The sequence below is a fragment of the Sphaerodactylus townsendi genome, linkage group LG04, assembly GCF_021028975.2.
Source record: "Sphaerodactylus townsendi isolate TG3544 linkage group LG04, MPM_Stown_v2.3, whole genome shotgun sequence".
Taxonomy (NCBI): Eukaryota; Metazoa; Chordata; class Lepidosauria; order Squamata; family Sphaerodactylidae; genus Sphaerodactylus; species Sphaerodactylus townsendi.
Window position 1 is genome coordinate 144,288,384 of NC_059428.1, and position 252,697 is coordinate 144,541,080.

At 47.8% G+C, this 252,697-nt stretch overlaps 10 protein-coding genes, 1 long non-coding RNA gene and 2 other non-coding genes across 15 annotated transcripts; 7 read left to right on the plus strand and 6 right to left on the minus strand.

The window, feature by feature from the left end:
* The first annotated feature begins 324 nt into the window (after window positions 1-324).
* Window positions 325-14,932, plus strand: LOC125431375 (ectonucleotide pyrophosphatase/phosphodiesterase family member 7-like). The gene is made up of 5 exons (XM_048494137.1): window positions 325-580; window positions 4,456-4,601; window positions 9,184-9,810; window positions 11,509-11,834; window positions 14,842-14,932. Exons 1-4 carry the CDS (start codon window positions 325-327, stop codon window positions 11,800-11,802), a joined length of 1,323 nt encoding a protein of 440 aa, XP_048350094.1. The 3' UTR covers window positions 11,803-11,834; window positions 14,842-14,932.
* Window positions 14,933-17,704: 2,772 nt separating this feature from the next.
* Window positions 17,705-29,055, plus strand: EEF2KMT (eukaryotic elongation factor 2 lysine methyltransferase). The gene is made up of 8 exons (XM_048495557.1): window positions 17,705-18,030; window positions 24,782-24,844; window positions 25,100-25,180; window positions 25,644-25,745; window positions 26,274-26,407; window positions 26,715-27,022; window positions 27,818-27,967; window positions 28,426-29,055. The coding sequence occupies exons 1-8, from the start codon at window positions 17,917-17,919 to the stop codon at window positions 28,524-28,526; spliced, it is 1,053 nt and encodes a 350-aa protein (XP_048351514.1). The 5' UTR covers window positions 17,705-17,916; the 3' UTR covers window positions 28,527-29,055.
* Window positions 29,056-33,749: 4,694 nt separating this feature from the next.
* Window positions 33,750-46,517, minus strand: ALG1 (ALG1 chitobiosyldiphosphodolichol beta-mannosyltransferase). Its single transcript, XM_048494920.1, has 13 exons — window positions 46,309-46,517; window positions 45,342-45,419; window positions 44,602-44,705; window positions 44,009-44,157; window positions 42,392-42,481; window positions 41,175-41,291; window positions 39,667-39,794; window positions 39,193-39,231; window positions 38,011-38,070; window positions 37,364-37,474; window positions 36,157-36,271; window positions 34,828-34,903; window positions 33,750-33,993 (listed from the first exon to the last, which is right to left on the minus strand). Exons 1-13 carry the CDS (start codon window positions 46,502-46,504, stop codon window positions 33,859-33,861), a joined length of 1,398 nt encoding a protein of 465 aa, XP_048350877.1. The 5' UTR covers window positions 46,505-46,517; the 3' UTR covers window positions 33,750-33,858.
* LG04H16orf89 (linkage group 04 C16orf89 homolog) lies at window positions 37,474-60,422 on the plus strand. Its single transcript, XM_048494921.1, has 9 exons — window positions 37,474-38,365; window positions 49,946-50,371; window positions 51,752-51,901; window positions 52,526-52,676; window positions 53,765-53,882; window positions 56,207-56,342; window positions 56,564-56,668; window positions 57,365-57,451; window positions 59,321-60,422. Exons 2-9 carry the CDS (start codon window positions 50,197-50,199, stop codon window positions 59,392-59,394), a joined length of 996 nt encoding a protein of 331 aa, XP_048350878.1. The 5' UTR covers window positions 37,474-38,365; window positions 49,946-50,196; the 3' UTR covers window positions 59,395-60,422.
* A 6,820-nt stretch (window positions 60,423-67,242) lies between these two features.
* On the plus strand, window positions 67,243-68,693 carry LOC125431376 (olfactory receptor 5V1-like). The gene is made up of 2 exons (XM_048494138.1): window positions 67,243-67,246; window positions 67,540-68,693. The coding sequence occupies exons 1-2, from the start codon at window positions 67,243-67,245 to the stop codon at window positions 68,475-68,477; spliced, it is 942 nt and encodes a 313-aa protein (XP_048350095.1). The 3' UTR covers window positions 68,478-68,693.
* A 4,018-nt stretch (window positions 68,694-72,711) lies between these two features.
* LOC125430464 lies at window positions 72,712-75,925 on the plus strand. Of its 2 annotated transcripts, XR_007244172.1 has the most exons (5): window positions 72,712-72,944; window positions 73,720-73,839; window positions 74,138-74,232; window positions 75,261-75,362; window positions 75,695-75,925. It is a non-coding gene; the product is annotated as an uncharacterized LOC125430464 (long non-coding RNA). The 2 variants fall into 2 exon arrangements; XR_007244171.1 differs by lacking the exon at window positions 72,712-72,944 and having other exon boundaries at window positions 73,093-73,839.
* A 4,998-nt stretch (window positions 75,926-80,923) lies between these two features.
* On the minus strand, window positions 80,924-81,012 carry LOC125432269. Its single transcript, XR_007244443.1, has one exon. It is a non-coding gene; the product is annotated as a small nucleolar RNA SNORD60 (small nucleolar RNA).
* An 835-nt stretch (window positions 81,013-81,847) lies between these two features.
* On the minus strand, window positions 81,848-81,936 carry LOC125432270. The gene has a single exon (XR_007244444.1). It is a non-coding gene; the product is annotated as a small nucleolar RNA SNORD60 (small nucleolar RNA).
* A 4,813-nt stretch (window positions 81,937-86,749) lies between these two features.
* On the plus strand, window positions 86,750-96,827 carry NAGPA (N-acetylglucosamine-1-phosphodiester alpha-N-acetylglucosaminidase). Its single transcript, XM_048494139.1, has 10 exons — window positions 86,750-86,871; window positions 88,612-89,097; window positions 89,437-89,576; window positions 90,180-90,288; window positions 90,813-90,941; window positions 91,624-91,832; window positions 92,931-92,978; window positions 94,080-94,131; window positions 95,401-95,651; window positions 95,690-96,827. Exons 1-9 carry the CDS (start codon window positions 86,750-86,752, stop codon window positions 95,642-95,644), a joined length of 1,539 nt encoding a protein of 512 aa, XP_048350096.1. The 3' UTR covers window positions 95,645-95,651; window positions 95,690-96,827.
* A 3,098-nt stretch (window positions 96,828-99,925) lies between these two features.
* Window positions 99,926-139,687, minus strand: WDR90 (WD repeat domain 90). The gene is made up of 42 exons (XM_048495415.1): window positions 139,613-139,687; window positions 137,616-137,707; window positions 137,137-137,313; window positions 135,489-135,627; window positions 134,356-134,526; window positions 133,680-133,803; window positions 132,947-133,014; window positions 132,677-132,786; window positions 131,915-132,136; window positions 130,608-130,670; window positions 129,817-129,885; window positions 129,064-129,174; window positions 128,421-128,566; window positions 128,225-128,282; window positions 127,924-128,042; window positions 127,194-127,355; window positions 125,907-126,037; window positions 125,390-125,506; window positions 125,022-125,257; window positions 123,866-124,005; window positions 122,612-122,742; window positions 121,696-121,826; window positions 120,824-120,985; window positions 119,117-119,245; window positions 118,162-118,477; window positions 117,513-117,659; window positions 116,993-117,181; window positions 116,403-116,503; window positions 115,150-115,252; window positions 114,512-114,633; window positions 114,231-114,390; window positions 111,928-112,118; window positions 111,500-111,668; window positions 110,635-110,746; window positions 110,282-110,453; window positions 109,864-109,986; window positions 108,731-108,911; window positions 106,924-107,054; window positions 106,641-106,784; window positions 103,470-103,589; window positions 102,317-102,401; window positions 99,926-101,449 (listed from the first exon to the last, which is right to left on the minus strand). Exons 1-42 carry the CDS (start codon window positions 139,620-139,622, stop codon window positions 101,289-101,291), a joined length of 5,745 nt encoding a protein of 1,914 aa, XP_048351372.1. The 5' UTR covers window positions 139,623-139,687; the 3' UTR covers window positions 99,926-101,288.
* A 135-nt stretch (window positions 139,688-139,822) lies between these two features.
* Window positions 139,823-147,746, plus strand: LOC125431675 (adenine nucleotide translocase lysine N-methyltransferase-like). The gene is made up of 7 exons (XM_048494694.1): window positions 139,823-139,946; window positions 140,455-140,618; window positions 141,537-141,641; window positions 142,437-142,577; window positions 144,170-144,220; window positions 146,821-147,017; window positions 147,489-147,746. Exons 2-7 carry the CDS (start codon window positions 140,457-140,459, stop codon window positions 147,514-147,516), a joined length of 684 nt encoding a protein of 227 aa, XP_048350651.1. The 5' UTR covers window positions 139,823-139,946; window positions 140,455-140,456; the 3' UTR covers window positions 147,517-147,746.
* Window positions 147,747-148,457: 711 nt separating this feature from the next.
* On the minus strand, window positions 148,458-181,964 carry SEC14L5 (SEC14 like lipid binding 5). 2 transcript variants are annotated; one of them, XM_048494704.1, is made up of 16 exons: window positions 181,812-181,964; window positions 171,159-171,234; window positions 164,212-164,361; window positions 163,982-164,113; window positions 162,399-162,527; window positions 161,203-161,416; window positions 159,416-159,528; window positions 158,639-158,828; window positions 157,665-157,753; window positions 157,225-157,295; window positions 156,969-157,140; window positions 155,942-156,076; window positions 154,933-155,070; window positions 153,867-154,112; window positions 152,407-152,585; window positions 148,458-151,692 (listed from the first exon to the last, which is right to left on the minus strand). In XM_048494704.1, exons 2-16 carry the CDS (start codon window positions 171,219-171,221, stop codon window positions 151,587-151,589), a joined length of 2,127 nt encoding a protein of 708 aa, XP_048350661.1. In that variant the 5' UTR covers window positions 171,222-171,234; window positions 181,812-181,964; the 3' UTR covers window positions 148,458-151,586. The 2 variants fall into 2 exon arrangements, with proteins under 2 accessions (XP_048350661.1, XP_048350662.1); XM_048494705.1 differs by lacking the exon at window positions 181,812-181,964 and adding an exon at window positions 171,305-171,414.
* Window positions 181,965-185,742: 3,778 nt separating this feature from the next.
* LOC125431379 (syntaxin-binding protein 4-like) lies at window positions 185,743-215,362 on the minus strand. The gene is made up of 19 exons (XM_048494140.1): window positions 215,305-215,362; window positions 214,640-214,702; window positions 214,281-214,354; window positions 213,236-213,337; window positions 211,865-211,934; window positions 210,054-210,128; window positions 203,508-203,661; window positions 202,858-202,930; window positions 200,935-201,032; window positions 200,361-200,457; window positions 198,237-198,364; window positions 196,395-196,487; window positions 195,495-195,560; window positions 193,325-193,513; window positions 192,475-192,591; window positions 191,991-192,034; window positions 190,818-190,957; window positions 189,237-189,294; window positions 185,743-186,609 (listed from the first exon to the last, which is right to left on the minus strand). Exons 1-19 carry the CDS (start codon window positions 215,349-215,351, stop codon window positions 186,507-186,509), a joined length of 1,791 nt encoding a protein of 596 aa, XP_048350097.1. The 5' UTR covers window positions 215,352-215,362; the 3' UTR covers window positions 185,743-186,506.
* Window positions 215,363-252,697: the final 37,335 nt, after the last annotated feature.

The following is a 252,697-nucleotide window of genomic DNA, read 5'->3' on the forward strand; positions in this document are numbered from 1 at the left end:
AATATGATTGGGTTTTTTCCCCTTTACTGGATGCTTTATGATGTAGCTTCATTTTTAAAAAAATTCCAAGTGTGTTTCTTTTAAAATAGAGACAAGGTGCCGGGGGGGGGGGGGGGGGGTTCCTAGCAACGGACTACATAGTAATGCTTGACCCAGTTTTTATCGATAGAGACGGATGATATGAAGGAGATGATCATGTAGCTATGAAAGTTCTTATCTAAGTTGAGCTTTACTCTGAGCTGATAAAACACGCATACACGCTGATAGCAGAAAAGGAGAGGCGAATATAAGGAATTCTCTCTTTCCAAAGCCGAGCAGCGCAACATGAAGATGCAAAAATCCCTCGCTCTGAACGTGATCATTCTGACGGCAGTTGCTTCTGGTCCAGTTCCCTGGGAAGAGGGGCAAGAACGCTCCCACAAACTCCTACTAGTTTCTTTCGATGGGTTCCGGTGGAATTATGATCAGGATGTTGACACCCCAAACTTTGACAATTTAGCGAAGGACGGAGTAAAGGCAAAGTATATAACACCTCCTTTCGTGACCATGACTTCGCCGTCTCATTTCACAACCATCTCTGGTAAGTCTCTAAATACTGTATCAGTTCTTATCCAATGAAAATGGCTTTATGTTTCAAACTTCAGACTACTCAAAAATAACTGTTATGCTAAGGATGCACCAAGGCTAGGACCCTAACAGTTAAATTGATTTTCTGCACTGAAGGCCTAGCACATTCCACAATATTGCCTCACTGGACTTGGGTTGCAGGAAACAGCATAGGTGAAGAGAAGGAGGAGGAGGAGGAGGAGGAGGAGGAGGAGGAGGAGGAGGAGGAGAGGAAGAAGAGGAAGAGGAAGAGGAAGAAGAAGAAGAAGAAGAAGAAGAAGAAGAAGAAGAAGAAGAAGAAGAAGAAGAAGAAGAAGAAGAAGAAGAAGAAGAAGAAGAAGAAGAAGAAGAAGAGAGGAGGAGTTTGGATTTATATCCCACCTTTCTCTCCTGTAAGTGGCCTACGAGCTACTTTCCCTTCCTCTCCCCACAACAGATCCCTTGTGAAGTAGGTGGGGCTGAGAGAGTTTTGAGAGAACTGTGACTAGCCCAAGGTCACCCAGCAGGAATGTAGGAGTGCGGGAACACATCTGGTTCACCAGATAAGCCTCTGCCACTCAGGTGGAGGAGTGGGGAATCAAACCCGGCTCTCCAGATTAGAATCCACCTGCTCTTAACCACTACACCACGCTGATGTCAGAAGCAAAGGCAGGTCAAGAAAGATGAGGACGGAGGAGAAACAGTTAACATTTGAACAGAACTCATCTAAGGGAGTAATCCTAAGCAAGTTTCCTCAAAATAATGACAGTAATGACATTACTGACCCATGGGGTGATGCCACATCATGACGTTTACTCGGCAGACTTTGTTTGAGGGGTGGTGTTTGTCATCCTCAGAAGGATGGATGGCTGAGTCAACCTTGAGCCGGCTACCTGAAACCAACTTGGGTCAGGATCAAACTCAGGTTGTGCACAAAGCTTGGACTGAAGCATTGCAGCTTGCCGCGCTGTACCCACAGGGCTCTTCTTCAAAAGAGAGGCCCATTTTATTCAACGGGTCTTACCCTTCTTAGCATTGCAACCTACATTTTGTTTAAAAATAAAAGAACCCTTCTTTTCTATCCGGGCGGTTTCATTTTTACAGTGAAGCAGAATAAACTGATTTTGCCAGTAAAACCTAGTTAATAGAAACCCTTAACAGAATATGACCTTTGAGTGCCTTGGAAAAATGGGGGGGGGGGGGAGGAATATTGGCAACATTTGCATCCAAAGACCTTTTCAGATATAGGGAGATAAACCTTACATAACCCTTACATAACCTATCATAAAATCTTGTTTGAAGTTCAGTATCCAATTAAGAGAGCTTGCAACTTATCCATCTGTAGCTCACGAAAACTGTAAAAGAGACGCATCTTGTGACGGGCAGGCTGGAGAGGAGTAAAGCAGCAGCCGAGGGACCTTTCCATCTCTTTTCTCATTGGCTTCTGCTAAGACCAGTTCTGATGCATTTCCTTCAGAAATGACCGAAGGGGGAAAACAGCAGAGCTTATTGGTAATCCTTACAAATACCTCTCAGGGTCAAGGAAGACAAATAATTCCGATGGCGAAGAGGTGTGCTATGAGTCAATATTAATTAATCCAGTGTGCCTGTGGCTAAAAAGAATGTCGAGAAAGATTTCTAATTTCTCATCCCAGGTTTTTCAACCCGAAAATCCCTCTTTTGGTTTGGCTTCTCCTCTGCACAAGCTGAACCAGTTATTGGTGGAAGGCTCAGCAGTGGCAGGTTGTTTGCTCTGTACACAGAAAGTCCCCGGTTCAATCCCTGACATCTCCAGTTAAAAAGATCAGGTCACAGGTATTCTGAAACACCTCTGCCTGAGGCTCTGGAGAGTTGTTCAAATCCCTCTTTCATCATGTAAACTTGCGGGGTGGCCATAGGCCACTCTGAGCCCTGACTCTGGCAAGTGTTTGAATGAGAGACTTTCTACGAATGCCAGGGGCATGACACAGAGGCAGGCAATGGCAAACTGCCTCCTGGTGTATCTTGCCTTTAAAATAATAGAATCATAGAGTTGGAAGAGACCCCAAGGGCCATCCAACCCCCTACAATGTAGGAACTCACAATCAAAGCACTCCTGACTGATAGCCATCCATCCTCTGTTTAAAAACCTCCAAAGAAGGAGACTCCACCACACTCCAAGGTCGTACATTCCACTATCCCTTACTGTTAGAAAGTTCTCCCCAATGTTTAGATGGAATCTCTTTTCCTGTACCTTGAACCCATTCCTCCTGGTCCAAGTCTCTGGAGCAGCAGAAAACAAGCTTGCTCCCTCACCAACATGACATCCCTTCAAATATCTAAACATGGCTATCGTGTCACCTTCTCTTCACCTACAGAAGTTGCCATAAATCAAACGATAACATTTTCAAGCATGTAATCTTACATTCAGTGTTGCCTCCCTTTCGAGTAAATACGGTATCTTGTACGGTCAGAAGTGTGAATAGAGGTTTTTTTAAGTTGCTTAATTTCAATGCTGTTCTGAAAATCTGTAATGTAATTACAGATTTATATGCATTCATTATTTACTGGGAATTAATTAAAACAGACAGGCAGATATGTTTACAAGTCATCCAACAGGTTTTAATTAATAGTCTTCATTAACACCCAAGTTTCCATAAAGTAAATATGTTCTTCAGGTAATGATTTAATTAGTCTCCTAATGCAATTGGTTCATACAGATTATGTTTGTGAAAAATTAGTCCTCGGTTGCAATAAACTATGCACTTGTAATTTAAGTGTGTGGAAGTAAAGTTTAGCATTGGGATGGTGACTCCTTACTCCCCACTTGAATCCCATATTGTCCCAAAGCAAAAAAAAAAATACATTTTATCAATTCAGATGATTCAATTCAATTCAATTCAGGAAAGCAAGACAAGCTACTGCCTACTAGAACATGAGAAGGAAATACTAATATGAGTCTTCAAACTATCCTAGGATCAGTTCTTTCACAGTTCCTTATTAGCCATAATCCCAGCCTGCACGCAAAGGGTCTACAAGTACAGGTTCTCGGTTGTATTTGCACAAATAATACCAATGTACAATCTGTGTATATAATACACACAAGTGTAAAAAGAATAGCAAGAAGAAGGAGGAGGAGGAGTTTGGATTTATATCCCCCCTTTCTCTCCTATAAGGAGACTCAAAGGGGCTTACAATCTCCTTTCCCTCCCCCCAACAACAAACACCCTGTGAGGTAGGTGGGGCTTTTTCCAAATCCAAAAACCTTTATTAGGCATAAAACCAGTGCCAAGAATTTCAAATACAATAAAAGATCATTATTGCTCTACTTGCAGTACACGGAGCAAAAACATAGCAACAGCTTCAGATATTTCAACACTAGAGCTATTTAGAAGCTTAGCCATTTTTATTTTATCAGAAAGGAGCATAAATCCTGTTGGTAACACAGTTCTCAAATCGGTTCTGATGTTGTTGTACTTTGAACAATGGAGCAGAATATGAGAAAGTGTATCAGTTGTATCAGGACAAAATTGACAGCAACGCTCATCCTGTGGAATACCAGAGAATGGTAGGTGGGGCTGAGAGAGCTTAGAAGAACTGTGACTAGCCCAAGGTCACCCAGCTGGCTGGTGTTGGAGTGCACAAGCTAAACTAGTTCACCAGATATGCCTCCACAGCTCAAGTGGCAGAGCAGGGAATCAAACCCAGTTCTCCAGATTAGAGTGCACCTGCTCTTAACCACTACACCACGCTGGGGAGAATCAAAACTCTGGTCCAGGAGTATGAGGTCATTTCAGGCTGTAGTTCCACAGGAGACAGGGTTGAGTGTGTGGCACAGTCTCTTTGCCTTCCTTTTCAATGTAATTCAATTTATATTTTTATATTCCCTAGGTCGCTGGATCGAAGACCATGGGGTGATCCATAACATGATGTTCAACACAGAGACACTGAGGAAATACAGCCACAAGGCAACGCAGAACAAGACGGAGTGGTGGGACAACGGAGTACTTCCGCTGTGGATCACCGCTCAGAATCAGGTACTGAATTTAAGGGTACTTCCGCACATGCAGAATAATGCACTTTCAATCCACTTTCACAATTGGTTGCATGTGGATTTGGCTGTTACAGTAAAATCCTGCTGCAAAGTGCATTGAAAGTGGATTGAAAGCGCCTTATTCTGCACATGCAAAAGTGCACTTAGTCTTGATTATTCTAGGACAGTGGTGGCGAACCTTTGGCACTCCAGATGTTATGGACTACAATTCCCATCAGCCCCTGTCAGCATGGCCAATTGGCCATGCTGGCAGTGGCTGTTGGGAATTGTAGTCCATAACATCTGGAGTGCCAAAGGTTCGCCACCACGGTTCTAGGATAAGTACCTCCTGTATTACTCTATCTTGGGATTTATTTGTATACTTCCAAGGGGTGAACTGAAAGCTGACACAATACAGAGCAGGATTTACAACCGCTGGCTCAGGATCATTGGTTCCTAAATGACCCTTCTGATCAGCTAGAAATTAACAACCTATGAGCAGCCATGTAAAAGAGCTGTTTTTACAACAGAGGTTATGAAGCTACCTGAAACCAAGGCCGTTTCTGCACGTCCACAATTCGCATGAACAGTCCCAGAAACAGCCGGGAAGACGGCGCCGCGGAGCGCCGTCACCCGGTCGACCTGCCGTTTCTGTGGCCGTCCGGCACGTCACCGAGGCCTGGGGACACGCCCCCCCTGCCCTGCGCAACTGCTCCAGCAGCTCATGGCAGCGGCTCGAAGCCACCGTTTTCCGTAAACCTCACTCGAGAAGCAAGGTAGGAAAACGGCGGCTTCGCGCCGCTCAGGCGGAGCGAGGCTGCGCCCCCTGTGCGAACGGCTCCCTGGGGACGGCGTTTTTGCCGTCCCCAGGGCGCCGTATTTGGCCCGTGTGGAAAGGGCCCAAGGTTCATGGAGCTCTGATGGGCAATGACTCCTTAGGTCCTCAGGGAAAGTGGGGTTTCCAGACACTTGTCACCTGACATTCTCTTACTGGTAATTTGTTTAAATATTTATACAGCACTCTGCTCCCCAAAGTGGCCTACTACATCCAGGCATCTATTGATCTACTAAATTTGTATCTTGCCCTTTCTCCAGATAGCTTAAGGCACTATAGATACCGTAGGTCTCTCCACCTTCCCATTTTATCCACACAACAACCCTGTGGGATAGGCTAGATTATGTGGCCAATCAGTGATCTCAGTAACAACATGGAGATTGGAACCCATGTCTCCAAAACTGTACAACTGCTAATTGTGTGATAAATAGATCACAGAGGTTCGATCACAGAGGTTCCAACCACAGAGGTAACTAGAATGCCAAGAAGAGCATCAGCCCTTGCAAACCTTAGCTGAGCAAGACAACTTTACATGTCCTCTGCTCCCGGCTTATCCTGCTGTGTCTTAATAAGAAATATAATTCCAGTTACTTTGTGCTCATGCAAGTGGTGGTGACAAAGTGATACAAATTCACATGGCACAGGGAATGGGATGTTTTGAAAGAAGCTCATGCAAGTAAAGGTTAAACCTAGCTTCCATCAAAATGAAAACGATCTTCATTAAAAAAAAATTAGGAGCCATTACAAAGCACTTTATCCTGAGTAAAGCATATCTATCAGGAAGGGAGGAAATACATACACAATCTCAGAAGCCTACCAACTGTATAAACAATTGCAAAACATTCAAGAATATTAAGAATCGGTGTAATCACCCCATAAAGGGAAAACATAACCGGAAATCATGTTTCCCAGTAAAAAAAATAAAAACAAAAAACCTGATAATATTGCAGTCTAACAGCCACTGATAAAGTTGATTATGTTAATAAAACCGGGGAGGCCAAAACAGTAAATACCAGCTTTGTTTCTAGATAATTATATTTTTATAGAGCTGTACTGAATTGTCCCCTGGAATTAAGGATGAGAGAAGAACTCCCCAGCCAGATTTGGACTCCGTGCGAATACAGCAATTCAGCTTTATAAGAAAGAGAACAAAGCTGGGAAATTTCACAGTAGAGTTTTGGGGAAAGCTAAGCTTAAGGAGCGTCCTTTGAGCTACACACATTCACAGCCTAAATCTGTAGCCATTGTAGGTAATCAGTAGAACTGGGTTGAAGGTTCTTAGAGGAACGACTGGATTAAAATGTAGCAGAAGAAAAGGAGTTTGGATTGACACCCTGCTTTTCTCGAGTATACCAAGTCTCAAATCAGTTTACAAACTCCTTCCCTTCCTCTCTCCACAACAGACACCTTGTGAAGTTGGTGGGGCTGAGAGAGTTCTGAGAGAACTATGACTGGCCCAAGATGCGAGGAAACAAATTCAGTCCACCAGATAAGAGTCTGCTGCTCAGGTGGAGGAGTGGGGAACCAAAAACGGTTCTCCAAATTAGATTCTGCTGCTCTCAACCACTGTAGATCTCTGTTTATTGAGATATCCAGGCTCAAGTACCAGAAGAAGATAACTGACATCAAGACCAATATCCCAACACAAATCTTTTAATATATATGGATCATCACCAGTGATAGAAGCAGGACTTGGCACAATAATAATTGGGTGCCATCAAGTTGCCACTGACTCATGGTGACCCCAGAACCATGGAGTTTTCGGGCAAGAGATAAGCAGAAGAGTTGTGGCTTAGTGGTAGAGTATCTTCTTGGCAGCCAGAAGGTCCCAGATTCCTCGGCATCTCCAGTTAAATGGATCTGGCAGTGGATGATGTAAAAGGCCTTCTAACTGAGACACTGGAGAGGCACTGCTAATTTGAGTAGACAATGTTGACCTTGAGAGACGGAGGATCTGATTCAGGATAATAAGGCAGTCTCAGGAGCTATCCTGAGATCTATAGGGCAATGTACAATCATAGAATTATAGAGGCCATCAAGCCCACCCCTTGCCAACACAATCCAAGCAATCAAAGCATGGGGTAAAAATCCCTTTAAATAAACAAAATAAATAAATGTGTTCGTGCAGATTGCCTTTGCTGTCCTCTGCACAGTGACTCCAGTCTTCCTCGATGATTTCCCACCCAACTATTAACGCTTCAAGCTCTGACAAAATTGGGCTAAGATCAAGGACCTTAGAAGGGAAGAAGAAGAAGAGTTTGGATTTATATCATCCCTTTCTCTCCTGTAAGAGGACTCAAAGGGGCTTACAATCTCCTTTGCCTTCCCCCCTCACAACAAACACCCTGTGAGGTGGGTGGGGCTGAGAGAGCTCTGAAGAACTGTGGGCCTTTCCCCACTTACCTTAAGCCCCGCGCTACTCTCCTCAAGTAGTGCGGTGTCCCCCAGAACTCCCCACGACAGGGGCAGCGACAGCGCAACCGCCCCGACGCTGCCACTGTTGCGCCCCCTCAGCGCACGGCATCCCTGGCACTCTTGTAAACGGCGCCTTTTTATGACCCCCAGTTGCGCGCCAGGGATGCCGCGTGCTGAGAGCAGCGCGCAGCATAGGGGGGATCGTGGTGAGTGGGGAAATACCCTGTGTCTAGCCCAAGGTCATCCAGCTGGCATGTGCTGGAGTGCATAGCTAATCTAGTTCACCAGATAAGCCTCCACAGCTCAAGTGGCAGAGCAGGGAATCAACCCGGTTCTCCAGATTAGAGTGCACCTGCTCTTAACCACTACGCCACGCTGGCTCTCTTTTCAAGACATCCTTTTCATGCTCATTTTATCCATACAGCCACTTTGTAAGGTTGCTGTAAGGCATCTAGTAAATTCCATAGTCACATGGGGATCTCAACACATCTTTCAGATTCTACTGCAATACTCTAACTCAGAGGTCCCCAAAGGTTTGGAGCCTGCAGGCACCTCTTGGAGGGTGCCAGAAAAGGTGTTGGTGGGTGCCATGGAACTCACAGGCACCCCACTAAGGATCTCTGCTCTAACCACTACACCACAATGACTCTCCATTAATATTATCTTGGCTGGATTCCCCCACCCACCCCTTGTCTCATGTCCTGGAACTTTTGCCTCCTAACGAAGCAAGATTTTAAATAAGCTGTGACCTTTCTCCAATCTACGGTGTATTAAATGTCACTAAGAACATTATGATTTTACAGCCTCACTTTAACAATCTAAAAGTGAATTTGGTACAGGAAAAAAAATAATCAAACGCTGTAAGGTACTATTCTGAAACTCATTTAATTAATCAGAATAGTCTCTGTATTATTTGTGCGGCAAAGGGAGCTTTTTCTCTTTCCTTTTGACAAATGTTCCATGGAGGAGGGAAAGGAAAACTCTTTAGTGTTAGATCAGGTCCAATAGCACCTTACCTTTGTTGATCACAAAGATGCTACTGGACTTGAATCTAACTGTTCTGCTACATACCAAAAATGGCTACCTTCTGAAACTATCTGCTTGACTCGAAAGTGTGAAAAAACCCATTCAACACATTGCAACAGTCACCTGATGAGAATCATTTCTTCATCTGGAGAACTGTGTGTTTGCCTCATTGTGTGTTGAAAACTGCTTGTGATTGTCATGCAGCTATTAAGGTAGATGCTGCTGTTATGCATTTTCCCACTACCTTCTTCTTACAGTAAGTTCATTCTTTTAATTTAAGTCTTCTTTCATATATTTGTTTTCCTCCTAGGGGAAAAAAACAGCCTCGTTTCATTATCCCGGGGGTGGTGCTAATTACAGTGGCCAGTCGGTTAACCGAAGCTTGGTCGAGGCCTTTGACCACCCTGACGCCAATGAGACAGAATGGCAAGAGAATATTGATATTGTCATGAACTGGTTCACCCAAGAAGATTTTGATTTTGTCACCCTGTATTACGGTGAGCCCGATAACGTAGGTCACAAGTTTGGCCCTGAAACCGAAAACAGGAAAGTTATAATCCAACAGATCGACCGCACCATCGGGTACCTGACGGCAGCAATTGAAAAATACGGCTTGAAAGACACCCTTAATGTCATAATTACGTCTGACCATGGTATGACTACTGTCAAGAAAAATCCAGATGTCGAGGAGATCTTTTTGGCCAAACATATTAAATTCAGTGACTTGGTGAAGTTTGACATTCTAGACTATGGTGGGTTTGGCATGATCCTGCCTAAACCGGGAAAAGAAGAAGAAATTTATCAAGTTCTGAAAAATGTCCACCCTCACCTCAAGGTGTACAAAAAGGAAGAGTTTCCAGAAGACTTCCATTATGCAAAACATGAACGAGTTTTGCCAATCTTGCTTTATGGGGATCCTGGTTACAGTGTCAACGGGGTAAGTTTAGTACATATCTTAGAGACAGCTCCAACACAAGACTTCCCGACCATGGAAGTGTACTCAGATCTTTGAAAGCAAGTTAAATTGTGTATGCATAATTACAGAAACATAATTAATTTTGACTAGAGAATGGAAGTATTGTGGCACACAGTTCATGTTTCTCTGGCTTTCAAGAATCCAAAACCCATCAAAACACAATAATGTGCAGCCTACAGAGAGGAAGTGTGGTTGGTGGTTAAGAGCAGGTGGAATCTAATCTGGAGAACTGGGTTTGGTTTCCCATTCCTCTACATGAGTAACAAACTATTACCTGGTGAACTGGATCAGTTGTGGGGAGAGGAAGGGAAGGAGTTTGTAAACCCCTTTAAGGCTCCTTACAAGAGAAAAGCAGGGTATAAATCCAAACTCTTCTTCTTCACTTCTAAATAACTAAATAAATTCCTTCCTAACCTCCTGTTCCTCCTTCATGGAACTCAAGGTGGAACATGGGCTATCTAGATGGTCTTCAATCCTGCACTGACCAGACACATTTCCACAGCTTCAGCAAGTTTTGTTCATTGCAAGCTTATAACACTTATTGTGAGAGGTCACTTTGAAGCCTGATTCACTCCTCATATTCCCATAGCAGTTTAGCTATGAACACCTCTTTCACATATTACGAACTCAAAGCTGTACAACTAGCATTAAAAAAAACATAAACCCAAAAATTATTCAGCATGAATGCGATCTTCGCTGTTTTCTCATGGCACAACAGTGACATACAGTGGCAAGTGTATCAGGAGCCTGGCTAGTTCTTTGCATTGGGAGTTCAGAACCCAATGCTCCAGGCCACAGGTGTCAAACTCACGGCCCTCCAGATGTCAGGGGATTATGGGAACTGTAGTCCATGACATCTGGAGGGCCACAAGTTTGACACCTATGCTCTAGGCTAACCAGTTCTGCCTTGTGCCTGTTTTCCCAGCTCCCTGTAAATTATTTATTTCAACCACTCCTATCTTAGGCTCTGAGCTGTTATTTTTGTAGTGGTGAGTCATCATCATATATAAATACCGAATTAAAATCTGAAAGGCAAACATTATGAATTCTATATAGGTTTCTTATTTATACATGCCTGGATGGAACTGTTCAGGTTGCATTCTCTGCGAATCAAAGAAACTCTTTAACATGAGAGTTAAAAGGAACTTTAACTTTCAAAAGCTCATACCCAAAAAACCCTTGGTGGTCTCGAAGAAGAAGAAGAAGAAGAAGAAGAAGAAGAAGAAGAAGAAGAAGAAGAAGAAGAAGAAGAAGAAGAAGAAGAAGAAGAAGAAGAAGAGGAGGAGGAGGAGGAGGAGGAGGAGGAGGAGGAGGAGTTGGATTTATATCCCCCTTTTCTCTCCTGTAGGAGACTCAGTGGGGCTTACAAACTCGTTACCTTTCCCCCCTCAAAACAAACACCATGTGAGGTAGATGGGGCTGAGAGAGCAGTGATTAGCCCAAGGTCACGCAGCTGGCATGTGTGGGAGTACACAGGCTAATCTGAATTCCCCAGATAAGCCTCCACAGCTCAAGTGGCAAAGCAGGGAATCAAACCCCGTTCCTCCAGATTAGAGTTGACTCGAATCCAGCTGTTCTTCTTCAGACTAGCATGGCTCCTAACTTGAGATCAATATGAATATATTTGGACATTTATTACTTTTTAATTTTCTCCTACAGAGGCTTATCTTATACATTAACAAAGGCGATCATGGATTTGACAACAAAGACTCAGATATGAAGACCATCTTTCGAGCTTTCGGTCCCAGCTTCAAAAAGGACTACTTAGCTGAACCTTTCGACAGCATTCACATTTATCCACTGATGTGCCACCTTCTGGGAGTCCAACCAGAACCCAATAATGGCTCACTAGAATTCACTCTGGACATGCTCAATTCGGCAGCATCAGGGTGTTTCCTTCTACCCATAATTGTAGGAGTGGCGATAGTGGCCCATCTTGTGGTATCCATTTGAACTGCCACGTACAGGATGATTCAACAGAAGAAGTAAGTCATGATTTTTATTTAAGTTTCCAAGGCCAAGAGGTACTAATGCAAAGGAGACAGCCCCAATTCGCTGACTTGTCTGGAATCACTCACTGCTTGGGAAAAGCTACCATTCAGCAACAGGGCACATTCTTAGCACACAAAAGGCCCAGACTTCAATTCCTGAGACCCACCATTACAGAAGATCTCAGGAAGCAAGCGTTGATATCACATTTTCCCAGGACTTCTGGGTTTCCTGATATCAACAATATGTACTGAAGTACGCCAAGAACAAGAGACTGGCTCAGAGTCTCCCAGTGAGATTCGCAGCTGGGTTTTCTAGGTCCTAATTCAACTCTCTAACCATTATGTTGTGCTGACTATCCGGGCTACCTGGTTGGCTTCAAAGGCTATGTGCCTTGTGAATTAGGGATGGCAAACCTCAAACAGGTTTTTCCTGGGTATGTAGAATCATAGAATCATAGAGTTGGAAGAGACCCCAAGGACCATCAAGTCCAACCCCCTGCATGCAGGAACACACTGTCAAAGATCTCCTGATAGATGGCCATCCATCCTCTCTTTAAACCCTCCAAAGAAGGAGACTCCACCACACTCCGAGGTAGTGCATTCCACTGTCAAACAGCCCTTACTGTCAGGAAGTTTTTCCTGATGTTTCAGTGGAATCTCTTCTCAAATCTTGCCTTCTTCAGGCTGTACCCCCAAATCACCAGGTATATCCAGAGCGGACAACTCAACCTTCAAATGCCAGACATATGGGCAGACGGGAGGACAACCCATTCCCAAGCCATGTAGGACTTTAAAGAATTCTAACCTAGCCTTCTCGCTGAAATGCTGCTATTCTGTTTTTCTATGTGTTTTGTAACAAATGGATATTATCTATGCCAAGTGGAAAACTGCGGTATGATTATTGTGCATAGAAGATTAGCAAATCACACTGCAGGTTCTGTTTGTCAATCCTATGCGATTCCTGCATCTTCACAAATCACATTTGCACGCCGAAGCCTCAATAAAAAGCACCGGAACACTAATTTCCTGGTCATAATTTAGTTGCATTTCACTCACCCGTTGATTATGCTGGAATGAAATATCAATGCAAGCATTATTATGCTCCACAAAAGCATTCGAGTAAACAACATGTATATGTATAAAACTTCCTCCTCGATTCAATCAGCCAGCAATTATGAAGACCGTTTTTTTTCCTCTCTTTTCTGTTTGCTTGTGACACCAGGAAACATCTCTTACAATGTTCATTTTGTCTCCCTACTAGTTGGGCCCTAGAAGGGTCTTCCCTCCACAACCACAGCTACTGCAAAACGGCAACATGCCTTAAGCAGCCACACTGAGGAAGGCGCGCCATATCCAGGAAATATAGCAATAATTACATTTTGCACCTTAACGTTGCTCTTTTTCCCTTTAAAAAAATCAATTGTTCCTCCAATGTCCTCTGCATTTTACGTATGTGTATAAAATTTGGGAATTTTCAGCCTGGAAAAATATGACTTGAGTTATGCATTGTGTGGAAAGTGTAAATAAGAAGAAGCATTTGTATTTATATCCCCCCTTTCTCTCCTGTAAGGAGACTCAACACATGCACTCCATGTGTTGGAGTGCACAAGCTAATCTGGTTCAGAGGGCTCTTTCCGTCCTCTCCCAAAATATTAGGTACCCAACGAAGCTGATGGGTGGCAAGTTGCGTTGTGCACGTTCACCATGTGACACCTATAGCTTGAAATATATGTATGTAGCTGTGAGTTCTTTTTACATTTGCATAGCAAACATGTTCAGTTCCTAATTAACAATAGCTAGCAGATGTTTTATTAAGCGTATCATCTATCTCTGGTAAAAAGCATCCAAAAAGTCCCTGGCCAATCTGTCTGGAGCTGTGATGATCTGCACATGCAGCAGCGGAAGGCACCCATTCAGAGCACATTTTCAAAGATTGCACATATGTTTTTTTGCTGGTTTTGTGGACTGTGAAATGGGAAAGCAATAGGCTTTTCATAAACAGCTTTACCAGAGTGAGCAGTATGAAATCTCTTCTTTTAAAAAACTGTCAGCTGTGATATTGCCAGCCAAGATGTAACGTTTTATTTCATTTAAAAAACGGGCCCAATGTTTTTTTCCAAAACCAAGTGACAGTTTATAGCAAGCCCAAAAGTCTTTGATCTGGAAACAAATTGTCCCCAAACCAAGTATGACCAGCTTGTGTATGTGAAAAGAATTCAGCAATCAATCTCAGAAGCAACAATCGGCAGTCACAAAATTTTGAAAGCTTTGCCGTACCAATTTAACACCTCCAGGTGGGAAGACGACCTGGGTCTCGATCGAGCCCTAAATGAATAGAATTAAACTTGCCGATACATTTTGCCTAAAACTGGAGATGAGCAAGCTAGTCTCCTGTCCTAAGGCATTATTGTCTATGGTTTTTGAAAAATCTTCCCATAAATGAAGAGTCTGTCAGATTTATTCCTAGTGAATTGTTTTGTAGGAAAGTTGAGAAGGATGCAGCTAAGTTTGTGGAACAAATGAGCTTTCACCTGACAGGAATCTATACTCATCACCTCAAGGACAGATGCTTCACAAAGGCCCCTTCCGCACATGCAGAATAGTGCACTTTCAATCCACTTTCACAATTGTTTGCAAGTGGATTTTGCTGTTCCGCAAAGTCAAATCCAGCTGCAAAGTGCACTGAAAGTGGATTGAAAGTGCCTTATCCTGCATGTGCAGAAGGGAGATCAGGGCAAATGCGCCACCCCAGTCAGAAGACCACTTCTATGCTCTGTTGGCCAGCTGCAAATCTGCCCCATGCTACATTCCAACAATTACTGCTCAGCCAGACTGCAGAAAAGAGGCAGGGCAAGGAAATTAAATATGATGTCAAATCAGCCAAGACTGCAAATCAGCATGGCCCCCTCCAAATCCAAAATAGGTAATAAAAAACGTGTTTGAATTGACAACGTTCTTGGAATATTTTCTTTTTTAAAAAGCATATTACATTTGTTTGTAGACCACCATCCCAGTGTGGAAAAAAGATTTTGACATTGTTACGATGCATCAACTTCGTTGTCACAGAAGGAATCCCAGTAGAATGAAATCGTCTGAGACCTTATACACGTGCAGTGAAACGAAGAAGCAAAATGACATGGCAGAGTCCTGAAATGGCTGAAAGAACTTTGCCACTTCATACCATGCGGAGTTGCAGAAGGATCTTTTAAAAATCTCCGCAAAAAATGGGCACAGCAGTCATTCCTGACCAAGAGCTCTCCAATGTGCAATTAAAAAAAAAACTTTCTGTGATTTTCACTGCTTTATACATAGGCCATGCTGTATTCATTTAACAAGTGGGATTTTGGCACTAAAAAGAAATAATTTATTTTATTACACTACGGAGCTTCGCCACATACAACACACAAGCACACATGCTTCAAAGATGGTGTCTGGCAGGCGTATGAAGAACAGAAGGAGAACAACTATTTGATCTCTGTTGCGTATGCCAATGTACTCGCTTTGTGAGGCAAAAAATATTGTTAGCCATTTTGAATGTGTTTATTTTCTTGTTATGATCTCCTTGCGATCACTTTGGAAGAAAAGGGTAGATTGTTTTAAAAAATAAACGAAGAGAACATGTTTCTTAGGGGTGTTCTGCATTTTATCACTCAGACAAGTTTCTAGATCTCGTTATTGAACAGAAGGGACCGGGGGCAGAGCAAAGAGAGACATTATCCAGAGGTGGGATTCAAATAATTTAACAACTGGTTCTGGTGGTGGGATTCAAATAATTTAACAACATTCAAATAATTTAACCAGTTGTTAAAATGGTGCTTGTAATGGTTACAAAATGGTGCTTGTAATGGTTTACAAGCACCATTTTAACAACCGGTTCTGCCGAAGTGGTGCGAGCCGGCTGAATCCCACCACTGGCATTATCCAAAGTGCTTTATGAACTGCACAGTCTTGCAAATCCCATTGAAATAGTATCTCTGAACAATAGCCAGTCCATAGGTGGGAAGACATGGGAGCTTCAGTAGTGATGATGCTGTAACAGATGGATGGCCACAGCTACCCCCAACTTCTACATTTGTGTTTTGACATTATTGCTTACATTGAAAACAGGCAATAGGGAAAGTCTGGTGTAATGAAAGAAAAACAATGTAGACAGGCTGGATGCAGACTACGGCAGTTATACATAAAATCGTTAAGATCTAAGTCCAGTAGCACCTTTGGGACCAGCAAGATGTTCAGGGGCTTTCGAGACTCACAGCTCTCTTCCTCAGAGACAAGTTTACACCCTGAAAATCTTGCTGGTTTCTAAGGTGCTACTGGATTTTAATCTAACTCAGCTAAGGTTTGCTTAGGCTCCTCCCGCACATGCAGAATAATGCATTTTCAACTTTGCAGCTGGATTCTACTGTGCGGAATAGTAAAATCCACTTGCAAACAATTGTGAAAGTGGATTGAAAGTGCATTATTCTGCATGTGCGGAAGGAGCCCTAGTGTGACCATAAACAGAGATGTTCACACAGACATCCCTGGACTTATAAGAATGTAACTCTGTTGAGAAATGCACAGTATTTCATTTGCTTCCCTGCAGGAAAGGCAGAGAGGTAAGTCTTAATCTCTACATTTGCAAGTTTGCTCCCTACCCACTAGAAGGTTTATTTATTTACTTTGGCCGTTTCCACACGGGCAATGAATGGCGACCTGGAGATGGTAAAAACGCCGTCTCCAGGCCGCCATTCGCACGGGGGGCGCAGCTGCGCCGCCCTCGCAGCCTGAAGCCGGCGTTTCCCCAGAGCTCTTCCCAGCGCTCTTTTTGGGGAAACGCCGCCGTGAAGCCGTTGCCAAGCAAACGGCAGCGGCTTCACGCCGCCTCCCCCACCCGGCACTTACCTTGTCCCCGGGCCTCCGGCGCGTCGCCGAGGCCTGGGGACACGCCCCCCTGCCCTGCGCCGCTGGAGCAGGCGCGCAGGGCCAGGGGGCGTGTCCCCAGGCCTCAGCGACGCGCCGGAGGCCCAGGGACATGCCGGGTCGGCCGGGCGCCGGCGCTCCGTGGCGCCGGCTGCCCGGCTGTTCCCAGGACCGTCCATGCGGATGGTCCCAGCGTCGTCGGGTCGGCGTCATAAACGCCGACCTGGCCGTTTCCGCCTTCGTGCGGAAACGGCCTTTATATTTATACCCCACCCTACCCCCAAAGGGCTCAGGACGGCTTACACTGGCATAAAGCCTAAAATCAGTCAGTTTGCCAGGCTACAGGTGGTCAGTCCAAAACATGCACCTGTATGGATGAAGGTACATTAACACTATTTGTCATACAACCGACCCCACTTTCATTATAGTCTCCAGGTTGTGGCTGGAGGTGTCCTGAAATTACAAGAGATCACTTTCTCCTTTGGAAGGTGAACCCGATGGCATCACACCCCCAACCTTATCCTCCCCAGGCTGGCCACCCACCAACCACTAGGTATTTCCCAACACAGAGCCAGCATCAAGTGCCAGACCTATAACAGCCAGTGAGTGGTTAAGAGCAGGTGGATTCTAATCTGGAGAACCAGGTTTGATTCCTCACTCCTCCACCTGAGCGGCAGAGGCTTATCTGGTGAACCAGATGTGTTTCCGCACTTCTGCATTCCTGCTGGACTAGTCACAATTCTCTCCAAACTCTCCCAGCCCCACCTGCCTCACAAGGTGTCTGTTGTGGAGAGAGGAAGGGAAAGGAGCTTGTATTGTTACCCGCTTTGAGACGCCTTACAGGAGAAAAAGGTGGGATATAAATCCAAAACTCTTCTCCCCTCCTTCTCTATAAGAGACCGCCCTTCTGTATATGCTCAAAGCGAAAGGAACCGCCCCCTAGCCAACCAGGGGAAGAGGGGCAGTGCGCAAGCGCCATCCGCTGGACACGTGTGTGTCTCACTTTTGAACCCCGATCTTGGCACGCAGATAGGTGCAGGGGCTAGATCCTGCTCAATGCTAGACGCCCAGGACCCCCAGCTGCTCTTTCGGTGCATGGCCCTTCCCCTGCGCCCCCACCCCCCCAAGGCAGGGCGCGTTGCGTACGGAGGAAGAGGAGGAGGAGGAGGAGCCCATGGCGGAAAAGCAGGCAGCCGAGGAAGAAAAGGACCCTCCATACGACCAGCTAGAGCTCCGCTTTCAGCGTGGCTTCCTGGCCGGGAGGCGAGTGGCTGATCTGCCCTGGAAGGTGTGTGATTGGGAGGGGAGGGGGGGGTGTGATGAGATCTAAGAGCTGGGTGACACAGGCACATACACACCCCGAAAAAACCCCTAGGGACTGAGATCGTTTGGAGAGGGTGGCAGTTCCCTTGTGTCATTGGAGAGAGGGGAGGGCAGTTTGCATTTGGGGAAGGAGAGAGTGGGACGGTTTTAGGGTCTTTTCTGGGCTCATTATTTGGATGTGCCCCTTTGTCCCAGCCCCCAAGGGAGGCGAGCGTGCAAATAGGAGAAACTAAACCTTGGCTGAGGTTTCCTGGGGCATGGGTGGCAGAGGGGGGAATTCGAACCCAGGGCAGCTGCGTGTCTTGCTCTTAGCCACTTTTCTGGCTGTTGACAGTTTGTCAGGGCTTGAACCTTGAAGCAATCAACGAACTATGTATGGTATATCAGCAGCGTTTATTGATCAGCAGCAACGCACCCAGCTTGGCAAAGCCAGCTCTAGGCAATCTGGCTTATGCTACCCATTTTATTACAATGTTGATCCCCCCCCCTTTTTGGGGGGCAGAGGTGCTCCAAAATTGGCAATAGACAGAAACAAAGTCACCTGGCATCCTACCCCCACAGGACAGCAGAAAGAACCTTCTTTCCCATGTGACTAGACAGTCAGGGGAAGGCATAGTTATCTACAGAGCATGTGAAGCCATAAAGCAAAAGATCAAGGAAAATGTCCCAGAGTAGCAGCAATAGCATATAGCAGGCTGGTTACGTATATCTTCTAGCAGTTACATGTAGGAGTGCATCTCAGTCACCAGATACAGTCCCCCTAACACAGCTCAACAGATCCAGTTTTGACCGTTGGAGGATGCAAGGGCCACACAATTCAGTTCATACTCCACCTCTGCCTCCTGCTGATTTGGGGTTTTTGGAGGGGAGGTCCACTTTTCAGCTCCCATGGCATTCCCAGCAGCAAAGGCACGCAGCCAAGAAGTTACTGACAGTCAGCTGCGTGACACTGGAAATGTGTTTGGTTATATTTAACAGTGTTGCGTATGTATGGATAGGCAATGTGCACCCAGTCATATTAAGTTTAGCCAATAATTTAGCTGACCTGGATGGCCAAGGCTAGCCCAACCTACCCAGCTCACAGAAGCTAAGTAAGGTTAACTCGGGTCAGTGTTGGGATGGTAAATTCCAAATTGAGGGTTGAGATGAAGGGCCATCTAATCAAGCATCCTCAATTTGATGACCCTAGAAGGTACGCACACAGGCCTTGTTGTTGTCTGCCAACAACTACTTTTTATGAATGTGGACATTTCAAGAGATGTGTTGACTAGTAACTGGATGTATTCCGGTTTGTCTAACAACCTTTGAAAGCAGTCTACTATCACCGCATCTTGTGGCAGTGAATTCCACCAGCAAGTGACACGTTGTGTAAAATAGTGCCTTTCTTTTGTCTAGCCTAAGATTCCTCACATTTAACTACTGTGTCTTCCAGTTGCATGCTGGAACCTCTGAATTAACCCACTGCTTTGAAAGGAAATACAGAGTATGGGGACTTCATGATTCTCTCCTCTGGACAGTGAATTCAGATCTTTTTATTTGTATTTCAATTTGTCTTTTCAATTTGTCTTTCCTTCCATGATGGTTCCTAAAGTTTGCAGAACCTGTTCTGTTCTCACCTAAGCTAGATTGTAGAGCAAACTGTGCTTTAACCTTTGCTGGGGTCCTTGAGCCTGGACTTTGTGAGAAAGGTACAAGATCTACTTCTTAATCCACTCTTTGAGTACAGTTTGAAAGTGAAAAAGCTCTTCTGAGTCCCCAATTAAGAGCATTTACCCGGTGGATTGATCCATGTCTATTTTTAAATGTTGCTAACACCAACCCCTGCCTACAGCTGTTTTGGCACTTGAAAAAGGACCTTGTCTTGGCCTGCTAGGGGCCTGAGTGGCATACATCTAGAGCCTAAAGTCAGTTACAACAATTAATTGGCACTGTGTGATTTCAAACTGACAATAAGACAGCATGAAATCTGAATCATGCATGAGCTCAAATAAAGCTTTCTCCGAAGTTGTATCTTAGTGGCTAGGAAAATACTATTACTGCAGGACTTCCTGAGCAAGATGCCAAAGCAAATGTAGAAGATTATTTCAAGATACCTTCAACTCTACCGTGTTGGTTATTAAAAATTGAAATGGCCTTTTCTCACGGGATAACTGTTTTGGTCTTACCTTTTTCTTCCTCCGCGTGCTGCTGTCATGGATGGCAGAGGAAATAAATAAATCAAGGGCATTACAATATGCTTCCTCCAAAAGAGACGCAGTACAGTTTAGATGTCTGTTCGTCCACCTGTCAAAGTTGAAAAGAAAGGAAGGGGAAAACATGTACAAAATGTTAAAACCGGGGGGGGGGGGGGGGGTTAAATGGGTGTGGCTATTACTAATATTTTATAGGGAGGAACCATCAATTTTAGAGCCTAATATGTTCTCTAGTGGCCCCCACTTTGTGGAATGGCCTGTTTGAGGAAGTTAGGAAGGCTCCCCCCCTTCCTGGTTTTGCACAAACTGAATTATTTTTTGCAGAGGTAATAATGATATAATGAAATGTTTCCAAAAGATGGTTTGGTAAAGTGTATGGCTTTGTAGACTACACACTGCTGCTATAAGTATGTGTACAGTAGACACTGTTGCTACCAGTATGACCAAGCTGTGTGATTTCTGCATTGTTTAACATGTCATTACAGGGGCTATGTTCAGTTTCACCTCTGTTTTAAGATTTCTGCCATTCAAACCCTATGGTAATTTGAGTGGATTCTCTGTTTCTGTTGATTTACTCGGCACAAACTGTGTGATCTGCCTAGAGTCCCAATAAGGACTGAATCAATGTGTGAACTTAAATCAGTGTCATGATACTGTGATGCTTTTCTGCATGTTGTTTTCCTGACAGGAAGTCCCTCCCCTCATTAATCTGGGTCTCCTTTGACCTAGAAAAGAAGAAGAGCAGTTTAGATTTATACCCCACTTTTATCTCCTTTAAGGAGACTCCGTGCGGCTTACAAACTGTTTTCTGTTCCTCTCCCCGCAACAGACACCTCGTGAGGCAGGTAAAGCTGAGAGAGTTCAGGGAGTACTGTGACTAGCCCAAGGTCACCCATCTGGCTTCATGTGTAGAAGCAGGGAAACAAAACCATTTCACCAGATTAGTGTCGGCTGCTCATGTGGAGGAGTGGGAATCAAATCCAGTTCTCCAGATTAGAGTCCACCACTCTTAGCCACTACACCAGGATGGCTCTAGGGTAATACTCTAACCACTGTACTGTGCTGTTTTCTGTAGGGAGCCAGAATGGTCAGCTAGATGATCGAAAGTCTGGCCTGGCCACAAATTCAACAAGTTATGCCACTAAAACTACTGTTAAGGTGTTTAGATTCACAATATTCTATGGGATACAATGAAAACAGGAGAAAAACACAGCTGCAAACAAGTTTTCCACAGGAATCAGTACAGCATGAACAAAATTTCATGTGTAAGATAGCAGCACACAAAATCAGAAACAAGTGAAACATGCAGCGTACTCATCTAGCTTGATTTTCAGTCCCATTTTGATCCACCAAGCATATATGGGGATTGGTTGTAGGTATCGTTCCTACCATCTTGATGCTCAGCATTCTTCTTCTTGGGTTGGAAACAGCAGAGAGTGTTTCTTTTAATGCAAAAAGGGGGGGGGGGAATTAAAAGTAAAATTATTGAGACTGATTTCTCATTCCGTGGCGAGGCATTTCAGCTCATCTGCCGGTAGCATTTTGTGATTTAGAGCACAAAGTCAATTTCGGCAACACAATCCGTGGACAGAAAATTTCCTGCTATATTCGGAACAGAACAGTGGCAACTGCTGATATATATGTGAGTGGTTATAGAATTAAACATTTCTGCTCATTAATTCCTTTTGCGTAGTCTACTGTTATTTCTCCAACTGCCCAGAGTAGCACAAATCTCTTAGTAGTATTATATCTCTTTCTCTCTCTCAAACCTTTCCCTTTATTAAAGCATTTTCCTGTCCATTGCACTAGAATATGACCTTATGTACTATGTATGACCATCTACCTGTCCATTGCACTATAGTATTACCATCTACCTGTCCATTGCACTATTGCCTTATGTACATACACTATAATATGACATTGATAGCAAGTGTCATTAGCAGGGCGCTGGGTTTGCTTAAATCTCCTGTTAGTAAAAATTAACCTCATCTCAGCCTGGCCCACTTTGCATGGTTGGTGCAAAAAAAGGATGAAATAGGAGAACCACAAGCACCGTCCTGAGCTTTTTTGGAGGAAAACCTCATCCCATCCTAGAGGAATTTAGGAATTATTTACTCAAATTATATGGCAGTATGCAGTTTGTTTGTTCTCTCAGCAAAGTTTGAAGCCTTCCTGAAACTCACAGGGTTCAAAACAAACACTCTAGATAGAGAAACATCCAAGCAAAGTAGTCTGATAAATTCTGACATGGTGACTAAAGCCAGCAGGTATAATGTTCTCATACCATTTTAGTAATCTCTTTGCAAGTTACCATAAGTAAAGAAAACAGCCATCTCTTCTATAATTAAGTTCAGACAGTTAGTTTCCCTCCCACCTCAAGTTTAGGTAGGTAGGTAGGTAGGTAGGTAGGTAGGTAGGTAGGTAGGTAGGTAGGTAGGTAGGTAGGTAGGTAGGTAGGTAGGTAGGTAGGTAGGTAGGTAGGTAGGTGAATGAATGATAGACAGACAGACAGACAGACAGACAGACAGACAGACAGACAGACAGGTAGATGATAGACAGGTATGGATGGATAGACAGGTAAATGAATAGGTGGACAGACGGACAGGTAGATGATAGACAGGTAAGTAGGTGGGTAGGTAGACAGACAGACAGATAGAACAGGTACTGAGAAATGAAAATTAGTAAACATCCTGAGGTAAAAGTTGTATGGTTTTACTTTCTCAAGTGTTTCTGTAATGAAACATTACCAGTGTTAAGCTGTCTATAAAGAAAAGATGCCTCTTATACAGACACAGAGAGAGACTTCATTTTATATATATAGGCCCATTACCAAAGACCTCCCTCGCCATAGGCTCTGCTAACAGGGGCCTACACTTATGTTTAAAATGTAGGGCCCTGTCAGCCAATATGTATATATATAATGAAGTCTGTGTGCATATAAGAAGTAGCTCCTTTATTTATAGATCGATATTTGAAAAAGCAGCTTCAGTAACAGAGGCCTATGTTTCATTGCAGTCATTAGAAACACTTCAGGAAGTGAAACCACACAACTTTTACCTCAGGACTTTCACAAATTTTAACCTTTACCCTCATGTTTTTTAACTATAAGTGATGTTTCTACATTTCCCAGACATCTGGATAGCCTTTGTGTGGGATATCAAGGTTATTTTTCCATAAGGACTAACCCAAAAAGTGCCTTGGGGCTTTGCATCACTCCTGGCTAGCAGACTGAGTGAGCTCACCTCAGACAGATGCAGAATAGCCGTAGTATCAACAGAGGTTGCCAACTGGCCTGGAGGAAAATGTCCTCTCCCTTTAATTGAGGCTTAATGTGGGGCAATGAGCATCTGGGGTTTTTTATGGCATTAAGGCAAATAGCATTGCCTCGTAAATAACACTATTAGAGCCATTATTTTTTTTTCTTAAGCAATTCACAACCATAACTATATGCCCTCAGATAGACTGCCTTTTGCCTCTGGGTTTGGCAGCCTCTCCCCGTGGCTTCGTAGGGTTGGAATTTTTGCACTGAAAAGCTGTCTCTTTTTGAAATTACAGGACCAATGCATGCTGGCTCCCACTTTGGGGTTTACCTGCTGCTATGGTAGCCATTTTGGGGGTTACCTGCTGTCATGGCAACCATTTTGTGGTGGGACAGCAAGGTTTGGAAATCCCTGTAGAAACCCAGCACCTTGCTAGTTTTAAAAGTGAACACACCATTACTCCCATGTAAGAAACTTTGATTTAGGGAAACAGTGCAAAAGTTCCCCTATTTGATGCTCCACAGGATACAGATTGTGCTATATGAACTGGTGATAGACGCAATGTGGTGTAGTGGTTAGACCTGAGCTCAAATCCTGCCATAGAGTTCAGAAAGTGATCTTGGGCCAGTCGTTCTCCTGCAGCCTAATCTACCTCATCTGATTTTGGGAGGATAAAACAGAAGAGGGCAACAGAGTCGTGAGAAATCATGGGTTATGAAGAAAACAGTGGCCTACTTTACAAGGCCGTTGTAAGCATTGTTGCAAGAGAATTTATGTGAAGTCTTTGTATCATGGCATATATGTGAGAAACATTGATCATCTTTTTAAATTTGGGTTTTAAATGTTTATTACGGTACCAGTGCTCTGCATAATGCATGTTCCAAAGTCTTGGGATCACAATCTGATGGGCCTTTTGTAAAAATGTGTCCCCCAAACCATCTTCCTGTAATATAAATTGAATTATGGATTTCCTAGTTTGGTTTACAGTCTTCTAGTTATCAGCTTGAACAACAATAAGCTGTTGACCTACTTAACAGATAGAGAACAGATAACTGCTCTTTGACTCCTTCCGCACGTGCAGAATAATGCACTTTCAATGCATGTTCACAATTGTTTGCAAGTGGATTTTGCTATTCTGCACAGTAAAATCCAGCTGCAAAGTGCATTGAAAGTTGATTGAAAGTACGTTATTCTGCATGCATGGAAGGGGCCTTTCTTTGGCAGCCATTTTGTTTTTCTGACCATTTTGTATTTTACCTTATAGGATCTTGAGCAGACACTAAAGATTTCAAAAGATTCCTCATCATTGCTGGCTATTTTGCAAAAGGTAAAAAAACCCTATTATTAATCAAATACTAGTTGGCCAACTTGATACTGTGGAGAAACTTAGAACAGGAGAATCTCAGCTTCTTTCACTCTCAGTATTATGTACAAGGAGAAAAGCTAGATGGAGTAGAGCTTGCACACCAAAGAATAATCTAACTCATGCTCGTAACAAACAATCTGTTTTGGGTGTGACATCTGGGTACAGCTATTATTTTTCCAATGTAAATCAGTCAGTTCTGTTTTTCAATTATTTCAGACTGTTCTTCACCCACTGTGCCTGAAATATCCTCCCTCGGTGAATTACAGGAGACACTTCTTGTCCGAACTCATAAAGCAGGTAATATGAACTTTCAGCCATCAAACTTTGGTAGCAAAAATATGCTGGTGGTGTTTAAAGTAACACCCAGGCCCCATCCGCACATGCAGAATAATGCACTGTTAATGCACTTTGCAGCTGGATTTTACAGTGCAGAATAGCACAATCTACTTGAAAACAATTGTGAAAGTGGATTGAATGTACATTATTCTGCATGTGCAGAAGAGGCCTCAGATTGTAATCCTAGGGGCATGAATGCCTGAAAGTTACCTGCCATCCACTACCCTTAGTTTCGGGACTGAGGGAAAAGGATTGGTGCTCATTTCTTCCTCATCTCTCCCCTCACCAGACGACAGCCAAGAGGACACATCCTCATTGGCCTCTGTTTCCTAGCCCCTTAAAGAAATTAAATGGGTGTGTGATCCTATAACTGTGTTTGTGTGACATCTTGAGGTAATAAATTGACCAAGTGTCTCTCTTTCAGCACGAATGTACAGCAGCTGAGCCACTGGATGAGCTATATGAAACCCTCGGCGATGTCTTAAATTCAGAAGCTTCCGCACACTGCTACAAAAGCTTCATCTTGGTAAATGTACAAAAATCTTTGTTTTCTTGACCATAGTGCATGCAACATAGCTGCCTTTTATGCTTCTTAACCTCCTCCCTAACAGAAATCTGGGGATCCCTGGTCTACTTTGTTTTTGAAACAACCTGTTTACAGCAAATGCTCCATTACACTGGCTTTCTGGCTGTTACTTTTATGTATACATTTCAGATGCTCCTACCATATGAGGCCGCTCACAAAGAAATGTGCTCAGTTTTTATTATCTGACATTAACATGGTTGAACTGCTTCTGCAAAGAAATGGGAGATGAAATAGTAAGATGGTCTTTAGGCTAAACTGGACAATCCCGTGAAGGAGGGGTAGCATACCCGTGAAATAAACAAAATAAAATCATTAAATAATTTGGCGGGGGGGGGGGGGGGCTCAGACTTAGTAAAATGGATCGTGTTCCTCCCAAATATTGCTCCAACATGCCTTTTGGATGAAACAAACAACACTGTTTTAAAATAGTGTGGTGCATGGCTTGTGCTAGCAATTGTTTTCTGATAGCCCTCAGGCGATGCTGTTACGGTTCGTGAAAACGTGGCAATAATTTCACAAGGGACCACAGGTCTTGTCACATGGGATGCTGGTCTTTACCTAGCTGAATGGGCGCTGGAACACCCTTTCGTTTTCACTAACAGGTAATGCATCACATGTTGTCTTGGGCTGGCTGGGCTTGGGCAAAAGAGAGAGGTCATGACTTAGCCATGGAATTTCTTTCTGTTGCAGAGCAGGGGGTTATTTATTTCAGCTACTCTTCAACCACTTCTCAATGCAAAATTCCCAGGGCAGCATGCTGCACAGACAAAAAAAAAAGAAAACAAATTAAAAAGAGACTACATAATGCCCATAATATTGGCAGGATGCTGCAATTTAACGCTGTACAGAAGAGAGGCTGAAAAGACAGGGAGAGGAAATGTAAACAAAATGTATTTATTACATTTTCAGGAGGATCTTGGAATTAGGAAGCGGGACCGGCCTGACGGGAATTGCAATCTGCAGAACTTGTCACCCCAAGGCATATATCTTCAGCGATTACCACCAGCGTGTTCTCGAAGAGCTGTCGGAGAATATCCGCTTGAACGGCTTTTTTCTGCAGTGTGAATGTTACAGTCTTGGCAGGGCAAAATGCAGATGTCACGAGGCGGAACTGGCCGAATTGCACGGCCCCTGTGTAACTGTTGCAGAACTGGATTGGAACTTGGGTACCAAAGAACAACTTGCAGAATTTAGAGCGGAAGTTGTCGTTGCTGCAGGTAAGCACCAGGCAGGAGGGAATCTACTTTGCGGTAACTTAACAAAGAGGACATTCAACCTGTAGGATTTGGCATACCAGTTTCAATGTGTGTGCATACAAGCGAGCATATATATGTGAAACTGTTGTTCATTGGTCAGTCTAGCTCAGGGTGGTCCACCAAGACCCTCCAAGGCCTTTTGATATTTCTGCATTTGTGTACTTGATAAAGTAAAAGAAGGTTGCTCGTTCTGTATGCATGCATTTTCATTTCCCCATTTTGTTGTTGCCAGCGTTCCTGATTAGTTTGGACCTTCTAATACCTTTTTCAAACATTGTGTGCCACTTGTATGCACTTAGTTAAAAAATAAAATGGCTAAAATGCACGTGGATTTTAGCAGGGGAAGTTTGGTGCTAGGAATGAGAAGATGGTGCCAAAATAAGGCTTAATTGGCACAAGGGAGAAAGAAAAAGAAAATTGGATTTTGAAATTGAAAATATACAAAGCCACCATATACTGAGGCCCCTTCCGCACAGCAGAATAATGCACTTTCAATCCACTTCCTCAATTGTTTGCAAGTGGATTTTGCTATTCCGCACAGCTGCAAAGTGCATTGAAAGTGGATTGAAAGTGCATTATTTTGCATGTGCAAAAGGGGCCTGAGTCAGATTCTTGTTGCATCTAGCTAACTCGACCTTATCTACTCTGAGTGGAAACAGTTCACCAGGATCTCTGGCAGAGAAAAGTCTTTCCCAGATTCTCGCTAGTCTTGGTCTGCCAAATTGTCCATTCTTGCCTTCTCTCTTTTCCCACTAGATGTGATATATGATCCAAATGTAACAAAGTCCCTGGTTGCCATCTTGCAGCGACTGCTCACGTGCACTGATGCTGAGAACCTCCCAGAAATCTACATTGCCTCTACCTGCCGAAATCCAGACACTTACTGCCATTTCCAAAGGACACTTGGTATGTACCCCTTCCAGAGTACACTATGATTTCACCCTTCATGGACAGGCTTCGTAGAGAAAGAATGTGTAGCTGAGCTGGAGTGAACTAAAACATTTGCTGAGTATGGTGAGGTGCCTACATGTGAGCTGATAGCGTGTCACCATTCATTTGCCTGCCTGTCAGCATCTGCTGATTTTCCACGAAGGAGTTTTAGGCATAGTTGGGCAGAAAAGGGCGCAGCCAGCAAAGGCCCTTTCCACACATGCAGAATAATGCACTTTCAATCCACTTTCAATGCACTTTGAAGTTGGATTTTACTGTGCAGAACAGCAACACCCACTTGCAAACAGTTGTGAAAGTGGACTGAAAGTGCATTATTCTGCATGTGCGGAAGGGGCCAGAAAGATGACAACGATTTTTGGGCTACGCTATTCTGCACAGTCATGTAACACTTTTCTTTCTGCCTCTTCTTCCAGAAGACGTTGGGATCAGATGGGAAGTTGTCCCTGGGCCCCAGAAGAACTTTTTCCCTTACAACCGGAGTACCAAGATAACAATTATGAAATTCCTTCTTTAAGCCCCACCCACTCCAATCTTTATTGCATAGTTGGAACCTTTTGAGCCAAGGAAACTTTCTAGCTCCAGACCACAATGATACCAGCAGGCATTCTGACACTCATTGGTAGCTCTAGTTAGCAATAGTTTAATGTATCACACTGGAAAATACACCACTAACAATGGTCACTATCTTTACCAAGGAAACTTTAGTAATCCTGTGTGCTGCTGTATTATTTTCTTACGTTTGTGTCTTTAGCTTTCAAGCCTATCTCAAGATCTAGCAACTGGGTTTTCTAAAAACAAGTTCCAGCATCTTCCGAGTTCTGCACACAGTGCTGAAATTCTGGTCATCTTGCAGTCTCAGAATATGCCCATTATTGCCATATCTACTTTATATGAATTATCTATAAAATCCTACTAGTTGTTGTACTTAACCAAACTTGGAACTGGGGAAGGGGGAGAGAAACATGAGAGAAACATGGGAAACAAGGAGCAGCAGTGGCGTAGGAGGTTAAGAGCTCGTGTATCTAATCTGGAGGAACCGGGTTTGATTCCCAGCTCTGCCACCTGAGCTGTGGAGGCTTATCTGGGGAATTCAGATTAGCCTGTACACTCCCCCACACGCCAGCTGGGTGACCTTGGGCTAGTCACAGCTTCTCGAAGCTCTCTCAGCCCCACCTACCTCACAGGGTGTTTGTTGTGAGAGGGGAAGGGCAAGAGAGATTGTAAGCCCCTTTGAGTCTCCTGCAGGAGAGAAAGGGGGGATATAAATCCAAACTCTTCTTCTTCTTCTCTTTTTTAAACTTTTCTTTTGTAACTCTTGTCTCTGCATCATGGGAGCTAGAAATGTCAAAGAAAAGGGGGGCATTTTTTGATGATGCAGCATCTTTGCGACGTTGGAAAAGGTTCCGTTTACTAGTACCCCCTGTTGGTGCTAAAGGTGGAGAAGTCTTCTTAGGATTCTCTGCAACCACCTCCGTCCCGTTGCCAGTGTTAAGCGAAATGAACCAATGGTGTTAACAGTATAAAACAACTTCATGTGATCCAAGATAAAAATCTGAGATTCTGATGACTTGAATTAAACTCGAGCTCCATGTTAAGTATCGTCATTTTCATCTCCTCTGTTAAGTATCTGGTTAAGCTCATATGCTTTTCTTGTTCAGTTTTGGCTGTGTAACTTGCTGGGAGGGAGATGAAATGTAAGATCACTAGGCTTAGAAATGTGACAACAGCGGACAGGGTGTATATTGCTGCCTTTTGCTTTCAAATTATTACATTTTAACCCCCACCACTTTGCTTAAGGAGTTGAAGTCATTTGCTCGTAATCCCAGGCAAGGAACCTTTTCTTGGATTACAGAATTGTCTGAAAGGTATCAAAAGAAACATCTCAATGTTGCAGTCTCTCTTTCTGCACTCCTATATAATAGTACCCAGATCTGATCAAATCCTGGCTCCTTTCCCACATTCCAGAGGGAAGAAATATTTTGCAGCAGTAATCACTGTAAGTCATAAAGCTCCTCAAAGGCCCACCAATTGATGGTGTCGTATGTATCTACATTATAGGAAACAATTCTTGAAAACCCCACAAGAGAGAACTTGACAATAGACCTCCCATGCCCATACACACAGTCAAACACCTTATAATTTTTCCAGTATTTTACTTTCTACTCTTTTCTCTGCCAAGGAACTTAAGGTGGCTTACAATATTTTAAAAATCCCAGCCTGTTTAAGTAAGGACCCTGTCTTTGGCAGCCACCCCTATTTCAGATATTGGTGGCGCATTTCGGTTATTCAGGCACTATTAGGTTTGTGCTCAAAATGCATTCAAGAGAAACCTGAATATATTCAGTGTCCCTCAATGACCAGAATGCTAAAAATCATATGCTAAGGTATTCCATAAAAAAATAGTTGGGAAACCAACAGCTCCCTAGCACAGGAGTACATTTCAGCTGCAACTGGCGCTGGGTGATTGTGAGACCTCTGTATTATAGTGGTAATAGAAGAAGAAGGGGGAGGGGGAGGGGGAGGAGTTTGTCCCCCCCTTCTCTCATGTAAGGAGACTCAAGGCGACTTACAAATTCCTTTCCCTTCCTCTCCCCACAACAGACACTTTATGAGGTGGGTGGGGCTGAGAGAGTTCTGGACAAACTAGTCCAACGGCACCCAGCAGGAATGTAGGAGTGGGGAAACAAATCCAGTTCACCAGAAAACAGTCTGCCACTCATGTGGAGGAGAGGGAATCAAACCCAGCTTTCCACATTAGAGTTCACCACTCTTAACCACTACACCACCCTGGCTCTTGGACTGTATTATTGGGACCCCTTGGATCTCCCCAGCACTTTCAGGAAAGCATCTTTGATATCCTTGTTCCTCAGGCTGCATATAATGGGATTCAGCATGGATTTTATCACTGAATAGAAGAGAGAAATCAACTTATCCCTCTCATCTGAGTTGCCAGACTGTGGCCTCATGTACGTAAACATGCCGCTCCCGTAGTAGATGGTCACCACAGTCAGGTGTTCCGAGCAAATGGAAAAGGCTTTCTGCTTCCCATCTGTTGAGGAAATCCTCAATATGGCCACAACGATGCGAACAACAGGATCAAGATGAACGGAAGAAGCAAAGTGAACATGCTGTCTGTGACCATCATGACCTCGTTCTTAGAGAGGTCCTGTCCAGGACACGCCAACTGAAACAGGATTGGGTCCTCCCAGAACAAATGGTCTATGACGAAGTTGCACAGGGATCGCTTCACTGTAAAAGAAGGGGCCACCGAGAACAGAAAGCTGCTGACCCATGCTCCAGTAGCCAGGGAGATACAGATTGCCTTGTTCATCACCGTTGTGTAATGGAGAGGGTGGCATATGCACTATTACCACTTCAACTTTTTGAGTGCAATGTCTAAAATAATAAACACCCGTTGCAATCAGGCTGTTATTCAAATCAGTATATTCGTTTTTCATATACTGCAGTAATTTTTATAGTCATTGATTTTTATAGTCAGTTTGACATCTGCATTTAAACACAGTATAATATTTCTATCATCAGTATTCAATACTTATTAATTCTTATCAATAGTCCATTCAAATCAATTCCAAAATCAAAGCTTCATTCATACATATTTACAATTTCATTCATAAAGGTACGTCATTCATTTGAGTATACAAAAACGCTTCGCACGTATGAGACATTTTTCGCATATCTTCTTCAGTGTAATTAATCTTTCATCCAATTAAATGATGGAGGCTTCCAATGGGTACATCTGCAATTAAAGACACATATACATATGTATATGTGTCTTTAATTGCAGATGTACCCATTGGAAGCCTCCATCATTTTTGTATACTCATATGAATGACGTACCTTTATGAATGAAATTGTATATTTGTATGAATGTGCACGCTACTGGAATACGAAACTAGAGTAAGAACTGGAGAACCTTTTTGAAAACTGTAGTAGACGTATGCCGATGACGCCACATCACAGGCAGAAAACAGTGAAGACCTGAAACAATTACTGATGAAGGTTAAAGCAGAAAGTGCCCAAGGCAAAGTCACCACCAAAAAGACAAAAGTTAACAACTGCTGAGAAATTAGACAATTTTAAAGTTGATGATGAAGAAGCTGGACTTGTTCAAGACTTTCTGTTCCTTGGCTCCATTGTCAACCAAAAGGAAGACTGCAAGCAAAATGAGATTGAGACCAGGAAGAACATCTATGAAGAAGAAGAGTTTGGATTTATATCCCCCCTTTCTCTCCTGTAGGGGACTCAAAGGGGCTTACAATCTCCTTGCCCTTCCCCCCCTCACAACAAACACCCTGTGAGGTAGGTGGGGCTGAGAGCACTCCAGAGAGCTGTGACTAGCCCAAGGTCACCCAGCTGGCGTGTGTGGGAGTGCACAGGCTAATCTGAATTCCCCAGATAAGCCTCCACAACTCAAGCAGCAGAGCCAGTTCCTCCAGATCAGAGTGCACCTGCTCTTAGCCACTTCGCCACTGCTGCTCCTCAAGGAGCTAGGAAAGATCCTTGAGTTCAAGGATGTGTCACTGTGGCAACCAAGATAATTTATATCGTAGTATTCCTCGTTATTATGAACAGATGTAAAAGTGGGACAATGAAGAAAGTTAACCAAAAGAAAGTCGATTCATTTCAAAGATGGTGCTGGAGGACCACCACAAAAGAATAAGTGAGTTCCACACTAAATCAAACCTGAACAAAGAAGCAGAAGAAGAAACCCTCAGTGTGTGGTCAGTGTGGTGCAGTATCTGGGAGATTAGTATCTGGTGGATACCAGATTAACACTGGGGGGCTCGGGTTGAATTCCCCACGTGGCTTAGAAGCTTATTGCTGTGTGACCTTGGGCAAGTCACATCCTCTCAGCCTAACCTAATTCACAAGGTAATTGTTGTGAGGATGGAAGAGAGGAAAGCGAGTCCCACATTGGGGGAAATGGCAGGGCAAAAATGAATTGTTCAATAAAAAATAAATATGGACTAGCAAATTTGCACATTTTATTAGCCAGACATCAACACCTGGTTAGGCAAATTTCAGAAGCATGTTCTGCTTCCTCCTGATTTTAATTTTACAAATGGATCCTTTTGCATACGCATCCATTTTGCATATGGGCTGCCGCTTTGAACGGGCGTTGGATTTTTTGTCCCCAAGTTTTATATTTCTAAGATGCTTAATCGTAAACCTTCAGTAGGATGTTGTGGGTTTTCCGGGTTGTATGGCCGTTTCCCAGTAGTATTTTCTCCTGACGTTTCGCCTGCATCTGTGGCTGGCATTTTCAGAGGGTCCTCTGAAGATGCCAGCCACAGATGCAGGCGAAACATCAGGAGAAAATACTACTGGAACACAGACATACAACCCGGAAAACCTACAACATCCTAGTGATTCCGGCTTTGAAAGTCTTCGACAATACATAAACCTTCATTTAGTGGTTCAGACAACTTTTGCCCCATCTCTTTTGCTTATGTTGACAGTTCATCTTCTGAATCTCTCTCCTGGAGCACAGCCCCCTCTGTTAGTAGACTCCATCATCACTCAGGTAATTCTGCTAGCCTCGCACCTCTGAAAAGCTCAGCCAGTGATACCCAGAGGCCTACCCACCCCTCTATGACATCAGGGCAACTTAACCAATCGCCAGACCCTCACTGTATCTTAACGCAGATGAAGCCAGAAGCCAACACACAACATTCAGAATCACGCTGGTTCAGTGAAGAGATTAAAGATTGAAAAGTGGGGAGAGGTTTGGCTTTTTTATTCTTGTAAAATGATGTGTAAAAATAAAAACTCCAGGATAAGTAACAGTATTGGGAGATACATCAGTAATACATTCACTGTTAACATTAGCTACTGTTGCTGAACAAAGGAAAAACTGTCCGTTCCCAACTTTCGTCCCACCGCAACTGTTTGGCTGTCCGAAGGTTTCTTCTGAATAAATTAAGCTTGCCTTCTGTAGTAGGGAATTCCCAGAAAAGCGTCTTCAGGGTGGGAAAAAAGAAAGGAGTTGTGGGAAGAAGCAGCACACAGATTAGTGCATTGTACAAGTGAATGAAAATTTTCCATATCAAAAGATCAAACTTCCTGTACCAGTGTCAAATGGACAATTCCTGACAGTCACATTAAAACACCAGCATTTTTTTCTGGATAGAAATTATCTCAAATTTTAAAAGGCTCATTTTATACCCACGGGTAGAAACCTTTTCCAACAACCATTATACCTAAAGGAAAGCCTGCTTCTGAAAATATGTCAGCGTAATCGTGTAATGCGACAAGGACATCGAATTGTCAGAGCCTAACATAAGCACATGATACTCCGGGCTGTAAATATCCTAGGATGAGAGAGAAGAAGAGTTTTGGATTTATACCCCCCCTTCTCTCCTATAAGGAGACTCAAAGGGGCTTACAATCTCCTTTCCCTCCCCCCCCCCACAACAAACACCCTGTGAGATGGGTGGAGCTGAGAGAGAGCTCGGAAGAACTGTGACTAGCCCAAGGTCATCCAGCTGGCATCTGTTGGAGTGCACAAGCTAATAAATAGTTCCCCAGATAAGCCTCCACAGCTCAAGTGGCAGAGCAGGGAATCAATCAAACCTGGTTCTCCAGACTTAGAGTGCACCTGCTCTTAACCACTACAAACACCCAAGGAGGAAATGAGGGCAAAGTTAGGTAGCAAATCTACCCACCCAGAGGGCTGCTGCTTGACAACGTTTTGCAATTAGTGAACGTTCCATGTTCGTGCATTAACAGCAATATGGTCATCTAGTGTGGGAATTTAATCAATAAGCCTGCCAGTTCTTGGATAACCTCCATACCTTCAGCTGTCCTGCAAGTTCACTCGAATCTTTGAATATCAAGCCATTCACTTCATGCTTCACGAGCTCGTGCAAGCTGTAAAGAAAGAAGTAGAGGCAGGTAGGTAGGATTGGGCGGCGTGTTAAAAGAGGCCATTCGTGATGCTGATTGACGGGACAAATTCTATCACTTTCGCCTTGTTCAGTTCAGCTCCATAAAAATGTGTGTGACTTGTAATTAACAGGCCTAATCTCTTCCTGTGCTGTCTCTGTCAGCTTTCTTCCCCGTGACCTGCTAGGCAGGAGACAGCCAAAGCAGGAGAGGAAAGTGCTTGAAAAACCCTATCCATCTTTGGCCACATTTCCATACACATTCCACTGGGGGGCTCTTTAGCAGCTACATGCAGTAGAATTGGCTTGAACTGAAGCAACTTTTCAATATTTTTACAAAGATCCTGCAAAGATGTTTTTTTTTTCCGTCAAGCGCTGGACAAATCAGCCCATGAAAGCAGATGCCAAAATAAATCTGTTGGCCGTTCCTGTCCGCCACAGTGCCTTAGACCAAGTTAGATTGTCAGTCTATTTAGCTGTCAAGCATCAGATCTGTAGCAATATGGGACTCAGTGATTCCGATCAGAAGCCTTTATTGACACACAACAGAATGGCCTCAGAAGAAGCCAGTTCTGAAGAATGGCTTCTCAAGCACCCTTTTTTATGCCCACCAAGATGCTCCCCTTCCCTTCACCGAGGTAGCAAAGCAAAGCATTACAGAACAGGAACATTACAGAACAGGAATGTGAAAGCCGGTAGTTCTCAAGGCCATAGGAAGGGCTATCTACCCTTCAGCTATCAGAGGGGAAGCTCTGACACCAAGCCATGATTCCACCTTTGCAAGGCAGAATAGAGCTCTTTTGGAAAGAGGAAGAAAAGTTTGGATCTATATCCCCCCCCCTTCTCTCCTGTAAGGAGACTCAAAGGGTCTTACAATCTCCTTTCCCTCCCCCCCTCACAACAAACACCTTGTGAGGTAGGTGGGGCTGAGAGAGCTCAGAAGAACTGTGACTAGCCCAAGGTCACCCACATGGCGTGTTTTGGAGTACACAAGCTAATCTGGTTCACCAGATAAGCCTCCACAGGTCAAGTGGCAGAGCAGGGAATCAAACCCAGTTCTCCATATTAGAGTGCACCTGCTCTAAACCACCACACCATGCTGGAAAGTTAATTGCTACCGCACAGTTTCTCTCTTCTTTCCAAAGTGAAGTTGGTCACATTATGTAAGCTCTGAGCAACCTTGATACGCCAACCACTTGCTTTGCCGGAGCACAGGATGTGAAATGTATGCATGCTTACCACTGGAACTGCACTGCACACACAGGCAAGCAGCAACCGAACATGTCCACAACCTTCATGGGGAGATCTAAGCCACTGGATGATTTGTGGAGGCAAACGCCCAAGTCTGCTGAACCTGTAAGATTTACATTAACAGCAATGAATCTAAAGGTTGCATCTTGCAGGATTTGTTTGCAGTAAACGGGCCTGGGATGGAACCATGAAATGCTCATTTTATTGCTGACAAAAAGAGGAAACTCTTTACCCATGCTTAATCCGCTACTCTTGCAGTACAAAATCACACGGCTTCGTGACTACACGATGTGGTTTGTAGCGTATTGTGTGGCCTTTTGGACTAGGGTCAGGGGAGGCCTACATAGGAACACACCTTGGACCACAGGAGGAAGAAGAGTTTGGACTTATACCCCACCTTTTTCTCTTGTAAGGAAACTCAAGGCGGTTTAAAAACGCCTTTCCCTTCCTCTCCCCACAACAGACACTTTGTGAGTAAATGAGGCTGAGAGAGTTCTGAGAGAGAACAGTGACTAGCCCAAGGTCATCCAGCAGGTTTCATGTGTAGGAGCGGGGAAACAAATCCAATTCACCAGATAAGAGTCTGCCACTCAGGTGGAGGAGCAGGCAATCAAAGCTAGTTCTCTAATTAGAATTCACCTGCTCTGAACCACTACACCACGCTGGAGCCTGGTGAATCCTTAGCGCCATCCCATTTTCCCACCCCCAGTTCTGCCATCAACCTTGGGGAGAGTGCAAAGGAGAAGCAGAGAAACCATGGGGTCTTACAAGCGATCCAGAAGCTGCCTTTCAGCAAAAAGGCAATTGCCTCACTGTCAGAGACGAGCACTCTAAGATGCACTCACCCTGAACGCATTTAGAAGAAGAAGAGTTGGATTTATATCCCACCTTTCTCTCCTGTAAGGAGACTCAAAGGGGCTGACAATCTCCTTGCCCTTCCCCTCTGCCACAACAAACACCCTGTGACATAGGTGGGGCTGAGAGAGAGCTCAGAAGAACTGTGACTAGCCCAAGGTCACCCAGCTGGTATGCGTTGGAGTGTACAGGCTAATCTGAATTCCCCAGATAAGCCTCCACAGTTCAAGTGGCAGAGTGGGGAATCAAACCCAGTTCCTCCAGATTAGAGTACACCTGCTCTTAACCACTACGCCACTGCCGCTTACCCTGCACTGAAGATTTTTAAGTAATTCCTTACCCAACAGGAGGGGGTAGTCCTCCGCTTCCAGCCAGGGTGTACAAATCTGGATATGCTTGAAATGCATGGTCGCAATCAGCTTGCTATAATACTCTTTCAAAGGCCCTTTCCCTTTTAAGACACAGAAAACACAACATTTGGCATTATTGACCATTGTCTCTCAGACCCCTGGCCACTGTTTTCACCACTTTCTCCTCCTCATTCTCTCTGTTCCAAACATCAATCTTATTACACCCATTCTCCTGTGTTATCTTTCTATCCATCGGTCTCCGGTAAGTGCACTTTCATCCAGCCCTTTCTCCATAGAGCTATGGGCTGCATGAATGGTTTTACCCTTCCTTCATTTTGCCTTCACAACATCCTTGTGAGGTGATTTAGGTGGACGGGGCCAAAAACACCTATAGAGCTCCATGGCAGAGCAGGACTTTGAACACAGGATCCTGGTCCAGCACACTAACCACGGCACCAAACTGGCTTGTATTTTGGCATTTTTCCTCTTGCAGCCATTTTTGCATGGAACTCCCCTCCCTACCCATTAGATACTTAACTGGCAGCTTATTTTTCTCCCTCTTAAGAAATTATTCTCACCCCCAAGAGCTTCACAGTCTAAAGAAGAGAAACAGAAACCAAAATTGTGAAGTTGCTACCTGTTATCACGCACACCAGCGGAGGAAGCCTCATCCCATCGTTGATGTAATGCTCATATTCTACAGAAAGACAAACAGGAGAGTTACAAACTTCCTACAACCTTTGTTCAGAAAAAAAACCCAAAAAACTACAAAAGGCAAGCTCAGATTTTCAAAGCGTCGTGGATTTTCTTCCCAATCCAATCCCAAAGTAGCTCACATTTTTCCTCTCTCCTCAATTTTATCCTCATGACCTATCGGTTAGGAAAGTTTCAAAACATTCAACCGGCCACAACCTTTCATGACGGAGTTGAGATTTGAACCAGCTGCTCACGGATCCTTGTCAGACACCATAACCAGCACACTTCGCCTGCAGGTAGTTCATGCTTGTTTCTTGTTTTTTTCATTTATTTACAAAATTTATACTGCATATTTACTCTGTTTATGCTCTGTTTGTTTTTTCATTTATTTACAAAATTTACACTCTATTTACAAAATTTACACTCTATTCGTCGGAGTCACTAACAGATTCGTCGGAGTCACTAACATATGTAATGAAAGCACATTAAGAACCGTTGAAACTAGGGCCGTTTCCGCATGGCCACGCTGGGGGTTGGGTCGGTGTACATAACGCCGACCCAACCCCCCGGGACCATTCACACGAACGGTCATGGAAACTACCGGGAAGACGGCGCCACGCTGCGCCGTCGCCCAATCGACTCTCCTTCCCTGCGACCGTCCGGCGCGTCGCTGAAGCCAGGGGACACGCCCTGCCCAGCGCTAATCAAGCTTCCGGAGTCGCGAGGGCGGGGCGCGGTCCAAACCAGCGTTTCGGCCGGATGCGCCGGACGGTCGCAGGGAAGGTAGGTCGATTGGGAAAGGGGGGAGGGATGGTGCCTTCAAGCCAATGCCGTTCGCACAGCAGCATTTGGAAGCCGCTGTTTCCCAAAAACCTCGCTCAGGGAGCGAGGTTGGGAAACAGCGGCTTCGCACCGCTGGGGAGATGCGAGGGTGGCGCAGCAACAAAGCAGCTGCGCCCCCCATGCGAACAGCTCCCTGGGGACGGTGTTTTTGCCGTCCCCAGGGCGCTGTATTTGGCCCATGCGGAAAGGGCCTAAGCTAAAATGCACATCCCGAAACAAAAACAACAATTGAAGCATTTTGCTGTTTAGAGCAACAGAGAGCGCTTCCTTGGTAACCTACCTTCTAAAGCTTTCAGCAAGATAGAAAAATCTTCATCCTCTGCGGAAGAAAGAGAAGTTCACAGCACTTTTTAATCAAACATCACAGCTCTGTGTCCAGCTCTGCTTGAAATACTCTGCTGCGATCATAAACGCTTTCGAAGTTGCAACTGAGGCAAAATTAGCATCACTGAGAAACAGGCATACAGCCTTCACGGCGTACCTCTCTTCTTTAGCCAAAGGGGCTCGCAGCTGTTAAATCTGAACAGCAGCTGGAATGCACAGGGCAAAAAGAATTTTTTTTTGTTTCTGCATTTATCCAATTAATTCCACTCTGATAAACTCTGAGAACAGCAGCAAGTTTAATCTGAACTGGTGCTCTCCGTTCTACCGGCTTCCTGTTTCATAAGGTGGCCCATCATTTTTATACACGTTAAGAAAAAATTCACCTTGAGGACTCCACCTTGTCAAAAAAAACCAGGTTGAATGGCCAGACCTGTCCAACTGGTGCTGCTGACCAGGAGAGCCGGCCGGTCTTTCTGGTGGGTCACCTGTCCACTTCGGATGTCTCGTTGCAAGAAGGCTGATTTCTCGTTGTCGTCACTTGGAAGGACGGGCTCTGTTCTGAGACCATGGAATTTAAGAAGCAGAATTTAATCCTCTGCAGACACACTAACAAAATACTCCTGGCTCATCTGTTAAGTGCTACTGGACTTGAATTTTGCTCTTCTGATGCCTGATGGAAGAGTGGGCTTTAAGCTATTCCTCCAGTACGCAAAAGCCCAGGAAGTAGTATAAGCTAGACCCAAACACAGAAGGAGATGAAGCAATAGACATGTGTATATCTTATTTTTTTTCATGTTTGGCCAGAGTCCTTTTTACCCCACCCCTCAAACACCTTCAAGATGAAAGAAGGAAGAACTCGACTTTGGGTCCTAAATCCATTTGCATTCACTGTATGCCATCTGCACATCAAAATGAATGTGCGGCAAATAGCCCTTTAGCAACTCGACATGGCAGGTGTCATAAGAACATAAGAAAGAGCCTGCTGGATCAGAGTCCATCTAGTCCAGCACTCTGCTACTCGCAGTGGCCTTTGGGAGCTCACATGCAGGATGTGAAAGCAATGGCCTGCTGCTGCAGCTGCTCCCAAGCACCTGGTCTGTTAAGGCATTTGCAATCTCAGATCAAGCAGGATCAAGATTGGTAGCCATAGATCAACTTCTCCTCCATCAATCTGTCCAAGCCCCTTTGAAAGCTATCCAGGTTAGTGGCCATCACCACCTCCTGTGGCAGCATATTCCAAACACCAATCACGCATTGCGTGAAGAAATGCTTCCTTGTATTAGTCCTAATTCTTCCCCTCAGCATTTTCAATGTATGCCCCCTGGTTCTAGTATCGTGAGAAAGGAAAATTTCTCCCTGTCGACATTTTCTACCCCATGCATAGTTTTGTAGACTTCAATCAAAAAACCCCTCAGACGTCTCCTCTCCAAACTAAAGAGTCCCAAACGCTGCAGCCTCTCCTCACAAGGAAGGTGCTCCAGTCCCTCAATCATCCTCATTGCCCTTCTCTGCACTTTTTCTATCTCTTTGATATCCTTTTTGAGATGTGGCGACCAGAACTGAACACAGGACTCCAAGTGCATGACACTAGCCTTTTCAAGGCTGTGGAATTTTGAGAAAGGATGGTGAGCATCGGTCCAACATATTTCCCATGGGAAGTGAAACCAAACCCAGAACGGCAGCCTCAGGAGGCAAAGCCAAACAAAGTGACTATGGCAAAGCCTGATAATTACCAATCCTCATCATCCTTCAGAGAAAACTCTTTCAATTGGATGAGAGTAGCCAATAGCAAGCCTTGCTTCATAGTGGTGCCACCCACACCCTGAATAGCTCAGCAGGCATCAAGGGAACTACTCCAGGGCAGCAAGACACCCACAGGAACCATGTTGGGAGAACCCTGAGATAGGGTAACACAATAGAGAGCCTGTATCCACTTACAAAGATTGGGCTTTAAATGGGTTATAGTCTTTGCTGAGCTTCATGAAAAGCCTATGCTGGTCGCTCAGTGGTGTCTCCTTGAAGAAAGACGGCGGTTTGTCGTAGAGGGTTATCGCTCTGAAACAAAAATTGGTTCACTGGGCAAAAGGCACAAACAAAAATCAGTAAAAATAAGATTCGGCAAAAAGTTAAAACTTGCCCTTAGGAAGGAGGGCTCTCAGCTGGAACCCTGCTCTTGAAAAAAAAATATTTGCACAAGACAGGAAAGCCTCAACAAATTATATTTACAAAGGGGAAGGGCAGTGGAAGCTTAGATAGAGTTACTCCAACCTCAGTTTGCCATAGTTAATGGGCCAGACTGGAGCAACTCTGCATTGGACTGCACTCTAAATCTAGCCAGGGGGCAGACCTCTATCACCCTCCCTACCTCCTGAGTGGTTTCCAGATGGATACTTGCAGAGGGTTTACACAAAAGCATGCAAACGATCTCCAGCCTGGTTTGTTTTCTCTTATTTGGCACTACACAAAGTTTGGTCAGTCACCCGATCCAAATTGTGACGCACAATCTACACACTAAAAGACAACTGTTCAGCCACTGGGTGGGTCAGAACTTGATCTTACGGCATCTTACGGCATAACTTCCTGTCATGTCTGCATGCAACTGAACTGTAGGATGCATAGAACAACCTTTGCTGTTGAGAAATCACAGAGAATAAATTCATAAACTGATGGAACAATTGTAGAATACTGGTTGTTGTGGGTTTTCTGGGCTGTGTGGCCGTGGTCTGGTAGATCTTGTTCCTAATGTTTTATCTGCATCTGTGGCTGGCATCTTCAGAGGTGTCACAGAGAGACCTGTTACACACTGTGTCTAGTTACACAGCCTGCACAGTGTATAACAGACTTCTCTCTGTGATACACCTCTGAAGACGCCAGCCACAGATGCAGGCAAAATGTTAGGAACAAGATCTACCAGAACACGGCCACATAGCCTGGAAAACCCACAACAGCCAGTTGAATCTGGCCGTGAAAGCCTTCAACAATAAGTTGTAGAATATTTACAGATAAAGTTCAACAGCTTCGCTTTTGAGCCAATAGAAATTTACAGAACTTGTGAGGTGCTGGATATTGCTATGTTGCAGGCATAAACTTCAGGTAAAGTAAACTGTACAACGACACTTTATTTGACCAAAACCAGTTTTAAGCAACTAACTCACCTGATGTTACAATTCACCTCCAGATCCTCTTTCAGTGCATTGGTCACACAAATGTTATAGTCCGACAAACGGCCAAAGAGTTGTTCATACCTGAAAGAAGGCAAGGGGGTGGTTCCGAATCCATCAATATTGCACAGGTATTCCCACTAAAATGGAACTTGCTTTACTAGTGTGCAATGCCTTCGCACTGGGAGGAGGTTCCAATGGTGGGAAGCCACCACCGAGAAAGCCCTGTCTCTGGTTGTCACTTTCCTCTTTCCCACAGGAGGAGAATCTTAACTAGCAGGCTGACAGAATAAGAGGAGGAAGAGGTCCTTAAAGTATTCCAGACCCAATCTATTTAGAGACTTAACAGTAAGAACCAACTATCTTAATCATGTTTAGAAAGAAACTGGCCGTCAGCCAACATTTAAAACACATTAGGGGAGAATATACCCTACATCTTCATAGTCTACAAATAGGTTTTAAATATATAAAACAAGGATGCACATGTGGGCTTTCCTGAGGCACAATTAATCTGTGTTTTCCTTTAGCAAATATTTACAATATATTCAGTATTGAAAGACCTGTCATTTCCCAGAAACGCCTGGTCTTGTTTGCTAAAGAGCTCGCAGAGTCCTTTGAAGTTCCTGCCTTCAACACAAAGGCTGTTTGACACGGCGGAATGTGCTTGCCAAAGAGACTCTCCTACTGCGTCAAACAACTTTTTGAAAAGACAGCTTATTATTAAATGTCACTACTGACAGCACTAATTCTTGGGAAAGCACCCTCTCCCAGATAGGTCACAATTCAGAAGTGGGATTCGTCAATACCGACTGTTTATATTTCTTGCTCAAAAGAGAACAACCGGTAATCCTTTTTCTCCAACCTGTCTGTTGGATCCCAGTAACTTTATACGTGGCTTTTTAAGACAAACCTGGAGAAGTTAAAACTTGCAGGTGGAAGCAAGATAAAATGGTGCACTCTCTTTGCTATAATGTAAGCCTCTGAATAAAGTGGACTAAACTTCACCAAAAACATCTGAACTCTTTGTATATACATGGATGTGCCCTCCTTTGATAACAGATAAGCCTGGGGCTGAAAAACTGATGTACTGAAAACACCATCAACACTAAGAAAAAGTGTCCTTTTATTGACCAACAGCAGGGCTTCATCATATGCATTTCCCTTCACTATATCGAGCAAAACCAGAATTACACAGAATTGTAAAAAGGAAGAGAAAGATAAACTTATTCAAAATAAGTGGAAATCATGTAAAAGAGCAGAATAGAAGCCTTCAGAAATAGGCGCTAAGAAATTCTGTCACTGGGCAGTCAATATTCAACACCAAAAACATTCTGAACTCTGAGGAATCTCAGAATTCAAAATATTTTGGCAGCAGAATTCATACTTCCCCAGCAGAATTAATATTTCTTAGTGCCATGGAAGTATGAACAGCACAGGTTAGGCCTTTGTGATATTCAGACATTATAGCTAAGCTCAATATTAGCTATTAGTTTTTCCTAGATACGTGCCATTCAGTATGACCAAAAGCAAATATTTCAACAGACGCCATGCCACCCTCAACCATAGCATCCCATAAACCACCAAAAAAAGAAAAAAGGAGTTCATACAAACCATTTAGCAATCCGGACTAACAGGTGTCTTTCTCCATGCGTCAGGCTCATTATGGTATACCCGTAGTTGTGCCAATCGATTATTAGCTTACTTCCACGCAGAAAGCAAACAGCCCAGGTAACAGCTATGCTGGGCAGACCTGGAGGATTCTGGTAATTAAATGCAGACAAAAAAAGTTATGTGTTTCAGTGTAACTCCAGTAAAGTTGTTTAACCAGTCTCCCCTGCTGCTTATTATGGGACAGCCTTCTCTCTGGAACAGCTCCATCAAGCGATCTCTCCTTCCCTTCTCCTCACAGGCAGGAATTCTTGCACTATCTAAGCTTTTCCTTCATTTCAACTTTGCCTATCACAACAACAGGAATTTTGCTGCTATTTTTTTCCGAAATGGTCGTGGCAACAGCAAAAAAGCTAAATATCCAATTCTAATTAATATCTCAGGAACAATAACCCGGCAAAACATGAGTAAGCTTTTTAAAAAGTGCACTAAACCATTTCAGTTATCGGTGGTTTTGACAGGAACTAGCACTTTGTTGTTGTTTTTCAACCAACCTTGGAGACAAAGACGTTTCACTTATCAAGAAAGAAACATACCTGAAGAAGAATGTAGCCTGGATTCGTTATTTTCAGCATGACATAAAACAGTTGGATAGTTTGAACAATCACTTTTGTGATATATTGGAAAACCTTTGGGCCAACTGCAAAGAAGCAAAAGAGCCTGTTACCAAAGTTTGATGTAACTTACATAAATAGATATAGTTAATCAGTTGGAAGGGGGAGACAGGTACTAAACTCCTCTTCGACAACTGAAAGATGGAAGACACTATGTATATGTGGGTGCATACAGCACACTGAAGTCTCAGCAGAATTATGGTGACCCCACATGGTTTCCAAGGCAAGAGGTGAACAGAAGGGGTTTTCCATGCCTTCTTTTGCATAGGGACCTGGGAATTCCTTGGTGGTTTCCCATCCAAGTGCTAACAAGGGCTGACCCAGCTTCCAAGTTACGACAAGATTGGCCTACCCTGGACCATCCAGTTCAGGGTAAGATTTACATCCTGAAAATCAGTGTGTTGGCATGTCTACGCACAACACATTACTGCAGGATCTAGAAATTTCTCATCAGTGGAATGGAACATGGATGTTGATGCTTTTCTAAAATGCATTCCCCTCTACTCCGCACACACAAACACACGCCAAATGCTTTCCACACAGCAGGTTTTCTTCCACATTCTGGCTGGGCAGGGGCAGGGAGAAAGTGCTGAGCATGCAGTTCCCACCCACCCACCCCCAGGTTTGACATGTAATAGACAACACTGCAATATTCACCACACCTTGCCTCGCTTTATACTCTGGAATGTGCACTATCTGTATATTTTCATTACATAATATATTGTTGTGTGGCTTTGTACCTGTAAGAAAAGCGAAAAGATTATTTCTCCAGCTGTTTATTTAAACCACTCATTTTTTAAAAAAATCCAGTAAAAATCTAGACCCTCTTCTGAATTCCAGCTCTAAGGGAAACATTGTAGAATAATAGTTCAGAGCAAGAATACTTCTGAACATGTGCAAACCTTTAAGCTGGTGACCAACCAACCCTTTAACCTTTAGCAACCTGTGGGTTATCATCACCATAATACTTAAAGCACAACAAGCAAAGTCCCAGTTATGAGAAAGATCAACATCTCTTTGCACATTCTTAGTAGTAGCATAGTTTCTCACAATCAAGAGTCCCTCTGATCACAATGAAAGATATTCAGTCTTGCTAATAACTAGTTGGTCAAGTTATGACAATGTAGCTTTCTGCATGTGCAATCAGTGTCACTTACATGCAAGACTTAGGTCTCTGTATATGCTCAGAGGCACCCTTGCTTTTCATTAAGGTAGAGGTCTGTGGAACGTGTGCCAAGCATCTTTAACCAGCTTGCGAACTGATGAGAGTGACAGCAATGCAGATCAACAAGTGTGCCTCTGAGCACGTGCCAAGAATCTTTAATGTCACCAGTAACCAGCTTGCGAACTGATGAGAGTGACAGCAATGCAGATCAACAAGTGTGCCTCTGAGCATGTGCCAAGCATCTTTAATGTCACCCATAACCAGTTTGCGAACTGATGAGAGTGACAGCAATGCAGAGCAACAAATGTGCCTCTCAGCATGTGCCAAGCATCTTTAACATCGCCCATCACCAGCTTCCGAATGGATGAGAAATGCAGATCAACAAGTGTGCCTCTGAGCATGGGCAAAACATCTTTCCAGCTTACATTAGGGCCGCGGGCTGGACTAGAGGAAGCAGGACTCACCTGGGTAGCCCACGAAGGCGACCTGGAAGCCCCGGCGGGCCAGCGACAAGGCGTGATACTGCATGCGGGGACTGCGGCCCAGATCGCCCAGCACCACCACTGCCGCGCGGGCCTCGGAACCGGCCGGCCGCGCTCGCCACCATAGCAGCAAGAGCAGCAGCGCCCCGCAAAAGGCCAACCACAAGAGCGCCGCCATGTTGTCGGAGAAGTGTCACATGACACAACCGCGCGGGGAGGGATGGGAAGGAACAAAAGGAAGAGATAGACTCTTTTCATCTCGGTCGCCATGTTGGATTCAGAACGAGGCTCAGAGGGTAGCAGTGTGTCCGCCTACCCGGAAAAATCTTCCAGCCCTCCTCTGGAACGCAACAATAGGATAAGCCTGAAGGGGCGGGGCTTATTTCCCATCGCGTGTTATTTAAATTTAATTCTATAAATGCCATAAATGTTACTGTTATCATAGCATCTAGTAATACAATATTATAGTAATCTAGTTATATATATAATGTGAATATATATATTTTTTCACTTCACATGATATATATTTTCACTTCACAGGAAACAGCAGGAAACGTTATATATATATATATATATATTAGTGCTAAGGTAGAATAATATGACGACAATCTTTGCTGTAATAATGTGACTGTTTGGGAGAAGGCGGGGTCTGGAGAGTGCATGGTATTCAGCATGGCTGCCCTGAGCCCTCTGGGAAAGGGCGGGATAAAAATGTGATTAAATAAATAAAATATCGAAAAATCATATTGGTGCCAGTTAGGAATAAAAGTTAATAATGTAATTTATAATTACAGTATTAATGATGTTGGTATTGGCAACATTGGTAAAGTTACAATGGTGTTATTCATAGCCTGGATGGAGAATTGTATGCTCCTATAATTCCAGTTACCAGTTCATTTGAGCACTAAAGTCCCGTGCTCACTCCTCACTTCACAGGAAACAGCAGGAAATGTTTATTCTGGTAAATTTTTGTGTTGAAGGAAGCAAGCAACTTCCTGACACTCAAATCATGGGCAAATTACAGCAGATGAAATTGACATGGCAGACAGCAGAAGAAGAAAAGCAATACATATATCTGGAGAAGGTTGGGGGGTAAGGAAAGGAGATATCAAAAACATGTGCCCAGGTTTACTACTGATACACTGGAAGGTATGCATCCGAAATAACAAGGGTATACTAGCATACATGTGGCATCTCTGCTTTCAGTCTGAGTTTCTTCATCTGTGGTTGTACAGAAGTCTCTTACTCAGTCATGAATTAAAAGGTATAATAGCCTACTAACTCCACAAAAGCCTTACACTTTTAACACACCTTGAGTTCCCTGCAACAAACAGTTGTGCTAAAGTCTTACTTGGAAAGCGACCGGATTTGGAAGTGCTGGAGCATTTCATGTTTATACCGTGTTTCCCCGAAAATAAAACAGGGTCTTATATTAATTTTTGCTCCAAAAGATGCGTTAGGGCTTATTTTCAGGGGATGTCTTATTTTTTTCCATGATTTTGCGCCCCCCACGTGACCAGATCAGCTGCGCTGGGGAACCTGTAAACCTGAAACCCTGAAAAAATCTTATTTTCGGGGGGAAAGGGTATCTCCAAAATCTTTGCTGCCCATGACAAGCAGCTGTCGTAACAATGAATGTGTCAGATTTTGAAAGCACTAGAACTCCGGTATCTAGGATTGCCAAATCCAGGTTGGGAAATACCTGTGGATTTGGGGGTTGGAGCATGAGGTGGTTGGAGTTTGGGGAGGGATTTCAATGGCATATAATGCCATAGAAACCTCCTTCTAAAGCAGCCATTTTCTGATCTGATCTCTATTGCCTGGAGATCAGTTGATCTCTATTACCTGGAGATCAGTTGTAAACCCAGGTGATCTCCCTAGAGTTTGGCAACCACCAGTATCATGAGGTATGAAGGCAGGGTAGCTAATACCCCAAAGGAGAGAGTCAGAATTCAAAATGACCTGGACAGATTAGAGAGCTGGGCCAAAACAAACAAAATGAATTTCAACAGAGATAAATGTAAGATACTACACTAGGGCAGAAAAAATGAAATGCTCAGATATAGGATGGGGGACAGCTGCCTTGACAACACAACATGCAAAAGGGATCTGGGAGTCTTAATAGAGCACAAAGTGAACATGAGTCAGCAGTGTGATGCAGCAGCCAAGAAAGCCTATGCGATTCTGGGCTGTATCAATAGGAGTATAGTGTCTAGATCCAGGGATGTAATTGTACCTCTCTATTCTGCACTGGTTAGACCTCACCTGGAATATGGTGTACAGTTCTGGGCACCATAATTCAAGAAGGATATTGACAAGCTGGAACAGGTCCAGAGGATGGCAGCCAAAATGGTCAAAGGTCTGGAATCCATGCCCTATAGGGAGCACCTTAGGGAGCTGGGTATCTTTAGTTTGGTGAAGAGAAGGTTAAGAGGTGACATGATAGCCCTGTTTAGATATTTGAAGGGGTGTCATCTTGGTGAGGGAGCAAGCTTGTTTTCTGCTACTCCAGAGACAAGGACCAGGAGTAATGGGTTCAAGGTGAAGGAAAAGAGATTCCACCTAAACATCAGGAAAAACGTCTGTTCAACAGTGGAATGCACTACCTCTGAATGTGGTGGAGCCTCCTTCTTTGAAGGTTTTAAAGAGAGGCTGGATGGCCATCTGTCAGGAGTGCTTTAATTATCTGTTCATGTACTTCAAGGGGTTGGACTTGATGGTCCTTGAGGTCTCGTCCAACTCTATGATTCTATGAAGATGGGGAAACAATTTCTCCGTGGCACTTGTTCAAGCATCGCTTTTAAGGTAGCTGTGGCCTTCCAGAAAGTTTAATAGGGGAAGCGAATTATACACCCTCCTGGTAATCAGATCTGTATAGCACAACTTTAATACCCATGACAATTATTCTTGGAAATGAGCAAAGACACATTCCTATTCATCCTACAACATGCGTTTAAAAGGTTACATTAACTGGGTGACTGCCAAAGCAGAAGGTAATTATCTTCAAATTAAATGTACCAGGCAGCGGCCTAAAGGTATCCGTATCTGCTCGCCAGAGCAGGATATTGTCACTTTAATTACACTTGGTTTAATTTGGAAAGGAACGGTTGAAATGAAACTGCAGATTTCCCAGGAATAATAGCCTTCTGTGCCTAAAACTGGTGCGAATCTAAATGGCATTCTTTCACATTGCCTTCCTTGATTATTTTGGAAGCATGGTAGCAAAGGGCTATGGGCTCAGCTGTATGTGCCGTTAAACTGGAAATATGCTTCTTTAAGCATGGTGGGATTTATTGCCATGTAAACACATTTCCCTGTGCCCCTATCCCTATGTAAAATCAAGTTATACTTTCTGTTCTGTCATGAAGAGAATAGTGAAAGCGAGCAAGGTCTTTTGAGTGCTGGCACTCCAGCTTCGACCGCGTTCCCCTAGGGCCTACAATTCGTTGACTTTCCCAGGGCTGCCTGAAAACCTAATTTTCCAACCTTTGTCACGTGGTTATTTCTGATAGTGATTAGTTACATCTTTATTGTATCTATGGCTGCTTATGTACGTTAAGCTTGGTGATTTTCTATTGTTTTAATGCTGCACCTACTTAATTTCTTTATGTCTTCGAAGGACTGGAAACTACATCCCACAATGCCCAGTTTCAACAGGAAGGAGAGTAACTTTGAAAATAATCTTATAGAAAATAGCCTGCGGCCACAATGCATACGAAACATAGGAAGTGTTCTCTTGTGTTTTGGCTCTGCCCAGGATAGATGTTTGCTTAGAAAACAAACTGTGAAGGTGGTTATACGAGGAAGATTCCCAGTCACACCGCATTTGAACTGCAGAGAACCCAAGGGCACGTCAGAGGCAAAGCAGAGATGTGGTTCCTCGTCTTCCAGCTGTTGGTCTTTCTCCTTCACTCAACTCCATCCAGATCTGAGGGGGACATGACAGATCCCATCCTTTCTGCCTTGGAGAGGGCCACTCTCTTCTTAAGAGACGCATACGATGACATCAACGTGGATGGTGTGCTGGGCTATCGCATATTGCAAGGTACTGTAACAGCTGTTCTGGAAATTAATTCAACCTCCAGTGTGTTCAAAGAGGTTCCTTCCATGTACGAGCTTGACTTTGACTCATGAGCTCCAGCTATGACAAGTCCAAAGAGCTCACTTCAGATGTGTCAAGTTTGAAATTGTTTTCTCAGTGTTGATAAATAGTACCCAGACAGATGGACAAATGTATCGTGTTGACTAAGGGGTACCTCCAGGGTCATTGTGTTCTCTTTATCCTTTCAGGAAGGGTGTGAGATAGGTGCTTTGTGTGGCACATATGGGCAACGGCCAGTCCAGACAGGTTTTTCTTGTGGGTACACTTACCAATGCAGATAATAAACTGCCCATTTTGGCACCGCGCTGCTAGGCACCCCAAGGATTGGCAGGATGAGTAGAGGCACTGTTGTCTTATGTACGTTAAGCCAATGAGGTGTACTGGTTAAGAGCAGGTGGATTCTAATCTGGAGAACCAGGTTTGATTCCCCGCTCCTCCACCTGAGTGGCAGAGGCTTATCTGGTGAATCAGATGTGTTTCCACACTTCTACATTCCTGCTGAGTGGCCTTGGGCTAGTCACAGTTCTCTCCAAACTCTCTCAGCCCCGCCTACCTCACAAGGTGTCTGTTATGGGGAGAGGAAGGGAAAGGAGTTGGTAAGCCATCTTGAGTTTCCTTACAGGAGTGAAAGGTGGGATATAAATCCAAACTTTTCTTCTCCTCCTCCTCTCCTCGTCCTCCTCCTTCTTCTTCTAAGCAGGGTTCCCCCAACCATGGGTCACTCAGTCCAGTAACACTGTAAGCATGCCTGCAGTTTGCACTCAGCCCCTGTGCTGCTCTGTAGCTGACAGTAGCTTGAAGGGCATTAAGGGGCTCTGTAGCTGAAGACCAGCTCCTAATTTACAGTTGTTACAGATCCAACAGGTACATCATAATAAATAAATCCTCTCTCCAGTGTCGGAAAATGTTCTCATTTTAGCGTATTTTAGAGCCCGCCAAAGTGAAGCCCTTCTTAATCTTAATAATTGCAATGCAGATTTAAAAGTCTATGCTTACCTAGAATGTGAGCAGGTAAATTTAAATTTCATTTTCTCATGTAGAAGAAAAGAAGAGGTTGGATTATACCCTGCCTTTCTCTCCTGCAAGGAGACTCAAGGTGGCTTACAAACTCCTTTCCCTTTCTCTCCCCACAACAGACACCTTGTGAGATTGGTGGGGCAGAGAGAGTCTGGAAAGAACTTTGACTAGCCCAGGGTCACCCAGGAGGAATGTAGGAGTGCGGAAACACATCTTGGCCCTTTGCATTTTATTTAAACATCAAAGATTTTAACCCCATCTCTGATCAGCCAACCAACATTCTCTGTCTCTTTTGCAAACATCCAGCCTATCTGAACGGAGTCTTGGATAAATGGGAATCGCAGCCCGGATTGCAGCCCTCACGGCAGCGTGTGGTACGCTTAGTGGAGAAGTTGTCACTGTTGGTTGGCCAGGCGGAGCTTGCGGTGGAGCGGAACACACCGGAATACTACACACGTGAGGGGAAATATTTGTGAAAGTCTTCTCTTCGTTTTAAGAACTTTGAAAGGATTTCTGAACGGCCTTCCAAATACCAGTTGCTGGGGCCACAAACCATAATTCCTAAGTTAATCCTAAAAGATCTCCAGCCAACACCTAAACGTTTCTTTCATGAGGTAAAAGTAGTCCCCTGTGCAGGCACCGGGTCCTTACTGACCCATGGGGCGATGTCACACCATGATGTTGACTAGGCGGACTATGTTTATGGGGTGGTTTGCCATTTCCTTCCCCAGCTGCCTACACTTTACCTTCAGCAAGCTGGATAGCCATTTACCAACCTTGGGCCAGCTACCGGAACCCGACTTCCCATGGGATCAAACTCAGGTTGCCAGTGGAGCATTTCCTTCAGCACTGAAGTTGATGAGATTCCAGATGGAAGTTCTCCACACAGCACGCTCCTGATTTAAACGGCTTTTGCTCAGAAGTTTTTAAACACCTTTACGTGGTCGTGAGCGGGCAAAGAGGAGGACAGGAAATTTTTGTGAGGAATCGAAACAAACGTCATTGTCAACAAATAGCAGGCAGAAAGGGAGAGTAGGAGAAAGGTTACCATCCTCCGTCTCTTTTCCAATTTCCTTCCAGAGTTTGTCCCTGCTTTACGCCCAGGTTTTTGGAAGATTCCTCGCCAGTGGATCCAGACAGATCCTTCTCTTGTACCGTCTCAGAATAACATTTCAGGCTGCCTCAATGGAGAGTTGAGTGATTCTTGCATCTCGCATTTGCTAGGAACAAGGTTGGATTTTTACTGTCTTTTTACTGGGATTTAGCCTTGTGGTTAGGTTGTCTGGAAACCTGACAGATATATTATTCACCGTTACATCCACACTCGTTTCTTTTGATTCTCTGTTGGCTCTGGCCAACCAGGCCTTGAAAGTATTATGGATACCCGTCCATAACCAGTGATACTACTGGTCTGTCGAAGTCAGTACTATTTACTGTGATAGGAAATGGCTCCCCACAGTGTCAGGTAGAGGTCTTTCAAATCGCTTGTTACCTGATCTTTTTGCCTGGAGGAGCTAAGAACTGAACCTGGAATTTTCTGCATGCAAACTAGAGTTGCCAGCTCTGGGTTGGGAAATAACCTGGAGATTTTGGGGTGGAGTTTGAGATTAGGGGTGGGAGGGACCTCATCAGGTAAATTGTGACTGGTCATCTACAAAACCTCACCAGGTAAACTCTACAAAACCTCATCTACAAAACCTCACCAGGTCCAAAGTCATCTACAAGACCATTAGTAAAAACAAAGTACCGAAACCATTGGCAAAAAAATACATTATTTTTGTGAGGTATCGAAACAAATGTCATTGTCAATAAATAGCAGGCAGGAAGGGAGAGTAGGAGAAAGGTTTCCTCCGTCTCTTTCCCAATTTCCTTCCTGTGAGAAAGAAATAGAAGGGTATGAATTTATATCCCACCTTTCTCTCCTGTAAGAAGAGGAGCTTGGATTTATACCACACTTTTTTCAACTGTCAGGAGTCTCAAAGGGGCTTACAAACTGCTTTCCCATCTTCTCCCTACAACAGATACCTTGTAAGGTAGGTGGGGCTGAGAAAGTCCAGAGAGAACTGGGACTAGTCCAAGGTCACCCAGCAGGAATGTAGGAGGGTGGAAAAACATCTGGTTTGCTAGATAAGCCTCCGCCACTCAGGTGGAGGAGTGGGGAATCAAACCCAGTTCTCTAGATTAGTGTTCTTAGAACTATACCATGCTGGTGCTCAACTGATAACAACCATGAAAATTACCTGACAGTGAGACTTGTTGCTGTATCTGCACCTATGGAGCCTGCCTGTCATTTGTTATCAACTCTATCATTTGTTGCAGGGGAGATGATGCCGGACCTTGCTCTGTCCCCAATTACTGCTCAGGCGTTATGACCAAGTTGGGCTGCTCAAATTATTCGCTGTCACACCAACTTTTCTATTTCATGTTTGCAGATTTGGTAAGGAGTTCACTTTTGTGTTTTGCTAATGTGAGAGGAATGCAAATCTGGGGGAGAAGAATCCGAAACCCTGCTCAAAATGGTTGTGGTGGGTTTTCCAGGCTGCGTGGCCATGGTCTGGTGGATCTTGTTTCTAACATTTCACCTGCATTTGTGGCGGGCATCTTTAGAGGTGTATCACAGAGGGAAGTCTGTTGCACACTGTGTCCAGTCACAATCACACACTGTGTCACACACTGTCATACACTGGACACAGTGTGTAACAGACTTTCCGTATAAACACTTTCCCATTTCCCCTCCTTATAAACACTTTCCCCTCCCTCTCCCTGTTACCGCTGCTGCTCAGGTAACATTAAGTGATTTCAGCTCAGGCAACGTAGTGAGGCGCAGGAAGCCGGTGTTCTTCAAAGCAAAGTATTTTATTCGGAAGTGGTTGCTACTGCTCGGGCAGGGGAATCGTGCTTTCGTAGCCAAGCGCAAGAACTTTTATACACACATCAGAAGGGGGCAAAGGGGAAGGTAAGGGGGCAGGTCCCTTACTTTACACCAATAAAGAAACGCAAATACAAAAGAAAGATACAATTACAACTTTGTGAATGGGATCATGAAATCTCGCTGTCAAGCGTCTTCCCACGAGATTTTACGATGGTGCTGAAATAGAGAGCGGAGAATTGGGTGGGCCTGCTACCGCACCCAGTTATCTCTGTTATCAGACGGGCTGTTTCCTTGAGTTATATCCTGAGGCTCCCGTGCCTCAGTCCTGCAACAAAAGAAAGTTCAAACTGTCCAATGGTGGTCTCGACACGGTTTCCAACGGCTGGGACATCTGGGGTGCTGTCCAATCCAATCCAAAAACCTTTATTAGGCATAAACCAGAAGTACCGTACATTCCAAGTACAAAAACAAGATCATTGTTATATGTCATGTAGAACATGGATTAAAAATGTAGCAACTGCTTCAGACATTTCTACATTAGGGCTGTTCAATAGCTTAGACATTTTTAGTTTGTCTGAGAGAAACATAAATTCTAGAGGTAGTAAAGCTCCCAGATCGGTTCTAATATCATTATACCTTGAACAGTAAAGCAGGATATAAGGGATTGAGTCCATAGCGTTGGGACAGTACCGACAACAACGCTCACTTTGTGGGATGTTAAGGAAATGACCTTGAAGATAGACACATGGGAATGAGTTGCACCTTGCTCTTGTCATGACCCATCTGCACTTATAATTAACAAGCTGTTCTAAATATACAGCAGGGCTAGATTTCGGGGGTGTGATCCCAAAGTATAGAGGGGAACAGGAGCTTTGTGCAGCACTCAGGAGAGATTGGTATTCCTGGTCGTACAGTCTGATCTTTAGATGATGGTAAATTTCCGTGGCGGTAAGCATATGAAGAGACTCCCATGAGAAACCCAAGGAGAAGATTGGGTGCTGTCATCAGATTCGATTTGCAAAATCAAAGGGGTCTTTGTCTTTGCTGAGGAGTCGGCTGGGTGGTGGCCCAAACTAAATTCCAGGGCCAACTTCCTTGTGCCTCTAATATTAACCATTCTAAAATACTACGTTCCTCTAATACAGTTTACTTTACTTAACTCAAACAAGGCTAAACTTAAACAGGATACACTAAATTTAAAGCAGGAAAGCATAATACATGTTTTGCAGACCAGATCAGGGTACAAAACTTATTTAAGAACATCGATAAAAATCACATCTACTGGTCTTAGGGGCTTCTGAGTCACACTGGTCTCTGTGTCTTGACCTGGAGCCAGTGTAGTCAGGTAACTCGACTCAGGAAAATATTTTCGCTATTTTCCTGGCGGTAACATCCCCACAACAGACACCTTGTGAGGTAGGTGGGGCTGAGAGAGTTTTGAATGAACCGTGACTGGTCCAAGGTCACCCACCAAACTTCATGTGGAGAAGCAGGAAAACAAGTCCAAATCACCTGCTAATAGTCCTCTGTTCATGTAGAGGAGTGGGGAATCAAACCCGGTTCTCCAGATTACAGTCTACCGCTCCTAACCACTATACCTGAAAGTAACCCACCCGATCCCAAGTTTCTTACTCCTGTGTTTACCTGCTTAATCCCTCTCATTTTCCTGCAAAGCTTCACACTCGAAAGATTAATTTTGACAAATGGAAACCGACCAGGTTTCAAAGCGTTGGCTTTTTGTGTTAATCTTTGGGGAAAATATCACACTGTCATTTAATAGAATGGACTGCTTCTTTGCCAGCCATATTTGCATAAAGACAATGGTGCCACAGAACAGAACAAATACTGTCCTGTTTTTTCCTTCCCACCCCCCAACCACCTTTCTCTAGCAACAATGCCCAAATCCTTTGTTCCGTGATACCCAGTATTACAAGAACGTCTTCTGTGCCTCCATGAAGAAAATCAACATAGACGCTGAAAAAGAGGCCCGCTTGAATACTCTGGGAGACCTCTTTGTGGAAAACAGTAAGCAATCTCTCACCAGAGCGGAAACGGGGCCAGCAAATGTAAGGACCCTGGTTCAATGTCCACTACCTCCTGTGTTGTCAGATCCTGGTCAGATTGGGTAGTTTTTAATTGGGTAATTCACCTTGAGTCTCAGTCAGAAAAACAGACACATGAATGAAGCACATAAACAAAAGTGCTGAGTTATCACCAACACAGATAGGTTTTCTTTTCTCCTCCAGTTTTGCTCTGCGGCTTGGCTGGGTTCTCTGACTTATACCAGCCTCGGTGGCTGAAAATAATTCTTAACTGGCAGAAGCCCAGAAAGGGGTGCTTTTGGATGTATGGTAAGTGAAAACCCTTGCTTGAGTTGTTTCGGCAGAGGGCGGAAAGACAGAAATTGTAAATAACACGAGTACAAATAGTGAATGTGTAACAGTTTTTGGATTGATGCATGCTAAGTTTTGGTCTCCCCTGATGCAGACTTTTGAGATAGCTAGTGTCATTTAAAAATAATATTCTGCCAGCTGGTGATCAAATAAGCAACATGAAAACTGATCAGTGCTCACCAGGAAATATGAAGCATTCCCCTGCTCCCAGAATTCTCTAATGATCTGGCAAGGAGTTCCACAGGAAGGGACCTAAAAGAGCTAAATTGCTAAGATCTCAGTTGTTACTCAGGCTCATTCCGCACATGCAGAATAATGCACTTTCAAACTGCTTTCAATGCTCTTTGAAGCTGTGCGGATTGGCAAAATCCACTTGCAAACAGTTGTGAAAGTGGTTTGAAAACGCATTATTTTGCATGTGCGGAAGGGGCCTCAATTTGTCTAAATGCTTGTTTTGATGTAGGTAGATTCCAGTTCTTAGTTGCCCATATTTACCATTTTTAATTCTTGTTTTGCCATATTATCTGCTAGCTGCCCGGAGCGGTATTTATTAATATGGGCAGGGCAGGGGGAGGAGTAGAAAGTGAAGTGGAATATAAATTCTATAAATGAATGAACATAGTATGGGCTTCCAAGCAAATGGCTTTCTTTCAGGGGACCAATTTCAGTCCTCCAACCAGACTTCTGAAGAACCCAGTCAGAGGTCGCAAAGAGTTAAGAGAGAAGAGAAAATCCTAAAAGGTAAGTCTGTTACTGGTTGATGTGTGCATGTGCATGCAAGCAAATGTATACATGAACATTATGTGCTGCACACTGACAGTTTTCCAGAGAAAATCAAGAATTCATCCCTAACATAAAAATAGGTGACTTTCTTTCTCAAAATGGGTATGAAGCAGAGGGGGGATCCAACCAGTTCTCACCACTTCTCTAGAAGTGGTTACTAATTTTTTCTGAGTGCCGAGAAGGGGTTACTAAAGCAACCTCCCTGCCCAATAGGGACTGGAGGTGCGTGTGTGCGGCGGCGCCACTGTTTGAATCCCACCACCATCGGAACCTGTTATTAAAATTTTTGGATCCCACCACTGGTATGAAGTAATCTCATGCAACCAGCATGAGTAATCTTTGGTTGTCTACCAGTTGAAGGTTCCAATCCATTTTCAAGGGCAGCCCCAAATATAATGGATTGCTACAGTCTAGTCTGAAGGGTACCAAAGCACGGATCATTTTGACAAAGCACAGTTCTGAATGAGAGCAAACAGGACAGTGCTGTATGTATCTTAAAATATTTTCTAGAAATCTTTTAAAACGAGAGCCAGTGTGGTGCAATGGTTAAGAGCAGGTAGATTCTAAACTGGAGAACCGGGTTTGATTCCCCACTCCTCCATCTGAGAGGCAGAGGCTTATCTGGTGAACCAGATGTGTTTCCACACTCCTACATTCCTGCTGGGTGACCTTGGACTAGTCCCAGTTCTCTCTGGACTTTCTCAGCCCCACCTACTTTGCAAGGTATCTGTTGTGGGGAGAAGATGGGAAAGCAGTTTGTAAGCCCCTTTGAGACTCCTGACAGTTGAAAAAAGTGTGGCATAAATCCAAGCTCCTCTTCTTCTAAAAACAGTCTTGGTGGTTTGAACTTTCTGATCTATTGCCCTTTCCGCACGGGCCAAAAACAGCGCCCTAGGGACGGCAAAAATACTGTCCCTAGGGAGCTGTTCACATGGGGGGCACTGCTGCATCGCAGCAGCGCCACCCTCACTCCCCCCCCAGCGGCGCGAAGCCGCTATTTCCCAACCTTGCTCCCTGAGTGAGGTTTTCCAGAAACAGCGGCTTCCAACTGCTGCCATGCGAACGGCAGCAGCTGGAAGGCGCCATGTCCCCCGCACCATCCCTGAAAGCTTACCTCGTCTCCTGGCTTCCGGCTCGTCGCAGAGGCCAGGGGCCACGCCCCCCTGGCTTGCGACTCCAGAGCCATCGCTCCAGCCTGTGGGGGCATGTCCCCTGGCTTCTGCAACGAGCCGGAGGCCAGGAGACGAGGTAAGCTTTCAGGGATGGCGCAACCTGTGCGAAGGCTGTGCTGCCGCCTGCCACCTTCCCGGGACCGTCCATGCAAACGGCCCCGGGGGGAGGGTGCGTCGACGTCTTTACACCGACGCACCCCCGCACTATTGCAGTGCGGAAAGTGTCAGAGAGCCCTTAAAGCAGATATCTGGGTCAATCCAGAGATTCTCTTAATTCCTTTTTTGCAATGTGAAAGTCACCTCTGCTGGATAAGTTTGCGTTTCATTCTTTTCATCGCAAAGAGAACTTCCTTTTGTCACTACTGATTGCAGCATGTCCTCCCGAAGACCCCCTGTTTGAAAACTAAAAATGCTTCGTGGGATAATAAAAGGCATTAAGGGCCATTTGGCTTTTGACCTCGCGGACTCCATATTTTTATATTCTTTAAAATAACTAGAACACTGTTATTAGGGGGAGGAAACCTCTATTATACAATATTTGCAGTCTCACCGAAAAAATATTATACAATATTTGCAGTCTCACTGAGTTCTCTCTTGCGGAAAGGGACAAATCCTAGCTCCTTCTTTGATATGAAGCTGGTTCTTTTCTGTGCAGGTGGATGTTCCTCTCATAACACCGCCGTGGCTGTCGCTGCCCTTGGAGGATTCCTTCACTATGGTGGTTTCTGATGGTTCAGCAGCCACGAACCGTGTCTGGAAGTCGCCCGGATGAATGGTCATGACCCAGCTGAGTGTTTTTTAATTATGGTGTTAGAGGTTTTTCAGGCTGTATGGCCGTGTTCCAGTAGCATTTTCTCCTGACATTTCACCTGCATCTGTGGCTGGCATCTTCAGAGGATTTGATGGTAGTAAAGCAAGTGGAGTATATATACCTGCAGAATGTCCAGGGTGGGAGGAAGAACCACTCGCATTGGTTAGAAGTGTTAAGGGTGCGATTTGCAAGTATAATTTTCGTGTGTTAAGTGGAATCCACCCATTTTAGCATATGTATGTAACACTGAAGTTGCATAATCAATTAGTGAGGGCATCTGCATAGTAGTTGCCTGGCATTTTAATCCGTTTGATTTATTCCTGCTGAGAGACATCCTGTATCTGGGCGATTTTCACTAACCATCCTTGTGTTTTTAAGTACTGTTAGCCAGATTTTGTTCATTTTCATAGTTTCTTCCTTTCTGTCGAAATTGTCCATGTGCTGGTGGATTTCAATAGCTTCTCTTTGTAGTCTGACATAGTGCCTGTCAGAGTGGTCCAGAATTTCTGTGTTTTCAAATAACATTCTGTATCCAGCATAATTTATCACGTGTTCTGCTATAGCTGATTTTTTTCCGGCTGAATTAGTCTCCAATACCTTTTTCTAACATTCTGTTTTCTAATTGTTTTCTAATTGTCTATTTAAAAATATTGTATTGTAATTATTTTTTGCAAACCTGAAGGAGGCTACCTCAAGAATTATATCAAATTCAGTTAAATTTTTTTTTAATCTGTTTTCATATAATCCATGCCATTCATAAGAGAGAATGAGGCAGGGGAACAGAGAAAATATACAAAAGAGTTATGCACCTGCGGGTATAAGTGTAAATTTGTTTGCTATCTAACAGTCCTTTGTTCAACTATATCTCAGAATATTGTCTTTCACCCACTGCTTGGGTTTTATGTCTATTCCAGCACAGAATAAAATGATACCATGACTCACTGAACATCTGAAGATAGTTTTTTTTCTTGCCATGTAATCGACTGCAAATTTTACAAGCCTATTCATGAATATCTGGCCAGATTGGATCTTTCCAATCTTGCTCTAATAGTAGTTTCCGGGTTTTCTTTACATAGTGTGCTTTTTATACGCACCCAAACTGGATTATTCCAATTCATTATAATTTAAAACTGAATAATAAACATCAGTTGACTTTATGGAGCTTATGTTTTATTTGTTCTTTGTACCTTCAACCTTATCTTTCATGGCCTTCTGCAGTGAGGTGGGTGGGACCAATTTCTGAAAACATTTTGGGAATCAAAATAGCACTGGGGAGTCATCATTTGATCCCCAATTTCCCTATTATAGAATCATAGAGTTGGAAGAGACCCCAAAGGCCATCAAGTCCAATCCCCTGCAATGCAGGAACACATAATCAAAGAACTCCTGACAGATGGCCATCCAGCCTCTCTTTAAAAACCTCCAAAGGAGACTCCACCACACTCCAAGGTAGTGCATTCCACTGTCAAACATCCTTACTGTCAGGATGTTTTTCCTGATGTTTAGGTGGAATCTCTTTTCCTTCACGTTGAACTCATGACTCCTGGTCCTAGTCTCTGGAGCAGCAGAAAACAAGCTTGCTCCCTCTTCAACATGGCATCCCTTCAAATATCTAAACATGGATATCATGTCACCTGTTAACCTTCTCTTCACCACACGGAAGATACCCAGCTCCCTAAGTCTCTCCTCGTAGGGCATGGATTCCAGACCATTGGCCATTTTGGTTGCCCTCCTCTGGACCCGTTCCAGCTTGTCAATATGTTGTAGGGCTCCAGATAACTTATCACTATACCATGGATTGCAGACAATAATGAACTATCTTTGTCGAAATCTTGGTTCCGTTTTTCATGCAGGTTTTTGGCCTTCATTGTGAAGTGAAATTATAAACAAAGGGGATGGTATCTCTGCTGAAGGCTTAGAAACTAGAGAGCAACTCAGTGGGATATAGTTGAGAACATATCTAGCTATTATGTTTTCTCTCACACACACACACCCTTCTCCATGTTATGAATATTTCTGATCTTGCTAAACATAACCCAGAGAGCTGTATTTGCATTCCGAATACGCTGGGGACGAGCAAATCGGTCACAAACATATATTAATGGGCATCTGTCAGCTGTTTGTTGTGAACAAAGACAATAACAAAGCCCACAAGTACCTTGTTTCAAAGTTCTTCAGCGCCTTGTATCCACAGATAACTTTTAATGAGGTAGAATGCTTTTCATCGCTGCAGCCCAGGGATCGCTTGGCTCTGCGGGGGCCACACAGGTTTGTGGAAAATAAGCCCACTGGAGTCTCTTAGATCTATCATGAACAAAGGTGTTTCTGTTTGTATTACTGAGGCCTCAGGGTAGATAGCGGGAGACCTTGGGGCCAAATATATCCCTGATGCAATTATATCTGGGCCCCGGCCCCTGGTGGCTTTGCCAAATTTCAGTCAAGGGACGGCAAAAAGTTTGTGTGCTGTAACTTTGCTCACAGTTTCTAATCATAAGGAATACAGATATTATACAGTCTTAAGATTATTGCTTTGGCTCAGTTCTTGCTGCCAATAGTATGTAATACAGCTCGATTCAAGTCCAGCGGCATCTTCGAAATCAACAAGGGTAGAGCTTTTGAGAGACAAAGATCCCTTCATCAGCTACCTTACAAAAGAAGTTGTGACTTTCGAAAGCTCTTACCCCCAAAAAAACTTGTTGAATCCTGAGCTGCTACTGGACTCAAATCTAGCTGTTTTACAGCAGCTACCTTCAGAAAGTAGGAAAAGTATCAGTGTACTTATTTGTTGCGCGACATGGCCTCTGTCTCAGGCATAGCAACTTCATCTGGGTAAATAGTTTCCTCCCCACATACCAGAATCCTGGACCACAGTTTAACCCAAGTTTGGAGACTCTCTACTGAAATTATCAGAGGCAGAGTACATTGCTGTTGTTGTGTGTGTTGTGTACCATCAAATTGCTTCTGACTTATGGCGACCCAAAGAATAAATTTTCTTCAAAATATATTGTTGTTAGCGGTTGTGTTGAGGTCTTGCAAACTGGGGGTGTGGCTTCCTTTATCTCATTTGGGGTTGTCTTCGTTTTCTTTAATGTTTCCTAGCATTCTTCTCTTTTCCAGTGACTTTTGTCTTCTCATCATGTGACCAAAATTTGATAGTCTCAATGTAATCATTTTAGTTTCTAAGAAGAAGAAGAGTTTGGATTTATATCCCACCTTTCTCTCCTGTAAGGAGACTCAAGGTGGTTTACAAACTCCTTTCCCTGCCTCTCCCCACAACAGATACCTTGCAAAGTAGGTGGGGCTGAGAGAGTTCTGAGAGAACTGTGCCTGCCCCAAGGTCACCCAGCAGGAATGTGGGAGGGCGGAAACACATCTAAGGAGAATTCAGGCTTCATTTGATCTGCAAAACACTGGTGTGTCTTTTTGACTGTCCACAGTATCCATAACACAATAGATTGAAGAGACAGGGAGATTAAAGGCATCTTTGTCTGACACTTTTGCCAATGGGAAACCATTCAGTTTCTCTATAACAGAAGCCTTCTTGTCCAGAGTACAGGTTGCCCATCAAAGCAATCAGATATTGCAGCACACCCATTTCCTTTGAAACCAGTCATAGCTATATCATGCTTATGACTTTGGCAAAACAGGAATTGGTTGTTGTGTTACTGCCAGGAAAATATGAAAAATATTTTCCTGAGTCTATCGCTGAACTACACTGGCTGAGAACCAGAGCAAAGAGACCAGTGTTATCCGAAAGTCTCCATAAGGCCTGGAAAGGACGTGCATATGGGATTGTGCCAATGTTTTACATGGTTTCCCTCTTGCTCTCATCCCTTTTAGGATTTAAATGTAAGCCCTCAGTGTTGGATTTATGGTTTGCCCAATGTGTATGCTTATGTCTTAAGCTAGGTTTTCCCAGTTGGTTTAAGGTTTATTAAGGTTAGTTTAGGATATTCTTGTTTGTGCTCTTTTAATATATTGTGAGTTCTGTAGAATTGCATCTAATGTTTAAATTAGAAATGTTGTTTTAGACATTTGTATTCATTAGTAAAAGCAATAGCTTGTAGCAGCTGATATTAAAACCCAAGGAAGCTAGTCTTGGAATTCAGTTTGGGCCAACACCCGGTAAATCTCTTTAGCGAAAACAAAGACCCGTTTGGAGTTACAAATTGAATCTGATGACGGCACCCCAGATATCCCAGCCATTGAAGAGCGCGCCAAGATCGCCATTGGACCATTTGAACTTTCTTTTGTTGCGGGACTGAGGCGCGGGAGCCTAAGGACATAACTCAAGGGAGCAGCCCATCTGATAACCAGGTTCCTGGGGGCGTTAACAGCCTCACCCAGTTTTATGAATGGACACTCTTTGCTCCCTGTTCCTGCACTATCGTAGAGACTCGCGGGAAGACGCCTGACAGCGAGATCTCATGGTCCCATTCACAAAGTTGTAATTGTACCTTTTATTTTATGTGTTGATATTTCCTTATTGTTGCAAGGTAAGGGACCTGCCCCCTTACCTGCCCCCTTGCCCCTTTTGAAGTGGGTGTATAAAAGTTCTTGCACTTGGCTACGAAAGCGCGATTCCCCTGCCTGAGCTGTAGCAACTACTTCCGAATAAAATACTTTGCCTTTTGAAGAACACCGGCTTCCTTCACCTCATTACGTTGCCTGAGCTGAAATCACTTAATGTTACCCAAGCAGCAGCGGTAACAGTTGTGGGCTTTCCAGGCTGTGTGGCCATGATCTGGTGGATCTTGTTCCTAACATTTTGCCTGCATCTGTGGGCTGGCATCTTCAGAGGTGTATCACAGAGAGAAGTCTGTTACATGCTGAGAAGAGAATGTTTAGTGAGGGATATATTGTCCATGTCCCAGGGTGGAGAACCAGTCAGTGAGTGTTTGGGTGGAACTTGCTATGCAAAGGTGTGGTTGAGTGCATTGGGGTTATCAGTCCATTTTGGAACACATTAGGAACAAGATCTACCAGACCACAGCCGCACAGCCTGGAAAACCCACAATAACCAGTTGAATCTGGCCTTGAAAGCCTTTGACAATACATAAAACAGGAATTACTTCTGCGAAAACGTTCCCTCATCCACTGCACTAGATCTGCTTCATATTACGGATGTGGTTATTTGGACACCTCAAAACCAGAAGTGTTAATTATCTCCTCTTCTTAATAACCTATGACTGCAGGACCCCAAAGCATCAAATACTGGATCCTAGATACTTCTGTGAATTATGTCCTTAGAGGCACAGGAACGCCTTTAAATATGGCTCCAGGCAGACAGGTTTGCACAGACCCAACATCTTAAAACCGTGTCTTTCTGCCTCACTAAAAATAGGTAAGATTATTTCAGTTAATCCACCCTTAGTAGTGGTGAAAGTAACCGTTCAGTATTAACCTAAATCTGGTCATGTTGTAGTGTGAAAGCAGAGCTTTGTATATGAGTCAGAGGAAGGTGGATTTTTGATAGGGGAAAAACTGGATGCAGTCTGAAAGGCTGGGTTTTTATTCTCACTGCATTTTTAAAAAGTTTTCTTGATATCAAATGATTGTTTTATTGATGTGTTCTATTTTGTAAGCCAGTTTGAGCAGGTTCTTTTTGGAGAGGCAACATAGAAAATTCCAAAATAAATGAATGTATCTAGGCAGTGACTCACTTTCTCGCCTTCTCTGTTTCGCACCAACCCACTGAATTTGCATCCAGTGATACAGGGGAGGGACAAGATATTAGGCACCATGTCCAGAAATGAGGAAGTTTATTAGATGAGATGAGGCACAGAACTCGCCATGTGGCACCAGGGTTTCATATCTCATCTACACAGAAGTCCACAATGTTCACGCTTGCCCCGCCAGTCTCTTCTCCAAAAGACTCACCAGAGTTGGATGGTGCTTCAAAAAAACAGCACTACCTTATTGACCAGGGACAACAGGGAAGCAAAGAAGGGCTGTTCTACACCACTAGCATGGCATAGTTGTGAAGATCAGGTCGGCCCTAATCCGGAGAACCAGGTTTGTTTCCTCACTCCTCCACATGAGAGGCGGAGGCTTATCTGGTGAACCAGATTTGTTTCCATGTTTCTACACAGGAAATCTGCTGTGTGACCTTGGGCCAGTCACAGTTCTCTCCAAACTCTCTCAGCCTCTCCTACTTCACAAGGGCTCATTCCGCACATGCAGAATAATGCACTTTCAAACTGCTTTCAGTGCTCTTTGAAGCTGTGCGGAATGGCAAAAACCACTTGCCAACAGTTGTGAAAGTGGTTTGAAAACGCATTATTTTGCATGTGCGGAAGGGGCCAAGGTGTCTGTTGTTGTGGGGAAAGGAAGGGAAGGAGTTGGTAATGTGCTTCGAGACTCTTTACAGTAGAGAAAGGTGGGGTATAAATCCACACTCTTCTTCTACTTCTTTGATAATCCCTGCAACTCTCTTGCAAAGCGTTATCTGCCTCCAGCCTGGGAGATGCCAGTAGGTATATTGCTGCGCTCGTACCTGTTTCTGAACAATGGAAAATGCCAGGTTCAGTTTCCTTCAGAGATGATTGCATGGAAGCCTTTAAGCAAAAGCATTTTATTGTCATTGTGCACGCACAACGAAATTTACAGCAGCATTCCTCGATGCACACCATTTCAGACTCATACCCCATCCTCACTTTCCCCTTCCTCCACCCGTCCCTACACAGCCCCACACACATCAACACGAAGCCGCAGAGTTTAGCATAGCGGCCACAGCTCTAGAGTAGAAGCTGTCTCTAAGCCTCTTTGACCTAGTTTTGATAGACCTGTATCGTCTGCCGGATGGTAACAGTTCAAAAAGAGAGTGTGCTGGATGAGACGGGTCTCTCAGAATATTTTGGGCTTTTTTTAGGTTTCAGGAATTATAGAGTTCTTCCAAGGAGGGGAGAGGGCAGCCGATAATCCTCTGTGCAGTAGTGATCACCCTTTGGAGCGCCTTCCTATCTGCCACTGTGCAACTGGAGAACCATACACAGAGACATTTCTGACATTCACTTTATTTATGAATATCCACGTGGAAAGGCAGAGACATCCCTACAAGGAAGGTGGGCAGCCTGAATCAAACTTCCAAAGATCCACTCAGTGTGCACCTTCCATGAATGGGAGCTAGGAACGGGTTGCTACTTTCTTCTAGATTATGGATCTGCCTCTTACCATTCTGCCACCTCTCTTCATCTGATAGAGTTGTTTTTCTCCAAGCACTTTCCAGAATCTGGAGGGTGCTTCCCGGATAACAAGAGAATGCTCCAAGTTGTAGCTCCCATTGATAACATAACATTGTTAACATTGTCACTCCTATTGATAACATAACATTGATAACAACTGGTTATCTTAACAGTGGATGCCCTCAGCAGAGTTCCCTCTTCTAATCCTGTGGAAATTAATCCTAACTCTGTTTAGGATTGCACTTTTGACACTGTACTCCTGAAAACAGTTTCGTGGAAGCAAACCTGACTGAACAGACATGAGGAAGGTTATGGATAACCTATTGTTGAAGGCTTTCTTGGCGAGAATCAACTGGCTATTGTGGGTTTTCCGGGCTGTGTGGCCATCATCTGGTATTTTTGTGCCGCCGTCTGTGGCTGGCATCTTGAGAGATGTGTCCCAGTAAGATGTTTTTCTCTCCATGGCACAGAGTTATTCCAGGTTCCTGAATCGTCTCTCATCTTCCTTGAAAGCCTACCGATGAAGAATTCTGTGAAACTCAGAAGCATGCTCATTAGTTGATGGATTTGCAGTTAACCAGCATGGGTACGTACAATCTGTGGTTTCTCTCTGAATATCTGTTGCAGAAGCACAAATGACAGGGGAAGTAAATTCATTCCTTGCTAATGAATTTCTGGAGGCATCAAAGTAGAGGTGGTCAGAATATTAAGCCTGCCAAATCTTTGTCAAAAGGATGTTCTTACTTCTTTGTCTACTCCATATGTTGATCAATCCCTATACACACACACACAACATTGAGTCTTCGTCCATCACAACTTTTCAATGAATTTCAAAGTTTAATTATCTCGATTGTTGTTGTCTCTTGTTCCCCAATCTAGGAAAGGCTGTAAATCAAACATCTGTCCAAGAATTCATACTTCTGGGATTCTCCAACCACCCTGAATTGCAAATATTTCTTTTCCTGATCTTCTTCATCATTTACACAGTGGCTTTCATGGGCAATCTTCTCATCCTTCTGGTCGTAATCGCTGACAGCCGACTCCACACGCCCATGTACTTCCTTTTAGGCAACCTGTCCTTCATAGACATTTGTTATATGTCTGGTACCGTTCCTCAGATGTTGGCCAACTTCCTCCACGAAGCAAAGACCATTTCCTATTCTAGGTGCATGGCTCAGATTTTCACCCTCATTTCTTGCGTGGGCTCTGAGTGTATACTCTTAGCGGCTATGGCTTACGACAGATACGTAGCCATATGCCACCCACTGCTGTACATGGTCATTATGAACAGGAGGGTCTGTCTCCAGATGGTGGCTGCCTCTTGGTCGGGAGGCTTTCTTAACTCTCTCGTCCACACTCTTCTGACGTCTGCCTTGTCCTTCTGTGGTCCCCGTGAGATCCGCCATTTTATGTGTGATGTCCCTCCCCTTTTGGAATTGTCCTGCACGGACACAGCTCTCAATAACATGGTGCTCCACACGGCCAGCGTGTTCATTGGCATCAGCCCCTGCTTGTTCATAGTCATTTCCTACATCTTCATAGCTTTCGCAGTCCTTCGGATCCACTCCTCTGAGGGCAGACGCAAAGCCTTCTCCACCTGCACGTCTCACCTGACCGTGGTCATCACGTTCTTCGGAACGGCTCTCTTCAATTACAACCGATCCAACGGAGGACACTCGTTGGACACGGACATCCTGATTTCCACTCTGTATTGCATCGTAACGCCCACGTTGAACCCCATCATTTACAGCCTGAGGAATCAGGAAGTGAAGGAAGCTCTGAAGAAACTGGCATGTAGAAAGCAGGCCAGGTTCTAGCAGAGAAGTCACTGAAAAGGGCTCCAAGCCCTGAGATGCTGGCTTTCTACAATCAGAGGATTTTTGCCTTATGGCATATTGATCAGGAAAGTCAAGATGCAGTACTTCCCCCCTCTCCAAATGGAGTTTTCCAAGGGAACTGATCTCTGTAGTCTGGAAATGAGGTGTAATTTCAACAGATCTCCAGGTCTGACATAGGAGATACTAGGCAGGAAATACTAGGGCCCCTTCTGCACATGCAGAATAATGCACTTTCAATCCACTTTTAATGCACACTTAATGCACATTGTGCAGAATAGCAAAATCCACTGGCAAACAATTGTGAAAGTGGATTGAAAGTGCATTATTTTGCATGTGCGGAAGGGAAGTCAACGCCCCTCTATTTATCCCCAGCCGCTAAGATCTCCAGTTCATGACTGATCCCCAGGTGCATCAGAATGAAAGAAGGGTTGTGAGGGCACAGAATCTCATTTTGTTTTGTAACATCTCACTGTAGTAAAGAAAAGGGATCGAATCAGCCGGTCAGAGAGGATACAACTACATTTATCGCTGATGTACCACAAAAGGGCTCAGCTACACACTGCCCCCACAATGGCAAAACAAGGCCACAGGATGGCAGCATAACACATAGTATCACAACTGTGTGGTTAAAACCAGAAAGCCAACACACTGCTGGTGGCTCTGCACAAAAAGCACGTTCCAACACTGCTGTATATTAAAAGTCCCCTTGCAAACAGGAAACATGAGAAAGCCACTCCAGTTTAGCTCGATTTGCAATTAAAGTTCCCCTTCAAATGGAAAATTAGCCAAGCAGGCAAATAAGGAGCGTTTGAAGTCGGAATGCACCATCTGTGCGGTTGGAAGCAAGCAGCCCAGTTTGTTCCTTTTCAGAGGGATGCCAACTCTGGGTTGGGGAGGTCCTGGAGCTTTGTGGGGTGGATTGTTTGGGGACAAAGCTCAGTGGGTATAATAATGCCCTAGAGATGACCCTGCAAAGCAGCCAATCTCCACAGAAAAAAATATTTCTGTAGTCTGGAGATGAATTGTGATGAGGAGCTTCAGCCTCCAGGGACGGCCTGGAAATCTCCCACCATTGCGAGTTATATCTGAGCAGCACAGAACAGCTCCCCTGGAGAAAACGGCTCCTGTGGGGGTGGAGTGTTTGGGGACAGAGCTAACCTAACTGGCTAGATATTCAGGGGTGTTTAGGGGTGAAGGTGTCAGACATCTGGCATCCCGGCATCCCTTGGAGTTCCCCCTAGATAAAACTGAACAGGGCTGACCATGTTGAACTTGTGAGGCCTGACCTGGAGCCAGTGGTGGGATTCAAACAATAAAGGAGCAGCAGTGGCGTAGTGGTTAAGAGCAGGTGCATTCTAATCTGGAGGAACTGGGTTTGATTCCCCGCTCTGCCGCCTGAGCTGTGGAGGCTTATCTGGGGAATTCAGATTAGCTTGTGCACTCCCACACATGCCAGCTGGGTGACCTTGGGCTAGTCACAGCTTTTCGGAGCTCTCTCAGCCCCACCCACCTCGCAGGGCGTCTGTTGTGAGGGGGGAAGGGCAAGGAGATTGTAAGACCCTTCGAGTCTCCTACAGGAGAGAAAGGGGGGATATAAATCCAAACTCCTCCTCCTCCTCCTCCTCCTCTTCTTCTTCTTCTTCTTCTTCTTCTTCACAACTGGTTCCAGTGGTGGGATTCAAATAATTTAACAACTGGTTGTATACAAGCACCATTTTAACAACCGGTTCTGCCAAAGTGGTGCGAACCTGCTGAATCCCACCACTGCCTGGAGCGTTGTGTTAAAAGTGCATGAATTTTTGTAACACACACACACTTTAGGAAACCGAGCAGGCTAGAGATCAGGCCTTCCTGTTCTGGAGGAGCAGCAGTGGCGTAGGAGGTTAAGAGCTCGTGTATCTAATCTGGAGGAACCGGGTTTGATTCCCAGCTCTGCTGCCTGAGCTGTGGAGGCTTATCTGGGGAATTCAGATTAGCCTGTACACTCCCACACACGCCAGCTGGGTGACCTTGGGCTAGTCACAGCTTCTCGGAGCTCTCTCAGCCCCACCTACCTCACAGGGTGTTTGTTGTGAGGGGGGAAGGGCAAGGAGATTGTAAGCCCCTTTGAGTCTCCTACAGGAGAGAAAGGGGGGATATAAATCCAAACTCTTCTTCTTCTTCTTCTAAAGGTGTCATTCTGCAAAACAACCACTAGATGGTAGCAGAAGACCACCAAATTCTCATCCTCTCTGTTCTCAACCCCAGCTAATCTAGATGGCTGATTGAGGTTCCCCTTTACTCCAAATAGGGCCATGTCAGTGGAGCAAAATTGTGCAGGTGTCACACCTGGGGAGCCATTAAGTGAGTTTTCATGTGGGTTTTTTTCTCTTCTGTCTTGGCAAAAGTTGGGCCCAAACTGTGGATCTGCTGTCAAGATGGTAGATGTGTCAGATTGGAGCCATGGAGCAACCAACCTGTGGATGTCACAACAAATGAACCGTTAGCAGACTTGTGAACAAGGGCAGTGGCTATGATCTTTTGAGAAGTTTCCTGACTTGGATCAGTGGGAATCTGGTTTTGATTGGCTTTCAGTGACAGGTTTATACATTTCTGTGTGTTGGGCAGCAGCGAAGCTACCAGGGGATGGGGGGTGCGCCACGCACCGGGCGCACGGATTTGGGTCACATGGAGGTGCAAAATTCCCCCGGCCCCTCCCCCTTCCCCCCCACAGCACCCCCATTACACTCCCCCTTCCCCCCCACAGTGCCCTCCTTCATACACACACACTTTAGGAAACCGAGCAGGCTAGAGATCAGGCCTTCCTGTTCTGGTGGGAACTACATTTCCCAGGGTCTCGGGGGGGGGGGGGGAGCCAGAGTGCGCACTGGGCGCACTCTGGCCCAGCTACGCCTCTGGTGTTGGGGGGCTGTGGTGGCTGTAGAAACTGCGTTCCAGCGATGTGATCCTTTCATGACAGTGTGTGTGGTTGTTTTGTGAGCATGTCTCCAAAAGCTTGTAGAGAGCAAGCCTAAAGGTGTCTACTTGGGAGAAAGTCCCTGTCATTCAGTTAGGCTTACTCCCAAGCAAATGTCTTTACCATGATGCAACCCTGATTAAGAGTTGTTGGTTTGTCATACAAATGTTTTAATTGTTTTCATTAAAAATAAGAGATTTTAACTTTCTATCAGAGCCAGACATAATTTTTTTCCCCTTTTGAAAGTTAGATACTGCATCTGGCTCATTCTGCATTCCTGTAGAACTGGTTTCCCACTCAGAGCTCTCTCTGTGTGTTTAGTGGAGCCTCTGAATCTCAGAACACCAAGATTCTTATGCTGGATATATATATATATGAACCATATATGTTTTATTAAGTTATGGAACCTGTATTGTATGTCCATTCTGTCAGAGTTATGCATCCTGATGCCAGCTTCCGTTTCTTGCCTCCTCCATTCCACCTACCTGTATTGTTGTTATTATGAAAAACGATTTTTGATGGCTTTTCATAGTGCTGTAAATAACTTTGCTTCTATTTAAAAGCAAGCAACTGGGTGTGGCCTCTATTATTGAAAGAAGAGGGTGGGGTTTTAAAGGGGAGCCCAGGCCAGTCCAACCAAGGAGCTGTTGCCAGGGCCCCTTTTGTGCTTTTCAGAAAAGTGGGGGAGACTCTATGGGGAAGAGGGGACCAGAAATGACGTCTTGCACATCTGCAAGCCCCTGAGCTGGAGCTTCCCAGCGCTCCTGGGAGAGAGGTACTGACCCCTTCGGGGCTCCTTTCCAGCTGTGCCTCTTCAGCCGAGAAGCCCCTGTGCAGAGTGGATGCCAACAGGCCGGGACGGCGCTACTCTGACCGCCGCATTCGCACGGGACCTCACGTTCAGGTTGTGGGGGCCCCGCTAACTTTCTGAGCCTCTTTGGCCAAAGAGCTCCTGTACAAAAGGGATGCCAACAGCCCGGGACAACGCTTCTCAGGGTACCACCTTCGCATGAAACCGCAGGTGGAGGTTGCGGGGGACGCCGCTAACGTTTCGAGCCTCTTTGACCTGGCAGCCCGTTTGGGCAATGGAGGAGAGAGCCTAAGGCGGCATTTCTCAGCCGGTGCCTTCGCGCGAGACCGCACGTCAAGGTTGTGGAGTGTCCTAGCCTATTTGGGAAGGGGAGCTGCTGGGACGCTGCTGCTGCTGCCCTCCGGTGGCCAAAGATGTGAACTACAAGCGCGTCCCAGACTCTCGGCGCCGCTTTGCAAAGTGGCTTTTGCGCTAAAGAGACTCCGACACTCCGCAATCTCGACATGCGGTCCCGTGCGAAGGCGGCGCCGTGAGAAGCCCCTTTGGCGAGGGGACCCAAAGCCCCCGAGAACGCGCCATGCCAAGGAGCAACGCGGCCGCCCCCCCCTCCGCTCCCCGCTATGTAGCGGGGGGGGGGGGGTGTCTGAATTTTCTATGGCACTTCTGAGAACAGCCTTACGTAAATACTACACAAAAAAGGAAACTATTCTGTGTAACGCTTCCGGTCTATAGTGCATCGGGGACCACATTTTCTGCAACTGTGGCTGCGTGTGTGTGCGTGGGGTGTGCGGTCGTCGGACCGGATTTTGCTTTGGGTCGGGGGGGGCGGGGCGTAAGGCTGATGCATTCGCTAGACAGGCTGTATTGTAGTTGAACATTTGAGGCTTGCTGACTTGTCGTGCATAACGTTGCCTTCCATGCTGTGTTGTGTGTCTTCAGTGTTGTGTGTCTTCAGTGTTTAACTGGTTGCCCGCCTCCTGCGGGGATATAAATCAAAATTGTAACCCGTGAATGCGGGTCCGTTTTCCCCCTTCCCATCTATGGTGCGGCTTCCCCTTTCCCTCTGTGTGGCTCGGGCCCCTTTGGCCCTGCCTTCCTTCCATTCGGCCCTGGCACATTTGCCACCATCAGTGCGTGCGCATGGGGGGCGGTTCCCGCGACCCAGAACCGAACTTTGGTTCTTGCTCTCGGTGGCAGGATCCTATGCGCACACACTTTTGTGTTCGCGCACGTAGGCGCGGATACAACGAGTTGCTGATACTGCAGTGGTCCTAACCTGAGCAGCTGGTTGGGAGGGTGGTTGGTGGATAGCCTTCCTTGGTCTGGTCAATACCTTGCAGTGGTGCAGGTGGCTGGTCCTTTGTTGTGGAGGGGTGGGGAACTGGGAGTTCTAGTCCTCAGTGGAGGAAGCCCAGAAAAGCCAAGAATGGAACTAATCTCTTCTGCTCCTTTAGTCATTCCACAGGAGGGCTGGAGAAAGGCCTGCTGATCCTTAGCGGTGGGAGAATCCTGGACGTCCTTCCGGACAGCCTCCTTAGTCAAGTTGCTGGAGACACCTGAGCGTGTCTGACAAGGTGAACGAAGGGGTGCCCTTTTCTCAAGTGTGGGTTGTGCCTTTTTCTCAAGTGTGGGTGAGGGGGAACATCTTGTGGCAGCGATTGTGGGATGTGCAGGGATGTAACTCAGCAGTTGCAAATGCTCAGGGTGGAAGGCTCCATATTATGATATGGTCCTTGGGGTGAAAGCAAGGGGCAGGGAGGGTGTTGTGGAAGAGGAATTGGAGAAGGATATGTTGGCTGGGGATGGAAAGAGGCCCAGGGAGGCATTTCTGGAGTATTTGTGGCCACTCTCAACCCGTCTTTTTGTTTTTAGGAGAGAAAGGAAAGGAGGCTTCTGAAGCTGAGACCAGTTCCAGAGAGATTCCCAGCAAACAGAAGATCTGTCTGAACGAGTCTTCACAGAGTGAGGTAGGTGATGGTGGTTCTGTATGTTGCTGTGTTGCACAGGCATTCTCCACTAGCCAGAAGAAGAGAGAAATGTTGTACAAAGGCGAAAAAGGTTTTGGCAGAAGAGGTCACGTTAAAACCTGGTATAATCTCTTCTACTGTTATCCAGTGAATGGCCCAGAAGCGTTTCACATATTCCCTACTGAGACAGATCAGACATCTTTTTATCCAACACGGGTTTTCTTCAGAGGTCTGTATAGAGTTTTTGCAAGAATTCTTACAGTTGAATGTCCAGGAGGTTTCTGGAGGTATCTTGTACTTCACACAAATAACGATATTTCGGCTGTAAGTACATATAAGCCATTTTTAGAAAATGTGTGATTTATACACCAATAGGTAATAAGTAATTGCTCCCAATGAAGATGCCATTAAATATTGGTAATGCAAAAGAGCCATCTTTTCTTTTGAGTGCTGCGTAGAGGCCGCTAAACTGTAAGGCAGCAGAATCTTCATGACTTAAATACATTTCTCAGAAATGCCTGTTCAAGCATTATAATATTTTAATCTTGAACATGCCTCACTGGCATTTTTAATTGTGTCACTATATACAGCTCACTCTTACATTGAAGTTAGATCCCAGTGCCTGTTGTCATGTGCACTCAAATTTTTTTTAAAAGGTTTGCAAAATAAATGCATCTGTCTCAGGGTGGAATAATGTAGTAATACCTGCAGAATGGGCTAGTCACTCTGAATCCACAGGTAAGAGAGGGGAAATAGAAAGAAGGAAAAGTGTGTGTTTTTTCTTGAAAGGGATAGGTCACTGTTTAGGAAAATCAATATAGTCTGTTACATTTGATGTCTGAATAGTTCAGTGGTCTTTAGAGAGCACTCAGTACAAAAAGGTGGCTTTTTGACATTGCGGAGGTGTATGAATATGTTTGTTGGGAACCTTTACTTAAGATACGGAGTATTGACCTATATGAAGGCCAGATTTGTTAATGGATTTTATGTATCTTAATCCTGAATGCTGCTGTTTTTGTGAATTGCAGGATGCAGACATGAATCTCCTGGGCTGAACAAGACATTGTCCTTCAAGAATTCATGTGAAAGAGCTTGTTTGCATGTGTGTTACATTTACTGATGAAGAAGATGTCAGAACATGTGTTTAGATGGGACATGATCTAACTGACAGATGGACACTCCCTCCTGCCAGTGCCGTGTGCACAGTAGGGCTGTGTGCATAACTGGGTAACGTGTGCAAAGTCTGATAAGGCATGGGCATCGGATTGGCACCTGTTTTGTATATTAGCTGGCACAGACCACTGAGTGAAAAGAGCTCGGAAACACCTGTGTCTGGCGGAGCACTTTGATGGTAGTTAGCAAATAAACAGAACTGCACGGTGACTGTGTGTCTTTCGGTTCTTGTTTGCATTGCACCCTTCACGGTGACCTACTCGCGTGTAAGCCGCTGCTTCGACAGAAGATGCTTTTGGGTTTGAAATGTGCTAGGTTGCGTGTGTACTTGAATTGTACTTGAAATATTTGAAATCATCTCTGATTGTTGAACTGTATAGTAACAGAAATGGTTATGTTGAAGCAAATGCTGCATTTGAGTTGCAATATGACTTGTTTGCAATGGGAGTGTGCTGTGACCTCACGTCAATTGTAATTCTTTGGCTCTGGGAAATAAAGCGTGTGAGTGGTTTTTTTGTAAGTGAGAAATAGTTTCCTTTTTCTGTACTTGTTGGTTCCTAGCTCCTTTCCCAGATTGGGGTTTGTCTCCCTTCACTTTTGTGGGTGGTGTTCCTAGGGCAGGGGTAGGGAACCTGCGGCTCTCCAGATGTTCAGGAACTACAATTCCCATCAGCCTCTGTCAGCATGGCCAATTGGCCATGCTGGTAGGGGCTGATGGGAATTGTAGTTCCTGAACATCTGGAGAGCCGCAGGTTCCCTACCCCTGTCCTAGGGGATTTACAGCAGAAAGTCGACATTGCTTTCAATACAGCAACGTCAAAGGAAGTCAGGTTCCGCTGTACTTTGCTCTGAATGCTTTGGAAAGTTCAGATAGAGAGACAGAGGACATATCTACAGATAGCTGTACTTAGTGTCTTCTCTTATAGCTGCTGGACACTTCTATTATAGGCTCTAGGTACTGAAACACTAAGATCACTTATAGATGCTTAGACACATAAACTCTAGGTACTTAGTGTTCTCTTATAGATGCTAAACACTTATAGACTATAGGTACTTAGTGTCTTCTCTTATAGATACTTGACACTTATATTATATTCCTGAGGAATCAGGAAGTGAAGGAAGCTCTGAGGAAACTTGCCTGTAGAAAGCAGGCCAGGTTCTAGCAGAGAAGTCACTGAAAAGGGCTCCAAGCCCTGAGATGCTGGCTTTCTACAATCAGAGGATTTTTGACTTATGGCATATTGATCAGGAAAGTCAAGATGCAGTACTTCCCCCCTCTCCAAATTGAGTTTTCCAAGGGAACTGATCTCTGTAGTCTGGAAATGAGGTGTAATTTCAGCAGATCTCCAAGTCTGACATAGGAGATACTAGGCAGGAAATACTAGGGCCCCTTCCATACATGCAGAATAATACACTTTCAATCCACTTTTAATGCACATTGAAGCTGATTTTACTGTGCAGAATAGCAAAATTCACTGGCAAACAATTGTGAAAGTGGGTTGAAAGTGCCTTATTCTGCATGTGCAGAAGGTACCTAGAAGTCAGCACTGCTCTATCTACCCCCAGGCAAATGTACCTAAGATCTCAAATTCATGGCTGATCCCCAGTTGCATCAGAGGCTGCATAACCACATGTTGCTTTGTATCATCTCACTGTGGTAAATTAGTGGGATTGAATCAGCCGGTCAGAGAGGATACAACTACATTTATTGCTGATGTACCACAAAAGGGCTCAGCTACACACTGCCCTCGCAATTACAAAACAAGGCCACAGGATGGCAGCATAACATAGTATCTGTGTTTTCCCGAAAATAAGACAGCTTCTTTTTTTTAATAAATTTTTATTGTATAGAGTATTTATACATTTGTTACATTTTGTATTTTTCTTTCATCTATACATTTTTCCATTTTCACCCCCCTCCCCCCTTCTCTTTATTGATTTTTTCATGCAAGCAGCAGGAGGTTCATTCTTCTTATTCTCTTGTTCCATGGCTCTTCGTTAAATCCGGCATCTTCAATCCATTCTTTATACACTGTCCATATCTTCTTAATATCTTCTATTTTTCTTTCTTTCCACTAAACGATATTTTTTTGTCAGTCTTCTTCAAATATCTCTAGCTAGTATTTTATTTTCCCATATATATTCCAACCATCTTGAAACTGTCCATTTTTTATTATCTTTTCCAACTTCAACACTGGCAAGTTATTGCTGCTCTGATCATTATTTTATACATTGGTTCCAGAGCTTCTATTCACTCTACTGTCGATCCTATTATCCCCACAATTAATGAATTCTTTTATTTACATCGAATTCTTTTACTTTGACCAGTAGTTCCTACATATTTTAAGATATTCCCTCCCAAAACTTTTTCACTACTTTTGCATTCTATCCACATATAGCCTATATAGTATGCTCCTTTTTCATCCACAATGATACCAACACTTTGGGCTCAAGTTAACTTTAATCATATAGGCTAGCTGTATTGGGGTTCTATACTCATTTAAGTATAACCTTTCTTTCTAATTCCACATATTTTTCAATCTTTTATCTTCTTCATACTATCCATTATTCTTTCTATTTTTTCATCTAAGAAATAATCTTTTTCCCATTTTTGTTTCCAACGCTCTTATCATAAATTCTTTATCCTCTACTATATATTTGTAAACTACATCTCTATTATCTTCTCCCCTCTTTCATTTGTTTCGCTTGGAGTCTTAACCATTGATTCATTATACATTCACCTTTTATTCTATATTTCCTTAATTTTCCCATAATCCTCTTATTTTGCCAGCCAATTCTGCTCTCCCACCCAATTCTATTAAGTTTGTAGTAATGGTATAATTTCTCCTTCATGAACTAAATCTGATACTTTATGTATCCCTTCTTCTTTCAGCCCAATTTTCTTATAAGTTTTTCATTTCTATTCCAGTCACGCTCCCTTCACTGGGGCCCTATCCAGAACGCCAGGCATCCATTTTACTTCTCCATTTTTTTTCCCAAATATCCGTAAAATCACTTTTCTTGGACCTATTGCTTTATTTATAACATTTTTATAATCATTTATATAAATCACCATGGTTACTCTATTCTCTATATTTACTTCATTTTCCAATTTCAGCCAGTTTGAGGTAATATATTCATAGATGTCTAATAAGCTTTTTATCTGGAATGTTTCATAATATTCCCTGGAGTTTTCGGCATTCCCCTAGCCTAGGAGATCCCACTTGGCATATATACTATTTTATTCATCACTCTCGCATTTTTTTTATTAAATACCCATGCTTTTATTTTCCTGTCCCATTCTTCAAATTGTTTTTTAGCAATTTCCATTGGTAGTGTTCTAAATAAATAAGAGATTTTAGGGCAATATGCACATCTTTACTGCTTTTATCTTCCCCGTTATAGATAGGGTTTTGGCTTCCCAACTTTTTATTTGATTTTGAATTCTTTTCCATCTATTTTCATAGTTATACTTATACATCTTATCTTTTCTGGTAGAAATTACAATTCCTAAATATTTGATTTTCTTCTTTAATATTTCTTTATTAAATTGTTTCTTTTCTATATTCACTCCTAATATTTCTGTCTTGTCCATATTCACTGTTAATCCTGACTATTTCTTAAAATCCTCTAAAATTATTTTTAACTCTTTCATTGTGTCAAAATAAGACAGCTTCTTATATTAATTTTTGTTCCCAAAGATGTGATATGTCTTATTTTCAGGGGATGTCTTATTTTTCTGTGTTCTGTTCGTCGGGCATGCTTCCAAACAAAAACTTTGCTACGTCTTACTTTCGGGAGATGCCTTATATTGCACTTCAGCAAAACCTCTACTAAGTCTTATTTTTCAGGGGATGTCTTATATTCGGGGAAACAGGGTATTACAACTGTGTAGTTAAAACCAGAAAGCCAAATCTGAAGAGCCGGGTTTGATTCCCCACTCCTCTGCATGAACAGCAGACTCTTTTCCAGTGGACCGGATGTCCGGTTGTGTACCCTCTGTTGACCCCCAGGCAAATGAACCTAAGAACTCATGTTCGTGGTTGATCCCCAGATGCATCAGAATGAAAGAAGGGTTCTGAGGGTGCGGAATCACATTTTGCTTTGTAGCATCTCACTGTTGTAAAGAAGAGGGATCAAATCAGCCAGTCAAGAGAGGATATAACTGCATTTATTGCTGAAGTACAATGTAAGGGTTTAGCTACACAAAGCCATCACACTGCTAATGGCTATGTACAGAAAGCATGTCCCAACATTGCTATATATTAAAGGTCATCTTGCAAACAAGAAACTCACACAGTGATGAGAAAGCCACTCCCGTTTAGCTCTATTTGCAATTAAATTCCCCTTCAAATGGAAAATTAACACAAACACAGTGTACAACTTTAATAAGGGCCACAAGGTAGCATTGTTTATGGCCCAGTAGGACCAAGTGTTTGCCATCAAGATAAATGATCTCTAAGGAAACTTTAAGGAATATATACACTTTCCTCACACCCACCCCTGCTTTCTGGGTTTATTACACAGGATGTATGGCACACCACAAGGATTATTTCCTCCCTCCTGCAGTGGACAGGGCAGATAAGTCCAACATTGTAGCAGCAGGCAAATTTCCATCCTTCCAAGTCCTCCGAAATTGTTGGGCTATAGAGATGTAACACAGTTTAGGAGCACACTGTCCATTCCACACTGCTCATTTCCTGCAGAGTGGCCACAGTCTGTACCTGTCATTTACCAGCAACATGTTCTGTAGGGAATATTGTTGACAATGTTTTTGATATAAGGTTCCCTGTTGGGGAAAAAAACAAAGAAAAGAAATCCCGTAATATGTCAGCGGGTTCTTTTCTGCTTGCTGCCTTTGCTCTGGTGTCCCTTAGAAGTCTCCACAGGCCTCTGCTTGACCACATGACTTGCCCCCGGGCACGGACACTTCCTCCTTTGACATGGACATCTGTCAGATTCCGCTTCAGGTCAAGCTGAAAGTAAAGGTCAGAGATTATCATCAGACACTTTCTACATGTTGACGCTTGTTAGAGAATAAATGTCAGCCTGTGGCGGACATCAGAATCAGGCACAAATAATCAAGGTGCATTATGGGAAGAGCTGGAAAAGAATCTTGCGCAGCTACCGGGCAATTGCTTTGAACTGGAGATGGCAGGGATAGAACCCAAGGCTTTCCGCATGCCAAGCAAAATGCCCTTCCAGGCAGGGTATGCGTGCAGAGCAGAACAGCCATGAAGCCCTGACGCAAGAGCATAAAATAACCTCCCAGGATGACCGACTGAAGGTGTCTCAGGTAGAAAAGCACAAAGTGACTTACCAGGTTGCCCAATCAGACCTACAGAACGTATCGCCGAGTCTTCCATTTCGGCCAAAGGTGTTCTTGTTCCTCCCTGCAGCCATTTCCTGGGCAGAAAAAGAAAGAGTATATTGAGCTCTACTGGAGTTCTTGGAGTGCGAAGGAAGACAATTTTCTAGTAGTGGTGCCTTGAAACAAGACCCTCCGAGGCAAACTCCCACGCCTCAGCTCGTGTCAGGAATAATCAGTAACTGCAAGCGCAGCGTTCAGACGAGGTGTCAGAAATGTTAGAGAGCTCATCATTGGCTGCAGTTGGCCTCATTTTCCTTGCATGAAATCATAAATCAGGTATGATTCTTACCTGGGCTTGGACTGTCCAGAGAAACCACAGCCACCTAGGAGGAAGGGTGAGAGAAGAGAACCATGAATGGTTAGAGAAACTAGGACAGTGGTGGCGAACCTATGGCATGGGTGCCAGAGGTGGCACTCAGAGCCCTCTCTGTGGGCACACACAGTATGCCCCCCCCGCCCCACATCTAGGCTGGCCTGGGCCGCTGGGCTTGATTATTAGCATTAAACCTAAGACTTAGGCTCATTCCACACATGCAGAATAATGCACTTTCAAACTGCTTTCAATGCTCTTTGAAGCTGTGCGGAATGGCAAAATCCACTTGCAAACAGTTGTGAAAGTGGTTTGAAAACGCATTATTTTGCGTGTGCAGAAGGGGCCCTAGTTTTGGGGAAGCAGTGTAGGCAACCCTGTTAAGCGCTGTTAAACCCCACTGATTTTCATGTGAAGAACTAAAGTGCGATCCTTTACCTGGGAGTAAGCTCGGTTGCTGGCAATGGGGCTTACTTCTGAGTAAACCCTCCTAGGGTCATGATTCACCCATTGGAAGAGTTGCACAGTTGCTTCAAAGCAAAGCCACCGACTACCACCAAGCTTACTCCCGAGTAATGCACGCCTCGGAGCCAACCGTTTTCCCTAAACTAAAACCTCAGTATTCAGGTTAAATTGCCGTGTTGGCACTTTGCGATAAATAAGTGGGTTTTGGGTTCCAATTTGGGCACTCGGTCTCGAAAAGGTTCGCCATCACTGAACTAGGAGGACTTGTCAATGCAGGCCCTCCGAGGCAAACTCCCACGCCTCAGCTCGTGTCAGGAATAATCAGTAACTGCAAGCGCAGCGTTCAGACGAGGTGTCAGAAATGTTAGAGAGCTCATCATTGGCTGCAGTTGGGAGTTCCACCAGGCCGAGAATGGCCTCATTCTTCTGATATGAAATCATAAATCAGGTATGCTTCTCACCTGGGCTTGCACTGTCGAGAGGAACCACAGCCACCTAGGAGGAAGGGGAGAGAACCACGAATGGTTAGAGAAACTAGGAGGACTTGTCAATGCAGGTTGGATCAGGCCCTCCGAGGCAAACTCCCACGCCTCAGCTCGTGTCAGGAATAATCAGTAACTGCAAGCGCAGCGAGGTGTCAGAAATGTTAGAGAGCTCATCATTGGCTGCAGTTGGCCTCATTTCCTTGCATGAAATCCTAAATCAGGTATGATTCTTACCTGGGCTTGGACTGTCCAGAGAAACCACAGTCACCTAGGAGGAAGGGTGAGAGAAGAGAACCATGAATGGTTAGAGAAACTAGGAGGACTTGTCAATGCAGCCTGGATCAGGGGAAGCAATTCCAAAGCGCTCTCCTAGTCTGTGAATATGAAATGCAGCTATCTCCAAACAGTACAGATGATTGCAACACCTTGAAAGAAATTCTAAATCTCAACAGATTCTTTTTTGACAAGAGTCAAGCATGCTAGTGGCCCTCGTTACTCGTGGTGACTACATTATAGATAGTACAATCGAGGAAGTTCCGAATGTTTGAGGGGATCAAGTGTTTGATGTCAGCCGAAGTAAGGCATTACAAGTAGGGTTGCAAGCTTGAGGTTGGGAAATACAGAGAGGCTTAGGGGGTAGCTGTAGAGTCCCCTCTGCAAAGCAGCCTTTTCTGCAGTAAGACTGCTCCTGGTGGTGTAGAGATCAACTAAAATAGCAGAAGAGTTTGGATTCATACCCCAATTTTGCTCAACTGAAAAGAGTTTGGAAGCTGCTCAAAAACTCCTTCCCTTACCCACCAGACACCTTGTGAGGTAGGTGGGGCTGAGAGAGTCCTGAGAGAACTGTGACTGGTGGGTAAGGGAAAGGAGGTCACCCAGCAGGCCTCCTGTGCAGGAGCGGGGAAACAAGCCCACAGATCAGAGTCCACCTCTCAGGTGGAGGAGTGGGGAGTGAAACCGGATTCTCCAGATTAAACTTTGCCTCTTTCAACCGCTATCCCAACTCGAAATCCAAAGCTCTGGGGACAAGGAGAGAAAAGGGGATTCTTCACAGGCTCGTGAGCTTTTTAAATAAAAAATGCAGAAAGGAGAGCATCCCATGGAGATGCGAGCTTAAGTCCACCTGCAGCCTATGCCAGAGGCTCGATCCCCGTCTAACCTTCCTGCCCGCATGGGTATGAGTAGCAGAAATGGGAGATTACCTTATTTTGGGGCTGAAGAGAAAGCAGGAGGACTCGCCGCCACTCTTTGTGTCGCCCCCGCGCTGAGATCTGCCGGATGTCGCGATCCGCGAACTCCCAAAAGGCTTCGATCTCCCCCTTGCTGGCCACGCTTCCCTCGCCCAGCACTACACGTGGCGAGAAAGGGACAGACAGGCACGCGACGGCTCCTTTCACGGCTCCGTCGCCCGAGTATGACGCGACCATATATGCCATTAAAGGTATTGTGTATGACGCGACCGACCAATCGCCGCGCCGAACAGCGCCCTCTTCATCCCGATTGGCCGCCCGCGCCTTTCCTTCGCGCTCTCTGTGCCTGGTCTAGCCTGCGGCTCTCCAGATGTTCATGGACTGCAATTCCCATCAGCCCCTGCCAGCATGGCTAATTGCCCATGCTGGCAGGGGCTGGTGGGAATTGTAGTCCATAAACATTTGGAGAGCCGCAGGTTGCAGACCCCTGGCTCTGGCCATATTACAGGGGCTCTGATTGGGGCAGCAGGCTTGCTTGAGTTGTGGGGATGGCAATCCCTGTCGGGTGGGGCTTGGGGGTGGCGGTGTGGGGTTCTTTATGCAGGAATGGAGTCCTTGAGGTGCCAGGGGCAAGGCAGATTGCAGATGCCTTAGCAGACCAGGTGCTCGGGAGCAGCAGCAGCAGAAGGCCATTGCTTTCACATCCTGCATGTGAGCTCCCAAAGGCATCTGGTGGGCCACTGCGAGTAGCAGAGTGCTGGACTGGATGGACTCTGGTCGGATCCAGCAGGCTAGTTCTAATGTTCTTATGGGTAGGGTGAAAGAGGAGTTGGAAGAGCATTTGCAGTTGAGACGAAAGGAGAGGAAGGTGGCCTGAGTGCATGGGGCGCATTTTACTGTGGTTGTTTTTTATTGCAGAAGGAAACTTGGTGGATCTTGAAGGCCAGCCGGAGAGAACAGATCTCTCCTTGCATCTCAGATGTTCATAGAATGGAGCAGGTGACAGTGCTACGGTAGACCAGGTGAAGGAAAGAACTGGATGCGTGGCTTGTGAGTTTTGAAAAGTGTAAAAAAATGTTGCTTTGCCTTTGTGCTCGCAACAATGGTGTGTGTGCTGTAAATTCTCAAAGTACAAGTGTAATGCTCTGCTCTCTGTCCTCTCTGTCTATAATTTTGTAAGCTGCCACCAAAAGTAAGATTCCAAGAACCCTGTTATGTCCCCTTTTATCCTTTTCTTGGTAGTATGTACAAGAGGTAAGAGAAATAAAGATATGAAGACACATGAAGAACATGTGTTGCTGTATCAGCAGTCTGCAAAAGGAAGAGGGAAAATCGGCTCACCCAAAGGGGCTGGGAGGGGACAGCCCACAGACAGACTAACTGACATAGACAGACAGAAGATGATATACAGCAACAGAAACAAAGAAAGATAAATAAATATACACAAATATATAGCAAGGGATAGAGAAATAGACATACAGTGAGAGAGGAGAAGGCAGACAAATAGATATACATTTAAAAAGTAATAGAGATTTACAGGGTGGAACACAAACACACAAACCTCATAAGCCCCAGGAGGTGAATGCATTGCCCTCCCCTCTCTGTCCCCCAGTAACTATATGTAAGTCCTTCTCTAGCCCCAGGAGGTGAGCATACTGGCCCAGTAGCATATAAGTCCCTCTTTAGCCCCAGGAGCCGAATGCATTTGCCCAGTAGCTATATAAACTCCCTCTCTAGACCCAGGAGCTAAAAGCATTTGCCCAGTAGCTATATATAAGTCCCACTTTAGCCCCAGTGTAGTGGCCCAGTAGCTATATACTGAGTGTAATGTAGTGGCCCGTAGCAATATACAAATCCTACTCTAACCCCAGGAGGTGAGTGTACTGGCCCAGCAGGTATAAGTCAGTCCCTGGTTTGTCTGTATATACAAGTTACTATTCTTGTATCAGAGAAACTGTTCCGCCTGCAACTCTTGTGAACCCAAACATAACTTTTGGAACTTGAGTCCTGTTTTTCCCATGTTGAGCAAACAGAAACCAAACAAGACATCTGTTGATTTTGTATCTTTTATTGAACAAAGGAAAGCTTTTTCTTAAGCAAGACAGAAGACAATCCACACATTGCACAATTCACCCCACACACTGTGGAAATGCCTGCTTCAGCACTGGCTTTCCCAGTGTTGCTTAGTCATTGTAGAACTCAGGATAGTTCTTCAGAGCACATCAGGTTTCACGTTTGGTCTCCGCTTTTAGGGATTATCCCCAAAATCAAAGTACCCTGTATGTAACTCCCCACCACTGTGTCTCCTGTTTATATCAACTACTGACAGTGACACTTGGAGCAGTATTAAAACAAGGCAGCCCACATTTAGAGCGTGGTCCTCGCCTCATCTGTGCTGGATCTTGCTGTCCGTTTCCTGAAGGTGCTGCAGAGGGACCCTTCTGTATCGCCAGGGAGAATGAATCCAGCCCAACTGGTCAGCGTACTGAGGCACCTACACATCACAGTCCTGGAACAAGCGAGGCCGCTTTCCTGGGTGGCCACAGTACAAGGAGCCCTGGCTGAGGGGAAGAAAAGAACCAGCCTGTCACCCACCCCGCTCAGGCTTCATGGCCCGAGCAGGGAAGGCAGGAGAGCACAAGCAGCAAGCCCTGCTGGGTCCTTCCATTTGTCCCATAAAACTCAGGAATGGCCAGGAAGGAGCAGCTCCAGGTGGCTGCTGAGCTCTCGCGCGCGTAAAAAAGGAAGGCTGTGCGTCAGCATCTTTCCCACGGCCGAGGGGCCCAAAAAAACCATGGCCCCTGGCCGTGAGACTCAGCATCAGCAAAAGACACTCCCATTGGGCACACCGGCCCTGGGGCACACAGGCCCCATGTAGATAAGCTGGAACAAAAAAACACAACAATAGATTCCAGAAATGGCATTTTGCCCCCACCCCACCCGGGCTATGCCCCAGCCTGTGTTGGATGTAGCATCCCTACGCTGCACACCTAAACCCCCTCTGTTCTGTGCCCTACACGGAAGGGGGCCCTTGGGTTTTCCTGCACTCAGCTGGGTCCCTAGGAATGGGAGAGGGAGGATACACCTGTGGCATTTGGGTAAAGGGGATACAGAAAAAAAGCTCCACACACAGTGGGAGTCCAGAGCAGGAAGAATGGGACTTCGAACCACTAGGGGCAGACACCACCCACCCCAGCCGTTAGGAGGTGTGTGTGTCTGGCCTATGGGAAACCCAATGCCACCTGTGTCCTGTGCAACTTTTGTTGCTTAGTCATGTCTTTCCCATGCAAATCGACTGGCCCTCTCGGATCCCCTGACCCCCAAGAGATCTGCCGGATGCAGGGGCGATGCTCTCCCGCATTTTAAGACCTCCTCCTCTGATCCTACAAAATGCAAAAACTTTTCAAAGTTTCGCAGGATCCTGGGTGCCAAAAAGTGCCACGCCTCCCCTGACCACCAGAGGGCGCCGCGAGAGACAGCGCTCGGCTGGCGAGTGACAGAGCTGTCATGTGACTAGTTCAATATGGCGGCCTCCACGGAGTGCGTGTTGCCTGTACTGCTGAGCCACAGGCAGGGGCCTCTGGCCGCGTTCTCCTTGGCGTGGCTCTGCTGCTTCTTGGGGGTGCGGGGCGGAGAGGTCGTCTGGTGAGTGTCCAGATCCAGGGGGAAAGGCTTTGCAAACTGCACCCCACATGGAAATAACTCTGGTCCCCTCCCCCCCACCATCCCGTGTAGTCATTTTATTTATATCCCACTCCCCTGCAAAGCATCGTTCTCCTCAAAACAGACTTGTAAGGTAGGCTGAGTGTGTGTGACTGGCTCATGCTATTCAGACTAATGCACACAAGCAGGCTGAGCTGGGGGCCTCGCAAGTAGGTGGCCTCATGGACTGCCCCGATCCAGGGGTCTTTCTTTGAAATGAAGTCCCTTAAGCCCTCTCTGCAAGTCAAAAACTAAGCTGGTTGCGTATGTTGCAGCTGTGATTTGTTGCATTGGCTTGAGACTCAAGGTAGATGACACAGTGATAGTCGATCCAAGCAACAGGCTGGGACATTCAACAAGCAGTGTCATAGGGTGAAGAGGGCAAAAATCAGACCAGACTAGGGGCAAATCACACTGGCTCAAATCTGTTCCTGGTAAATCATCCCCAACCCCCACAATTCTTTGTTCCTGGATTTTCTCCTGCATGTTTACACACTGCACTACCTTGTGAATACACTCCCAGAGGAAACTGACCAGTCTCTTTTTACGTCATTGAGCTTCGATTGCGTTGCGTAGCTGAGGGTTATGGTTGTCTTCTCCAGCCGCTACAAACAAGCCTTTCACACTACAGCCTTGAGCTAGAGGCATACGGCAAAAACGTGAGCTTTAAATAGCTAAACGCTAAACTCAATAGTCCCAAAGCAACTACCCCTACTACCCCCAATAAAATGTCATTCACTATTTCCATTCAGTACTTGACTGGTTAGATCGACACAAGAGTCATAACCAAGCATGTTCCATTCAGGAGGAGGGACTTGCAGCAAACCTGAAAGGCAAACTGGTTTTCTGGAGATACCCATCCAAACAAAAGCGGCACCTGGCTGGGGACTTATATAGGAAAGTGGGAGTCCTTCCTTTTGTGGTCTTTGGACCCGGGGTCCTGATTCTGCCAGTACTTAAGAGTTCTGTGCTTACCTCCTGAACAAACTGGGAATGTGGGAATTCTGAAGCTGGCAGAAATCTACCATTCAGCCTGCCCTAAGCTTTGGCTTTGGCCCTCTTCCTTTTGGGCTTCTAGGGAGCTTAATTATTTGCCCAAACTGTACTGTTTGTTCCAGGGGAAGCTGTGTGATGTGCTCATCTGATCTGCTTGGTTTCGGGGTTGTTGTAAACAGGACCAAAAGTTCTCCCCCCAAATTTTCTAGGGTACATGGGATTACGGTCATGGGAGAAGGCAACTCTTCCCTGTCCTCCTACCTTCTTCTTGTGTTGACACTGAGCCAGGATCTAACCTTGATACAGCAAAAGTTGACCTCCTCCCATGAAACAGTACAGTTGGGGCAAATAATTAAGCTCCCACGCACAAAGATATCTGGAGCATTAGATCCTGCGAAAGCCTGTCCCTACTCCAAACCCTGCCCTCCCCAGGCTGCAGCCAAATCTCCAGGAATTTCCCAACCTGAAGTTGGCAACCTTAGGTGGAGCTGTTACTTTGCATGCAGCAGGTCCCAGGTATAATTTTCAACACCTACAGTTAAGCAATTTCAGATAACGGGAACTGGGAAAGAGCAGGAAGCCAGTCCGCGAAGAACCCCATAAACCAAAGAGAGGCGGCAGCTTAATAAATAAGTGTCAGTTGCATCATACTGTCTTAACTGACTGCTGAAACATGGTTACTTTCAGGAATTCATTAAACGATGACCTCCTGCTGCCCTACCCGCCTTCCCCACACGGTCCCCAGCAACGCCACCGGCACGTCAGAGACTGCCAGCTTCTGGCACACGGCAATGCGTCGCACGAATCCTGGCCTGGCGACAACAGCAGCGTCAGCCCGCTGCCTGTCACCCGTGCATTTGTTTCATACTTCCCTCCCAAGGGGCAGGACCAAAGAGCCGTGTATGGGCATTTCACCGTAGTGAGAGACCCTTTGAGAACCCTCTCTGTTTTGGAACCTGGTGGGCAGGGAGGGTGCCGGAGCCACGCGAGAGCCACCGTGGAAGAGACCGCCAGGCTTGGGAACTGTCTTGTGGCCCAGAACGGGGGCTATTTTGACACGGATACCGGGGAGTGCCTTGGGAATATCGTGAGCAACGGGCAGCTGGTACAGACCTCCAGAGGGCTGCAGAATGCGCAGTTTGGCATCCGGCAAGATGGCACACTGGTGTTTGGGTAAGCCTAGCCGGATTCTTTCCTCCTTACATCTAAAAGGGCCTGTTTTTACCAAAAAGGGCCATTTTGCCTAGCTTCCCCATTATTTGTAAAGAAAAATATACTCCCCAATGTTCTCCAGCTGTGAAGAAAAATACTATAAATATTGTAAATAGAAATATTTGATTTTATGTATCCATTTGATTTATTTTGATCTGCTGCATCTTCAGAATCCTGGCTGTGGAGACTTATAATTAAAAACCACAATATAAAACTGATGCCACTAACTTCAAGTGCCGGCTGACAGGGGAAGATGCCTGGAAACCTCTGCCCGTCATCCTTGTTTCTCGTCTCTTCCAGCTATCTCTCTGAAGAGGAGGTCTTAGCGAAGGAGAACCCTTTTGTCCAGCTGGTGAGCGGGGTGGTTTGGCTGCTACGAGACGGCGAAGTTTACGTGAACCAGAGCCGGGTCTTGGAATGCAGCAAGACGCAGGAAACAGGTAAGCGCCTGATCCCACAGTTTCCACAGAAGGGGATTGAAGCTGTGAACGAGCGCAGGAGAGGGGATTTTAAAGAATGCGTTTATCATCCACTGCTTTTCCTCCTGATGCCGACAATGGCTTAGTTGAGGCGTCAAAAAATGTACACTGGCTTTCAGCCCCGCATGATCAATGAGTAGGTTTCTAACAACACAGTCCAATGCAAAGTTAAGCCTTTTGAAGCCGATGGGCACAAACTGGAGTAAGTCTCCACAGGTTTCCACTGCAAAAGTAGCCAAAAAATTGTAGCAGACAATGTATGAATGAGAGAACCCATGTAATTTTTCCCTGAGTTACAGGGTGATCAGTGGTACAGCCTCTACTTGGCGTGGTGGAGCCTCCTTTTTTGGAGGTTTTAAAACAGAGGCTGGATGGCCGTCCGTCAAGGGTGCTTCGATTGTGTCTTCCTGCACGGCAGGAGGTCGGACGCGATGGCCCTTGTGGTCTCTTCCAACTCTATGAGTCTATGTTTAAAAAAAACGAGTTGAAGGATTTCAGGAGAGGGTTTTGCCGAGCCCCCCAAAAGTATTTTTCTCCCTCACCTGCCCTTTTTTCCTCTGGCAGGGCTTTTTGACACGTTCATCAACACCGTGTCTGCCAGGACAGCTGTGGGCCATGACAAAGAGGGCCGTTTGGTCCTAATGCACGTGGACGGCCAGACAGACCGAAGGGGGTAAGGCTGGGTTGAGCGGTCGCCACCCAAATGTCAGTCTGGTGTGTGTTTATCCTGCCTTCCCTCTATGGTTGCCAATTCTGGATGGGGAAATTCATGGAGGGGTGTGTCTGTGGAGCTTGAGGAAGTGGAGGAACCTGAGCGGGGTATGTGCCACGGAGTCCACTCTTCAAAGCGGCCATTTTCTCTGGAAAAAAACTGATCTCTGGAGATCAGCTGTGGCTCGAGGAAAATCTTCTCCCAGAGGGACCCTTTTATCATTACACCAAAGTGGCTGTCACATCCAGCTGTTCCCATAACAGGAGAGTAACCTGGGCTGGCTCAAAACCAGAAATCCTGACCTGTAAGTCGTGGAATTACGATCTCGATCAGGCATCTTGCACGAGCGGGGCTGGAAACTGGAATTCGCTCGAGGGAACGCAGGAGAAAAACCTGCGCTCTTCCCTGGGTGAATGCTGCAATGGATTTTGGTGCTGTGTCTGTGTGGGCTCTTCGCCTAACTTCCCCCGTTCTTCACTGCGCAGTCTCAGCCTCTGGGAAATGGCGGATTTCCTGAAGCAGCAGGGCGTCATAAATGCGATCAACTTGGACGGCGGGGGATCAGCAACCCTCGTCTTAAATGGGACTCTTGCAAATTACCCCTCGGATCACTGGTAGGTGTTTGCCAAAGGGAAGTTGTATTCTGTGCGGGCCGATACCGGTTGAATATTCGAACAGCATGGTGCAAACAGCTGTATTTAAGTCAGCCAGTGTGGCCTAGTATGTAGTGATGGAGAGGAGAACAACGGAAACTACTTTGTGTTCTTACTGGGGAGAAGTGTGGGGGTGCAAATTAGATAATAAAGAAATGCGTTCACATTCACCCGCACCCCCACAAATCTGTTATTGCCACATCCCACTCAGCAGCTAATTACACAAAACAACAGTGAACAAATTAGACAGTCAGTGACCATAAACAAATACTGCGTTGCTTTGAAAGGCTTATATTTGGTGTATAATTTCTGTTAGGATCATAGACACACAGGCCCCTTCCGCACACGCAAAATAATGCTTTTTCAAACCACTTTCACGACTATTTGCAAGTGGATTTTGCCATTCTGCACAGCTTCAAAGAGCACTGAAAGCAGTTTGAAAGTGCATTATTCTGCATGTGCGGAATGAGCCATAGAGTTGGAGGAGGCCCCAAGGGCCATCCAGTCCAACCCTCTGCACAACACACGATCAAAGCACTCCTGACAGATGGCCATCCAGCCTCCGGTTAAAAAGGATCCCACCCCCCTCCCCTGTCGAACAGTGAATTCACAACAGCGGTGTGTTTCTCTTCTCTCTCCGCAGCCAGCCTGACCCTATGTGGCGATGCCCTCGCCAGATTTCAACGGTCGTGTGTGTCCACGAGCCATTGTGCCAACCTCGAAACTGCAGTGGGAACGGCCTCTGCATGGTCGGGGAATGCCAGTGCAAAAGACCTTACTGGACGGGACCCGCCTGTGATGTCTTGGACTGCGGGCCTTACAATTGCACTCCGCACGGAACGTGTACAGAGAGTAAGTCTGATGGAAATGCCGCTCCAAGATCAAGGTGCTAAGAAGCACCAGGAGGGTAGATGTCTCAGAACAGCGCACCACTGCTGCCAGGTGGGCACCTCTGTAAAGCACTGAATTTAAAAAGTACATTGCTAGTTGCAGCTATGAGCCGCTTGGTACAGAACATGTGAACTGCCCCCTACTGGCACCATTTCAGAAGGGAGGGGGGCTATTTAAAGCATTCATGTTTTCTTTCACAAAGCACAGATGGAGGCAGGAACAAAGTATTTGTGTAGAAAGCAAAGCGGTGGCGCCTCAAACAGGAACCCCAAATTCTGGTGTGTGTTTTTAAAGTGAATAAATTTAAGTGGCACACTCTGGATGATAGAAAGCAATGTTTTTGCCTAAATTTACAGGGAACTTTTCTTGGGTTTCACATTTATTAATTTCTTCTTCGTGAAATGAGTAATTTCGGAATCAGGGAAGTTTCCTCTGGAGCAGTTTGGCCCTGAAATCATATATTTTGGCTATAAAGATTTTGGCCATGGAAAGAAACGTATGTGTGGAGTGCAAAAAAAACCTTAAATGTCAAAGAAAACAAAAGTCAGCGTGGTGTAGTGGTTAAGAGCAGGTGCGCTCTAATCTGGAGAACCAGATTTGATTCTCCACTCTGCCACTTGAGCTATGGGGTTTTTTTCTGCTGAACCAGATTAGCTTGTGCACTCTAACACACGCCATTTGGGTGACCTTGGGCTAGTCACAGTTCTTTGGAGCTCTCTCAGCCCCACCCACCTCACACGGTGTTTGTTGTGGGGGGGAAGGGAGAGAAGATTGTAATCCCCTTTGAGTCTCCTTACAGGAGAGAAAGGGAGGATATAAATCCAAGCTCTTCTTCTTCCTTGTCTGGGATATAGACCCCTGTCACTGCTTTCTATCACCCAGAGTATGGCAGGAAATCCTAATAAAGATTTCAAGATCCTGAACTAGGAGCCATGATGTTTCCCAGCATTAGGGTTTAGCAAAAAAAATGGAATTTAAGTGCCCCAGTTTTTTAATGTGCCCCTCCTAAACCCTGGCATCCCTAATGTGGACTCTTTTTTCTTTCTTTACCACGTGCAGAAGGGTGCCTCTGTGACGACGGTTGGACAGACCCAAACTGCAGCAAAGGTGACAGAAATTCCCCATTTGCAGTCCTACTGGGAAATGCCCTAGGCCGCAATTTTACCTTTCCGTCGGCTCCTTCGGCTCCAGGCCCGCTCGTCCCTTTCCCCCTGCAGTCTAGCACAGCTTCCAATCTAGTGCAACATCAACGAGGCAGCTGAGAGAAGCTGGATTTTGCAGCTCCAAAAAAGAAAATCCTCTATGCTTTCTTTACATGACTTGGGTGATGCTTTGTGATACAGAAATACTTCTCTACACATGGCTTGGCTGTAAGAGGCAGAGCTGGAGGATCACAGGTTCTGGCCCAGGACTTTCAGTGTTGAGAAACATAGAAACATAGAGGTGGAAGGGACCTCCGAGGTCATCCATTCCAACCCCCCGTACAACACAGGAATTTCACAACTATCTGCCTTCCACTCCCCCAGTGAACCCTGCTGTATGCTCACAGGAAGGCAAAACTCCACCAGGATCCCTACTAGTATCGATAGAGGGGGGCTGACTTCCAGAAATCCAGTCCCCCCCTACTCGATCTTCAGCCAGCTCTTAAGATCTAACCAGACACAATCTACATGTTTCTTGTACAAGTCAGATGGCCCAAGAGGCTAAGTCAGAGAACTGCCAAAGCTGAGCTAGGTCAAAAAAGAGTCAAGGGTGAACTGTGAAAGGCAGGGACCGCATAAAAGAGGTAGACTTAGAAGAACTCCAGAGACCAAGTGAGAAAGAACTGGTGAATGGAGAGAACTTGAGAGCCTGAAATTCTGGCCTCTTCCGCACAGGCAGAATAATGCACTTTCAATGCACTTTCACAATTGTGATTTTGCTATTCCGCACAGCTGCAAAGTGCATCAAAAGTGGATTGAAAGTGCATTATTCTGCATGTGCGGAAGTGCCCCAAGAGACAGAATGAGGGACGTATAGCTCCCATGAGCGAGAGGCAGATCGGTTGAGATGGACAGTCCCCGAGAGACACAGGCCCTGAGACAGAGATGTTGCCCTTAATGCTACTATCCCAGTCCACCACCTCCACTTTGGAATTTTGCCTTTCTGTTCACCTGCACAGGTAAATGGTGCTACTTACCAATTCACACCTCTGCCTTTCTTTTCCAGCTGCCCAGAGTCTCCCAAAGGCTGATCCTAACTCGGAACGTATTTTCGCAGAGTAAGTAAGAATCCTGCTTGCATTCCCAGGTTCTGGGCCAGAGAAAGTCAGAGATGTCATTCTCATCACAGTTGGATTGTCCCTGATTACAAATCTGCTCTTTGTGTTAGATAGCCTTGGGGACGTCCCATTCTTCTACGCTGAGGAAGTCTGGCAAAGACTGAGGGGGAAAGGCCCAAAAGATGAGGGAGTGAAATTGGGGAGGAGACAACTTTGTCCGTCATTATTACTCTGTTGGGTATCGATTATTTATATCCTGCTTTCGGCTCGACAACCAACTCCAGATTTGGCTTGCATCCCTGGAGCTTGCAAAATCATTCTAAGACGAATGACCCCTTAAAAGAAGCCCCTCCGTTGAACAGAGCTTGGGGGTGTTTATTCAACATGGAATTAAAGCTTCTGAATTTTTGACAGGTCAGCTCTAAAATTCTCACGACAGGACAGCTAACTTTAAAGCTGTCTAGCACCAAATGGGAACAAGGCCAGCCTAGTTCTAATCTGGAGAACCGGGCTTGATTCCCCACTCCTCTACCCGAGTGGCGGAGGCTTATCTGGTGAACCAGATGTGTTTCCGCATTCCTGCTGGGTGACCCTGGGTTAGTTACAGTTCTTTGGAACTCTCTCAGCCCCACCTACCTCACAAGGTGCCTGTTGTGGGGAGAGGAAGGGAAAGGAGCTCGTAAGCCACCTTGAGTCTCCTTACAGGAGAGAAAGGGGGGTATAAATCCAAACTCTTCTTCTCCTTCTAGTGCCTTGTAGATAGGAAACAAATTAAAACGCACGAGCTCCTGGCATGCACATCACTGGTGACGTCCACTTTGGAATCCACCCCACTCTTTTTATCGACTGTTAATATGGTTTTTATACTAACAATTCAGAGACAAAAACAAGCATACAAACGTTGACTTGGTAAAAGGGCCGGGGGGAGGGGGGTTCTGTTGGAAATTATTTTCTCCCCTTCGTTATTCCGTTCGAAATCCCAGCAGGAAATGTGGCCGCCCAGCGTAGCTAGTTATATCCCCCCTTTCTCTCCTGCAGGAGACTCAAAGGGGCTCACAATCTCCTTTCCCTTTCCCCCTCACAACAAACACCCTGTGAGGTAGGTGGGGCTGAGAGATCTCCAAGAAGCTGTGACTAGCCGAAGGTCTCCCAGCTGGCGTGTGTGGGAGTGTACAGGCTAATCTGAATTCCCCAGATAAGCCTCCACAGCTCAGGTGGCAGAGCGGGGAATCAAAAGGATACAGACGCTTTCATTCTGTTCGGTTCTAGGAACACCTGGATCATCATATCATCCGTCTTGGCCGTTCTACTTTTCCTCAGTGCCATGGGAAACTCCAAGCTCCTTTTCTGCCGGTCCGCAGGACAACAGAACCTCAGCAGATACACTTATCAGCCGCTGCAAGAAATAAACGGGGAGTCTGCTCATACTTACACTACGGCAGCTTGGAAGAATGAAGACGACGCGGCAGACGAATGGGACCTAGATCACCCAGGGTCAGTCAGATTCAGCTGATGGGAGGTCTGCGGGAGTCTTCTGTGTTCCTGGGGCAGGCAGGCATCTTCCAGACATCTGCTTTAATGCAGAGACCAGCTGCTCTGTTTCTCAGCCTGTCCTGTTTGGAAAAACATGCTGCTCTTACAAGAATATCTGTGCTGGGAAATGAAGTCCTGGTGTTTCCCAGGTTGACCAAAGACACCTGGGGCTCTGGAAGGAAAGATCCAATTCTCCCTGGTGGCCAGGGCGTCGTGGGAATCTGCATTTTGCAGTCTGTTCACAAGATGTAAAACCTGTCGGGAAATACCGGCTTCGCGGGATTCCCCAGCTTATACGGTTGCCATTGCAATGAGATTGTGGTCCGAAGTCGCTTAGCGGCTTCTTCGATGGGAGCATGATTATATTGTTCAGGGTCCACGGCAGCAAGGTGGGAGGGGTGACCTCTGTTTTACGCATCCGTCTTGAGAATAATTTTCTTCCAGACTCATTTTCCCCAGGAGCGTACCTAGTCTAACTCAGCCAGAAAAATACCTGCCCTTTGGCTATAGGTAGCAATTAATCTATAATACCCTTCTCCCCTTTCGTTTTATGACTTAAAATACCACCTGTAATACAGAAGAGCAAGTGAATTAAATGGGACATAGTCTGTTTTTTAAGTCAAGATATAACATACTATTAGAAAGACCTACCCCCAAAAAAGTATTTTTCTGGCTGTTTTCCCTCCTGTTCATAAATTCAGACTTTCTCCAGACTTGGAGTTCATTCTGAACAGGCAGCAAACAGAAATATCTACAGCCATGATGCAACCTGCCCCACGTCTGTTCCTCGGACAAACAATTTTCCCATTAATTTTTGGGGAAAGCTCTTCAGGTTTCTGTAATTGCAAGGAATTTTACTTCAGCCAGTAGCCCTTTTTAGAAAAACTTCTTTTCTGGCTGTAAATGGTCTGATCTTTCCGCCCCTGTCCTCCCCATTTCTCCAAATCACATTCCAAATCATGTGTCTGGTTTCTCTGGGCAATTAAAAGGTTAATTGGCCGTATTAAGAAGAAAGTACTTACTGTATGTTCAAGTAAACCCAGTTCATCATTGCCTGTAGATTTTTGAGCGTGGTGCCTAGGAAGGATGTGACGTCACTTCTGGGGTGTGTTCTAGGAATTTGCCATCATCTTTGTGGTAAACACTTCAAGAGATATGGGGAAATCCCTAGAGCCGTGGTGGCGAACCTTTGGCACTCCAGATGTTATGGACTACAATTCCCATCAGCCCCTGCCAATTGGCCATGCTGGCAGAGGCTGATGGGAATTGTAGTCCATAACATCTGGAGTGCCAAAGATTCGCCACCACTGCCCTAGAGCATCTGTGAAAGCCATAGTTTTCAACCCACTCTTCAATTTCTCACCAGAAGCAGACAAATTTGCCGTGAACAAATGTATTCACAGATTATTGCCAATTTTAATACTTAAGGACTGAGCTTCCACAGGCAGAAGCAGTATATCTTTTTCAATGCCAGCAGAGGGATGTCTGTGAACACCTGCCTGGTGTTTCCAGGTGGATCTGTGCCATATTTTTTGGTCACACTCCTATCACCCCGTTTATCAGCTTGTATTTTGAGGGGCAATACTTTTTAAAAAATCCATTTTAAATAACAGTAGGCGAGAGAAAGCATTCTTTGAGAGCCTGGGCAGTATTTGCTGATTCAAGGCAACCAAGCAGTCTCAGGTGTGCATTCCATTGGGGAATCCTTCCTGATTCAATGTGAGTCCATGGCTTAAAAGTATAGGCTTCTAGGCCCTTCAATCAGACCCTTTCTAAACCGCCCCCCACCCCAACCATCAATATTTAATTAAGTTCTGGAATTAACTGCCCTGGGCTGGCAAGGCTTTTTAATTGTTTTTTTTTTAATCTTGTTTCTTTGCTTAGACTTTTTGGTAAGATTAAATGAACACTTCTAGCAAAGGCTGTTGGTCATGACAGCCAAATGGAGCCTCCTTGTTAAGGGGCAGTATACCTCTGAATACCAACAGCTGTAGGTAAAAGACAGGAGCTTACCTTGTCAATTCAAATGTGGGATTCTCCTTGGCCACATGCTGGTGGAAACAGAAAGCGGGGTGTGATCCATAAGCTGTTCTCTGCCTTGAAGTGCTAAAAGATTTACCCGTATATGGCAAAGCCGTTCCACAGGAAAGGAGTCTTATACGCAGCATGTTTTGGTGGGGGGTTGTGGGTGAAGGTTTTGTATTCCAGTGTTCAAGTTCCTTGCGGGACTTGACACGTGACAATTGAAACAGATGTGCCTGTTCAATACGGAAATGTTTACAGAATTCTACCGGCAAGCAGGGCTGAGTAGTCCAAACGGTCTTGGAAAACCACTGGGAATATTGGGTTTATTGGGAAGAACGGGGACGCCAGGAGCCAAAAAGAAAAGGGCTTTCCCTTGCCCCGACTTCTACTTTGCACTCTTCGTTTAGCTATCAAAGTGATCCTCGTGAATGTATTTCATTGTTGGGACTTTTGAAAAAAATTAATATATTTTACAAGATGTAAGTATTTCTTAAGAGCAAGCAACCTGACGGTAATTTATTTTGAAAATGAACTTCTCCTGTGTGGGAAGACTTAACCTTTTGGGGGCTGCGTGCCCTGTTTTTGTACCAGCTGCCAAAGACTGAAAGTTGCCCCGAATGCCACAGGGCTGTGGGTGTTTCAGTATCTATTTTGCTAGCTGTAGAATGTTAAGGAAAGACTTGAACTAACCTGGCATTCATAAGTGTGTGAACTGTGACTTTTGTATATTAAACGGATGCTTTCCCCCTCTTATGTTGTGAATGTCATTCTGTTCGTTGAAGGGCCTGTCTGCTCATGGCGTTTTGATTCAACCCTGTCTCTTTCTTTTAAAGTAAACGGCTGAGTCCCAAAGCCAATTATGAGTAGGTCCTTTTTGACATGCTCCACTGCCTTTACCTTTTGGAGTACATTTACAGAGCGTTAGATTGTCCTTTGCCATCTGCTAGCAAGAACTTTCTCCATACCCACTGTTCGTAACTTCAGAAGAAACCCAATAAGTGGGAAAGAACTGCTTTAATGTTTGGGGCAGCCTACTTTGCCCCATCTGCAGGGCAGAGTTCACGTTACCAATCTGAGAAGGCCTTTGCCCAAGAAATTGGGTAACTGAGGCTTAAGAACATAAGAAAGAGCCTGTTGGATCAGACCGGTGTCCATCTAGTCCAGCACTCTGTTACTCGCAGTGGCCCACCAGATGCAGGAGGTGAAAGCAATGGCCTGCTGCTGCTGCTGCTGCTCCCGGGCACCTGGCCTGCAATCTCAGATCAAGATTGGCAGCCATAGATTGACTTCTCCTCCATCAATCTGTCCAAGCCCCTTTGAAAGCTATCCAGGTTAGCGGCCATCCCCACCTCCTGTGGCAGCATATTCCAAACACCAACCACGAGTTGCTGGAAGAAATGTTTCCTTTTATTAGTCCTAATTCTTCCCCCCAGCATTTTCAATGTATGCCCCCTGGTTCTAGTATTGTGAGAAAGAGAGAAAAATTTTGTCGACGTTTTCTACCCCATGCATAATTTTGTAGACTTCAATCATGTCCCCCCTCAGACGTCTCCTCTCCAAACTAAAGAGTCCCAAACGCTGCAGCCTCTCCTCAAAAGGAAGGCTTCCCCACCTAGTTAGGGCGACATACCCAGGAGCAGCTAATTAGAAGAAGAAGAGTTTTGGATTTATATCCCCCCTTTCTCTCCTGCAGGAGACTCAAAGGGGCTGACAATCTCCTTGCCCTTCCCCCCTCACAACAAACACCCTGTGAGGTAGGTGGGGCTGAGAGAGCTCCGAGAAGCTGTGACTAGCCCAAGGTCACCCAGCTGGCGTGTGTGGGAGTGTACAGGCTAATCTGAATTCCCCAGATAAGCCTCCACAGCTCAGGCGGCAGAGCTGGGAATCAAATTCGGTTCCTCCAGATTAGATACACGAGCTCTTAACCTCCTACGCCACTGCGTAGGAGACAGCACAGCTGGGAGTAAGCAAAACTGTAAACTGCTACATCACGTTGCAGCTGACTTACAGTGATCCTGTAAGGTTTTCGAGGCAACAGATGACCAAGATGATGGTCTTCCATCAAAATACTAGCCAGGAATGACCTGCTTAAGTTTCATAGGCTGGGCTAGCTTCAACCATCCAGGTCAGAGTAACCCCCTTTTAGAAACAGCAAACACTTTCCCCACCTGGAGTTCATACAGTAAAGGTTCGCAATCAGTTATTCCCATCGAACTCCGAATGAAAAACTCACAGGTTCAAAATACAAAAGAACGCCAATTTATTAGGAGTCTAGTTCCCCACAAGCGCAAGCGGCATCTGCGTTTTGCTAAAACAAATCACCAGTAAATAAAATATCGCTGTGGACTGATAGAACTGGGTTTTCCCTTTTCCTCAAGGGGAGGAAGCGGAACTTTAGTGATTCCTGCATTCTAAAACCTAAGCAGGGATTAGGCTTGCAAATGCAGAGTATAAAAATATTTGTGTTGCTTCGCTGGCAGACGACGATAAACATTTTGTGTATAAAAGCAACTGTTTAAAAACAACAGAGGGTAAGTTTGCATTTGCCACCTGCTGCCTTCCATCTGGTTATCTTGTACCTGCTGGATTCGTGGGGGGCTTTTTCGGTGTGTGGGGGGGTGCTTTTATATAACTTCCTGCCACAGCTGAGAAAACACAGCCATTTGGAGACTTGCTCATCAACAGAAGCTCTCTCTAAGACACAAAACTGTAAAATCATAATTGAGAAATGGTAAGGATGAGGGACGGGACAGGAATCCACAGCAGAGGAATGTACCTTCATGAGCTTATCTATTTGTGAATACACACCTGTCAATAACAACAATCCAGTCTCTCAAGCCAACTAGTACACCATCGGAGAAATGCCGTCTCCTGTGCCCTTCTGCGTTTCTCAAGCAAGATTCCCAAAGTCTGGCTGAATATCAGTCTGCCTTCTTTTCTCTGCCAGGAAATGGAACGCTATGAACGGGCCAGAGGGAGATGGCTTGGCCTTGGATTGGTTTAGGAAGCCGTCAGTCTCTTTTTAAAAAAACAACAACACAGAGGTGGAGGAAGGCCCCCTGCCCTGTTCAGGCGAAAGAGCGCAGTTAAAAACTACCCCAGTTTTTGCCCCTGAAATCGGATTAAATGCAGAGCAGGAATTGTCCCAAGGAAAGCTCTAGCCGGCGGGGCACGCGAAACGCCAGCTGCTGTCCTCGAGCAAGGTGGAAAAGCAGAGGCAAGACTGTGGCAAAGATGACCCCCCAAAACAAGGAAGGGTAGCGCTTCACATCAACCAGGAAGTGGAATATTGGACACAGAAATCCAGAGGATAAACCTCCCTCCACCACACCACAAGTTCACTCTTAGCCTCTTTACCCACTGGCTGTTTGCCACACTGCATACCTCTCCTACCCCAAACATCTAATGCGGGCTGCCAAGATAACAGCTCCTCCCTGTGCACGGTTCTGTCTGCGGCATCGACTCAGACCCCTGGGCCCTGGCGACAATTTACATTTTGGCCATGGGTTCCCAGTACCACGAGGTAGCATCACAGCGGCTGAGTCCTTTTCTTTCTGGCTCCAGGCCAGAGGTGTAAGCAGCGCTGGAGACGACTTTTCTCAGCATCCGTTCCGGACTTCCCACACCAAAAGCTCATTATAGGAAATGGTGAAGAGCCGGTTCCCTGACGGAGTGAATCTGCAGAGGGAGACCACGTCGTCGTGGCCCGGGTGGTCTTGTTCGGTCTTTGCCGTGCGGTCGATCAGCCTCAGCAGCCGCTCTGTGGGAGAAGCCAAATGATAAGATCAAACAGTGCGCCTTCGGGCAGGGCTGTCGTTAGCTGGGACAACCAGGGAGCAGGCACAGGGTACAGAGCTGAGCATCGGGAGAATTTCAGCCACTGCTCACAAACGGTGGGATTTTGAAGGTCTGCAGGTAAGAGATTATCAGCAGGCCTGGTTGAAGGGCTCGTGGACAAACCAGGCTCCCTGCAGAGTTCTCTGCTTAGCTCCTGCAAACAAGCCAGGCAACATGTAACACCTTATACTGTTCTGTAAGCTTAAGAACATAAGAGCAAGTCTGCTGGATCAGACCAGAGTCCATCTAGTCCAGCACTCTGCTACTCGCAGTGGCCCACCAGGTGTCTTTGGGAGCTCACATACAGGATGTGAAAGCAACGGCCTTCTGCTGCTGCTGCTCCTGAGCATATAACATTTTGACATCTTTTTTTCCCAACCAAGGGTAACAACAGGCCTAAATTGAAAGCAAGGATCAACTATACCTCTGTAGAAAACCACTTTTGAAAGTTACAAATGTCCACATTATTCCTCCCCGCTGGCTGTCAACTACCTCACCTTATCGCCTTCTGCAATCAAACCATTTTCACAAATAAGCCACTTTCTGCTCCTTCTGGGCACAAACAGGTGCTTGATCATAACTGGGTAAAAGATCAGGCTTCATCAAATCCCAGTTTCTTTCCTGGCTGCCCACCTGCCTGATGCCCCATCGCCCTCTTCTGGAGAAAAGAGGCACAACATCTGGGTCAACCAGGTTACTCTCTTTGCAGGCCGGCCTTGCAATCTAGGGTCTTCAAAGTCCGGCTCTGGCTACAAGGAAGGTGTGAACATCCTAGTATCTCCATACCCACCGCTGAAGCCAACTGCTATGAGGCGGTCGGTCGGAGACAAGCTCAGCGCCGTGGCAAAGAAAGGCAAGGGGATTTTCTCGATCACCTACGTACAAAGAAGGAGAGTCAGTTTTTACACCCAGTTCTGTCTACCGTTAATGAGTCTCAAAGCAGATTACCAGTTCCTTTTCCCAAGACAGACACCCTGTGAGGCAGGTGGGGCTCAGAGAGTTCAAAGAGAACTGTCTCTGGTCCAAGGTCACACAGCAGGCTTCATGTGTATGAGCGGGGAAACAAATCCAGTTCACCAGGTAAGAGTCCACCGCTCATATGGAGGAGTGGAGAATCAAACCCAGTTCTCCAGATTAGCGTCCACCAGCTCTTAACCACTATGCCAATACCTCAAAACGTTAGACACTGAAAATAGAGAGCCAGTGCCCATATTATGGTTTGCATAGGAGGTGTGCTGGTAGCAAGACAGGAAGGGGAACACGTTTATATTTTCGTCCCAAGACACAACAAGAAGGGGCTGGAACCTCAGCCTCTTGATGCCTGTGCTAAAAAGGCAGAAATTGTGTGCCCGTGTGAATGCCAAGAACGTGGATGGGTTTGCCTAAAAGCAGGCAGAAATTATGCAAACTGGAGGGACAGATAAGCCAGCATTCCACAGAACAGCAGCCTGACCAAAGGTTACAAGCTCAGACTCCACAAAACAGACACCGCAGAGACCCCGGAAAGGGTCAGCGGTCAAATGCACTGTGCCAGATTGCAGGAAGGGGCACACTGTTTTCAAATGCTCAAACATGTTAAAAAATTCCCCAGAAGCAGCCAACCAGACTTGTTGTGGGGAGGTGGGGGGGGAGAGATTTAAACATTTGATTACTGGAGTGATTCCACATTCCACTGCACTGTGCATGAACTAAACGCGTGGCAACTCCACATCACGAGCACTGTGTTGTTAATTTAAAAAATTAACACGTATGTTTACAATAAATATTCACATTTGTAGACAGGGGACTGAGAATGAAAGCAAAAAAGGCAGAGGGCCTGGCTTGCCCCCAGTCAGTCACCGCCCACGATTTGGCCAGAGACATTCGTGAAGCCTAGTTTGCTTAACACCGTTGGGGACGGGCTGCACGAGACCCCCGTCGAGCGATCAAGGAAGGGGAGGCACCTGTTTCTGCAGCAGACTGTAGAGAAGGATTTCTTTCCGCAGCCCGAAACCGGAATAGACGACCGTGCTCTTGTCCCAAGGGCAGAATGCTGCTAGGCTAGGAGGCAAAGGGCGAGGGACCTGGGGGAGCAAAGGGAAAAAAGGAATCATTACCAGGGATGGGGTGAGATGGGGATGAGCCGCTCAAATTTGAATAAATCAGAATGAAACTAAACCGGAATTGTTTCGGAATTGTTATTTCTGCCTCTGTGGATGTGGGGGGAGTATTTTCCTTCTTCTGAAATAGACACCCCACCTAGCACTACTTCTGACTTTCTAAGCGAAGAAGAAGAAGATGATGATGATGATGAAGAAGATGATTTATATTTGGATTTAAGAGAACATAAGAACATAAGAACAATCCAGCTGGATCAGACCAGAGTCCATCTAGTCCAGTTCTCTGCTACTCGCAGTGGCCCACCAGGTGCCATTGGGAGCTCACATGCAGGATGTGAAAGCAATGGCCTTCTGCGGCTGTTGCTCCCGAGCACCTGGACTGTTAAGGCATTTGCAATCTCAGATCAAAGAGGATCAAGATTGGTAGCCAGAGATCGACTTCTCCTCCATCAATCTGTCCAAGCCCCTTTTAAAGCTATATATTTATATCCCCCCTTTCTTGTAAGGAGACTCAAAGGGGTTTACAATCTCCTTCCCCCCCCCCCCCCCCAACAGCAAACACCCTGTGGGGTGGGTGGGGCTGAGAGAACTCTGAAGAGCTTTCGCCCTAGAAACCTTGTTGGTACTTTAAAGTACTACCGGACACCGATATTACAGTTCCCTAGATATCCTGAACTATACGCAGCCTGCATCTTCTCCCACGTTGCTTTGACAAAGGCCAAGGAAAACCAGAGAGAACAATAAACTTGTTCTTAACTTTTCAAGAGCAGGACAATTTTGCCCAGTAAGATACGAAACAACACCCCTTCCCATCACCCCCACCCAGGGGCGTACCTAGGCAAACTGGCGCCCGGGGACAAAACCTGAGTTTGGCGCCCCCCTCCCCGCCCGGCGTATGGGCTGCCACCCTCCCCCACCATGACCAAACAATGATTTTTTGTACCAGCTCACAAAACACCTCCCCCTCCCGTCAAAACATACATGGCTCTCTCCCCACCAACTCTTTTCCTAATTTCCTAATCACAACAACCCTATGAGGTAGGTTGTTAACCTTAGAAACAACTCTAAGCCAGTGCAAAGTGGGTATTAAGCATGTAAATCTCTCTCACAAATCACCCCCAGTGCAAAAACATTACTTACTCAAACAAATGCTTCAGCATCATCTCCTCACAAAAACACCTCTCCAGTTGAATCCACCCACAAACAGCATCACTTTTCAATGGTGTGTTTTTAAACTAGGGAGCTCAGATTCTTCTTTCAACCTACCTTAAAGGGAGAGCAGAATCCAGGGGTCCCCGGCAGTTAAACAAAATTGAAAGTGATGCTGTTTGTAAGTGATTCTCCCCCACCTCTGAAACAAAGCACTTGTCACTTTTTTGAGAGTTGGAGATTCAGATGAAACAAATAGCAAGATTCAAAGCTGGAATCTGGAGCAAATTTGGGCACTTTCGGACAAAAAATTGTCCGGATTATGTCCTTGCCCAAATATGAAACAAATGCTAATGCAAGGTATTTCCGGGGTTTTGGGGGGGTATTTTTGGTGTTTTTTTTAGGCTGCAGGGAGTGCATTTTTAAAGCTAGTGGCACCATGATTCTCAGGGCATCATCCATAGGAGACTGCCCTGGATGCAGAGTACCACCTGAGTTTGGCGATGTTTGTTTCAGGGGCAGCAAAGTTATGGGACACCCAAATGGAATGCCCCCATCTCGCATTTGTTTTCAATGGGAGCCTAACCTGAGATGGGGGCTACCCATTTGAGGGACCATAACTTCAGTCCCCCTGAACATGACTTCCCCACCAAACTTGGGTAGCATCATAAAGAATAGTTAATAGATGATACCCTGAAATTTTGGTGTCACTAGCTTTAAAAATACACCCCTTCCAGGCACCCCAAGAACATTTGCCCAAGATTCTTTGTTTTGCAGTGATCTTTGCTCCACATTGTAGCCATAATGAGAGAATTTCTGGAGGCAAAAAATGGCTGCAACATTTTTGAAGATAGAGGCGCCAGACTTTCAAAGTGGCTCCAGGAGGTCTCCTGGTAATAGCATCCCAAGCTTGGTGAGCTTTAGCTTCTGGAGTGGGGGGGGGGGTGGAGTTGAGATAGTTCTTGAGAGAACCTCAGGCCACAGGCTTTCCCGTGCAGGAGCGTGGGAAACAAAATATAAGCCTTTTGGGGGCCCAATCTATAAATTGAACCCCCAGAAGCAAAGGTCTCCAAACCTGGATGCTGGCTATTACCAGTGAGGCTCCTCCTGGAGCCATATCCTGAAAGTCTGGTCCTCTATCTTCAAAAATGTGCAGCTTCTGCCCTACACACCTTCTAGAAATTCCCCCATTGGCTAGCAAGTTGGAGCAAAGTCACTGCAGTAAACAAAAGAATCTTGGGCACATTTCTTGGGGTGCCTGGAAGAAGTGTGATTTCTTTTAAAGCCTAGTGACACCAAAATTTCAGGGTATCATCTGTTAACTTCATTCTTATGATGAACCACCCAAGTGCTTGGTGAAGGTTATGTTCAGGGTGGACCCAATGTTTATGCGAGCTCTCCCAAATGGGTAGCCCCATCTCCAGGTTAGTCTCCCCATTGAAAACAATGGGGATGGGGCAACTTCTGGGGAGTCCATATAACTTTGCTGCCCCTAAACCAAAACACAAACATCAACACCACCAAATTCGGATAGTTAATCATCAGGACAGTCTCTGGATGGTACCCGCAAGGCAAGGGGGGGCCCACCATTTTGCAGGTGTTATAGCTAGTCCCAGAAATGCGCCTGCAGGTATACGGAACGATGGAAAAAAACACTCTTTAAAAAACTCTTAAAAACCCACAAACGACCCTGAAATGCTGGCGCCCCCCCATGTGACCAAATGAGGGGCGCCCGGGGACAGAGGGTACCCCCTGTCCCTAGGCAGGAACGCCACTGCCCCCCCCCCCCCCCCCCCCCCCCCGACTAAAAAGCACGACTCAGGCCTCTGAGAAAGTTGAGACCGCAGGCCCCAAAGACGGCCTCACCTCGGGACCCGCAGGAGCTGGAAAGGTTAGCCAATCAAGGAGCTCGCATTTGTCCTTCATCCAGTCGGACACCCAGACGCTCACGCGCCGATCCACGCTCGCAGCCAGCCACAGATCAGTGCCTTCCACCCCAAGCTCAGCGTGCTGGAAGAGAACGCCAAAGCGGAATCATACAAGGGCTATGGACAGAGTCACGGGACACAAGATAACACCGCACGCCTCTACCCAAGACGTGAGTCAACCTGCCGCATTCATTCCAACACTGCGGAGGCGACGGCTTCACCTGTTTCCTTGTGCCGTCAATGATGCTTATGGGAGACGATCGATGGTCGGTCAGGACTCGGATTGTCATCCCTGTTCGTGGGCTGCTGACGGCCACCAGGCCTTCCTTGTCTCCGGATAAGATGATTTCTCCTAAAGACCAAGCGGACAGTGAAGAGACCCGCTGCAGACTGACACAGACACCCCACTCCAAAGCCTGTCTACCCCACCAAGTAATCCTCACGAATGCCAACTAGAGCACAAAAGGGACTCCGCCGGAAGGAAAGCACAGAAGATATTATTCTTGGTTGAATGCTGGATAGTTGCCCATGAATGTCCACCTCAAAGGAACGCTTTCCCTCCTTCAAAGTTGCCACACGGCTTCCTTCCAGAGTTAACTGATTTGGTTACAGCGAGCTTTAGAAGAAGAGGAAGAGTTGGGTTTACCGTATATACTCGTGTATAAGTCGACCCGCATATAAGTCGAGGCACAAAAAACTGGGAAAATTTATTGACGTGTATAAGTCGAGGGTGGAAAATGCAGCAGCTATTGGTAAATTTCAAAAACAAAAATAGATACCAATAAAATTACATTAATTGAGGCATCAGTAGGTGAAATGTAAACTACTTTAAAAGTGCAACAATAACTTTAAAAGTGCAAAACCTTAGCTCAATCAGCAACCAATAACTTTAACAATATCAACAATAACTTTAAAAGTGCAAAAACCTCAGCTCAGCAACCAAGCTATATCACCAGAGTTAAAATCCTTCAAAACTGGATTTTTGATCAGGGGAGAAATGTTGAGTATGACCTGAGTATAAATCGAGGGGAGCTTTTTCAGCATTAAAAAGGTGCTGAAAAACTCGACATACACGAGTGTATACGGTATATCCCTCCTTTCTCTCCTATAGGAGACTCAAGGGGGCTTACAAACTCCTTTCCCTTCCCCCCTCACAACAAACACCCTGTGAGGTGGGTGGGGCTGAGAGAGCTCCGAAGAACTGTGACTAGCCCAAGGTCACCCAGCTGGCGTGTGTGGGAGTACACAGGCTAATCTGAATTCCCCAGATAAGCCTCCACAGCTCAAGTGGCAGAGCGGGGAATCTAACCCGGTTCTCCAGATTAGAGTACACCTGCTCTTAACCGCTATGCCACTGCTGCTTATCATAAGAACATAAGAACTAACCTGCTGGATCAGACCAGAGTCCATCTAGTCCAGCTCTCTGCTACTCGCAGTGTCCCACCAGGTGCCTTTGGAAGCTCACATGCAGGATGTGAAACCAATGGCCTTCACCTGGTCTGCTAAGGCATTTGCAATCTCAGATCAAGGAGGATCAAGATTGGTAGCCATAGATCGACTTCTCCTCCATAAATCTGTCCAAGCCCTTTTTAAAGCTATCCAGGTTAGTGGCCATCACCACCTCCTGTGGCAGCATATTCCAAACACCAATCACACGTTGCATGAAGAAGTGTTTCTTTTTATTAGTCCTAATTCTTTCCCCCAGCATTTTCAGTGTATGCCCCCTGGTTCTAGTATTGTGAGAAAGAGAGAACAATTTCTCTGTGTCAACATTTTCTACCCCATGCCTAATTTTATAGACTTCAATCTATAAAGAATACTATTCTTTATAGATACTCATCATCCTAAAGTATACTATTTTAGTTTGGAAACACTTTTCGGGGAGGGGAGGGAAAGAGCGGGACAGAAGCAGGGAAGTTCGGAGTCCAGAGTGCCCTTGCCCCTACCACACGAAACCATGACCACTAAGGTGCGATCCCCAGGGCGTGATCCAAAAAGGAATGACCCGTGAAGGCGCCAAGCTCTTACCATCCGCGGAGTAGCTGAGAGCCATCACAGCAACTGAGTGGGGGTGCATCTTCAGTTCCATCTCCGTCCGGGAAATACCGAAAACCCGGAGGGTCCCATCGCTGTAGCCTGCCACGATATGCTGGCCTTCTACCCCGCTGAGGGAAACGGGCACCGGGCTCCAGGCCAGGCACATGCAACTCTGGGGCAGGAGGGAACATGTCAGGAAGGCCTCAGAACCAAATTTGGAAAGGGGTGTGTGTGTGCAGGGAAGAAAGGCACTGTGGCCAATTTCTCTGTTTTCCTGGCCTCTTTAAGAAAGGCACCTCTAGACTGTACATTCTGTTCCCCCCTTTTCCTTGGTATCCCAAGTGGCCCCGGCGCAACTGAATATCTATTTTTCCTCTCTGAGCCTAAACTCCGCCAGGCTCTCTCTTTAGCTCGGTGTAATACCCTGCCCTCTTCTTTAAGACAGGGAAGAGTTTTAAAAGTACCACATCATGAAAGATTGAGCATCTGTGAGACAAAGGGGTTTGCATTCACAAATTATTATTATTATTTATTTATTTATTTATTTAATTTAATATACTGCCCCATCCCCAAAGGGCTCTAGGCAGTGTACAGCATAAAACCGTATATAAAATCATCATAATCAGACTTCCCTAATTATAATAAAGACAGCAGTTGTATCCTAAGATGGCATCCCACCTAAACCTAATCCTCCTAGAAGGAGGAGGGAGAGGTAGTGGGTCCTGATGGTATTAAGGACCCATAAGTCCCAATGGTGGGTCCCGATGATATTGGGGACCCACGAACTGGGAGGGGGGCACACCACACCTTTGCACAGCAAGTTCCACCCAAACACTTACTGATTGGTTCCCCACCCTGGGACATGGACAATACGTACCCCACTAAAACATTCCCTTCTCATTCGACACAGTGTGTAACAGACTTCCCTCTGGGATCCACCTCTGAAGACGCCAGCCACAGATGCAGGCGAAACGTTAGGAACAAGATCCACCAGACCACGGCCACGCAGCCCAGAAAGCCCACCACAACCAGTTGAATCCAGCTGTGAAAGCCTTCGACAAGACTCTCTCAACTCTTGCAAATGCCAAGAAAACCGTAGGAGCCAAGCACAGCTCAGGACTGACCTGGTTGAGCACCTGAAATTGTACCACCAGTTCCATGCTGGCCAGAGACCAGACCCGCACGCTGCCGTCCTCCCCGCAGGTGGCGCAGTGAGACTCGTCGGGGCTGAAGGCTACCTCGTTCACCTGTGGAGACAGACAGCAAGGGCTGACGAGGGAAGAGGCCTTCCGCCCCGCCCCCCCCCCCCCCCCCGGGGCCACGGCTCAGGATGGACAGCGCCTGCTTGGCAAGAAGAAGGTCCCGGGTTCAATCCTGGCCATCCCCAACATCTGGCTCCTCCTCTTTCTGCCATGCAACTTCTGATCATAGGCTCACCTCGGCCAGGCGGGAGATTAAAAGGACTCCGGTGTCCCTAAAGGTTGCTGCCCTACAAGCCAGCCCTTAACGTCTACTACCGAGGAACTTTTTCAAGACTGGCACCTTGTTCTTGTGCCCGCTGATCAGCCGGATGCTGGTGTTCTCCGTCCAGTTGACGTACCACAGAGTCCCCGCGGTGGTGCCGACGATCCCCATGTCCATGGCGGCGTCAAAGGTGATGCTCACGATGGTCCCGTCCAGGGTCATCTCCTGTTCCAAGACCACCGAGCTGGATCTACAGCCCGGAAAGGAAAGCGCGGATTAATCTTCTCCACTTCGGCTGCGGAAGGCTTGACTCAAGGGCTGATTTCCCCCCCAAAAGAAACGCGGGTGCTGTCTGTGGCTACCCCCACCAGGCACGCAGGCTCCAAGCCTCTGCAGAAACTATTCCCCGTTGCCCTGCAGCATGTACTTACTTCGCACTTGAACCTCGGACTCTCAGCTCCTGGACCGCCGCGACTGACCACAGTCGGATCCGCCTGGTGTTGCTGCCGCTGACCAGCTGGTTGCCGTGACACTGCAGGACTCCTGGAAGAGAAAGAGATTCCCTCCCATTAATGCCTGGACTTCCTCGTCGCTGTAGATACTGGAGCAAGGTGGTGCTGGGGGTGGGGTTTTGGGGTTTTGTGCAGAGCCACATTAAGAACATAAGAAAGAGCCTGCTGGATCAGACCAGAGTCCATCTAGTCCAGCACTCTGCTACTCGCAGTGGCCCACCAGGTGCCTTGGGGAGCTCACATGCAGGATGTGAAAGCAAGGGCCTTCTGCTGCTGCTGCTCCCGAGCACCTGGTCTGCTAAGGCATTTGCAACCTCAGATCAAGACTGGTAGCCATAGATCGACTTCTCCTCCATCAATCTGTCCAAGCCCCTTTGAAAGCTATCCAGGTTAGTGGCCATCACCACCCCCTGTGGCAGCACATTCCAAACACCAATCACGTGTTTCCTTTGATTAGTCCCAATTCTTCCCCCCAGCATTTTCAATGTATGCCCCCTGGCTTTAGTACTGTGTGAGAGAAAAATTTCTCTCTGTCGACATTTTCTACCCCATGCACAATTTTATAGGCTTCGATCATATTCTCCCTCAGACGTCTCCTCTCCAAACTAAAGAGTCCCAAGCTCAAGAACACGGCCAGATGCTGACGGCGTCTCTTTGCGGCTCAACCAGGCAGTCCAACTGCTCGACGTTCGAGCGCCTGTGAGCCGAAACAGAGCTGGGTTTTGGACCAAGGTGCTCCTCCTGCGGACGCAAGCCTGGCGGGTTTTGCGGCACAAGCGCTCACCAATCTCCCCCTCATCAGCCTCCCAGGTCATGAAGCAGCGGTTAGTCTCCGTGTCCCAGGCGCAGATCTGTCCCGTGCTGGTCCCGCTGTACAGAAGGCAGTCGGCGCCGTAACAGATCGAGGTCAGCTCCACCGGCCCGACGGCGTCCGGGACGGGGACCCTGTGAACCTGACATCAGAAGGACAGGCGTGTTAGCCGACCCTTCCGTCGAAAGCCTTGTGAGCTTTTTCCGCCACGACACAAGGAACCCCACTGTGTGGCGAGTTGAAAGATGGCGCGGCTGTTTTGTGGCAGGCACCACCTTTTGTAGCAACAGTTTGTGAGTATGTCTACCGTGCTGTGTTGGGATTCCCAAGGTGCCTGCGGGCTCAAAAAGATGGGGCCTCCTGTCTCAAGGTTCAAACAGCCTGGCGCAGAAAAGATATACCTTCAGACCGATGTCTGTTCCCTGCAGTTCCATCAGCCAGAAGGCGACGGCTCCTTTCCCCACACAGGCAAGGTGCCCGGCCAGGAGTGGGCTGAAGGCCACTTCGTGGACGGGCTCGGAGAAGCGGGTGGATGACATCAGCTCATAGGTGTGGGTGTTCCAGAGGGCCATGACCCTGTCCGCATAGTCCCCTGGGGAACGGAAAACAAGCCATTGGGGAGGGCTTTGGAAAAGGTTCAAGAAGAGTTTGGAAGACTTCTGCCCCCCTTCTCCCTCGCCCCCAAACCCCCCCCCCCCCAACCTGGTTCAAATCAATTTCAATACATGGCATGAAATTGTTTGAACAATAAAAATCCAGACACTCAACTCTCACATCTTACTTTGCTGAGACCTTTTTGGAGATATAGTGAGTATTGGAATAGAAATAAGGTTAATGGTCGGTGTCATGGAATGATGCTATCGATACAGCAAAGGGAAGTCACATATGACTGTGAAAAACATCTTTGCCTTTTGATCTCTGGAGGGAGGACAGGAAACGATGCTATTTCAGCATGTTTGGTTATAATATCATTTCCAGTAGTGAAATCCCTATTGTCAAGGTCATGTGTCGAAATTAACCCTCCAGTAACATTGCCCTCGTTAGCTGAACTATGCATTAGCTAGAAACATGTGATATTATGCAAACAGTATTATTAGGAAGCTGAAGTATGGGAACATGGAGTTTACAGACTTCATCTCAAAAAGGGGCGTGTCATGGAATGATGCTATCGCTACAGCAAAGGGAAGTCACATGTGACTGTGAAAAGCATCTTGGGTCTTTGATCCTGTGCAAAAGTGCCAGGATGCAACTTCAAAGGCCTAAATTACCTCATGGCCTGAACAGAGTTTTTCTGAGAGGGGGAAAACAAAGGGTTTTAGATTCCGTCTCAGGGGTTTGTCCAGAAAGGACCTCTCTACCAGGGGCTCCTGGTGAGAGAGGACAATGAACCTCTAAAAGGAACTTTCTGCTAAGGGAACAGATTTTAAAAAATGGAGATCAAGTAGAGCGGGTGGCTAGTTTTAAATTTCTGGGCGCTATGATTAAAGAGGACTTGACCTGGGGCGTACAGACTGCCGCAGTGGTTAAGAAGGCCCAGCAAAGACTGTACTATCTGAGACTTTTAAGGAAACAACAACGGAATGGAAAACTCCTGGTGTCCTTTTACCGCTGTGCTATAGAGAGTGTCTTAACCTACTGCATCTGTGTATGGTTCTCCAGTTGCACAGTGGCAGATAGGAAGGCGCTCCAAAGGGTGATCACTACTGCACAGAGGATTATCGGCTGCCCTCTCCCCTCCTTGGAAGAACTCTATAATTCCCGAAGCCTAAAAAAAGCCCAAAATATTCTGAGAGACCCGTCTCATCCAGCACACTCTCTTTTTGAACTGTTACCATCCGGCAGACGATACAGGTCTATCAAAACTAGGACAAAGAGGCTTAGAGACAGCTTCTGCTCTAGAGCTGTGGCTATGCTAAACTACGCGGCTTCGTGTTGATGTGTTTGGGGCTGTGTAGGGATGGGTGGAGGAAGGGGAAAGTGAGGATGGGGTATGAGTCTGAAATTGTGTGCATCGAGGAATGCTGCTGTACATTTTCGTTGTGCGTGCACAATGACAATAAATGCTTATGCTTATGCTTATTTTGTTATTTTCGCTTGAAATAAAAAAAACTTTATGAAACTTAGCAGGTTGCAATGCTGGATGGGAAAAGAACTCACAAGCGATTGCAAGATTGCACCCCACAATCTAGGGAAAGGTTGCGACAGTCGGGTAAAAGAGAACATTCTGAAATGCATTTGAACACAGGACTGTCAGATAACACATAGATTTGTATGTGATAACAGCAGGTGCTATTTTTAATTTTATCTCCCCTTTTTCTCCTTCCCCCCATTTCCTCTCTTTTTTCTTTGAAGAGAAGAAGAAGAGTTTTGGATTTGTATCCCTCCTTTCTCTCCTGTAAGGAGACTCAAAGGGGCTTACAATCTCCTTTACCCTTCCCACCCCCCACAACAAACACCCTGAGAGAGCTCCGAAGAGCTGTGACTAGCCCAAGGCCACCCAGCTGGCATGTGCCGGAGTGCACAAGCTAATCTAATTCACCAGATAAGCTCCCACAGCTCAAATGGCAGAGCGGGGAATCAAACCCAGTTCTCCAGATTAGAGTGGACCTGCTCTTAACCACTGCACCACGCAGGCTCTCTGGAGAGAAAAACCTGAGATGTTTCGACTCTTAGCAATCCATCCGGTGCTACCCATTGGACGCACCCAGCGTGATGAGGATCTGGTCGTCCCGGGAGTACGCCATGGCCTGTACTTGGGACTCGTGGTAGAAAAGCACTTTCCGGCAGGCCCTGGTTTGCACATCCCAGATGCAGATTTGGCAGCACGGGTTTCCTTGACTGCGGCCGGAGGCGGAAGCGACGACCTGGAGGAAGAGTTGGAAGACCAAAGGAAAGGTGACGGGAAAGTCTTTACAAGGCAACCAAAAGGTACTCTAGCTGGGACTCCATCCTGTGCCAACAGAGGACACGAAGAGGCGTCAGTACCTGGGCATCGTGGCTGACCGCCAGTGTCGAAATCTCTTCAGGATGTCCTAGCCAGTGCTGTTGTGATCCCGAGTGAAGATCTTCCACAATGACCACACAACCACAGCTGTAGGCAAAGAGACCTTGGAGAGAGACGGAGAAAGAGGTGCTAACGTTCAGCGTCTAGAACTGCCCGTCCGCATCCCCCTTTTTCAACAGGAAAACAAGAGAGGCCTCCCAAAACCACACTTTTCTCTTCCGTTAGCTCACACAGCTATCTTCTCCCCTTCCCAAATGGCGGGGAAATTCAGCTGCCAGAAGTAACAGGAAAGAGGACATCCTGCCGGGTGGAGACGTCTCCTTGCTCCTGGGCCGTTGAACCTTCAGAATTCTGAGCAAACAAAGGCCGGCTACCTCCCATTTGGTGAGTGTCAAATCTAGCCAAGAAGTCATGAGAGGAGCTGACCTTAATGATGCCTACTTCCACGTGAAGGCACTCTGAACCCCAGCCTGACACACAGCCTTTTCCAGAAGACACAGTTCCCAGTTAGACTGGGTTTTGCGTAATTTATGGACAACTCAGCTGCCAGCCAGCGTGACTGAGGAATGGAAGATCTGCACAAAAATGCACAGCTTTATTTCATGGATGCAGACGATACCTGTATCTGGGTTCCAGACCATATTTCCTCGGCCGTTCCCATTGTAGCCAATGACAGCTTTCAGTTTCAGCCTTCCAGCGTCGGCCAGAGTCTGGGCAAAGGCCTGACAAAGACAAACAGACCCGGCTTCAGCAGGAATGGCAAAGACGATTTCCAACCCAGTCACGAACAAGTATTGAGGACAGACCTCTGGAAAGCTCCCACTTTGTGAGTAAAATCTGTAACTCCCTAGTCTTCCACAAGATAACGTTTCAGGAAACACTGCAATGAGAGCCAGCGTGGTGTAGTGGTGAAGAACAGGTGCCCTCTAATCTGGAGAACCAGGTTTGATTCCCCGCTCTGTCATTTGAGATGTGGAGGCTTATCTGGGGAACCAGATTAGCTTGTGCACTCCAACACACGCCAGCTGGGTGACCTTGGGCTGGTCACAGTTCTTCAGAGCTCTCTCAGCCCCACCCACCTCACAGGGTGTCTGTTGTGTGGGGAGGAAGGGAAAGGAGCTTGTAAGTCCCTTACAGGAGAGAAATGGGGTGGGATATAAATCCAAAACTCTTCTCTCTCTCTTCCTCTATTTGAGACTAGCAAAATTATGGTCAAGATAGGGAGGGCATGTGTAGAGCGGCTGGTTTGCTGTGACTCCTTGGACACACCGGAGGGCTCTGAAAATTGTACCAGCCCCCAAATGTACCAGCTGTTTCAGCCGCCTTACCAAGTAGTGGAACTTTAGAATTCAGGTTTCTATGTTAACTCACAGACTTCACATATAGATATACAGGTAACATTGAAGCAAAGCAGGGTGGGGCTGTGGATGTTGCGATAACAAAACTCAGTGGGGCATTTTGAAAATGTAGCCTGTCTCCATTTGCACATCTCTGCTTCCTTGGTTTGCACAGCTCTGTCCTTTGGGGGACAACTTGGGGATACCCCAGTGCAAAGCTACAGTCTGACAGAAACTAAAGTACTTATATCTACCGTGTTTCTCCGAAAATAAGACAGTGTTTTATATTAATTTTTGTTCCCAAAGATGCGCTATGTCTTATTTTCAGGGGATGTCTTCTTTTTCTGCTCCACAGCTGCATGCTCTGATATCCTGTTCAACGGGCATGCTTCCAAACAAAAACTTTGCTATGTCTCACTTTCGGGGAATGACTTATTTTCGGGGAAACAGGGTATCAGCAGATGACACAGGGACACACACACACACCCCGCTTCTGCCCCACACTGATTCTTTGCAGCGTTAAGTTAGTTCTTACTTTGGAAGAGGGCACCGATGTTTTGAAACGAGGAGCGAAATGCCTGTAGCAGTCCGGGCGGATGTTTTCAGGTTCGGGCCCCTTCGTTGCCTTCTGACATTCTGGCGCAAAAGAGAAGACACATCTGGCAACTGTGTACATCACACACGCATATATCTGTGCATGAACTGGGTTACAGCTAACTAGTGGATGACCCCTGCCACAGATGGAAAGGTTCCAGAGGATCCAGAGCGCACCCTGCCACGGACCACGACAAAACCTCCCACACGCCAAAGGGCTACGTGGTTTGAAAAGAAGAAGAAGAAGAGTTTGGATTTATATCTCCACTTTCTCTCCTGTAAGGAGACTCAAAGGGGTTTACAATCTCCTTTCCCATCCCCGCAAACAACAAACACCCTGTGAGGTGGGTGGGGCTGAAAGAGTCCGAAGAACTGTGACTAACCCAAGGTCACCCAGGCGGTGTGTGTTGGAGTGCACAAGCTAATCTGGTTCACCAGATAAGCCTCCGCAGCTCAAGTGGTAGAGGAGGGAATCAAACCCACTTCTCCAGATTAGAGTGCACCTGCTCTTAACCACTGCACGAAGCTTACCCTCTCGTGCACTGCTACAGGCCCCTGAACCAGCTTGAATGACGGCAGGGCCCACAACCGCTGGCTCCTCATTCTTCGCGGCTTCCTTTGTGGCAAGAAGAGAGCAGGCCTTGGCCCCGTTTGCAGCCTCGCCGGCATCGCCGGTCAGACAGGCCTCCTCCTCCTCTGCTTCAGATTCTGAAAAGGTATCTGAAGGGGAAGAAGTGAATGGGAGGAGAGGAATTGGCCGGAAATATCAATTGGCTTTACAGAATAGGGTCAATTTCAGCAGGCTACATTTACTGGAGTTGATCGGGAGTCCCCATAAAATGCAGCCGGTTCCACCTAATTTTTTTTAAAGGATCCACAGTTCTCCCGACCGCTGCACCCTTCGCGACTTGAATTGGGTACTGGCTGCTAGGAAAACGGGAGACCGTTGAGAGCGTTTGTCCCACACTGCTGCAGACGTTCGGGAAGCGTGCGGCCACTGCCTCCACCTGGACTAGGAATCGACAAGGGCGCTGGCAAGATTTTTACTCACCCTGATGAACCATCCGTTGGATAGAGCTGAGATCCAGGCACGGCGGAAAGATCACCGTCGGCAAAGGCGCCTGCTTGCGAGGAGTATCGCTGGCCCCGGGAGCCAAATCCTGAACCGCTTCGAGACTATTGTTTATTCGACTAGCATCTGTGAGACAGAACGAGAGAGGCCAAATAACCCTGTGGACATCTCCCTAATTTCAACTGCTCTGGCTTGGTCTGGATGGTTCAGAAAAATATTATGTTCCGCTTTATTGCTTTTTCCCACGGACAACAGTTCTATGCCTTGTGTGGAATTTGTGGAGGGAAGAAGGGAAGGAGAAGAGCTTGGATTTATACCCCACCTTTCTCTCTTGTAAGGAGACTCAAGGTGGCTGACAAGCTCCTTTCTCTTCCCCTGCCCACAACAGACACCTTGTGAAGTCGGTGGGGCTGAGAGAGTCCCAAAGAACTGTGACTAGCCCAAGGTCACCCAGCAGGAATGCGGGAGTGCGGAAACACATCTGGGTCACCAGACAAGCCTCTGCCACTCAGGTGGAGGAGTGGGGACTCAAACCCGGTTCTCCAGATTAGAATCCACCTGCTCTTAACCACTGCGCCACGCTGGCATCTCACAAAGCAAGGTATTTCAAAGACAGATGCAAGTTTACCAGCTCCTGGAGATCTGAAGGTCTCAATAATCGAGGAATGGGTTCGGGAGCCGTGACGGAGCCTGGAGTTCGGATGACTGGGAGGCGAACCCACAGACACACACGTGGACCTGCCGGGGGAGGAGACACTCCCCTCCCGAGGCAACGGGGAGCCTTTGACTGAAGAAATGCTCGGTTCCTGCTTGTCCTTGGAAGGTTCCTTGGTCAATGCGCCCAGGAAGTCCCAGAGGAAGATGGCGTCGCCGACACTGATGACCTGCCGTTGATCAGGGGTGAATCCCACCTGCCGCACAGGCTCCGAATGGCCAATGAACACCTGAAAGGAAAGCAGATACTGGTGCGTCTCCCCCTCTTTCAGTGGCAGATGCTGTCCTCTTGGAAGACAGCTGCTCAGGACAAAAAGAGAACCTTAACGGGGAGAACCCTGATTAGGCGATCTATATTAAACATTACTCTCTGGATTTTAGTTAAGAACTCCCTTGCTCAAAAAGGAAGGGAAGAAGAGAAGGGTTTGGATTTACACCCTGCTTTTCACAACCACAAGGAGTCTCAAAGCAGCTTCCAAACTCCTTCCCTTCCTCTCCCCACAACAGGCACCTTGTGAGGTAGGCGGGGTTGAGAGAGTTCAGAGAGAATTGTGACTGGCCCAAGGTCATGTGGAGGGGTGGGGAATCGAACCAGGTTCCCCAGATTAGAGTCGGCCACTCTTAACTACTCTACACCGTGCTGGAGGAGAGAGAATGAGCCATCCAGGCCACCCCTGGCAGGCAGTGTCATACCTGCTGGTTCCTCCCGGTTTGTTCTAACTATGGGAGCATCCACACGTGTAAACTGACACTCAAAGGGGTCACAGTTCAGCCTTTGGCTGTAAGGGACGTCTTCTGGCTTTAACAGCGGCCTGGGGGAGGAGACGGCAATCCAGAGAGAAGGCACCTCTTCCTCTTGGGGGCAGTACCTGGGAGTTGACTTCATATCTCATCCCGTAATCCCACACTTTGATAACTCGATCGCCAGCAGTCAGGAGGTAGCGGCTGTCCGAGCTCAAGGCCAATGAAGAACACGACTCCTTGTGCACCTGGGACACCTGCGACAGAGAGGAACCCACAGACAGTCACAGACCCGACCTTCTTTTGTTGCCAAAAGAAGAAGAGAAGAAGAAGAGTTTGGATTTATACCTCCCCCCTTTCTCTCCTGTAAGGAGACTCAAAGAGGCTTACAATCTCCTGTCCTTTCCCTACCCCCCACCCCCACCACAAACATCCTGTGAGGTAGGTGGGGCTGAGAGAGTTCAGAGAGAACTGTGACTAGTAGCCCAAGGCCACCCAGCAGGAACATAGGAGTGTGGAAACACATCTGGGTCACCAGATAAGCCTCTGCCACTCAGGTGGAGGAGTGGGGAATCCAACCTGGTTCTCCAGATTAGAATCCACCTGCCCTTAACCACTACACCACACTGGCTCTCAAGGACTCCATCGTTTTCTTGTGAGGTGGAAGGTGCCGGGGACATCACCACTGGGCAACAGCAAATTCCGTAACAAGGAGAGGCTACGAGGAACTTAGAGGGGTTTCAAGGGCAACTAGGAAAGGTTCAGTGGAACCTCCATGTCCAAAGGCAGTGTTTCTCAACACTTATTACTGAAGGGGGCTGGAAGCAACAGTGAAGGACAGCATCTGCCTCGATGCTCTGCTTGTGGACTCCCCAAATGGTGCAACGGGTTAGTCACTGCGGGAAACAGAATGCCGGACTAGATAGGCCAGTGGTGGCGAACCTTTGGCACTCCAGATGTTATGGACTACAATTCCCATCAGCACCTGCCAGCATGGCCAATTGACCATGCTGGCAGGTTATGACGGTAATTATAATCCTGGAGTCTGGGGTCCACTCCCTGCAGCTCAAACCATTCCTGTCTGATCTTTATGTGTTACAAAATACCAAAAGCTTGGATGCTTTATTCTGCCATCATAACACAAGGGTAAACCAGTGGGGGCCCCTCTGGGCAACATCTGCCCCCTTCCCGAGCGGCATTAGCCATCCCCACAACTGCCGACACGTGAGCAATCACAACAGAAGGGGAAAGAACCAACACAAAACTGAATCACTAGAATAACTGTGTGTCTTAATGTAACAACCGCTATTATACAACAGAGATCATGTAAAACTCTGTGTGAATCTCTGTGTTTAATATTTTGAGTAACACACTGATAATAAAGGGTCAGCAAAGAAAATTCACCCCCATCTCAAAACATGCCTCACACAATCCCAAGTACAGCCAACTTATGTCAGTGGTGACAGAAAAGGCAAAATTCATTAACTTGTCTCCTGTTTGCTGATCCAAATACAGCTTCCCAAAAAAAGGATGACTAGCCAGGGTCATAAATGCACCCAAGCAGGAAGCTGAACTTGCGACCCTCCAGATGTTATGGACTACAGTTCCCATCATCCCCTGCCAGCATCATGCTGGCAGAGGATGATGGGAACTGTAGTTCATAACACCTGGAGGCCAAGAGGAACAAATTAAAGTGACGCCCATTACATCATTCAGTGGATTTCAGAATTTTGCGGCCATTGGGAGTTATTGCTGTGGGACCCAAGCACAGTGTGCGTGTGGGGGGGGGGGGGGACCCACCCTGCAACCGAGAAATGCTGCCACCCATGCCTTACCGTTCTGATCAGCTGTCCGGACTTCACATCCAGAACAAGGATCTTCCGGGAGGAAGTGGTCACCAAAAGGTGGCCGAGAGAGGACGGGGCGAACCGGAGCCGCACGGCTGCGTCAAGAGCGGTGCTCTCCAAATCCAAAATGCTCACATCTATCCTGAGTAGCTGTTGAACAGATTAAGTATCGCGTTATTTTGTTCTCAGTGATGCCAGCTTCTACTCACGTAATACCCTTAACTGCTTCTTTAAAATGTTGTGCTTTGTTCCAATTTCTCCAGTCCTACCACATTGCTTATTAGATGCCTTTTCCAATTCATGGTATTAGCTTCTGCTGTGTAATCTGCCTTAAATCTCAGGCAGAATGGTGGATTGCAAATAACATTAGTGATTTCTTAGAAACTGCTGTTGTTCGCCAGGCACAGCCAGACAACTATCTGGCATGACGAACACCCCAGTGGGTAAAACCATGTTCCAGATCCTCCCAATTCTAAAGTTTTAAAAAGAGATTGCCAACATGCTCTGCTTTCCCCTCTATATGTTTGAAGGCTGGAAACTTCTGCATTTCCCCCGCAAAGTCCATTTACTGCTACCCCAAGAAATCCTGCAGTACTTTCTAATTCGTTTGGCCATTGTCTTTCCCCCAAACAGGGACCCAGAGTCTTTCTCCTCTCCTCCATTTCATTCTCACAACAACCCTGTGCAGTAGGTTAGGCTGAAATGTGTGCAATCGGCCCCAGGGCATCCAGCAAGCTTCCACGACAGAGCAACCAAGATCTCAAGATCTTCGAACCAAGATCTCACAGATCCTTGTCTAGCACTGTAACCACTATACCGCACTCTCATGCTGGGAGGAAAGTTGAGTAAGAAGAAGGTACCTCATCCAGGGAATGGGCATCCATGAGCGTCACAATGTATTTGGAAGGTCCCACGAAGGCCAGGAGGCGCCCGTTGCCACTGAGAGACAGCGCGTCAGGACCATGGCCTGCATCTTGCGACACCACGTTGGCTAAATGCCGGGAGAGAGAAGCGAAGGTTAGAACCCTGAACAAGCCAGGTCTGAAGACACCACACGGGGCAGAAGCTCACGTAAATGTCCTCCTGCGTGAGAAGAAGAAACGTGGGCCTGATGGAATTGCTCGGGGCTGCTTTTCACAGGTAGAGACTCCCACAAAGCCTTTCTGGCAGTAGAAGAAGAGTTGAATTTATATCCCCCACTTTCTCTCCTGCAAGGAGACTCAAGACAGCTTACAAACTCCTTTCCCTTCCCCCGTCACAACAAACACCCTGTGAGGCTGGTGGGGCTGAGAGAGCTCCGAAGAACTGGGACTAGCCCAAGGTCACCCAACTGGCGTGTGTTGGAGTCCACAGGCTAATCTGAATTACCCAGATAAGCCTCCACAGCTCAGGTGGCAGAGTGGGGAATCAAACCCGGTTCCTCCAGATTAGAGCACACCTGCTCTTACCCACTATGCCACAGGAAAGCTGAAGCCGGGGTAATTCACAAGGATGCCCAATTAACCTGGCATCTGCTTCAACTAGTACTGGAGGGAGGAGGGGGGTCCCAGGAAATACAAGGATCCATCTCCCATCTAACTTACTGGGGCACGGGGAGAGGTACAAGAGAAAACAATCAAAGAGAGCACTGAATAGAGGGCCCAGCCTCTAGCATTGCATTACCCTCTGGCCCCAGGTCCAGTGTTTGCACACTTCTAGACCCGTGTTCTCTTCTGCTAGTCCAACAACTACCACCCCCAGGACACGAGAGGATCTTCCAGAGTTAGAGAGCCTTACCCAGAACTCTGACAATGTGGCTTTTTTGGATGGCACAGTTGTACAGAGCCAGGGTCCCGTGGCTGCAAGCGCTGTACATGAAATCGCCATCTGGGGAAAAGACCAGGCCAGTGACGGAGCCCCGGTGTTGCCTGCAGGAGGCAAGAAAAGAGAGAAGGGAAGAGATAAAACAGGGAAATGAAAATCTCCCAGGGGCCCTGCATTTCCCCCAGCCGTCATGCATGTGCTTGGCGCATTTAAGACCCTGATATGTGCTTGGCGCATTTAAGGCCCTGATATGGTGCCTAGGAACTGCGGCTTGCAGCAGAGGAAATCTCCTTACTGCTGGGGTCTAAGGTCTAAACTGCTCCTTGGATAACTGAGATAGTTATTTACAGCGCAATTCTCAGCAGAGTTGCTGCACTGTTAAGTCCACTGCTAATCTGTTGCAAGCACAGGCCTTCAGACCAAAGTCTACCACTTTGCTCCCCAGCCCGGCTCCAAATAATCTGACTTAAGGAAGGCATCCTCGTCTGAAGTCAATTAAAAAACCGGACTTTTTAGAATAGGTCAGGGGTCTTCAAACTACGGCCCTCCAGATGTTCATGGACTACAATTCCCATCAGCCCTGTCATTGGGCCATGCTGGCAGGGGCTGATGGGAATTGTAGCCCATGAACATCTGGAGGGCCGTAGTTTGAAGACCCCTGGAAATAGGTTAATAAACAAAAGGATAGTAAATGTATGATGATTTATAGTAGTAGCTGATTCAATTGCTGTTGCTAAAGATCTACGGTTACTATAACAAGAATTTTGTTTTTGGGTTTTTTTCTTATGTAAATGAGTTTTTAAAGGAAGTATAGGAAGAGCTGAATCTAGGCGTAGAAAGAGAAAGTTGAAGAAATGTTGGGTTAGTCAGAAGTGGATATAAGAGAAATGAATTAGCATGTAATTAGGTTTATGTTGTTGAAATGTAAGATTTGAGAAAAGAGTTCTCTGTTTTGTATTCATTTTGTATTGTTTATTTCATGTTGTTTGTCTTGTCTTGTTTGTCATAACTTTATGTTAAATAAAGTATATTACAATTTAAAAAAAAAAGATACGGCCTCTGACAACGATCAGCCTCTGACAACAGGGAAGTCATCAACTGCTAATAAATCCACGTTGCTTTCATCTGCAACTCTGGACGAGAGAGGGCCCATTTCAAATCAGCGTTACCGCACCGTTGGGTGTGTAATGGGGTGAAGCCGTAAAAACCTTCCAGATGTTGACGTACTTGTGTTCCTCGAGGAGCTTCGAGGCCGCCAGGCTGATGACCCGCACCACGCCCGTGTCGAAACCGCAAGCGAAGATCGGCTGTGAGGGGTGGAAAGCCACGGCGCATGCCGTTTCATCCGAGGCGGTGAATTCATACAGCTGCAGGGGACAGACAAGCATCCCAATGAAACGGGATCACGTACACTGGCCAAAGCAGGTGGCAAAAAAAAGTCACTGGGACAGATCTAACAGGAGCTCGGCATATCTGTGTTCAAACCACAGTTCACAGGGCTTCGGGGAAACTGATTGAATGGAATTAAAAGGTCAGCTGGGAGGGAAAGCTTCCACCGGCAGAAAGATGTCGATATAATGCTTCCGACCCATTAAACGTTTTTAGTGGGTCGTTGCTTTTAACCAGTGAATCAATTATCTTATCAGATAAACTGACATCGGCACACTGGCCAAAAGTCTCAGTGCAGGATCTTCTTGATATCTGAACGGTGAGCTGACCCCCCAACTGCGTCAGCAAAGGCCACTGTTAAGGGGGAAAGGCCCCCTCCAATACTTGCTGACGTTGTGGGAATCTAGCCACAGCAAGGACAACCGGGAGTCTTGTGGTGCCTCGAAGACTAGTTCACTTTTATCAGGCAGAGCCCGTGAAAGCTTGCGCTAGAATAGGAACGCATTGTCTTTAAGACGCTACAAATCTACACCAAAATCACCACAGCCTGAAGTCTGCCCTTCTCTCATTTATTTATTTATTTTGATTTATTTAATTTGAGAGCCAGCGTGGTGTAGTGGTTAAGAGCAGGCGCGTTCTAATCTGGACAACCAGGTTTGATTCCCCGCTCTGCCACTTGAGCTTGGAGGCTTATCTGGGGAACCAGTTTGGCTTGTGCACTCCAACGCATGCCAGCTGGGTGACCTTGGGCTAGCCACAGTTCTTTGGAGCTCTCTCAGCCCCACCCACCTCACAGGGTGTTTGTTGTGGGGGTGGGGGAAGGGAAATGAGCTTGCAAGCCCCTTTGAGTCTCCTTACAGGACAGAAAGGGGGGATATAAATCCAAACTCTTCTTCTTCTTCTAAATGATACAAGTTAAATAAAATGCCCTGCTTTGTTTTGGAGGGGGAGGCTTACCACCTTTTGGTGATCCTACTGACATTAAGAACATCACCTGCTGCATAGTCTCCAGGTTCCAGATGCGGATGGTGTTATCCCGCGAGACGGTGACCAGCTCCTGCTGCAGCCGCTCCACCGAAAACGCCAAAACTGAATCCGTGTGGGAGCGCATAATGGTGCTGTAGTCCCGAGACTGGATATCGAGGTAGCCCACAGTCCCAGAGGACGTCGTGCACAAAACCTTCAGATCATCCGGACCGATGCTGACGGAAGTTACCGGATTGTCGTGCTCTATTTACCGGATTGTAGCAATTTATTTATCTGCGTGCTTTTATCCTGCCCGTCACCAAAGTCCCCGGTGTGACTTAAACACACAAACACACACCCAGAGTCCTGACAGACTGAAACTCAAGATCAGCATACCTGCTTCCAAGAAGACCTCAGAGAAGTCCAGCGGCCACAGGCGCAGGTACCCGTCGTCAGAGGCCGTGGCACAGAAACTTGACGAGAGACAGATACTGTTTAGCGCGATCCCAGGACCTGAAAGGACAAGGACCCGAGACGCTCTGCAAAGGAAGAGCTGGCATCAAAGACTGAGCCATTTGCAGTTTGTAGAGATTCCTAACCAACACGCTAGCATTCCGAAGGCCGGGAAACAAAAACCCCTATGCCATAAGGCCACCTTTGACAGGTTGTCTTCTAGACACCTCATGAGTCAGAGCTTCCTGCCACTCTTAATGGCACCGGACTGTCTCCAGCCATCAAGCGCTAGGAAACCACAACTCTCTAAAACACAAGCTCCTGCTCGAAAAACGCCTTTGGTTCTCATGCGGCGACAGTGTGACTCCTAGCTAGAAGCGTCTCAGCTGGAACTCACGCAAGAGCTCTGTGAGCAGCGACAGCATAACCCTGCATCACCACCTGCCCCCGCCCTCCGCACCTGAGTTAAAGGTCTGCTTTTCCCGTCGGTGGGAGTGCTGCGTTTCAGACGGCAGGAGGCGCCGGGCGTTCCTGACGGCCACGTTCTTGTAATCGATTTCCAAAACATGCCCGCTCCTGCTGCAGACAAACCTGAGAAGGGACAGGGCCACCCGTCAGCCAGGAAGTCGGCGCAACGAACTGCAAGATTCGCAAACGCTTCGTTCCTATCTGGCTTTAGAACTGATTTGAGGATGGAGACGCCACTGGTAGCCCATCAGCACGGCCACAAGTCATTATGGGATTTCCAGGGCTGCAACCGAAGCTGGAGATGTTGGGGGTTCATTGGTGGGCCAGTGAGCCTTTAAGGGGAATATTTACTTGGGAAACGTTTTGCCTCCAGGCCTCAGCCTGGTTGATACGCTGACATCACCTTCTGACAACCAAGTCCCATGAGGAGGTGCTCAATTACTTTTTTATCCTGCTAACCAAGAAGGTAACAGAATAAATACTAACCAGTTACACATATGAAATTAACACAACTTTAGTGCACAGCAAATAACCAAAAGAAATAATTTAAAATCAAACGCATTTCAGTCACTTTCAGACTTGCTCACTGGTACAAATTACAGTGGTGCAAAAATGTACACAATAAGGAAAAACGATTCAAAATACAAAGTACAGGCTTTCTGCCAGTGCTCACAAGAAGTAGGACCAATTCATTAACTAGGTAAGTCCATCTTCGTTACTGGAATAGACTGGGACCTTCCTTTGCTGGTCAATGACTGTAAATAAAACTGATTGATTGACTGACTGACTGACTGACTGACGGAGAGCCAAGGAGAGAAACGCATCTTTCCCTGACAGGCCTCTGAAGGTGCCAGCCCTAGGTGCAGGTAAAACGTTTGGAGCAAAAATTACCAGACCACGGCCACATAGCCCAGAAAATCCACAACGCTCAGAGTGATTCATGGCTCTGGGTGTGTATATCCACATATAGGAAGCAAAATATGGATTTCGCTATTTGTTACGCATTAAAACTTTGTTAATTTAACAAACGCAACCCTCTGCCGCTAGGCCTTTTGTCAACTTCTTGGCTACCTGGGTTGAATTTCTTTTCCTCCCCTTTCAGTTTTGGTTTTACGTTTTTACCCTGTTCTCCCTCCCCAATGGCTCTGAGTGGTCTAGATAGCTCTGTACAGCTCCATGGACCTCAGGAGAGGTTACGGAATCACCACCAACATTTCTCTAAGTAATTAATCAATGACCTAGGGCAGGGGTCAGGGGGGAGGGGAAGCAAGTTCCTTACAATGTCCGGTCCTCTGGCTCCCGGTCAGTGGAATGGCCCGCTTCGAAGTCCAGGTCGGTGAACTCCAGAGAACGGTATTCGCCTAAATTGACTGGGCAGGAGCGCAAGGCTCCGCTCCGGACCCGCCAAAGCCTCACGTTGTCTCTGCCGCACGAAACCATCCTGCCACAAGAGAAGAGTAAGAAACAGATAAATGCTGAGGATTGAAAGGAATGCCTCTGACAAGGCTAGAAAGAGAGCGCCAGCGGGGAGTAGTGGTTAAGAGCAGGTGCACTCTAATCTGGAGAACTGGGTTTGATTCCCCGCTTTGCCACTTGAGCTATGGAGGCTTATCTGGTGAACCAGATTAGCTTGTGCACTCCAACACATTCCTGCTGGGTGACCTTGGGTTAGTCACAGATCTTCGGAGCTTTCTCAGCCCCATCCACCTCACAGGGTGTTTGTTGTGGGGGGAGGGGGAGGAAAAGGAGTTTGTAAGCCCCTTTGAGTCTCTTTACAGGAGAGAAAAGGGGGATATAAATCCAAACTCTTCTTCTAAATTCACACTGGAAAAAAGGGAACAGTTTGATGCAATCCATGTCTTCTTGGCCCTAAAAAAAATTTACTAGGATTTTTTGTTGGCCTTCTACAGCATGCTGGATCTGACCCATTTCCTTATCAGTCGGCTGGCAGCCTCTCTCTCTCTGTCCTTGGTGCTGAAAGATAACAGTTTAACCCCTGCACGCTTTACCGTGTATCATCAAAGAAGGCGATCTTTAAGGTCTGGATGTCCACATCTGTGTGGGCCTTGGCCAGCAACTCAACCTCCCCGCCACGGCTCACCTGGGCCGTGTTCCAAACGACCACCACCTGCAGGGAGAGGAGAAGGCATCAGGGCTGGATAGCGTGGAGGACAGGAGGCGTGTTTGGAGGGGAGAGGCTAAAGTGCAAATCTCCTAGTATCAGAACACAACTAGTATCAGACACAACTAGTTTCAGAACAACGGGATCTTTGACTTGGCCAGCAAAGGAAGAAATGTTGACAGACTCACCGTCTTCCCGTGCCCGTCTTTCCCTGTGCCGCACAGGATATTTCCATTGTAGGAAAAACTGCAAGGGGGCAAACACCCAGGTTAGAAAGTCAGCGCTTTATCATCAGTCCAACCTGGTTGGCTACCCTTGAATGTTGTATGTTTCCCTGCTCCTCCTTCCCTGACCCCACCTCTGTGACGGGGCTCTCGTACACACCTGAGGCAAGAGACAGAATGCAAGCCCGTTTTGAACATGGAGAGGCATTTTGTGCTTGCAAAGTCCCAGAGACGCATCATGCTCAGGTGCCCGATCTGGGCGGAGGCCAGCAGAGTCCGGTTCCCGTTGAAGGCCAGCGCTGCCACCTGCGTGGGAAAAAATAATCACACCCTTGTGGAAACTCCTTCAATTTTTTTAAAGGGGAGACACTGTGCCCACGTCATATGAAGGAAGAAATCGTTCCCCTTTATTGATTTATACCCTGCCTTTATATCCCATGAGAGCCAGCGTGGTGTAGTGGTTAAGAGCAGGTGGATTCTAATTTGGACAACCGGGTTTGATTCCCCCACTCCTCCACCTGAGTGGCGGAGGCTTATCTTGTGAACCAGATGTGTTTCCGCACTCCTACATTCCTGCTGGGTGACCTTGGGCTAGTCCCAGTTCTCTCCAAACTCTCTCAGCCCCACCTGCCTCACAAGGTTTCTGTTGTGGGGGGAGGAAGGGAAAGGAGCTTGTAAGCCACCATGAGTCTCCTTACAGGACAGAAAGGGGTACAAATCCAAAATCTTCTTCTTATATACCCAAGCCCTTCTGGATTTTATCAATACGATCCAAAATACACCAACAAAGGAGCCAACATTACCTTATCTGTGTGGCCAGCAAAGAACCACTGTCTGCCGGAATCCAGAACTACTGCCACGATAAGTGCATGGCTGGGGTAGACCACCACTCTGCCATCGGCAGCCCAAAGCGCCTGAGTGACAAAAGATTTTTATTTAGAACATTTTTATTCCCCAACTCTGGGAACATTTTAAAACAATGGCCAAAAGATATAACTAACTTATTTTGGCAGGGCAAGAAAACAAAAATTATACAGGAAAAAGAATTAAATATGCAAAGGAAAGGGGTGTGTCTCTCATTAATGATGTATTGTCGAAGGCTCTCACGGCCGGATTCAACTGGTTCTGGTGGATTTTCCGGGCTGTGTGGCCGTGGTCCGGTAGATCTTGTTCCTAACGTTTCGCCTGCATCTGTGGCTGGCATCTTCAGAGGTGTATCACAGAGGGAAGTCTTTTACACACTGTGACTAGACACAGTGTGTAACAGACTTCCCTCTGTGACACACGTCTGAAGATGCCAGCCACAGATGCAGGTGAAATGTTAGGAACAAGATCTCATTACTGATTTTTAAATTGTGTTTTGAAGCAGCTCAGCATGAATAAGGGAATGGATGACTTTGAAACAGTAGAATCCTGGATCTGGAGGGATAGGATATAATGCCATGAGAGGGAACACACCTGTTCAAACACACAAGGACACAGCCCTGCATTTCCTGCTTTGCGCGCCTAAAGGTCTTAGCGTGTGCATTGTGGGGGAAGGGATTGCGTATACTGACCCATCTTGTGCTGCAGCCTCCAAACCCAATAATCCTCCTCAGCTTCAGGATGGGATCCGGTAAGAGCCTCTGAAAGTCAAATATCAGACTCATGTCAGCAGGCATCCTGAACCAAGGATGGCTCCTTAGCCAAGTGTAACTTCACACCACAGCGGGTCACTCTGAAAAGTCTGTGAAGCACCAGCTGCTCTGTGTTGTGTAACCAAGCCAGGTCGTGGCATGGGCCAAGGCCTCTCTTACCCAGAAGGCCTTGGGAGCCATCCCCTGCCCCCACACGCTCAGAGCTTGTGGCCGACACAAGAGATTAGAAATGAGCAGGAGGGAGCCATAACCAGAGGAGGAGAAAGAGAAGAAGAGGAGTTTGGATTTATACCCCACTTTTCTCTCCTGTAAGGAGACTCAAGGTGGCTTACAAGCTCCTTTCCCTTCCTCTCCCCACAACAAACACCTTGGGAGGTAGGTAGGGCTGAGAGTGTCTTGAGAGAACTGGGACTAGCCCAAGGTCACCCAGCAGAAATGTAGAAGTGCAGAAACACACATCCGGTTCACCAGATAAGCCAAGTGGGGAATCAAAGCCAGTTCTCCAGATTAGAATGTACCTGCTCTTAACCACTCCACCAGAGGAGGAGAACCATAACCAGAGAACAAAGAGGCAGGGATTCAGAGAGCAGAGGGATCTATGGGACGCATCTGCTAGCTTGAATCACTTCTTTCAGGAAGCTGGGAGAGAGAAATTGGCAGCAGGCAACCCAGCTACAACTGAAGTGGAAGATTGACGTCTGTTATCTCACCGTGCAGTGAGCAGAATTCCGGGCAGAGATCGCTTTCGTTCCAGGCACTTTGGCAGAGGCGTCCTAAAGAGATAGAGACGTTACGTTCGAACTCTGGCTAAAAAGCCAGGCCTCTATATGCGATCCTGCAGAGCAGGAAAGACCAGCCTTGACAGAGTAACTTCATGAAGAAGAAGAAGAAGAAGAAGAAGAACAAGAAGAAGAAGAAGAAGAAGAAGAAGAGGAAGAAGAAGAAGAGGAAGAGGAAGAGGAAGAGGAAGAGGAGGAGGAGGAGGAGGAGTTTGGATTTATATCCCCCCTTTCCTGTAGGAGACTCAAAGGGACTTACAATCTCTTTGCTCTTCCCCACTCACAACAAACACCCTGTGAGGTAGGTGGGGCTGAGAGAGCTCCGAGAAGCTGTGACTAGCCCAAGGTCACCCAGCTGGCGTGTGTGGGAGTGCACAGGCTAATCTGAATTCCCCAGATAAGCCTCCACAGCTCAAGCGGCAGAGTGGGGAATCAAACCCGGTTCCTCCAGATTAGAATGCACTTGCTCTTAACCACTACGCCACTGCTGCTCCTTCTCCAAGGAAAAGTCTAACTTAGGCCCCTTCAAATGCACTTTCACAACGACAAGTGTATTTTGCTATTCCACACAATTAAACCCAGCTGCAAAGTGCACTGAAAGCAGAGTGAAGGTGAATGTGCGGAAGGGGCCACAACCTTTATCCACAACATTCTTGAGGACTACCCCCCCAACCCTGACCTCTTCGTTCCATCTGGAATAAAAGAATACCGGAACAGGGGCACATAGTCAAATATCTTGAATTATTAACTGTACCCCAGCAGAGATGGATTATCACAAGAGCCAGATCTAATACTTTCCCATCGGCCATTACAAAGGGTCGTTACTTATCCATCCCTCTCCAGGATCAGGTTTGTCCACACTGTAAAAACCAAGTGGAGACTCTTGCTCACATTATTCTTGACTGTCCAAGATATGTGGGCGTTAGGAATTTCTCTCCCAGGCTGGCCCTAGTCAAATCTGGAAGAGACTCTAACAGTTCTGTTGTGGAGCTTCTGTTAAACAACACAGATGTCATGCTCTTGGAAAAAGTAGCAAAATTTCTTTTGCAAGTGACAGAACTTTCTAAGTAATGTATACTGCTATATACAGTCTTTGCATTTTGAATGTACTCCTGATTTGTACTTCATAAATGTCTGGTAACGCTCTATAGCCTATTTTAAATGCCTAATAAAGGTGGTGGTGGTTGTTGTTGTTGGAATAAAAGAATATCGCTACAGCCGACAGCATTCTGACTCACCTCATCCGAATCAACCCTGACCGCATGGATGGTGACGTCCCCGTTTTTGTGGGCGTACACATGAATGCCACCGTCAGCCACCCGAGACAACCGGAGGCAGGAATCGCCTCCCGCTTGCGGCCCTTCGCTCCAGCCGGTTTGGTCCCTCTCCTGGGGCGGTCCGAAGGTCGCCAGCTTCACTCTAGGGATGTTCTTGGTTAGAAGAGGAGGCTGGCGAGGCATCTGGGAGAGAGGGAAGCGTTTGGATCGGAGACCAGGGGAACAGGTATCCACCCACCGTTGTCCTACTTGTGAGGGGCTGGTTTGGCCAGAGGTGGCCTCAGAGATCTCCTTGAACGGCAGCTGCTCCGCAGGAAGCAGGGATCAGTCCCCCTGGAGAAGACGGCTGCTCTGGAAGGTGGGCTCGAGGGCATCATATCTAGCGGAGGTCTCCTCGTTCCCAACCCTGCCCTCCTGAAGCTCCACCCCCAAAACCTCCAGAAATTACCCAACCAGGAGAGCAAACCTAAGCAACTGCCTTAGATCTCTGCTTCCTAGAGGCAGAACAGCTGGTCTGCATGGGGAATCTGTGGAATTGCATCAGCCCCAGGGGCAGAGGCGTAGCTCCAAGGGGATGGGGTGGGGTGCGACGCACTGGGTACGCGCCCCTGTGGGGGTGTGGCAAAGGCGGGGCGGGGGCAGAGGACGCACCAGTGCACCGGGAACTTTTCCCCCTTGCTATGCCTCTGCCCAGGGGAAATTGCGACTGAAGCATATTTTTACCTCTTTGGGACTGGTGATTTGTTGGATGAGAGATACTCGGTCCCGAACAGGTTTGCTCAGCGTTACTTCCTTGGGGAGGTGGCTAACTGGGCCATCTTGATCAGGAGAATCTGAAAAGCCCGAGAGAGAAAGGGACTCCAGATCCTGAAGAGTTCAGCCGCCAACAAGAAGTTATATGGAAGAACTTGCTCTGGGACCGGCGTGGGAGTTGTGTGTGTCTCGAACGGAGACCCCGAGGGCCGTTTCGTTCTTGCAATTCATTCAACTCACCTGCAGCTGTCTTCAAAGTGCCTTTCTGTATAGAGTCAAAAGGCATCTTGGATCCACTGGAAGGAAACCTGAGGAAGAAGGCCAGAGAGAGGGTAATCGGTGGCAAAACATGACGAACTTAAAACCATGCCAGGTTTAGTCGAAAGCTTTCACGGCCGGAACCCCTGGGGTGTGGTGGGGTTTCCAGGCTGTATGGCCGTGTTCCAGCAGCATTTTCTCCTGATGTTTCGCCTGCATCTGTGGCTGGCATCTCCAGAGGATCATCTGAAGATGCCAGCCACAGATGCAGGTGAAACGTCAGGAGAAAATGCTGCTGGAACACGGCCATACAGCCCAGAAATCCCACAACCCGCCCCCCCCCCCCCTTGGCCAGGTTTTGTTTTGCAATGCTGCCCAAATCCCAAGAGTTATACCTGTCGTTGCTGAATGAAATGCCACTGCTAGAGGAGAAAGGTTATGTGAGCAGTGATTTATGGAGAAGTGCAGAGAACCACAAAAGCAATAGAGAGTTGTACCAATGGGGTACACAGAGTCCAGGAGGATGAGTTACAAGGACCCTTTCAAGCAGTGGTACCACAATCCTCAAACGGTCAGATACAACACACCCAACCCGTGGTGGTTCTCCATTACAACACACACACCCATATGTTCTTGATGCAAGAGATACGCCAACATTTTAAAAAAGAACCGGAGGAGGAAATGCCGGAGCAAAATGGAATCGAGCCAACTGTACCGGATGCAATCGTAGAGGTCGTGCCAATTTTCACCCTTCGGCACAGGGAAGGCCATTTCTCGGGGAACAGGGGAGAGGCCGCTCGAGACCAGCTTGGATTGATGAGCTTCAGAGAAGGGCACACCTTTAAAAGAACAGAGATGAATCGCAGCCGTTTTCATAACTTCTGCCTCTCAGCTTCCTTGCCCCAGCCTGTATTTTACGGGCAATCAAGTCCAATTTTTTTTAGAAGAGTTTGGATTTATATCCCCCCTTTCTCTCCTGTAGGAGACTCAAAGGGGCTGACAATCTCCTTTCCCTTCCCCCCTCACAACAAACACCCTGTGAGGTAGGTGGGGCTGAGAGAGCTCCAAAGAACTGCGACTAGCCCAAGGACACCCAGCTGGCATGTGTGGGAGTGCACAGGCTAATCTGAACTCCCCAGATAAGCCTCCACAGCTCAGGTGGCAGAGCGGGGAATCAAACCCAGTTCCTCCAGGCTAGAATGCACCTGCTCTTAACCACTACGCCACTGCTGCTCATACAGGGAGGACTTCAGAGTTACGGATGCTGGAGGTCCTAGGGTACAACGTTTTTTCAGGGGAACTCAATTATAAAGCCTGGGCGGCTGGATGTGTTTTTAAACAAGACGGATGAAAATGTGGAGCCGCCGGCCCACGCCCTCCCACTCTCTCACCTGGGTCGAAGAGCAAGTTGCTAGTGAACAGGTTTTTCACCAGGAGGTTGGAGCAGAGCTTGATGTTCTTCAGGTGGCTGTAGTTTCGGTTCAGGTACAGGGAGAGGATGTGGCGAAGGTCAAGGGTTAGGAAAGTCCAGCGCACGTTGGTGGGAGCCAGGCCCACCAGATCTGAGGGTCAGAAGCCCGGCAAACACAAAGTTGAGCACGGAGACGCTGAACACACGTATCTACCTTGTGCATCTATTTCCTGACCTTTCAGTCTAAAATATTTTGAACTAAAACCGTAAGCCAGGAAGTCCCTCGTTTGGATATCATCTCAGTGACAAGTTCCTTAAGTGGCCTTGCGGGGGATATCATTTTCAGTCTCACAGCTGGGGCATCACCAACACCTTTTTTGGAATTCATTTTTTAGAAAGCAGGCTTTTGCAACTTCTAATTGAAAGTAGAGATTTGATTGGCTTGGAGGATTTTTTAAAAATGCTGGTTTGGTTCTGATATTTCAAGAAGAGGAAGAAGAAGAGTTTGGATTTCTATTTTGAATACCTTTAATGGCATATAAATAGTTTAACATTAACACTGCAAGATAATAACAGCCTTTACAACTTCTGACGAGTTAAAATAACACCATTTAAAAATTTAGCCACCGCTTCCAACAGCTCATAGTTGTGAGTTTGGATTTATACCCCCCCCCCTTCTCAAGGAGAGTCAAGGAGACTTACAATCTCCTTTCCCTCCCCCTGCCCCCCAACAAACACCCTGTGAGGTAGATGGGGCCGAGAGAGCTCCGAAGAACTGTGACTAGCCCAAGGTCACCCAGCAGGAATGTGTTGGAGTGCACAAGCTAATCTGGTTCACCAAATAAGCCTCCACAGCTCAAGTGGTAGAGCAGAAAATCAAACCCGGTTCTCCAGATTAGAGTGGACCTGCTCTTAACCCCTAGGTAGTGTGGTGGGATCTGCTTCTGGCAGTGATAACCACACGTGGCTCTCTCCCCAAGAGCAGCAGTTCACAGCAAAAAGCCCCAACCTGGTTCTCTCCGGGAACTTGAATCCCAGCCTCAAAGCCTGCTACAGACCAGACTGAGAGGGACCCACAGTCGAACGCCCACTCTGGCACTGCTGTGCTCCTACCTCGCTTGGCCGCCTTGGCTGTGTTTTCATAGAGGGACCCTTTGGCTGCGCCGCAGATGAAGGGGAACTGCAGCCATGTCGCTGTCGACTTGAACTCCTTGAAGAGGTTGGAAAAGGAGATGCGGACCACTTGGCAGTCCTGCGTAGGAAAAAGAACAACACCGACTCAACAGGGGCAGGTCTCTCATTTGGGATGGCTCAGATATACTGCGCTGAAGAAGACACCTGGAAGGCTGGACAAACATTAAGCCTGCGATCCTCGCTGCATGAAATCCATCTTGAGTGCCAGCGAGAAAGGTAGAAATGACTAGAAATGACATAAATATGAAAATAAATGTGAATGTTCAACAAATCTTCATACTCCACATTTTTATTACTCTACAGAATATATTCGGCTAAACACTGGGAGAGCCAAGACCTCTACAATGGATGAGAGAGTCAAGCTGAAAGGTGTCCCTCAGCAACTCCTGTCTGCCTCCTGAGACTCCTCCTTGCACAGCTGAAAGGATCAGAAACTGCCATTTCAAAGTAGCAAAAGCAGCAGCGCCTGGAAAGCCAAATTCTGTAACCCATCTTGTCTTCTGTGCTGACACGGAATCACAACAAACACACAGCTCCAGTCACCAAAACGTAGCTTACCAATGTGCCTGCCGTTGAAACCTTCTCCACCCTCCACCTACACTGTTCTACGCATAAACACAAACTCTCAGAAGAGGGATTTTCTCTCATCACGGTGGCAGCACAGGTCTCTCACTCCGCCCCAATTGCACCCCCAGCTCTACTGCCCCATTCCTCCTCTTTCATATGGTACCCTCTGCTGCCCTGCTGGTAACAAAGAACCTCCCGCCTTCTGCCTTCATGCATTATGACACTTTATTGCACTGAACTGAACTGAAACTTTCAGTGGCATTCAGATAGCAACAATAATACATGCTTTAAAAATACAAATTTATTCTTTCCTTAACACACTCAGCAAAGTCCTAACAGCAGCAATAACGGACCCACTTCTTGAAAGAGCCAGCAAACACAGCATTCCCAGCAAAGAGCTTGAGAAGGGCCATAGAATCCTAGAGTTGGAAGAGACCCCAAGGGCCATCAAGTTCAGCCCCCTGCAATGCAGGAACACACAATCAAAGTACCCCTGACAGATGGCCATCCAGTCTCTGTTTAAAAACCTCCAAAGAAGGAGACTCCACCACACTCCAAGGTAGTGCATTCAACTGTCAAACAGCCCTTACAAGTTTCTCCTGATGTTTGGGTGGAATCTCTTTTCCTTCACCTTGAACCCATTACCCCTGGTCCTCATCTCTGGAGCAGCAGAAAACAAGCTTGCTCCCTCACCAACATGACATCCCTTCAAATATCGAAACATGGCTATCATGTCACCTCTTAACCTTCTCTTCACCAAACTAAACCTCCCCAGCTCCCTAAGTCTCTTCTCAGAGGACATGGATTCCAGACCTTTTTTCCATTTTGGTTGCCTTCCTCTGGACCGTTCCAGCTTGTCAGTATCCTTCTTGAATATCCATCTGCCAGTCAGATAAACAGGCACAGCCAAAGATGACCCGTGCCTCACGGCCTGCACCTCAACCTGCATCTCATGCAACTACATTGACCCTTGATGGCAAGAAGGGAAACCTTCACCCACCTCTGTGGCAACATCCAGATGCACCACGAAATATTTGGTCGGCATGGGCTTGAAAAGGATGTAGAGATAGCAACCAGTAAGGCCTAGCGACTGTGTGCTGGTCTTGGGAAGCTGGAGGTAGTTGCTAGCAGGAACTGAACCACTGATGCGATACACCGTGCCTTTCAGAGTCTTGTCCTGGGCAGGGAAGAGAGAGAGCTGCAAGGGTGCGCATTGGAAAGATGGCAGATGACACAAGGAGCAAACCAAGTTCTTGTGGCATCTTCAAGACTAACAATCTTGCCTTCACTGCACTGTTTTGTACCAATACCATTCCATTTTTTGGCACAGCATGTCTAAATCCCATAGTTCTGAAATCCTAGTCCAGTTATCTCCGTTATCAGATTCTGTTTGTACTGACACCCAGGGTATAATCTGCCTTGAGTGTCAATAACAAAGGTAAACTAAGAATAACTGAACAGAGGAGCCCCCAGCCATACCATCACGGTTGTCACGTCTCCTTCTTTGGTGGACCTTTTCCATTCCTCGACTTTGAAGTGCTTGAAGACATTCAGGAACGGGTGCTGCCACACTGTAAGTGGGGAGCAGAGCAGTTAAAACATCAACAGCTGCAATGCAATTCCCGCAAATGAAACATCTTCTGCTTCGAATGATACGGATTTCTGCAAACAAGTTCCCTAAGTTAGCCTTAGGCTAACTTCTGAGTTAAGTAAGAAAGGACATTAAACACTGTGGGTTTTCCAGGCTGTATGGCCGTGTTCCAGTAGTATTTTCTCCTGATGTTTCACCTGCATCTGTGGCTGGCATCTTCTCAGAGGTCCAACAGGTGCCACAACATTTTAGTGATTCCGGCCGTGAAAGCCTTCGACAATACATTAAACAAGGTAGCTGCAAAACAGGGTAGCCTCAGCAGGATTGGGGGATAAATAAGACTGAACAGCCATACAAGTTCAAGTTCAAAGACCTTTTAAAAAATTTTAGTTAGTAAAGCAAGGCATTAAAACATAGCAGAGCTAAGTAATCCAAATACAGTTTTACAAGATAAAACAGGTACTCCTGTTTCAAAAATGCATACATCAGAGCGAAAGAGGAGACCAGGAAATTATTTCGTAATAGTGAGCAAGAATTTGGCCACTATGTCCAATTGCTTGGGATTCTCTGTATTCAGAAGATAGTTCAATTTAAGATTAAAAAGGCTTGGATGGACCAGTAAGGGATCCCCTAAAAACAGGTTTGGTCTATAATCGTTAAATTTTGGACAAACTAATAAAATGTGCTCCAATGACTTCTCAGAGGTTTGACAGCCCACAGGTATGCTTTTGCCAGAAGGCACCGCGGACCTCTCTGGGGAAAAGGTTAGTGGAAATGTGTTGGTTCACAATAATCAATAGCCACCTCCTTCAGCTTAGGGTCAGACAAGTATGTTTAAATATGCAGCTGTCTTGCATTTCCCGGGCATGATGTTAAAATGGAGGGGAGAGAACAAGCTCCTTGCTTTACTAACTAGATGTTGGTGTTCCTGATCGAATAGCCGTACCTTGATACAACGTTGTATCTCGCTAGGAGAAAGCGTAAGGAGCTGGTCCCAAGAAAGACCCAGGGAGGAAATGTTTGATTTGATATGAGCCCACCAGGTAGAAGATTGAAGTTCGTGGAGGGTGCAATAAATGAGACTGTTAGGGTTGTTAAGGAAACATAACCGAATCCAAAATTTAAAAATGGCCCACCATGCTTTTGTTTCCAAGAGGTGTAATCGTGCCTCGAGGCAGAGGGCGGCGTAGGGTACGCAATGGGGGACCCCAAAAAGCTTATATAAAAGTTTAGATTGTATTCGCTCCAAGGGGAACAGCCATACTGTTCTTTGCAAAATCCACAGCAAGGCATAAAATCCTTTTACTGGAACCAACCAATATTTTTCCCTCCTTTATACATTTTTATAACATCTGGCCTGATAAAGAGTTTTGATAAAGGGTGCAGTAATTTGCGTCATTTCGGTTGGTCTCAATAGGAAGTACAATATCGGTTTTGTTTCTTGTTCTGGACAGATAAACTTTCCAAACAATTCTTATAATAAGCTGGTCTTTCCTTCCAACTTGCCCATACATAAAAGCAACAACCTGCCTACAGATCTAAAGACACAGGAGCATTTCTGGGATACAGTATCTTTCCCCCTATCCCAAAATGGGATTTTGCAAATATAACTTCTATGTGACAGGCAGAAATCCAAAAGTTGACACTTTCTCCTATCTCGGAGGAAACTGTCACCTATTGAGATGCTAACCCTCCAAATACATGCAAATTAACACCTGTGCAATTGACAGAAGTGCATCAGGCAGAGGTCCAACAGGTGCCACTTCCCCCATGTGTGGAGGGGAGGGTCCAGAAACCTCAACCTAGGGAACATCTGCCTGTTGCACAGCTGTTCAGGGGCTAAAGCCCTGCAGCCCACCCGGGGGGTCCTCCCCTTGACGGCTACCTTTGGCCATGCTGATGATCGCCCCGGCTCCTCTCTCGCCTTCCCGCCGCTTCCCTTGAACAGCCCGCCAACCATAGAGTCGCTCCAGGAAAACCAGAGGGAGAGGGGAAAGAGCGGCCACGCCGGATCCCAGCCGCGAAGGCTAGAGCGACCGCGCGGCGTCGCCCTCCTTTTTTCGTTGGGAAAGGTTCGGGGACGCTCTAGCCTTCGGCTCTCTATGGCACCACTGGTGGCTTAACGTCCCCTGGGTCCCCGCGAGCCGCGCTCTCGATTCTGCGCCCGCTTTTTGCACGGAGAGTAATCCCCAGTCCATAGGAAGGCTCGCAGCTACCTTGTGCGTTATTATTAATAGGGAAAAGATGATTGACGTTTGTGGTGGGGAGGGAGCTGTCTGCTCTAATCCATATGCAATATGGCCAAACTGACTTTTTTAAATGATTGGCATTCCTGCATTGACCCTTAAGCCAAATAAGCACGTGCTCAAGGAGATCACAGGAAATAATGTGAAAGATCTCCATCAGAGACCCTGGAGAGGTGCCGCCGATCATCTCTAAACCAACAATCTAATAAAACAAGACCAATGATCTAATACATTCAGGAAATAAGACAAGACCAATAATCTAATACATTCAGGAGAAAGCAGCTTCATGTGATCTTTACTGGCCATGGGATATACTGGATAAAGGTGGGGGTGGCGGTTCTTGGCAGCTGGTATCGCACCCAGTGAGTTGCCAAGTTTACCTCTGGGACTGACTGGGGTCTATTCAGCAGCGCGCACACTCTCCCCCCCCCCTCCCCCAGCAAAGGTGACTCCTTGATCCAAAGCTCTCTTTTCTTTTCAGGCATGGATCCTGATGACTTGGATCCTGGAGAGCTGGCCCCCTCCTCATTGCAGGGAAGAAGGAAAAACTGGAACCTTTGGCAGGTGGTAGTAGCGGCCGGCTTAGCAGTCTCCCTTGCATGGACAAGACAGTTCGGCATCCGCAGACTGCCTTTCAGGTTACAGGTAGCCATTTGACTGCTGCTTTCAAGACATTTCAGCAGTGCAAGGAGGAAACACAGGAGAGGATCCTGCTAACCCAGTGGTTTTCAACTTTCCTAATGCTGCGACCCTTTAATACAGTTCCTCATGTTGTGGTGATTCCCAACCATAAAATTATTTGTGTCTCGGTTCCTAAGACCATTGGAAATATGTGTTAGGCGGCCCCTGTGAAAGGGTCGTTCGACCCACAGGTTGAGAACCACTGTGCTAACCCGTCCCACCAGCTATGATACCTCCCTGCGGTAGAATTAGCTTCCCACTGACCAAGGTTGATATTCCGGATCCACAACATGCAACTCCAGTTTTTAATGGCAGTCGGTAGCAGAAAGTACTTTCAAGTTGCAGCCCCCTTATGGGGACCCCATCGGGTTCCCCGAAGCATGAGACTGTTCAGAGGTGATTTGTTGTTGCCTGCCCTGCATTGTGACCTTGGATTTCCTTAATGGCCTCCCATCCAGGGACTCCCCAGGGCTGACCCTGCTTAGCTCCAAAGATCCAATGAGACTAGCTAAGCCTGGCCCATCCAAATCGCAGTCAAACTGAGATTTAGTCCATCACAAATACACTGCCCTGTCGTCTTAAGGTTCGTCCTGGATTCTAGGCTGCTGACATGTGGAATGAATCTCACAGGGCTCCTGCTCCCTTTGGGTATTACTGTTCACATTTTCCACTGTTTTTGCACTTTGTCCTAATTAGCAATACGTGACTAAGCAGCGCAGTCATGTCCCGCTGATGAGTAAGCAGCTCTCTCAGAAGGCTGAGCAGAGGCTGTGTGGATTTGCATGCCCCAATTCTGTGCTTGTCAGAAAACTGATGCAGTTGGAAGGGCGGAAGACAAACCCGTCCCGTGCGTTGCTCAGCGCTCTCTTTCCTCCAACCCAGGTGCCGTACGTGCCGTCGAGCGCCAAGCAAGTGGAGAATATGATGGTGCTGCTCGAGAAGCGGTCGGGGAAGCTGGTGGATTTAGGGTCGGGTGATGGCAGAATTGTAAGAGCATTGAAGCACTCAGGGGAGCTCTCAGGGAGGAGACTTGTGTGCCTTGCATGCGAAAAAGTCCCAGGTTCGAGTTCTGCCCTGCCCAGAGGATTTTAGGGCTGGGAAAGCTCAGAAGAGACAATATTGGCTGTACGGACCAGGGAGCGTAACTCCGTATAAAGAAGTTACAGGCGTGAACAACTGATTTGCACACCTGGACTCAGAGGTGTAGCTGGGCCATACTGCGCCCGGTGCACACTCTGTGTTTTCCACCCCCACCCCCCCTTTGCAGCCCTCTGCCCCCTGACCTTAGTTTAGCCTGGAAAAATGGTCTGTTCCCTTCAGGCTGAAAATGGCCTGGCAGGAACTACACTTCCCATGAGACTTTGGGGCTTGCAAGGTCTCCTGGGAAGAGAAGATCCCACCAGGCCATTTTCAGCCTGAAGGGAACAGGTTGCTTCTCCAGCTTGCACTGTTTCACTAAAGTAAGTGGGGGGGGGCGCAGCAGGGGGCGATATTCTGCGCCCCCCCCGGCGCATGCCTGGTGCAACGCGCACCCCCACCTGTCCCCTGGTAGCTCCACCTCTGCCTGGACTTACTGATGTACTTCCCACAATCCTCACTCACTGTTGTTTTGCACCAAACCAGGGCTCATAGAATCACCTCCTGCCCTTGATAATGGTAACTGCCTGAAGTCCAGGAAGTTGCTGTCTTCCATTGACCTGAACCATTGCAGCTAGAAGTTGCTGAGTCTCCCTAATGCTTTCAGCATCAAACAATGCAGTTGATTCTGGCTGTGTTTTCCAGGTTGTGGAAGCCTACAGACGTGGCTTCAGGCCTGCCATTGGCTATGAACTCAATCCGTGGCTGGTGAGCCTATCTAACATTCGTGCCTGGCGGGCAGGGTGTTATGGAAAGGTTTGCTTCTGCCAAGAAGATCTCTGGAAGGTAAATTTTGACCTGCATACCAAGAGCCAACCCCCGCAAAGATACTGCTGGCAAGGATCGTTTGGATCAGGGGCATGGTACTGGGGGAAGGGTGAAAAATAAAAACTTCTTCACCTTAGTTTCCCAAATAAAATCCTTTGATGTAATTAGCCACAACAGGAGGGGAAAGACAGCTATGCCTTGAGGGATCTGTATTTTTTCCCATTCCAAGACTGTTAAGAAGCATCAGGGGCAGTGGGTCTGATGGTCAGACCTTTTAGAACAAGTCCAGTGGCACTTTAAGAACCAATGAGATTTCCAGGGTATGAGCTTTAGAGAATCACCATTCCCTTTTGTCAGATACCAGTTTTCTAAAAAGTTAACAGCAGAGCCAAATCCCCAGTCCCTGGATTTCCCAAGTGTGGCAGAGCTTGGCCCTAAACCTTCCACAACAAGGCTGGTTTTGTTTAAGCTGGAAGACGAAAGAGACAGCGTGGTGTAGTGGTTAAGAGCAGATGGATTTGAATATGAAGAACCGGGTTTGATTCCCCACTCCTCCACCTGAGTGGCAGAGGCTTATCTGGTGAACCAGATGTGTTTCCGCACTCCTACATTCCTGCTGGGTGACCTTGGGCTAGTCACAGTTCTCTCCAAACACTCTGAGCCCCACCTACCTCACAAGATGTCTGTTGTGGGGAGAGGAAGGGAAAGGAGCTTGTAAGCCACCTTGACTCTCCTTACAGGAGAGAAAGATGGGGGTATAAATCTAAATCCTTCTTCTTATTTTAAAAAAATACTTGCTGCCACCTACCAGAACATGACAGTTAACAATAAGGGATGGGACACCTCAGACGAGATAGCAACTATAAGTTACAAAAGGCACCTGTTTGCAGGAGAGTACAAGAAACCAAAAAGGGGCTCAGGTGAAGGCACCCCTTGACCACCAACCATTGCTTCACCTTGTCTTCTACTTATCTGCAAGGAAACAGACTCCCCAGACACCTGTATATAGGAACGACGGCCACTAGCTTATAGGGAGATCAGACAGATTCTCAGAGAATGTACTGATAAGCCCACCTCTTATTGATACAGTTTCCAAGGGTGCTTTCTACTGGCACAGAACCATGACAAAAACACCTGCAGGTTCAGAGACAACAGGCCTCCCCCCGCCGCTGCCCCACTACCAGTGGGTAGGAGCCCAGAACCAGGGAGGGGTTTTGCAAGTGGCATCTGCTTGGTCCTGTTTGGAAACCGGTTGCTGCTCTGGGTGAACTCCAGCTCGGCTCTCCTTAACTGGTTTTTCCTTTTTCTCACGAGACATGATAAGAGAGCCAACAAATGCACACGATCTTCTGAAACTCTCCCAGGCTCCCTTTCACCTCGCCAGAAGTCCCCGAATGGATGGAAAAGCCTTTGGGGAGCACACGTGGTGCACAGTGCAATCGTTTCCTCCCTGTTTCGCTCGCCACGCGACTGCGCTGCAACCGTTGCTGACTTGCTGTGTCCAAGTCTCTCATCCTGCAGCTAGCTTGAGGAAGCCACCCAGCGGGGTCTGGGGTGCTTCCGCTCCCAATGAGATGGTCACTGAACTACCCTTTTGTTTCCCTCTGAAGGTAGATCTCTCTGACTGCAGCAACGTCACTGTGTTCCTCACTCCTGGCTTGGTGAGTAAGAGCTGTCCTGAGCTGCCTGTTCCTGTGTTTGCGAAGTCAAAGAGAGGAGGGATATTTAGACGTGGCAGTGCTTGACGAGCTGATGACCTTGTCAACCATGGCCATGCGGGGGTCAGAACCAAAGTCTTTCCGTTCCCAATACAGCACTGTTAGAGGTTCTGCCCTGCTGCCCCCGAGCCTTCAGAGACACATCTAAGAATTTGTGCTTCTAATTGTAATGAGAAGAGGCAGCAACTTTGAGGATGAGATCAGTCCAGAGCTAGAGGCCTTGGGAAAGTGCCCTTTGCCAGGATAGGACAACACTTAGACCAGCAGGCGAAGTCTGAAAGCGTGAGCCTACCTTGTTGGAATCATAGAGTTGGAAGAGACCCCAAGGGCCATCCAATCCAACCTGTTCTTGTTCTCTCTCTGCACAGTGTGTGAGGAAAGCCCCAAGTCCCTGGCAAAATGTCACAAACGTTAACCTGTCCCACCCGCTCCCACCCCAGTCAGAATCCTTGGTGCTCAGTGCTGGTCGGCATCTTGGTCCCATAAGCCTTTGCACCCAGGTTGTTAGTTAAAAACACCAGACTTCTGTTTGGAGTGAAAGGTTAATTCCTGTCACACAAATGCAAAGCGTTGTTTATTCACACCTCCTGCTGGCCAAAGGGATTTGGAAAAATAAAGAAGTCAAATGGGTGCTGTTTTTAATTTGTTTCAATACCGTCTTCTCCTTTGTGAGGCCGGTGGAAAGGGCAGAGTCTGCCTATTAGTAAAGAACAGCGATGCCTCTCGAAGCGCCCGACACCCTTGTGCTGAGACATCACATCTGTGTGTTCCATTTAGTGCGCTGCCACTGCAGACTCGCTCTGACCCTCTGCTGAGCTGCCTGCTTTTCCCAACTGCAGAGTCAGCCGAAAGCGAGGAGCGCCTCGTTTCTGCAGAGGCTGCAGTCTGAGCGCCACGATTTCCACAGCCCTGTGCCGCGATGCTAAGGGAAAGCATGGGAGCTGATGTTGGGCAGTGGCGAAGGGAAACTGGTCCAAGTCTGTCTTTGCGGTTATACACACATGATGGGCCGGTCTCCCAGTCAATTCTGATGTAGCTGTTGACCGGAGGGAGGATACTGATGGTGCGAGACTTCCTCAGCAATGCTGCAGCCTCGTGCTCATGTGCCAGCATCTTAAATAATAGAATCATAGAGTTAGACGAGACCCCGAGGGCCATCAAGTCTAACCTCCTGCAATGCAGGAACACACAATCAAAGCACTCCTGACAGATGGCCATCCAGCCTCTCTTTAAAAACCTCCAAAGAAGGAGACTCCACCACATTCCGAGGTAGTGCATTCCCCTGTCGAACAGCCCTAACTGTCAGGAAGTTTTTCCTGGTGTTTAAGTGGAATCTCTTTTCCTTCCCCTTGAAGTTCCCATGACTCCTGGTCCTGGTCTCTGGAGCAGCAGAAAACAAGCTTGCTCCCTCACCAACATGACATCCCTTCCAATATCTAAACAGGGCTATCATGTCACCTCTTCACCTTCTCTTCACCAAACCAAACATCCCCAGCTCCCTAAGTCTCTCCTCACTTACTGCCTTGTCTCTCCTCACATGCAAGCTCAGGTTTGGCATTGCAAGTCACACAGATACACCCTCAACAGGGAAACACGCTAGGGCAGGGTTTCAAACTCATTTGTTACGTGGGCTGGATATAATATAAACGTGACTTGCTTGGGCCAGGCCTCAGCTGGCCCCAGAACGGCACTTAGGGCTGCCTGGATTGGTGAGCCCGCGGTGGGATAGAGTGGCTGCTTTGAGAGGCCTTCTCAGATCCCCTCAAGGGGTTAGACCTGCCCCTTGGGCTGCATGTTTGACACCCCTGCCATAAGGCGCGCAGGAGGGGTATTGATGGGGGTTTTTTTTGCTCACGGGGGCGACAGAATTGACAGTACAACGTGCAGCAGTTACGAAGATGCATGCTGGTAAATCCATCTCAGTAGCCAGACAACTGTGATCACACCTGTCTTTTCAGAAGATAGACTGAGTTGCTAATGTCCTTCACCAATCTCATTGGTTTCTGGGAAGGTGCCTCAAAGTAGCCTACCATGGACTGCGTCTCTTGCAAGCACTGACTTCATCTTGGTGAATAACCCCTCTGTGGGCACCTTAAAGTGCCCAAGAATCTCCACCCAATCACTGAGCTCCTGAGTCAATTCTCAATGCTTCCTGAGTCAATTTGTCCTTGTCCCACAAATCTGTCCCTGTCCCACAAATCTGGAAATGCACTAAAGTTAGAAACGATCAGACGAGCAGAGCACACGTTTCTTGTAGAGGTTTCGCCTTTGTTGATTTGAACGCTTGCTGGAGGCCAGTCACTCTCTCAGCCTAGGCTAGCTCGCAGTATCATTGAGAAGGTAAAATGGGAAAGGTGGACGATGCTTTAAGCTGCTTTGGGTCCCCACTAGGCAGAAAAACAGGGCTATAAAAATCAAAAACCAACAAAACAATTCTGGTCTTTCAAGCCGAAATTTGCTCTCTCCGAGCAGTGTTTGCTTTGTATCATATTTGGGACTCATTTGCAGACACCTTTTTCGGCTACTGCTTCCTTCTGTGACAGGTCCCTCTCCTGGAGAGAAAGCTGCTTGCAGAGCTGCCGGAGGACGCCTGCGTAGTGGTCGCTCGCTTCCCTTTCCTCAAGTGGACACCGAGTGAGGTTACTGGCAATGGTTTGGAGAGAGTTTGGGCCTACAACATCGGAGCTGTACGGCAAGCCCAACAGGGCAAAATAGGGAGGAGTCCGGTACAAGTCACAAAGTATGTCACACAATGAGAAAGAAAGGAGGTGCAAAACAATGTTTTCTGTTTCTCTTGACTGACGAAAGGACAGTCTTAGGGTGCTATTTGGGCTGAGAAGGCTAGCTAGATCAGGGGTCAGCAACCTGTGCCTCTCCAGATGTTCATGAACTACAATTCCTATCAGCTCCTGCCAGCATGGCCAATTGTAGTTCATGAACATCTGGAGAGGCGCAGGTTGCTGACCAGTAAGCTAGATGAATGATCCGTGCTGCCATACCTTGCTCAAATTCAATTCATACCTTGAGTAATTTAATTTTGGCAACTGTCTGAGGAATGTTGGGTGCTTACATGTAACCAAGGCAAGTTAAAAGAGTTCTCGCAACCATTTTGGGAAGAACATATGCCACAACAGGTGGCTGCTAGGGGCCAGCTCACTGGGTATCCGCTTATGGCAAGGGACTGCAGTTCAAATCCTATCTCCCTTCACAGACTCAGCAGCGGCCTTGATAAGTCTTGATCTTTCGGCATCACTCCTCCATCTGCAAAACGTGAACGGCGGCCTACCTCGCAAAGTGGTGGTTAGGGCAAACGCAAGACTGCGAAGAATTCTTCAAGTGAAAAGAACTATTCTAAAGGCAAAATTCTGCACTTGTGCTGTGAAACTAGGCTGAGGATTTACAGAAGCACGCGGAAAATAAAATATAATTTACCAGGAATGTAATAAAATGTACCTGCTCTATGCCTTCACACTGGTCCCAATTATTCCCTCATTTTCAATTTATACAACTTACAAAGCAACCATAAGATGGAAGGGGGGAGGGGGCTCTGTCAGGTACTCACTCAATGCAGTGCTTTACACAAAGAATAATTAACTATGCATGACGTTCACCAAAGGGGTGGGGATTGATTTAGGACCACTTGACGTCTTCTGTTCTAAACTTGGACACTGCCCCTGTGAAACAGACCCAATATCGTATTCCTAAGGGGATGGGGAACCAGACTGAAGTCAGGGCAATACTGAAAACAGCTGCCACCTAAGATCCCAGCAAACTTGTTCTTCGAATCAAATTCTCACGCGCATTCCAATACATTCAGATATTTAGATGAACAGATCAGAAGTGGCCGGATGCCGTCCAGACCTTTTGCCCGTCTCCCATCACATCATTAATTGTGGTTTAGTGTCCCATACCAAGGCTGAAAACACTGACTCCGCATACCTTTGAACGGCTTGCAGAAACCAACTCTGAGCCCTGGCTCCAAACGCTGGTTTTCACTAGCCCTGGGTTGTGGGAAGTGAAAAGAATTGGGATGAGTAGATTTGGTTCTGCAGCCTGCCTGACGACAGAACTGTAGTTAAGGGATAAGCCGACGTGACATTTCCACCGGGCCACCTCAACGTGGAGGAAAAGTCAGGGTGGATGCTTTCCCTCCCCTGCTGCTTTAAGGGAAAAACTCCAACCAGCTCAATCGTTTTATTTTATTTTTTAAATTTACAGAAAGCAGAGAAAAACATACCAGTTATATCCAGCTTCTCACTGCCAAAATACAGCTTTTGACATCCCGTTTTGCTGACAACCAACATGCATACAAATAGCGATCATTTTTCTTTCCCTGCTGACAATAAAATGATATATTTTTTTAAAGAGAGCGAATGTGTATTAGCTTTTTTTTTCTGGTTGCAGTTCCAGAACGCCCTTTGGAGGAGCTCGGGCATTCAGGGTCTGTAACTGTGCTTTCTCCTTGCACACCGACACCAGCCGAGCCTGTCACTGCAGACAACCGCCCTCTGGGGACAGTCCGTGCAGTGCTCGGCCAGCCCGCCGGGAGACCAAGGTGCGATTCTCTCCACGTTTCTGAGAAACGTCCTTTCAGACGGCCTTGGCTGCAGGCCGCTTCGGATGGCTTACGGTCTTTGAGTTTTTAAAAAGTTTTGCATTGAAAAGGTCACAGTATAATGGTTAGAGGATTCATGCAACGAGGAGGGAGGCGAAAGAAAACTCTTCTAGTAGCGTATAAGTCGGAGGCTGCCCCTGGCACCTGGCCTCTCATGGTGCAAAAGCCACCCACAAGTGGCGGGGAGAAGTAAGCCCCGACTCCCCTAAGCCATACCAGCCGGCCCTTCGGGGAAAGGCCAGTGTAGGGGATGAGAACCCCGTGGCCGTGAGACCTGCCCTCTAGCCTTGCACTGACTTTGGGGCGTCCACTTCCAGGCGGGGTCTGGAGATACGGAACTAATGTCCAGATCAAACAGACCCATTCCCGTGAAGAAAATGGCTGCTCTGGGAGGTGGACTCTATGGCATTACGCCACACCAAGGCCTCTCCCTTCTGCAGGCAATAACCCGAAAATCTCCAGGAATTTCACAATCCAGAGCTGCCAACACTACATTTACTAGTTGGGGTCTGCAACCTGCAGCTCTCCAGATGTTCACAGACTACAATTCCCATCAGACCCTGCCACCATGGCCAATTGGCCATGCTGGCAGGGGCTGATGGGAATTGTAGTCCATTAACATCTGGAGAGCCACAGGTTGCAGACCCCTATACTAGTAAACCGGGGGGGGGGGGGGGGGAGAATCAGGATGTTTCATGCTCCGTCATGCATTTTGGCTTTCTAAAAAGCGCTGAACCCCATCAGAAGTGTTCTATTAATTGTGCCACTGTTCATTATTCCACAGACACCTCATCTGGGAAAGCAGCAAGGTACGGGGTTGTGAGTGTGCTTCGCTCTTTCTCCGCTGGCTGCTTCTATGCTCCAAACACAGTCTGGAACATTTTTTAAAAAGACAGGACCCTAACGGATGAGCGGGGCTGCAAGGGAAAGGGGATCTGCCCGTTCCCGCCACCTCCTCGAAACAACTGCTAGGAATTCCGTTGACAACACAAGCTTGGGCTGCTCGTTCCCTGGGGGTCCCTCTGCAAAAGGGATCCGCAAATGCTGTGATGCACTTTCCTGCCAAAGGGACTGGCCCTGGTTGGCCTCACCTTCTCTCCCTGGCCCTGCAGTAAGCTTTGGAACAAACACGCAAGCAAGCAAGCGAGGGTGTCTGGCGGCCAGTGGGACCTGACTCCCAGCTTACGGGAGATGCCGTCCTAATTAAGGGAGGCAAAAAATAAACCCGGCCAAGGAGAACCCCTTTTTCATTCCTTTCCTTCCTGTAGATGCATAACCTTCGTGGAGTCACCCCCTCTGTAAATCAAGGCCCTTCAAGTCTGAAGGCCAGCCAGTCCACGAAGCAATTCTTTGCGTCTAAAAAAGAGAACCAGATCCGGGGCCTCAGGCGGCCCAGTTCTCAAAAGCAATTCCCGTCCAACCTGCGGTACATTCAAGAAAGCTGTGTGCTGAATTCTCTGTTAACAGCGATCCCGTGTTCCCAGAGCGTCCTGTAAGGAGTCCGTTCCACAGCAAAAAAAAAAAAGCAAAATGGAAGGTAACAGGAACACACACGGACACGTCCCTTTCCCACCTCGTCACCTGAGCGCCAGGAAAAGGGAAGGCCCGCAATAAATAGCTTAGTTAGTCGCACCTATAAAATGATATCAATAAGTTATCAGTTATAAACCTTCATATGGTTTGAATAAATATGTCTTAAGAGTTGGACACTTCATACATACATGTCAACCCCTGCACACAAACTTTAAAGTGCCTGCCCCTCCCACAAAAGAAACACTTCAGTTAGTGCCTGCTATTAAAAAAAAAATCATCACCGTGTAAGAGTTTTGTGCCTATAGAAAGAAAATATTGCTTTGCTTAGCCCTTTTGTTACCCTGAGAAAGGAGCAGGGCAGAAACTTACTCATTTATTGCTCATTGACCTGAGAAAGTAGGGAAAGTGTGTGGGACGGGGGAAAGGGAATCAGCGCTTTACTCCTTGAAGAAAGAAGCTGTTTCAGTGCACTGCAAGAAAACTTGTCTGCGTTTTTGGGTCTTCTCAGGGATGCCAAAATAAGTTAGCTAGCAATATGTCCAGGCATCTAAACTCTGAGATATGTTTCCTACTTAAAAGTTCACCTGAAAATATGTATTGTCCCCTCCGCACCCCTCCCCCCTCCCCATTTATATACATATTAGCAGAATGCTTCTTATCCCTGCTATAGCGTTTGTGCCTTGTAAAAATCCCAAGTGGCACTGCTGATGCCCCGAGAAACTACATTAGGATTTTTTTTTTTTTTGCTACACGTGAAGACAGTCCTACAGGTCCTAATAGGTAAGGCGACGTCAGATAGCTCTGCAGTGATGAAGAGTTATGCCGACTGGAAAGAGCCCTTTAACCATAGGAATTATGTACAATTCATGCATGAAAGTGGTATGCGTTCTAATGCACAGGGCATGTTCACAAACTGTCCAGGAATGCCATCTTTCACTACTTAGAAGCCTACCAGTCCGTTCCTCGGAAAATAAGGATTTCAAGCAGGTTCCCCAGAAAAACATCTCAGTGTCCAGATTTCTTTGCTGCCTCCTGAAAGGCTGTCCCTGGGCACTGCCGTCCAGCCACTCGGCTCTTTGGTTCAGTCCACAGGGCAGACCTGAGGAAGACATCTGGACCCAGCAGTCAACGGTTCAGCTCACAATGCTTGCCGGGGTGATGTTATCTGGAAATGAGCGAGCTGCTCTGTGACTGGTTGGAAGAGGTCGTGGCTCCACTGAGCTGGGAGAAGCCGCTGTTGCAGGATTCCAAACTTGACATGGACCCCCTGGGAGGGAGGGAGGGAGGGAAGGGGAACCACTCATTACACGGTGCCCACAATGACACCCAAGGGCATGAAAATAAGCAACTGGCTTGTTTCAGGGCAACTGCTGTCCCCTGCTTGTTCCCATCAGCTGCAGGACTTAACCAGCGTCCAGGGATGATTATGCGCTAGCTGTCTGCCGCCCTGCAGAGTGAACGTTCATCAGGGCAAGACTTCTAGTACAAATGCATTTCCCCGAGCCTCGCTTTCAATGTCTATTCCCCCTGCATCAAGCAACACCTGCTTTGAGGCGACTTCAATTTTCTTTGTCGCCAGGATGGGGGAGATTTACACACACACACACTTCATGGAGGGACGCAGCCAGATTGGAAATCCCAAGTTTCTGGGATGCCATCAATTTCCTGCTCTGGAGTCCTGCCACAAAAGACAGTCCTCTGTGTGTGCGTGCCTGATTAAAATAGCTCCCCCATTGGGACTTTCAGAAGCACTGTGATTGCAAAGAGGTGGCTGGGTTAGTCTGTTACAGCAAAACACACTTGAAAGGCTCAGGACTGAGTTCACGCCCACCTCTGTCTCATCTAACCTCTGCTCCTTTAAACAGAATTCCCAGCTTCCTTCCTCTTGACATATCCGCAGAGGGGAGCACTGAGTTACAAAAGCGCCTGTCGAAATGCAGGTTTTATTTTTAAAAGTCTTCTCCCTGAGTAACCCCCTTACCTGAACTCCTTGGACGCAAGCACCTCGTAGTAATACATGATCTTGCACTTGTGGTTAGAGACTTGAAGGGAGGCTAAGACGTCATCCACTCGAGACAGGCTGGTGCCCGCGCAGGCTGTGGAGCTGTGCATCTTCCACTGAAGGATATAAAAGCCAGGCCAGCGAGTCACATGGGAGCCCTGAAAAGTGACAAAGGCAGGAGAAACAAGAGTCAGGGGGAACACAGAAGGAGGTTTTTGTTGTTTCAAAAAGCCATCTCTAATACTTGGAATCCAGTTGTCCAAAAGATGTCTTAAGAGTCAAAAGCAACCTGAAATGGATGCATGTGTCAGACAGGAAGCAAGGAAAATTCCTTGCGATGTCAGTAGGCTCTGCTTCTCAGCTTACTGGGCCTATTCCATGCTGAGAAAACAGTCTGCCTTCAGTGGCATAGTGGCTAAGAGCAAATGCACTCTAATCTGGAGGAACCGGGTTTGATTCCCTGCTCTGCCGCTTGAGCTGTGGAGGCTTATCTGGGGAATTCAGATTAGCCTGTGGCCTCCCACACATGCCAGCTGGGTGACCTTGGGCTAGTCACAGTTCTTCGGAGCTCTGTCAGCCCCACCCACCTCACAGGATGTTTGTTGTGAGGGGGGAAGGGAAAGGAGTTCATAAGCCCCTTTGAGTCTCTTACAGGAGAGAATTGGGGGGGGGGAATATAAATCCAAACTCTTCTTCTTCTTGAAGGCCATCCCAATCTCTAGAACAGTTCAGGTGTGCTCCCGGGAGCTCTGGGCTGCCTCGGAAGCTCACTGGAACACCTTTGAGACCAGAATGGTCACAGTAGTCAGGTTCCTCAACAGACAGCAGGGGCACCATAACTGATCTCCCCCAAGCATGCAGCTCCACAGGGTCTTTTAAGATGTGCTTGCAGCTCACTTGGGGCAAAGAGAAGGCCTGACCAGCATCCTGATGAATCATATATGGTCCTCAGTCCTCTGCCATGTGGAACAGAATTAAAAGCTCTCTGGGTTTTATAGCAGAGGGGTTTTTTGGGGGGGGGGATGTCCTTTTTTTGCTTTGAGGGGTGTGGAACAGAGATGCTATAAATGACTGCGTGCGCTGGGCTTTACCAGAGCAAACCTGAATTTCAACCGCAGCTGTTAGATTTCTGGGCCCCCTTGAGAGTAAGTCTCGGTTTACCCCATCTAAATAACGCCAGTGGCAACTACCAGTCATTATGAAGATGGATGCAGTTCAAGTGAAAAAATTATTTTGTGCACTAAGAAGACTATAAGATCAGTAATAATGCACAGAACAGGAATTTGAAGGGGGGACACCCCACAGTCAGATGAGGCTACTAAGGAGCAAAGCAGCCACCTTGGCGATGGCACAAGACCTCCCCCCGCTAACCAAAACCACATCTATGAAGCCACAAAGGCCCCGCAAAGGTCCCGTGGGAGAGGAAAGGTCCAACTGACCTGGATGCTCTCGCCCTCCCGGCAAACCAGTGGGGACTCCACACGGCTGTAGTCCACCCCCAGGACCCAGCTCTTGCCAATCATCTGCGTGTTATCCCCCGCCATCAACGCATTGGGCACCGCAGCCTCCTTCCAGTTCTTCTCAGGAGCCCGCTTGGAGTGGAAGAGGCTGAACGCCACGTCGCCCTTCAGAATGTCAAAGTCCCACGTGATCACCGATTCGCCTTCCAAGATCTCAACAACTATCTAGAGCCGGAGGAGACACAGAAAGGCAATCTCTGTCAAGACAACGCCAGGGCCTCTGGTGACCACTAAGTCACAAACAATCCCCAGTTCCTCTCAAGGTGTTGCACCCACACACAAAAGTTCATCGCAAGTTTCTCCAGCCAGCTCCTTGCCCTGACATCTTTCTTCTTTGTTAAGAGGCTCCGATCCAAGTGCTCTGGACTGCATGTTAGCTGGGAGGTGGATTTATTCAGAGGCGTAACAAGGGGAAAGTGCCCGGTGCATTGGTACATCCTCCGCCCCCATCCCGCTGTGGAATGCCCCTGCCCCGGAACGCCCCTAAAATGCCCTAGCCACACCCACACAGGGGCGCGCGCCTGGTGTGTCGTGCACCCCTGTCCCCTTGGAGCTACGCCTCTGGGTTTATTTCAAGGCAGGAAGCACCCGAGATGCAGCATCAATTCATTTCCCATCGGCTGATAACAGACTTGTGGGCTTTAAGGCAAGACCAGGGAGCACTGGAAGTGCTGGCCTCCTTCAGCTCAGAAGCAGTCCGAAATACTTGAAGCTGATTAATAAATATGGCATGCAGAGCCTTGGGAATGAGCGGGATACAGAGCTAGATCTCCATTTCAGGGGTTAGGTGTTTGGTGACTGCAAAGGGATGTTTCATCAGGATTTGAGGGAACCCTTCCTGACCCCAACAGAAGCACCTGTTTCCTTTCGTGCAAATTCAGAATCCACCATCAACCGCTTTTGCCCGGCCTAAAAGGGCTGCGTCGTCTGCTGCCCTTCCCAACCCTTCTACTGACCAGCAGACCCAAATTTCCTTCCTTCCTACCTCATGCGGAGCTCCTTTGAAGATATTTGCAGAGTGATAGATGGTTTCTGTCCAGAGGCGGATGTGGTCGGAGGTCTCGGGGTCTTCCTCTGTCTGATAGAGTGATTTGGGAACCAGTCCACCCTCAGGAACGTTACACTATAGAAAGAGGGGAGTGACCGACAGGGAGAGTCCAGCTTGAAACTTCTGGACAGCATCAAACTGCTGGGCTGCTCTGCTCGCCACACTGGGGTGAATCACTGAGCAACGATCAGCCAAACAGTGCAGGAAGCAAAGAGGAGGAAAGTGAGGAAGGGTAGGAGGTGGGGAAAGGGGCAGTGGTTGGATTCAGCCGGTTCGCACCACTTCGGCAGAACCGGTTGTTAAAATGGTGCTTGTAAACAACCAGTTGATAAATTATTTGAATCCCACCACCAGAACCGGTTGTTAAATTATTTGAATCCCACCACTGGAAAGGGGCACATGAGCTGGGTAAACATGAGATTGTGAGTGTGGAAAGGAATACCATACCGCCCCCCTCCCCCCGCCCCCAAAAGGGGGCCTGTGTCACAAGGACAGGAAGAGCGAATGAAGAGCGTGAAAACATGCAAGAAGGGGCATAGGGAGTCTGAGCATTGCAAGAGCACAGGCAAAGAAACATTCATGTCAAAGTGCACGCCTGCATGTTGTCAGTCAGCATGACGTTCAGCCGCCAAGCAAGCAGTTTCATTAAAGTGCCGCCAGGCTAATACACCACCCAGGATGCCAGGAGAGCCTTCCTTCCAGCAAGAAAATGCAATCTGTGTGTGAGGAATTAAAGCCTTTTCCAAGCTTCGTTCCAAAACTACAGGCGTTGCACTTCGAAGTGTCTATATAGTGATCCACCACCAAGAAGCCACAGAATGACTGGCAAAGCATACAGTCCGGTGACTAGACATTTAAGGAGGATGTAATGACTGTGAAGAGATAAAAAAAGAGGGTCTTCCCCCCACCCCCCGCCTTCACGCTGCCAACTTCCAGCCAAACTCACCACACATTCTCCCCCAAGGAAGTCTGGGATCACATCTTTGTCCAGATAGTCCACCAGCCCTCCGGGGCCCTGATAGTTGTTGCCACTGTAGATGAGGAATTTCTGCCTGGTGTTCTCGTTGATGAAGGGACTCACCTACAATTGACACCAAAAGCCGCTCTCACTTAAGTTTGGGGCACATTGCAATAAACAAAGGAGAGCACGAAAGAGCTTATTACAAGCAAAACAAAAATCCAACTGGACTGAAACGCATTTTAAAAGCATAGCCCAGTGCTATTGTACCCTAATCTTCCAAAGCCAACCTATACAGGTCACGGTGGTTACATGGTGTAGTGGCTAAGAGTGGCAGATTCTAATCCAGTGAACCAGCTTTCTTTCCCCACTCCTACACATGAAGCCTGCTGGGTAAATGCGAGAAAAATGAAACCATCCAATGTTCACTGACACATTCTTTATGCTTTCAACAAGAAGGCCCTCTCAACCAAGATAATAAACCTGTATCTAAGGACAGCAATTCCCACCGTGCAGGTGTTGTGGCTATCATTTACTAGCAATGCATCACTGGCACCAAAATTAGAAATTCCGCATGAAAGAATCTCGAGCTGCCGCTGTCAGGGTGGGGACCCGAAGGGAGAAAAGCAACCGGGGCAACTGTGTGTTCCCATCTGTCAAAACGTCCCTTCAGCCTTCTGGTTCTGACTTTTGGTGGGCCATCCAGAAACCAACATGGCCTCATAACAAGGGTTAGAAGAAGAAGAAGAGTTGGATTTATATCCCCCCTTTCTCTCCTGTAAGGAGACTCAAAGGGGTTTACAATCTCTCTTCCCTTCCTCCCTCACAACAAACACCCTGTGAGGTGGGTGGGGCTGAGAGAGCTCCGAAGAACTGTGACTATCCCAGGGTCACCCAGCTGGCATGTGTTGGAGTGCAGATTAGGGGTTAGGTGAGATTCCCCTCACCCTGGCCCGATCAGCTTCAGAGGCTGAATGAGTTCTTGCTGCCCGTCCTCTCCTCCCACACCACTCACCAGGGTCCACAGGACAGGGAACACTCTGGGCGCGCGCACAATCAGGAGCCTCCCAAGAGTCTCTGGGTAGTTGTCCTCGACCACTTCGATAATCCGCAGGAGAGCTTTCACTCCCGGCCGCCAGAGGTGACGCATGTTGAGCCCTTCGAGGTCGACTAGGCAAGTCCAAGACCTGATAGAGAGGAAGCCCGTCAAGTCCATTCAAGGAGGAGAGGGGACCCTCCCATGTCTCTCGTTTACACTTTTGCATACTAACATGATGGGGCGGCCGAAAAGGTTTGTGTTTTCCTCACACCTCTTTTGTCCTTCCTCGTTGATGGACAGCACCTGAAAGGGAAAGAGGGTCAGGCAGCGGTTGCCACAACGTGGCCTTGTGTCCTCAGAGCCTTGCAAAGGGAAGGCAGATATATGCCCCCGTCCAGGAACTGGTGCGGGTTTTTCTGCCGCTCAGCAAACCCTGCCAAATGTTGCCTTTGCTCTTGCAGTGACACAGAGGACTGGCTCTGCCTTCAGACCAGAATTTGTCCCCTCCCTTCATGCTTTGGCTTTTTGAGGAACCATTTCCCCCCTCCAACCAGCAGAACCATTTCCCCCCTCCAACCAGCAGAACCTACCACCAAAAATGTTGTCAGACTTGGGTATGAGTTGTATAGGAACTCATGCTATTGAAATGATTTTTTTAAAGTCATCTCTTACATGACGAAGGAGCGACTCCTCTCCCAGGGCCTTGACGAGCCCTTTGGTGTCCATCTGACCAAGGCGAAGTATGTAAAGGGGCCTCCCATCTTTTAAAAACAAACAAACAAAGCAGCTGTAATATAGATATTATTTTTTGTCCTGCAAAAGGAAGATTCCAACAAAAACAATCACGCAAACAGGGAAATTAATATAGTTTCAGAGGATAGTCATGTTAGCCTGAAGTAGAACAACTACACTAGAGTCCCGGAGCCCTTTGGAGACCAACAAGAGTTTTGGGGTTGAAGCTTTCGAGAATCAAAGTTCTCTTTGCCTCATACTCTCCCTATGCCTTGTGGGTCTCAGCAGTGCTACAGGACTGTGATCGAAGGAAATGAACGTGACAAAAACGAGCAGTGTTAGTCCAACTTCAGCTGCCTGGATATGGCCACTGCAAAGCTCTCAAGAACTGACCAACCTCTGACAACCCCCAAGATTTATAACACTTCTGCATGCCTAGGTATCTCTGCAGAAATTCAAGAAGAAGAAGAAGCGTTTGGATTTACATCCCCCCTTTCTCTCCAGTAAAGAGACTCAAAGGGGAAAACAATCTCCTTTCCCTTCCCAATCACAACGAACACCTTATGAGGTGGGTGGGGCTGAGAGAGAAGAGGAAGAAGAAGAGTTTGGATTTCCTTTGGAGAGCTCCGAAGAACTGTAACTAGCCGAAGGTTAACACCCAGCCGGCATGTGTGGGAGTGCACAAGATAACCTGGTTCCCTAGATAAGCCTCCACAGCTCAAGTGGAAGAGCGGGGAATCAAACCTGGTTCTCCAGATTAGAGTGCACTTGCTCTTAACCACATCACGCTGGAGGGAAATGCAACTTTGGAACCAGATATCTGAGGTATCCTGAAGCCTAGGCAATTGCATGACCAACAGCTGGCGGATCACACAGCAAAGGACCAATGGCAGCTTCTCAGCAAGCTCCCCCACCTCTGTCCTGGTAATGCCAGCCTCCGGTGTAGTACTCTTCCAGAAGAGAGGGTGGTCTCCACGTCTGCAAGATATAGTCCACCTGGTACTGCTTGCGCCAGGTGAGCGACTGACAGAGCATCTCTCGAGCCTTGTCAATGTTGAAGTCGCGAGCCCTCAGAAAGCGAAGGATGTGTTCATCTTTGGGGATCTGAGAGGGGGGAAGAGACGGGAGAAACACGACCTCTTGATGACTGTCAAAGCTATGACCTCGGGAACGTGACCAAGGTCTGTCATTAGAAAAATGGCTTGAAAGGAATGACAAAGTAAAGAGAAGAAGAGTTGGATTGATATCCCCCCTTTCTCTCCTATAGGAGACTCAAAGGGACTTACAATCTCCTTTCCTTTCCCCTCTCACAACAACCACCCTGTGAGGTAGGTGGGGCTGAGAGAGCTCAGAAGAACTGTGACTAACCCAGGGTCACCCAGCTGGCATGTGTTGGAGTGCACAGGCTAATCTAGTTCACCAGATAAGCCTTCACAGTTCAGGAGGCAGAGCGGAAAATCAAATCCAGTTCCTCCAGATTAGAGTACACCTGCTCTTGATCACTACGCCACTGCTGGAAAGGTGAGCTGTGGTATCTCAAAGACATAGTAACTGATTGTGTGTGTGTGCGGGGGTGTGTGTGTGTGTGTGTGTGTTAGTTGCAATTAACCAAGCAGTAAAGGCCATGGCATCATAAGGACTTCTTAACATCTCCTTGCTGCAAAGGGAGGCATTTCCCCACAGCTGCTTACCTTGCCTTTGTGCGTTTCTTGCAGCCACTGACGGAGGCGGATCAGGCAGCTTTCTTGCATGGGGGTCAATTGCCCCAGGTATCTTTCTATGTAATCAGCATCCAGTTTGTCAGCTAAAGTGGGATGGGGGGGGGGGGCACAATGCCAGAAGCAAGCAAGTCAGCCAGATTATCAACACATTCCTGCTACTTATCATTGTTCCGATGGTGACTTTGCAAAACAGCTGGAGACTTATTTTTAAAAAACCACCTGTCTTGGCAGTTTTCCCCAGACCGCCCCCCCACCACAATGGCCAATAGTTCCTTCATTAGTTCCAAATGCCATTGTAAGGAAGTCTCCACACAGCAGGCTCAGAGAAGGCTGCCAGCCAAGTTCCCCTCTGCCACACACATCTAATCAGTGGACAGTTGCATCTTCCGCCACTCCCCTCCACCATGCTTGCACAACAATTAGTCCACCATATTGTTCATTCATTAAATTCAGCATTTTAAAATCCTGTTTCTCTCTTTTTTTCTCTCCTGCCATCCCCCCCCCCCCCCCGGCCTGGATCCAATGATATTTGGAGGGGGGGGCGGGCTTCAATAGGGACATATGCACACAGCTAAGATGCTATCTACCCTAGCCCTCAAGGCAACATACTTATTCCAGCCCAAATAAGAAGTAAAAAAACGTTTCAGTAAGTAGCAGTGGAATCAGCAATCCCTCTTATGGATTCAAAGTGAAGGAAAAGAGATTCCACCTAAACATTAGGAAGAATGATCCTCTGAAGATGCCAGCCACAGATGCAGGCGAAACGTCAGGAGAGAATGCTGCTAGAACACGGCCATACAGCCCGGAAACCACACAGCACCCAAATTTCCTGACCGTCAGGGCTGTTTGACAGTTGAATTCACTGCCTCGGAGAATGGTGGAGTCTCCTCCTTTGGAGGTTTTTGAACAGAGGCTGGATGAGCATATGTCAGGAGTGCTTTGACTGTGTGTTCCTGCCTGGCAGGGGGTTGGACTTGATGGCCCTTGGGGTCTCTTCCAACTCCATGATTCTATGATTTATCAGAAAGTATCACTATCAGCCATTAGCACCAGTTTGGATCACAGAGTGGCCACGTACATAACAAGAACTACCGTTCCATCAAGCACTGCAAACGTCGGACATTAACAGTTGGCTATGAGGCTCACTTCGAAATGTGGTTAGCGCTGCTGTTCCCCTCTTTGGGGCAATGTGAAAACATAAGGATTTTTTGTCCACCTTCGTCAGCCACCCCAAGAACCGATTGGTTAAGGGATGCGGGGTGGAAATGCTTAAAATAAACCGACAGGAAGGGCTCTCCCCAGGGTCATTGGAGAAGCAGATGGGCACCTGCAGGCAAGTACGACGGCCAGCCGCTCACTCACTCACTTGCTGGCTGGCTCCTAAAGGGAACTCTGTACCAGGACGGCCTTGTCACAGGGCTGCAGCTGAGCCGCAGGCATTGGGGAACAAAGAGGAAAACAAACAACAGGGAGGGGAGAACCAAAGGGCAGGGATGGCTGCGCACCAGGCGGTGATAAGACATCTTTGATCCCCCAAAACAAGCCTGCGGTGTGCTAGAACAAGGACGAAATGCCTCAGGCCACGCAGATGCCAGACGGCAGGAGTACCACAGATACCCTCCAAATGATCTGCAAACCCCAGATCAGAAAGGCAAAGGAGGTAGGAGGGATGGCAAGATGAGGCTTCTGTTCCATGTTCGAAAGTACAAATGGTGAACGCATCCTGGCAAGGCACTGAGGATCCGCCGGCTGCGTACCGTCAGGGGTGGATGGCTCTACGGAAGGGCTGGTGCTCCCGCTCTCTTTGTCATTCCCGTGCACATGGGACTCGCCCGGCACTTTGCTGCCTTCGTGCTGCGACGGAGCCTCGTGGGCCACCTTTTTACAGACGGCGGGAGGCGTCCAGCGGGGGATGAAAGTGATGCCCTGGGCAATCAGCTCTTTCAGATAATGCTCGATCACTTCTTTCCCCTGGAATCAGAGTATTTAGTAAATGTATACACTTGTCTTCTCAGCCTACGCGCATCATACTGGAAAGACGTTATGTCAGCGAAGGAAAATGTGTGTGACGAGGCACAACAGACAGAGGTTTTACACGTGGAACTGGGTTCAAATTCAATCTCAGCTATAAATTCATCTTTTAAAAATCACATTCGTAGCCCCACCTGTCTCCCATTTCTGCAGGAAGGCTCCCAAGATGCTGCCATTCCACCAAGTGTGCTGAAACAGAAATGTTCAGGAGAGCGTTCCTGAAATAGAATCAGAACTGCAGGGGGACGGAATGGACCAGAAGGGCAACTTCAGGTGTGGACAGGCATTGCCTGGTAACCGCATTCTGTGTTGCTCGCACTGTGCTGGCCTAGGCAGTATTCCTGACCCAGCTATCATTTAATCTTGTATTCCTAGCTCTATTGCATTGCTCTATTGCATTCCTAGCTCTATTGCATTGCTCGTAGAATGACCCGTACTGGCTGATGGCTTATTTTCCACTCCTTCTGTATTTTGTAATCCACTCAAGTAAGAATGGCAGTCTATAAATGAGCTACATAAATAAATGAAAGAAATGCTGTACAAGCAGCAGGGACGCAGATGTTTTTATAATTTTAAAGGGGTTAATTGTATCCCTGGTCCCATAAGCCTGCCAAGGTAAGTGAGAGCTGAACAGCCCCTGCTTTGAGGAACTGGTTGTTATCAAAGACAGACCTGTCTCTTCAGCTTTCATTACTCTAGGTTACTAGTTCAGCTCCATTCTCTCCTAATTCCTATAGCTCGCCTTTGTGACCCCGAAAGGAAAAGGAAGCTAGAGGACCATAAATATATGTAATAAAACCAAACATCAGAATTTAACTCTCTAACAAGAGGAACATGTTGGCATTTGCAATGCTTCCCCCCCCCCACCCATTTGATCTCAAAACACCACAGTACCACAACGACAAGAAGAAGAGTTTCTCACCCGCTTGATGTTAGCCGTGTACTGCTTCATGGCTATCTTCTCCACTGTGTTCTCAAAGCCAAAGAACGATTTGATGTCGAGAGACGCAGACTGCTCAAAGCAGGTCCAGTCCTCGTTCTCGGGGTGAACCTAACCTCAGACAGAGAGGTGGCACAGTTAGAAGTGGCAGGCTGCAAAAAGGTTGCCGTGCTCGAAGCAGCTAGGAAGCCAAGTCCTCAAGGGTATCTTCATATTTAAGCCCAGAAAAATATCTGGCCTTCTTGGCAGGATGGCAAAGAAAGAAGTCATCAGTTTTAAGCAAGGAAAACCAACATTTTCTCAGAGGTCCTTATTTGTATCAGTGTACTTGGAATCCCCCTGGATCTTTTCAAATTGGGTTATGTGGACATTATTCCTCAGTGTTCCCACAAACTTTCCCTTACCCATGAGGGGGTTAGATAGAGAGCTGCTAGAGAACTGGCAGAAGATTGTACATAGCAAAGAGGGGGGGGGGCATGGGGGCGAGTTAACTTAACAAGTTTTCCTCTTCTCACATATCAGATGTCATAGAAACTGGAACATAAGACATTGTGCCATTCTGTGGAACTACCTTCTCTCATGACTGAAAGAGCTGATGTTTTCACCAGAGCACCCCAAAAACACAGATCAACAAACAACGGCTGGGCTGCCTGGGAATGCAATAGTGGGAGTCTAGTGATTTCAAATACAGCTCAACCTCAGGAGTTAAAAACATGGGGAGACTGCACCATTTTCAAGCAAGGTTCAGAAGTGAGCATGGGCGGAGCCAAACCCTTGTGCTGTTTCAAGAAAACGTCCCGAAGAAGAGGGCTGCAGAGAGTAGTCGGAAGGTAAAGATGTAGACACGCCCACACCCACACCCACTGAAACTGTCCACTCAGCTTTGGCTCAACAGTAACATCTGCCTTCTGGTCTAGTTCCACTTCCAGTCAGCCCCAAAGTCACAGCCAAAATAGCAGACAAACAGAGGTGCGACTATATTTTAAACACCTGGTCCGTGGCTCTAGGCACATACTGGAATCAAACGTCCTCTGAGCTTTAGATCTGTACAACCACCAAAAGCAGTAGTTCTTTCCAAGCGGCTCAGCTTTCAAGAAGCTGTTGAGTAGACGCCAACAAAGCAGGTAAGTAACGCAATCCAGGCTTTTGTTTACCCAACACAAAGGGATATTTAGTTGCCTCTAGTGATGGAACTGAAGTGACCTTTAGTATCACAAACGAGCCAAAATGATAAACTGTATATCAATAATAATAAAAAAGAGGATCACTAGAAGAGACTCTGTGAGCCTGTGTGGTGGTTCAGAGCAGTGGACTCTAATCTGGAGAACAGGGTTTGATTCCCCACTCCTACACATGAAGCCTGCTGGGATGACCTTGGGCTGGTCACATTCCCTCAGAACTCTCTCAGCTCATGCAGAGCCAGGCAATGGCAAACCACCTCCAAATGTCTCTTGCCTTAAAAACCCTACAGGGTTGCCATAACACAGAACACATTTCCAAGATACAACAGTCCTTCCCTTGCACTTTGAACAGGAGAAAGAATATCTGACAGACCGAATCCTTACCGAATAGTTGCATATCTCTAGGACGACAACACGGTTGGCGAAGGTCTCATTCTGGGCTTCAATGAGAAGAGTCCTCTCCTTCCAGTTCACTGTGTTTTTCTGTATGAAAAACACATACTCTACTCCAGCAATCTGAAAAATAAGAACGAGGCGTCAAGAGACAGAGGAGCACCCAACGCAGCTTCCTTTTGTGCTCAAAAGTATATTCGAATGAGGAATTTTGGGCCCACCTTCTTCAGCAACCGAGGCGCGTCCACATTCAATTTGCAACTTCGTTCAGTGACATGAATGGCTCCATCCTCGCTCTTGGATTCACGGAGGATCTCACTGCCCAAGAAAACCGGGATCTCTGGGCAAGTGGGGAAGCGCTTTTCATAAGCCTGAGAAACAGACGAGACACATTGGTCAATGCTCCAAGGGCCACCATCTTACCACTCCCATGGCTGTGAAACACATCGCAATATTCTCCTGGTTGAGGTGGCAACTGAGAGCCTGTAAATCTTTTTGAGAGGCAGGGGAGAATAAACGACAACCACCAGCATAGCTTGGAGGAATCAAATGCACATCTACCAGTAATATCTGAGCAACTGACCTTGAGAAACAGGTTTTACCAAACTGACCCAGCTCCTGAACCGCCATGCCTCCTTCTACATCCCACAAAGGAGTCTGCACTTCCCAACAAAGAGAAGATCAACTCACCCACAGACAAAACAATGAGAACTACTGCTGAACCCAGACACTGCTTGCATAGCCACTAATAACCAAATTGTCCTCCATTTCAACCATTAGGAGAGCATTAGAAGGGCAATGAGGATGACTGAGGGACTGGAGCACCTTCCCTATGAGGAGAGGCTGCAGCGTTTGGGACTCTTTAGTTTGGAGAGGAGACGTCTGAGGGGGAGATATGATTGAAGTCTATAAAATTATGCATGGGGTAGAAAATGTCGACACAGAGAAATTTTCCTCTCTTTCTCATGATACTAGAACCAGGGGGCATGCATTGAACATGCTGGGGGGAAGAATTAGGACTAATACAAGGAAACATTTCTTCACGCAACACGTGGTTGGCGTTTGGAATATGCTGCCACAGGAGGTGGTGATGGCCACTAACCTGGATGACTTTAAAAGAGGCTTGGACAGATTTATGGAGGAAAAGTCGATCTATGGCTACCAATCTTGATCCTCCTTGATCTGAGGTTGCAAATGCCTTAGCAGACCAGGTAGGAGCAGTAGCAGCAGAAGGCCATTGCTTTCACATCCTGCCTGTGAGCTCCCAAAGGCACCTGCTGGGCCACTGCGAGTAGCAGAGTGCTGGACTAGAGGGACTCTGGTCTGATCCAGCAGGCTCTTTCTTCTGTTCTTCTGTTCATATATCTGGATTTGAAGAATGGACCTCTGACTGTTCACACACAAGAACGTGCCCTGGGGTAGAGATCCCAAAAATAGGGCAGCTGGCAAAGCACACATTCCACCATTCAGATCTTCTCGCACAGGTGTCAAACTTGTGGCCCTCCAGATGTTATGGACTACAGTTCCCATCATCCCCTGCCAGCATGATGCTGGCAGGGGATGATGGGAACTATAGTCCATAATATCTGGAGGGCCGCAAGTTTGACACCTGCTATTTCAGACATTGGGAAGCGGATTAAACACCTACAGAAAACACAGCAGAGTATGCCGACACACCAGCCAAGGCTTGTGTGCTATCTGTTATTATACCGTATTGGGTTCAAAGGTGGGCTTTCAAGTCTGAGGTGCTCATTGCCTTGGCCAGCCAATCTACAAACCCCTAAAAGAAAACCAATGTTTTTCAAGTGAGAGGATTACCTTGGCTGAGGTTCAATACCGCCCCCCCCCTCCAAAAAAGAGAGATTGTGCATCCAGATATTGCAATATACCCAGTTCGGGCGTTATCTTATAAAGGCAGAAAGCATTTTAAAAGGCACAAGAGCCCCAAAACTGCTCTTATTGTCTTGTTTGTGTTAAGGCAGAGGTGGTAGGTTGTGCAAAACATCTGAAAAGGTCTCCCCTTCCCTCTCAACTAACATCCAAGCAACTGACCTTGACAAGCAGGTCGCATAATGCATGTTGTGTTGTGACGGCCAGAATTATCAGTGTCTGGCCCCTGAAAGCACAAGACTCTCCAGTGCTAAGGCACAAGCAATTAAAAACCCTCTCAGGCCACCTCTGTGCAACTGTGCTCTGGGCCAGCGAAAAACATCCAAGAATTGTTCAGCTTAGGCAAAACAGCTGTCTGGATCGGTTTGATCTATCAGCAGTTTCGTACTATGGAAGTGGTGGTGAACCAATGGCACGGGTGCCAGAAGTGGCACTCAGAGCCCTCTCTGTGGGCACCCACGCACAGAGTTCGTCATGTGGGGGGAAAATCCCCCCCCCCACATCTAGGCTGGCCTGGGCAGCTGGACTTGATGTGCATGCACCTCAGTGAGCAGGGAGGACTCGGCTGGTGGGCCTGGTGCCTGTGCTCCAGGTGGCTGCTGCCCCGGGGGGGGGGGGGGGGCAGAGGCGGCAAAGATGCTAGAGAGGCGCAGAGTTGCGCATGTGGGACTTGCTGGAGGCTACAGCAGGCTGGCCCCTACTCGAGGGGGTTATTCAGGTTAAACTGCCGTGTTGGCACTTTGCGATAAATAAGTGGGTTTTGGGTTGCAATTTGGGCACTCGGTCTCGAAAAGGTTCGCCATCACTGTACTATGGCTTCAGTTTGGTAAAGAAAACTCAGGACTGCAGCAATCCATAAAAGAATCCGAGGGAAGCAACCCCGGCTTGGGTGCCTCAAGGCAAAAGATGGACTTCTGCATTTCCTAATCAACACATCACAGCAGCTGACCAAACACTTCTTGCAGCTGATGAAGGAGGAGTTTGTATTATGTACTCTTATTCTGATGGTCTCTCAGAAATCAGTTTGTACCTGGAGTCCATCCTTTGTGTGTGTGTGTGTGTGTGTGTGTGTGTCCGCGAAACTGACCAGCAGTCATGCTAAGATGGTGACAGCAGGAACATAGCTCCCCCAGTTAAATTCTCCAGAGATAACAGTGAGAAAAGCTCCTATTTTTTGGAAGGATCCCAAAAGCACAGAACAAAAAAAGAAATGTTTCACCGAGTACACAATGGTCTATTTGAGGCCCCTGGCAAGCGCACAATGGCTTATGCTGAAAAACTGCATTCTGCTGGCATATGCCCTTGGACTTCCACGAGCTGCACGTTAAACAATCGGGATGCGTTTTGCATTTTGTGGAAACTGATCGCAAACCAGGCAAGCTGTGAACAGCTGACATATTTAACCCGGTTTGCCTTTTAACACGACATCTCTGCTAGGGATGATATTACGTTCAATTATGCATGAGTTATCCTGACCCTTCAAGGACCCCCTCATCTAATGAGGTACAATATTCTTGCACAAATCAAACTGCGGAAACAATTGCAGGAGCAATTCTGCACAAATCCATTAATGCAGGGTTTGGGAGGGAGGCCTGTAATATTTCCGTGTCTGTCTACGTGATTCCACCCATCATAATACACTGAACAATTTCCAAAAAGCAGATGTTCCTCAGATAACAGTATCGTTTTATCAGTCACTTGAGCTGGTGGGTGGGAGAAAAAGTCTTATCTACACGTAGCTCTAATTCCTTCAATAAAACATGGGCATAAGAATGTCTGAGAAAGACAGCGTTTGCTAGTACTCATTTTCAATATATAGGTATGTGTGTATTTTAAACCAGGATTAGGAGATCTGGGACTGCAACGCAAGGGTAACATTTATATTCCAGCCGGTTTTAGATGTTGCATAAAACTCATGAAAGAGCTTAGACCAGCCGCCACAAGGGCTGAGCAAACTTCACCGCTCTCTGCATGATTTTTAAGCAAGGGCAAAGATCTCAGGGAAGGACTTGCTCGAGCTGCAGACATGCCAAATGTCAAGTTTCAAAGCATACTCACAGCATGTATATCAGGACGCCATTATGCATAGCTCCTTTGCGACATAGGGCCAAACTAGTTACAGAACTGTGTGTGACTTTTCACCATTTCTTCCCAACACTCAAGAGGGCAGCCTTTCATGGCTGCCTTCCCGTTTAAAAATAAACCCAGCGGAAAGTTACAGGAAGGCAGCGACCTGCGTTTTGCCTTCATTACACCAGGACTAAAATACATGCAACATCAGACCTGCAACTTTCCAAACGAACTACTAATCTCAGTGTCAGAAACCTGATAATGAACATGCAAATCTATCCATCACGGAAGAGGCGGGTAAACAAGCCCCTAATCTCTTGGGTAACAAGTAACAAGAAAGCAGATTACTTAATTTGTAAAGTGCTAATGAACAAAAGAGAGCATGGAGGCCGTATCAAATGGTATTGCGTGTAGCTGTTCCATTTGGATGGCCCAGGTTAGCCTGATCTGTGGAAAGGTAGGCATCATCAACAATGGTTAGCCCTTGGATGAGTGACCACCAAGGACATCTAGAGTCACGACACAGAGGCAGGCACGGCCGTTCCCCTCTGAACATCTCTTGCCTTGAAAACCCTGAGGGGAGGGGGGAGGTCACTGTAATTTAGGGGGAACCTGATGGCATTTCGCACCCCCCGCCCCAGCGCCATGGAATTCAGATGGTTTAATCCCATAACAAGCCTGCGTGGTAGATTTCAGTGGAAACAGCGATGCCAGAGGCCAGCCCATGAGCTGTGCTGCCAAGGGGCAATCCAAAACTGAGGTTTCAGCAATGCCCCAGCAATCCCCCCCCACCCCCCGCATTTGCTGCCTTTCAACATAAACACAAGGGAGTCCGGGCATGTCAGAATTATCCACACAATTTACTTTGCTGCTTTGCCCACATCTTGACACTGTCAAAAAAAACCACGCCGCCCCCTTCCTGTGGAATTTCCAAGCACATGGAAAATAAATTCCTTCGGTGGCACAAAGGCCCGGTCTTTCCTGACAGACGACAGCCGTGGCTACCATCACACACCGAGCAATGCAGAACACGCAGGGCAGCTGTAAAATATTTGTGCCGGGGCAAATACTGGTAGTTGCCACCTTCTGAATGAATCCAAATAGACTGAGGAAGGAACCAAGCACCGAAGAAAGTCTCAGAAGTTGGGAAAGCCAGCCAGCTTTCCTGGCACAGCACAGTCAGGCCAAGTTCAGCCGCAGAGAAGGGACAGCTTGCAGAAGAATGTTTGTGTCACCTTGTGACAGTTTCTGGCTGCCAGAGACTGCAGTAAGATTTCATTTGACAGAATATGTAATCAAAACTGGAACTCGGGGTCAGCACTTTCTCCTTGTCCGCTCCAGATCTCTCCCGAAAGCCACAACTCTGCTATTTCGTTACCAGGAGTCAGTTGGGCAAGTCTGGAAGCGGACTCTCAAAGTCAGACACACACCCCCTCCCCCCAATAACATGCCGCAGTAACCTAGGAAATCAACGCAGAACCCAGTTCGCATATGTCACCCCTCTCAGGTTCCTTACAGCTGCTCTGTTCAAGCGCTGACCTGGCCTGAACCGGCTCCACGTGAGACCACATTATCATAGCACATGGCGATCTGGCTGCGGGCGCTAGAAGGAAAAGGTTAAGAGTGAATGCAGATTTCCAACCGAAGCAGCATGCGCAGACTTGGGGGCTTTTTAACCCTGGCTCATATGAATATTACGAAAGAGCAGCACAGCAAGAATGCTGATCTGGCTTCAGCTCCTCCAAGCCATTTGGTGGAAAAGCTTCCAGGTAAACAGACCGTTCAGTGGAAACGCTTCCAGGCGAGCAGATGTCAAGCGCAGCAGTTAAGTCGGTACGAAGCGCTCAGTGTCAGTTTTAACAAAAGGCAGGAAGGAATTTTGCACTCTGAAATTTTATTATCCTGGCTAGGGCACACAAAGAAAATTGGCCTGTGCCTTCCAGAGCCAGCATATCTACATTTTTCTCTCAGCAACAGTCGCTTAGGAACTTCCTATGCTTGTATAGGAGGTTAAGAGAGCTGAAACAGACAATCTCAAATGAATTATTTTGGGGTGAACTATGGGGCATGGTACCCCACTGAGGCACTTGTCCTCCCCAGGATGCATCCCCAGATTTCCAGGGGTTTTCCAACCTGGAACTGGTAACTCTCCCCTGCCTCTCCCTGCTGGAGGCCAGGGCAGCCTGGCAACCCTATTTATACATTGCTTGCACATTTTACAAACCAATTCCCATTCATGGACCATTAGGGTAACGCTTACAGTCCACAAACCATTTATCTCCAGGGCCTGGGCGTTGCGTCACAAAAACAAACATCCTGAAACCAAATGCACCCAAAAGGCCTTAAAACAAACATGTCCATTTCTAGTCTCGAAGAGACCTGCTAGCAAGTTTACGACAAAGATATCCCTCCTGTACTCGCACTTGAGTTCACGTACAAGCGGCGTCACATGATTCACACAAATAATAATTCATCTGACATCCGTTCCAGCCATCTTAACCTTCTGTACAAGCAGGGTGGAGGCTGGAGAAGGTGGAACTTGGGGAAAGGATAACTTTGGGGTGCTGTGTGGCTTCCGGGCTGTATGGCCATGTTCTAGCAGCATTCTCTCCTGACGTTTCGCCTGCATCTGTGGCTGGCATCTTCAGAGGATCTGAATGATCTGAAGATGCCAGCCACAGATGCAGGTGAAACGTCAGGAGAGAATGCTGCTAGAACACAGCCATACAGCCCGGAAACCACACAGCACCCCAGTGATTCCCGCCGTGAAAGGCTTCGACAATACAAGGATAACTTTATTTACAGCCCACCTGTCACGTGGCGATCAACTCGAAAAGCAGGAGATCTCTAGACTCTTGGAGACTGGCAACTTGTTGCTAAGATCTTTAATAGAGCAAGAAGTGAAAGTAAACTAGCACCAGGCCATGTTTCTCAATTCCTGTCAAGGGTTCCCTCCCATCAACTGCACACTGACTGAAGAACCAGGAAGCAGCATTTGCTCGTAATGTTTCAGTGACAAGCTGTTAACCTGGCACAAAACTAAAAGGAGCACAAAAGATTGGACCGGAAGCCTCATCCAAAATTGAATAAGCAAATTTTGCATTCAAAACCTGACATTGACTGGCCCCCCAGCCAGAGGATTCTGCAGAGCTTGTTGCAGAACATCAACTAGGGGAGGAAACCGGGGCAGACGTGAAGCATCACTTACCGCCATGACGAGCTCGAAGGGGTATTTGTAGACTCTAACAGGGGACTGATATTTTTGCACCATTTTTACTTCATGCCTGGAACGAAAGAGAACACAGCTCATTAAGAAAATTACTTTGGACACGCTCACAGTAAGCCAAAACATACCCCCTTTGGGTTTCTGAGTGGAACTGCTATCCTTTCCACGTGGAGGTCGAAGTCAGTAGAGAAAAGATACAGAGGATTGTTTAGGACGGGTCAGATTTCGAACACAAGACCCACGGCAGCCGTCCATCCCTACAGCTCAAGTGCAAGAAGCCTTTCCTTTTTATCTGGCGTGCCGTGTTGCCATTCGAAGACCGACGCCTTTGGGATTGAAAGACTGCTTAAACCAGCTGCATCCAAAGTTGTGTCCAACTGTGCCAAACTCATTTGAGTTTTAAAAGAGGGAGGAAGACAGAGAGAAAGTCAAGTGGAAGTCAGCATGTTTTACAGAATGTTCCAGCCTCACAGTTGAGAAAATTACATGATTCCGACAAATGACTCAACGCACCTCGCGAGGAACAACGAAAGACAGCAAGACTGACAGCATGCTTTGCCGAAGTTCATTTGTCCAAATCACTGGAATTCCTCCCCCTGCCCCCGTGAAGAGCTTTTAACCCTCACACGCATGCCAGTAACAAGCACCCGGTGAGCTAATGAACCCGCTCTTACAAAAAGTTCATTGAATTGTTTCCTGCCAACCCTGTAGGAGATGCTGCCTCCGCTACTGGTATTAAATGACCATGAATGCCCGTAGTCTCTGGGCTCCACTCTTCCTACTCACATTCCAGTGCAGGAAAAGACAAAAGACTTCAGAGTTACATTTTAGACAGGATCCAGCCACTGAAATCACCACCTGGGACAAAGAACCAAGCAAAGGGGGCCAGAGTCCAAGGCTGGAGAGGAGAACTTCACTGAACGGCAGCACACCTTCGGGAAGGCTTCCATCGGACTGCCATTCAGTACTGTAAGAACGTAAGAACATAATGAAGATCCTGCTGGATCAGATCAGAGTCCATCTAGTCCAGCACTCTGCTACTTGCAGTGGCCCACCAGATGCCTTTGGGAGCTCACATGAAGGATGTGAAAGCAGTGGCCTTCTGCGGCTGCTGCTGCTCCCGAGCACCTGGACTGCTAAGGCATTTGCAATCTCAGATCAACACTGATAACCATAGATCGACTTTTCCTCCATCAATCTGTCCAAGCCCCTTTGAAAGCTATCCAGGTTAGTGGCCATCACCACTTCCTGTGGCAGCATATTCCAAACACCAACCACGCATTGCGTGAAGAATTGTTTCCTTGTATTAGTCTTAATTCTTCCCCCAGCATTATGCCCCCTGGTTCTAGTATTGTGAGAAAGAGAGGAAAATTTACGTAATTTTATAGACTTCAACCATCAGGCAGGGCAATTCATACAGTTCTAGAGAAAGAGAGAAGACAATGTAGTCAAAGATGCCTGATCGGTGGGGACTGTCTGAATCCATCAATAGTTCACCGAGCAGCTATCGAAGTATCAGGAAATCTTCAGCAAATGCAAGTCACAAGCAAGGTTTACCTGGGCCACTCGTAGTAAAACCACTCGGGCACAGCACTACAGAGCAAACCACTTCGGCAAAGGAGCTTTTAACACAGTTGTTGAAGGATATATCCAGAGCCTTAACCGAGTTTGATGCCAGGCCTACATACGTCTTACTGTTTTCTTAATCTGACTTTGGGTTGTCCTCAGCACTCAGTTCTCTTCTTAGGGCACCGTGTGACACACTGTGCAGTTTAAGGAGAAATTTAGCCATTGCAAGATGTCTATCTGTGTCAGGCCTGTGCCATTCTGGGCCTGCCAGATCACACGTCCACGCCTAAGCGGCATATGGCCCAGCCTTTATCATCGCTCAAGGCTATGGAGGCCTTTCCCTGCTCGCAGCATATAACTAGTCAATAGAGCTTAAACGTTTACCCTTATCTGCCATCCTGAAGGAGTGAACTGTCTGTCCTAAACAATGCCTCTATTCCCACTATCCTTTCACATGCTGAAATTATGGGAACGTGAGGGTCGGGGGATTCTGGGTTGAACCTTTCTGTAACTTACAGGTATGTACCAGAGGCCAGAGAGCCAAAACTTTAGTTTCGGCTATCTGAGCCTTGGAATGACACAGTTCCAATAAAGCTCTTGAACCTTTCCTGAGCCTTGTTGATAATGGAGTAAGAGACCCTTACAATCTGTAGAACATCAAAAACTAACCACCTGAAAAGAAGATCAGAGAATCCACCGCTCTAGACCCATGCAAATGTTCTGCCACAGTTCTTAACCAGGGTTATGTTCATGTGAGATGGTGTCTTCACACTTCCCACAGCTTCTGATCTGTCTGGAGAAAGATCGCTTTCTTCTGCCTTATGCTTGCACAAACTTGGGATATGAAAATGAGGTTATGTAACCCTGCGATTTAAGCCTAGAAATTGGAAATGTTGAAAATTCCTTTTTTTAAAAAGATGCCTGGAACCAGCAAACAAGGATGTGAATCCGGCTGCAAGAGTTCTCCCTCTAAAAAACGAGAAACGACTAACGATTGCCATATAAGCAACTTGGTGTGAGACAGGAAGCCATTGGAGCTTGTCAGTCACTTGTCGCCCTGGTGAAAGCTTTACTTCCATTTCTGCTCCCCTAAGGCTCATCATGACTAAGTCTCCCTCTATCTGAAAGGAAAGCAGCTTGGTCTCACCCACACATCTCATTTTCTTAAGCTCCAGCCCCTGTTTGCTTATGAAAAAAAAATTTAAATTCCACTTGAGAGCTTGCCTGCATGGGAGCAACGAGTGGGAAATCCCACAACTCGAGCTTCGCCTCTGTGAGTTTTCGCAGAAGCAAGGTCCCGGCAGTCTGAGACTTTTTTGTCACTGTGCCGGTTGCTAAACGTACTCCCTGTTTCACTGATTGACATGGAGCCTCTCAGCCGGAGCTCCCATTCAAATGCCACCAAGCTCCCCCTTCCGAGCTAATCCGACTGCTCAGGCTTCAAAAAAGTTAGCTTTATATACTTACTGCCTGACACAAATATATACCCTAAATCAGGGGTGGCCAACCTATGGCACTCCAGATGTTCATGGACTACAATTCCCATCAGCCCCTCCCAGCATGGCCATGCTGGGAGGGGCTGATGGGAATTGCAGTCCATGAACATCTGGAGTGCCGTAGGTTGGCCACCCCTGCCCTAAACCATCTGTGTACCCTCAAAAGCATCAACTTCCTTTCCTAGTTTTTACTGTATTCCAATGCATATGCCAGCCTTGTACAGAAAGGCCATTTTCAGTGGCTCTTCCACAATAGTAGAATGATGCACAAAATCTGATTCCAGATGTCATTCTGAAGGGATGCTGGCCTCTTCATCTGGGCTGCCTTTCCATTAAAATTACACCTAATTCAAACTGAATGGCTAAGATATATGACTTGGCTGTTGCTGTCCAAGCTTTGAGAATCAAGTGGGCTGCATGCTGGAATCCATAAAGATGTGCGTCTCTTTAATATTAATGGTTTCTGTTTAGAAACTAGAAGGCCTGGGCAAAACCCCAGGGACTGAGGAAGCCAACTATCAGTTTAAAAACAGCTCCAGGCCTATCTATCATAGCTTTATCCCCTCCTTCCTCCAAGGAGCTGAAGGCAGCCTTGAGAATAAAGTGATTGCTTTTCTGAGAACTCAAGAATGTTAAGACCACAGAAAGAGGGAATGTTTAAACAGCTGGAAAAGAGCTGCCCTCCTAGTTTGCATCCCAGCAGGTGTCGGCAAACCTTTTTGAGCCGGCGGGCACCTTTGAAATTCTGACCTAGGGACAGGTGCGTGGGCGCAACTACAAAATGGCTGCCGACCACAAACTGCCAGGGAGTGAGGTCATGCGTAGCTCCACTAATAACTCTTTTCACAGTTCATGCAGAAACTCTGTTTAATGAAATGCCTTTTAAAATGAACGCGTCGTTTAATATCCCTTTTAAAATGAACGCGTCGTTTAATATCCTTGTGCTATAGTGGCAGCTGCAAGCATCAATTAAACAAATAATAAAATCTGCACAGCTCCTCAGATAGCCAACAGCCAGTTGAAGGTCTGCTTGGCAGAAGCCCTATTGGGTGCCACACGCTCTCAAAAGGGGCTGTTGGGCCCCATGGCGCTCACGGGCACCATGTTGGGGAGACTTCCTTTCAGGAAACCAACACTGCCTCTAAGCTGGAGCGTTTCAGGACTGCAAGGCTTGGCCTGGCAAACACAGGATGCGCCCAGGTGGGTGGCCATGCTCAGCTCAGTTCTGTCATAACTGTTTGACCCGAGGCCAGATGGCAAAGTAGCATCTGAAACGGGCAGCTGTGGGCATCACTGCATTCTCATGGCACAATGCGACAGCAGCTGCCCCACTAGGCAACCCCCCTACCAACCAGAAAAGACAGGAAGGAAGCTAGTCAGTACAGTATAATAATAAAAATTTGCTGCCCAGTCTGGCTCCTGCCTAGAACCAAGAAAAGTGGAGCTCTGAGAGGAGCTGCAGAGCAGGGCCCAGGTGCAAACCTAAGCCTCTTTACAATTTGCAGGCAGGTTTGAGCAAAAGGGACTCGGCGGCAGCAGCCCGGCCTCCGGGTCCTTTCATCCTGTGGCAGAAACAGCTATTTAAAGCAAGCAGAGCTTATCAGAGCTAAATCCCAACCCCGGATTAGCTGTATCTTTTCACCCTGCGTACCAGACTCATCTTTTCATTGCAGGGCGGTTTTCCTCCGTCATAAGCAGCAATAACTCGTCTTACCCTCCGGAATTAACTCTCTCCTGTCAAAAGAGCCTTTTGATTCAGGCGGGAAGAACAAATGGCCGTGACAGGTCTGGGAAGGTTGCAGGATGAAAAGCACTTTCTGAGCAAGGCTGACACTGTTTGCTGGCACACAAGCCGCCCTTGAGAGGAGAGGGAAGTGTTGTAGAGGGAACCACTTTGCTAGTTAGGCACGATCAGCCTACCACACCCAGAAATTGCAGAGAAGATTCTGTACCACTGAGACACAGCCCTTCCAGCATAGGTGTCAAACTCGCAACCCTCCAGATGTTATGGACTACAGTTCCCATCATCATGATGGGAGCTGTAGTCCATAACATCTGGAGGGCCACAAGTTTGACACCTGTGCAGGCTTAAAGATATCAGCATAAGCAGGCACAGGAAAAGGGGATGGGGGAGGGGTTTGGACACAACATTTCTATCTCTCTGAAAAGTAATGGAAAATGGAAGGGAAACTGAAATTACCTGAACTCATTGCTTATTAATTGTACCTCAGCTTTGCTATTTTAGGCACGTCAACTGGGTTTCAAATATCATAACACAACTGTTTATTTTTGCAAACTAGAACCAAAATAGATCTTATTCAAACAGTAAATTGCAAACAGACTAAATAACAGAGTCGGGGCTGCAAGATAACACCAATGTTAAGGTCCTGTTTGTGAGGCAAAACAAGAATTTGATTATATAAGCTAAACAGGATGAGAAGAAGATTACATTACCTGGGCCTAAAAATAACATGCAGACCCAACACAATCTTGCACAAAGAAAAATAAAATTGTGATTTTGGAGAATTGCTGAGAAAATAATAACTGCGTTATAGAAACTGAGAGCCAGCGTGGTCGAGTGGTTAAGGTGCTGGACTACGATCTGGGAAACCCAGCTTCAAATCCCCACTCCGCCATGAAAACCTGCTGGGTGACCTTGGGATGGTCACATACTCTCAGCCCTGACCCAGGCAAGTATTTGGAGAGGAGACCTCCAAGGAGTACCAGGGTCATGACACAGCAATGGCAAACCACCTCTGAACGTTACTTGCCTTCTTGAAAGCCCTTTGAGGTCACCACAAGTCAACTGTGACTTCAATCAATCAATCAATCAATCAATATGCCTTTTATTAGCATAGTATAACAACAAATATATAAACATTTAAATAACTAATTAGATATAGATCAGCAGCAATAAGCAAATAAAAACAATAGCTATCGTTTTAAAATAATGGCCAGGAAGGAAGCAATTGCACAAGTAACATCAAAAGAATGGTCCTGTAAAAGGAAATGTACAGCATAAGTAGAGTTTTGTATTTTCTTTGCCAATAATAGAGGCTGAATCAAACTTGATCGTACATCAGCATTTAGGACACATTCAAGCAGAATATGAGTCAGGGAGTCAAGTGAGCCACATCGACAGAACCTTTGATGTTTCGGGATTTTTTGGTATCTGCCGAATGTCACATCAACTGTGACTTGACAGGAAAAAAATAAAATAAAGGAAGTTACAACTTCCAGTATTAAGGACTGATAATAAGTCTGGATAATGGGACAAACTATGTGCTTTGGAACATCAGAGGCACAGCACTTCTGAATATCAAATGCTGGGAGCACAGTGGCCACCTGCTCAGGAACTTCCTAAAAATGGCAGGTTGTTGGGGACAGAAGTCTGGATCAGGTCTACCTTTAATCTGAAATCAGCAAGCTAGTTCTTATGTTCACTAAGGCCCCTTCCACACATGCAGAATAATGCACTTTCAATGCACTTTGCAGCTGGATTTTACTGTGCAGAATAGCAAAATCCACTTGCAAACAGTTGTGAAAGTGGACTGAAAGTGCGTTATTCTGCATGTGCAGGAGGGGCCTTCGTGTTATAGTAACTATCAAAGGAACCAGCCATCCAAAACCAAGAAACATTATGCTGCAAATACTACCACAGCTCAAGATTCACAGCTATTCATTCAATACTGTAATTTTGGTCCTTGTGGGACCTCAGAAGACTGTACAAACTATCACGTGTTCGATTTGTTCTTTGAACAAATCGAACCTGTGTTCCCTGCACACCGGCCTGTTTGTTCCACATGAGGTAAAAGATGAAGGAATCTGTAGCAGCAGAGGAAAGAAATCCAAGAGTGTTGGATGAAAAGGCCTTGCTACACTGTGCCGCCGGAGGACTGTTTGGCAGATCCCCAGAACACAGGCCTGGAAATGTCTCAAGGTGCTCTGGAATCGGCAGTGTTTGAAAGCATGCCCACATCCTCAGCATGACATCCATCAAAAATTTACCACACTGAGCTTTGGTGGGCGGGAAAGGTTTACATTCTTCCAGGCTCCTACAGCCCTATTTAAGAGTAAGAAAGTACATTAGGTAAAAGAATACATTATTAAGGGTTCCAGGTGAAGGCTGTACTAGAAGAGGAGTCAAGGCAGAAGGAAATGAGTTCGGTATAGAAGCAGTGCAAGAACTAGGCAAGCTGAGGAGTCGGAAAGTAGGCAGGGATGCGTGTAATTTCTTATTAATGTTCAAGACTACCCTGAGAAGAAAGATGTTGGGGCAAGAGGGTGGGAAGAGTACAATGGGGAAAGTTCTAGGGAATTACTTCTTTAAAAATCCAGCAGTCAAGAATCCCTTCTGACTTCTACACAATGTCCTTTCTGTTTGGGAGACAGTGGCATTATCCCGTAGGGAAGGAAACACGCTGTGTTCCAGTGGTCCGAGTCACTTTATTCTCTATGGTCCAGGCACGTGGCCAATATTGGATGAACACAAAACTGTGAGCCCAAGCACAAGTTAAAGTCCTCTAGGTTCCCACTGCTTTACCTATGGGGCATAAGAGAGGCCAGTTACCAAGACCCTATCAGGCCGAGGTTCGGCAGATGAATGGGCAGAATGCCACAAGGTCCAGCTTAGCCCTCGCTTGCCTGATGCATGAGGGGCAAGGCACGAGCACTGTCCCTCCCTTTCCTTTCTTCTGAAAGGTGAGGCTGCTGCCTACTCCTATAGAACAAGAGGAAAGAGCTGCATTTGGAGACACCCCTCCACAGGAACAGAAGAACAGAAGAAAGAGCCTGCTGGATCAGACCAGAGTCCATCTAGTCCAGCACTCTGCTGCTCGCAGTGGCCCCCCAGATACCTTTGAGAGCTAACATGCAGGATGTGAAAGCAATGGCCTTCTGCTGCTGCTGCTCCTCCCAAGTACCTGGTTTGTTAAGGCATTTGCAATCTCAGATCAAGGAGGATCAAGATGGGTAGCCATAGAGCGGCTTCTCCTCCATCAATCTGTCCAAGTCCCTTTTAAAGCTACCCAGGTTAGTGGCCATCACCATTTCTTGTGGCAGCATATTCCAAACACCAACCATGCATTGCAGGAAGAAATGTTTCCTTTTATTTGTCCTAATTCTTCCCCCCAGCATTCCCCCCAGGAAGCCACATCGGCCCTCCAGGTCCAACAGGGCGTAGCCCCCTGGCGCAGAAATGGATCCCAAACAGGGGTATATGAGTGTGTGTGTGCCCATACACACAGACACCCTTTCCTGCAATAGATAAGTTTTACCTCAACTCTTACACCTGCCAGTCTCCACAACAAGGTTGCTGTTTTTTACTTTTAGATTACAGAGGTCTCTTCACTAGCCCCTTTTTATCATACATGCTTCAGCCTGCCAGAAGTGGTAACTGGGGAAACAGCAGAGAGGAGGAGGGAAGAAGCTGTGTGCATGAAACTGCTACTGGTGGACTTTGGAAGGAGGGGGAGTTTTTGCCCAGTTTTTGCCCAGTTTGTGGGGAGTGGGGGCACTCTGCCAGCCAACAAGCCCCAGGAAGTAAGTCAAGATGGCTCCAGAGATACAGGAAGGAAGGATGGGAGCTGGAGGGTTGAAGAATGGACGGGCTTCTGCTACAGCAGCGAAAGATACTGGGACAGAGGAGGGGATAGGTGTGTGATCCTTAATCGTGATCAGGACATGCTTCACAATAGTGCCAGTTAGGCCACAGGGGCCCTCACATAGATGAGGGTGGCACTGCAGGAAGAGAGAGAAGAAGAGAAGAGGGGCGGGGGGAGAGTAGGAAGGTTCTGAAGCACTGAAACCTAGCAGCCAACTATCAATTATTGATGTGTGGGAGTAATTTATCAGTCAACACAGATGAACGCACACATACACTTCCCACAGGAAGAGAAAGAAACCCTCCACATATATTCACACATGCACAAACGTTTACTTATATACAGTGTGTATATGTTTATCTATACACATTCAGTTATGAATCCATTTTATTTACATGGACCGTTCACTCATTAATTATATAAACGCATATGCCAACACTAACATATAGGAAAGTGCAAAGAAATGCACATACAGATACATAAACATATTCTTCCATGTGGGGCAGACATAGATACGTATAGACCTGTACCCAAATACAGCCAATGGGGTTATGTACATATCTTTCAAATGCATGCTGGTATGTTAACAAACAGTTCAGAAAGGTGTTGCATTGCTAGAAAATGCATACATAGATATATACATATTAAAAATGACACTATGTTACCTCCCCAAAAATGCACATTGTACAGTTATGAGGGTCACAGAGAACAGGATTAAAATCTAACAAATAAATCTTATAGATCAAGAAAACAGATGCGTGTGTGTGTGCATATTACTTGGGTGTGAATTTCTTGGTAAGTAACATGATATATTTCTATGTGTCAATTTCTTGATAGGCAACATAGAGTGTATGTCAGTTTCTTGATAGGTAACATAGACTGTGTCAATTTCTTGACATGCAAGTAGACTCAACGTTAGTGCATGTACAGTCCAGGAGAGCTGGAATCAAATTAATAAATGTTATAGATCACGAATACATATGTGCTCTCTTGATCTATAACAGTTATTCATTTGATTCCTTCTCTCCTAGACTCTCATAACTGTACATGCACAAACATTGAGTCTACCTTTCCCATCAAGAAACTGACACACAGACGTTAAAGGAAAGCTATATATTAAGGGGCTAAGTAGCATGCCTATAAAACGCAAGCTCCTATCTTAACATACATTTAGAGGGTATGCATGTGCACCTTGACAAAATGCATACATACACGCTAGCATCTGGTTTATACGCAATAAAAGACGTATAAAATTCATAGCTCACCCATGCAACTCCTTGCATAGATATGCTATGATTTTTTTAAACGCGAGAATTCTGCATGCCCTACATAGATGTACCACGAATTTGGTACCTAAAATGTATACGACTTGCATAGATGTGCTATGGATTTTATACCTGGATTGCATATGCCTTGTTATGGATTTTATACCTGGATTGCATATGACTTGCTATGGATTTTATACCTGAATTGCATATGCCTTGCTATGGATTTTATACCTGGATTGCATATGCCTTGCATAGATGTGCTATGGATTTTATACCTGGATTGCATATGCCTTGCATAGACAGATTTGCTATGGATTTTATACCTGGATTGCACATGCCTTGCATAGATGTGCTATGGATTTTATACCTGGATTGCATATGCCTTGCATAGATGTGCTATGGATTTTATACCTGGATTGCATATGCCTTGCATAGATGTGCTATGGGTTTTATACCTGGATTGCATATGCCTTGCATAGACAGATTTGCTATGGATTTTATACCTGGATTGCACATGCCTTGCATAGATTTGCTATGGATTTCATACGTATTTTATCACGCATGAGGGGTGGAGGAGATGGAGGAGGAAGGGGAAAGGCGCTACCTGAGGGGGGGGGTCCTCAGGTAAGCTGGGGAGGGGCTGCGGGGGGGGGTGAGGAAAGGAAAGCGCCGCCCCCGCCCCTTTTGCCCTCGACTCACCGGTCAAGCGAAAGGGAAGCCGAGAGGGAGCCCCGCGGGCGGCGACTGGGGCGCGGGAGCCATCCTCGTCCTCCTCCTCTTCCTCACCTGCCCCCTTCCCTGAGGGGACCTGCTTCGTCTCCCCTCAGCGCGGCCTCTCCTTCACCGCGAGGGGACTGCAGGGGGGAGGGAGGTTAAAAAAAATACCGGCCGGCCCCGTTTCAGCCAATCAGCGGCCGCCAAAACCCGGCACGCGCTCCTGCCCCTTCTCGCGCGCCCCCCTCACTCCAGCGGCCGCTGCGGCTGGAGGGCACGCCCACTGCGCGGGGAGGCCACGCCCACCGCGGAGGAACGGGTCGGAGCGGGCGGGGGAGCGCGGGAGCGGGAGGCTCAGCCCAATGCCCCCTGCAAGGACGCCCCTCGGAGCAGCCCCCACTCATCATCTGCCGGGGGGGGGGCGGGGTTATATGTGAATTCATATATGATATATATAAATCCTCCTTTCACTTCCATGGATGGAGGATAAATGGCTTTGCCAAGTCTGCAACCTCCCCCTTCATTATAGCGGGGGTACGGGGGATATAAATGAATTCACTTTGATAGGTAGAGGATAAATGTCTTTGCAATAGTGAAACATCCAAGTCTGCAATCCCCCCCCCCCCCATCATCTGCGCCGGGGTGGGGGGATTTAAATGAATTAATATATGATATATGAATCCTCCATTCACTTCCATGCAATAGTGAGGCATCCAAGTTTGCAAACCTCACCCACCCCCAGTAGTCTGCTGGTTAAAATGACATTTTTGGAATGGGGGGAGGCCGAGGCCCCCTTTGGAATGACATTTTTGGAATGGGGGGAGGCCCCCTTTGCCCGGTCCTGAATTTGTGCCTTGCAGTGTGAGAAGGTTGCGTCCTTTCAACACGAAAACATGTTGGTCCTTGGACAATGCATTTTTAGGCTACAGATAATTGCGGGGTGGAGGATTTTGCGTACTTGGCTTTTCCAGATATTGAAAAGATATCTATCACCTAACTATGGAATTTAATTCTCTTATGCCCCACCTTTCTCCCCAAATGGGGACCCACAGTAGCGTACATCATTCCCCTCCCCTGTTTTAACTTCACAACAACCTTGTGAAGTAGTCTCTCGCTGATCTCTAATATCTACATGCGCCCCCTTGCTTAGTTCATCCAGAGGTTTGGGTTGGGGTGTCATCAATATGCTGATTACACCCAGCTATATCTGTTAATGGACTGGCGGTCATTTCAGCTTCATCCCAGATATTCTCCAACACTGACTCTCTACAAGAGCCGGGTTCAAGTCAAATTTTAGATGCCATCAGGAAGAGGGGCTGCAGATGAGGCCTAGGTGCCGAACTGAATTGCTTTGCTATTTTTAAGGTTACATTTTAATGATTTATAGTGTATTTATTATGTGCTGTTTTATTACGTGTTGTTTTGTTGAAAGTTGGAGACGGCCCTGACCTCGAATAAGGGACAGGGGTATAAAAATCACATAATAAAATAAACAAACAAGGCTGAGAACGGGTGATTGGCCCAAGGTCCCTGCATGTAGAAAAAGGAGTGTCAGGGAAAGGTTGGGCTTTTGTGGGGGTTGCTAGTTTTCAGCTTACGGGGAAGGGGGAAACTGGGAAATGGCCAGATGTGCAGGGATTACAAATACTTTATCAGTCCCCAAAGCAAAAGCCAAATATTATTAGAACGAGCCTTTCATCGTGTTTCCATGTTCCAGTAGGGTAGCCGTGTTGGTTTGCAGTAGAAAAGCAAGATTCGAGTCCAGTAGCACCCAATCCCATCCACTATCCAAAAGCACTTGGTGGGCACCAGAATATGTTTTTTTAAAATGATAGATGATGCAGTGCCCAGGGGCGCCCCATTGGGGACTCCTATGCTCGCCAAAATTCAACGACACCCCCCCACCACGTTGTCCCCACAAAGCCGCACGCTCCCCTTCTCCTTTCCAGCACATATTTAATGAGGCAAAGAAAATTGTGGCGCCGTAATCAGGAAGCAGATGGCTTTTTCCAGAGGACGGCTCCCTCTGCCCTTTGCTGAAGGATGAAATCAGGGCTGTCTCTCTGGTTTTTCCGAGCAACTGTCTTTGCGCCGCCACTGCTCGCAAGAGGCCCTTCAAACCTGAAGCGTACCAACAGGGGAGCTCAGGCTGATTGAACTAATTGGGACTTTTCATCCTCAGTAAACACGGTTTAGATTTGGCTGGGAAGGTGCCTCCGGGACAGGCTGGAAACGAGACGGTGGCTTTTAAAATGCAAGCGTCGAGCACGTGGGTCATTTTGGACCGCTGCTGCCTGCGGCCAAGCAGATTTTGCTGGTTTGGGAAGCATTTTAAAAAAACAAAGCAAAACAGCAAAATGTCTTTACGATCATCCTCAAAATGATTGTCTCTCTCCAGCGTAAAAGGGGCAAAGACAAACTACAATGTGCAGGCCACAGATGGTGAACCAAGGCCTTTGACCTTCCCACTGTAGCCAGGGGCTCACATGACACGATGCTTCCCCAACCAAAATAATTCCACTGAACACTAGCCGTGCCAATGCCTTTTCCCCAACCCTTTTTAAGGATTTATTTTTGTGTCAATATTCCCTTTTACCAATCTTGACTGAATGGTTGAAGTCCAGAAACAGCTGTATTGATTCATCTTCCCTTTCCAGTTTCTTCCAAGGACCTCGCAAAAGCTTCTGCAATTCTTTCTGCCCCGTTTCATCTTCACAACAATCCAGTGAGGTAGGTTAGGCTGAGAAAATAACTAGCCCGGGGACACCCAGTGGGCTTCATGGCAGAGAGAGGATTCTGAACCCAAATTTCCCCAGTTCCAGCACTTTCTAACCACTACACTACACTGGCGCTCACATATTTTTTTGTGAGAAACTCAGCTGCTGTCTCAGGGACGGCTTTATTGTGAATCCAGTCTTATTTAGATTGGATTCACTATATATGGGTTCAGAACCGTGAAACACATGAAACAATAATGCTTCTGAGCCTGCACAAAGTGCCTTTCCCTCACGACCAACTGGAGTGAGCTGGAATGAGGAATGCCAGGGCAGAAGGCAAAACACGCTGAACAAAACAATGGGACAGCACACACATGCAAACACTGTGTAAGGACTAAAGATGATTATTTCTCTGATTGCAGCTACTGAGCGGGGAAATTTGAACTCGTAACACCCAGTCCTCCTCCAATGTGCCGCCTTCTACGCCAATGTTCAGGCACAGATGAACCAGGTTAGCTCGGTCTTTTGAGATCTCCGAGCTAACCAGGGTGGTCCTGGTTAGTACTTTGACGGGAGACCATTAAGGAAGTTCAAGGTTGTTATGCAGAGGCAGGAGATGGCACACATCCACTGTTTGTCTTCTGCCTCGGAAACCCTGAGGGGGTCGCATAAATCGGCCCCAACTTGGCGGTACTTTTCAAGCTAGCACAGTGGTTGCGAACATATGGCACGGGTGCCAGAGGTGGCACTCAGAGCCCTCTCTGTGAGCACGCATGCACAGAGTTCATCGTGTGTGTGGGTGGGGAAATCCCCCCACACACACATATCTAGGCTGGCCTGGGAACGATCCTTTACCTGGGAGTAAGCTCAGTTGCTGGCAATGAGGCTTGCTTCTGAGTAAACCCTCCTAGGGTCGTGATTCACCCATTTGGAGCGTTGTATGGTTGTTTCACCAAGCTTACTCCTGAGTAACACGCACCTCGGAGTCAACCATTTTTTCTAAACTAAAACCTCAGTATTCAGGTTAAATTGCCGTGTTGGCACTTTGCGATAAATAAGTGGATTTTGGATTGCAACTTGGGCACTCGGTCAAGAAAAGGTTCACCATCACTGAGCTAGCATATCAAGATTTTCAAAATTAGGCAGTCCGGAAACGCTGCCCTGACGTGGTGACCCCCACCCAGCCAACAGTCCACCCGTTTAGAGATTCAACAGTCATTTTATTTGCCAGAACAGTGCGCTCACGTCCAATTGCTACCATTTTACTAACTGAGTAAAAACTGAGGTCTAATAATACCTCCCCCTGCCCCCAATTAAAAAAAACAACACTGAATTGCTACTGAGCTGTGTCATCTGGGAGATCTTGGATACCCATAACACAATAAGTCTTTGGTGATGGATCCTGAATTCGGAGACTCCCTCGACGCAGCCGGCCAGCTCCTGTTTCCCTTTTGCACAGTACGGTCCGCACAATCCTTCACAACCAAGAGAAAAAGCAAACGAGAGAGAAAGATGCGTCCCAAGACAGCTATGCAGAGCTAACCAGGATTGAGCAAGCGATGACAACATATAGCATGAAAAAAAATGTACTTTGGTTTTCCATAAGAAATGTGTTGGATTTCCCTAGGTGCCCCTGCACCTATAGGTGGCCGCTCCTGGAACTATATGCTGCCAGTTCTCCAGGTATCCACTTCTAATCGCTTCCCTGTGGCTTGTCCGAAGCCATGCAAAATCAGGAGATCACAGACCAGAGATACAGACATAGCCATCCAGAGGATGAGTTTGCTGGTTAAGTCTCGGCTATGAGATTCCCTCTTCTCAAGAAGGAGACATGGGTGTTAGGTATTTGTGTGCAGTGGGGCTGATCTGCCTGCTCTTTAGGTCCTTGTCCGTCCTTTTCAGTCCGCAGAGCAGCAGCATGTCCAAGTTATGAATACACAAGGAGCCAACTGAAGCCGGAGGGTTATGCAGGCTTCTCAGAAGGTTCCCTGGACGTGCTTTGTGGTTGTGAGTTGTCGTCGTCTCTGCTCGGAGGAGAAGGCCAGGTGGTCTTCTGGTGAGGGTGGCTGGAAACCCAAGAGAGATGCCGTTAGCCACAGGGCATTGGAAGGAAACAGAAAGCAGGCAAAGGAATCTGCCCCCAACCCAGCAGACTGTAACAAAATACTGGTTCTGGTGGGTTTTCCGGGCTGTGTGGCCGTGGTCTGGTGGATCTTGTTCCTAACGTTTCACCTGCATCTGTGGCTGGCATCTTCAGAGGTGTATCACAGAGGGAAGTCTGTGGCTGGCATCTTCAGAGATGTATCACAGAAGTATCACCTCTGAAGATGCCAGCCACAGATGCAGGCGAAACGTTAGGAATAAGATCCACCAGACCACAGCCACACAGCCCAGAAAACCCACCACAACCAGTTGAATCCAGCCGTGAAAGCCTTCGACAAGACACTGTAACAAAATACTTTGCACACGCAAAATGCTTTAATCGCACAAAGACTCATAGAATCCCAATGATTTCTACTGCAAAGTCAACTTTTGCACACAAATTCCAACAGTGTGTGACAGTTCCAATCCGCTACATATTTCCTCCCATACGAGGAAGAGTTTGAGAGACGAACGCAGGTGATCGAAGTCTCGGGGACAAACTGAAATGACAAGGACGTTCTGTCTCAGGAAGCCGTGGGCGGCCTTCTGGCAGATTAGGCGGAAGCAAAGAGAGGAATGTTTGATTCCTATTAAACTCCAGTGTGGTTTCAATCACATTTTCAAAAAGGAGGCTTCGATAAATGTGGATAGTAAGGAAGTGGAGGGGGGGATCACAATGGACCCCAATTGCAAATCATTTTTGGCATTGAACCAAGATTCATGGCCATTTGTGCACTAAGGGTTCAAAACGTCAGTTTTACCCCATTGCCCAACTCCGACAAGAGACAAAGTGTTGTGTAGGGCAAAGTGTTGACTAGGGCCCCTTCCGCACATGCAGAATAATGCACTTTCAAACCACTTTCACAACTGTTTGCAAGTGGGTTTTGCTCTTCCGCCCAGAAAAATCCAGCTGCAAAGTGCATTGAAAGTGGATTGAAAGTGAACTGTTCTGCATGTGCCGAAGGGGCCTAGGATCTGGGAAAGCCTGGTTGGAATCCCCACTCTGCCATGGAGGCTTGCTGGTCACAGCCTCTCAGCCTTAACCCTGGCAAATATTTAGATAGGAGACCTCCAAGGAATTCCAAGGTCATGACATGGAGCCAGGAAATGGCAACCCACCTTTGAAAGTCTCTTGCCTTGAAAACCTTTACGGGGTCACTGAAAGTCAGCTGTGACTTGATGGCCAACCCCCAACCCCCTCTCTATGTTCTTCCACAACTGCACAACTATATATGTATAACTGCATTTGCTGGCTAGCCCCAGTACTCTCAGCCCCACCTACCTCACCAGGTGTCTGTTGTGGGGAGAGGAAAGGAAAGGAGCTTGTAAGCCCCTTTGAATCTCCTTACAGGAGAGAAAGATGAGGTATAAATCCAAACTCTTCTTCTTCATGTTTGTTAGTGCTTTTGAATGGATTCAGGTAGCAGGCAATGTTTAAGGAGGTGGGGAGATTTGGGGTTTGTTGTTTGATTCTTGTTTTAACTGGATATTTTTTAGCTATTATTATATGCTTCCTTGAACTGCCAGGAAAGACGGGATAGAAACATTATAATCATCATAATGATACCAAAAGTGTTGTGAAATACTTGGCCGTACCACACCGGTTCTCATAGGCCCCTTCCGCACATGCAGAATAATGCACTTTCAATCCACGTTGAAGCTGGATTTGACTGCGTGGAATAGCAAAGTGGATCAAATGTGCATTATTCTGCATGTGTGGAAGGGGCCATAGAAATCCAGCCAGTCCCTACTTTGACCTGCTCCCTCCACCCACGGAAGCTGCTGCTTCTGGTATGAAGGTTGTTCCTGAGAAAATACTGCTGATGTCCTCTTGGTTCCCACTTAGTAATAGTAGTAGTAGTAGTAGTAGTAGTAGTAGTAGTAGTAGTAGAAGAAGAAGAAGAAGAAGAAGAAGAAGAAGAAAAGGAGGAGGAGGAGGACGAGGAAGAAGAGTTGGATTTATATCCCCCTCGTTTCTCTCCTGTAGGAGACTCAAAAGGGCTTACAGCTTGGATTGATGAGCTTCAGAGAAGGACACACCTTTAAAAGAACAGAGATGAATCGCAGCCGTTTTCATAACTTCTGCCTCTCAGCTTCCTTACCCCGGCCTGTATTTTACGGGCAATCAAGTCCAATTTTTTTAGAAGAGTTTGGATTTATACCCCCCCCTTTCTCTCCTGTAGGAGATTCAAAAGGGCTTACAATATCCCTTCCCCACTCACAACAAACACCCTGTGAGGTGGGTGGGGCTGAGAGAGCTCCGAAGAACTGTGACTAGCCCAAGGTCACCCAGATGGCATGTGTTGAAGTGCACAGGCCAATCTGAATTCCCTAGAAAAGCCTCCACAGCTCAGGCAGAAGAGCAGGGAATCAAACCCAGTTCCTCCAGATCAGAGTGCACCTACTCTTCACCACTACGCCACTGCTGCTCTGAGTTCAATGGGGCAGTGGAGATGGAACAATGGAGATGTGTTCAATGGGGCAATGGAGACAGAAGGGCCAGAGGTGGCGCATATAAGGCCTACCATGGAAGAGGACCTGAAATGCTTACTCTTTGCACTCTGGGGCTCTGTCACTGGCTGGACATTCATCCCAGTCGGACGACGAATCTGCCAAACCAAGAAAAAGAGCACTCAGGAATCGTTGCATCAACACCAGAAGCACAAACAATGGAACTGGCTTGCTACCAAACGCCACCGAATCTCAAATCAACACCTAAACAGAGAACAGATTTGTTGGTTCGCCTGCATTGTAGCCAACCTTTCCATCGGCATGTTCAAAGCTGCGTTTTTTCTAGAGGGAGGGATCCCTTTTGCATGAACAGTCATAACAATTCGGTACAAAATCACACAATCACAGGACTCGCCATATGCCAGCTGATAGTTGATAGAAACTTGGAAGGTGAGAATTGGCTACCCCTCAGCTGCCGAGAAGTAAAGCTCTTTCAGAAGCTGCGGTGGCAGAAAGCGGCGTATTGGCTTTCTTTCCCTTGCTAGTTGGTCATCTCCAGACACTGAGGTCCAAGGTGGAAATGGATCCACGTTACAATGGTTATGCCTATTTGAAACTAGATTAAGTGTCACCCTTCCCGGCCAAGGTTCACTGGGTTTTTGTAGTGGTGCTGGGAACTGGGTCAGGAATTTCTAGCCCTTTTACTGAGTCACATGAAGCCAGGAAGATCCTGTTGATTGCCTCTTCCTCGCTTCTCGCCCTTTTGGCTACGGTCAAGCGTAGTACTGAGTCACATGGATTGGGGTCCAGTAGCCCCTTAGAGACCCACGAGGTTTGGCAGTATAAGCTTCCAAGAGTCGAAGCTCCCTTCGCCAGCTTTGATTCTCAGAAGCTCATACTTCCAAAATCTTGTTTATTTCCTGGGCACTTATTTCCCACCCGTCACCAAAGTCCCTGGGCGTGGTACAATCCTAAAAACGCCATTAAAACAATCACAAAACCATTATAAAGTCTCCTTTCAAAACCACACCATCCCCCATCCTGACCACCCCCCCCTCAAAAAATACATCATCATCCGTCTCCCATAATTCCCCCAACACATTTCAGAAATCGGGCTGGGGACAGACCAATAAAACAGGACTCAGAATGCAGGTAGAATCAACTCGGTTATGTGGTGACTAGTGTTCAGAAGAAAAGGAATCTGGCGTGATCTGAGTCTACATGCTTGTTTGGTTTTTTAAAAAACAACTTTTCAAAAATATATATAAGCAACAACCTATGAAAAATGGCAGTTGAAGAGTGATCTTAGGCAGACGTTTCAGCACCTAGGACAGAGATCCATCAAAAAGATGCCTGGGCAGAAATACCTTGAAAAAAGTTGAGTTTGTCTAAGGCCCCTTCCACACGTGCAGAATAATGCACTTTCAATCCACTTTTTCAATTGCTTGCAAGTGGATCTGGCTATTCCACACAGTAAAATCCAGCAGCAAAGTGCATTGAAAGTGGATTGGAAGCACATTATTCTGCATGTGCGGAAGGGGCCTAATTCAGTCCAGTCTACTCTTTTTGGCAGCAGACAGAGAATCTGCTCCTTGCAATCGCCTCAATAACAGACCAGCATTCGTTACTGCCATACATCAAGAATTTGATCTGCTTTCTCCTCTGGAAAGCAACAACTTACAGTCCTTTGTAGAGTTGGAGGACACAGAAGGTTCCAGTAGCTCTTTCGCCTCTGCAATCAGCAAGCCCCAAAGATCTGAAGAAGGAACCCTCGCTTCTGAAGTTCCCTCTGTTTTATTCTCCCCAGCTGGAATGTGGACACTAACAAGAAAGGACAGCTCGTTTGAGGTTTCTGTGCTGGGCATACCAAGAAATCCCTGGCTCAAACGCAAGTAACTGTTGCCGGCATTCATAGGGAACATTATAGCAAAAAGTTATAATTATAGCTGACATAAAATTATAATAGCCCCACTTAGCCAAAGCTCATCGGAGCTGGGAAGATAAGCAGGGTCGGCCATGGTTGGAACTTTGATTGGGCTTGATATGGATCTACACGTTTGCTCGGGGACGCTATGCAGAGGAAGGAACCACCTCTGTTCATCTCCTGCCTTAACACCCTGTGGATGGGGTCACCATGAGTCAGTTCCAACTCAGTGACATATTGGTTGTTGTGACTTTTCTGGGCTGTGTGGCTGTGGTCTGGTAGATCTTGTTCCTAACATTTCACCTGCATCTGTGACTGGCATCTTCAGAGGTGTATCACAGACAGAAGTCTGTCATACACTGTGTCCAGACTTCTCTCTGTGACACACCTCTGAAGATGCCAGCCACAGAGGCAGGCGAAACGTTAGGAACAAGATCTTCCAGACCACGGCCACACAGCCCGGAAAACCCACCGCAACCAGTTGAATCCGGCCGTGAAAGCCTTCGACAATTCAGTGACATATTATTCATTATTGTATTAGCACCTTAAAAACAACTAGAATGTATTTTGGCAGGTGCATAATGAGATAATGGCACGAAGGGCTTCTTAAATGCTGCATGGATACACAACAAATTTAGAGTCTGAAAGGCTAACAAAACCTTCCAGGGCGTATGTTTTCAGGAGTCAGAGCTCCCTGCATTGATACAACATGCCAGCGTGGAAAATGTATTTCTTTTATTAAATTTATATCCCACCCTATCCCTGAAGGGCTCAGGGCGAGTTATAACATAAAACAATGGATAAAAATCATTTAAAAGAACAATACAAATAATAAAACAGTAAACTCCAACATTCAATAAATAGAATTTGGATGGCTGCAGTTGATATGATCCCCAAACCCCACAAATTATTCCCGAGAATGCATCTCACCTCTTCTCGTCTGCACAGTGCGAGCTCAGGAGTTTATGGACGTTCTGAACGAGAACAAGCAAAGCAAACAGTCTTAATAGAACAGGAGGCAAGTGGTTCAAAGCAACAATGAGTTGTTTCTCCTCCACCGCCAGCCACTCCCTTAGCCCCCCCACCATGCACAGAGAGGTTATGGGGTTTTTTTTGCTGAATCTGTGACACTAATGAGGTCTTCTCTCCCTTCTAAGAATTCACTGCCCTCGTGGCTGATCCCAAGGAAGCCCTACAGCAGGGAAGAGAAAAGGGGGGAAAGGCGTGATTCTGGAAGCTGCTAAGCCTGACTTGTAGCTATGCCCTTAGAGTAGATGATAATACCAATTCTGGAATCAACCTGTGGAGCAGAAAAGCTCTTCTTCCCACCCCAAGCACTGTCTAATAACCGCTTCCCTGTTCTGTAGGTCAGTGAAGGGGTCTGAATATTCCACTGCCGATTTCTGCCTTTCACCTGCACAAACAGAATCAGCCTCCCGTTGCAGTATTCCAAACGTTTCCTTGTGATCTCCGATCTCCTCAGCTGCCTGTCCACCAGGGACAGTCGCCTTTTGAGCTCCAAGAAGTCGTTCTGATAGGAAAAGAGAAAACAAGAGGGTAGTTTGGATGGCATGAAGAAACTGAGCACACAGGGAACGGCAGGCTCGAAGAGTCAAGCGCATGAACCAGGACTACCTTGAATGGCTTTCCTCACTGCTTCCTCGGCTGAGACATGAACGGCAAGGTTTGAATGTGCACGAGGGTGCCGACATTGCAAATGACAGCCCCAAATTACAACCGATCCCCAGGCTACAGAGGTCAGTTTCCCTGGAGAAGATGGCAGTTTTCAGAAGGTGGATTCCAAGGTAATAGGTATGATAACCAGGTGAGGTCCCTGCCATCCCCAAACCACTGCCCCCCTAGGCTCCACCCGCGAATCGCCAAAAAAATTCTCCTCTAAAGATCGTCGAAAGTTGAAGGGGCTCCCCTTCATTTAAACAGAATACATGCATCTTTCTCCAAACCACTTTCAATGCACCTTGCAGCTGGATTTTATTGTGCGGAATGGCAAAATCCCTTGCAAACGGCTGTGAAAGTGGATTGAAAGTGCATTATTCTGTATGTGTGGAAGGGGCCTGAGTGAGTTCACCAAATCCATACCAAAAGCTGAGATCCACATTAAACCCCAGGACTGGATATGGTATCTTGAATTCCAGAGCTTGGCCTTTTCAGATCAGAAAAATACCACTCCTCCCCCAAAACTGTCCTCTGGGCACTACCCCTACAAAGTTAATTTCCTGTTTATCCCTGAAGTGCAGACTCACCTCCACTTCCGAAGCCAGCCGGGTTTTCTTTCCCAAGAGCTGGGTTTTCAGCTCCACAATTTCAGCCTCTAGCAAATGGATGACTTCCTCGTAGTCCTGCTCTGCGCTGTGGGCCTGGCGCTGAGACACCTCTGCCACCTGCAGCTTGTTCTGTAGCGTCCGGTTGTCCGAGAGGAAGCTCAAGGCCTTCTGGATTTGGGAAGAGGAAACAGGACTGCCCTACTACTCTACGGCATGGTGTAGTGCCGTGGTTCTCAACCTTCCTAATGCCGCGACCCTTTAATACAGTTACTCATGTTGTGGTGACCCCCATTTTACAGATGGAGAACACTGATGCAGAGAGTCTTAGGCGACCCCTGTCAAAGGGTCATTCGACCCCCAAAGGGGTCCCAACCCCCAGGTTGAGAACCACTGGTGTAGTGGTTAAGAGCAGGTGCACTCTAATCTGGAGAACTGGGTTTGATTCCCCACTCCTCCACTTATGTGGCAGAGGCTTATCTGGTGAACCAGATGTGTTTCTGCACTCCTGCATTCATGTTGGGTGGCCTTGGGCTAGTCACAGTTATTCGGAGCTCACTCAGCCCCACCTACCTCACAGGGTGTTTGTTGTGGGGTGGGCGGAAGGAAAAGGAGATTTCAAGCCTTTTTGAGTCTCACAGAAGAGAAAGAGGGATATAATCCAAACTCTTCTTCTTCTTCTTAAGCCATTAGCCTGCCTCAAATTCATTATTGTGCTTATAGGGTTTCCCCCCACCCCATGGTATCATGTTGAAATTGGTTTTTAATGCTTATAATGCTTATATAATGTTTATATTTTTATATTATTTATATTTTTGTACTATTTTATATGTTTTTGTTTGTAAGCTGCCCTGAGTCCTTCAGGAGATTGGCAGGGTATAGAAAGAAGGAAGGTAGGAAGGTAGGAAGGTAGGAAGGTAGGTAGGTAGGTAGGTAGGTAGGTAGGTAGGTAGGTAGGTAGGAAGGAAGGAAGGAAGGAAGGAAGGAAGGAAGGAAGGAAGGAAGGAAGGAAGTTCTCCATCCCAAGGGCTTGGGGTGGGTAACAATATTTATATATTTAAAATATTTATTAGCTGCCTTTTTATGGAACTCAAGGCGGTTTACAATATTAAGTATGAATATTGAAAAGGATAAACCAAAACTTAAAATCACAATTTAGGACCACAGTAATTAAATGCAGTCCTTAATAAAAACCGTCTCCTAAAGATCAAAAGGGAGGGGGCCAGGTGCAACTTTCTGGGGAGACTGTTTCAAAGCGGGGGGGGGGGCTACCACTGAAAAGGCCCCGCTTGGTTGTCCACCAAATCTTCAATTAATGGAACAGTCATCAGGGCCTCTTCCTGTGATCTTAATAAGGCCATCATCTACCGCCACCCCCTCCAAACACACAAATACACACATTTTAATTAAACCTCATCCTATCCTGTCTTTGCTCAACCCGGGGCACAAAAATGCAGTTGGAATTCCACAACTTGTCTGCTGCTTCTGGGAGATGCTTTGAGAATCACCCCCAGGGGAAAGCCAGCACAGCACAGCAATTTTGAGCACCGGGTTGTCTTGCCAGAGTTGGGACATACCAGGAGATTTGGGGAATGGTGTCTGAGGAGGGCGGGATTTGGGGAGAGGAGGGACTCCAATGGGGTGTAATGCCGTAGAGTCTACCTTCCAAAGAGGCCATTTTCTCCAGTTGGACTCGTCTATGCTGCCAAGACACCAGTATGAATCTCAGCCGACCCTGCTTAGCTTCCAAAACGTGGAGAGACTGGGCTTGCCTGAGGCATTCCAGTCAGGGCAAAACTAGGCCTTCGCAAGTGTAGCAGGGGAAATGTTAACCACGGTTCTTTGGCCCCTTCCGCACATGCAGAATAATGCACTTTCAATGCACTTTGCAGCTGGATTTGACTGTGCGGAATAGCAAAACCCACTTGCAAACAATTGTGAAAGTGGATTGAAAGTGCATTATTCCACATGTGCGGAAGGGGCCTTTGCCTCTCATGTCAGCTTTTAGATGAAGGGACTGAAGCAGGGGCATTGGAGCAGGGACTGCTACTCTCCACAGCTCTGTGTGCATGGATGGGGTAATAATTTATTTGCAAAAACAGTATGCCAGTGAACTAAAGAGCCTGACAGGGTAACCGGCTCCTTCCCTTACCTGGTTCAGACTCTGAAGCTCATCTTCCATGGACTTCTTGCTGATCTCTACTTCCTTCAGGAGAGTCTGGATGAGAAAGATTGAATCAAAACATGCTCTGTTGATGCCATCCTCTCTGAAATGCCCTGTCCAGGGATAGCCAGCTAGAGTGCTGGAGTGGTTACAGTGTTAGGCTGGGATCCGGGAGACCTGGGTTCAAATCTCCACAGTGCCATGAATCTTTTTGAGTGTTGGGGCCAGTCGCTGTCCCTTAGCCTTACATCACAGGGTTGTGGTGAAGATAAAAGTAGGAAGGAGAACAGAGGACACCTGAGGCCCCTTCTGCACATGCAGAATAATGCACTTTCAATCCACTTTCAATGCACTTTCACAATTGTTTGCAAGTGGATTTTGCTATTCCGCACAGTTGCAAAGTGCATCGTAAGTAGATTGAAAGTGGCTTTAAAGTGCATCATTCTGCATGTGTGGAAGGGGCCTAAGACTCCCAGATCTCGTTCAAATGGATTGTTGTCAAGCCATGTATGGAATATAGAATATGCTGCCACAGGAGGTGATGATGGCCACTAACCTGGGTAGCTTTCAAAGGGGCTTGGACAGATTGATGGAGGAGAATTCAATCTCTGGCTCCCAATCTTGATCCTCCTTGATCTGAGATTGCAAACATCTTAGCAGACCAGGTGCTCGGGGGGAGCAGCAGAAGCAGGCCATTGCCTTCACATCCTGCATGGGAGCTCCCAAAGGCACCTGGTGGGCCACTGCGAGTAGCAGAGTGCTGGACTAGATGGACTCTGGTCTGATCCAGCAGGCTTTTCCTTATGTTCATATTGTCATGATCTTGGCCACCTTGACAGATAGACCTTGGCCCACTGGAGATAAAGCCAGCCTGGATGAGACCCTCACCTTTAACCGCCGGACTTCCTGCCGCAGTTCCATCATCTCCAACTGCAACTGCTCCAGTTCTTCACTGTCATTGCAACTGATGGAGTCGAACGTCTGGAAAAAGGATCACACGCCAATGAGGACAGCGTGCCAAGAAGACAGCGGGTCAGTGGGCCACACAATTATGATACGTGAAGATCTCTCGATGGGTCCTTGGAGCTACGATTAGCCCTCACAACACACGGTTTTGCAACACAAAGATCACTAATCTGGAGAAAGTATTTTGTATTTCACGGAGATTGAATCAACAGGCCTCGAGATTGTTAGAAAGAGATACAGGCGCAGGGCTTTTCTACAGGGTTTTCAGAGAGGCAGTGGCTGCCCCGTACAGCTCAGGATTATACCCGAAGTGGATTCGCTACGGTTCCTCTCTCCATCAGTCAACATAAGCCATCTGCTCGAGGTGAAGAAACAGCTTGAATAGATTGACGAGGACAAATCTTTCCTGCTTAGCCTTGGGAAACATACAGTCAGCCGTCTTTCTTTCAACTCTTTGACACCCGTGAAATCTGATGGCGTTTTTATACAGCCTTTGCTACATTTTGTTGACTGAAGCACTGGATTAAGCCAGAATTAGGTATGAGGCACGATTGCTAAAAGCGGTGTCTTCCTTTCTCCCCAGTAAGATTTACAAAAACGAATGGGTGATGTGCTGTTATAGCATGGAAAATCACTCTTCCTTTGCCAGAAGGAGCCAATGCAAGGGCACGGGGGGGGGGGGGCAGGATTCACACCATTTCGCATATCTTGCCTTTAAATTGAGAGAACAGCCATCATGGAGTAGCTGCCGTGGGGGTCTAAAGGAAACCACAAAATCTGGGGAGGTCCCAAGCCTGAAAAGTAGAAGTGGAAACATGCTCCTGTTTCCACTTTACTGTACCCAAGCATCACGAGTCCCCTATAGCTGTTTCTCTATAGCTACATAGCTATGGCACGGAGAGAGAGGGAGGGAACTAATCTAGTCAACCATTTTTCTATACAGATTTTACAGCAATATTAAAAAATGTTGCCATGAAGAACGAATTGACATTCCGCTTGAGAGGTACTAAAGGAATAGGGGTCAAATTTGGGCACTGAAAAGAGGCTCTGGGGTTTAACCAGCATGGCGTAGTGGTTAAGAGCGGGTGCACTCTATTCTGGAGAACTGGGTTTGATTCCCCGCTCTGCCACTTGAGCTGTGGAGGCTTATCTGGTGAGCCAGATTAGCCTGTGCACTCCAACACATGCCAGCTGGGTGACCTTGGGCTAGTCACAGTTCTTCGGAGCTCTCTCAACCTTACCTATCTCACAGGTTTGGTTGTGGGGGCAGGGGAAGGGAAAGAAGATTGTCAGCCCCTTTGAGTCTCCTTACAGGAGAGAAAGGGGGGATATAAATCCAAACTAGCAAATCTGGGGAAATTGCCAGCTGGCAGCAGGAGCAGAATGAAAATGTATCAGTGGAGCTGAGAGAGTTTAAAGGAAACTGTGACTAGCCCAAGGTCACTCAGCAGGCTTCACATGGAGGAGTGGGGAAACAAACTCAGTTCTCCAAATAGAAGTCCACTGCTCTTAACCTCTACACTACACAGGCTTTAAGAGTTCCAAAACCCAGCTTTCCATACTCTGGGCAGTCTGTTTCTTTCCTGTTGACCCATATCAACAGTTGGAGCATGAAACACATGCAAGCAGACCACACACACCCTTCTCAATTAGAATGAATATTTATTTTTCCCTCTCAAGGGCAGTGAATTATCAAGTAAAAAAAACCCCAAACACAGCATCTAGGAGGCAGGCGGAAAAGGAACGAGAGACTCGGGGACTGACCGCAGAATGGAAAGCTGAGGTGTCCAGAAGAGTGGCCACTTCGTGCTGAGTGAACAGCGCAGAATTCGAATCCAGACCGGCCTCCTCCAGCTCCTCCGGAAGCTGATCCCTGAGCGCTTGGAGGAAATCTGTGGCAAATGACAGGAAAGAGGAGCAACAGCGAGTAAAGAAGGGGCAGCGCTCCCCCATTGCAACAGCTCCTTTGGAAAGCACAATTCAGACATCACAAGCAAACCATGGCTTCTTTGGGAGACAAGCAAGCCAGGAAGATCCTGTTGCTTGCCCCTTCCTGCTTGGGAGCAAACCGCAGTCCGTTGCAAACACCTAAACCAGGCAAAACAACAACACACTTCCCTTTGTTCTCTTACCTCCACAGCAGGATCCTGAACCAGAGTGGAAATTGTGGTTTGAGTCCCACTCTATAGGTGGGCAAACAAACCACAGTTTGCTGTTGGAGGGCTGTTGTTTTTCCCCCAGAACCAAAAAGTCTTCCATTTCCCAACTGTATGTGAGGGGAGGAGGAAGGGAGGGAGCAGAACAAGGAACCCCTGTCTTAGTTTTTTTGTCTCGAATAAACCCCAGTTAGTTTGTGAGATCTATATGCAGCTGCTGTGACGGGCCTGTTTTCAAAACTGTCATTTCCAACCGGCAAATGTGTCCTTCTCTCCAGTTCTGCAACCTTTCTAGGCCTGGTAGCCCTCCTTTTTTAAGCTCCTTCCTTAATCCGAATCAGTACCAATCCAGCAGTCTTTTTAAACCAGTGAGTGTACAAATAAGCGGGTGGGAGGAAGCCAGAGATGATCCAAAGGAGGTTTTGGAGAACAGGATCCATCTGCTGCCCTAATAGGGACAACCCGAATTCCTTCTTCCTCAAATCTGACTTACCGGCAAACTAGGAGGAGGAGGAGGAGGAGGAGGAGGAATTTGAATTTATATCCCACCTTTCTCTCCTGTAAGGAGACTCAAAGGGGCTCACAATCTCCTTTCCCTTCCCCCCCCCCCAACAACAAACACCATGTGAGGAGGGTGAGGCTGAGAGAGCTCCAAAGAACTGTGACTAGCCCAAGGTCACCCAGCTAGCATGTGTTGGAGTGCACAAGCTAATCTGGTTCACCAGATAAGCCTCTACAGCTCAAGTGGCAGAGCGGCGAATCAAACCCAGCTCCCCAGATTAGGGTGCACCTGCTCTTAACCACTACAGCACGCTAGGCAAGGGAAATAGCCAGCACCCTAAAAAGTTGCCTCCTGCCAAGTCAAGGTAGGCCAAGGTCTTTCTCAGCTCAGGGGTGGAAAAATAAAGAAATGAAGCAGAGATCTTTCCAACGCAAATCGCATGCTTTGCCCCAGCTACAGCTTCTGCTTCAGCCCTGCCAATGAGTGGCGGCCACGGAGGGAGACCCAGCTGAGTTTCCTCTTGTGTTCTAAACAAGTGGCTAGAGATACAAAAGCTTTGAAGCTGGCATGTAGATAAGGACCATCTGCTGCTGCTATCTGTAGGCAGGCTGGGGCTCAGGACAGGGACACCAAGAGGGAGTGACTTCTCCGTGCCGGCTGCACAGCACTTGAATGAAAATTTAAGCCTTGAAGAGAATGATTGACAGAGCCGGCCGTGAGAGGGCAGCAATTCCCCACTCGAAAGTCGCTGCAGAGGAAAATGGAACGGCTGGATAGGTCCATCTGTTCTTTCTTTCGTTTAGACCAGGGGTAGGGAACCTGCGGCTCTCCAGATGTTCAGGAACTACAATTCCCATCAGCCCCTACCAGCATGGCCAATTGGCCATGCTGACAGAGGCTGATGGGAATTGCAGTTCCTGAACATCTGGAGAGCCGCAGGTTCCCTACCCCTGGTTTAGACGCAAGGAATATCCCGAGCTGCTCCCCACAGCAGACCCCCAAGTCCTATACACAAGTCCTCTCTACTTCGAACAAACGGGTCAGTCCCTGTGCAAACAGGTAAATGGACGTCATTCCCATAATGACAAACTCCCAGGATTCAGAAAACAGAGATGGAGGGACACAGTTTCTGGTCCGCTTGCTTGTTGCTCTCAGTTGGCCATTCAAGGAGGCTTCCCACGCCCCTTTCTGCCACGAATCATGAGCCGTCCCAGCAGCCCTTCGACTCACCTCCGTAGGCCACCGTGCCCTGTGAATCCGTCGTCACGCTCTGCCGTAACTGTCTCTTCTTCTCCTCGCTCACATCGAGGCCCAAATATTGTAGCATCTTTTGGGCAAAGAGGGAAGCCAGATCGTTCACGGAGGGAGAAGCGGAAGGGGAAAAACAGGAAGTGGTGGAGAAAAAGTGTTGATGTGCCAATGTTTAGGGATGTTTGTTTGTCCCTTTTAACCTCTGCTGATACCTTTTCATGCTGCCTTCCCTCCAAGGAGCATTTGGCAACTCCATTTTATCCTCATCCCACCCTCTGGGCCATCCAAGGACTCCCAAGGGCTTCACGCAGAGTGGAGATTTTAACCCAGGGCCCCTTCTGCACATGCAGAATAAGGCGCTTTCAATCCACTTTCAATGCACTTTGCAGCTGGATTTTACTGTGCGGAATAGCAAAACCCGCTTGCAAACAATTGCGACAGTGGATTGAAAGTGCATTATTCTGCATGTGCGGAAGGGGCCCGGGTCTCTCTGCTCTCCTCGTCTCCAAACCACTATGGTACTCCTAGTTCTCAGGGCAAATGTCCAACGAACCAGTTCGAGCTTCCCATCCTTCAGACGGATATGTGGATCCAGGACCACTTTGGGTTTGCTGGCCAAAGACGTGCGCTGGTTGGAAGGTGACGTGGGACCTGAGAGGCAAGAAATCAGCATTGGAAAGGAGGGAGGGAGGGAGGGAGGGAGGGAGGAGGAGGAGGAGGAGGAGGAAGGAAGGAAGGAAGGAAGGAAGGAAGGAAGGAAGGAAGGAAGGAAGGAAGGAAGGAAGGAAGGAAGGAAGGAAGGAAGGAAGGAAGGAAGGAAGGAAGGAAGGAAGGAAGGAAGGAAGGAAGGAAGGAAGGAAGGAAGGAAGGAAGGAAGGAAGGAAGGAAGGAAGGAAGGAAGGAAGGAAGGAAGGAAGGAAGGAAGGAAGGAAGGAAGGAAGGAGAGAGAGAGAGAACGGGAAAGGGAAAGGGAAAGGGAAAGGGAGAGGGAAAGGGAAAGGGAAAGGGAAAGGGAAAGGGAAAGGAGTTTATCAACTGAGGGAAAGAACAGTCACGAACAAGATGCATGTTTCGCATGGAAACTAGTAGACAGTCATTCCGCAAGGCAAGTCACAAACAATGCAGCATAATAGCATCAGATTAAAAAGTTTACTTATTTACTTCATGTCTATGCCACCCTCCACCAAGCCCTTCCAAACCAAGCCAAGGCAACAGGCAGAAAAGCACAACAGGACCGATAGGCAGTGTTAAAACCAAAACCTTAAACCAAGTTAAAATTTGCAGAGGGATATTCAGATAAGCATTTCTGATGAAAACTGTGAAACGTCAGCAACTGGATTTCAGCCAATGAGCAAGTTAAAGACTGGAGATTTACTTGTTTGCTTATTAAATTTATATCCCACCCTTCCTGAGCATGTTCAGGCTCAGGTTGGGAAGCCGGGTTCGAATTAAAGTATTGGAATCCAAGCAACGCAAGACAGCAACTGGGAAAGCTAATATGGGTAAAGAAATAGTGAAATGCAAGGCCAGGTTTTCAAGGAGGAAACCGGCTGAAGCACTCTCAGCAGTACCTCCTTGGACAATGTAGGGTGGCATGATGTAATGTCTGTCCAAACAAAAATATTCCTGTCGGGGCTAGATGCAAACCATTTTCCTCCATGTATTAGCATTTCTGCTTGTGGGGAGTTTTTAATAAAATGGAGGACTATTCAGCCATGCGATATTCAACAGAAGGAGTGATAGACTTCCAGATGGGAATCATAGAGTTGGAAAAGACCACAAAGGCCATCCAGTCCAACCCCCTGCCATGCAGGAACACGCAATCAAGGCACTCCCAACATATGTTCATCCAGCCTCTGTTTGAAAACCTCCAAAGAAGGAAACTCCGCCACTCTCTGAGGCAGTGAATTCCACTGTCGAACAGCCCTGAAAGTTCTTCCTAATGTTTAGGTGGGATCTCTTCTCCTGCACCTTGAATCCATCACTCCGTGTCCTAGTCTCTGAGGCAGCAGAAAAGAAGCTTGCAAAAAAGCCAGAGGGAAGTTGCTCAGTATCCAGCAGGCTGCCACATTTGGCCCTATTCGGCCACAAGCCGGAAGCTAGCTTCCGGCAGCACCTCTCAGGTGAGAAGGCCTGGCCAGAGATGTCGCCCTCTCGAGAGTAATCCAGGTAAATCTTAAAATCCAGCAGCCCCTGCCAAGCACAGCAGGTTGAAGATTGGCCCAGAGGACCCGGAAGTGGGCCCATCGCACTGCAGCAAAGAGTTCAAGGGCAAAGCGGCTCCCTTCCCACGCCGCATTAACCTGGATTAGCTGTGCGGTGGGGTGAGTGATAGGCCATGAACTCAGAATCATCATTTCCGCAGGTGAGTTAGAAGGCCAGCCAGCACAAAACATGTCACTCCTGGACTGGGTCACTCCCCCAAAGTCTGCGCTGCTATATCCAAAATCCCCAATGAGGAAAGGGATCCCGTTACCAGAAATGGTGAGCTCCGGCGGGCAGATGTCTGGCGACGCGGAAGGCACAGGGAAGGGACTGTCGTGTCTGCTCTAGAAAGGGGAACATGGAGGGAGAAACGTCAGCACTCGAAGAAGGCAAAAGTATAACCAGGAACTTTGTTTGGTGTCAATGATAGTGTGAAGACAGAATCATAGAGTCGGAAGATACCACAAGGGCCATCTAGTCCAACCCCCTGGCCTTCCAGTTTTTTTAGTCTAGCTATCACAGAGCAAGATTAATTCAGCTTCATACACACAAGCAACCTGAATGCTGAACATCTAAAAGAACTGGCCTGCATTCTTGGCCAAGAACCTGCCTCTTTAAATGTGTGATTAAGCTTATATTTTTCCCTTTACTACATTTTGAGAACATGATCCAAGGATGTGGAAGGGAGAAAAATCAGCTGGTGATGTCACAGGTACTAGCCAATTGGCACCCATCTCAGCCACAACACAGGGAACTTTTCCCCGGTTCAACCTGAAACAGAACTGTTTCCACACTGGGAATTGCCCCAAATGCCCCATCCGGGAAAAATTACAGCTAAGGTTTTATCAGTGGGGATCCCACCAGAAGCAAAGATTGTCCCCGGCTCATAGCTCATGAGTTCAGTTTGAACGGCAGCCTTACCTCAGGGGACCTCACGTGGACTTTCAACCGGGAGGATCCCAGGCCGTTCCCCAAGGCCTTGGTGGGTGAGCACTGGATGCTGTTGTGAGGCAAAAGTCCGGGATGCAACCGTCCTCTTCCAGGGATAAAGGCCACTTCGTTGTTTCCGTCATGTCTTCAAAGCGACAGAGCAACACGTTTTAGGATGCAGATAACAGATAACAGATAACCTTTAATGGCATAGTACAAAGACCCAAAACAAGATACAACCCCCCCCCCCCAATTAAAAGACGATGTCCAAAGCAAAATGAAGATCGTTTGTTTATGACCATAAAAACCTGGCTGTTTGCTCTTGCACAGGTGTCAAACTCGTGCCCCTCCAGATGTTATGGACTACTCCTGGCAGGGGGTGATGGGAACTGTAGTCCATAACATCTGGAGGGCCACTAGTTTGCTGGATTAATTGTTTAATAGATAAACTGTCTTCTGCTGGTCTGCCCAGCACTCTAAGCCCAGAAATAAAGTTGAGAGGAACTTTGCTCTGGACCGGTTATGAAGGGGGCAATAACGCAGAACCTGATGTACAGTTTCTGCAGTTTTTAGTGGCAGATGCAAAAACACTCGCTAAGGGGTGTTTTGGAGCCTCTTCCGCCCCTCAAAGCGGAAGGAAGAACGTTGCATCTGGTCAAAGTAGTGGCACGTTTGTGCTCTGGTTCAGAAAGAGCAAACAAATATCTGGCCACGCCTTGGCAGCCATATGGCCATGGTGGCGAACCTTTGGCACTCCAGATGTTATTGACTACAATTCCCATCAGCCCCTGCCAGCATGGCCAATTGTTGGGGGGGGGGGGGGGTGGGGGGGGGGGGGGGGGGGGGGGGGGGGGGGGGGTTGGGGGGGGGGGGGGGGGGGGGGGGGGGGGGGGGTGGGGGGGGGGGGTTTTGGGGGGGGGGGGCTTGGGGGGGGGGGGGGTGGGGGGGGGGGGGAGTGGGGGGGGGGGGGGGTGGGGGGGGGGGGGGGAGGGGGGGGTGGGGGGTAGGGGGGGGGGGGGGTGGGGGGGGCGGGGGGGTGGGGGGGGGGGGGGGTGGGGGGGGGGGGGGGGTGTGGGGGGGGGGGGGTTGGGGGGGGGGGGGGGTTTTGGGGGGGCGGGGGGTGGGGGGGGGGGGGGGTGGGGGGGGGGGGGGGTGGGGGGGGGGGGGGGTGGGGGGGGGGGGGGGTGGGGGGGGGGGGGGGTGGGGGGGGGGGGGGGTGGGGGGGGGGGGGGGTGGGGGGGGGGGGGGGTGGGGGGGGGGGGGGGTGGGGGGGGGGGGGGGTGGGGGGGGGGGGGGGTGGGGGGGGGGGGGGGTGGGGGGGGGGGGGGGTGGGGGGGGGGGGGGGTGGGGGGGGGGGGGGGTGGGGGGGGGGGGGGGTGGGGGGGGGGGGGGGTGGGGGGGGGGGGGGGTGGGGGGGGGGGGGGGTGGGGGGGGGGGGGGGTGGGGGGGGGGGGGGGTGGGGGGGGGGGGGGGTGGGGGGGGGGGGGGGTGGGGGGGGGGGGGGGTGGGGGGGGGGGGGGGTGGGGGGGGGGGGGGGTGGGGGGGGGGGGGGGTGGGGGGGGGGGGGGGTGGGGGGGGGGGGGGGTGGGGGGGGGGGGGGGTGGGGGGGGGGGGGGGTGGGGGGGGGGGGGGGTGGGGGGGGGGGGGGGTGGGGGGGGGGGGGGGTGGGGGGGGGGGGGGGTGGGGGGGGGGGGGGGTGGGGGGGGGGGGGGGTGGGGGGGGGGGGGGGTGGGGGGGGGGGGGGGTGGGGGGGGGGGGGGGTGGGGGGGGGGGGGGGTGGGGGGGGGGGGGGGTGGGGGGGGGGGGGGGTGGGGGGGGGGGGGGGTGGGGGGGGGGGGGGGTGGGGGGGGGGGGGGGTGGGGGGGGGGGGGGGTGGGGGGGGGGGGGGGTGGGGGGGGGGGGGGGTGGGGGGGGGGGGGGGTGGGGGGGGGGGGGGGTGGGGGGGGGGGGGGGTGGGGGGGGGGGGGGGTGGGGGGGGGGGGGGGTGGGGGGGGGGGGGGGTGGGGGGGGGGGGGGGTGGGGGGGGGGGGGGGTGGGGGGGGGGGGGGGTGGGGGGGGGGGGGGGTGGGGGGGGGGGGGGGTGGGGGGGGGGGGGGGTGGGGGGGGGGGGGGGTGGGGGGGGGGGGGGGTGGGGGGGGGGGGGGGTGGGGGGGGGGGGGGGTGGGGGGGGGGGGGGGTGGGGGGGGGGGGGGGTGGGGGGGGGGGGGGGTGGGGGGGGGGGGGGGTGGGGGGGGGGGGGGGTGGGGGGGGGGGGGGGTGGGGGGGGGGGGGGGTGGGGGGGGGGGGGGGTGGGGGGGGGGGGGGGTGGGGGGGGGGGGGGGTGGGGGGGGGGGGGGGTGGGGGGGGGGGGGGGTGGGGGGGGGGGGGGGTGGGGGGGGGGGGGGGTGGGGGGGGGGGGGGGTGGGGGGGGGGGGGGGTGGGGGGGGGGGGGGGTGGGGGGGGGGGGGGGTGGGGGGGGGGGGGGGTGGGGGGGGGGGGGGGTGGGGGGGGGGGGGGGTGGGGGGGGGGGGGGGTGGGGGGGGGGGGGGGTGGGGGGGGGGGGGGGTGGGGGGGGGGGGGGGTGGGGGGGGGGGGGGGTGGGGGGGGGGGGGGGTGGGGGGGGGGGGGGGTGGGGGGGGGGGGGGGTGGGGGGGGGGGGGGGTGGGGGGGGGGGGGGGTGGGGGGGGGGGGGGGTGGGGGGGGGGGGGGGTGGGGGGGGGGGGGGGTGGGGGGGGGGGGGGGTGGGGGGGGGGGGGGGTGGGGGGGGGGGGGGGTGGGGGGGGGGGGGGGTGGGGGGGGGGGGGGGTGGGGGGGGGGGGGGGTGGGGGGGGGGGGGGGTGGGGGGGGGGGGGGGTGGGGGGGGGGGGGGGTGGGGGGGGGGGGGGGTGGGGGGGGGGGGGGGTGGGGGGGGGGGGGGGTGGGGGGGGGGGGGGGTGGGGGGGGGGGGGGGTGGGGGGGGGGGGGGGTGGGGGGGGGGGGGGGTGGGGGGGGGGGGGGGTGGGGGGGGGGGGGGGTGGGGGGGGGGGGGGGTGGGGGGGGGGGGGGGTGGGGGGGGGGGGGGGTGGGGGGGGGGGGGGGTGGGGGGGGGGGGGGGTGGGGGGGGGGGGGGGTGGGGGGGGGGGGGGGTGGGGGGGGGGGGGGGTGGGGGGGGGGGGGGGTGGGGGGGGGGGGGGGTGGGGGGGGGGGGGGGTGGGGGGGGGGGGGGGTGGGGGGGGGGGGGGGTGGGGGGGGGGGGGGGTGGGGGGGGGGGGGGGTGGGGGGGGGGGGGGGTGGGGGGGGGGGGGGGTGGGGGGGGGGGGGGGTGGGGGGGGGGGGGGGTGGGGGGGGGGGGGGGTGGGGGGGGGGGGGGGTGGGGGGGGGGGGGGGTGGGGGGGGGGGGGGGTGGGGGGGGGGGGGGGTGGGGGGGGGGGGGGGTGGGGGGGGGGGGGGGTGGGGGGGGGGGGGGGTGGGGGGGGGGGGGGGTGGGGGGGGGGGGGGGTGGGGGGGGGGGGGGGTGGGGGGGGGGGGGGGTGGGGGGGGGGGGGGGTGGGGGGGGGGGGGGGTGGGGGGGGGGGGGGGTGGGGGGGGGGGGGGGTGGGGGGGGGGGGGGGTGGGGGGGGGGGGGGGTGGGGGGGGGGGGGGGTGGGGGGGGGGGGGGGTGGGGGGGGGGGGGGGTGGGGGGGGGGGGGGGTGGGGGGGGGGGGGGGTGGGGGGGGGGGGGGGTGGGGGGGGGGGGGGGTGGGGGGGGGGGGGGGTGGGGGGGGGGGGGGGTGGGGGGGGGGGGGGGTGGGGGGGGGGGGGGGTGGGGGGGGGGGGGGGTGGGGGGGGGGGGGGGTGGGGGGGGGGGGGGGTGGGGGGATCCTCCTCCTCCTCCTCCTCTTCTTCTTCTTCTTCTTCTTCTTCTTCTTCTTCTTCCTCCTCAAAAAGAAATTCCCGAGGAGACTAACACTGCCATCTTACGTGGAGTTATTCTAGTCTAAGCCTGTTGAAATCGACAGACTTAAATTGGGGCAACTCTGCAGAAGATTGATCGTTTTAAAAAAATGTAATCCACTTTTGCAACTATGAGGAACCAGAGGTTACGTGTCCCCGTGTTACATGTGCAAAAATGGAATCACCAATTCTGTTCAGCTCAACAAGCCCAGGAAACCCTGGCGTGGCGCAGCACGCAGCTATCAAAATGGAATATCTGCAACACCCTCTCTCTCCCCCTGTGGAACTGGGCGATTTAGATTTTAGCAAAAGGCACTGGAAGAGGAAACTAGCACTGTTTGACTGAGTTCAGATTGAAGCCCACTCCGACTGAATTCAGAAATCCTCTGCAGTCACTTAAGTCAGGGAGATCAAATCCCACATAATAAATTCTTTGGCTCTCAGACCCACAAGGTCCTGTGAATGGTCTGAAAGCCCCAACGTTGGGTCATCCCTGGGTCAGTTGGTCAGAGAACCGATTGGGACAGTTTTGGGAGATCACCAGGAAAAGCAAGATTAAAATACATGTGTTGCTTTTTTGTTTTTTTTAATAGAAGCTCTCCCTTAAAAAAAAACCTGGTCAGATTTTATTTATTGTTTAAAGCCTTTCTAACTTTGCCACCCTGATGGCTCAAGATAGGGTTGAAAGAATATATAAGAATTTGCAATAAAAAATCTACCGCACAGCCACTGAGAGCCACATAAATAGAAATCTCCAAGGCCAGCCATGAAAGACAGCCAGTAACATAAGCTCCAGACCCTTTATTGAAACAGAAGTATGTTTACAGGCCTTCGAAACTCAGGCCCCTTCCACCCATGCAGAATAATGCACTTTCGATTCAGTTTCACAATTGTTTGCAAGTGGACTTTGCTATTCCGCACAGTCAAATCCAGCTGCAATGTGCATTGAAAGTGGCTTGAAAGTGGATTATTCTGCATGGGGGGAAGGAGCCCCAGCCCCCAGTCGTGATACACGGCCTGGCAAAGTGCAAAGGGAAGGAAATTCCACAAGACCGACTTTCAGAAGCTTGCCCGATGGACCACCATTACCTCCTAAGACAGTGGTGGTGAACCTTTTCGAGACGGAGTGCCCAAACTGCCACCCAAAACCCACTTATTTATTGCAAAGTGCCAACATGGCTATTTAACCTGAAGGTTTTAGTTTAAAAAAAACACGGTTGGATCAGAGGCATGCGTTTCTCAGGAGCAAGCTTGATGGTTGTCGGTGGCTTTGCTTTGAAGAAACCGTGCGACTCTCCCAACGGGTGAATCACGACCCTAGGAGGGTTTACTCAGAAGCAAGCCCCATTGCCAGCAACTGAGCTTACTCCCAGGTAAAGGATCGCACTTTAGTTCTTCACATGAAAATCTGTGGGGTTTAACAGCACTTAACAGGGTTACCTGCACTGCTTCCCCAAAACTAGGTCTTAGGTTTAATGCTAATAATCGACCCTAGTGGCCCAAGCCAGCCTAGATGTGGGGGGGGGCACTCTTGTTTGTGCGTGCCCACAGAGAGGGCTCTGAGTGCCACCTCTGGCACCCGTGCCATAGGTTCGCCACCACTATCCTAAGATGACTGTCCTCCCTACGGTGGCTTTTTTATTAGTTGAGATTTGGGTATTGCTCCAGGCAAAGAGAAATCCTGCCAGATCAAACTGAGTTCTCCAAGGTAGTCAGTCGGCAAATTTGGGCCCACATGGAGGGCTGGAAGCTGGAGATCTCTGGACTACATAAATCACTTATTTATAAAACATTTATTCCACTTCTCCTGGAAAAAAATAACTTCCTGGCATTATACCCAGGCCCTACCTGGAGATTGGCAACCATAACACTTGGGTGTCTATTTAACCCAGCAATCTGTTTTCACTGGTGGCCAGCCAAATGCCTGCAGGAAATTCTCAAGCACAGCATGAAAGCTACAGTCTGTGCCTGGAATCAGTGGTAAACTGCCTCTGATGATAGAAGCTCTGTGCAACTATTTCCCCTCATATTTTGAGAGTTTGGAGTGGAACCGAAAGATTAAAAGCAGAGCTGGCCCTTCGGTAGAAAGCATTTGCTGTAAATGAGTTCTCTTCATGGCAAGTGTTTGGAATATGCTGCCACAGGAGGCGGTGATGGCCACTAACCTGGATAGCTTTCAAGGTGGCTTGGACAGATTTATGGAGAAGTCTATCTATGGCCATGGTGGCGAACCTTTGGCACTCCAAGTGTTATGGACTACAATTCCCATCAGCCTCTGCCAGCATGGCCAATTGGCAGGGGCTGATGGGAATTGTAGTCCATAACATCTGGAGTGCCAAAGGTTCACCACCACTGATCTATGGCTACCAATATTGATCCTCCTTGATCTGAGATTGCAAGTGCCTTAGCAGTGCAGGTGCTCGGGAGCAGCAGCAGCAGCAGCAGCAGCAGCAGCAGCAGCAGCAGCAGCAGCAGCAGAAGGCCATTGCTTTCACCTCCTGCCTGTGAGCTCCCAAAGGCATCTGGTGGGCCACTGCGAGTAGCAAAGTGCTGGACTAAATGGACTCTGGTCTGATCCAGCAGGGTTCTTCCTTATTCTCTCAGCATATTCACCCCTTCCTCAACCAGAACAATGCAAGTCCTTACCGGGCGTCATCATCTCGTGCAATGAGAAGGCGCATATGGCTGGTAGCAGAGGCAGTTCTGAGAATGTCCACAGCTCTGGAGGAGAAACCAGGAAAGAGAATGGAAAATAAGGTGCAGCACAGGATGAGGTGACAACCAGCGTGGTGTCGTGTTTAAGAAAAAGCAAGCTCTGATCTGGAGAACTGGGTTCGATTCCCCACTCCTCCACGTAAGCGGTCGCGGACTCTTATCTGGCTAACTGGATTGGTTTCCTAGCTCCTGCATTCCTGCTGGGTGACCTTGAACTAGTCACGGTTCTCTCTGAACTCTCTCAGCCCCACCGCTGTTGTGAGGAGAGGAAGGGAAAGGAGTTTGTAAGCATATTTAGCTCCTTCCGCACATGCAGAATAATGCCCTTTCAATCCACTTCCACAATCATTGGCAAGTGGGTTTTGCTATCCCACACAGTAAAATCCAGCTGCAAAGTGCATTGAAAGTGGATTGTAAGTGCGTTAATCTGCATTTGCAGAAGGGGCCCAAGACTGGCTTCAAGCAACTGAGTCATATGGATCATTAACAATTTTTATATGTGATGTTTTATACTGTACACCGCCCTGAGCCCTTCGGGGATAGGGCGGTATATTAAATCAAATTAATAGGAATAATAATAATAGACATAACATTAGTTGTGTGTAAGTGTGGGGATCACTGGCGTTCCTGCCTAGGGACATGGAATACCCCTTGTCCCCGGGCGCATCGATTGAGGTCACGTGGGGGGCGCCAAAACATCCTCCTACACAGCAAGGGATTGAGCAAGCCCTAGCAAGCAGGCACTGAAGCAGCCGACTGCTCCCAGTGCCTGTCGTAGCCCCGCCCACTCTGTACAGTGGCCTGGAGTGTCCAGGGGACGGGGGAGAAATCTCACTGGGCTCCCAGGAGCAGGACTGGGGAGCTCCGCCTCCCCTCCCTCTAACCCAGCATGCCACCTTATTTGCCGCCAATTAAGTCGTAGCGTTACTCAGAAGCCTTCTCCCGGGCAGCCGGGCACTGGCAAGCACAGGAAAGAGGCAAGCTGAACAGGGAGCCCAGAAGCAACGCAGCAGAACTGAAGAAGATGATGCTTTGGCGTTTGCTTTGTCAGCCCTTCAGATGGGGGGTGACTTGTGAGAGATTTACATGCTTAAAAGTTAATTCCCACTTGCACTGGCTTGGAGCTGTTGCTCGGAGCTAGCAGCCACACCTCACAGGGTTGGTGTGAGGGACACAATTAGGAAGAGAAAGTGGTGGGGAGGGAGCAATGTATGTTTTGCTGGGGAGTGGGAGGTGATTTGTGAGAGATGATGCTGATGTTTGCTTGGTAAACCTTGGGGGTGACTTGTGAGAGATTTACATGCTTAAAAGTTAATTCCCACTTGCACTGGCTTGGAGCTCTTTCTGAGGCTAACAACCTACCTCATAGGGTTGGTGTGAGGACACAATTAGGAAAGAGAGTTGGTGGAGAGAAAGCCATGTATGTTTTGCTGGTGGTGGGAGGTGTTTTGTGAGCTGGTGCAAAAAATCATTGTTTGGTCGTTGTGGGGGAGGGTGGTCGTCCATACCTGGGGTGGGGGTGGGGGAGCACCAAACTCAGATTTTGTCCCCGGGCTCCAGTTTGCCTAGATTCGCCCCTGGTGGGGATACTCTACAGGTTTCAGCGGGGAGAAAAACCCTCCACTGATTTCACAATAACGATGCCAGTAAAGAGCTTCCACACAACGGGCTCACACAACAGAGCCCGAGGATCAGATAACAGTGATATAAATTTGGAGCCCCAACAGCGATACCCTCCATACCTCTCACTTGTTACTCCGATCAGACTGTCTCCGTTCACTTCTAAGATCTGGTCTCCGGGCTGAAGGCGGCCTGAAAATGAGCAGGGGGAAAAAACCACCAAATAGACACTCCCAAAAAATTATAACACAACAAAGGAGAGCTGGTTTGGCGGTAAAGATAATGCTACCCTTTTCATATGTGATGGGAGTGTTTGCTAGTGGGTAATAGTAGCATTTCAGTTATCAGAGGCTACATGATCACTCACGCACCAAAACTGTTACTTTCAATCTCTGTTTTTTATTACTATTTTTATTATTATTTTATTAAAGGTATATCCCACCCATTCCCCAACCACAACCGGGTTCAGAGTGGCTTACAAACACATTAAAACATTAGATAGTTAAGTAAAACTTTACCATAAAACAAATAACAACGCTAAAACCTAAACTGAAGATTCCTCAGATGGTGAGCAACAAACAATAACACCCAAGCCTACTCTATACATCTTCCCCCATCTGGACATAGCCCGTCTATCAAGGGCCCCTTCCGCACATGCAGAATAATGCACTTTCCATTCACTTTCACAAAGCTTGGCTGCCAGTACTTAAAAACACAAGAAGCAAAGGCCAGGGCATGCTAAATTCATGGACAGTGGACTCCCAAACACAGGATTTGCATTCACCCATACTGCTGCTGCTGCAGGGAAAGAAAATGTGAATAATTCCTTGGACTGAAAACCCCCACCTACAATTCAATACTATCAACCACACCTTTGCATGTGCGGAAGGAGCGAAAGATGCTTACAAACTCCACCCAAACACTACAGATTGGTTTCCCACCCAGGGACATGACAATTTATACCCCACTAAAACATTCCCTTCTCACTGAACACAGTGTGAAACAGACTTTCCTCTGTGATACACCTCTGAAGATGCCAGCCACAGATGCAGGCGAAATATTAGGAACAAGATCCACCAGACCCCAGCCACACAGCCCGGAAAACCCACACAATCACTTTCACAATTGTTTGCAAGTGGATTTTACTAATCTGCATAGCAAAATCCAGCTGCAAAGTGATGTAAAATCCAGTAAGTAAAATCCAGCTGCAAAGTGGATTAAAAGTGCATTATTCTGCATGTGTGAAAGAGGCCTAGGTGTTATCAGAACAGGGAACAAGAGAGAAAAACAGAATAAGTGGGATGGATGCACAATTAACTGCACTGGCGAGTGACGGTTGCCTGCATCCCATAATCTCTTCAATAACTGGTTGTATATGCAATATCAACTGCTCAAACTGTCTTTGCCAGACACTGGAAGAAAAATTCCCAGTAATAAATATGTATTTATAAAATCAGTGTAATAATAAACGAAAGGATAAACACACCACTCACCGTCAGCGTAAGCGATGCCCCCCGGGAGGATTCTCTTGACATAAACCCCGTATTCTTCTCCCGCAGCGGGAGACTCTCGGATGCCACCGATTACCTTGATGCCTGCGAAGACACATCACTCCATGACAAAGACCTCGGGCTACTCACAGTTCTCTCAGAACTCTCTCAGCCCCACCTGCCTCCCAAGGTGTCCGTTGCGGGGAGAGGAAGGGAAGAAGTTTGTAGGCCGATTTGAGAAGTTTGTAGGACGATTTACTGGGTTTATACCCCAAACTCTTCTTCTTCTCTTCTAAGTTTAGACACCATGGAATGGAACCACGTAGAGTCAAGTGTTATTGCCCATCTTACCTCTCCTGCAGGACTACAGATTGCTAGGAATCAGAAAACTACCACATCTTTCTGTGGAATCTGGATTATTTGGAAAACTTATTTGGAAAAAGTAGCCATGATAGGATACTATAGGGTCAGGACAACTGTCCCGGCATTTGAGAAAGTGGGCCACTGGTTTGACAGGCAGCGATTTAGCAACTGCACCCAGCACCCTGTCAGAATCCCAACGGTGCCTCTGGCTCACAAAAGCTGAGGACCCTGGAACTAGATGTGGACTGGGAGGGGAGAGGCTCTTTTGCCCCTTCCGCACATGCAGCATAATGCACTTTCAATCCACTTTCACAATTGTTTACAACTGGGTTTTGCTATTTCGCACAGTAAAATCCAGCTGCAAAGTGCATCGAAAGTGGATTGAAAGTGCATTATTCTGCATGTGCAGAAGGGGCCTCTGCTTTGCATACAAAAGGTCCTAGGTTCGATTCCTGGCATTTCTGGAGCTGGACCACTGTTTATTCCTGAGTAGCATAAGGCCATGGCACTGTTTATTCCTGAGTAGCATAAGGCCATGGCAAAATTAACCTGCAACCGGGGGAGTTGTTTTAAACCTGCTGACAACAGATTTCTCCAAAACAAAACAAAAACTGCAGTGCCTGGAATTTCTCTGCCCCCCTCTTCCCGCTACCTCTCCCAGCATCCTCAGCAACAGCACACTCACCCAGTCCGTTGGCACAGTCATAGAAGTCAACACACTGCACTGTCCGATCCATGCCGTACGGTCCCATCAGAGTCCTGAAAAAGAGACCCGGTAGAGAGAAGGCTTGTCACGAATTCAAGCAGGCATCCCGACAGGAAGGGCTCTTCCAGTGCAGCCCAGTGGCCCTTCTAGGGTCTATACAGGACAATGGAGTTCTATGCTTGGAGCGCCAGAAACCGGACTGGATATAGCGAAAACATTAAGCGATCTAAAGAGAGGAAAGAAAAAAGGTGAAAATCTACGGCAAAATCCTTGAGGAAAGGGCCCGCATTTGGGAACATGAATGATGGGCCAGAGACTTTGTTCTTGGCCCAGCCTACCTCGCAGACTTGTCACGAGGATAGAACGAAAGAGGAGAGAACTGTGCTTGCTTCCTCCAGCTCCTTAAAAGGAAGAAGGGATAAGAAGGGAAGAGCTAGTAGATTAACTGTGGGGTACACTGTCTCCCAAGGTGCTGGGGTTGATTTTGAAAGCCCTCTATGGCTCGGGACCAGAAAACTTGAGGGGCCACGGTATTTCTTACGAACCTGACTGACAGAAACACAAAAAATGGAGAGCTGGACGGAAGACCAAGGCTCATCCAGTCCTGTCCCCCACACAATGCAAGAATTTCAGGCCCCTTCCGCACACGCAGAATAATGCACTTTCAATCCACTTTCACAAGCGTTTGCAAGTGGATTTTGCTATTCCACACAGCTGCAAAGTGCATTGAAAGTGGATTGAAAGTGCATTATCCTGCATGTGCGGAAGCAGCCCCAGAGCGACCTCCAACGCCCACTCCTCCAGGGACCCCTGCTCTATCCCCACAGGAAAGCACCCCCCAAGATTCCTGGAAGAAAATTCCTTCCTGACCCCAGAGTGGTGAGCAGCATTACCCTAGGCCTTGAGAGCCGGGGCACGCATCTCTCCCTTCTATGTATCAAACCCGACGCTGCATCCAATGCCTCCAAAGCTCTGTTTAAGCCTGCTGCTCTGAGCCAATTACCTGCTAAGGATGACCACATCTTTGCAAAGAATCGAAGAGGCCGGCATCTGGCACCCTGGAGACGTCCAGCTGCAGTCTAACCTGTGACCCATAAATGCTTTGGCCAAGATCGAATAGAAAGGGACAAAAGTCATGTGACCCGGGGGCACACATTAATTCCACCCCAGCATCACCATAGGTCAGGAAACCGTGGAGATTAAAGCTGGTGAATGGAGGCAGGGTTAGCCTATTGTGTACAGGCGCACACACACACCCCGAAAACAGGGGGCAAATCTATTCAATTATGCTCAAAACAAATCCTCACCCTCCCGTTTCCCTCTAACCATCACCACTGACAATTAAAGCTGCCAAGTAAATTATTCTGATTTGTTTTTATTGTCCATTGAGTCAGCCCGTGTTTCAGAAGTGGCATCGAAGAAAGGAAAGCGCTCACTGAAGGTTACTACTTCCATCCACCCCCCTCTCTTACAGGGCTGAGAGCTGCAGGAAAACCCCTCAGATGTAAGACCTCATCACGGGACTTTGACAATGCCCCATTTAATGCCACCACATGTTTTGACTGCTTAATGCCAAAATAATAATAATAATAAGAAGAAGAAGAAGAAGAAGAAGAAGAGGAGGAGGAGGAGGAGGAGGAGGAGGAGGAGGAGGAGTAGTTTTGGATTTATATCCCCCCTTTCTCTCTTGTAAGGAGACTCAAAGGGGCTTACAGTCTCCTTTCCCTCACCAACAAACATCCGGTGAGGTGGGTGGGGCTGAGAGAGCTCCAAAGAACTGTGACTAGCCCAAGGCCACCCAGCTGGCATGTGTTGGAGCGCACAGGCTAATCTGAATTCCCCAGATAAGCCTCCACAGCTCAGGCAGCAGAGCGGGGAATCAAACCCGGTTCCTCCAGATTAGAGTACACCTGCTCTTAGCCACTACGCCACTGTTGCATTTCTGTCTGTGTCAAGAGGAATGATAAGTTCTTTAGCTCCGTTCTGCGCAGGCTGGAGAGATCAAGCCAGATTTCTGACGGCTGTAGCAATTGGTGGGGTGGGTGGGTGTCAGTGGTTCATGCATGCGGAAGGTCCCCGGTTCAATTCTGAGCATCACCAGTTAAAGAATCTCAGATAGCAGGTGATGGGAAAGGCCCAGTAGTTTTAACTTGCTGTAAGACGGCTTCCTCCATCGGCAAAGGGACCTGATTTCCACAGCAGGCAATTCAGAAAGGAGCCCCACTGGCCCCCTTCCTCAGAGGCCCCTTCCGCACATGCCGAATAATGCACTTTCAATGCACTTTGCAGCTGGATTTGTCTGTGCAGAATAGCAAAATCCACTTGGAAACCATTGTGGATTGAAAGTGCCTTATTCTGCATGTGCAGAAGGGGCCAGAATCATTGCAAGTGCAAACTGCCAGCCACTCAAAATACCCAGTGTGACCCCTTGCCATGAAACACCCCACATGGAGCAGAACGAAGGGGGGTACAACCAGTGGTAGGATTCAAATAATTTAATAACCGGTTCTGGTGGTGGGATTCAAATAATTTAACAACTGGTTGTTTACAAGCACCATTTTAACAACCGGTCCTGCCGAAGTGGTGCGAACCGGCTGAATCCCACCACTGGGTACAACCCAGAGGTACTGAAGAAGTTGTATCTTCTCAGAATGCAACTGGGAAGGTGGTTTAATATTTTTGGAATGCTCCTCCAATAAGAGAGAAAGAGAAATCCTAAGTGCTAGGCTCCTAACCGCAGAAAGGTTTTTCCATAGGGGAGCATCTTTTAAAAATGCAGTCCTTTCTCCCTTCTGTTGATAATTATGCAGTCCGGCTCAGGCTCTGCTGCCTCATTCTGGTGGATGATGAAGAAGAATTTGGATTTATATGCCGCCTTTCTCTTCTTTCTCTTCCCTTCCCCACAACAGGCACCTTTTGAGGTCGGTGGGGTTGAGAGAGTTCAGAGGTTACCCAGCTGCATGTGTTGGGAGTACACAAGCTAATCTGGTTCACCAGATAAGCCTCCGCAGCTCGTGACAGAGCGGGGAATCAAACCCGGTTCTCCAGATTAGAGTCCACCTGCTCTTAACCACTACGCCACGCTGGCTCTCCTATGCTATGCTGTGGATGTGCAGACCCGATTTTTAAAAAGAGAGGAGAAAATTCCCGGTACAAAAATGGCACCTGGCTAACCAAGCGAACTTTTTAATTTCACCACCTGGAACAGGTTTGCTCTATTAATCGGTATGATTACTTGATTAAGCTTTAAAGCGATAATAAAATTGTTCTACTGAGCAATAACTCATGCAGATGTGCGACAGGCAGCCTCCCTTGATAACGTCTCTGCAATCAAATTGTGTGGCTGGATACTGCACCATTCCTGTGCTGCAGCAGTTTTTGTGAGCATTTAGGAAGAAAACAGCTACAATTTGAGCTACAAGAGCTACAATTTGAGCATTCAGGAAGAAAACAAGAAGATTCCAGAGGAGCCCAAACTCAGCAGACATCTGCTGTGCTTTATGAGAGGCCAAACATTCACCAGCTTGGCCCCAATATTTAGAGATCTGCCATCATACCTCGTTCGCAGCCGGGCATTTGCTAACTCAGGGCTTTCATTTCCTGCTACAGTGAATGGCAGCGACGTCCCAAATCCTCTAAGGCACGGTGACCTTCCAGAGGACAATAATCGGCATAATGTCCACAACAGCTGACAAACGCCGCTGTCCCGTCCCCTGAAGCAGCATTAGACGGCCCTTGCCTGTTAACAAGTGTCAGCAAATTCCTTAAAAGTCAGTCAGGGTCAAATGAGATAGGATATTAGAGGCCTGTGGTTACATCTCTGTTTACATCTTTTATTGATGGACCCAGCAGTCTTCCTGTCTAGGGAGGGTTTTAAAAATGGGTTTTGCCGGGCGCCTCGACTTTGATTTTAAATTTTGTGCTAACCGCTGTTTTTAAAAGGGGATTTAGTAATTTATTTGCATTGGAACTGAATTGTTTAGTTTTGATTGTGTTTAGTTGTATTATGATTTAATTTTGTTGTACACCGCCCAGAGCCCTTCGGGGATAGGGCAGTATATAAAACTAAACAATCAATCAATCAATCAATCAATCAATCAATCAATCAATCAATAAAATCGTCCGCTTTTTTTGGTTTGAAAAAAAACCTGAAATGTAACCAAGGCCCCTTCCGCACATGCAGAATAATGCACTTTCAGTCCACTTTCACAATGGTTTGCCAGTGGATTTTGCGATTCCGCGCAGTAAAATCACGCTGCAAAATGCATTGGAAGTGGATTGAAAGTGCATTATTCTGCATGTGCGGAAGGGGCCCAAGAGAGGCTGAGAATATGACCCAGAAGCAATGGAGAGGAAGGCGTAAAGCCCTCTCCACATGCTATTTCAGTGTGGTTTGGTGGTGAGATTGTCGAAAGATTCAGGTACGAATTCCTGCCGTGCTGTTGAGGCTTACAGGATGACTTTGGGTCAGCCGCTCGGTCTGGGCCTAACCTGTCTCACAGTGTGAGAATAAAACAGAGGACGATGTAAACCACTTTGATAGTTTATGGCAGGGGGTTGGGCTAGATGGCCTTTGTGGTCTCTTCCAACTCTATGAGTCTATGCCTTTCAGTCCACATTGGAGAGAAAAGCAAAGTGTAATTGGAGAAAATAAAATAAGATTTAAAGAATAGGGCATGTTTCCCACTGCATCTCCTTCCCACGATGGAGCTGTTTCCAACCGATGGAAGGAAAGAGACGGAGTCACTTAAATCTCTTACCCTATGGTGAAACAGCAAGATTGACTGGAAATTTAGCCCCTGTGGAAAGAGGAAAGCATTCCTTCCCGTGAAGAAACTGGCCATGGTTATTCAACGTCATAATTAGCTTGGCCTTCAATTTTTAAAAAATAATTCTTCCACATTAACTTTGTCATTTTGGGGCAGATGTAGGAACAGGCAGCCATCTTGCCTAGGAATACGGGAAGGAGAAAAGGACTTTGAGGCAGAGTTCAGGATCCAAGATCCAAAGAGCTGTTTTAGGAGCACCCAGTGGACTTCCTCTGTTTTTGCAAGGATTCTTTAGGGGAGGTGTGCGCGTGTGAATTATTTTTCCCCCTTTGAGAAGCAGACACCCCAGTCCAAGTGATGTCCCAAAGCATACACACACTTCTCTCTTCTAACTCTAACTCTAAGGTAAAGTGGTTTATGAGACAGGAACCAGTCCATGGCTACCAGCAAGCTTTGTGGCAGACTGTAAATCTATGGAGGAGTCTTCCAGAGCAATGTCCAGCGACTTAACCAACAGACTCTGTACATGAGCAACCTCCAACCCTCCTGTTCTCAGAATAAGACACCGGCACACTTTCTCCTTCTGCTTCTCCATCCCTTCCCTTCCTTCCGCCTCCCTCAGAGGGTTAAATCCCCAGCTGCCAAACAGCCACGTCATGGCCTTCTGCCTCTCCCTCCGCTGAGTCGGCCACTTAATCTGATCAACGGTCCCGCTGTGTGCTGGGATAGGGCGATTAGACAGCGGGGATGATGCAAAATGGCCGTAACCACAGGCATGGGGGGCAGGGAGCCACCAGCCACAGCCGAGGTGCACACGGGGCAGAGCTGACGGCATCTTGGGAGGGCAGGTGAGATGCTTGATTAGACAGGCAGAGGACACCAGGAGAGCCCGGCTGCTGTGCTAGGCTGTGGACGCGGCCAAGGCCACACCTAGGTTTACCTGCATGGAAAATGACGCTCACCGAGTTTGGTTTGGTGATCAGGTGGCTGTTTGGTACCTGACATGAAACTGTGAAAGGCAGGGAGGGGAGAAGTCACTGTCACGTAGGATTGCTCATGGAGGCCTGCAGTTTTCTGGAATAACAGTGGATTTCCAGACAAGACGGAGAAGAGTTTGGATTTATACCCCGCCCCCTCTTCTCAACCATAAGGAGTCTCAAAGGGGCTTGCAATCTCCTTTCCCCCACCTCCCACCCCGACAAACACCTTGTGAGGCAGGTGGGGCTGAGAGAGCTCGGAGAGGACTGTGACTGGCCCAAGGTCACCGAGCAGGCTTCAGGTGGAGAAGTGGGGAATTGAACCCGGTTCTCCAGATTAGAATCCACAGCTGCTAACCACTACGCCACACTGGCTCTGGAGCTTTCCTGGAATAACTAACCTTTAGGCAAGAGAGATCGGTTGCCCTGGAGATAATAGCTTTGGCCAATGAATTCTATTGCATTATTTTCCTTCCCTCCTGAAACCCGCCCACTTCAGACTCTGCCCCAAATTTCCTGGTACCTCCCACCCAGGAGTTGGCCACCCTATTCCGTGGGCAGCAACCATACAACCACCTGTAGGACGTGGAACGCTATTCCCTCCACCTTTTTGGGACACAAGGCTCACGGGAAGCTTCCGCATCTGAAGGTAACAGCAGGAAACCGACGAGTCACAAGATGGATTCCCTGTCTAATCTGGAAATCCAGAGCAACGCCGAAAACAGTTCTACACAACCTCTCAGGCAACAAACATCTTGTAGCACCAAGCCTTTGTTGGCATATAAGGCAATACAGGTAAAATACAGAGGGAAAAAACAAAAACCAGATTTAAAACAATCCCCAAAGAGAATGATAACAAAGAATCTCTTAACAACAGAGTGACCCAACAAAGTTAAAAAACAGAGCTATCCTTTTTAGGGTGCATAATTTCTAGTAAAAACCTGGCCATCAATTCACAAACTACATGATCAGGGTTATTTAGCAAGGAGAAGATCTTTTGAGTATCTGAAATCCTGTCACAGTTCAAGGGAAGAACATTTGCATATTTTCTGCTAATTCCCTCATATTTAGTGCAATAGAAGGGGGAATGGGCTAAAGTTTCCAGTTGGTTACCGTCACAGGAGCAGAATCTCTCCGCTTCTCGGCCTATCGGCTAAGATCAAGCGTAGGAACCAAACATAAAGCCCTTCTCTCTGGGGATAGTCAGATAGCAAATGGCAAGTATTCCTTGAGAGACAGTTAATGCTTCAGAAAAAGACCTTCTTGCACCTTGGAGACGTGGCTTGGCAGCCTCTAGGGATCTCCACATTACCGAAATCAGTTCCCCAGAAGAAAAAAAAGCGCTGTTTTACAGGAAAGAGTGGGGACGCTTTAGAATTCGGCATTAAGAATTTTATAAGAACATAAGAACAAATGCCAGCTCGGATCAGACCAAGTCCAATCTAGTCCAGCTCTCTGCTTACTGCCGCAGTGGCCCACCGGAGTGCCTTTAAGAGATCACATGTAGGATGTTGAGGCGTAATGGCCTTCTCGCGGCTGTTGCTCCCGAATCACCTGATGGTCTGTTAAGGCATTTGCAATCTCAGATCAAAGAGGATCAAGATTGGTAGCCATAAATCAACTTCTCCTCCATAAATCTGTCCAAGCCCCTTTTAAAGCTATAAAGGTTAGTGGCCATCACCACCTCCTGTGGCAGCATATTCCAAACACCAATCACACGTTGCGTGAAGAAGTGTTTCCTTTTATTAGTCCTAATTCTTCCCCCCAGCATTTTCAATGAATGCCCCCTGGTTCTAGTATTGTGAGAAAGAGAGAAAAATTTCTCTCTGTCAACATTTTCTACCCCATGCATAATTTTGGTAGACTTCAATCGCCTTATCCCCCCCTCAGCGGCCTCCTCTCCAAACGCTAAAGAAAGGGTCCCCAGAAGCGGCATGCAGCCTTCTCACTCAAAAGGAAGGTGCTCCAGTCCCTCAATCATCCTTGTTGCCCTTCTCTGCACTTTTTCTATCTCCTCAATATCCTTTTTGAGATGGCTTTGGCGACCAGAACTGGACACAATTGCTCCAAGTATGCGGTTAAGCACCACTGCTTTCATATAAGGGCATGTGACAATCTTTGCCAGTTTTATTATCAATTCACCGCCTGTAATGATCCCCAGCATAGAGTTTGCCTTTCACAGCTGCCATGCATTGAGTTGCGAGCATTCCCATGGAACTATCAACTAAGGCGGCCTACAATCCCTTTCCTGGGATACTGTGACTGATAGCACTTTGACCCTGTAGCGTGTAATGTGAAGTTTGGATTTTTTGCCGCTATGGTTGCATCACTTTGCACATTTTGCTACATTGAACTGCATTTGCCGTTTCAGGCCCACTCATCTAGATTTTGCGTCGAAGGTCGGCTTGGAGCTCTTCGCAATCACTTTGTGGTTTCTCACCACCCACACATAATTTGAAATTTTATCATCTGCAAACTTGGCCACCGGCTACCCACTGAACCCTACTTCCAGGTCATTTATGAATAGGTTGAAAGAGCACTGGTCCCAAAAGCGGATCCTTGGGGACACCACTCCCGACATCTCTCCATTGTGAGAACTTCCCGTTTTACACCCACTCTTTGTTTTCCATGTTTCCTCAACCAGTTTTTTAATCCATAGGAGGGACTTCCCTCTTATTCCTTCATTGCTGGAGTTTTCTCAACAGTCTCTGGTGAGGAACTTTGTCAAAAAAGCCTTTTGGAAATCAAGTGGAGCAATGTCCACCGGTTCACCCCTGTCCACATTGCCTGTTTACACCCTCAAAAGAACTCTAGTATGTGGTTTGTAAAGACAGGATTTGCCTCTGCAAAAGCCATGCTGACTCTTTCTCAGCAGGTCTTGCTTTCACATGTTTGCATAATTTTATCTTTAATGATGAGATTCTACTTAATGGTTACCAGGAACAGATGTCAAACTGACTGGCCTGTAATTTCCGGGTCCCCTAGATCTTTTCTTAAAGATTGGTGCTTGACATTGGCCATTACTTCCAGTCTTCAGGGATGGAGCCTGTTTTACCGAGGATAAGTTGATATTAAAGTTCGAGGAAGATCCGGCTGTTCAATGGCGAAGCTCTTTTAAGAACTCTTGGGTGAATGCAATCTGGCGCCAGGCGGGATTTGGACGCTAACATTTGGTTATCAATGAAGCTGCCAGAACTTCTTCCCTTGTCTACCACTATCTTCGCTAGTTCCTCGGATTCGCCTCCTAGGAAGCTTGGGTTCGAGGTGCGAGGAATGTTCCTCACACTCCTCTTGGGTTGAAGACAGATGCAGAAAAAGAATTTCAATTCAGCTTCATATCACTCTGCAATCTCCGCTGCCATCTTGCTTAGCACCTTGTTCCTTTGTCATCTAGCAGATTTCACAGCTTCCCTTGCTGGCTTCCTGCTGATGTGTACTTGAAGAACTTGTTTGCATTGCTGGTTCTTGATGTTCGCCATGCGTTCCTCATAATCCTTTTTTGCCTCCACTTACAGCTAACTTGCTTCTCTTTTGCCACCATTTGTGTTCCCTCTCATATTCTTCATGGCAGCCAATGACTGGACTTCCATTTTCTAAAAGACATTTGCTTTTTTCTGATAATTTCCTCAACCTCTCCTTGTTTAACCATGGTGGCTTTCTTTTGGACTGGGTGCTGCCTTTTCTAACCTGTGGAACACATTCCAGCTGAGCTTTTATTACTGTGTTTTAAATGAACCTCCAAGCATCCTGGACGGTTTGCCCAGTTCTCTTGATTTTCCACTTTCAGCTTCGGCTGCGCACTATCCCCTCATCTTTTGAGAAATTTCCCTTTCTGGTAAGGCGAATCGCCAGCTTCCGCGATATAGTAGTTCGCCACTTGTTCGCATCGCTGAAGTGATACTGAATCTGACCCAGCATTGTGGTCGGCTGTTCCCTATCGACTCAAACAACACTGACTTCCTGCACTTCAGGTCGCTGGGTCGTTCCACATAGGGAATTTAGATCTGGGATCACCTCTCCCCTGGTTGGTTCCACAACCATCTGCTCTAAGCCACAGTCATTTAGGCATATCCAGGTAATGCTCTCTCCTTACTATCGACGCCTGAACGTACATTTTTCCAGTTTATATGGGGATAGTTAAAAAAATTTTACCCATTGCCACTACATTTTTTTGTTTTTTGTTGGCCTCTCTGAATTTCTTTTTTTCCATCTCAGAAGAATCCTCTTGATGCACTTTTTTTTTTGGTCAGGGGGGGGCGATAATATAATTTCTAATATTAGGTACAATGTCCTTCACACACCTGGTATTGATATCCACAGTGATTCTGTAGGGGAACCAACTACCCTACTGCATTGTCTATTTTATGTGATACCCCAATCTCTTTGATGTAAAGGGCAATTCACCCCCAATGCGCCCTGTCTATCAGCTTCCTATAGAGTACCAATAGCCTGTTGATAACAGCATCTGCACTGGTTCTCATCTCATTCCACCATGTCTCTGTACAACAATGCCCACTATATCAAAGTCCTCCTTCAAATACTCTGTATTCTAGCTCCCCATTTTTTGGGTCGAATAGCTTCTACTATTAGCATAGAGACCCATAATACCCTGTCTCTGTCCTTAACCTGGGATTTATGGTGTGCTTTACCCTCAAGTCTTTTTTGTAAAGACACTATCCCTTGTCACATGCACATTGCTATGTTCACCGGCTTGTATGTGGTTGATTTAGAAAAACCTCCACCTCTCTGTCTGCATCCCCATAGATACTTTGTATTCCGAACCGGAAAGTCACCTCGAAGCTCCTGTCCGGCTTTCACCCCAGTGATCAGTTTAAAAGAAACTGTTCTGCCACCTTTCCCAATGTTGGCCGCCAGCAGCCTGGTTCCTCTTTGGTTAAGATGAAGCCCGATCCCGTTTGTACAGGCCTACCTTGTCCCAAAAGGTTCCCAGTTCCTAACAAATCCTGAAACCCTCTGCCTTAGCGCACCACCTTCTCATCAGCGCTGATTGAGACCCTGTATCTCCGGCTTACGCCCTGCTTTCGCAATACCTCGCGGCGTGGAGCGAGGTAGCATTTCTGAGAATGCCACCTTGGAGGTCCTGGACTTCGAACCTGTTTCCTAGCAGCCTAGAATTTAGCTTCCAGAACCTCCCGGCTACATTTCCCAATGTCGTTGGTGCCAATGTGGACCACAACTGCTGACTCCACCCCAGCACTGTCTAAAAGCCTATCTAGACGAAGCGTGACACCCGCAACCTTCGCACCAGGCAGGCAAGTCACCTTATGCTTGATCATCATGCAAAACTCCTCCACAAACCCAACTCTCTACATTTCGTAATGATCGAATCACCCACTACAAGGGAGCCCCACACCTCCCGAGGGGTCATCCTCAGTCGCTTGAGAGGATAGCTGATCACCAGTTAAGGAAGGGATCCCATCTAAGGGAGCATCTTCCCCCACCTCAGACTGGCACCCTCCATCCCCAAGGCCTTCATTCTCCATGACATCTGAAGAGATGTCACCTTGGGAGTGGGACCCGGCTGTTAGGTCCCTGAAAGCCTCGTCTGTCACCCTCTCTGCCTCTTTCAGCTTCTCCAGGTCTGCCACCTTGTACCTTGCTGAAATCCCACCCCTCCCCAAAACCCATCTTCCACCCCCACCTCCCAAAATCTGCAGGGATTTCCCCACCCAGAGAGCCACCCCAGTTGGGAGAAATCAGTTGGCTTTGCTTCATGCACGGGCACTATGGCTAACTAGCCGCTTTCTCAACACTAAAAATAAAGAAAGCAGCACCATTATCAAATAAACAATTATTGTAATCTATTGTCGAAGGCTTTCACGGCCATAATCACTGGGGTGCTGTGTGGTTTCTGGGCTGCATGGCCGTGTTCTAGCAGCATTCTCTCTGGCGTTTGTACCATCTGGCGGCTGGCATCCGTCTTTGAAGATGCCAGCCACAGATGCAATAACCCTTAACCTGAAACCACAGTACCAGTGATTGTAATGAATTACATACAGGGCTCCTGACGTTTAAGCCTGCATCTTGTGGCTGGCATCAGATCGCTGAAGATGCCAGCCACAGAATTGCAGCTCTATCCACTTTAATGCAATATAATATTCATACCAGGCTCTGACTTTAGCCGTATTTGTCGAGATCCTTTCAGAACATCAGGACTGAATCTTCTGATACTAGAAATTACGGCCATACAGCCCAGAAACCACACAGCACCCCAATGATTGTAATGGATTGCATACAGGGCACCGGGCCCTTGGGTGTGGGACTCCTGGGGGCATAGAGCATTTGGACTCATTTGCACAGGGTCAGCATACAACATCTAAGCCGTCTCTCCAAACTTATTCTGCAAAAGGCCGCGCCAAACATTTGCTCGCTTTCGTCGGAGAGGGTCAAGTTTTCAGGGCAGGAGAGAAACATTTCCGGAATGAGCCCTTCGCTGTAAGAACAGCCCCCACCCCCCCTTCCGGTCATTATCTCTCTCCTCTGCAAAGGAGGAGCCAATATAATGCCCTGAATAAACCCTGTTCATTCAAGAAAATAATCGCGTGCCTCATCCTTTGGCCAGTGATCCGGAGGCATGGAAAGGGTTAAAAGGATTATCCATCTCCCTACATTTCTAAATCCCTCCTCAGTTCTCCACCCCTGCCGCTGGCTTCCTGGTCACTGGGATTTTGCTGGTTATAAACTTATTAAGAGAAGCAGGTGGCCAGGAGAGCTGAACCCACTGCCCTTCGCCTCCACCCCGTCTAGACCTGCTTCCTAGGGTCAGCTATGCCCGGTGGTTCAGCAATGGGGGAAGCGATGCAGAAGGCAGGCTGGGCGATTTGATCTGAAAGAGGACACGGAAACTCTGGGGCTGGTGGCCGTGGGGGCTGTGGGCAACAGCTGAGGCCCAGGGCATTTAAGTAGCACCAAGGGCCTCCGGCATGTGCCCGTGCTTGCCCCGCTGCTGTGCTGGCTTTCTCTACCTGCTTGCTCACTTGCAAACCTTCCTCACCAGAAGAACGGCCTACCCAGCACCATCAGGGGAGAGCTGAACAGGTGGTGTTTAGGCAGTGGTGGGATCCAGCGGGTTCGCACCACTTCAGCAGAACTGGTTGTTAAAAATGGATGTATGCTTGACCAGTTGTTCTACGTTACTTGAGGAAGAGCCGGCATCGAACCTGGAACCAGATGTGGCCCCTCGCCCTGTTCTTAATGGCCCCCAAAGCCACTTAACTTTTCAGGTGTCTGCGCAGCCAGTCCTGCAGCACAGCAGGAGGATCCTTCCAATGACAAAGTTCCCGCAAGTTGGACAAGCCCTTTAGTTGGCTTCGGACTGGCTGGGTGCTGGGGGGAAAAAATGTCTGCCCACGCGTAGGAAAACCTCGATCCCTTTGTTATGCTCAAGGCCCAGAATGGCTGGTTGATGTTTCTCTAGAGGCCCCTTCCGCACGTGCAGAATAATGCACTTTCAATCCACTTTCACAATGGTTTGCAAGTGGATTTTGCAACTCCACACAGTTAAATCCAGCTGCAAAATGCATTGAAAGTGGATTTAATTTGCATTATTCTTCACGTGCGGAACAGGCCCAGTGGGAGCCCATGGCTGGTTTCCCTGATAGATGGAGAAACTGGCCTGAATGATTGCATCACCTTGGTTTGGAGGCTTTGCAAAATGGCAAAGGGCATGGCCTCTCTCGGCACCCCGGAGCACAGCCAGGGTGCACGGCCTCTCTCGGCACCCTGCTGGGGCCGAGCAAATCTGGTCTCTTGTGGGAATGCCTCTGCCTCCGCCCCCGGCTCTGCTGGTGAATATGCAAGTAAATCCAATATGGCAAAGGTGACCAGAAGGCTTGTGCTCTTTCTCACGCACAGGAAGCCCAGCTCAGCAGCCCTGTCCGTCCTGGACATTTCACAGATGGGGAAGAGGGCCTATCACAATTTGCTGGCCTGGTTAAAGCGTTGAGAAGTGTCAAGCTATTTGAAGACGGAGGAGGCCCCGCTCTGCCCGATCAGCATCTCTCCCCCACCCCCAAGACCGAGAGAGAGAGAGAGAGAGAGAGAGAGAGAGAGAGAGAGAGAGAGAGAGAGAGAGAGAGAGAGAGAGAGGCTTCCGATTTTGACAAGCGTGGAAAATCTCATTTGCTTGATCCCCATCCTGCTAGAAGCTGGCAGAATGAGCTGTGCGGTTTCACAATAATTTCGCAAAGCTCATTTCATAGCTTCAAAGCAACAAGGACGCAAAGGAGGGTTTCTAGGAGCCGGAGGGGGAACGCCCGGCCCCCTGGACGATGTCGACTGGCCGTTTTGAAGCCCCCGTTTCCACCCTCCAATACGCTGCCAACAATCTTACACCCCTGCTTGGCGTGCTGCGCATTAATCGCACCGCTGTGTTTTCCCCTCGTTGCCTCGTAACAAAACCAGCATTTAATAATAAACCCTTAATAGGCATTAATAAAATACAGAATACAAAATAGGTGTCTGAGGCCCTTTCCATACATACAGAACAATGCACTTTCAATCCACTTTGGAGCTGGGTTTTACTGTGTGGACTAGCACAATCCACTTGCAAACAATTGTGGAAGTGGATTGATAGTGCATTATTCCGCATGTGCGGAAGGGGCCAAAGAGGAAACAAAAAGCTCAGACCCATGGTTAGAAAAATTGGGCTAGGAAGGGGAGGCTAAGAATGCACCGGGCCCAGGAAAGGTCCAACACAAAAAAAATCAGGCTGTGGAGGCAACCCAGTAGTTGTAAGTTACAAATTGACATGAACATCTTTGTCATCAGAGAATTTCTTGGTCAAGGGTTGACAAATGTTTTGTGTGTGTGTGTGTGCGTGTGTGTGTTCAGAAGTCTTAAAGTGTATTACTTTGAGTCAGAAGTAGGCTATCTATCATTTGAACACCCGGCAGTTGTTTGCTGATTTTCTGTAATGGACACGGTAGCTTTTTCCAAATGTGTACAACCACCAACTTAATTTTCTCCTCCCAGATTCATTGGTCTCTCTTGTGATATGATGGTCTTAGCCATCATATCACATAGACCAGTGATGGCGAACCTATGGCACGGGTGCCAGAGGTGGCACTCGGAGCCCTCTCTGTGGGCACGCGCACACAGAGTTTGTCATGTGGGGGTGGTGGAAAATCACCCCCCCCCACACACACACACACATCTAGGCTGGCCTGGGCCATTGAGCACGGCGTCGCGCCACCCGCGATGAAGCAGGGAAGACTTATTTAGTGGGCCTGAATTGCCTGTGCTCCGAGTGGCTGCTGCCCGAGGGTGGGGAAGCAGAAGGAGGCAGAGATGCTAGAGAGGCACAGAGCAGTCGCGTGGCTGGGACTTGCTGGTGGCTGGAAACAGGCTGACCCCTGCTTAGCGAAGGTGGAAGGAGGAAGAGAAGAGGCCAACCCGTTTTTTTTTCTAAACTAAAACCTCAGCATTCAGGTTAAATTGCCGGGTTGGCACTTTGCGATAAATAAGTGGGGTTTGGGTTGCAATTTGGGCACTCGGTCTCAAAAAGGTTCGCCATCACTGACATAGACTGCTGTCCTGGATTGTATTAGAATAATAGAATTATAATAGAGTAATTAGAATAAGACCTGAACTGTCCTAAACATTTGGGTGCTGTGTGGTTTCCGGGCTGTATGGCCATGTTCTAGCAGCATTCTCTCCTGACGTTTCGCCTGCATCTGTGGCTGGCATCTTCAGAGGATCTTCAGAGGATTCCGGCCGTGAAAGCCTTTGACAATACATTGTCCTAAACATTGACTAATTCCAAAGCTATACTGGAAAGATTAAAAACAAATCTTAGTGCTTGCCGGTCGTCCCAACCCCTTCGCAATTGTCACTGGCGGTACCGGACAGTGGGCTTATCTTCCCTTAATATCTTTCATCTGAAAAATTTAAGACTGACAGATCTCCGCGTACCCAAAGCCCGCACAAGCCTCCTGCAGCGGCCCAAATGGGTTCTCGCAAGAGAAACACAGAGTCCTGTCACTTCTTGTTTTGGAAACTGCCATTTCTCGCTTTTACAGAAAGACAAAGACACACACACACCCCGCATTCTTTTTTTAAAAAGGATACTGAACGTTCCACGTATGTTCCTGCTCCTCTCAAAGAGGTGAACAGACTGGAAAAGTACCAGGCCAAGATCCTGTTCGTTCCTTCCCCCCCTCCCCCCCCCCATTTCTTCCCCCAGCCCCCAAACTCTCTAACAAATTAATCTTTTAATCAGTCACTGAGTTGGGCCATATTTATCAAAGGGATGGGGACGCATTATCTCCCCGGCCATCTGCTGACTGCCCTCCAGAGCTGGCTCCCTGGTCAAAATCCTAACCAAAGTGTAAGGACAGCTGAACACCCAGCTGCCCGGCTTTTTTCACACGCAGAGGCTGCTCTGGAGAGCCGGGCGTTCGCTCCAGGGCAGAAAAACCCCTGCCGATGCATCACGGGGACGCACGGACAGAGCAATGGTTGCTGGAAGGGTTGCCGGGCCGAGCTCTCCTTCCCTGGCGAGGGCTAGCTGTTTACCATCTTCCTGCTGACCGGGCCCAGCCATAAGCAGCCGGCACTGCTGGGCACCTGCCCAGTGCTATTCGCTGGCAGGGTGCCCGCTGCTACCTCTTTACATTTTCACCGTGGAATTCCTCCAAGGCAGCATATGTGGCTCTCCGCCTCTGTATTGTCCACACAACAACCCTGTGAGGTGGGCAAGCTCGTGAGAGAAAAGGAAGGGCTGGCACAAAGTGAGCATTTGAGTCTTCACTCTCTCCTGCCTTGACCCTGCACTCTAACCACTGTACACCCCTCCCTGTCCCCTCTTTCCTTCCCAGCACGTGCAGTTAGTTAATGAACTGCTTTCCCACCAATCCATGCTCTGGGTAGTGTACAAACTGAACTGGTGCTCAGCATGGTATACAAATGTAACTCCTCTTCTATTAAAAAAACAAACGCATATTTTGGCCCACCATTAAACAGTTTCTAAAAACCATCATCCCAAAAATGTGTAACAAAAAAAAGGTGCGACAGCACACGGCGGCTGGAGATCAACACACAACAGACACATCTGCCTCGGCCCAAACTGAAAGCCCCCAGAGACAAGGTTTCTTTAAACCCAGGCTGGAAAACTATGAATGGCGGCCCCTTCGGTTAGAACAGGGGTAGGGAACCTGCGGCTCTCCAGATGTTCAGGAACTACAATTCCCATCAGCCCCTACCAGCACGGCCAATTGGCCATGCTGACAGAGGCTGATGGGAATTGTAGTTCCTGAACATCTGGAGAGCCGCAGGTTCCGTACCCCTGGGTTAGAAGCTTCTTTGAAAGGATAAGACTTGCTGTCCTTGTTTCTGGATCATGCCCCACCTTGATGTTAAAACAGAGACGCGCCACAAAGTCCACAGGCAGACGTTTACATTCTACAATATATCTCGAGCAATGTGACGATCACAGAGAGAGAGGCCCCTTCCGCACATGCAGAATAATCCACTTCCACAAATTGTTTGCAAGTGATTTAGCTATTCCGCAGAGTAAAATCCAGCTTCCGAGCGCATTGAAAGTGGACTGAAAGTATATTATTCTGCATGGGCGGAAGGGTCTTTGCTTGCAAAATAATTCCCTGGAGTTCTGGTCGTAAAACAACAAGACGGCCACTCATTCACTCGATGCTTCCGGTCTGCAGGACCCAAACATTTAAAGCCCCCACGATGGCTTCATGGCTTCAACTGTCGGCCAATGTGGTTGGGAGCGTCAGCCGTGCACTAAGTGGTCTTGAACGGCCTTCTTTTGACACCTGAGCGGAGCTGGGGGGGGGGGGTTGGCTCCTGTTCAAGAAGGCTCAGTTGAGAGATCAGATATCCACAGAGGAGACAGACAGTTCAAAATGGGCATCTGAGACGTTGGTCGGCTCAGCTGCTGGCCACAGCCCAACAGTGGGGGTGGGGGTGGTGCCACTATCCATGCTCCCCTGGGGTTTAGAAGTCCGGGAGCGTTCTGGGCATTACAGGAAACAAAATCAGGGAACTGTCCAGCAGCAACAGGAAATCTGGAAGCTCGGGGCCACGTTTTAGTCTTCAGAAGAACAGCAAAATTCAATCCCAGTAGCACATTACAGGATGAATAAGATTTCCAGAATGTGCTTTAAGAGACTCAACGCTCCCTTCATCAGATGAAGCAAAAGGGAGTTTTGACTTTCAAAAGGCTATGCCCTGGAAATCTCGTTGATCTCTGAGATGCTGCAGGAGTCGAATGGAGCTCTTCCAGGGCCAAGAGCTCTGTTGCACATTAACTAGGGAGCTGGCCACAAGGTCACGGGGAATTTAGTGTCGACAGCTTCCAGGGAACAACTGGACAGAACCAGAAGAAGAAGAGTTTTGGATTTATACCCCCTTTTTTTCTCTCAACTATAAGGAGTCTCCAAGTGGGTTACAAAATATTTTCCTCCCTCTCCCCACAACAGACCCCTTGTGAAGTAGTGGGGCTGAGAAAGTCCTCAGAGAACTGTGACTGGCCCAAGGGCACCCAGCAGGCTTGGGAAGGAGCAGGGAATCAAATCCAGTTCCTAAGAACATAAGAACATAAGAACATAAGAAGAAGAAGAAGAAGAAGAAGAAGAAGAAGAAGAAGAAGAAGAAGAAGAAGAAGAAGAAGAACAGCAGCAGCAGCAGCAGCAACAACAACAACAACAACAACAACAACAAGAAGAGGAGGAGGAGGAGGAGGAGGAGGAGGAGGGAGGGTAGTAGTTTGGATTTATAATATCCCCGCTTTCTACTCCTGCACAGGGGGGACTCAAAGGGGCTTACAATATCCTTGCCCTTCCCAACTCACAACAAACACCCTGTGAGGTAGGTGGGGCTGAGAGAGCTCCGAGAAGCTGTGACTAGCCCAAGGTCACCCAGCTGGCGTGGGTGGGAGTGTACAGGCTAATCTGAATTCCCCAGATAAGCCTCCACAGCTCAGGCAGCAGAGCGGAGAATCAAACCCAGTTCCTCCAGATTAGATACACAAGCTCTTAACCTCCTACGCCACTGCAAGCCTGCTAGATCAGACCAGAGTCCATCTAGTCCAGCACTCTCTGCTACTCACAGTGGCCACCAGGGTACCTTTGGGGAGCTCTCACATGCAGGATCGCCAAGAGAAGCAATGGCCTTCTGCTGCTCCCGAGCATCTGGTCTGCTAAGGCATTTGCAATCTCAGATCAAGACTGGTAGCCATAGATTGACTTCTCCACCAACCTGTCCAAGCCCCTTTGAAAGCTATCCAGGTTAGTGTCCATCACCACCTCCTGTGGCAGCATATTCCAAACACCAATCATGCGTTGCGTGAAGAAATGTTTCCTTTTATGAGTCCTAATTCTTCCCCCCTGCATTTTCAATGGATGCCCCCTGGTTCTAGTATTGTGAGAAAGAGAGAAAAACTTCTCTCTGCCAACATTTTCTACCCCATGCATAATTTTATAGACTTCAATCATATCACCCCTCAGACGTCTCCTCTCCAAACTAAAGAGTCCCAAACACCGCAGCCTCTCCTCATAAGGAAGGTGCTCCAGTCCCTCAATCACCCCGTTGCCCTTCTCTGTACTTTTTCTATCTCTTCACTAGTTCACCAGATAATAGTCCACCACTCATGTCAAGGAGTGGGGAATCAAACCCAGTTCTCCAGATTAGAGTCCACCTGTTCTTAACTACTAGAGAAGCTATGCAAATTGCAGGGGAAAGTAAGTGAAAAATGATGTAAACATTTCCTCCTTCACTTTAAAAAAAATAACACAAGAAATCTGATCTACAGAGAGATCCTAATCACAGAACTCTCCAATCGAATCTGATTGGAGTCTAGATAGGGAGGTACCACAGAAGAGGCCTGTGTTCATTTCAGAAACAATGGGGGTTGTCCCAAAGGTTTCATGGAAAAAGTGGATTGGGGAAGCTGGGTTGTGAAAGTGAGCCAGACCTAGGGACATTTCCCTAGAAAGTCAGCATGGTGTAGTGGCTAAGACCAGGTGGATTCTAATCTGGAGAACCAGGTTTGATTCCCCACTCCTGCACCTGAGTGGCAGAGGCCTATCTGGTAAACCAGATGTGTTTCTACACTCCTACATTCCTGCTGGGTGACCTTGGGCTAGTCACAGTTCTTCGGAACTTTCTCAGCCCCACCTACCTCACAAGGTGTCTGCTGTGAGGAGAGGAAGGGAAAGGAACTTGTAAGCCCCTTTGAGTCCTCCTTACAGGAGAGAAAGGTGGGGTATTAATCCAAACTCTTCTTCTTCTTCTCTCTGTAAGACCTCGTGGGTCCCACCTTGTTTAGTGTAGGTAGGATGCTCAGAACTGTACAAGACACCAGTTGGACAGATGATGCGGGGATGGAGGATGCACCAAAGGTGTGCCAAGCATCAGGTATTCTACTTTCTCAGTTTGATGTTCTGTAGAACATTTCAGGTATATCGTGATGAGGGTTCAATGTTTCTACAGCTTACGATCCTCCCAATCAGCACACAGCTTTTGACTCCACAAAAAACCTCCCTTCTCCACTAGTCCAGATCTTCCTGGTTTGGCCCTCGAGCCAGGTATTTTCAACACCCCAAGCTGGTAAACTCCTCTGACAACGAGCAGTGGGAATGGCACAGCAGGTGCCAGAGCCACGGAGGCAGAAGGTCAGCTGGGACAAATATTTGGAATTTCAAGCCCCAAAGAAAACATTGTTGTGCCACGTTGCAATGGCCACAACTTGGGGAAGCAAAGTGCCACAAACACATTAGGAAGCAGAAGTTCTGCCATAGATTCCCAATGAACAAATCATGCAACATCCCAAGGTTGGGTGCCCAGTTTCAACTAACTTCAGCTAGAAATGTACAGCTTTGTGTCTGGGACCCTCTCTAAATCCCAAAAGCTCCAAGCTGTTTTGAAGACCCTTTCCGTTCACCTTCAGCTAACCTTCATACACACTGGCGGTTGCTTTGTTCCACAACTGGAGAGGAAGACTTCCAACAATCAAGGAATGTCAACAACAATCAATTCTACCGTCAAATCCCCAGCAAAACTGTACCAAAAGAGCCAATCACAGACATCGAGGAGGTCAGATGCACAACAGCAGGTACACAAATGGGTCTGAGCTGGACACTACACACCTGTGTACACTCTCCAACACAACATCAGTTGTGCAAGCAGACTGCCAATTTGCAAAATCTCCTGTGGATACTGTGAAGGTGCGCACATTTTGCACATGTGAAAGTATATCACCGCTGATGTTTGTACTCGTACATTGCTTCACTCACATCAGTTGCAACACATTGCACAAGCCAATGTGAGCTCAAGGCATACACACACACACAAACACAGCACATACAAAGAGCACTGAGGCTATTTAACACACAATTCTAGTTGCACGAACCAAATGTATTCATATTCCCACACACACCAGGCACCAAGAGATAAACACAAACACACACAACTTGGTTGTACGCCAGAAGATGGATTTCTCCCTGCAATGTTGACGCACACCTCAAGAATTTACTTGTGAAGGAGTCCTGCGACATGGTACAAAGATCCAAACACAGAAAAGGCCAAGCGTACACACCCTTGCATGTGATTAAATGAATCGAGAGCGTTGTGTGAATAATGAAGTTGAAGCATGTTTGTGTGTGCGTGTGTTGGTGTAAGGGCATGCACAACATAATGTGCGAAGTACACACTCACTGCACAAAATGATGCTGACACACAGGCGGCACTTTGGTTTGTGCATTCTCAGGTCGGACAAACATGCCCATAGTCTAGTTTCGCTGGCATTTCAGGAGCTGGGCTTCTTGTTGCAAGTTCCCTTGAGGGTTGGCACAGAAACCTGCTAAATGTTGAAATAAAGATAGCAACTTTTTGAATATAGACCCCCCTCCAACCCATCTTTCTCCAAAATGGGTGCATAATTTGACTTTAAAAGAGTTTGCGTCAACAAAACACCCCCCGAAAATATTCCGACAGAGAGCGCCTCATACAGTTTGAAAATGGCAGAAACAAATCAATGGTCACGCTGAAATGACTTATTTTCCCACCAGTCTTAGATGTGAGACTGCAGAGCTGTGATTCTCGCACCTTTCGCACTCAGGATCTCTTCCAAACCTGCCACCCTTTCTGACCCTTGCTGTACCACGAGACGGATGGAGATGCAAAAGGAAGAAGCTGCTGTGTGACCAGAAACCTCTCTCTGTACCCTGCACCTCCCTTGGTTAGCAGTCCTTCCGTTCACGGCTGGATCCTTTCCTCTCCATAGCCGTGGCCCTCATACTCCAGCAGTTACACTGGCTGCCGATCTGCTCCTGAGCCCAATCCAAGGCATTGGTTTTGTCCTTGAAAGCCCTGCATGGCTTGGAATTGGAGTATCTGAAGGACTGTCTTCTCCCGTACGTCCCTGCCAGGGAATTTGGATCACAGGGAGAGGCCCTCCTGACTGTCCCATCAATCAAAAAAGCTGGTTTGATGGGGTACATGAGATGGTGCATTTTTGGTAGCAGCCCCACAATTATGGGAAAAAACTCCCCCGGGAGGTGCGCCTGGCCCCCTTACTTCAGGAGGTACTTGAAGACGTTTTCAGCTAAGATTGCATCTAATTTATTGATTTTTATTTCTTAGCAGTCCTAATTGAGATTTTAAACTGTGTTCTTGGGGTTTTTTTTTAAAGTAATCATTGATTTATTTTCATTGTACGCCACCTGGGGTTCCTCCAGGAAGAAGAGAAGAAGAAGAAGAGTTTGGATTTTTATCCCCTCTTTCTCTCCTGCAGGAGACTCAAAGGGGCTTACAATCTCCTTGCCCTTCCCCCCTCACAACAAACACCCTGTGAGGTGGGTGGGGCTGAGAGAGCTCCGAGAAGCTGTGACTAGCCCAAGGTCACCCAGCTGGCATGGGTGGGAGTGTACAGGCTAATCTGAATTCCCCAGATAAGCCTCCACAGCTCAGGTGGCAGAGCTGGGAATCAAACCGGATTCCTCCAGATTAGATACACGAGCTCTTAACCTCTTACGCCACTGATAAATGTTCTAAACAAATAAATGAAAAATAAGTGCCATCCACATGACAAATACTAGGGGCGATCCATCTTGCATTGTTCAAAAACCCCGTCCCTCTTGGCTTTTTCAACACTGTATATATTAGCCGTTTGCTACAACACTACAACCAAAAGCCCAGCAAGTAGAGAAGGTGGCCACTTCTCTGCCTGCTGAACCAGCTAACCCCAATCCCAATTCTGGCCTAACAATCCCCTGCACTGAAAAAGAAATGTCTTTCTGTCTTATTTCTGAACTGACACGAATAGGTGGTCTCATATCAGTGTCCCCCTCCCCTTCGCAGGACTTTCGGGTCCTGGCAAACGACACCCACTCCCCAATTCCACGGCTGGGCCTGGGCTTTCTTAGAACCATAGAGCTGGAAGGGGCTAAATAGGCCACCCAGTCCAACCCCCTTGCTCAATGCAAGATCACCCCTAGACCGTCCCAGAGCAACCCGACAAGTGTTTGTCCAGCCACAGCTTGAAGACAGCCAGAGCGGAGAAGCTCGCCCCCTCCCTCGCCATCTGACTCCATTGCTGAACTACTCTCACTATCAAAATATTTTCCCTAGTATCCAGCCAGTCCCCTTCCACCCATAATGTCCCAATTCTGCTCCTGTAGACCAGCACCGTGACGTTCAGAACCCCTTGCTTGACACATCCCAATATGCGCATGCATTGCCCCTCGCTTGCCCCTACCCTGTACACTAACGATTCCAACGGGTCTGCTCTATCCAGGCTGCCCTGTGCACCGGCACCCTGACGTTCATGACCCCTCGCTTGCCCCATCCTTACATACGGGCACATTTCTCGTAGGCAGCCCCTTCTTGGGTCCCCTCCATGCTTATCCCCCCACACCGAGTCCCCGCGATACTCCATGTGCAATGCAGAAACGAGAGAGAAAAGCAGCCGGCCGGCACCAGCGCCTCTTACCAGTAGATGAGAGAAAGCCCGTCGAAGCGCTCGAGTCCTCTGCCAGTGGGTTTGAGATAGGACATTCTTCCCTGGGCCCAGAAACCCTGGTCCCCTTTTATTGTCCCCAGAGCCAGAGGACGGCGGCGCCGCAGGTCCGGTGCCTCAGTGGCGAAGCCATGTGTCGCTCAAAAGGATCAATGATGCCAAACTGTTCCCCTCTGTGCAGGCTACCTACATAACCAGAAGAGCTCTTTCCCGGAACCTGCCACTGCTAATCCCAAAGAGGGCGGGATGTGTGGCCGGCTCCACTGTCGGTGTCGTCCTGTGACAAAGAGGGGGGGAAATGTGAATCAGAGTCCCAGAGGCGAATGCCCCCCAGTCTTCCCAGCGCTCTTCTCCAAGTTGGCCCCCGCCTGGCCCAGCTGCCTTGGACTGAGCATTTCGCCCTGGCAGCCTTTCCGGCACGGCGTGATGGGAACAGATGTTACGATTCTTGCTTAATCCTAAGTGGCAGCTCTGTCAAGGGCAGACTTGTTTCCAAGGGCTTCCAAGGTTTTAGCTCTGGCTCCAGACTGAACCGCCAAGGGAGGGACGCAGGGGACACCCCCTGTTCCCGGGTGTCCTGCCCTGCGCATCTTTTCTGCGCTGCTGCAAGGATGCGTCTCTGGTGCGGTGCAAACAGAGAGTGGGGAATGAATGGGTGTTAAAGAGGGTGGGCACAGAGGCACCCCTCCAAGAACTGGCTCCCTCGGGCGTGCCATTGGCGATGGGTGGGGGCTAAATCCCTGGGCTTCAGCGCCTACCGGGCCCTGCCTCCCACTCGCTTGATAACATTTCTCCTGCCCCCAAGAGCAGATCAAGGAAAAGAAGATTTCACGGGTTTTTATTTAGCCTGTCGACAGTACGAAGATCCTGCCTGCCAGGGAAAGAAAGTTGGACGGGGAAGAAAGAAAAGAAAAAGACGCTCGTTCAGCTCCAAGACATTGGAAGTGTGGCTGCGCACAAATTTGTGCAGATTTTCCAAAAAGATATTGACATTGTTAATAAACTTAACATCCAGCTAAGGATGTACAGTGAAGGATAAACAGCTGCGGGGGAAATGCATCGATATCAAAGGCCCTCACGCTGCCACAGATTTGCCATTGATTTGGGGCAGTTACAGCTATGCCACACAATGGTGACAATCACAGAGTGCCAAGGTGGGAGTCCCTGGTGAATTGTTTCATTAGTACGGTCGTAGACCAGCATGAGATAGATAAGATACCCACCATTAGAAAAATAAAATATATTAAAGCTATAAATGTATACCTTTTAAAAATCAAACGGCCGAAGAACACTGGGAGCCCAAAAGGGCACGTGAACGTAAAGTGGATGGAACGTGAGTTTAAATATCAAAAGGAAACAAGGCATAAGGGAACCACAGAATTGGCAGATAAAAGGCTTTAGCTATTAGATTTCAGTATGCTCTAACACACAAGCTTAATATTCATGAGGGAGACCTGCCATGCACTTCTAGTGCTGCTACACGAAACTTGGCGACACTGTACGTTACGTCGGGATCTGTAAGCAGCAGGGAAACATAACATGGTCCTGTGTGACTTGGAAAGCTACGCAGCAGTGGCAGAATAAAACTAGTGCACGTATTTTAATAGTCACATGTCTGAAAACCATGGCCTTAGACCGTGGGCCTGGGGCTCTTTCAAGAGGGGCAAAAATACCAGGGCCCCTCTTTCCAGGTGGGGTGTGTTGAACTAGGGAAGTCATGCGATTTATTTTCAGGTCGAGGGTTGCAAAGTGGTTCTGGCTAGGAGAATTTGGAACCTGCACGCACATGCCCTTTTTCCGTTGGCAAAGAACGGGAAGGGAGCGCGCGGCTTTCCACACCTACCAACCGGTGACTACCACTGTGGCCACGCACTTTTGTGCTTCGATTGCAAACCTGTCTGCTATATACATGGGGAGCTCTACGGAAACCACAGGTGGAGGCGCACGAAGCTGTAGGCGGGCAGAAAGGCCGCCCGTTTGCATAAGTCTATTGAATCATCGGTGTCACTAAGTCCAGGGGGAGGTGTCGCCCTTTGGCAAAGGCGTTCGGGCCAAGTTGACCGGCAAGCGACGGGATTAGGTGCGCAAAGCCGCGGCAAAGAGCCCATTTCCGTTAATACGTGCCAGGGTGAATCAGTGGCTCAGGTGCCCCAGGGATGGCTGCTTGGGGGCCTGCGAGAAGGTTGAAACCGTGGGATTGGCCTGCATCTTGAGCGGCACTGTGGCAGAAGGGAGGTTTAAAACTCCCATATCACTGTTCATCCTCTTAACCGTCGACTGACACCGGCCCCTATAACGCTGTATACTAATCCTGCCCACCTGCCGCAACGCATATGCAATTTTTCACATGAGTGTTACGTTATGCAGAGAAGGAACCCAAATTTACTTGGCAGATTCCAATTCCAACAGGGGACTGCTGCACGTACAAGTTTCCCCATGGCTGCTTTGCAGCCGGGGGGTGGGGGGGGGGTGGAGGAGCAGTCTAGGCTTGCCAATTTCCAGGTGGCAGCTGGAGATCTACCTGGACTTAGCTTCAGATGACAGAAATCAGTTCCTCTGGAGGAAATGACTGCTGCTGTGGAGGGTCGGCTCTGGGGCCTTACTGGGGTCCCACGGCCCTCCTGACCCCTTCCTCCCCAGGTGCCACCTTTCCGCATCACCAGGTAATTCACAAGCATCAGCCGGCAACCCTTGCAGCATCCCCAGCTTTGGTCTACATTTGAATAGCTCACTTCCCGTTCTTCTTAAGGGGGCGACCCAAAAACTTACAGATCCTTTTCCTGGACGAAAGACAAGTTCTGAGGCCCGTTCCTCAGACTTGGTTCTCTCCGCAGCAAGGTGGGCACGCAGCCTTGCAATTACAGAGCAATAAAATGTAAAGAGGTGGCTTTGGCAGCGCAAACGATGGGACCAAATGTAATCCTGGAGCTCCCTCTGGTGGCAAAAGGGAACTACAGCAGTTTAACCTGCTCTCAGAAAAAGTATCCGAGAACCCCACCAGACCATAATCATTCTGACGTCCCCTAGTGCATCTTTCACGTGTGAAGCCATCCTTCCTCGGAGGAAGGGGAAACCCTCCGGAGTCCCTCCGTTTTATCCTCACACCAACCCTGCAACGTGGGAGGAAACCCCACCCCTAACCCTGCAAGGTGGGAAAACCTTTCAGAGTCGCTCCGTTTTATCCTCACACCAACCCTGCAAGGTGGGCTAGGCAGAGCCAGCCAAAGTCAGCGTGGTGGAGTGGGAGTTGGAGCCTGTTTCTCCCCAGTCCCAGGGGTCCCTCTGGGCGACCTCGGGGAAGGTCAGCAGCCAAGAGCCAGCCTTTCCTCCTGCTTGTGCTCAGAATGGGTTGACCCAAAAAGGGGTGGAGACTCAAAGCAGCAGGAGGCTGCAGAGCTCATGTAGTTTGGAGGAGACAAGGCTACCAGACTCGGAACTTGATTTGTATAAGCCCTTAACACCTTGTTAAGGTAACTGCAATGTTGTTGGGAACTAGTGGGAAGGTAGTTGTTTATTTTTGCTGTGTTGTAAATGTTGGAGTATATTGTTTCAGGGTTTTTGTGGTTGTAATGGGTGAGAGTTCTCCTGGAAACCTTCATCATGTTGAATCCTGTTCACCAAGCCCTTGGAGTCTTCAGGAGCCAACCCACTTGCAGGAAGAATTGGACTTGGCAATATCAGAAGACTGTAACTAGAAAGACTTGAAATGAAACCTGAACAGGACCTTGAAGTGTGATGTTAAATGTTGATGTTTGATGTTATATGTTAAGAAAGTAAACAATTTTGTTTTGTTTTTTAATTTGTTGTTGCAAACTCATTCCAAGTACCGCCCCACAGAACTCACAAGCTGAGGTTACACTTGCACGCTAGTAGACTGTTGGAGATTCTAGCGAAAGCCGCCACCCCCCGCCCCCCATAGGGCTGCAGGCAGGGTCTGGTTGCCAACTTTCCTTGAGAAATTCCTGAAGGTTTGACAGTAGAGCTAAGGGACAAAAACAGCCTGAGGTTTAGCCAAAATCAAAAGGGCGCATCACATCAGAGAACTTCTTAAAAGGACAAGATTTTGAAAGCTTCATGAATGTTTTGTGCCCATTTGGGCAAGGACAGGTATGCCTGCTGACAAGGTGAAGACCAGACCATGAAACGGGAGATATTACAGTGGTGGGATTCAGCCGGTTCGCACCACTTTGGCAGAACCGGTTGTTAAAATAGTGCTTGTAAACAACCAGTTGTTAAATTATTTGAATTCCACCACCGGAACCGGTTGTTAAATTATATGAGTCCCACCACTGAAGATATACCTGAGAACCCAGGATAGACATCACTGTTGACGCAAAGCCACATCCTATCTCTGTTTGGGACTTTTATTTTCTTTCTATTCACTGTATGTGAACCTCTGCGCAGCACTTGGCTTGCGCATCTGTATTTATTAAAACCACCCTGCATGGTTATGAGCTGCGTTGTTTTGCCTGGGGCCACAATGTGGTCATGTTGATCTTTCTTATTGCTTCTGCCACACTATTCGTTTGGGAGTGTTGCGTGGCCTCCCAAAGCTGTCATTGCTCCAGGGAAACTGACAGCTGTCACCTGCTGCAGATCATTTGCCATGCCAGGAAATCTCCAAGCCCCACCTGCAGGTTATCCACCCCACCCTTCCCTGCCAAAGAACTCCCACCTGGGCAAGATGAGCCGTTTGCTGGCTCCAAGTGCTGTCATAGCCAGGCTTCCCGCGCCCTCGTGTGGCCTGTGGCCGACAGTGCATCAAGGCAAAGAGCAGCTCCTAATTCTTTCAACGGGGCTGATGACCGGAGGGGGGTGGGGAGTGTCTCAATGCCCTGTCACTGCCAAGGGGATGGCTGGGGGTGGAGTGGGATGAAAGGCTAACTGAGTATCAGTTGTGACTCCAGGAAACCCCGCCTGGAGAATGGCAACCCAGAGACCTGCTACCCGCGCCCTGCAATCCCTGGCTAGGCTTCGTGCGCTGCCTTGTGGCCACTGCAAAAAGTGCAGCAGGCACAATATGGCAAAGAGTTGTAATTCTTTAGGTTCACTCAGTTGGGCGGATGATTGGGCATGAAGAACAACTCAGGGACAAAGCATCTAAAGCTCAGGGCACTGTTGCTGCCAATGGAGTGGCTGGGAGGGGGCTGAAGGCTGACTGGGCTGCGGAAATGATCCCCCTCCCCCTTTGTACCCCTTCGAACTTCCCCGGAATGGGGGCAATCCTAAGCTTTGGTTTCAATCCTGAGACACCGTGATATAGAATCACAGAGTCGGAAGAGACCCCAAGGGCCATCAAGTCCAACCCCCTGCAAAGCAGGAACACACAATCAAAGCACTCCTGACAGATGGCCATCCAGCCTCTCTTTAGAAACCTCCCAAGAAGGAGACTCCACCACCCTCCAAGGTAATGCATTCCACTGTCAAACAGCCCTTACTGTCAGGAACTTTATTCTGATGTTTAGGTGGAATCTCTTTTCCTTCGCCTTGAACCCATGACTCCTGTTCCAAGTCTTTGGAGCTGCAGAAAACAAGCTTGCTCCCTCACCAACAGGACATCCCTTCAAATATCTAAACAGGGCTATCGTGTCACCTCTGAACCTTCCCTTCACCAAATTAAACATACCCAACTCCCTCAGCCCCTCCTCGCAGGGCATGGATTCCAGACCTTTTGCCACTTTTGACATACAGTGATCTTTCAAGGTTCATGGACTTGAATTCACCTGACAGGACGTAACTCTGCTGAGATTGCCCGGGATGTGTCCAGCCTTTGCAATGAAGAGAATCTGGATAGGTGACGCTTCTCTGCACTCCCAGAGGGCTCAAGGAGGCTGGCAACCAGAAATCCTACAAGCCCCCCAACTGCCCCGGGAACGTGCGTCTGGCCCTTCCAACCTTCAGGGGGCCGTTGCAGATGGCTTTATTCATGACATTGGATTAGTTTGTTTCTCTGCCTGCTGCAGTTTTAAATTATTGATTTAAACCTAGTGGTTTTCGTGTATTTTATTGTAGTTGTGTTGCTGTTTACCTTACGAGCTGCCTTGAGTTCCTACAAGGTAAAAAGGTTGCTAATAAATATTTCATTATGAATAACGATCGTGATTGGCGGGGATAATAATGATATATAAATGCGCTGGAAAGGCCAACTTGTATGTGGGCGAAACGAATTGTTGTGGAATGTACTTCCTCGAGGTGGAGCTCTTGGGTTGAGATGTTGGGAGCCGCTTGAGGACGAGGAGGAGGAGGAGGAAAAGAAGAAGAAAAAGAAGAGTTGGATCTATATCCCCCCTTTCTCTCCTGTAGGAGACTCACAGGGGCTTGCAAACTCCTTTCCCTTCCCCTCCCAACAAACACCCTGTGAGGTGGGTGGGGCTGAGAGGACTGTGACTACCCCGAGGTCACCCAGCTGGCATGTGTTGGAGTGCACAAGCTAATCTGGTTCACCAGATAAGCCTCCACAGCTCAAGAGCGGGAAATCAAACCCAGTTCTCCAGATCAGAGTGTGCCTGCTCTTAACCACACCACCACACTGGTTTTACCCCCCACCCCAATCAGTGTAGAGAGGAAACCATCTGCGGCAAACTCCAAGGGAGGATATGAGTAAGGTGCTCAGCCAGGCTGAACTGAAAGACACCTGGCTGGCCCAACCCACTCTATTTTTAAACATTCCTGTGCTATTCTCAGTCCGTTCTCTGGATCTAGTCAGATGATTGATAGTCCAGGCCGGGGATGGGCCTGCAGCAGTGTCACAATGAGCCGATACCACAAACTTCTGCAAAGGAATTCTCCCTTTTAAAGAGAATTCTTCCTTTTAGAGGCGCTGGGTGGAATCCTGGCTACACCTTGCATAGCTTCGAGCGTTGCACAAACGCAGGTGATCTCACCTGTGTTCCGAGGCCTTTTAACACACTGCTTCTAATCTCCCCCCATGTGTGTCACTCTACAAATACGCTTAGGTATGCGCTGACTGAGAATTCACTTCACGCTCCTGACCAAGTGGGTTCCTACGGACACAAATCCACTAGTGCCGCAAGAGGGCCATTCTTCTCTGGCAGAGGTCAAAGGGGATATCTGCCAGAATTGCCCACAAGGCCTTGCTGCTCGTCCCTGCTGGCAGCTCTGGGTTCAAGGATTCTTGCTCACCTTCCCCTAAAGGGCTCGGGCGTTGCTGCACCTGCCAGGTGAGCAAAAGGCTTTTCTCTTTCTCAGCTCCTGGCTGTTGACGTTTCTCAGCCAAGCGTTTCTATCAAGGAAGCCTTGAAACCAGTCAAAGGGAACTCAGGCGCAGAACTTCTCTCCCTTAGAAAGAAAGGAACGCAAATGAAAAGGGAGCAGGAGGGAGAGGCAGGGGTGGGTAGTCATGCTATCGAGCCAATTTTCCATCGTGAAAATATTACATTGAGACACAGAATTAGAGGCATATTTGCAAAACAAAACAAAACACCAGAATGTACGCAGAGGATCCCAACCAATCATCCTCCCCCTGCAAAGATTGCCATCTCTATTTCCCCGCTGCAGCTGCCTTTCGCAAAACAGGTTCGCCCTTTTTTACATCTGCCCACCCAACATTCCAGCTGTGGGGCCTCATCCGGGGATTCCAGGTGCCTTGACTCCTGAGCCCAGCAATTCATAAAGCCAGGAGCCCGGGCGAGAGAACAGTGAGTATCAGACAAGGATCCAAGTGCTCCGAGTTCAAATGGTTGCTCAGCCCTGAAGCGCCCCACGTGGTCTTTGGCCAGTTAGCCAAACCCGCCTTATAGTGAAGGAGGAACGGTGTATGCCACCCTACACTCCTAAGAGGAAGCGGAGGATAAAAATGCGCTAGGGGCGTTATTTACATTCAACCTTTAGCCCCAACCTTCGCATAAACAGAATCCTCCGTAGCTCACACATCCAACAGGGCAAGCACGATGTGCTCCAAACTCAGGGCAAAGGATTGGAGATGGGGGGGGGGGATACCCCTCCCAGCCGCTGTCTGGGATGAGTTGCAGATTTCATCTCGTTGACTTGGTAAGAGGGAGAAAAGGGTGTAACCTTTGGGTCTCTCGGCCGCGCAGTCCTGAGCGGAGTTACACCCTTGTCAGTCCGTGGAAGCCGATAGGCTCGGGAGGGTGTCGCTCTGTTTAGGATGGCACCGTGAGAGATGGAATGAAGGAGGGCCGGCAGCAGCAGCCCCGGGCAGGCCAAACCTGTTCCTGAAACCTGGGAGCCGGTTCGTCAAGGGAGCGGTCCTGCCAAGAGCGAGGGGTGGGAGCAGCCCTGCTCACTGGTGCGGTTTCAGGTGTGCAAGCAGGTGGAGCGGGGCCTCCTACACTTGTAGTGCAGAGGAAAGGGAAGGAGAGACTCCCCTTGCCGTTATTCAACAGTTCCTTTCCAAACGGGCTGGCAAAGCCCTTTCGCAGTTCTGCGATAGGTCACTCGTAGGCCATTTGCTGTAGTGGCTTGAGCGTCCGGCCAGGAATCGTGGGTTTGAATCCCCTCTCAGTCACAGTGGTCCCTGAGTGGCCTCAGACCAACCATTCTCTCTCTCTATACCAGCGTGGTGTAGTGGTTAGGAGCAGGTGCACTCTAATCTGGAGGAACTGAGTTTGATTCCCAGCTCTGCCACTTGAGCTTTGGAGGCTTATCTGGTGAACCAGATTAGCTTGTGTACTCCAACACATGCCAGCTGGGTGACCTTGGGCGAGTCACAGTTCTTTGGAGCTCTCTCAGCCCCACCCACCTCACAGGGTGTTTCTTGGGAAGTGGGGAAGGGACAGGAGATTGTAAGCCCCTTTGAGTCTCCTTACAGGGGAGAAAGGAGGGATATAAATCTAAACTCTTCTTCTCCTTCTTCTCTTCAACCTGCTTTCCTTTTCAGGATAATTCGCACCCGCAGCTTCATCAAGGCAGTCCCTAACCTGACCTGTAATTGTGGTACAAAAGGATCCTGCCGGCCACCTCCTTGACAAAGACTAGTCTCTGCCTCGTCATTCAACAGGCTGAGTGTTCCCCGGCACTGCCTGTTGGATTTCTGTCCTGCTAAAAAATATTCCCCAAGAAACCCACATTTTTGAAAAAAGATGAATTATTCGCAGGAACAGTCCTATCGTCATCATCGCTATTAGTGACAGCGATTAGAATTATAATAATATATCCCATCTACCATCCCATGGGGCGCTCTCTCTCTCTCTCTCTCTCTCTCTCTCTCTCTCTCTCTCTCTCTCTCACACACACACACACACACACACACACACACACACACACACACACACACACACACACACACACACACACACACACACACACACACACACACACACGGCCTCTGCACATTTACTGGCAAGTGCAGGGTGTTCCTTTCCTTGTGGTATGCACCAGGAATTTTTTTAAAAAATCACCCATCCCTTGACAGCAGCATGAATCACCTTTCTGGCACTTTGGCTATGTGGGCAGGACTTGAGGCTCCTGTGTCCGAAACAGAGAAGTTTTTCAAATGACCCGATGCCATCTCTGCAGGAAATCTTCCTGCCGCCTCCTCCTTGAAATGAAGGCACCTGGGGAAAACAGGAAGATTCCCATCTCAGGACAGCCCGCCAACCTCTTCCAGACTATAATGTGCGGAAGGGCTTTGTGGCAGACGCGGGCCCAGCCGAGTCTAATGGACAGTATGGGCAGCGGCCTCCGGCAGCAGAATTTCAGTAGTGTCTCACAGCAGGCATGGACTTCTCCCTGCCAGTTTGCTGGCTGACACTCCTTGTCTTTAGCTCTGTACAAATCAATGGGGCAAAATATCCATTCAGTGCTAAGGAGAAGGGCGTGCATTTGGAGGCAGGAAAAAAACCCATTCCCTCTGGACAGCCAGCGTGGTGTAGTGGTTCAGAGCAAGTGTACCAATGGTGGGATTCAGCCGGTTCGCACCACTTCGGCAGAACCAGTTGTTAAAATGGTGCTTGTAAACAAACAGTTGTTAAATTATTTGAATCCCACCACCAGAAGAAGTTGTTAAATTGTTTGAATCCCACCACTGAGTACTCTGATCTGGAGAACCGGATTTGATTCCCCGCTCTGCCACTTAAGCTGTGGAGGCTTATCTGGTGAACCAAATTAGCTTGTGCACTCCAACACATGCCAGCTGGGTGACCTTGGGCGAGTCACAGTTCTTCAGAGCTCTCTCAGCCCCACCTACCTCACAGGGTGTTTGTTGTGAGGGGAGAAGGGACAGGAGATTGTAAGCCCCTTTGAGTCTCCTTACAGGAGAGAAAGGGGGGATATAAATCCAGACTCTTCTTCTCCTCCCTGTTAGTTTGCTGACTGACACTCCTTGTCTTTAGCTCCATACGAATCAATTGAGCAAAATATCCATTCAGTGCTAAGGAGAAGGGCATGCATTTGGAGGTGGGAAAAAACCCCATTCCCTTTCCAGTGGCCTGTGGTAGAGGCAAGTGGATATATCTCCGCCCATCCACAAGATTCTCCTAACTGCTGATTCTTTATTTTGCTTCTGTACAATAAGGAAAAGGGTTGCAATTAATGGTCGAGGGGAAAATGTTTCCTCCCCTCCATATTAATAAGGGGGAGCAACATAATTTTCATGCAGAGGGACAAAGCTCCTTGTACCAGCCACACTGATGAAGGCTCTGGCAACGATTGGCTGAACTGAGGTGATGTCACAGAAGGGCCCTGCAGGGAGAAAAATCCCTGCCTGCCATTGGCTGAGATCTCAGTCAAGGGTCTGGAGAAAGAAGGGGGTGGAAAGAGAGGGAGCCAGGGAAAGGAGGAGGGAGGAGTCGACAGGGTGGCGACAACCAACCACCCTAAACGTGCCAGGCATAATGGGAGAGGAGTGGGGAGGTAGACTGCTGAGAAGCCTGGAGGGTTGGCATGTTGGATATGCCCTGCCACGTTTATTTTTTATTTATTTATTTATTTATGTATTTATTTATTATTTGATTTAATATACCGCCCTATCCCCGAAGGGGATAGAAATGAGGAGGAGGCCCTCCCCTGAGCAGGATTCTCTTTTTTGGAATAAGAAGGTTGTCTGGTTTGGTGCTTGCCTCATGATCTCCATCTCCATTTCCTCCTCCTGGTAAGGAACAAAAAGATCAAGGTGTGACTAGCTGTGATCAGGTTGCTCGACAGGCTCCTCCGCGTAGGTGGGGAAGGTTTGAGAAAAAGACACCCAAATTGTCAACCGTTCCCTGATGTGGTTGTTGGACTAGATTCACACACACAAAAACCCCTGAAGTGACAAAGCGGCGAATTTATTACTTCCTGTTATGTGACAGGACCTGTGTCAGCTCACAAGGACTATCTGTACACACTGGGACCTCAAGAAGATTCAGACCCGTGTCTATGAGACTCCTTCCAACACTTGAACAACTGGGGCTCTTTGTAAAGGTTTTAGGGATGGAAGAAGAAGCCAGACTTCAAACGATTTCTTGAAATGCCTGCAGGTTGCCCCAGGCACATGGGGAACTTTCCCTGGAGTCAGGCCACACAGGCTGATGATGCACAAGGTGTTTGCTGTGGGGTAAGGACAAATGTCCGTCGCAGCAAGATTTCGTGTACGGATGCATTTCTTCAAGCCCCACTTTCCCTTTTCATTCTCTCCACGGAAGCAAGACCACTTCTAATACGATTTTAACTTTGCTTCACCGCCAAAGGGGGTAGATTTGCCAGTGAGCACAGCTTTGCCTTGGACATCTTCCCTCCCTCTGGCATCCACACCTTCCCCCTCCCCCCTGTTCTATGTTGCTGACTCCTTCAAGTGAAAGAAAAGAAGCCCACTCACATGGGCTTAGCCAAAACACACAAACCTCTGCAATCCATTAATATATTGAGATATCGACAAAATAATAACAGAGACTGCTTGGAAATAACAAGCCTCTCTGTGCTACTGCAGCAGCAGCAGGGAGTGGGGAGGGGTGAGAATATTGGCTCCAAGGCATAGTCCCCTTCTTTAGCACAGTGTGGTCCAGGGAGCTGCTTTGTTCATTTATTGGGGTGTGTGTGTGTATTTTTGGAACAGTAATATTGATAAAAGTGCAGTTTAAAGACTAAGCCAGCAATCTTGACTACTGAGTCTAATGAGATCTGTGCCTTTAAGAATAAGTGCCTTTAAGATCTGTGTTAAGTTGCTGCATGGAGTTAAGAGAACCAGGCCAGGAGAGTTCTTTGCAGGAAAATTGCGCATCCAGGAGGGAGCGCTTCCTTGCGTGTAAATAGAAAAATGCAAAGAGAGATTACTGCAAGCCCACTACACAGAGAAGAGTCCCGAGGTAAGCGTTCCATGTGTAATGGGCCTGAGAAAGCAGGGTTCACAAGGGTGTGGATAAAACCATGCAAGTCATGTGCTTCACAAAGCACGCATCACTTCCTTGCTGGACAGTACTCCCTGCTATGCAGGATGCTTCACAGAGGAAGCCTATTAACCATTCATCAGCACGTGAATGTGCTTCTGCATACAAATGCTGGAATAAGGAGGTCTCCAGCTCACAGCTGAGCAGCAGGGAGTCAACATGGCAAAGATGTGCGAGTTTCACTTCAAACACTGAGTGGGAACCAGTTCCAGTTCATTCCAGGTGGCCAGGTGACTTATGGCTATCTCTTCAGGTATGCTGGCAAATGGACTTCAACTCTAATTACAGTGTTTTGCTCAAAAAGCGACAATCATTGTTATTGTTATTACTATTATTATTAAGCACCAAAGCTGACATTGACAGCACTTTGATCCAACAGCCACTGAGAACAACGTAAGGCAAAAACTTTGTGGACAGTACGTTCTGGGTTTGAGAGGAGGAGGCGGAGGAGGCGGAGGAGAAGAAGGAGGAGGAGGAGGAGGAGGAGGAGGAGAAGGAGAAGGAGAAGGAGAAGGAGAAGGAGAAGGAGAAGGAGAAGGAGAAGGAGAAGGAGAAGAAGAAGAAGAAGAAGAAGAAGAAGAAGAAGAAGAAGAAGAAGAAGAAGAAGAAGAAGAAGAAGAAGAAGAAGAAGAAGAAGAAGAAGAAGAAGAAGAAGAAGAAGAAGAAGAAGAAGAAGAAGAAGAAGAAGAAGAAGAAGAAGAAGAAGAAGAAGAAGAAGAAGAAAAGTGGGTTGGTTGATACAAGTGGGGCTTTGGAACGAAAGCCCTTGGAGCAAGGCCTCGACTGGCATCTCCCTAAATCAGGGTAGAAGAAGAGTTTGGATTTTTATCGCTCCTTTCTGTCCTGCAAGGAGACTCAAAAGGGCTTACTAACTCCTTTCCCTTCCCCCCTCACAACAAATACCCTGTGAGGTAGGTGGGGCTGAGAGAGCTCTGAAGAACTGTGACTAGCCCAAGGTCACCCAGCTGGCATGTGTTGGAGTGCACAGGCTAATCTGAATTCCCCAGATAAGCCTCCACAGCTCAAGCGGCAGAGAAGAGAATCAAACCTGGTTCCTCCAGATTAGAGTACACCTGCTCTAAACCACTACACCACTGCAACGGGTATTTATTCATTTAACTTATCAGCCACCGTTCCTCATAAGGGCTCAGGGCAGAGGATATTTCTGATCCAAGGGGCAGTAAGGGAAAAAGGGTAGATAGTTCTCTGCCCAAGCAACCCAAGCAGAGGCATAGCAAGGGGGGGAAGTGCCCGGTGCACTGGCGCATCCTCTGCCCCACCCCGCCCCAGAACACCCCCGGAACGCCTCTGCCACATCCCTGGAACGTCCTCACCACACCCACACAGGGGCGTGCACCCGGTGCGTCGCACCCCCCGTCCCCTTGGAGCTACGCCTCTGAACCCAAGCAACACCTTGGGATAACATGGTGAGGATTTGGCTGGAGTTTGGCTTGCTTGCTGTTGGCAGTGGTGTGGGAAGAGGTTACAGGCTGAGTTTATGGTGCTCATCACCCTCTGGACCTGCATTTCAATCAGCTGAGTCTGATGCAGATCCAGAATTGCATCTGGGATGGCTTCCTCATAGACATGGCTGGCATGGGAGGAGGCAACAGCTATGGCCCAACCTGCGAGCTGAGGTTTTCTTAGCTGGCTTCCACGGGAGGAGATAGCAGGTGCTGGGGTGGTAAAATACCTTGAATTGGTCCAGTGTAGTGGGAGAAACAATATTCACGGGTGACAGAAGAGGAGGATAGAGTGCAACAAAACCCTGGTAACTTTGTTTCTGAGAGGGCTACCAACTTTCTTACTGAGGCCTAGTCCCAACCTTATCACATTTGCTCAATCTGTGCATACCAGCAGGGAGGGGCTATGGCTCGAGGGAAGAGTTTCCTTTCTGCCTGCAGAAGATTCCTGGTTCAATCCCCAGCATCTGTAATTCAAAAGGACTGTAGACCATGCAAAAAATCTCAGCCTGAGACCATGGAGAGCCACTGTGAGTCGAAGTCAGCACAAGATGCCTTCATGTGTCCAAATGAGGTTTATCTCTGCACCATTAGGAAGAGAAAAAGAAGAAGAGTTTTGGATTTATATCCCCCCTTTCTCGCCTGTAAGGAAACTCAGGGTGGCTCACAAACTCCTTTCCCTTCCTCTCCCCACAACAGACTCTTTGTGAGGTAGGTGGGGCTGAGAGAGTCCTGAGAGATTGAGGACTGAGGTCACCCAGCAGGAATGTAGGAGTGTGGAAACACGTCAATTTGGAGGAGTGGGGAATCAAACTTGGTCCTCCAGATTAGAATCCACCTGCTCT

Excerpts from the sequence above, each read along its gene's own strand:
- LOC125431375 (XM_048494137.1), top strand. The coding sequence starts at position 325 with ATGAAGATGCAAAAATCCCTCGCTCTGAACGTGATCATTCTGACGGCA. Across the intron at positions 4,602-9,183 it reads GGATCACCGCTCAGAATCAG|GGGAAAAAAACAGCCTCGTT; the intron begins GTACTGAATTTA and ends TTTTCCTCCTAG. Across the intron at positions 9,811-11,508 it reads CTGGTTACAGTGTCAACGGG|AGGCTTATCTTATACATTAA; the intron begins GTAAGTTTAGTA and ends TTTCTCCTACAG.
- EEF2KMT (XM_048495557.1), top strand. The coding sequence starts at position 17,917 with ATGGCGGAAAAGCAGGCAGCCGAGGAAGAAAAGGACCCTCCATACGAC. Across the intron at positions 18,031-24,781 it reads TGGCTGATCTGCCCTGGAAG|GATCTTGAGCAGACACTAAA; the intron begins GTGTGTGATTGG and ends TTTACCTTATAG. Across the intron at positions 27,023-27,817 it reads GGAAGTTGTCGTTGCTGCAG|ATGTGATATATGATCCAAAT; the intron begins GTAAGCACCAGG and ends TTTTCCCACTAG.
- ALG1 (XM_048494920.1), bottom strand. The coding sequence starts at position 46,504 with ATGGCGGCGCTCTTGTGGTTGGCCTTTTGCGGGGCGCTGCTGCTCTTG. Across the intron at positions 41,292-42,391 it reads GAGGTGAATTGTAACATCAG|AGCGATAACCCTCTACGACA; the intron begins GTGAGTTAGTTG and ends TTTTTGTTTCAG. Across the intron at positions 33,994-34,827 it reads AACTTGCAGGACAGCTGAAG|ACGCTTTTCTGGGAATTCCC; the intron begins GTATGGAGGTTA and ends CCCACCCTGAAG.
- LG04H16orf89 (XM_048494921.1), top strand. The coding sequence starts at position 50,197 with ATGTGGTTCCTCGTCTTCCAGCTGTTGGTCTTTCTCCTTCACTCAACT. Across the intron at positions 52,677-53,764 it reads TCGCATTTGCTAGGAACAAG|GGGAGATGATGCCGGACCTT; the intron begins GTTGGATTTTTA and ends CATTTGTTGCAG. Across the intron at positions 57,452-59,320 it reads AGAAGAGAAAATCCTAAAAG|GTGGATGTTCCTCTCATAAC; the intron begins GTAAGTCTGTTA and ends TTTTCTGTGCAG.
- NAGPA (XM_048494139.1), top strand. The coding sequence starts at position 86,750 with ATGGCGGCCTCCACGGAGTGCGTGTTGCCTGTACTGCTGAGCCACAGG. Across the intron at positions 86,872-88,611 it reads CGGGGCGGAGAGGTCGTCTG|GAATTCATTAAACGATGACC; the intron begins GTGAGTGTCCAG and ends GGTTACTTTCAG. Across the intron at positions 90,289-90,812 it reads GGCCAGACAGACCGAAGGGG|TCTCAGCCTCTGGGAAATGG; the intron begins GTAAGGCTGGGT and ends TTCACTGCGCAG.
- WDR90 (XM_048495415.1), bottom strand. Across the intron at positions 128,043-128,224 it reads AAGACGGGCACGGGAAGACG|GTGGTGGTCGTTTGGAACAC; the intron begins GTGAGTCTGTCA and ends CTCTCCCTGCAG. Across the intron at positions 120,986-121,695 it reads ATGCCCATTCCCTGGATGAG|CTACTCAGGATAGATGTGAG; the intron begins GTACCTTCTTCT and ends TCTGTTCAACAG.
- LOC125431675 (XM_048494694.1), top strand. The coding sequence starts at position 140,457 with ATGGATCCTGATGACTTGGATCCTGGAGAGCTGGCCCCCTCCTCATTG. Across the intron at positions 141,642-142,436 it reads GGTCGGGTGATGGCAGAATT|GTTGTGGAAGCCTACAGACG; the intron begins GTAAGAGCATTG and ends TGTGTTTTCCAG. Across the intron at positions 142,578-144,169 it reads GCCAAGAAGATCTCTGGAAG|GTAGATCTCTCTGACTGCAG; the intron begins GTAAATTTTGAC and ends TTCCCTCTGAAG.
- SEC14L5 (XM_048494704.1), bottom strand. The coding sequence starts at position 171,221 with ATGGTGCAAAAATATCAGTCCCCTGTTAGAGTCTACAAATACCCCTTC. Across the intron at positions 155,071-155,941 it reads TCCTTGGGGGAGAATGTGTG|TGTAACGTTCCTGAGGGTGG; the intron begins GTGAGTTTGGCT and ends CTCTTTCTATAG. Across the intron at positions 152,586-153,866 it reads GGGAGGGCGAGAGCATCCAG|GGCTCCCATGTGACTCGCTG; the intron begins GTCAGTTGGACC and ends GTCACTTTTCAG.
- LOC125431379 (XM_048494140.1), bottom strand. The coding sequence starts at position 215,351 with ATGCCGGCCTCTTCGATTCTTTGCAAAGATGTGGTCATCCTTAGCAG. Across the intron at positions 203,662-210,053 it reads GCACGAGATGATGACGCCCG|ACATGACGGAAACAACGAAG; the intron begins GTAAGGACTTGC and ends GTCGCTTTGAAG. Across the intron at positions 193,514-195,494 it reads AGCTTCAGAGTCTGAACCAG|AAGGCCTTGAGCTTCCTCTC; the intron begins GTAAGGGAAGGA and ends TCCCAAATCCAG.